This window comes from Amblyomma maculatum, chromosome 11 (assembly GCF_055883805.1).
Source record: "Amblyomma maculatum isolate TAMU_Amacu chromosome 11, ASM5588380v1, whole genome shotgun sequence".
NCBI classification, from domain to species: domain Eukaryota; kingdom Metazoa; phylum Arthropoda; class Arachnida; order Ixodida; family Ixodidae; genus Amblyomma; species Amblyomma maculatum.
Window position 1 is genome coordinate 26790755 of NC_139354.1, and position 282050 is coordinate 27072804.

At 45.8% G+C, this 282050-nt stretch overlaps 8 protein-coding genes across 20 annotated transcripts; 3 read left to right on the forward strand and 5 right to left on the reverse strand.

Annotated features, from left to right (window-relative positions):
* Nucleotides 1-9223: 9223 nt before the first annotated feature.
* Nucleotides 9224-46048, forward strand: LOC146173211 (uncharacterized). 6 transcript variants are annotated; one of them, XM_084584346.1, is made up of 4 exons: nt 9224-9605; nt 31307-31406; nt 42136-42435; nt 44610-46048. In XM_084584346.1, exons 3-4 carry the CDS (start codon nt 42143-42145, stop codon nt 45463-45465), a joined length of 1149 nt encoding a protein of 382 aa, XP_084440472.1. In that variant the 5' UTR covers nt 9224-9605; nt 31307-31406; nt 42136-42142; the 3' UTR covers nt 45466-46048. The 6 variants fall into 6 exon arrangements, with proteins under 6 accessions (XP_084440472.1, XP_084440475.1, XP_084440473.1 ...); XM_084584349.1 differs by having other exon boundaries at nt 42141-42435; XM_084584347.1 differs by lacking the exon at nt 9224-9605 and adding an exon at nt 12543-12617.
* Nucleotides 31724-33855, reverse strand: LOC146173212 (uncharacterized). Its single transcript, XM_084584242.1, has one exon. It carries the CDS (start codon nt 32474-32476, stop codon nt 31724-31726), a length of 753 nt encoding a protein of 250 aa, XP_084440368.1. The 5' UTR covers nt 32477-33855.
* Nucleotides 46049-53857: 7809 nt separating the features above from the next.
* Nucleotides 53858-145060, reverse strand: LOC146173213 (ras guanyl-releasing protein 3-like). Of its 7 annotated transcripts, none has more exons than XM_084584492.1 (15): nt 145036-145060; nt 96223-96310; nt 84811-85051; nt 83567-83675; nt 80828-80941; nt 80045-80330; nt 79384-79557; nt 77195-77409; nt 76012-76186; nt 75415-75489; nt 73678-73776; nt 71553-71792; nt 67589-67625; nt 66711-66815; nt 53858-63526 (listed from the first exon to the last, which is right to left on the reverse strand). In XM_084584492.1, exons 3-15 carry the CDS (start codon nt 84953-84955, stop codon nt 63309-63311), a joined length of 1992 nt encoding a protein of 663 aa, XP_084440618.1. In that variant the 5' UTR covers nt 84956-85051; nt 96223-96310; nt 145036-145060; the 3' UTR covers nt 53858-63308. The 7 variants fall into 7 exon arrangements, with proteins under 7 accessions (XP_084440618.1, XP_084440615.1, XP_084440613.1 ...); XM_084584489.1 differs by lacking the exon at nt 145036-145060 and adding an exon at nt 144883-145023; XM_084584487.1 differs by lacking the exon at nt 145036-145060 and adding an exon at nt 108687-108827.
* Nucleotides 145061-175297: 30237 nt separating this feature from the next.
* Nucleotides 175298-201780, reverse strand: LOC146173214 (protein MEMO1). Its single transcript, XM_084583730.1, has 9 exons — nt 201599-201780; nt 200774-200858; nt 200610-200678; nt 198261-198373; nt 196631-196742; nt 188655-188791; nt 187533-187609; nt 184246-184350; nt 175298-180376 (listed from the first exon to the last, which is right to left on the reverse strand). The coding sequence occupies exons 1-9, from the start codon at nt 201657-201659 to the stop codon at nt 180239-180241; spliced, it is 897 nt and encodes a 298-aa protein (XP_084439856.1). The 5' UTR covers nt 201660-201780; the 3' UTR covers nt 175298-180238.
* An 841-nt stretch (nt 201781-202621) lies between these two features.
* Gart (trifunctional purine biosynthetic protein adenosine-3 Gart) lies at nt 202622-205998 on the reverse strand. Its single transcript, XM_084584470.1, has one exon. The coding sequence runs from the start codon at nt 205679-205681 to the stop codon at nt 202697-202699; it is 2985 nt and encodes a 994-aa protein (XP_084440596.1). The 5' UTR covers nt 205682-205998; the 3' UTR covers nt 202622-202696.
* An 11770-nt stretch (nt 205999-217768) lies between these two features.
* LOC146173216 (uncharacterized) lies at nt 217769-245122 on the forward strand. 2 transcript variants are annotated; one of them, XM_084583920.1, is made up of 28 exons: nt 217769-218094; nt 219585-219750; nt 220445-220642; nt 220723-220856; nt 221418-221544; nt 222448-222610; nt 223429-223712; nt 225203-225402; nt 225725-226007; nt 226633-226780; nt 227274-227413; nt 227488-228462; nt 228510-228572; nt 229213-229692; nt 230219-230575; nt 231304-231452; nt 232420-232644; nt 232856-233003; nt 233426-233536; nt 237644-237807; nt 238590-238734; nt 238835-239104; nt 240799-241074; nt 241799-241987; nt 242131-242384; nt 243856-244015; nt 244346-244492; nt 244831-245122. In XM_084583920.1, the coding sequence occupies exons 1-28, from the start codon at nt 217948-217950 to the stop codon at nt 244866-244868; spliced, it is 6141 nt and encodes a 2046-aa protein (XP_084440046.1). In that variant the 5' UTR covers nt 217769-217947; the 3' UTR covers nt 244869-245122. The 2 variants fall into 2 exon arrangements, with proteins under 2 accessions (XP_084440046.1, XP_084440047.1); XM_084583921.1 differs by having other exon boundaries at nt 228522-228572.
* Nucleotides 245123-252576: 7454 nt separating this feature from the next.
* On the reverse strand, nt 252577-268790 carry tos (Exonuclease tos). Its single transcript, XM_084585569.1, has 11 exons — nt 268486-268790; nt 268030-268149; nt 267781-267904; nt 267540-267677; nt 266756-266971; nt 265625-265815; nt 262722-262818; nt 260548-260755; nt 259156-259321; nt 256325-257325; nt 252577-252761 (listed from the first exon to the last, which is right to left on the reverse strand). Exons 1-11 carry the CDS (start codon nt 268644-268646, stop codon nt 252646-252648), a joined length of 2538 nt encoding a protein of 845 aa, XP_084441695.1. The 5' UTR covers nt 268647-268790; the 3' UTR covers nt 252577-252645.
* A 237-nt stretch (nt 268791-269027) lies between these two features.
* On the forward strand, nt 269028-278696 carry LOC146173218 (protein YIPF4-like). Its single transcript, XM_084584887.1, has 6 exons — nt 269028-269658; nt 271834-272005; nt 274525-274696; nt 275459-275536; nt 275956-276069; nt 278305-278696. Exons 1-6 carry the CDS (start codon nt 269286-269288, stop codon nt 278440-278442), a joined length of 1047 nt encoding a protein of 348 aa, XP_084441013.1. The 5' UTR covers nt 269028-269285; the 3' UTR covers nt 278443-278696.
* The last annotated feature ends 3354 nt before the right edge of the window (nt 278697-282050 follow it).

The following is a 282050-nucleotide window of genomic DNA, read 5'->3' on the forward strand; positions in this document are numbered from 1 at the left end:
TCACCACCTACGAGAAAAGAAAAACTATAACAACCTCTTCCTGTACAAGTCCGACTACGAAGAACGTCAGTAGAGTGCTGCACGCGTGGCTTGCACCAGCATATGTTTTTGGAGAAATAGAACATCTGCAAATTATATGCAAGTATTGACCGTCAACAGTAAGAAGTTCAGCAGTGTACGGCACACCTCAGGGAAGAGGCTCCGCCTGTTCGAATTAATGAGGGTCTCCTTCCGCCAATACCATTGTTGCTATCGGATAAGAAAGAAAGGGTATGAATATTCAGCTACAAGTTCCGAAAGTTACATTCACTTCCATGTTCGATTCTTATCGAAACTTTACAAAGCACTTTGCAGGTATTAGGCTGCACGAAGTGCCACAAGTTACATTACTAGATTATTGGCAACACACTATAAAAAGTATTGAGTTGCTTTCCAGCACACACATGCCATTTTAAAAAAGAACGGTCAATTTGTGTTGCTATGTTGTGAAACAGGGAACTTCGCTCATGGTTCCAACCTTGAACGTGTTATTTTTTGTAGCGACTCTGCAATCAATGCACAAGTAACAAAGCACTATATTCTTTCCCCAATAATAAATGTTTTTTTCGCCCACTTGGAGGAAGTTCGACACGCATATGGTATCAACACAAAGTGAAGAAAAAGGCCAACGTTACAATCTTTCTTAGGCACGTTACATCGGTTATCACTTTACATTCAGCCGCAAGTATTAAATGAACTTCAAAGCTTGCAAAGGCGAGATGTGTTTGAGGAAATAATGCTCCAGAATGGGTTTCACTATCTATCATGAAGACGCCAAACGAAAAAACTCGTATTTTCTTTCACTAGCACGGAGGTCAACAAATCCATCGTTAAAAAACTCCACCACGCCCCGATAGAGGTAAGTTATTTTTTTTTATGCAGGACCTAGCATAAACGTGTCATCAAATCACGTTGCATCCGGATAGCAAGTACATAGAAATATTCATGAAGCATGATGGTGTAAGGCAGCAATTATTTCAGCAAGGGGATAATTAGCCTCCGCCCGGGCGCAGCCAGACGGCTACAAGGGGAGCTGAACCTCGTAGCTGAAGAAATACTCGCCATGGTCCGGAGTTCAAACACCCGACCCACCGGCAGCCAGCGATTAGATTGCAGGGTGATAGCAAATTAATAACAGCTCGAAATGGCAACAGAGTTTATCCACCCTTTGAGGGATTCACGCTTAAACGATGAGTTCATTTTAATAAGCATCCGCCCGTCAATGTTTCAGCAGATGATAGAGCACAGGCTCAATGAATGTAGCGGATTGCTATTTCATGTAGATGACAACTTAGTTTTTGAAAACATTACAAGGGTTCAACGCTGCTGAACCAAATATTGAGCGAAAGCAATAGCTGCGGGTGACCGAGCGTTCTTTTTCTTCTCTTTTTCTTCTTCCTCAGTCCACATATAAAGCCCCGCTTTAACCAAGCCATATGAATGTGCTTTAGTGGCCTGCAGGGGTAACGTGAATGACAGGGTCCAAGCAGGCTGATTCTGGCATAACCGTCCCATTTGAAACGATAGACCCAAGTTGGCAGCTAATGCCAGCCCACATCCCCTAGTGTTACGTAGGGTGTGACGTCAGAGCGTCACGTGGCTAAGACAAGGCTACCGGCCGCGCTACGCTTAAGGCTCGAAACCTAGAGTAGTATTGCTTTCGCAATAAAATCGGAAATGGCCTCATCAGACTTCAGTTTTCGTGAATTTCTAAAACGCGTTAAAGAGGTTGGACATAAATAACAAATGACTCGTTAATTTACGAGAAGTTAACTTTCTCGGACAAAGCTTACTTCACCAGGAATTTTTTTTTATTAATGATGCCGGTGAGTCTATCCCCAAAACTCCAACGCAACGAAACTCGTTTGAACTTAAATCCTTCCTAAGTGCCACGAAGTATTGCGTCATTAGTTTCTCCCACGTCATGCAACTGTTGTCAAGCCAGTGAGAAAGCCAATTTCAAAAGACTATCTTTTCGCGCGGGTTGGCCGATTTTAAGATGATTTCAACAGATTAAACATCTTGCTTACTGCGCACTAATTTTGCAATGTTTGGTCCTCACACATTGCTCCAGATGTCAGGCTGTCGAGCAGCAGGGCCTCGATCGAGTTCGGACAGTCGCCTTCGCATAGTTGACTCTGACTCCAACGGAAATAACGTATTCTGTTGAGGAGAAGGAAGCTTTGCACTTATGTAGATATGTGAGCGATAGCAGGCATACTTACATGACTGCCACTTCACTCAGATAGGCAGGGTTGCCGTTGAACAGATACTAAAAGGCGCCGAAACTCAAGCTAAAGGTTGCCATAATTAGCCACGCTCTTAATTATTAGCGCCAGATTTGCAGGGAAATAGAAAAGCGTAAAGAGCACCAAGGTTTGGCCACTTTGTTCGGCCTTCAAGTCACAGATGCACTGCAAACAGATTTACTATCAAATGCTCAACGTGCCTGAAAGTAGCTTATTCAAAATAGATCGTGTTCCTTCCAAAGTGATTATATCGCAATCTAGCCGACAACTCAGCTGGGATGTAAAACATGAAAGTTGTGTTTTCATGGACACGTAGATCAAATCGGAGTCAGCATTGTAATAAGCAAGCCCTGCTTCGTTTTCCATGCACCTTGATTTTTGTCACGATCACACAAGATAACACGCGCTCGGAAAACAAACTTAAACTGACAATGGCTTCATTTGCAGTGCATGTACTGTACTATAAGAGGAAAATGGCATTCACCGCAAGTGTTCTTCTGCGATGACCTGCGTGTCACAACTCAAAACACTTTTGATCTATCCACCGCCATCATGTTGATCTTTGTATACGTCGCTCTTCATAAACAATGAACAAAAGGCAATGAGGAGAGCGTTATATTAAAACTGCTCTTCGTCATGGTCTTAAACGAAGCGCACGGCAAACTTTTTTTTGCGCCCCGATTGTATTTTGAGTCGGATACCACTACCATTGTCATCCTTCTGGCACCGCCACTTGGCTTAGCATACATGATCCTGATGTATAAAGTACTTTAGTTGTACGGCGTTCAGCAGATGGCGCACCACGTTGACGTGACGCGCCATATCGAGTACCGAGATGGTGCGACCTCGAGTACCTAGCCCTCAAGAGCCACAGTAAAGTGGTGCCGTGGCCGGTATGTAGGCATCCTAGGCGAACGCAAGATTCTGTTCACTCTCACCGTTTCAGCTTGCGGGGTCGACGCACGCGCATAGTACATACCACTATAGCAAAGCTTGGAATGAAAGGTTGCCTTTAATTTCTGCCTTAACTTCTGACAATATCCTTTTATCATGGTGCTTTCGTGGCCAAGTGTCGCTTTTTTTTTATTATTGCGCTTGTGAAATCCTGTTGATAGTGGCATGTGCTCTGCGCCGGATGCCGCGCGCGCCATGAACTGACAGACTTCGAACGGCCGTAACCGCCCAACAAAGGCCTCGCATATAGTGCCCGATAAATGTTTGTGTAGCAATTTAAAAGCATTAAGTAGTCGTTCGACCCGCCTAGTGTGATAACCGGATGCACAAGATAAGGGTCGGCTTACAGCGCACGAGGAATATGGCTACCGAGCTAATCAGTTACACACAGCCGGCATTAGAAAGCGCTGCGGCACAGTTTTCCAGGCTGTCGAGCCTTTCATTTACTTTTTATAGCACCTGTACTATCTGGAACAAAGGTCTCTGGACGACACGTTTGGAGATTTTGGAGTTGAAGCATGATGTAATCGAATTATCACCTTATTTCTCAGCACACATGAAAGAGATAAAATCCGACTTTCACAGCGACAAGTATGGTCTGAGACTACTGGCTGATACGAAAGTTATATATGGTCTTTGGTTGCAATTTGCGTGTTCCACATACTTTTGTCCCCGATAGTATGCTGTCGGAGACAAACGTCTGTGGACGACGTCTGTGGATCACGGCATGTATACATACCGGATACCGGCTTTTTCAGATGTACAGACTTTGTCAGAACCCTTCAATCCAAACGGCTTTCGTCTTTGGCGCTGAATAAAGCCTTCGCGGTGCCATCAAAGGCCAAAGGGTCTCCAAGTGTTTTGAGACGGATTCTTATCACGGTGAGAAATAGCCTACTAGAATTCCAGAGCCCTTCGATATTTAATGGTGTCGCGGTGGCTTCTTTTCGCAGCTAAGGCCAAAATCATTTGGATTTAAAGAGAGGAGGAGGAGGAAGATAAGGAGGAAAGGCAGGGAGGTTAACTCATAAAAGAAACCGGTTTGCTACCCTGCACTGAGGGAAAGGGGTGAGTGGATATAAAAGTTGTGAGAGAGGGATGGGTGAAGTTAGTACAGTCACATCACAGACATGCTACATCACATCACGTCACAGTCATATCACTTAACATAACCGCAAACTCATAGTCTTTCGATTAGGCCTGTGCTTTTCATAAAGCGGAGAAGTGCCTGGGAGGCCTTCACCGCAGACGGTCGCCGTGGCCAGGGACCTAAAATCTTAATTTCAGTCAATGGGCGTCCATCTAGATGCTCCAGCGTACGGCACAGACATTGGATTCAAGGCTTTTGAACAAGCCTATACCTGAAGCAGGCATTTTGTTGGTTCATGCTAAAAAAGATGTTTTGAAGCTTTTCTCATTGGTAAAACCCATAACCTTAGTGTTCCTTGCGAGTCACTGTTCCAGAAAAAGGGATTTCGGCAATCCCATGTGTTTCAATTTATAAAAAGTTCTTCGAATAATATTAGTGTGGATTACCTTCTTCTTATTAGGAACTCAGACTGAATGGTGATTTAAAATGAAAGCGGGAATGGGCTCCTGTACGTTCTCATTACCTGTAAAAATCACCTCCGTTCCTCACGGTGGCCGCTTTACATCAATTCGTGAAAGCAAAAATGATTTTGAGTAAGTAAGGCTTCAGAACACGATTGAAATTACTTGAGGCCATTTTATCTAATTGCTTAAACCTTATCTTCATGCTACGCTCTTTGATTTCTACCGGATGTGTTTGCAAAGAGCAAGTATTGTCCCCATTTTAGCTTACATATTTCTATCTTTTATTGAGAAGCGCATCTTAGCGCGGTCAATGGGACACCTGTCAGACGAGTTGCAAGCTTTGAGGATAATTATTTTGATTTTTTTTTTACGGGGCCATGCCTTTTAACGTTGACGAAGCGGTTGCTGTTGTTCTTAAGATTTTAATCGACAATTCTATAGGTCTTACCTCGACTTGGAAACTACCTAAAGGGACAAAATTTAGTTTCTGCTCGTGCAGTTTGACTTTTCTGGTAAATGTCACGTGTGTTGGGTGCACAGCCCCCTGTCTATTGAAAGTCACGTGCGGTTCTGCAGTGCCCATTCCCAATTGGCGAAACGAACCATTACCATAATATACTTACACGCAGCTTTCTCAAAATTGTTCAATTTCTGGGTACAGGCTGATTTTGACAAGCAGCTACAGAGACTGAATAACGCTGCATGGGTATTCCTACCTCTTGACAATTATATGCGAAGTTTTGCTGCAAAATGTCAAACGCCCTCCCAGCGGAGATCTGCTAACTAAGCAGAGTGATAAGAGGCATGTGACGTTAATCCTTTACATGCATAAAATATCGCTCAACATCAAAAAGATAAGTGGTCGATAGGGTATGAATGGGGTTTTCCCAGCGCCATGTAAGCTAGCGGAGATTTGCTCCGTAATGACTATACGACCCCCGAGATGAGCAACCAAGCATGGGCTGCTGCGGTTTGCTGGATGCAAGCCTAATGTCCTGTAGGACGTATCGCTAAAGTGCGGATGCATCAACATCGGCTAGACCGGCCGTTGTTTCAACGAGAGAGCAAGTGAGCGCAAATGGTCAAAAAGCAAAAATGACTCGCGGACAGCAGTAAAGTAGCAGTACAGTTGCGGGTGGGAGATAGCTAGAATCTTATCTTTTTAGATAACAATATTGCTTACGTTACTAAGAATACGTATTTGTGGCTGGCGAAAGAAGGTTCTTGATCATCATCATCATCATCATCATCATCATCATCATCATCATCATCATCAGCCTCACTATACCCACCCACTGCAGCGCAAAGGTCACTCCCATATTTCTCCAATTAAGCCGGTTCTGTGCTAGCTGCATCCACTCGACCCCTGCGAACTTCTTAACCTCATCCGCCCACCTAACTTGCTGACGCCCCCTGCTACGCTTTCCTTCCCTTGGAATCCAGTTTGTTACCCTAAGCGACCATCGGTTATCCTCTCTTCGCACTACATGTCCTGCCCATGCCCATTTCTTCTTCTTCTTAATTTCCACTAGAATGTCGGTAACTTGAGTTATTTCTCTGACCCACTCTGCACGCTTCCTATCTTTTAATGTTACCACTACCATTTTTCGTTCCATAGCCCTCTCGGTTGTCCTCAACTTAAGTAGAACTCTCTTGGTTAGCCTCCACGTTTCAGCCCCATAGGTGAGTATCACAATACTTAAAAACGTCCAGCGTCACTTTACTAAAACGATCTCTCGGCCTTCCAGCACTCGCATTCCGCCGCATAATTTCACGCCTATGCCTTTTCCACTCTTCTTTTCTATCGTTCGCCAAGACATTCTTTGCTCTAACCACCCTCTAGAGCACCATCGCGCATAAATCACAGTGGCCCCATCGCACGCATTATCGCCCGCACCTCCGCCATGAGCAGTTCGTTTTTTCCAGACGCCATAGCGCTTTGGAACGGCCTTCCTCAATACATAATTACATGCACTGACCGCCATCTATTTCGCGACAAGCTGACTAATCACTTTTCGTAACCCCAGCGACATATTTATCGTCACTGCGCATTGCCATAAGCCGAGTCATATTAAAACCGCATGGAAAGCTTATGCACTAGCATGTTTTCTATTTTATTTTGCTGAAAACGGGGGCTTTTACATCACTCATTACTCTCTTCTTTTTAGGTTGTATGTTGTTGTGTTTCCTCTGTAACCTGTGAATTTCTCGTTTTGTTCCACCAGCACCCCCAATGGTACATGTACACCCCCTCCCCCCCCCCCCTTTTCTTTGCATTATTCTTTTGCTTTGTTCTTAGACTGTATATAACTGCGTTCCTTTTATAACCTTGAAGTCTCGTTCTATTCAGCCATTACTCTCAAATCTATATGTACACCCCCCTTGTGTAATGCCTCCGGGCCTTTAAGGGACAATGAAATGAAATGAAAGTATGCACCACGTTTGGGCGGGAGTTCCCGGGGTATGCTAAAAGTTCCACGTATTTCGAGTAAAGTTTATGCAACATCATCTACTTCAGTCTGGGACTTTTTTCTCGCTTTTTTGCTGACTTCGATCTCGTTCGGCTAGCGTGGGATACCGAATGATCCTCGCCTAGATGCTGAAGAGGAATTTAAGCAGACGATTCAAGCAGACCTGCGCAGACGACTCGGCATCGTCGAACTTGTCGGCGATTTTGTTTCTGTGTTCATCTGTGTGGCAAAGTACCTCAGCCCCATGACGACTGTATTCTCGGCGATTACTTGACGCCTTCTATACGCTTGCCTTTTGATTAGAAAGGCGACGCCTCGCAATGGTAGGTGAGTCGTGAGTTGTCTGGCGGGTGAGCTGGAGGATTCCCTGAAACGCGGACTCCATATTCACGGAACAATGCGTTTTGCATGTTTCTGACTTGTCTCAATAAAAACAAGGATGCTTCATGCATCAAAATGACCCGATTAATCGTCATTTTCTTCTTCCTATAAAAAAATGGCGGCGAAAACTTTGTGATTGCGCAGGGACACACACACATTTCAATGCTTGCTTTAAGCAGAGGATGCAAGTTAAATACGGTTGAGAACGAAAACGAACTGCTCTTTGCAGCTCGTTGCCACAACAAGCGCGGTATAAAATCACAACATCTTGTTATTTAGCTTATTATCGCACAAAACTAATAAGTTTCGGACTTTGTCGTCTGCTTGAGAAAACGACGATGCTCGGTATCGCACCATTGGTAAGACTTGTGCACACGAGTGAAGCTCCTATGTCACAAAAGTTAGCCGCGCCCTCCACCACCCTGCACCGAGCCGGATAAAGACTAAGTGGGCGTAGATTTAAAGCAGCTTTAATATGCAATTGAACGACAGACGGAGGTGTCCCGCTTGAATAGCAGCACGGTCTCCTATCGCCAGCTTTATTGCGAACACATAGCTGAGAAAGGGAACGCTTCGCAGCAGGTTCATTCCGGGGAGACTGCGTCACGTCTTTCGCGCGTTACGGGGAGGCTAGTGATCACCAATTGCACATCAGCTGACAGGCTTTCCCTTTTATAACCTATCTGCCTGGATAACGCGCTAGCTCAACACCTTCTAGAATACGGAGAAAGCCCAAGACCGATCTCCTCTCCTGGACGGGCATTAATCTGTATGGCTGGGGAATGCACTAATAGGTCTTATAAAAGGCGAACCCGGTCAACGAAAAAAAATCTGGATAATTTTTTTGTTGTTTATGTTGGTGTCACAATAGAATTGTTGTGCTATTTTTGACCATGAACATAATGCGACTGCAGAAATTTCGGCACTAACAACCGAATTATGTCTAGTTGTCTCAGAAATATATACAGAAACCTACTGCATAGGTAATAATAACATTAATAATACTAATAATATTACTATTATTAATCAATTTATTCCTGCCACAAAAATTTGTTGACAAAGAAGCTGCGGAAAAGCGGTCAAAACCAGCTTGTCAAGGCCTCAACCCCAATTTGCAAAGCAAAGCAGCAGAAGACTGCCAACGATTCATTCGGCATGTAGACTTTAAAACAAGTGAAGTGCGTGTTTTGCAACAACACATAATACACTGAAAAAAAACATATTTAGAATGAGTCATACAACGCAAATAATATTTTAAAAAAAATTAGGAGCACAAATAATTTATACGTAGTCTGTTAATATTTCTGACAACAAAAGAAGGTAAGCTTTAGCGGTGTCTTTAAAAGAAATGTGGCTCTGCTTGTTATTGGTCAACTCCCTTGCTTCCGCCCTGGGCTTTCCGAGGCCGCGGATGATTCCTCTTCCCTTTCTTACCTCCCCTGCTCCTCTCTCTTGTCTATATATACACGCAAGACCTCAGGCTTCGGCGAAAGAATGAATTGAGAAAACAACGACAACCTAGCGGCCCTCCCAGCGTTCCTCTTTCGTCTGCGGTGGCGCTGCGCTATAACGATCCAGAATGGAGGTCAGCAGACGACACGGTCAAAGCGGCCGGCGCAGACGAAACTGGATTTTCGGCGGCGCTAGCCCGCGCACCCGTTCAAGTTCACGGCGCGCTGCAAGCGTCGCTGTGCTCGTGACGACGCCGACTCCCTGGCACGCTCGCATTGTGCAGACCGAGAAGACAGACCGGTGCACAGTGATGATGCCTCGCTGAGCGCACTTCGTTGGAAGGCTTGAGGGCAAACGACGTCGGAGGAAAGGATACAGGAAAAAAAGAACGAAGAGGTGGAGTCGCTTGTGAACGAGGGGCCTGTGCGCCTGCGCAGCTGCCAGATCGATCGGGGCGTGGAGTCTCTCTCGGTGTCCACCCATGGCAACCCGTCATCACATGGTGGTAAGTACTATTGATTCAGTGCACCCCCGCGTAGTCATGCGTCACTTTCGCTTTCCTCGCTGCCCTGTTGTTTTGTTGTTGGTTTATTTATTTGTGTGTGTGTGTGTGTGTGTGTGTGTGTGTGTGTGTGTGTGTGTGTGTGTGTGTGTGTGTGTGTGTGTGTGTGTGTGTGTGTGTGTGTGTGTGTGTGTGTGTGTGTGTGTGTGTGTGTGTGCGTGCGTGCGTGCGTGCGTGCGTGCGTGCGTGCGTGCGTGCGTGCGTGCGTGCGTGCGTGTGTGTGTGTGTGTGTGTGTGTGTGTGTGTGTGTGTGTGTGTGTGTGTGTGTGTGTGTGTGTGTGTGTGTGTGTGTGTGTGTGTGTGTGTGTGTGTGTGTGTGTGTGTGTGTGTGTGTGTGTGTGTGTGTGTGTGTGTGTGTGTGTGTGTGTGTGTGTGTGTGTGTGTGTGTGTGTGTGTGTGTGTGTGTGTGTGTGTGTGTGAGAGAGAGACCTGAAATTAGAAGGCCAAGGAGGAGACAGTTTTAATATCAAAAGCAGCCCAGCAACGGCTGAAGTATCATTCGCTTACACAACATAGGCAAACTTTCCTAAAAAATTCTTCATACAAAATATAATTTTTTGTCACTCGATCACTTCATGTCGATAAGCTTCCTGTAGAAGGTCTACCCACTTTTACAGGACACATTTGAGAGCGCGCTGTTGATTAATACGGAGCAAGACGTAGTTAGTGATCAGCATCCGTAATATTTGCAATTCTGGCTAGCATAAAACGGCCGGCATAATAAATACAAAAAAAAAGAAAGAAAGGGAGGTCCCGGAAGCGCTAAGCATTAGAGCGATGCCAGGGTGCGTTAGCAAACTAGCTGTATGGTGCTTGAGGCGAAGCACCTACAATGGCTGCACCTTCTGTATCCAGGTTTTCTTACAATCTTTTATGCTTGTGTTGTTTTGAACCCTTTCCTGCTGCTTATGATACAGCTGCAGGCGGAATTAAAAAATACTAATTGCTAATCAACACTTTGTGCAGTCGCGTGTTTCTTGTGCCATGTATTGCGCTGTTGTTTCTTTCTTCTTAAGCATATTTAAAAATGTTTGACTCCCGCATATAGTTCAATTCCTACAACTAATTTCAAGTTATTTTTTTATTATTATTACGTTACCCCAGACAAAGTTTCCGCACTTATTTTGGCCGTTCTTCTACAGGCGCTATACCTATCTGCCTCATCTCCAAGCAGACGTCTAATTCCTTGAAGCAACAGCGATTATATTTCGTCTTATGTGCCGTAGGTGACGAAACGAATTGTCGAACTTGTGATTTCTAACTATTGGAGACTAAATTTCCCAACTCTTCTGGACTGCATCTGAGATCTGCTGCTGTTGCTGTTAAGCCCTGCCCGGGGTGGCGCAGTGGTTACGGCACTCGACCACTGTTCCCAAGGGTGCGGGATCGAATCACGGCCTCGGCGGCCGCTTTTCGATGGAGGCGAAAAGCAAGGCGCCCGTATGCTGTGCGATGTCAGTATACGTTAAACAACCCCAGGTGGTCGAAAGTTCCGGAGTCCTCCACTACGGCGTTCCTCATAGTCTGAGTAGCTCTGGGACGTTAAACTCCACAAACCAACTGCTGTTGCTGTTAAATCGTGCTCTGTGCGGAAACCTCTAACTCTGTCAATCCAGGGGAACACGTAGACTGCAAGTTCAGCTCGATCACAACCTGAAATCATCTGACCAATGGTAAAAAAGACTTGGGTTTTCGAGTTGAAAACAAAACCAGAGTAAGATCTGTAGTGGAACTGATGCCTGCATTATTTGTTCAAGATAAACAACCTTGCAGAACAGCAGATAAAATATAATTGATGGAAAGACAACACTAAAAGTACTTTATAAAGCATCCTTACACTGTCCTCTGTTATTTTACAGATCTTTTTTTCCCGTTATGTAATACCATCTGGCCTGTAGGCCTGGTTGGCTCTTTTCGAAGAATTCGAAAATTCACTTCAATCACAGGGTGAATGGTAGTGTACTCTCATCCTGTCTCCCCTGGCTGGCCTCAGCAACATAGTAAATTATCGCATTTAGCGATTCCTTTTTATACCTTCGCACAACTATCGTGTCTGAAATTTATTTTGCATAATAATTTTGTTTTCTTGATTGATATGTACAAGCAGAAAAAAAGGCAACATTGAACAAAAACACCAGTGAGCATGAAGAGAGGGAACACAAAGCAGGCGATCACTGATGTCAAGCGTAACAAAAATAAAACAAACCGAAGAAGAATAATGCTACAACAGTGAATGGAAAACATAAAGGTGAATGTGGACCACGGAAGCGGATGCCGTATACTCTTGGAATACGCCCTCAGTCTATTGTAAGTCGCATCCCAAACTTGAGAGCAGATAATTTGCCAAAAAATATCCCTAAATGTCATTTGTATTTAAAAAGGCTGGTCGGTCCTCTATTTTTTAATGAAACTTTCCTCTCTTTGACGTAGAGCAGTCAGGCTACTCAAACACTCACGAGGGTGGGTGCAATTGTGTGAAATTAGGGAGGTCGCAGCTGTTAAGGGAGAAGGTTGACTGGACCATGGGGGATAAGCCTGTGTCTCTCCCGTGGGCCTTTATGAACTAATGAGCAAGATAAGGAGAGAAAACAGTGCCCGTGAATAAACGAACTCGCCGTGCCAGAAAGGTAACGTCTACGACAGCGTGGTGAAGAACACAACGCCATAGCTTGAGATAAACCCAGATAAACAACCACCTTCAGCAGCTTGCATCATCACCCGCGTCCCCCACCACAAGTGTCATTTCTTCGTCGGGCTGTCGGAGCTATCTTATCCAGCGGCCTCCCCTGTCGCAATCTGGACACCCTATGATGTGGTTCTTCCGCATACGCGCCAACGTATTCGCCATATGATGCTCTTAAGTTACGGGAACTGCGCTTACATGAGCGAGTACGCCGAGATCGACAGCTGCAAAGATGGAATCTGAGAGACCGATCTCCTAGCTATAGCAACGAGGTGAGTAGTCTCGTATCAATGGTCGCGATCTGCGCTCCCTTTCGAAAGGAAAGGACAGGGCAACGCTGGTATTGCTTGTTTTCCTCTTATCGTGTCGATATCTCTGGGCTGTTTTCATCTGCTGTAAGCGTATACAGCAGATAGAGCCTTGACATTTACCCATTTTCATCAATTTGCGTTACTAGCGACCCTTGAATAATTTCAAATGCATTGATTGAAGCCAACTCTAAAACACCCTAAGCCAGCACGGATAGGTTGACTGAAAACATTCGCGCCGGAAATGATACACAAAAATACTTTCTTGTTTCAGTATTGGCGATCGACCTGTGTGGACTTAACGCTGAAACAGCTTCCTAATTTGATGGTATATATGAAGCGATCGGCAATTTCGTACGTTTTTTAGTGAGGGAATCACTTGACTGTTGCGAAATCTGCTGCTGACATCTTTATGTCACTTATCATTTGTATGCTGCTCCAAAATATGAGACAAAAGACAGTATGTTCCGTACGATATCCGCACATGCATGAGCTCACCAAGTGGTGCGTTTCCGCATTTAATATCTTGGCGTCGACACTGAATGCACACTGAACACAGCATTAAAAGCACGTGTAATAACCGGGGCTATACTGCTATTTTGCGCAGACTTGTTTTGTTCTAGAATCGGTTGCTTCGACAAGCAGAACAGGAGCGGAATTCAAATGTCATTAAATTAGGAATATTATTTCATTAACATGGCAACCTAGTTATAGTTGCGGCAAACGTCCTGAGACGTTACCATAATGGTACTTCCACCTGCAGAGTTTCTTAAAGCTGTGCATGATGGCATGTTGTCATCGGATGGCGTCACTTTTGAAGTTTCATCAACTTTTGTTGCACATAAATGAGAATACAAGGAGATGACGGCATAGAGGAAGCGATCCTCTAGTCAGCGTCATATTTCACAAATTATGGTATTAATTTCTTCACGTTGGCGCAAGGAGGCAATTTTTCAAATTTTTTTAAATAAAGCAGTGATGACACAGCAGTCGCTTCCTCTCTGCGCATCCCGCAAAGAGTATACTGTACTTTTAGAGTTCGATGACAAATCTATCGAGTATCGTGATTACGTCTGCTTTTATTAGTAGAGGTCTTATTAGTAGAAGTGAACTCCTTCACTTCTCAGCTCGATCCATAAGAATTATTGCAGGGATTTAGTGTCAATTCTTAAATGTGCTATTGGCATGCGACCACGTGTGCTTAAAGCAAAGCATTTGAAAGCTGTATTCTATGAAAATTTCTCTCACGTCACCGTACTGTTCCATCATTAGCATCATTCGCGAATTACGTTAGTTTCACCGTGACATCATGACCTGAACAAAGACGTTAACGTGAACGATTATCATCTCTGAAGTCAACTGCCACGTCACAGGAGTTATTCAGTTCTTTTTTATAATATTGATGCCTTGGTTTACGCGCTTCGGCCATGACTACTGCAGGTTGGCCCCGCCTGGAAAGACGCAGCATCATATGAACAAAAAACATCAGTGCAGAGGGCGCTAGCGAAAGTAAAAGTGCTGACGCAAAGCTTCAGCAGACGTTACGACGATGCCCCATCTGGGCCGTAAATTTATAAAACAAGCATCCTACGTGAGAAGCTAGCCCCAAAACGCTGATCCATTTTGAGCGTGCTCAGTTTGTTTCGAAGCTCAGTGAGGTGAGTTGCACTGATTATACTTTTGTGTATGTTTCTGTCCTTGATATTACATATTCATAACTTCCAATCAAAACAGACGTTCGAATACGCGCAACAAAAGAGACTGAGGCGAAACAAAGGAGCGTCCGTGTGCTGTGCGATGTCAGCGCACGTTAAAGATCCCCAGGTGGTCTCTTTTCACTTTAACTCCCACCTTCCTCCCTTCCCTAACGGCGCGGTTCAGGTGTCCACAGAAACAAGACTGAGCCTTTCCCCTTCTGTAAACCAATTATTATTATTATTATTATTATTATTATTATTATTATTATTATTATTATTATTATTATTATTATTATTATTATTATTATTATTATTATTATTATTATTATAGTAACTTACACTCGTTTGAACAATGAACTGCTTGGTTTTCGTTATATTTCATGCGGATTCCTTTTTTCTAAAAAGGATTTCGAGCCCGCAGGTCGTTCCCGTTTGTCTGCAGAGCCAGCGCAGAACGAAAGTGCTTTTTTTGTCATACGGTCGCGTCACCTTTTTAGAGGATCACGTCTCAAAAATTGGAGAGCCCGTCGACCAACCACAATGTGGTCTGCAGGCGTGTATCTACCTAGCTGCGCTCTACGTCTTCCAAGGCCACAGTTGGTTTCCTTATGCATTCGCACACCGTCCCAAGGACACTGCGTACTCATCACCCCAGCAACACCCCGTGTTCCGTCTCTCCATCAGCGGCTTCCATTGCCAAGGTCAGCCGCGAGACGAGCGCCGCACAACCCGTTGGAATCCAGCCAAGCGTCACGTTAATGCGAACAAATAAAAACAGTTGTGACCCGCTCAGGCACTTCAAGTGCTGCGGGCGCTCCCAGTAGGAGGGCCGGCTCACGACGTTGGCCCATTCCCTTCGCAGCTCTTTCTTTCCCCCTCGCCTCTGTCCTCCGCGGCTCACTCGGCCAGGGACGCCCTTTTTCTGGAGCCCCCACATCTCGCTTCCTGAATCGCGGCGCGAGAGTTCATAGACCGCGATTTCTCTCCGATGGGTGCGCTTTAGTTGGGCACGCAGCGACCTCGATACGAATTGACCGTGCCAGCGCGTACTGCGACTTTTGACGACACTTTGTTGGACAGCGTGTTTGGCTATGTCTCCTGCCAAGACCCGCCACGATGTCTCGATGAGCATTCGACTATTCGAATTACGGTAGCGGTGGCGTGCAAGTTTATCATTGAGCTGTTGCTTTGTTAGTGATTGTTAGTGACTGTTAGAAAACCCAATGTTGGGAAAACAGATCCGGGAACATTTAAATACAGCGCATCCATACTCAGCACTACAGTCATCGCCGGGACATTAATCCCAAATGCAAGGCGTTACGTACCGTTCCGTAACAGTATGTCTTGTCATGGCGGGCCATACCGTATCATACCGTACCATACCGTACCATACGGTTACGGTACCATACTACACCATACCATGTCCCAAATGCAAGGCGTTACGCACCGTTCCGTAACAATATGTCTTGCCGTGGCGGGCCATACCGTATCATACCATGCCATATCGTACCATACCGTACCGTACCGTACCGTACTATACCGTACCATACGGTACCATACAATACCATACCATGTCATATGCCGTACCTTACCACACCATACCATTTCATACCATACCACCATACACCAGGAGTGGCCCAAGCGGTGCTCACAAGCCGCATGTCAGTACTCGAGGATCCAAGTGCGGCTAGCCACTCTCGGGTATATAACATCCCTTGCTCCCCCTTCCCCCGTGTTTTCAGCTCTAAAGACAGTTTACTTTAATTTCTAGAACCGGTGCACACACAGACAGCCATTGTGACCATGTTTAAATCCACTTACAGCTGTAAAGCGCTCTTCTGAACGACTAAAGCGTTCAAGTCAAGATAGCGTGCGACCCTTACGGACGAGCATCTAGCTGAGCTGCTTCGGACTGTAACCCCATCACTTGGGTGAAACATTAAAGTGTTTACTTCGCAAATGCAGCAGCACCATGCGGAGGCATACTGAGCAATCGCTACGTATTTGGCATTTATTGGGACTACTAGTTTTCTTTCTTTTTTTTTTGTCGGAAAACCTAGAAAAAAAATACCATGCCCCATTTTATATGCGCGGCTCTTGACTGAAAAAAAAAATAGAATATATAGCTCTTTACTCTACGTACCAAGCCCGTTCTTTCGCATACTTACCTCTTGGTTCCATTCCGGAGAATTAAATTAAATCACTACTCTGTTCGAAGGTGAACACGAAGACTGTTGCGTTCCCATGGTTGGCGCATTCGGAAAAAGAAAACAACGCCACATAGTGACTGTTGTGCATAGAAGAAAACACTACAACAGTGTAGAAGTCGTTCAAAGATGAATGAAAAACATTCATTTTCGCAATTCAAGGGGGAATTGTTCTATGTTTTATCTGACGGACCGTGAAATACAAATGCTTAGGGTAAACAAAAACTAGTGCGAAACTATAAAATGCGGAGAGGGAAAAAATAAAACGCGGACACTTTCACTGCAGCCTGCGTTACAACAAGCCTCGAGGTTCAATGCTGGGAGCACTACGCGTCCCCCCGGTGGCCACTATCAGGTCGGCCGGCCACGTGTTGTTATGTGCAAGCGAAGCTATAATGGCGGAACCAAGTCCTTACCTAGAAGAAAGAGGTTGTTTGACTGTTGTGACCAGCTTGCCAATCCGCAGCTTGTGCATTCAAAGTTGTCTTCCTTTCAGATGGGAGATCAATTGAGTGACATTTCCAAGCGTTTCCACCTCACTGACGCACAAAAAGACACGAAGCAGTTTTGCCGCGCTTTTTTATTTGTTTTGGTTTTATAGCGAAAGCAATACTACTCTAGGTTTCGCGCCTTCAGTATAGCGCGGCCGGTAGCCACGTCTTACCCACGTGACGCTGTGACGTCACATCCCACATGACACTAGGGTGTATGCTGGCAGGAGATGCCAACTTGGGTCTCTCGTTTCACATTGGACGGTTAAGTCGGAATCAGCCTGCCAGGACTCTTGCCTTCACGTTACCCCTATAGGCCACTAAAGCACGTTCATACGAGTTGGTTAAAGCGGGGCTTTATATGTGGTCTGAGGAAGGACAAAAAAAAAAAGAACGCTCGCGAAAATTTCGCTCATCATTTGCAAGGTGACTGAGTGAGACGTCTAAAGATGACTGGCCCTGGGAAAGACAAAAAAATATTTGAAAATTTATAGTCAGTAATAGCGGCTGAAAATAAGTCGGGAAAAAGATGATAGTGAAACCTAACACAAACGTCACTAGAAATGACAAAGATGGCTCAGCAAAATTTCAAAATTACCTAGCAACGATGAGCGAAGACCACACCAAAGTTTTCACCAATCGTTCGGCAAAGTTGAGGAAATAAGTTTTAGTGAACCAATATATGCATGACAAAGTATAAAAGGTAATGTGAAGAGACGGAAAGGATCAAATGAAAAGCAAGTAGATATAATGCTAATGCATTGTTATCGCAGAGTAAATTTCCTTGTCAATTTGTAAATCCTTGTAAATTTCTATTTCTTTCTTTCTGCATCCTTCTCCCTTCCATCATGCTCCAGATGAAGTGTGCACCAATAAATGAGACAGCGTGATTCTTCTCTGTATTTTAAAAGTATCTGTATCTGTATTTTAAAAGTTCGTGTTCGTTCTTTCTCTTATGCGTGCAGCGTACCAGTGTAAAAGCTACTCAACCCTCAGGAGAAAATAGTACTTAACCCTGAGCACATTGCAACGCGCGTGTATAGAAAAGGCAGTTAGACAGCCATCGTAAACGCCCAAAGTTGAATAAAAATTCATCCTTATTCAGGGATGCAGCCATGCCCCGGGCTACTTAACCGAGCTCCCCGCACTGAATTCAAGATATCCAAGCACTATATAGTCCATTTAGCTGTAAGGACTACTGCAGTAACGCGCTGTAGGTTTCTAACAAATTCGTGCTAATATCACTTCACCGTGCCGTGGCCCGAAATTGAACTGCAATAAACAGCAGGACATAATTGTCGCGTTTATCGTGTCCCCTTTGTTCTTCTTGTGGTGTGCTGCGCTTAATTTCAATGATGGATATGATTGTTCTGCTCATAAAGCATTACAGCATTACAGTATGATATCGACAGCTCTATGGCCGTCACTGACCGAACCTCGAGCTACATCAATCGTGTCGTGACGCTGGGGCTATGGCGACCCGGCCTTCACTTGGTAGCGTGCAGAGACTCCGGGTTGAAGAAGGACTGAATCTTCGAAGTTGGTAAAATATGTACAAGCAGGTTTACTGGCACTTTGAGAAAACGTATTTACAAGAATATTTACATGAAGAAGAAGGGTACATCAGCAAAATGACAAGCGTTAAGAGTTCATAGCGAGAAGCGACTGGATGAGCCGTTTACCCAGGGCCCAGAGCGACATTTCGTGCTCTGCAGCGTCCTTAAAAACCCCCTATGTCCAGCCCCTCTCTGAAGATGCTGACCAACCAAATCCAGGGCACGCCCCTCAGGTATCGGCATCCAATCGAACACATCACTGCACTGATGGTCTGAAGCACTGACTGGTCCGGCATTCATTCGTTGGGCGTGATCACTTGTTGGCGGGAAAGCTTGGGAACGGCGAGGAGAGGAGGTACATTTCTATTCTTCAGCAAAGAAACCACAGGCTGGTTCTGGGGGTTTTACTTCTCAGAAACCCGAGTGCACGTGGCGCCGCATAGGGCTCCCAACATGGTCCCTTTTCGACAATTGCAAATCTTTCCTGCATTCCCGGGAAATCACTTAATGGCCGTATGAGTCATGCTCTTCTCTTGTCCTGCACGTCAGCGGACATGTCACTCTGTCGTCTCCTTTGGATAGGAGGCATTCATCACTGGAGGATAGCACTTCTCGACTGGAAGGGTGAACAAAAGAAAGCACTTCCTGCTATTTCCCGCAGGGGGACGTTTCTTTGTGTTTTTCCAGACGTTCTCTTGACAGGGCCAATTTGGCATTTGCAGGTTGTCCACAAAGCAAAACATGCTTACAAAACAGGATTCCTGGAAACAGGCTCACTTAGAGCCAATGGACCATCACCACATATTCACAAAACTTTTCCATGCCCACAGGCGAACAATAGAGCGCGCAAATGCGGATGCTTGGTCGTAACAGCCTCCTCCCCCGCCAGAAGAGACTCGGAGGGCAGCAGCCGCAGCTGCTGCATGAAGAGACGACTTAATGGCCTGCACGTGAACGCTTGAAGCTCGCTGTTGCATGTCGCGTTGTCTTGATTGTTGTAGGCCAAATTGCTTGAGCTATCTGAAACTCAACCACATGTCGAAGCAAGCACTCGGCTCCCGTCTGAAGAGACCAGGTCAAAAGAAAACTGCCATTGTTGTTCGAGAAAAGCCCACTCTCAAGACGTTCAAGACCCACGTATGCCTCGAAAACCAAACGTGCTGCTTTACATAGTCACATATATTCAAGCGCACGAAGAAAAAAAAAAAAACCTGATTATCAATTTGGATACATGGTGAGGAACATCTCGGACCGCTTAGAAAGAGCGGCTAAGCGCGTCCGCATTCCCATTTAACTTCCCCTTTTTGTATCTTATTTCAAAATTGTACTGCTGTAAAATCAAGCTCCACCTAAGAAGGCGACTGTTCTTCGATGTCGCAGTTTGCAGCCAAGCCAGGGGACAATGGTCCGTCTCTACGGTGAATTTGGCCCCTCCAAGATAGCACTGCAATTTTTGAATGGCCCATACAATGCAAGCGCATTCCTTCTCTGACGCGCAATAAGCCCTCTCTCTAGAACTCAGTTTTCTGCTCAAGTAGAGCACGGGGTGCTCATTACCGTCGTCATCTCTCTGGCAGAGAACAGCACCTAACCCTCGATCACTGGCATCACACTGGACCGTGAATTCTCGGCCATAGTCTGGAGCTCGCAATACCGGACGGCTAATCAGCACAGCCTTCAGGTTTACGAAGGAGGCTTCCTTTTGTTCGTCCCAGACTACATTTGTCGGTTCTGTCTTGCGGAGAGCGTCGGTCAGAGGGCTAGCCAAAGCTGAATAGTTAGGGATGTAGTGATTGTAGTATCCCGTCAGACCCAGGAATGCTCGAATTTCCGTCTTCGTGCTCGGCCGCGGGTAGTCTGCTACCGCAGAAATCTTAATCTCGCTGGGTTTCCTGAAACCTTGACCTACATTGTGACCCAAGTAGTCCACGGTCGCCCTTGCCAGGCAACATTTCTCGGCCTTTACGGTTAGTCCAGCTTGACGCAAAAGGCTCAGTACAGCTCTTAGATGTACCATATGGTCCGCCCATGAGTCGGAAAAAACCGCAATGTCGTCTAAATAAGGCACCGCGAATGTTTCACACCCCTTTAAAACCCTATCCATGAGTCGGGAAAAACAAAATGGAGCATTTTTGAGCCCGAAACTCATCATTGTTGGCTGGTAGCTGCCCGTCGGAGTGACGAAAGCCGCGTATCTGCTGGCGCGTTCAGTGAGCGGTACTTGCCAGTATCCTCGAGTAAGGTCCAGCGTAGTCACATATGCCGCTCTACTGACCTGTTCTACTCTCTCCTCAATATTCGGAATAGGATACACTTGATCCCTGGTGAGAGAATTTAGCTTTCGGTAGTCTACCACAGGCCTAGGGTCTTTACCTGGAGCTTCTACTAAGATCATAGGCGAAGCATAATCGCTTTCCGAGGGTTTTATTACTCCCAATTCCAGCATGCGAGTTACTTCCCTATCCAGAATTTCTCTTTGCCTTGGAGAAAATCGGTAGCACCTTGATCGCACTGGCACGTCTGAAGTCAGCTCAATATCGTGCTCAGTCAAATCAGTTCTGCCTGGCCTGTCCACGAAGCAGGCCTCAAACTCTGTTATTATCTCGCCCAGATCGGACAGCTGGGATTTCTTTAGTTCTCCTCTCTGCTCCGTCTTTTTGAGAAGCTCCTGAGCGTTGCTTCCTTTTCCACTGAGGCAAATCAAGTTGTCCCCCATCTCCTCGGGAAGGTTTAACGTTAGATTTACCACGGCTTCCCTCTGCACATAAGGCTTCATAAGATTGCAATGATAAATGCGCACTTCTTTACGCCTACCGGGAATTTTCACTGCGTAGTTAGTGTTAGAAAGCTTTGCAACGACTTCAGCCGGTCCTTCCCACTGTACTTCGAGCTTATTCTGCCTTGAACTTCTCAGCAACATCACCTGGTCCCCGATACAAAACGTCCTTTGACGGGCTGACTTATCATAGTACACCTTGGAACGAGCCTGGGCTGACTTCATGCTGGCCTCAACGAGTTCCTTAGTGTTATGTAAGCGATTCAAGAGGTTCAGAATGAATTCTACTACTGTTGGGTCTTCTCCGCGCCCCTCCCAGGCTTCGCGCACCATTCGCAAAGGTGAGCGCAGTGACCTTCCGTACACCAACTCGGCTGGGCTAAATCCAGTGGATTCGTGCGGCACTGACCGCAAAGCGAAAAGCGCTGCAGGCAGGCAGGTATCCCATTCGCGCTTGTTTTCATAGCACAGTCCCCTCAGGACTCGTTTGAGAACAGAGTGCCATCTTTCTACGCTGTTGCTCTGCGGATGATGGATCGAGCTATGCACTACCTTAATGCCGCATCGCTCGAGAAATGAGGTGGTGAGGACACTCGTGAAAACGCTACCCTGATCACTTTGTACCTCGGAAGGGAATCCAACTCGTGCAAACACTGACAGCAGCGAATCCACTACACTCTCGGACGTCACCTCGCGCAGCGGAACAGCCTCTGGAAACTTTGTGGCTGGGCATAACATAGTGAGGATATAACGGTACCCTGACTCGGTCACAGGAAGTGGCCCAACTATATCTATTACTAACCGGTGAAACGGCTCGGTAATGATTGGTACTAACACCATCGGAGCTTTCCACTTATCTTGCGCCTTTCCAACCCGCTGGCACGTGTCGCATGACCGTACAAAATTTTCCGTGTCCTTAAAACATCCAGGCCAATAGTATTCTTGCAACAGCCTCTGCTTTGTTTTCTTTATTCCAAGGTGACATGACCACGAGCTGCCATGGGAAAGTCGCAGTAAGTCTCCGCGGTACTTTTGGGGAACGACTAATTGGTCCCGCTCTACTCCGCGCTTATCCTTGAATAAGCGATACAGCACTCCCTTTCTCATCTCGAAAGAAATATTGTTTGCTGTCTTAGTGGCGCGGTGGCGCTCCCTTATCTCCTGTATATTGGGATCATTGGCTTGCTCTATAGCTAAGTCCTCTCGGGTTCCACTTAAAAGTCTCGTGAGATTACTAGACACTGGCGGCAAGAGGTTACTCTCAAGAACGTCCTCATTCCGCGTCTCATCAAGCTCACTTTCAAGTTGACTTATCTGAGATGCCTCGCTCTCAAAGTTTTCTGACCTGCTATCTTCCGCATTTACCATTGTTTTAACTGCCGTTTCCTCCGCTGTGGATTTTTCTGGAATGAGCAGTGTAGCTAGTTCTCGCGCCTTTGAACGTGTTAAGGCTTGCACAACTCTGTCTCCGAAAAGGATGCCCCTCTTTCGCAGCAGCATGTCCGATTTGTTGGAGAACAAATACGGATAGCACTTAGGAAGCTTTCCTGAAACGGCAGCCTCGGTTGTTAATTCGCCGAAAGGGCCCTCGATGACCACGTTCGCGATCGGCAAGCACACACTCTGTTCCTCAACTACCTGTCGGATCCATGCACACTGTCCTGTATAGTCGGAAGGCGATACATACGCCGGATGGACAACATCCATCGTTGCGGCCGAATCGCGCAGTACCTTGCAAGGCTTCCCGTTGACTACTAGGTCATGCAGGTAGGGTTCTAAAAGCTGCATATTTTCATCGCAGTCCCTGACATACGAGAAAGCAATCTTTTCTTTCCGGCAGTTGACGGCAATGTGACCCTGCTCATTACACCTAAAGCATGTGAGCGGCTTCCTAGCCTCAAGCTTATTCTTTGTGTTCTGCACGTTGGTCACTTCCCCACTTTTCTCACTGCCGTCCTTTCTAGGGAATTTGCCTGAAGAAACCTTCATTTCTTCGTTTCCAACTCTAGCAAAGTGCCTTTCCTGACGGTTTTTCATACTGAACTTGGGATTGCGGGGCCTATCCACTGCTGGGTTGCTGAATTGTCGGCGCGAAGCATACTCCTCAATAAGTTCGGCAGCTTCAGTTGCCGACTTAATTTCGCCTCGGTCCTGTAACCAATTTCTTTCTTTTTCTGGGAGGCAGTTATAAAACTGCTCCAAAAGAATTTGCTCGACTACAGCGTCCCTATCACTGTAGGAATCTGTGCTCTTTAGCCACTCGCCCAAATTAACTCTTAAATTGTACAGGAATTCAGGGTAACTCTCGTCCCTGGACTTAGTAGCTTTCCGAAAACGTTGTCTGAACGCCTCGGCGCTAAGCCTATACTTTCTCAGAAGGCAAGCTTTGACCTTCTCGTAGTTGTCCGCGTCCTCCTTGCTTAGCCGCGCGACAACCTCCGCTGCCTCGCAGGGCAGAACCGTCAATAATCTCTGAGACCACGTGTCTCGCTGGAAGGACAGTTTTTCGCAAGTTCGCTCAAAGTTAGCCAGATACAGACCGATATCCCCTGATATCACATATGGCTGCATGTACTTTGACATCTTGAAATCTGCCTCCTTGTTGAGAAGAGGTACCGCTAGCTGGGGACAATTGCCCGACCTCTTGCTCAACTCTAGTTCTAATTTCCGGAGCTCAATTTCTTGGTCCAGCTTTTTTGCTTCTCTTTCACGCTTCTTTTCCTCTTTTTCCCACTCACGTTCGCGCTCCCTTTCCTCTTTTTCCCTCTCAAGTTCACGCTCACGCCTCTTTTCCTCTTTTTCCCGCTCTTTCTGCTCTTTTTCCCGCTCCTTCTGCTGTCTGAGCTGTTCCTTTTTTTGACCGATGAGGTTCCATGCTTCACTGAGCTCCTCATCATCGGCTCCCAAATCTGTGATTGCCTTTATAATCAAAGGTTTTCGTGCCAAACCACTTGTATCAATTCCCAATTCCTCACACAATTGCAACAGTTCCGGTTTCTGCAGCTTTTGTAGGTCCATGATCGCTCCGAGTGTCGGCTACTTCCAAAACAACAGTGCAAACTACCAAACCTAAAGGCGTTTCCACACTCTCTTTACCAGTTCTAAAATCTAACCCTGTTCTAGAACCTGGTCCACATCAGAAGAAAAGCCAAGCACTCACCCACACATGCGATCGATGTTCCGAGCTGCCCTCTTGTTGGCCGATTGTTGCTCCTGCTTGTTGCTTGAGATGCCACCTCCGATCACAAGGTGTTGTGGCTTGTAGCTTCAGATCCACCTCCAATCACCAGATGTTGTGGCTTGTAGATTCAGATCCCACCGCTGGTCACCAGTTGTCGGGGCTTGTAGATTCAGATCCTACCGCTGATCACCAGTTGTCGTGACGCTGGGGCTATGGCGACCCGGCCTTCACTTGGTAGCGTGCAGAGACTCCGGGTTGAAGAAGGACTGAATCTTCGAAGTTGGTAAAATATGTACAAGCAGGTTTACTGGCACTTTGAGAAAACGTATTTACAAGAATATTTACATGAAGAAGAAGGGTACATCAGCAAAATGACAAGCGTTAAGAGTTCATAGCGAGAAGCGACTGGATGAGCCGTTTACCCAGGGCCCAGAGCGACATTTCGTGCTCTGCAGCGTCCTTAAAAACCCCCTATGTCCAGCCCCTCTCTGAAGATGCTGACCAACCAAATCCAGGGCACGCCCCTCAGGTATCGGCATCCAATCGAACACATCACTGCACTGATGGTCTGAAGCACTGACTGGTCCGGCATTCATTCGTTGGGCGTGATCACTTGTTGGCGGGAAAGCTTGGGAACGGCGAGGAGAGGAGGTACATTTCTATTCTTCAGCAAAGAAACCACAGGCTGGTTCTGGGGGTTTTACTTCTCAGAAACCCGAGTGCACGTGGCGCCGCATAGGGCTCCCAACATGGTCCCTTTTCGACAATTGCAAATCTTTCCTGCATTCCCGGGAAATCACTTAATGGCCGTATGAGTCATGCTCTTCTCTTGTCCTGCACGTCAGCGGACATGTCACTCTGTCGTCTCCTTTGGATAGGAGGCATTCATCACTGGAGGATAGCACTTCTCGACTGGAAGGGTGAACAAAAGAAAGCACTTCCTGCTATTTCCCGCAGGGGGACGTTTCTTTGTGTTTTTCCAGACGTTCTCTTGACAGGGCCAATTTGGCATTTGCAGGTTGTCCACAAAGCAAAACATGCTTACAAAACAGGATTCCTGGAAACAGGCTCACTTAGAGCCAATGGACCATCACCACATATTCACAAAACTTTTCCATGCCCACAGGCGAACAATAGAGCGCGCAAATGCGGATGCTTGGTCGTAACAATCGACAGAAATCGAGTTAGAACATTGGCGCATTCAGTGGATTTATATACAAAAATACCTCGCTGGCCACACACTGTCGCTGTATCCAGTGACATACTGGCTCCAACTTATACCATTACCCGTTGACAGGCAGTCAACTCTGTCATGTATGAGCACACGTCAATCTTTAAATCCCTATCGAGGGTGCATCCGAGGTATTAACAGCACGCAGATGCACTATTAGGCAAATGGCAATGGCAGTTGGATGTCGTTGACAAGCTCCGTTCTTAACGTGGCTGAAAAATAAGAGGTGATGTTATTTAAATAGAAATCCTCCATATTGAAAACCTCAGCGAGCAACATGCGACATATTTCACTTCTACCTATAGCTCAGTGACGCTTTCTGCGGCTGTTCTGGCGAAAGCATGCGTACAGCATGTCCTTCTGTGGCTATAGCTGTTAAGTGCTCGCTCTTTGAGTTTTGCCTCGTTGTAACCGCAGTATTAGAGAGGTTTACGAATCAAGGTCTCGCCCGCTCGACTACAGTGCCACGCCTAGTAATGGTGTAGTAGTGTATATAGTACACGCGATACTCAACTGAGTGATACGAAACTGCTGCCACTACTGGAGAGTGGTTACCGTGGAAACCACTGGGGAGGTGGTTAATGTCGACTTTGTTACTGTACAGTAACTGGGCTGCGAGCATTTATTTTCAGTTGCCTTTATGATTTTATCGCGAATAATTTTCCCTCGACAAACTGAAAGCTGACGTGTGCACTAGATATCCCTAGTTAGTGTCGTGCTAAGGCGCTACAAATATGCATCCTGTGGATCTTCACGTGCTACTTCTGCATCCTATTTCAATGCAACCAGCATGCAGCAAACTTTCCAAGCGCTGATATTTTGTATACCGATTTAAGTTTTCTTCCTTACGTGACGAGCAGCCGCCGCACGTAAAGTTACCAGAAACTGTGTTTATACAAAAAGACTTTGTTCAGGACGAAGAAAAATGTTTGCATGCACAAAGGAGACTTCTCACCAGGAGCAACTGACCGGACCTGTGCATCCATGAAAATGATAAGGAAGATACTACCAGGTCGACGAGTCTTTCGGAAACGCCAGGCAAATTCTGGACTTCGAGCAAACTGCTCGAAAAATCGGGAAAGAAAAAAATATCAAGAGTATCTTCCTAAACTTGTGCTGTTAGAGCGGTAATCCATTCCACCCAATAGGGGAAAGAAACTAGTAAGTACCAAGGTGGGGAGGTTTTGCTAAAAATATTCCACTTCACAGTAAAGGGAGATCTAGGCCAGTAAACAAAACCACTGAGCGTTGATCGAAAGGCACGTTCGCTTTCGTTCAAGGTCCGCGACCAAATGAACAAAAAAAACGGATATGGGCGCAGGCACACAATTGCGAGTGACCGAAATGCACCCGGGGAAGGATGCCGGCCACCACAAGGGAACATAGCACTGTGGTCCTGCGGTTAACGGAAGCACCGGCGGGGCTGCTGAGGAGAGGACCGGACGGCCTTATTCCAGTCAGTGCACAACTGGAGCGGCACGGGGGACACCATGCGTTTCGCATCCGACAATAGACCTGCGCGTGCGGTGGCCGCAGACAAGAGGTCACACGGACCACCGTAAGATGGAGCGGGAAAAACACGGAAGCGAAGAGAACGCGTACCCTCTCCCTCACATCCCTAGTGCGTGTTGCATTGCCGGATCTCGCTAGGCGTTGCACAGGCCGTTGTCCGCCGTAGTCTGTTCTGCCTATAGAGGCCGGCAGCTGTGCCGCATTTTAAGAGCGTGTGCTGAAGCCGCTGATGACACTTGAAGACAGGAGAAGCTCTGCTGGCTGACGTCTTCCAAAAGGTTCTCTTTGCCAGTGCGGTTGCTGCAATCGATGCCCTGACTTGCGATGCGTGTTGCGATGGATCGAACGACTCGCATCTTCTATACGGATGAGTGCGGGTACCTTGAGACTCCAAGACATCATCACAGCCTGCTGTTGAAGAGGATACAGTTTAACCGCTGGGTAATGTGACATAAAATGAGATACAAATTCCATCCGTATCAGAACTGTCAGTGCGGCACAGCCATTAGATTTCACTTAATCTGCCCACACGCCTGACTATTAGTGTCGGAAGCAGCATGGAATGACTGTAAGGAAGGACCGTTAATAACTGCTGCATTTTTAAGTGCCCTGTGTTCGGTTTCAGGATAAGGATGCCCTTTCGACAGAAACTTTGGGTAGGCTTGTATCATTATGGGCGTAAGAGGAGTCAGTCTGGAGTCCATATCATCGACTGGTAGAGGTCGACGGCAGCGTCAGTTTCTATGGCCACCTTGCAGCGGTACTGAATGGTCTCTACGAAGACTTAGACGTTCCCTTCGGTGTTAGAAAGTGTTAAAGAACGAGCGGCAATCAAGTTTTCTGCAGCTAGAGCGACCTCGCACCAAGAAACCGTTGCTTGCCGCAGCGAACTGATTCTTACGTCACCGATCGATCATTTCCTGACACCACCTATCTTTGGAGACACTTTCTTTATGGCCCTACGCTGAAGTCGACACCGAACGGTAATAGCGCGAACACATGCTGCTCAGATCAGCCAAAGGCCCGTGGAATGGCATTGCGAAATTAGTGTCACCGCTCCACAAGTCGGTCTCAAGGACGCCAATGCAATCTCTGCGACCAACCTCCGTCGAGAAGCAAGGATGAAGAGGCGTCTTAAAAGATGTCCGTTTACACCAGCAGTCTCGCGATCACTTCATCTATTGCCTGCTTTCAAGTGATGTGCCTGTGATCTGTGCTTGAAACGTTCTGCTCGGCTGAACCAACCCACGGGAGGGCAAGGACAGAACCAGCTATGGCGGTCAACGGGTACTTGTACAAGCGTGTGTGTTTTGCGATAGGGCATTCGAGCGTCGATGTATGTGCCCTTCGTTCAGCCCTACGGGAAAAGCAGTCCAGGAGAACGAGCTTCGGAACAGTGTGCTACAGAAGACGGATGGGTATGGCGCTCAATTCTGCCAGATCTTCTCTCGGGGTTTGTAATTATTTAGAGCCGTATACGTGAATTTTCATGTCTTAGATTCTTGCATGATAGTGCCTTGTTGCACTGATTAGTCACCGGTTGCGCCTATGGTTTGGTAAAACTATTTCCCACAGTAGGGGTCCTGAAGGACACTTGGCTAGGCGCCAGGTGTAGAGGGCAGCTCCCCCGTCGGCACAGAGAGCCCGAACCTCTCCGCCGCCGCGCGGGCCTCCAGGACAGCCCGAAGCTGATCCTGTAGTGAAGCGATTTTTAACTCTTTATCCCAATGTTCCTTGTTCTTGGCGTAGGCGTCGCTCGATGCACAACCACCCAGCATATGGTTTAAGTCTACACGGTCACTGAACCGTTCACACACACACATGTTGTCCGTCGTAGTCTGGGTCGATGTGCTTCATGCGCCAGGGGTTGGGGTATGAGTTCGTTTGGAGCAAGCGTAGCGTGACTGACTGGCTGCGGGTTAATTTCTTATCCGGGAGGGGAAATGCTCGTCTACCTAGATAAAAGTGCTTAGTGAGCTCGTTGAACGTGAATAATTGATCTCTGTACTCGATATGTGGAGTAGCAGGGGAAACTGGAGGGACGCGGTCGATGAGTCCTCGCGCCGCCTCGTGTGCGATCTCATTGAGATTCCGCAGGCCGCCCCCTAAGCTGCCCATGTGTGCCGGGAACCATACGATGGAGTGATCGGTGATGTTACTTCTGCCTAAGATCCGTAGCGTCGTCTTGTCTATCCCGCCCTTGGCGAAAGCTCGAGTGGCTGCTCTAGAGTCGCTGTATACAGTTGTGAAGTTCGATTCTTTTAGAGCTAGTGCTATCGCTGCTTGTTCAGCTACTTCTGGCTTCTTGGTGTAAAGTGTGAGTGAGTTGCGCGTACGTCCGTGTCCGTCGACTACTGCTACCGAGTAGGCATGCTTTCCCGGTATGTACGCTGCATCCACAAAAGCTGTCTGGTCGGGAAACTGTGCCGCGTCTGCAGCTTATAATGACACCGCACAATAGCCTTGCGCCATCACAATTTGTAGTTATTATTGCGATAGCAATACTGCGCCAGGTTTAGAGCCTTCGCGGGATCCCGGCGGTGGCCACGTCTAACCTTGAACGGCCGAGGAGGAGGAAGAGCACAAGAAGAAGAAGACTCGTAACTTACGCTCTCGCGTCATACTCTTAGAAGATGAGTATTTAAGTGTCCCCTCTAATGTAGAACTTACACTGCTAGGGCGTGATAGGGGAACAATGTAGCAGGCAAAAGAAGCCTCCGCCCTTGCTATCGCAATTCAACTAGGGTTAACCAGAGTTAAACCAAAACTAATTTTGTTGTTGTTGTTGAGTTGCCTCCCTTGTCCTTATCTCGTCACACGTTTCCGTGCATCAAAGCGCGCCAATCGAACTTGTCACACTTGGAAGGGAGTCGGAGAGCTTATGAAATTGACCAAAAAAATGTTTACGCAAAACACGGGATACAAAAGGACAAAAATACAGACGAGGGTGCAGTGTGCATTAAAATAGAATAGCGATGGCAGGCGCCGACATTGTCACCTTTTTAATCTTCAGACACGCGACCTTAGTTTTGTTAACGCACGTCACACCTTCCTCTGTCTAGAAGGCTATAAGTGGCATTTGCAACAGACGGGCGCGTAATGGTTGCTTCACATCTACAATACCTAAGTAGAAGTAGCAGGTGTGAAGTATTTTCTTTTTTCTCGGTTATTTACTCTCTATGCATTTTTTTCTTACATTTTAGCGGAAGCAAACCCTTAAAACCACCTTCGTGGCGTTGCAGGTAACTGTCAATGAATCAAATTTGTGTCGAAAAGAAAAAAAAATGCATCAGCAGCAGAAACGTCCTGTGGTTGCTAAAATTTGGTTTAAACTATAACTTCGGCCCTTTTGCTTACCCGTTTAATTTTTAACTGTACGCTACCATGTAGTCGCTAAGAGCAGTAGTGAATGTCTGCAGCTTGTAAAAATGTAGCGAGAAGTAATAAGTAGAACCAACACGCACTTATGACAATTCATCAAAGAACTCCGATAAATTTGGCCGACATCTTCGAGTAGCCCAGAAAGTATCCGATCTTGGGCTAATGGTCATACCGCGTCTTGCTGTCAGACACGTCCTTACTGAAGCTTAAAGATAATGCTCGAGTTTAACCAGGACATCCCTCACTTTAGCTTTTCCTCATGTTTATATTACTGAGCTATTGGGCGTTTACCGTACATTAAAACTCCATTGCCACGCAATGAGGAATATGAGCGAGCAAATAATAAAATAGCTCAAGAAGTACCTTGCTTATTGCAAATATCGCAACCCGAGTGAGAGGCAACGACCTGTCATGGTTTACAGAGCTCTCTCTAAGTACATGAAAGGGGTAACTACATCGCGTTACCTGAGTTATTTCTAACATTTCTCCCCTCTTCCCGACGTTTAAAGAGCCGTCATAATTCAGCCTTGTTTTCTAAATGTGAACAAAAATGATAATAAACCCCGGAGCTCGCAACGTAAGAAATTACAAAATCTTTCCCGGTGCTGAACGCTTCTGCAGATCCCAGTCATGGCAAGTGCCCCTGGTTTGCCTCCCCCTGGCGTGGCAAGGAGGACATCTTGACTGGACAGAAGACTTTCAGCCTCCTTGAGCGAGGAAGGTAAGCTCCCAGGTGTCAGTCACGCTGGTACATTTATTTTTTGTATTGATCGAGGCCTCTTTCTTGGCGGCAGCTTGCATCTCAAGCTGCAGAGCGAATCTTGCCAATATCGTGTCCATAACGTGCCTATTTTTAAACCAGGTAGTGTCTGTGCTGCTTTAAACAGGTGCGTGAGCATTTAGAGGTTCAAGAGCTGTCAAAATTCAGCTTGTTTTCTACATGCAAAAAAAAATGAAAAATAAGCTCAATTCTGGCCGCTCTTCAAACTTCGGGAAAACGGGAGACATCATTTTTAATGACGAAGGAAGTGTACAATATTATACGATACTGTTATCAGCAAATTGATATGGGTAGTTTAACCTTCTTATTTGTACCGTGGAGACCGAAGGGGGCGCTGGGGACCCTGCCCGCGCCTGGGCGATGATGGCCTCCGCCGCCGGAGACAACAGCTCAGGCCGGCTCGATTGAAGGAGGCGTAAGGCTGCCTCCTCCGGGCTGCCCCTCTGGACGGGCCGTCCGGCTGCCAAAGCGGTCGCTGCGACCACTGCCCGGTGCAGCCGCTCCGCCGCCTCTGCACGGCTCCTATGCAGCGCCCCGGCCTCGTGGACGGCGCGGCACACAAGCAAGGTGCCGCAGAGACCGCACAGGCCTGCGCGCTCCTCTTCTGTATAGTGGGCCGGGGGCTCGTTGTCCCGGTCCTCTAAGGTAAGGCCCCGGAACGGCATTGGCACCGACTGCGCGGCCTCTCCGCGGAGAGGCCGGGCCTGGTCTCGCCACCTGGACCCCGCGCAGTAGGAGACCGCCGCCCCGTCGGCGACCGTGGTCCAGGTGGCGGTGTGCCGCACAGTCCTGTGCCGCTTGGATTGCGGCTCCAGGCCTGGGGGTGGGCCCCCCGAACGCTTTCCGTGTCCCAAATCACTGGGGGGGCTTCTCCAGTGCTTCTCCGGGCCGGTAGGCCGGTGACGATGGGCACCGCGCCCACTCGTTCCAGGCCGCTGGCGCAGCCTCTGTTGCTTGTGCACCTGGTGGGTGCCCTCGATCCGGGCGCCGGGATACCGCCTGGGTGGCATGCTGTGAGGGGCAGAGAGGGGTTAGACGAGAAGCACGGGTTTTACCTGGTCCTCAGGTTGTAGCGTCGGTTGCAAACCGTGCCACTACGTGCTCGCCTTCCCGGGGGAGAGATCGCTGAATCGCCTTGAGCTTCCACCGTTTCGCAGTTATCGTCCTTGCGAAGGTGGTAAGCTTTCAAGTCTGCGACGTGCACCGGACCAGCGGTTTCACCGCTCGCCAACAACCGCAGCTGGTAGGTGAGGGGCGTAGTCCGTGCCGTAACTTCGAACGGTCCAACCCACTTGTGCGCTAGCGACGCGGCGAAACCACGCGCTGCGTTACTAAGCGGGTGCGTTCTTTTCAGTACCAAGTCGCCCGTGTTGAAAACGACGTGACGACGACCTTTGTTGTACTGATCCGCTTGCTCCATGCGCGCGACATCGAGGTTTTCACGAGCCGCGCGCTGCGCTGCCTCAAGGCGCTCGCGAAGCTTTGCCGCGTACTGCGTAAGCGGAGGGGGCGCGGGCCCCGCCGCGTCAAGTAGGGCGTTCTCTAGCGGAAAAGCGATCTCTTTCCCAAAATTCAAGTAAGCAGGTGTCATACCCACCGACCTGTTCACGGTTGTTCTAGTGGCGAAAGCCAGTTCGGACAGCCGTGCGTCCCAATCTCTGTGCTGCTCGGTCGTCGCAACCAGCATACTCTTAACATTCCGATTCACTCTCTCGGTTATGTTGCTCTGAGCGTGGTAGGGACTCGTTTTCCTGTGGCGGATTTGAAGCGCCCGACAGGAATCAACAAAGACTTTGCTTGTGAAATACGAAGCATTGTCTGTAATCAAGTCGGAAGGGAAACCGAAACGAGTGAATGTCTCCAACAGTTTCTCCCAAATCCGTTCTGACACCAGCTTCCTAAGGGGGAAAACCTCAACCCACTTGGAATAGTGGTCCGTTATTACCAGGATATATTGGTGTCCGCGCGCGGAGCGAGGGAGGGGTCCCATGATATCGCACGCGACCACTTGCCACGGATAGTTGCTAACTACCGGCTTCATCATGCCAGCGGGTTTCCCCGCCCGAGGCTTGGCTACCTGGCAAACAGGACATGTACGGGCGTAACCCAGCACATCCTTTCTCATACCTGGCCAGGTCGCGACACGGCATAACTTGTCATAAGTCTTACTGCCGCTGCCATGGCCTGCCAGCGCTGAGTCATGGAAGTACTGGAGGAATCGTTTCCGCAACTTCCTCGGGACCACGACTCGGAAGGGGGATGCAATCGCCTCTTCCTCGTCAAGTTGGGGGATGTAGCGGAGCAGTAAGCCGTCATCGCCCAGCAGATACGCGTCGTACTTGCCCTCAGCGTTCCCGGTGCAAGCTGCACTACTCGCTAGCTCTTTCAGCACCCGCTGGCATAGACCCTCTGCTTTCTGGGCCTCAATTAGCTCTTCCCTACTGACCGCTACTCCCCATGACAGATTTCTCTCTGCCTCGCTTCTTGGCAGGCGAGTAGTCGCCGCCACCAGCTGCTGCGCCTTCTCTCTCTCGCAGCACAGCGCGGCAACTCTGTCCACCTCCTTTCTCTCTTTAACTACGCAGGGCGCGACACTCGCGTCCGCCCTCTCCTCCTCTCCACTAGCGGCGACGCCGCTTCCAGTAATGCTGGTCTGCGCCTCTTCTGCGCTTCTGCCAGCCTTCAACGGTGCGCGCGATAACGCATCGGCCACCTTATTCATGCTGCCCCGGCGGTACTCAATGGCGTACGCGTAACGTTGCAACGTCAGCGCCCATCTCGCGAGTCTGCCTGCGGGGTTTTTCAGCCTCTTTAACCACGAAAGTGCCTGGTGATCTGTCTGCACGGTGAAAACCGCTCCGTCTAGGTACATGTCGAACTTTGACAATGCGAACATTATCGCCAGGCATTCCTTTTCGGTCACGGAGTAATTCCGCTCCGCTGATGTGAGCGTGCGGCTAGCGAACGCGACAGGGCGCAGCTTGCCCTCGTGTTCCTGCAACAAAACAGCTCCTACACCGGCATCACTAGCATCTGTCTGCAAGACAAACGGCTTGTTCAGGTCGGGGAGGCGCAAACTAGCGGTGTTCGCTATCGCGCGAGCCAAGGCAACAAAAGCGTCGTTCTGTTCCTTGCCCCAGACCCACTTCGAGCCTTTTCGCAACAGCTGGTTCAACGGCCTAGCGAGCTCTGAACAACTAGGGATGAATTGTCTGTAGAAGGCAACCATTCCCAAAAACCTCTGCAAGCTTTTCACGTCCGTCGGGCAGGGGTAGTTCAAAATTGCCTGCAGTTTGTCATCGTTCGGTCTCAAAGTGCCATCATCAACCACAAATCCCAAGAGGTTCACTCTCTTCGATGCCAACTGCACTTTCTTTGGGTTGATCGTTATACCCGCACGTCTCATTCTTTCAAGAACGGAATTCAAGTGAATGAGATGCTCTTCGAACGACTGTGAGAATATCACGACGTCGTCGAGGTACGCCATCGCGTAGTTGAACCTTGCATCGCCCAGCACGATGTCCATCAATCGCATGAACGTGCTCGGTGCATTAGACAAACCAAACGGGAGTCGAGTAAATTCGAAGAGCCCGCGGTGACAGGTGAATGCGGTTTTCTGAATGTCACCTTCCGCCACCTCAATCTGCAGGTACCCTCTGCTTGCCTCCAGGACTGTGAAGAACCTTGCGTTCCCTAACGCGTACATCACAGCCTCGATCGACTGGAAAGGGTACGCAACCGTAGGCGTCAGTGAGTTGAGCTTTCGATAATCAACACACAGCCTGACCGAACCATCTTTCTTTGGCGCTAGAACCACTGGGGACGCCCAGGGACTTTGTGAGGGTCTCACCGCGCCGGTATCTATCATCTCGTCAAGGGCGCTGTCGAGAAGCTGTCTCTTATGCGCGCTTAACGGCCGCGGGTTACATCTGAAAGGACGCGCATCACCCGTTTCGATCTCGTGCTGAAGCAAGTCGGTTCTGCCGGGTTTCTCTGTGAAGCAATCCGAAAACGGGAGTAAAGTTTCCACAAGCCTTCGGCGCTGACTACCGGTTCCTGAGAAGGACGCGATAATTGCTTCTAATGGGCTACCATTTAGTGTCGCGGGGGAGCCCTCTGCCACAAAAGCGTGAACGCTCGCTCGCTCAGCGACGCATTCCTGTTTGGGCGCGCTAACAAAGGGAATGAGAGGGGTGAAGGGGCTGTAGCGATAGCCGTTCTCCCCCATGTCAAGCACAATGCCTTCACTCGAAAGAAAATCTCTTCCCAGAATAACTGGTATGGCTAAGCCGGGCAGATAGACGAAACGATGCCTCCGCTTCCTGCCGTCAAAACGCAGGACCAGACGCACCGCTCCCTCTGCTTTTGTTGTCCCTGCTGCTAAGCTCAAAGGGGTTTCTGCTGGCCTTACACGGATGTTACATCTACGGCAGGCCTCGAAAACATCATCACCGACCAATGACAGAGTTGAGCCCGTGTCAACGAGTGCCGAGTAGCTTTGACCAACTAACCGCACTAGCATAAAAGGGCTCGAGCGCGACAACATTCCTTGCGCTCTACAGGCAAGGGGGACAAAAGCCTCTGCGCCCCCGGGGCGGTCGCCCGGTGACGCGGCGTGGGAGTACATTTCCCATTGTCCGCCGTGGTTACCACGAAATTCTCCCGCCGACGGCGACAGGCTGGTGTCACCAATTATGGCCGCCGGCGGTCCGCGTTTCCCTGCGTACGCCTTGCTTGACACTCTCGTGCCACGTGGCCCGGCTGGTTGCAATTCCAGCAAAGCCGATCGTTCACCTGCCGCGCGGTCGGGGGATGCCGCGTTCCACGAAGCGGTTGGGGACGTCTTTCCCCTCTCTCCGCGCCTGTGCGGACGTCGCTGGCGAGCCCAGCTCGACGCCGCTGCTCGAACGCGTACGGGTCAAGAGCGCGAGGAATATCGGAGCCTTCCGCTGGCCTTTCCTGCCCAATCGTCATTACGTCTGCGCCCCTGGCGCGCGGCGCGGAGTCCTGGCCTCCGGCCCAGGCGCATCGCGGCTCTAGCGATTCGGCTGGCCTGGGGGGTGGCTGGTAGCGCAATTCAGCGAGTAAATCCGCCTGTACTACCTTCGCTTCCTGTGCTAGGGCCTCGAGGTTTGCAAAACCACGTCCCCGCAAATACGGCTTGAAGCGCGGATGGCATTGCCTCATCACGCGCGCGACCTGTTCAAGATCGGTTGCCGTGGGATCTGCCCTCTTGTAGAGCTCCTGCATTGCGCGTACATATTCGAGGAGACTCTCCTCTGGGTGCTGTGTGCGCAACGCTAGCTCCTCAAGCATCCGGCGTTCGTAATCGGGCGGCAAGAACTCGGCACGGAAGCGATCTGTGAAGTCTGCCATCGACTGGAAGGCCGGCTGGCAGCGTCTCCACCGCGCCGCGCTCTCAACAAGTGCCACGGGGATTACCTGCGCTAGCACCACGTCGTCTGGGGAACCCAGTGCCGTCTGATAATCCTCGAGTTCTTGCAGGAACTCGTGGACTGACTTTACGTCCGTGTAACCGGAAAAGGAGGGAACCTCTACATTTATCCGCGGACGCGAGACTGCCGCCGCAGCTGTGGCTTGGTTGGCGCTAGCCACCGAACCGAGCTGAAGGGCGAACACCGACAACACCTCGTTCATCTGCCTCATCAAGGCGGCCGCATCGGTAACCTGCACAGACTCTACCGCGTCCTTTACCTCACTTCCGGACGCACTGGCGTCCGAAGCGGCGGCCCTATCTGGCACGTCTTTTCTCGGAGGCATTTCACTCAACAACTAAGGCCGGTCGGGAGCCTAAACGCGCACGACTACCACCTAGCCCGCATCAAGAGGCTAGTCACAAAGGCTAAACACTTCATAAAACTAACATATGCACAAAAAAAAATTAAAACACAAACCGCCCGACACTAACAAACACGCACATAACCGAAAACAAAATAAAACACTGTACAAACACTACTATACTACACTCCGCCTCATATGCACACACGCTAGCCCTAAACTCAAAATGGCGTCGTACCTAACACACAAAGGACCGGCCCGTCGTGTTGCGGTGCGCTGCCACGTTGGCAGAAAAATCGTCCACATGGGTGCTAATTCAGCCCCAGTTGGGTGCCAGTTGTGGGCGATTCCTCTGCCACAGGCATGCGCACGACAAAACACACAGTGGGCCGTGTAACAAACATTCTTTATCTCACGTTACGCGCGGGGGTCGTCGAGGCCGTCCGGGGTCGTCGTCCGGGTGGCTGCGGGTCGTGCTCGTGGAGAGAGCCAGGGGAGAAGCGGGAGTGACGAGCCAGGAACCAAGAAGGCCAGACGGCGGCACGAGCCTTCCTTTATAGACCCCTCGCGCGGGACCGGTTATCCCCGAACGAGCGGGGAGAGGGAAACCGGCAGCGCGCAAGGAGCCTTGGGAAGGTGGTGCGGCCGTTGGAAGCGCGGCGCGCCACGGGCGCTAGAGATATGTAGCGTGGGCCCCCACACCTTTAAAGGGCCCTCTTCTCTTACCGAGTAGAGAGTCTTGTAACAAATACTTAAGACACTGTGTTTGACACTAAGTCTGAGACCACTGGGAAATACCTCAATATATCGTTGTGGATATGTCGAAGAGGATTGCCCTATCTGCCAATGTGCTGCAAAATCTTGCTCCTAATGTTTTTATTGCGCTTGTAACTATTAGTTAAGGCTGCCATATAGACCCAATTGGTGCACTTTCGACAATAACACAAAGGTGCAATAGTTCGAGATAGGATCTACGGATATATTGATTGGTTGTTGTGCAGTTTCACATGCGCAAAAATGTCGATATAATATATGTATGTATGTATGTATGTATGTATGTATGTATGTATGTATGTATGTATGTATGTATGTATGTATGTATGTATGTATGTATGTATGTATGTATGTATGTATGTATGTATGTATGTATGTATGTATGTATGTATGCATGTGCGTGCGTGCGTGCGTGCGTGTGCGTGTGCGTGCGTGTGCGTGTGTGTGTGTGTGTGTGTGTGTGTGTGTGTGTGTGTGTGTGTGTGTGTGTGTGTGTGTGTGTGTGTGTGTGTGTGTGTGTGTGTGTGTGTGTGTGTGTGTGTGTGTGTGTGTGTGTGTGTGTGTGTGTGTGTGTGTGTGTGTGTGTGTGTGTGTGTGTGTGTGTGTGTGTGTGTGTGTGTGTGTGTGTGTGTGTGTGTGTGTGTGTGTGTGTGTGTGTGTGTGTGTGTGTGTGTGTTTATAGCATAAGAAAAGAGACGTATTTGGTTGATATAATTATGCACAAGTGAAACAAACGCTTCATACTGCTTCCAGTCCTTTTTTATTTTTTAGTCGATATTTCGTCAACAGCCCTGCCTTACTCAAGACTGAATGGTTTGGCTCATGGTTTTGCTTGGCTTCTTATAGCACTGGCAACTGGAGGAGACACAAATACAAACAGTAGAAGATGTGCACATACATACAGAGAGCGCACGCATAATACACACATGCACATAGAGATCAGGTCTGACACAAAATCAGGCAGTCCGGCAGTTGCCGACTGCGTTTCAGGCATATGCTGTAATGGCAGTATATATATACGCTTACAAACTTGATTGTTTGCAATTTTTGGGAATGTGCCTGCACCACTGCACTCATGAATGAACTTGAGATATTTCAAGAAAAAGCACACAGAACAGAATAGCGAAAAGAAACTGATTATCGGGCTTAAAATCTGGGCCACAGGATAGAGCTACTTGTACACGATCGTATCGATCAACAAGAAACAACAACTGCTATGCGAAATACTGTATTGATTATTAAAGACTATTCACTCACTCACACGCAACTATTATCCGCCGGGGGAACCTAAGGCAAGGGTGAATAACTAAAAATGAAGATTGTATGCCATGTTATCAACGTGCCGTTCGTTTCCCATTTAAGCGGACAAGGAAACGGACGTCCAAGAATTCAGTGCAACTTGAAAAGCCGCACATAAATACCTCGAAAGCAGCAATGTTTCGGTGACATCTGTGGTGTTGATATACAAGCTGCGATTTGCCATACGGTCGCCTGTCGACGACCGCTCATCTTGAGTAATTGATTTGAGCAAGCTTCAATCACTTCCCCTTGCGCCGGGGCACACAGAGGACAGCGTTAAGGGCACGAGGAAAGGAAACTCATAGGAAAACTCGGAAGAGAAAGAAACGCAGGATGGTGCGTAGGCAGCGAGCTATTACGTAAACACAATAACGACAGTCCTTGGCACTGCCAGTTTTGTCGCATAGATGTATGTAGTGACGGCAGAGTATACATCTATACACCTGTTGTTTCGACCAAATGACCAACCAATAGTTCCGCGTCCTTGGAGGTCTTGAAGGAAGCTGTTTTCATCGCCCCATGAGTACCATGCAGCGCAGGTGGTGGTGGCGATGGTGTTAACGTATAGGTTGGATTAGCTTGGGGGAACCTTGGCAGTTGGTCCACCCGTGTCACTGACCAGAGTTTACGTTTCTGTACCACTGTTCGACACTGCCGGTACCCTCTAAAGACCGTTCTCTGACACTGATCAGACGCTTTAGGTATACGAGGCGTGTGACAGCGTCCACCGGAACGTTAAGTCGCCTTATAGGTTTGTCAATAGTGTATCAAGCTCTTCATAATAACGCATGTACAGTAAATGGAAATAATGCGCAGCATCTACAACAGTTGTCATGTATAGATGAGGTGGCGTACATACTTGAGCGTGTATGAGAATTTCAGATTGCGTTAGCAGCCAACACAACCCGCTAATATCAGCAGCTCTGTTCATCTTTCGCACATTGGTGCAGTAGTGAGTGAGTGAGTGAGTGAGTGAGTGAGTGAGTGAGTGAGTGAGTGAGTGAGTGAGTGAGTGAGTGAGTGAGTGAGTGAGTGAGTGAGTGAGTGAGTGAGTGAGTGAGTGAGTGAGTGAGTGAGTGAGTGAGTGAGTGAGTGAGTGAATGAGTGAGTGTACCAGTCAGTCAGTCAATGAGTGCGTGAATGAGTGAGTGTATCAGTCAATGAGTGCGTGAATGAGTGGGTGAGTGAGTGAGTGAGTGAATGAGTGAGTGTATCAGTCAGTCAGTCAATGAGTGCGTGAATGAGTGAGTGAGTGAGTCAATGAGTTAGTGTATCAGACAATGAGTGCGTGATTGAGTGAGTGAGTCAGTGAGTGAGTGTATCAGTCAATGAGTGCCTGAATGAGTGAGTGAGTGAGTCAGTGAGTGAGTGTATCAGTCAATGAGTGCGTGAATGAGTGAGTGAGTGAGTCAATGAGTGAGTGTATCAGTCAATGAGTGAGTGAGTGAGTGAGTGAGTGAGTGAGTGAGTGAGTGAGTGAGTGAGTGAGTGAGTGAGTGAGTGAGTGAGTGAGTGAGTGAGTGAGTGAGTGAGTGGATTGAGCGAGCAAAGCTTAAGGCACGATAAAGACAGACACCACAGGAACGACACTATAGTTAATGCCGGTCCGCCTGCGTCAGGCATTTTCCTAAGCTTGACAGTCCAGTTTTTAATGTCGTACAACGGAATTTCATCTTCCAAAGCAGCATAGTGTAGACATGCGCAAAACGCTGTTTCGTGATGTTCTTTCTGCGATAATTTGTTATTTATTTGCTTATTTTTCTACAGCACCCATGCCGAGCATGTAGGCATATAAAAATTTTCAGGGTTTTGTTTCGCTTTACTAGAAAGGGCATACCAGAGAGATAGTGAGATGAATAACAATTAAGCGGCACATGTTCGCGTCGCTGGTTCAACTGACTAGGGGCTTAGGCTAGCTGCTTCTAAATTGATTCTGAGTTTTCCTGTCTCGTCCTGGCCGCTGCTGAGATCCAAGAGATCCAATTCGACGGCTGAGGGGGAAGACAAGGCTGGGACAGAGCTGCGCCTCGGATCCTCGCCAACTTTTTGACGGGTGCCAATAAATGTTATTTCTCTCTCTCCCGACGGTTATTCGGTTCTCGTTGTTTCATGTCCAGCTAGACGCACCGCTATATCTTCCTTCGTATTTGCCTATCGCACGAATCGAGAGGTATACCCCCCCCCCCCCCCCCCTTATCCCACAAGTATCCCAGAATAGACGAGGAAATATTCTTAAACGTTATACAGCTCAGCATGAAAATAGAATGATCGAATTCATCTGGCTCCATTCATTCATTGATTAATTGATTCAATTTTTACATCATTCGTTCGTTAGTTAGTTCGTTAGTTGGTTCGTCGGTTAGTTAGTTAGTTAGTTAGTTAGTTAGTTAGTTAGTTAGTTAGTTAGTTAGTTAGTTAGTTAGTTAGTTAGTTAGTTAGTTAGTTAGTTAGTTAGTTAGTTAGTTAGTTAGTTAGTTAGTTAGTTAGTTAGTTAGTTAGTTAGTTAGTTAGTTAGTTAGTTAGTTAGTTAGTTAGTTAGTTAGTTAGTTAGTTAGTTAGTTAGTTAGTTAGTTAGTTAGTTAGTTAGTTAGTTAGTTAGTTAGTTAGTTAGTTAGTTAGTTAGTTAGTTAGTTAGTTAGTTAGTTAGTTAGTTAGTTCTTCCGGGATATCAGGTGCAGACCTAACCATGCGGATACTCTAATCGCACCCGGAACACAGCGGCAGCGCCGCTGCACCGAATTCGCAAGACGGAGCTGGCACGTAAGCTTTCGACCGCAGCGTATTTTCTCGTTCTCAGCGCAGCCATGCGAGACTACGGCGGCTTGGGGAGAGCTGCAGCTGCGCCGGCGTCGGCGGCGCCTGAAGGAGGAGGAGGCCGCTTCCGAGGTAGGCTGCAGCGCAACACTGGCGCGAAGCCAGTGCGCGACCACCGCGACTCGGTGTTCACCCCGAGTGCGGCCAGCCTCAGCATGGACCACCTGTGGAGCGGCCAGCACGAGAGCGGAGACTGCGGCCACGCCGCCGACTCCAAGCCGCAGTGGTTCGACGAGCGCAAGTTCGCCAGGGCCAAGGAGGTCTTTAGGGAACACCTGTTTAGGTGAGCACATTACGTATATACGTTCTGCTCGGGCGCACTTGCAAACACGCGACTCGACTGCTGCGGCGGAGTTGGGCTAGCGTCGGAACGCTATTTCCTAGCAGGTATCTACATCTGTAGTCCTCCGACCGCCGGCGTTCGGCTAGGCGGTGACGAATGCTGGTCATCATGCATGCTAGTCGCATATATGACGCGTGAATATCGCCTAGAGAAACGGAACAACCCCGTATCTAGCCTCTTCTTTTATTTGGCGTTGGTATCACAAATAGCATAGCCCGAAACTGCAGTCTTCTGTGGGCCTTGTCAGCAGCCTTTCGCTCACAGCAGCAAAGTGCAGCTTTATGTGCAGTACTTGGCTTATATAAAATCTGTCAGATACAGCGTCATTTGGAGTGAGTAAGGCTCGGACGGGTGTGACAAATTATCGCTATGTGCTTGGCGCCCCACAGTGGTTATAGCGTATAGTATAACGCAGGCTGACAGCAGACAGGCGCATAAATTTGCTGGACAGAAGCTAAAGCTATTACGGTATGTGTACTGTATTACTGACGGCCGACGGGTTCCGAAAGATAGAAATTAGTTGTCGTGTACATAAGGGCCGAAATACTCGCGGACGACCTGACGCCGTACCGCTGGCATCGGCAGATGAAGACATCGCATCAGACGAGCACGTGTGTGGTATTTCAGAGTATGTGCGACACGGGACGAATACGAAATTTTGTGTTTTTGTAGTCTCTTTCCTTTTTATTTTTGTGCGAGGATGTTTTGTGTACACTGCCGCAGTTGTCAGGCGAGACATGCGATTTGGCGGGCCAGCCGCTTTTGCTGGAGCCGCTGTGCCTTTTACTAGTTATTTAACTAGTTTTTGTTGTTTTTTGAGCATGCATATTTTGGTCTTGGGTTATTAGTATTAAATCTGAAGCGGTCTAGATGCCATGAATGAAGGAAAAAACCAATCACGTTGAGGTTTGTTGCCAATTGATGAATTGATGATAACCGAATGTCAGGCCGACCTCGAGACTTTGAAACATGCAGCTTGACAGGTCAGTTCATTGCTCTGGGCTACATTTAGATGCTCTGCGTCTTCGAAGAGATGGGGAATGATTCCGCTGTTTGTCACTTTCATTTGATTGTCTGTCTGCTTAATATGTTTGAAATATTATAAATCTTTACGTAAAGCTTCAGTTACTCCCACCACTTCTAATAGTCCAAGGCCTTCGAAGCCGTCTTCTCCGACGGGCCCCTCTGGCGCAAGAGCCTTCCAAGTCTTCATACCATCTCCTATGGCGTATCATTGCTGTAGACCAAGGAAGATGCGCCGAAACTTGACTCCGTGTATCAGTCAAGGAAATATTAGCATCTTACGGACAGAAGGTGCGGAGGATGGAGGAAACACAGGAAATTATTTAAAAGGTGAACAGAGATGACGTCCAACATTCAGTATAGGATTTGGTTAATTCTTTTAGACAACTGGCGCCCACAAAACTTTTTCGAACATGCCAGCATTTACAGACAAAATGCTTAGCAGTTCAATCAGGCAGTCACGAAGGGAAGGGGTGCAATCCACACTTAATTGCCGAACCAGCAAAACTCATCTCAGTGCAAGGGCCACTGGTGATCGGCCTAGCAGTATGAGCATCCACATTATATGAGGGAGTTGCGGAATTTTTTTTCCAGTAGCACTGGATACCCACAGGTTTCCATTAGGTACAAGCTTTTTTCCCCGGCATGGCGCTCGGCTTCTCTGGGATGAATTTGGTAGGAAACTGGTCATTGACCGCACCTTGAGTAAACCAAAGCTACTTCAGTCATGATGCTATGTGGCCAAAGCTGTCCCTGCGTCATAACACTGCATCATAAACCTCCAAGCCAGCGTGGGCTTTGGCGTGACGTCGAAGTTCAGCTTTCCCACCGGGTTCTGAGTTCCAGGGTTTTGCGTGACTACCTTCGCATATTCTACGAGCAGATGAAATGAAGTCGTGTTTATGGCTGGCGTTTTGCATAAAATTTGTGCCTTTAAGTTGATGCGCGAGACATCCTGAGAGTAATGCTAACTGACCACCCTTTTTAGAAATAATCTTATGCTAGAGGGAAGGTCACAAGAGCCACTTTTGGCCAGCTCAGTATAAGGAAACTTTCACTAAAACCGCTCTACCTGCCTTCCTTTCCCGCAGTTTCTTCTTCGCCCACCTGGTCGGTCTCGCCATGGTGGTGACGAAGCCATCTATCCTGGAGCCGCTGGCCAGTACGGGTAGGTCCTCGAACCTACCGTCCCTGTACCGGCGCTACCTGAATACCCTGCGGCACGTCAAGTGCTGGTACGAGGGTGACATCTGGAATGCTGATGACGGGGCGGCCGTCAGCATCGGCAAGGTGCGCCAAATGCACCGTGATGTGAGTGCCCAGCTCGGACATCGGCGCTGCCCGGTCACCGGCGCCGCATACTTGTCACAGCTGGACATGGCCGTCACACAGTTCGCCTTCATCGGGCTCGTTGTGCTCTACCCTCGTCATCTGGGACTATTCGTGAGTGAGCGTGACCTAGAGTGCGTGCTCCACTTCTGGAGGTGCGTCGGCTACAAGCTTGGAATGGCCGACTCGTACAACTTGTGTGCGGGCAGCTACCGGGAGACGCTTCGCGTCTGCCTCGATATGCAAGAAAAGCTGATCAAGCCGGGTCTGGTCAGCGCCTCCGTTGAAGGCGCCGTCATGAGCAGAGATATTATCAACGCTGTCCGGGTGCTTGTTATCTTTCTCAGCTACGAGGGCATGATGGCCTACTGGGCTCGCCAAGTGGGGCTCCAGTTCAACGCCACGCTCAGCTTGTACGACTGGTGGAGCTACTGCCTCATTTGGCTCACCTTCAACCTGCTGCTACGTTACCGCACCTTCAGGAACCTGTTCAACTGGCTCCTCAGGGTGGCCATCCGAAGGGGCACCAAGTGGGGGAGCTACCTGCAGAAGCAGCTTGAGGCGCAGGAACTGCACAGCAAGGGCTTGAACCTCGGATACGCCTACAGATATAACTGAATGAGAGACCAAAGGACACAGTGTTGTGAGGTGCACGAAGATATCAGAAACGAGAGCATTTATAGGTGGGAGCGCAGTGCAGTACGCGCTTTGCACCTGAAGACAGAGCGCAGCTTTTGCAAAGAAATGCTGCGACCTAGTGTGCGAACAGTGGCAATAGCACGCGCTTTCCACTGCTGGACAGCATGACATGCAATTTACCTATCCCTGCTCCTTGGTGATGGGGACAGTGACACGTGCTTTGTCTTGGTGTCTACGGGAGCACTACGGAAAAGGCCATCCGTCCAGGCTCGTTCGAAGTGACGCACCTATGCTGGCCGCGTGACCGAAGTAAATAGTTCGTAGTTTTCCTGCCGTGATAAAAATGAAAGCGCGATGAAGTGAAATCATGCCAGTCAAGTCGTTTTGAGACTTTTTCATAGACCTTCAAAGCAATGGAGTACGAGCGGAATTTCTCGTTAAGATATTATATGCAGTGCTCAAGGCGAAAGCTGACCAATATCGCTGTCGGCGCGAACTGTGACGGCGGTATACTTGCATATGCAGCGTGCGACCAGCCACACCTGTCGTTATAACGGTTTTAGTGAATAAATAATATATTCTTTTATTTTAAAAACCTTTGAACTATTCACTTGAGGTCTGTTGCACATTAACGACGAAAGAGGGCAGAGATCCAATGTGGGAGATCGCTGATCTACATATCCGGTAAGGCTCATGGTTTTTCTTAGCGACAAGTGCCTGTGTTGAATGCCTATTGCTTATGCACAGCTTTAGCCTGGAGTATCTAGTAGAATTTAGCACGCTACTTAACGGGTGCTTTACCTATACTGAAACCCATAACAGAGGAGGGGTGATAGGCATTCGTGCGTGGGCTGTTACGCCTATCCGTAGGAACATAGCTGGAGAGCGAATAAAATGCTCGGGCTTTGGAGCATAACTAAAGGTTGAACGTTTTCCTGGTACACTTTACGGAAAAATAAATAGGTTTGAAAGATTAATCAGTCAAATCAGTCTAAACAGGCAACTGGTCCCCATCATTTTCAATTACGTGCAGAACATTGATACTTCACTGCAGTAGTTTGCTGCACTTGGTTGTCCTCTTTTCAAATTATGTAAGTAATAAAATAATGATAGTTACAGAGAGATTACTGAAAATTGACAACTTTATTCCCTGTTTATCGAGAAAACGTTTTGTGATATGCGCACGCCGGTGGGCCACGTTTAATCGAATGCTCACTGTTTAACTACCTCCAGTTAAACAAATAATGTGGCTTACGTTCAGTGCTTGATTTTTTAAGAAAGTGCACAACTTCGACCCCACGACCTAATTTGTTTTAGACACCCAGGTGAAAAACAAACCTACGCAACAACGCATTTGAGCCAGGCATTGCTTCAGTGCTGTCTCCATGCATGTAGCTATAGTGATTAAGCACGAACGCCATGCAAATAGCACTGCGTGTCGTTTAAACCTGAGTCGTTACAAAGACGTTGCTAGGCTATAGTTGGTCGTATACTGTTAACAAAGAGCTGACCGCTAAAAAGTACAGGGATGACAGGAGCGTATGCCAGTGATTTGTCAGAATCTTACTTGCATCTCAGCGCCAGAAACTCGTGATTCAGGCGATACCTACAGAAGCCTGCCTCTATTTCTACACAAAACTGCAGAAGGCTCGTTTTTTTACAATCATATCTTTTCTTGCTCCTGAAGAACGCCTCTGCAGGTTCCCTTCTGCAAGTATCACGTTTGCATACTCAATTTTGATGATGGTCGCTGTGCAACAAACGAGCGTGGTTTCACGTGCCAATTCTGGTGCTAGGGTAAGTACAAAATGCTTTTTTCTATTGTTTGTTTTCAAACGAAGTTGTCGAAACATTTTGAGATAAACATAAGCTCAGCCTTAAAGGGCGTGATAATTACAGCGTTATTGGCTCGCATTGAATGGTCTTTAACAAATGTGGTAACTTAGGTTGGTTGGTTTGTGGAGTTTTACGTCCCAAAGCGACTCAGGCTATGAGAGACGCCGTAGAGGAGGACTCCGGAAATTTCGACCACCTGGGGTTCTTTAACGTGCACTGACAACGCACAGCACACGGGCGCCTTGCTTTTCGCCTCCATCGAAAAGCGGCCGCCGAGGCCGGGATTCGATCCCGCATCCTTGGGAACAGTAGTCGAGCGCCGTAACAACTGCGCCACCCCGGTGGAGTTGTGGTAACTTACGACTATCTGTTAATTACTGATGTGTGTGGGATAATGGAGGTAAAAATTTAGGGATCAGTGATTAATTAGGGGGGTGCATGAGGTTAAGAAGTTCGCAGGGGTCAAGTGGGTGCAGCTTCCACGGGACCGGGTTAATTCGAGTAAAATGGAAAAGGCCTTCGCCCTGCAGTATGTATAGTTCAGCTGATGATGACGATGATGATGACGATGATTAATCGAGTAACAATGCAGTCTTGCAGAAAGTTCAATTGGGCGAGTTGGTAGACGTTCATAATTGTAAAACAGCGCAAACAACGGAAGACAAGAACGAGAAAGACACCTGCGAGAAAGACACCTGCGAGAAAGACACCTGCGAGAAAGACACCTCGTCCCGTGTCTTTCTCGTTCTTGTCTACCGTTGTTTGCGCTGTTTTACAATTATGAATGTAGTCTTGGTCAAAAGTCCTGAAGCCAAAGGATTTTCGTCTCAGCCGCAAACGAAGTCGTCACGGCGCCATTAAAGACTGAAACACAGTGAAATTCTATGTGACAGTTTTCTGCTCTGATAAGAAATCATTACCGTAGTATTTTAAATGGGCTTTGGCCTTTAATGATGGCGTGACGACTTCATTTGCGGCTGAGACGTAAATTCTTTGGCTTCAGGACTTTTGACCAAGACTGTAGATGTGCGCTCTATCGAGAGCCGCAAGGGAAACCGTGGGTGGGAGAGATTCGCGCTGTCGCGTCATACACTGAAAGGTGGGGAGCGTAATCGTGCCTCCGTATTTTTGTGTGGCTTCCCAGAAACCAGCGATTGCGTCAGAATAGGGCTTTCCACTTAAGCGGCATTACTTTACAAAGCATGTACTCGTTCTGTTACCATAAGACGGATTTCATAGCTTTTCCTAAGATATTTTCAAAAGTAATAAAGTACTTTAATTCAGAACTTCAACGAAACATGAAGTTCTGTTCTTTCTACAGGAACTTCTGATCGTCTCTAAAGGTCATGTCCCAAATTGTGATAAAAATCTGTTGTGACAAAAGGAACCGTATTCTTTTAATGGACAAAAATACATTACAGCCGGGACCCAAAAATAAAATGCGCGTACAGGGAATTTCCCCACAGCACACACCTCTGTCCCCTAAACTATCAAGTCTTCTCACGTTTGTGTATTATAGTTGTGAAGTACCCTATAAGCAATGCAAAGGTGACAGTCTCGCTTTGATGTACAGGGTCGTCCACGCTTAGTGCGAAAAAGTGCGCTTCCTTCAGAGCGTCATTGTCTACGATTAGACCATGCATTGAATCAAAGTCAGCGACTATACGGAGCCCCACATTCGGGTCGCTTTGAACCTCTACCGCTTTGGTTAGATCTGCGGCCGTATCGGACGTAATGGCGCTTCGAAGGGAGCATGCTTGTTCGCACTAACTGTGTACGACCCTGTGCATCCGTTCTGTAGACCAGACAGAGGAAAGGCAAATCAACAAGTTGCATCATTTGTCCCCTAGTATAGTGCCAACTAGGCAAAGATGCTTAGCAGAGGTTTAAACTAGTATCCTACGTATCATGATGCTACGCTCGTTAAAGAACTCCATACTTACTGTGTTGTTTTCATATGAAAAAAAAAAAAAAAACCTAACGATGTCGCTACAATGTCAGTTCATGCATTCAAGACAAAAAAAGCACACACACCGCTCACATCTTTAAGAACAAATCTTTAATGAGATGTACTGACGTCACTAAAACAATGCACTCGACGGACACTTACAAACCACAAAAAAAAAAAATGTGAATGCGAAAAGCCGAGACAAGTGGCAATATGTCCGGCCTACAGCCTGGCGTAACCCTTGAAGCTTGCGAACCCCTATCTGGATGCTGACAACAATACCGGCCCCAGCAGCAGGCACAGGACACATTTGATCTGTCCTCCGTTTTAAGTGTGCAATTCTTAGTACTATACCCATCAAAGTTTAAATGGAAGTGTTCATATGCAAGAGTAAACAAAAAAAAAGCACGTCCCTAGATAAGATTTTTGTAAAATGAAAATTTGAAACATGAATGCTTTTTCATTTATCTTCTATTTACCTGAATTTAACTAATAGTAGCGAGAATGAGTAAAAAAAACCTTCCATGCTTCCTCAGGTTACTGATACAAGAATATAGTTTGGTAAAATCTATCAAAAGTTTGCGTAAATGCATGATTACACTTTTTGTTACTGCTAGAAAAGGACCACAATCCGTAAATCAAAAGCATATGCGATAATACGTACGATCTGAAGCAGGAAATGCAATACACTGTAATACCATTGAAACCAAGGATCTGCTTTCTCTCTTAGCATCACATGATTCCATCGATCGATTAGTAAGTGCTCGCTTAAGAAAAAATAAAATCAATGTTCCTCTCCATTAATTACAAACATACTGCTTTATCAATGACTACCGAATTGTTTTGTAGACCGCGGGGAAGATTTTAATCACTAAAGCACACTAAGTAGTACTCATTTAACGAGATTTATCAATCTAAACCATTTTATTGATGCTGAAGCAATGTTGGATTTAAAAGCGTAAGTCCTCCTCACTGGCTCACCGCTCGGCACGTTCTCGGGACATGCAGACAAGGGTTGGCGAGCTCCGGGAGTCACCGCACCAACTCGCAAACAAGGAATGAAGTGGTCAGCTACGCTCACGAGATATGTACACCAGTCAGTGTAGAGCGACCACGTTAACATACTATGACAAAAAAAAAATTATGACTCCAACGTGCGAAAGAAAGCGCCACCGTTACGCTGAAGGGGTACAACACAACACCGTCTATGTAACAAACAATTTCCACTCACGAAGCAAACAACACCGCTTTCGTTTCCCCGTCAATCCGCGGTTGTGCTGGACACGCGCAAAAAAGTACGCGCCGACTCGCTAAGAGAGGCCATGTTCCGTAATACCTGCTGTATAACCCACACACTTTCTACGGGTAATCAATGTAGTCTTCGAGGCTGTTGGACCACGGATAACAACAACGTGTTAAGTACAGTCATGTAAACTGCTTTTCAGGTACCATAGTCGGATATGTCTGTGCAGGTCTTTGCAAAAAGCATAAAAAGGTGGAAAGTAAAGAGCTTCGACTGGCATCTCGCTTCTTTATCCCTCGTCGGCACAGACACACCGTCTCGTAAGCAAATACAAGCGCTGTACAACCGCTCCGAAACACGCCGTTAATAATTAATTGCGTCGGGGCTTCTACTACACACGACGTTCGTCTAGAAAGAACGTTGCCGCCACGACAGCGGACTCCTTGACATGAAGGGTGAGGTCTGACGGCTATATATAAAGCGATACGGAACACGCACGCAGGATCTTCACCCACTCCCCAGTTAAGACTGTCGACGATTGTGCAAGCATCGCGACGCTCGATTAATGGGCGTCTCATTCTCATCACAGGGGAAAAAAAAAGTAACGCTCCTTTTCCGCCCTGTAGCGCCGTGACAACTGCGACGCCTGTCGATTGCACCTGCTCCTAAGTCTTGCAAAATAGTACAATGACAGCCCGGGCCGGTTCCTTCGCGAACCATTTCCGAAATAAACTACTTGCTCTTTATCAACACGAGTGTCACTACGCAATGGCTCATATAACCATTTATAGTTAGAGACGAGGGTAATTTTCAACACTGCAGTTCTCGACGGTAACACGCACCACAGCAGCAGCGACCCTGAGCGGCAATAACGCGAGTGCTGACACACATTTCCGATGCGCTGAGGAAGTTATGGGTTAACAGAAACATAACAGGCGGCGTGTCACTAAACACTGCACATGGCCGAAACCGTTTTTCCGAATCCCCGTCGGATGACGGCCGGCGGCTCCAGAGGAATAGCGACACACTACGATGGCAGACCTTCTAGAATCGGTGCCATGAGCAATGTTAATCTCCCTGCCGTTAAGCTGAGTTTACCTTATTCTGTCCGTTCAAAGTTCAAAGCAAAGCTCCCGTATGTTCACATGGTGAACCAACGAACTGCGCAGGAAATAATGTCGCAATGCAGAGACGCACAAAGGTACAACCAGCAACCAACTAAAAGATTCGCGAGTGCACTGCACGCAAAGGTCAAGCAGCATAACGACCTCTTCGACTTCCTGAAGACAATCAAGTGTTATTCGTCTTCGGGCTGCTCAACAAACAAGTAGCAGCAAAATAACTCAATATCTGGCACAAAGATGTTGCAGTAAGAGGAGGGAATCGAACTTTGGCCAAAATGAAAGGCTTCTGGAAATCGATTCAGTCTGAACCTGAAAAGCTGTCCCAATCAAGTTTTGACGAAAAAATTTCAATAGCAAGAAACTTTGCTCTAAACATGCGTCCAGCTTGGCAAAATTGCTTAGTAAGCAAGGATATAAAACACAGCAAAAAATAACTTAGTACAGAGGTCGCACAGACAGTCGAACTCTTCGATGAATAATCCTTCTTTTTTTTTTTTCGGTGATGTGAGGAGCAATTACCATGCCCGGTGCAGTGGAATACCAAAGACACACACAAGTCGACTAGAACGGAGTCTCAGGTGCAAAGAGCACGGACAAAAATCACACAGCAAACAGCTATGTCATAATTACGCTGAAAGGTGGTTAATGAGAGATATTATAAGTGTCAACACACAGTGTTTACAGTCTTCCTTGCCTGCATGGCTCGCAAGATGTGAACCGAGGATTCGGATGACATCCAGTGACCTTCGCGCAGAGTCTACACACGGCCAATGCTCTCCACAAGCCTTGCGCGCTCCCCGCCTTTATTGGCCATCGCTGCTCTCTACATGCGAGCCTCTATTCCTCTGTCCCTTCTCAAACTTGACTAGTGCCTCCTTTTGTACAGGGAGGGACTGTGTAGTAGTGCGAGACTAACGCCCCCTCTCCCCCTCAGTTTTACTTTTTAGCATTATTGCTAGTAAATCGCAATAATCCGGATACGTATATTGTTTGAAGTGCAGGAGGGCGGAAAACGAAGTGAAGAATGGTTGAACGAGAGCCTCAATTCCTAGCCGCCTTTTTGACAGAACTAGCCTTCGTCTGCAGATAGCTTTTCATGATGGTTGAAAAGACCTCTGTCGGCTGAAAATGTCCCCAAAAATCTATACAAATTCCTAAAAGTTGGTAGGATCGTCTTTTAACAGGGTATTTCGGCGCCGTGGACGTGAGACAGCGCTGCGGTCTCAAACCATTTGTGGAAGGGAACAGAAAAGGTACAAGCGGCCAGATAGACTGCCGAAGCAACAAACACAGTACTCAAGGAGGCACTGGCCCAACCGGTTCAAAATGTGCTGGCAGGTTATACCGCGCATGCGCATATCATGTTGACGATAGATGCAGGCGCACACCTTCCAGTGCGCATGCTCAGCTTGTTCGCATCGTTACCACTTTGGCGGCGAGCGTGAGTGCGCCTCCAACCAGTTTTCTGTGTATTAAATATATTTTTGCGCTCTCGCCGTAGGGGTCCCCGTATTATGAGAAATGCAAAGACGATCCAAACATTATGGATGTTTGAAAAAGTACACACGACCAAATTCGCAGTTTGTCCTCAACGACGCCACTCGTGAGATCATTCAAGCAGAGTTTTTTTTTTTTTCCTTCTTCTACCTTGCTTGCTATGTAAGCAGTCTCTAGGGACAATGTGGCAAAAATTTACGTCAATAAACTTAGTCCTGAGAATGTGATGACAGAATGTGATGACAGAAATATTGCAGAACGACGCGAAGTAAAATGCATCTGTTTAAACAGATGCATTTTACTTCGCGTCGTTCTGCAATAATTCTATTTAATCGTAAACACAGGCCAATAACAGCCAGGACTACAGCGGCCACATCACGTGCTTCAAAGCAAAATAGCCTGCGGTTTTATGAGGTGCGCAGCGTTATAGACTTGTGGAGAAGGATAAGGCGATGAAAGGGCAAAGCGACTTGCTAAACCTCTGTCGGCCCCCCTCTAGAGCTAACTGCACCTTGCGAGTCATGGCAGACAACGTAAAAAGACTATAGATAACAGCAGTACATGAAAAGGTTAGGCTGAGTCGTAAACCTCTGAATGTAGACTGAGGCAAATAAGAAAGGCTTCGTGCTTCGACGAAAAGTGAAGGGAGCAGGAGACATCAGCGTGCGTCATTGGCACTCCTACGAAGAGGTACAAAGTTGTGGGAAGAGGCTTATAATCTGGATTTACCAAAAAAAAAAAAAAAATGAAACGACTTCCGGCACTACTCACGCGACACGACTCCGGAAGCGAGAACCGCCACTGTCCACTCAAATGCAGAGACGTTTCCAAAGTGTCCGCTTATGAGAGCACTCCAGCAGCGTCCGCATTAAATAAATTTCATTAAAATCTCCACAGACTGCCCACGGAGTGTGCCGAGTGTGTACAGAGTGTCCATAGACTCTCATCAGACAGCGGAAGGGCTGAGAGGTCACTAAAGAGTCTATAGACCCGGAGTGCAACCCATTTTTCTTGTGATTACATTCGAAAGATTGGTATACGCCGACTGCGGGGTGTACGGCACTGGCACGTTATATTATACAATGTATACCTAGACATATATGTTACCTCTTTAAACCTGCATATTCAAAAAAGTTAAGAAAACAAGATAGCTCTATAGTTATGTGGTCGTTTCAATAAGACCGCGCCAAAGAACGCAGCTCACGTAACGGCGAGTTCGCGCGCAGTCAGCCCTTCTGTCTCCGTAGCGAAGGTTCGGCACGTCTATCTTCCCTCTTCTCGCGTTCATATATATGCCTATAGTGCCAAAGCGTGTCGACAGTAGTTCATATCAATTTTTTTTCTTAAATCTGAAATAACCTCAATAGGATCAAAACGTGCATATGGTATTGATAGTCAGGTGGTAAAACCATGCGCTACTAGAAACAAAGACATTTGAAACTAAACCTGTCTAAAATAAGCGATACACACTTCGTTACCTCGCTGCTCAGTGGGGAATTTTAAGCTATCTTAAAAACAAAGATTAAACATCGAGTAGTGTGGCCCCGCGCTCTAACTAAGCTTTTCTTGGGGAATGACACAGACTTAATGGACACAACTGTCACAGTATTGCCAAGCACACTTCCTTGAATGTATTCCTGGAATGTTGTAAGGCTGTGACAAGCACGTTATTACGTCTAATAAACTGGCTCTCTGCGATCGATAATAAAATTTAAAAGCTGGGCTCACCATCAATTTTGCAGGCTTTAACTATCAAATTCATGCGGTGTAGCCGTAAAGATACCAACGTTAGAATATTTGAGTTGATATTTCTGCATTACTGTATGACGCACATATTATTAGTCGAAAATGAAAATAAAATTTTCACAGGCCGCACTGAAGTGCTTCATATCTTGCACGCTATTGAAAAGAAAAATCTCAATTTACTAATTTAAGATGCCCGATATCATACCACACCTCTAAATTTTGATTGATTGGTTGGTTGATTGGTTGGTTCACAGGAAGGGAAAGGCGCAGTATCTGTCACACTTGTAGCTGTGGACACCTGAACCGCGCCGTAAGGGAAGGGGGGAAGGTGGGAGAGAAAGTGGATAGAGAGAAAGAGGAGCCGTAGTGGAGGGCTACGGAGTAATTTGGACCACCTGAGGATCTTTAACGTGCGCTGACATCGCACAGCACACGGACGCCTCTTCGTTTCGCCTCCATCGAAACGCAGCCGCCGAGGTCGGTCTTTTCACTTGAGTCTTTCTGCCCCTCAGCGTTCCTACGTCCTCTGTTTTCACACGAAGTTCTTTGCATCAGAGTAGCTAGCTTCGGGCAAGGCCCCTGGGGCCATGTTTTACTCTTACTCACCTAACACAGCACGAATAGCTTATTTTGCGCTCAAAAGGGCGAAACAATGATTTAAACGCGAGAAACCAGATCAGAAAAGCCGCGAAAGGCATGTTTTGATTACTTGTGCGATATGATGCGCCTTCGCGCGGAGTTATTGGGCTTCCACGAATAAACACAAAATGGTTTCGTCTCTTAATCAAGCGAAGAATCTGCAAAAGCAAGCCTAATCAGTTATTGTTCACTTCGAGCAGACTAGTTGTTTGCTAAGCACTCGCCATAAAATACGCCGTAAGAAACAGGCTGCGAAAGTTTTAAAAATAAAACCGTGATTGTGACTTTGTGCTGCATCGCTTAAAGACCTTTCAAACTGCAACCTTGAAAGGTGTGCGTAGTCGTTAAAGTCGAAGGTTATAGCCATCAGTTTAGTCAAATCTTTCAAAGCTATAGATAAAGTAACACATTAATCTCATAAAACTCCCATCGGACGGGCACGTCGAAAACATGGTATACGGAGGTACTTACATAAAATCACGGGCTACCCAGCAGCAAAGACACCAAAATATATATATTTTTTAAAGAAAATGTGCACCATGTCTCTCATAGATTAAATGCGGTTAATGGACGCTAAACACCGGTGGTCACATTGTACCAAGACATGGACCCTGCCGTGCAGGCACATTTTGGGGCACAAACGCCACCTTATCACCAGTCCTCAACGTTAGGTTTGGTTTTTGCTATTGCCTTAGTGACGGGAGACAGAAGGGCCCCAATATATCCGCGCTTGCCCTCCAAGGTGTAGTCTCTGAAAGCTCGAGACAGAGCCCACACGTGCTCTTTCCGGCCTCGTGATTGCAAACCCTAGAGCGCACAGCCAGCGATGCGGCTGTGGACTTCCACAAATTTCAACCGTGTAAGCAGCCGCCGCAGACACTATACAGCCACGCACCAATGAAATCGGCATCCTCCGTGTCTATTTGAAAGAAGGCAACAGTCACTGGAAGCGGTTACAACCTAAAGGGGATGTTTTTACGTTGGTGTTGGAGTGGGAGGATAGCGCTGGTGTAAACTGTCAAGCTCAGAGCACATGCAACGCAAGTGAATCAGAAAGTAAAAGGTGAAACACCCATCGCCGTAGTTGAGCTGGTATACAGCACTGCAAGCGGAAGCAGTGAGTTCAAGCCCAAATCGACGAATTTCAATCGATCTACCTTCTGTGAAATTGCGCCCTAAAGCCCATAAAGAACTTATTTCCAATTTTATTGGATCCCAACACAAGAATCTCATGTTGACGTTTCATTTGTGGTTCTTTTTGTGCTCATGTTCATTTCATGTTACATTTTATACGCTTTTCTGTGCCTTCTTTTTGTTTGTGAATAGCCCCTCCTGCTTGGGCCAAAGTATTGGCCTGCAGTATTACTAAATAAAAAAAAAAGTAAGATTTCCAACCGTTTTCCACAATGACTGTTGACTCTTTTCACACATAATTAATCAGAGTTTTACCTCCTTGCTTGTGTCTGCTCAGGAACACCGCACTTTGTTGCTGCTTACAAATCTCAATCAAATACATCACACTTGTCGGAGCATTAATCAATATGGTTTTTGCCTTCAAGTCAAGTTTCTCGACCGTGTTAGGTCAGTGGCTGCACGCACTACGCTTTGGAAACACGCGCCCGGGCCTTGTCACGTGGTAGTAGTGAAGAAACGCACTCGCACCGCGCTCGTCGCGAGCGAGTCAATCATGGAAGACTGCTGCCCAGCTATCAGCCAGCAGCGATGGTGTCGAAAACCCTTTTTCCTAATTTACATATCAAGTAAAGGTTCTTATACCGCACCGCCCAAGAGTCAAACTAGCCGTAACGGTCTCATCTTCTGATTGCACGTTATGCAGCAGTACGCCTGAAGACCGATAAAAATTCCCGAACACCGAACTAATGCACCCCCTTCTCGACGAAAGCCTAAACACGGCCTTGACACGCTGGACCACAAGGTGCATTGGCAATGAATATATGCCGCGATGACACGCCTAAATTCTAATATATGAACGCGTCTGAAAGTCCCTAGGAGGTACGCGTTTTTCCCTGTGATCGTTAGAACTTAAACTTAGCGACAATGTGAGTACTTTGTAATGGAATCCTTGAGAGTGAATATTTGGAGAACTCTGAAATAACCCCATCAGCAAAGGTGCAGCCGCGGTTTCGGAAAGTCAGCTCATTTTACCAGCCTACATTAATTGCAGACGGGAAAAGGTTCCGTACTCGACTCTCATAAGCGAAATACGCACCAAACTCTGAGAATGAGTTTATCTCCGCGCTTTCTCTCAATATTGTCTGCTTCGAATAAAACTGAACGCAGGTTTCGTGTCCTTTTTGTGCGCCTGTGTTTCTCTCTCTCTCTCTCTTCCATTATTCACAAAGGTTCGCACTGTCCACTCCACTATAATAGCCGCTTCGTAGACATATCGTACTTGTCGTGTTTGGCTTGCTTTTGTCAGACCACATCATGCACCGTATAGAAATTTAAGGAAAGGGAAGTTAGATCACAGAGACCAACGCAGCGGAGATACACAAGTGCAGAGAGCGAACGCCCACTGTCACTTCTTTTCAGTTTGGGAGCAACCAAAACTAAGAGCAAGCCTCGCTTTAACTGCTGCTGTACTCCACTTATTACATCCCAAAAAAAATGACATGCGGAGATTAGACGAAAAAATATAAGGGCGTTTTGAAGCCCCGCAAGGCAATTTTAAAAGAAGTGGATTGAAACGACCACTAAGGTCACAAGGTGTTTAAAGGAATTCTATAAACTTATTATGAACCAAGTTAAACTTGCTCCTCAAAATAGTTTCTATTACAAAACGTTCCGCTTATATTAAAACCATTGACCACTCCTTTCCGAAACTTGTAGAAAATAGGAGCTTCTCGGTGGTCAGAACGAAGCGGAGTAATTCATCGGCTGTAGTCTCACACTCACGACTGATCACGTAACTGCGCAAAAACTTACGCGTTATCTTTTACCCTATGTCATGAGTGTTAAGTGTAGGTACTTATGTGTATACTCGCTTTGCTTTTGTTTCATGGTCGAAACTGAATTCGAAAAGGGTGCTTTTCGTCTCAGCTTAGGCTTACTGAGACATGTAGTCTTCCTTTCATTTCATGAAGCTTAATGCTGCATGCACTGTGTGCAACGACGGAGGGCCAATAAACTGTTTTCATTTCCGCAAATGTTAGGAAAATGTCTGCGCCACTACATGAATGAAAAATCTTGGCTATCTAAGGTCCGGGGTTTTCGGCAGATTAATGCCACTAATGCACTGCATGTATCACGTGATATAACATTTTGCATTATGCAGCCAATTTGTCAACCAGGCTGAAATTCAACTTGATAACAATGGCTACCAGTAAAATAGGTAATTGTTACAGCAAAGCCGAATTACTCCTTCCGTGTTTCGTTTTTGTCAAAGCCATCCCGAAAGCCCTTTTTTTTTTTTTTCAACTGCTATCAGTTAAGACAAATTGTGTAGTCTGCTGAATTATTCACTCCAGAACAATTTGCTTTTTTTTTTTATTTCGACATACCACGAAGGATTGTTACGTTATAACACATGATCGTGTCCTCAAGTTAATATACTAACTAGGAAACCAACATTTAATCACAGTGCAAGAAATACTGTTAATTTGCAAAAATTTTGCAGTGAAATAATTAACCTTTTGAGAGATTTACTCATTTTACTAAGACTTCTAGAAAAGCATTGTCCGCACTCAGGCACCACTGGCACTGTGGAATTTCGTACGCCTGGTTTTCCTGAGAAGTGTCATTGTTTACCACCACGTTTCCTCCGACTCATACAATTTACGTAGTTCTAAGTTCACAAAAATTGATTCATAAATCGGCGGTGAAATTTATCTCAACAGTTCTACGAGTGAAATATCTTTTTCTGCAAGCACGCGAAACGGTTGTAAGCTGCAGCCCTACAAAAACACCAATCAACTTTCATCCTACATATGCGAAATATGTTACGAAAGTATATCACTGCTGCTCAGAACAAAAATTGGCACATGTTTCTACTCCACAACTCTACACTATTACGGGCACTCGGAAACGCCATTTTTAAATTAGCTGCGATAGAATTAGAACAGTGTATCTGATGCAGAAGTTGGAATAAAACATTTACTTTAAAATACCAACGCCTCATTTCTTTCCAGCAACTAGCAGTTAGGTACTAATATAGGATCACAAACCCAACCTTTTCTCTGGTCCCTTATTTTCCCTCGCGAAACGAAATTGTGCTGCATACGCACAAAACATCCATAAAGTTAGGATATGTTGGAGTGTAATTTTAAAAGAAGAACCGAAATATTCCAGTACATCACCACAAAGTCATGCCTGCGATAATCTATCAACGTAGAAACTGTGTGCAGAAAGGCGTTTTTCGTATCCAGTTATCTTCCTAATGGACGGCCAATTCATTAGTATAATTCGCCTGCTGCAAACTTCAAGAACAAAACAATGGCTCACAAAGACAGGTTTGCCAAATACTCACGCTCCTTTTTTGAGATTTCAGAAAGTCTTACTGGAACATATCTACCAAATTGTGGTTGCATTTTTCTTCTTGAAAACGATAAATAAGACACTGCAGCACATGGATCACCATACGGTTTCCACCGAGGACATCTAAATAATTTATAATATATTCATTTGTGTTTATAATGCAATGTATTAAGACTGATTGATTTGCACCTAGATGTTAGGAAAACATTCAAAATGTAGTCTGCACACATGGCTCGGTGTTTAAAAAAGCAACCAGCAGATAACAGCTATGCTCAAAAGTACAAGTGCTTAATATAAAAAGGTTTAGCTGAGATCAATGCTAGCAAGAAATTCTCAATTCGCATTATCCAGGTACTTTACGTTAAAAAAACAATTATCGCAAATGCAGAGTATGGCATTCATTCAATGATTCTAAATGTACATTTTGAAAAAATAAATAAGACTTCAGTTTTGTTTTGTTTTTTTTCACTACCTTCAGCTTCTTTTATTATTCCTTTCGTATTATACGCTCTTTTAGCGAAGGACGTTTGTCATGCCAGAAGATGCTTGGCGGACAATGTACGGTTCAAACGGCTGCTGCTCGCACATATTCTCCTTCCTCGCCTCAGATAAGAAATATCTCATCAGAGCCCAGGTACGGGCTAATGTACAGAAACGAAAGATTAAATTAAAATTACAAAATATCGGTGTCGGCTGGAAATTTTCAAATGGGCAGATCATGAAACCACAGTGCCCGCTATCCTCTTCACTATAGGAAGAAAAAAAAAAAAGCAGCACGCATTTTTTTTTTTTTTTCTGGCAACCCGTATCGAACGAGGGAATATATCAGTGCGACGTGCGGGCTACTGTGGAGCTTGGTTATCTCTAAGCAGCGATAAAGGAAGCTCTTCGGTGCCTGGTTGCGGTAAAAAATAGTCGACCCCCAGTTTTCCCTGTCCTCGTTTGTAGTCTGTAACTTCGATGAAAATGGCACCTGAGTCTCGTACACTTTAGAATCACGATTTTAACCATTGGACGAACGGCCACGGCTGGCAAAATCAAGCAAAAAGCGGCTCTCGCTGCTCTATTTACGCCTGTACAACTGGCGCGCACATATTTCAATCACAAGAAGCAGCGGGGCAAGATGTCGCGTGTAAATACGATGAATACCAGGTACACGAGTTCAGCACTTTGCCAAAACATCACGAGAACGGAAGTGCTGAAGTTTCTGCTGAAACAATCTACATGCTCAGTGCTTCAGATAAGCATGAAATCGCACTGCGGCGTTCTGCGTCCAATCTTAGACGCTGGTATACGAAACCAGCTATTTAAAAGCCAACGCGCAATGCTTAAGCTTATAGTGTTGGAATGTTGAGACCGCTTTTCATACTGACAAGTACCAAAAGATAGCTCACTTGCTTTTTCCTTGATGCATGTGTGTCTCTCGTGAAAGATGTCCATGAGAACCATGGTACGACAGACACTGCAACCCACAAATGATTGAGCACAGCCCATCCCTCTCACTCGCACTAAACGATCACAAGTGGTTCCCAGTTGGTGCGACTGCGGAGGTACACATTCGTGAAAACGCGACTTCGCACGCCGCCGCTACGTTTACCTCTCCGTTAGGAGGATCGTTAAGCTAAGAGAGGGCTCCGAAGCGGTCCTATGGCCCTACGAGCGTATGAGTAGATTATAAACTGCTCCTTTCAATATTGTTTCAGAAACAACGTCGATTGTTATGCTCTGGCTTTCTCAGTGAAAGCAGGGGCGTCACCGGCGCTTATTCCCTAATCGACGGTATAGGGCTCGGCGACCCACTGCGCGCGACACCTAGCGGTACTTAGCAGTATCCATCACGCCAGTACAGTCTTCCGTGCGTCTCGGTGGTACCCAAAACGGGTCGGTCGCCTCGTACCAAAAGACGCATCTGTCATGCACATTCTCGCAGGCGGTTGGAGCGACAAGTTGCGCTTGAGAAAGGTTTGATCACGGAAGAAGGACAAGGAGCAAGCGAGGTCAAGGTCACGTCGATTAACAACGAGCTCAGTGGTGGAAATACAACACTACGTAATGTTTGGATCAGGTGAAAGCGACGTTGACAAGACGATCACTAGGGACAAAGAACGGTGGCTCTCCCATCCAGCTGAATATGTGAGTGACGTCATGACGCGCGCAGCGCCACCTACATAGGCAGGCGGCTGACGCCATCTTCTAAGGGCGCGAGATGTCGAAAATGGCCAATTATAACTGTCTTAGAGTCTGAATAAAAGCAAGTCTTATGTCTTTAGGTGACTACGCGCTGCACTGAATAAAACATTAGGGTCATCATCATCGAAAAACATTTTTCTTCCTTATGAGCCACCGGATCCCGACAGAGCAGGACACAGACTATAGCGTATCGACTCTCGTCAGCGACTATCGTGGCAGTGACACGCGGTGACTAATGCAGACCCCCAAAAGACACGAACAGACAACCCTTATTCTGGATTGACGAGTCTGAAAAAGGCGCCATCACTACACACGCGTGACATGCGCGTACAATAACAGCACGAAAAGAAGATCCCCGCGCTAGGCTTAACGCCCGCAGCCTACATTCATCCATTAGCATTATGTTTTCTCTCCTTATTTTTTACAGGTATAAACACGCAGCTCTTCCTTTTTTTTTTTTTTCGCACGTTCCAGCTTCAGACAATTGGGTCATCTCATGGTAACTGTACTCTGCGGCAGCCAATTCTGCTTTTCCATGGAGGAAGGAAAGCATAGGAGAGGCCCTGGCGTCATTTTTTTTTTTTAAGCCGGCGCGACCGCGCCGCGACCGGACGCTACAACGTCTCTCCTCCTCCTTTACCCAGTCTCCACGACGCTCACGTACCTAGGGCCCTTAGCAACGCTGTTGCTAGTGGTCCGAGTTTTCATAGCAACAGCGTCGCCGTTGCTAATGGCCCGACTTGTCTAACCCTAAATTTTGACGTCACTTCCGCCACATTTGCTCCAATGCATTGGGAATGGCAAGGGCCTCTTCTAAGTTGTTTCCTTCCTCCATGTGCTTTTCGATGTCATTCCCCTCGCAGGCCATTATTGGATTAAAGGACTCGCAGTCACCTCAACATTCCTTATCGAACAGTGTCATTTCGTCAACGGAGCGGCGATAACAAGGACACTCCTGCGGACTTCAGCGGGCATAGTGAGGGGTCGAAGGTGTATGGCAACCCTGCGGCGAGTCGGAACATGAGACAAACGATGAAAAGGGGGGCTGAAGAAAGGGTTGAACAGGAACGCGGAGTGCCGGCCACCACATGTCCTCGTGTGACCATCACGTGTTCCGCACCGTCTGGCTGTACGAGTTGGTGGCCGTCGACCTGCCGTCCTCCGACTTCCAGCGCGCGTTGTCGGAGGTCCGATGGACCAGCGGCGCAGACTCGCTCTCCGAACGGCTCTGCTTGAAGCGCCGCGCCGGCGCCTGTGGCAGCTGCTGTTGCTGCTGCAGCTGGTGGAAGCGGCTGGGCCGCGGTGCGGCGCTGCTGCTCCAATCTGCGGGGTGGGTGCAAGCCAACCGAGTCAGCGCACCGCCGGGCTACTCGCTACCGCGGCAGAACTGCACGACCACCATCGGGTAGCCGAGCGGCGATAACTGACTTTTGGCATGCAGTGATTACGACCTGCACAGAAGATGGCATATCCGGCATATGATTTCAGGTTTAAGCGGTAGAGCTGAAGGTGTCGACTTTTCAGCGAAGATGTATTAAGAATGTAAATTTCCCAGTTAATGTTCAACAAGGTGCAACCACCTTGGACTTCTAGGCTGTGCTGTGCCATCTCATTTGCCTCATATCACCTGGTGCCCCAATTTTTCCCTATGTGCCAAACATCACCAAAAATAGTCTGTCTTGTAATGTCCATGAAAAACTATGGTCCTGGGTTAGACAGCATTAATCCCTGGAATATTAAACTCATCGCTCTAACGATTCCTCATGTCACTTCCCCTATTATTAATTCAATGTTTATTAATGGCATTTTTTTTTTTCAGATCAACTTAAGTTAGGCAAAATAGTGGCGGTGTTTAAAAAAGTGACCGAACTATAATGGTTAATTATCGTCGGATAGCAATACTGCCTTTCTTTAGCAAAGTATTTCAGAAACTTATGGTAACTGGCTAATATCAAATTCAGTCTTCTAACATCTCTTAAGTTTGGTTTTATACCAAACTATTTCACTGAGATTGCACGAATTGAATTGACTGATTCAATAAAGCCTTCATTAGACAACGGCCAGTTTGCTGGAGTAGTTTTCGCTAAAGCGTTTGCTACTGTTAACCATAACATCCCTTTTCAAAAACAAGATCCTCTCTAGGAATTTGCAATACTCCTTTAAATTTAATACGCAGCTACCTTGCTGACAGACTTCAAGTTCAGTTTTCTAATACTATTTCTAACGCAGCCATTATTAAATGTGGTATTCTTTGTGGGTCTATTTTACAGCCACACCTTTTTCTTCCTAATGACCTCCCAAACTGTCTCACTAATTCCAACTGCATACTCTATGGTGGTTATGCGCCTATATGTTCCAGTGATATCGATATTTCTAGCCTAGAATCTATATTACGCGAAGAGCTCCATCAAACTGAGCGGTGGTGCGAGAGCATTCTACCTCAAATTGATCCTCAGACAACTAGTTTCATTGTGCTTCATTCTAGCAATAAAAATTATCAATAACCCCACAGATCTATTTTATTACTAACATTATTTATAAATCAGATACCGCCACTTTTCTTGGAACTGTCCTTGACTCTAAATGTTCGATACCCATATTCAATCTGTAACCTATAAAATTGCCTTTGGAATTCGTGCATTATTTAAAACACGTCCTTATATATTTTCATCTACTCATACATAGTCACTTCATTTATTGCTTATCATCGTGAAGAATACAACAAAAACCTTTCGTGTCTTCGCCATTTGCAAAATCAAGCCATCCGAATCCTTTCGACCTTCAACTTAAGCTTAGTTTAGCAATACTTTTACATCGTGCCCGTAATTATGAACTTAAGCTAAATTGTTCTGACCTCCTTCACCTGTCAGACACTAAAATAACATCTAAAAGTTCACACTAATTATTGTAAGCAACCAGTGCTGTTTTCATCGATATTCATCTGGAATGCTTACCGCATTAATTTGAAATTATTACGCACTTAATGCTCATTACATCCGTCATTGAAGATGTACTTAATAACCACGTCATCATAGTGAATGCTGTCCTATCTAAGGCGAATATCTGATATATTATGACCCTCTCCGATCAATTTGGCTTCATGAGATGTTTACGTTGTAGTTTTTCTTGTATCATTGATAACATTCTTTTCCTATGTTATTCCGTGCCTATGTTAGCGACGACTCTGTTATTATTGTTTACAATTGCTTTGTATACTTCTCTGTGCACGTGGTGACAACGAATGTTCATGCATTACTTGCAATTTTTATTTTGCACAGCTAATTTCTTGCTGTGCACGTCTTTCCCTGTTTTCTTTCGCTGCCTTACCTTTCAATTTTGATTTATATATTCACTCACAGAATGTCTCCTCAATAGTTATTACCTTGGGACCTTCTTTTGTAGAATTTTATCGACATGTTTATATGCACCACATGAAGACAAACAAAAATCAAATCGAAATCAATGCAGCCAAAATTCAATTTAGCTAAGGTTGTGGTGTGGTACGTACTCTGCGGTATAGCTTTCCTAGAAAGCTGCACAGTCGAAACCTCCTCCTTTTTCAACGCAACATAATATAGACACTACTCAAAATTAAGTGTTCCCTTGCAAAATACAGTGCACTAGTATTACTTGCTGCTTAAAGCATAACTCTAATATGCACATTTTCAGCATCAGAGATGTCCGACATCACGCTTGCATACCCCAGTATTGATGGGCTCAAATATTTTGGTGTGCTTAGTTACATGGGGCTTCCACAGATGGTGGCAGCTGCACAAGCAATGAAACGAACCTTATTCGCGGAATGACACTGTTGCAGGCGCTGCTCTGTCCCTGTACCCTGTAAAGTGTTTTATTTTTGTTTATTAAATTTATTTAAATTTATTTCAGTCAAGATTAGCCGGCTGGCCACCATTGAGATCGATGAGTCATGCTCTAAATGCTAGCACTCTAGAACAAATATACTCTCGTACAATTCTAGGACGGCGCACAACTCAGGCGGCACTAATCATTGGTTCAACATTGGCATAATGTTTGTAATACACTGGTCCTATGCTGGTCGGACACGGGCATCGCTGTACAAATATTGGTACTATGTTGGTCATACTTATTCTATGTTGGCCAAACATTGTTATCACAGGATCAACATTGGTGCCATTTTGGTGATACTGTGGTCCTATGTTAGCCGGGCAGTGTATCACAGTAACAATATTGGTCCTGTATTGATAATTTAGTGGCCTTATGATGGCTGGGCATTGTTACAACATTAATAATTTTAGTTCTGTGATGGTAATACACTGGTCCTATGTTGGCCGGGCCCTGTCGATGCATTACCAATATTGGGTCAATGCATTGGGCTGTCTGGGAAGGTTTCAGGCAACAGGTGAACAAGGGAGTGTTTAGCTACGACGTTATAGACGCAGCCTGTGCCAACGTTTCTCGCAAGGTAATAGCTCAGCAACTGGAAAATAAAAAGCGGCAGAAGTGCTGTGACTGCGCGCACACCTACCTGTAGAGGAGAATGAAGAGCTCCTGACTGGACCCTGTGGCGTCAGCGGCCGACACTCGGCTAGAACTTGCTCTCGGCAGTGCTTGTGTGCGTTGATCCCACACTCTGCGCCGCGTCGAAAAACCATTCACATCGACTCACTCCGAACATCAGGCACTTGACACTTTCAACTTTATTGACAAGCCAATCCGAATTAGCAGGAACAGGGCTGAGTATATGATCAGGACTTATACATGCTTCTGGGTATAAACAATAGTATGGGCGTTTGGTCCAGAAAATTTGTCTGAAACGTCTGGGAGCCTGCTGCAGCCACCTGTGAGGAGAAAGTGCTCTGCGCCCTCTATCCTCCTCCCTTTCCCACGTGGGCTGGGAGGGGGGGGGGGGGGGGTGGAGGGGAACTGGTTTGACCGATAAGGTATATAAAAGCAAGCCGCCCGATTGTCAGAGTTTTTCGTCCTTCATCTTCCTGGTTGTCTCTCCTGTTACCCTGCTGTCGGCCGCAACTTCCCTTACCGCAGCCCCGGACGGCAGCCATGTAAAGAATAAACTACCCGTTTGTTCTTATTCCCCGCCTCTGTCTGTCTGCGTCTCTCGCCGACAAACTTACGCGCAAACAATTACAAAGGGTGTTTTGCGGTATTCAACGTTATTGGACTAGAAGTTCTTTGCATCAGGACAGGGAACATTTATGGCTGGCTAAATGACGCAGCCTTCACGATGGGACTCTATAGCGAATGTTACTGTAAGAATTATTTTTGTTTAACCACAGTAATGTGCTGTAATCACGAAGAAATTTAGGGTCGATTCCAGCTTCTAAACGAGTACACTTATGAAACGCAAGCTCGCCCATAAAAACACGAAACTGATGCGTCGCTTACTTTTGCACTTGAAGCCTTGCTTGATTAAGCCCCAAAGCTGGAAGAAAAGAGAACACAGTGTCAGCCAACTAGTAGGAGTCACCATAAGAATGAATGCTTCATTATATCATCTACTGAATTCTAAGACCATCCCAGAAACTGGCCGCACTCCCACAGTAGTATAGTAAACCAGCTGGTCAGGAGCTGTTGGAGCTGCTAGGCACCTTCGTCAGCTAGCTTTCAAAAGCTGACTCAGATGAACACCATTTTTTATGAGCAGTGCTTTTAGAAAGCTAAGCCCGTTCAGTCGCAATCTTCTGGGGTCAGTTCCTTAGAGCTCTTACCAAAGGACACATGCCAGTAAGTCGCTGAAATCCTCGTCAACCTCGACGAAGCAAAGGACGTATTCTATATGTAGGGACATGCATGCTTCGAAGCAAGCCGGCATAATGGCCACCAATACCAGCAATCTGCAATGGCATTGATGCGCATGCATATTCATGCTTTTCTCGGTGAAAGCACCTCCCAACGCATCAACCCTTCACTGTACGATAAGCGTCATGCCTTCTATTGCGAAATTTCTCGACAGCTGCTCTCGACCCCTGTCTGCTGCACGTAGGCGGCACGTACGTTTTTGTTGCGAAAGCAACACTACGCTAGTCGTCGAGCCATTTCGCGTGGCACAGCGTGGGCCAAGCTGCGCATGCGCGAGGAGTCGCGTGACGTCACAGACAGCAGCTGGTGTGTCGGAGCTGCAGTGGTGGCCGCGTTCCGCCGCGCGCTCCGTTGGTGCCGGTGAAGTGACGTCATAACCACAGCCAGCGCTAGCTGCGCATCGGTGGCTCCGTTATTTGTGCGGGAAGAGGTATGTGTGGTGTATATACAGCTAGGGGCGCGCGGCCGGAATTGACCAACTATGGAGAAGGAGAGCCCGACCGCTGCTCAGCGGCGCAGAAGAGCGAAGAGTTAGTCATGCAGCTGTTGCCTTCGCAACTCATGTTTAACCGAAGCTAAACCACTGTCATTTTTTTTTCTCTTCAATTAGTAAGTCTAGTTAACTTTTTAAGACGGCATCCAGTACCTACTGCCCCACAAGGTGCTGCAATAGGAGGACACATGTCCGCAAAGCTGTAATGGGTTGAAACACGAAGTTCTCGCACGCGTGTCTAGTCTCGATCAGCGCAAGTTGCAGCACTCCAGGCGCGTACGCAACCCACTCCAAGAAGCAGTGCAGATTTGATATTCCACAAGAGTTTCACAGCTGGATGGCAATAAAACATTTTTCCGAGATCACTGTAGAATCTGCACTGGAGAAATGCGTAAGCCTGAGCGTTGCTGTGTCCGCGAAATGTGTCAGCGGAATTCCGCGAGTGACAGATACTGCGTTTTTCTTTTTCAGTAAACCAATTATAGAACGCCGGTGAACTTTGAAGCGTTCAACGGAACGCTAGTTGTGTCCGACAAGGGGCGGGCGATGTGCCGTGTGCAGCAGTAGCGCTGATTCTGCAGTGCTCTCGGAATTTTTCAGATTTTAGTTGGTTGATTGCCTCTTTTTACACAGTTTTTAATCATTTCCGCCCATTTGTGCACGCAAATCATGCGCGCCTTTCCAGCTCGTTCACGTTCAAACATTTTAAACTTCAGCCACCGGAAGTTAGGCCTACGTCATCGGAAGTCAAGTAACTCGACATTACTCCTCCCGGCTATTTCTACGTCTGATTGATGTAATTGGCTGCAATTATTTAACTAACTAACCCACATCAGCCATTTTGTTTCTTGCGCACCTTTCCGTGATGCTATTCTGAACATACCATTATTTTTTCGATGTACCAACTAGTTCCTCTTCAACAGCGCCGACAACGTCATATGCACGCAAAACCGGCCTACATAGCCAAACAATGCTTGCGCATTAAAAAAGAGTGAAAGCGAGTACAAAACGTTCGTAGGGTCAGGTTTGGGGCTGTGCGTCTCGATCTATATATTCAGCTCCTATGGAACATAAGCATCAGCACTATAACACTAACGTGCGTGCCGAAAAGAAAAACTGGGAAAAAAAAATCTTGGCTCGTGCCCCTATGTGCCACAGGCTTAGTCTAAATAGGCGTGTTCAAACAATACCAAAGCTTAATTGCATTGCACATTTAGAATGTGATATCATCAGACTTCGGCGCGGCCTAAATCTGCTTCCCCCTTAGCCCTGCTTGCAGCATAAAGCTTAGTTTGAGCAACCACCGAAACTTCATCTTAAACAACATACCTCCGCGGTCGCCCTCTCAATAATAATAATAATAATAATAATAATAATAATAATAATAATAATAATAATAATAATAATAATAATAATAATAATAATTGGTTCCTAAGAAAGATAAGGCGCAGTATTTGTCACATTTGCTCTGTGTACACCTGAGCCACGCCGTAAGGGAAGGGAGGAAGGTGAGAGTGAACGCGTAGAAAGAGAAAAAGGAGACGTAGTGGAGGGCTACGGTGAAATTTTGACAACCTGGGGCATGTATGGGGAAACGTGCATTGACATCGCACAGCACTCGGACGTCTCTCCGTATCGCCTCCATCGAAACGCAGCGGGCGGCGGGCGGGATTCGCCCTCTCAACTGTGCTGGTATTTTCCGCTATAAGGCATAGACACATGCAGTGTTAGTTCTGGCTCACTTTCAACCTGGTAACACGGTTGTGTCTACGCAAGTTCGCACACAACCAAAGATACCGAGCTCGCCATCGCACTAGGCCATGTCATGCACACCTTCTAATAGGCGAACTTCAACACAGAACGCCGGGCGCCGGGCGCTGCCGGGTTTTTCTGCGACGAGGCTTTCAATGCTAATAACAAATGCGAAAAAGAATTCTTCACATCAAACGGGGAAAAAATCAGGAATAAACAAAACATTATTTGTCCGAAGCGTTACAACTAATTGTGAATGCGACTGTGCGTACCAGACAAAAATTTCAGGGACCAGTAAAGTGTGATGAGGCGAATTTGTAGCGCAACGTTTGTTGAGTCTTACGCGCAGCATATCGGCGAGCGCCGCGAGATAATGGCGCCCCCTCTGACGTCACTGATCACGCCACTTGTCGCGCCACCTGTTGCGCTGTAGTGGTACCATTAACGTCATGGGATAGCTTTGATGACGTCAAATGGTTAACCAATAAATTGCAAATGATTAAATAATTATTCTAGGATGTTAATTTATTTCATTCATTCTAATAAAATTTAATTAGTTAATCGATTAATTTGCTCTGTAAATTCATCTGTATTGACGTTCGATTGCTAACCAAGTCAGAGAAAAATATATAAATTTTTCTGTTGTTACGACAGTTTCTGTGCGGTTTTTAACAGGAAATTAAGCTGTTGTGACAACAGAACGTTCTGTAGTCACATCAGAAATTTCTGTAGTTACAACAGAAATGAGCTACAGAACTATAGGCAACAGAAATACACTACAGAAAAACTACAGTTACAAGAAATCTGACGTTTACGACAGAACTACAAAATATTTGTCGTATATTCGACACGCCCTACTGAAAAAATTGTATGAGGCAATAACCTCACATTTTCTCACGCAGTCTCACTCAGTTCACGTAAGAAATCACATACAAGTCGCATACAATTGCGCAAGGTCTCATAGTTTCTTGTACATAAACATAAATTATTGAAGATATTATATGATGATCTGCACCGTATAAGAGTTTATGTGATTTGATGAAATTGTGTGAGGTTATTGCCCCATATAACTTTTCATTTTTCAGTAGGGCGGTTCTGTAGTTTTTTTCGACTGGGAACCGATGGTTTTTTTGTTTATGATGGCGTCAATTGATTGACAGATTGAGTGTGACACTTTCTGCGGACGAACGGACGCACGCAAGGACGCACACTCATGAGCCTATAAAGGCTTTCGCCTTAGAAGAAAAAGCGTTTTCTCCGGCGTCGCCAATGTGGTTACAGTGTATACAGAGGAGTGAAGCTCACCAGGCCGGTGCAGTGTATGCAGAAGGTGGGCCGGAAATAGGTGGTCTCGTGGAAGTCGTGTCGAAACATGGCCCAGTTTGAGCGTAGCAGGAAGCGCCGGATGTCGTGTCGGCTCAGCAGCCGCCGCTGGCAGTCTTCGGGCACAAGACCCCGCAGAGCGGGAAAGCGGCCCGTCACCGCGGCCACGTCTTCCAGACTCAGGTACCCGTCGCGATCCGTGTCGTACTCGTGGAACACCTCCTGCACAGTGCCCCGTGTGAAACCCGTCAGCCGGCTGAAAACCAGAGGTGACCCAATCTTAATTATCTGCCTTCTAGAAGTAGAAAAGCCTGGTGAGGGATCTTCACCGGCCGTTCTCATACCACTGATTCCACAGAACGCGCCAATATCCGCGCTCTTTCGAACCACCTCCCTTTTAACTCTGTAGTTTTCCCCCTGACCTAGCTACAATGGCGTTCCAAAATGTGTCTAGCACATGCTTCTTTCAGGAACTTCGGCTGACTCGCACTGTATTCTCAGGTCAAAACGTATACCCTATTCCTGTCATCCAAACAGCCACTATAACTACTACAAACGCACTGCACGCATGGCTGGCCAGGCAAGCCAGGTGTGCGAAGCAGCACACCATGCAGTTATTGTTGGCACGGCTGAATGAATGCGATTGTGGAATGAGCGTGGCATCAAACTAGGCGCCGCATGGCTGCCGCAGCGTTGCTCAAAGTTTCACAGCTAGGCATCTCGCAACAACGAACAAGACGTACTTTGTATAGCGACACCGTGCGGACGCCGAAGAGTACCAGGCTGACAAAATATCAGTGCCAAAGCCTTTTTAATGCGAAAACATTAACAGTGCCATTGTCCGCCGACTGAAGCCTCTTCCACATGTCAAGGGGCCAAGTAGCCCTTAAAACAAAAAAAAAATTAGTGGAGAGGTGGGAAGCGATAGATTCTAATATAATGCAATAAGCATGTTGATCTTATAACGTGTAACGCTTTCAGTAAACTCTTTTTTTTTTTTTGAGACGGACATTGCGGTTGTCTACCCCATCTGTACGCCTGCTTGCTTACAAATCTATTGTTCTGCCTACCTTAGATTATGCTGCAATCATTTGGGACCCGTTCACACTAACTAACATGAATAAATTAGAGAAAGTTCAAAAGAGGGCGGCATGATACATATATAACAATTACCGGCGTACATCAGTAACACACCTTTTAATTCAAGCTGGCCTTCCGACAATAACTGAGCGAAATCGTTGTGCACGACTTAAATTTCTGTACCAATTAATTAAAAGACACTACTGATCAGAACTCACCGATTTGCTTTTTTTTCGTCCGGATACGCAACCCGACAACGACACCAGCTAACTTCAACTCCTTTTCGCGGTCGAAATAACTGCTTTAAATACTCATTCCTTCCACTATTTCCGATTGGAATAACCTCACTAACAATGAAGTGCTGCAGCCATCACTGACGTTGTTTTTGCAACATATCACCTAGTTTCTTTTTATTGCATTTGTTATTTCACTCCTGTGTTGTATATGTTTAGTTCTATTCCTAATTGTGCAGAAGAGCTTCAACTTGCACTGTAATTATTGTTTATTTTTGCCTGTTCTGTTAAACTGCCTAGTTTGTATTCGCACCCTGCTAAAATCCCAACACTGGGATTGCAGTATCAATAAATAAAAAAATAAATTAAAACATGTTCGTATATAAGAAAAAATGGGGATATAGTCAGGATTTTTAATATGCCCCTCATTACTAAATTAGCGGAGTTGTAAAGGCCTATACGTTCGCATTTACTCCTCACCAATTTGTAAAAGACAGATGTGTTTGCAGCCATGCTTTCTGTCAGCTGTGAGAGCCTGGTCGGTGGCGGTGTATTAGCTTCGGCAGGGACAGAAAGCATGGAAGAACTTGCGTTAAGCAGAGCCCTGTTACACACGTTGTCGACGTTTCAATCAATCAATCAAAGTGATCTTTATTAGTATGCAACGAAATACATAAATAATAATGTGAATAAAGAATAAAGACTCATGCAACATGACACTGATTTTACAGTGTATAACTACGAGTCCCGATGGGCCATATAATTTCAAAAGAAAGATTGTATTTTCAACTTGCCTCCACCATATCGCAGATCTGTTTCTCGACTAGGGCAAGGTCAGTCCCTTCGGGAACTCTCGACGCAAATTCCATGGCGAGGGGCTTCGACGGAGAAACCTGCAGAGGGGTAAAGCACAAAGCGCCAATTCAAACATTACACTTGCAGACAACACGTACAAACAGCTTCCCCTGAAACAAGGCCAAAATGACGGCACAGAAATATTTTCCGCAAAGAAAGCTTGCCCAAAAATGATACATCTAATGCGTGCAACGAGGACTAATTAAAGTTAGCCTAAAATCATCGATTACAACTTTCTGCCGAATAAGAAACAAGTAGTGCAATTTATGCCCCCCCGGTGGTGTATCGGTTTCACTTAAGAAATAATTACTCATTAATATCGTCCCTCAGCATGCACTAAGGTGGACACGAATAAGCATTACTACGAAAATGACAAATCCACAGCTTTCACGTGAAGCAAAGCTCGGACGAGTGACAGATGGCGGCTGGGAAATAGAACGGCATGCGCAGAAGGGATCAAGAAGGGTAGCCCGCCAGAACTTTGAGCAACTTTTGAATCACCACGTTGTAGTACACTTATCGAACAAAAATGAGGTCAGAAATACGTAAATCTCGCAAAATTAAGAGCGAAACGGATGACGCCCGACGTCGTCACAAGCCTTAAATGATACATGAAAATCTATTTACTAAAACAAAAAAAGGCGCACGAATAATCTGCCCTCCCTCAGTACCCTTCTCAACAAGCATTTTTAAGCTATCTCCACGAACTCAGCGTGTACAAGCGGCCACAAAAAAAGTTACGAGGGGCTTTAGCGACTAAAGTAGTGAAAGGCGAAAGCCTGCATGAGTACCGCATTCTGCTATGCAACTGGCTATAATTAGTAATTAATTAATTAGCATTTAAGTAGTTAAATGACTGATTACCTAATTGATTAGTAATGAACTAGTTAATTAATGAATTGCCTAATTAGTCATTTATAGTCATTAATTACCAATTGATTAGTCGTTAATTATAAATGCTTGTTGATTGGAATATGGCTTTAAAAGGCACGCATTCGCGCATACTGTGGTGGCTGTGATTGGTCGAGACCTCTATGACGTCATCCAGCCTCGACCAATCAGAGCCGCCGCAAATGCGGGACAGATTTTGTACACGACAGCATGAGACAATAAAGGTTTTCGCTTTAATAAAGAAAACAGGTTGCGATGCCGCCTCACTCCGCCCCGTCCCTCCCAAGTCACGTGGGCGCACTCAGTGAAAGGCCATCCCAAAAAAGCCCAGTTAACCTCAACGGGAACAGGGCAGCCAGGAAATGTAGGTGAAGTGTAGCCCTAATCGGTGGCAAACAGTTGTAAGGAGCACTTTTATGTTTTTGTCAATTACAGGGGACACACAGAGCTCTTTACTTTGACTCGAATACACATAGAGACCACATATACAGATAAGTTGCACTAGAATATTTCCACAAATATCGTTTCAGCGTCTCTTTAATTCGAAGTTTACTACCACTGAAAGTTTTCTTGCTGCAGAACAAATATCAAAGTGGTCAAGAACAAGTCCTAGCAGCATCTTCCTGAGACGCAAATCCTTGTAGGAATTATACTAAATGTTTCATCAAGACACGCATCGGCAGAAATTTTTATAACTCTCCCACGCCTTCTAATACACAACTTTTTGTAGAGAAAATGTCAGGTGCCACGCACAAAAACAGCTGGAACGGTAATCTGATACTAACCATGGGTGCCTTGGGCTCTCTGGTGAGGGAAAGTTCAAATATTTCGTCCTCCGTATAGGCTGTGTCGAGAGAGAGCTGGAAGATACAAGGGAAAAGGTCAGCAATAAGACTCCGGCATTTTTCTTTCCATCAGCGAGCGATTAGGCACGCCAACAGCGCCACCTCGAATAGCAAAAGAACAATGCGAGAATCCATCGCCTCCGCTTAGGTTATCAATGCAAGTGTCGCAAGCGTAAAGCTGCAACGCACTACAAGTGCTCGGCGAAGAAGTGATGCACCCGATGATAACTGCGCGAGAACTTTTCTACTGAGAAAACGTGGGCCTGTTATTTGAAAGTGGCACATACAGAGGCTTTTTATTGTCCTTTTAAGCCTCACTACACTTTCACAGAAAACAGTTAAAAGCCGAGACGTGCGCTTGCAGTAAAGCCATCTGGATCGGTATCCAACACGAACCGAACAAGCGCAGTACATCCTGGCCGTTTGTTTTCATTCAAGCCCGAGAGAGGGCGCAGAGTAGAAGAGCGCGCATGCGCACAGCGGCCACGTCACAAAAGGCGGACAAATTAAGAGTCGTTAAGTAGAGGGCGCAGTTACCTTGAGCGTGTTGATGAGGTCCATGCTGACATCCAGGGGCGGCGGCGAGTGCTGGAGCTCCCAGAGCTCCTGGAAGATGTGCGAAAGCTGCGCCATCTTGCGCAGGTTGATCATGCCGTCCACCACGTCCGGTAGCGCCACGTGGACGGAGATCAGGTCCTTCATGTGCACGCCTCTGCGACAGCACGGGTGACGAGTCACGCACGACCAACGGAGAGAACGATTGCCACAGCATACGGGAAGACACAGGAGGGTAAACAGGTGTACGGGTGTAGAAAGGGAACAGGACACCCGCGCGCCTTTTTTGCGCTCCTTCATCTTCCTGAATATTCACTAACACACCGAGCTACAAGCATTTCTCGCCACAGCACTTTCTGCCCCAGCCATCTTTCATGCAGTGCTTGGAAAAAAAAGACCGCTTCCAAACCCTGCGCTGCGGCTCAACAACTACGATTTCGATCAGATAACATTATCGCGCTCAATATTAGTCAATTCTCGCCCGCGATGTGCGAACGAAGTGGAACTAGTTTTTTTTTTTTAACTGCACATAGGATTGTAGCAGCAAGAAACAATCAAGTAACGCTATCCCACTTCTAACACAGTCTATACACGGTCGCGAAAATGCTGACAGTGGCGACGAAGCTCAATGACTAGCTGACGCCAACGCTTTATACGGTAACCAGTAACCCATTACTAGAAATCCTCACCACCAGCCTGACTATACCCAGTGCAGGGCGAAGGCTACTCCCATATCTCCCGAACAACGCGGTGGGATCAGATAACAGCAGAAAAATGGGCGATACAATTCTCAGTTGCCCCTATATCGTTTTTCTATACCAATCGAACACCCAGCCAATCCAGAAAATATTAAGAAATAATAAATAGCTTTAGTTCTGGATGCTTATAGGGCTATAATGTACACCGAAGGGCGCCTCAAATTCACCGCATGTTTACACTTTAAAACATTCACATCGCCCGCACACAACACCGCCATCAACGCAGCCACGAAACGCCACTATGTGGCGCTAGTAGCGCAACTTCATTAATTCGCGCGATTAAAGTAGTCAATGTGGCTTTGTGCACGACAGCTACGAGGCAGCTTCCGCGCTTTGAACGCTACAGCGCCTGAACCCCTTCTACCTACGCCAGCCTGCGAATAGCGGCCAATTAGAAGTGCTCTCACAGGATGGGTATCCGGAAGTCTCGGGCCTCGGCGAGCGCTTTTCGGTAGTTGCAAAAGTTGCCGCCGGAGGACAGCAGTGTAGCGAACTGCGCAAGGGTCCGCCGCGTTTCTCCAGACAGACATGTGGTGGTCTGCGACAGCCTCGCCAGGGCGCTGTGGTTGAGTCCGCCCACGACGGCCATCAGGGAGCTGAAGTTCTGCAGCTCCAGCAGGTTCTGCGCGCCGTCGGCGACTCAAATGATATGACGCACACTCGCACTGCGTAGAATACTCACAAGACGCTCGCCGCTATGTAGCGTGACACTAAGCGACGCCTGTTTACGACGGTGGTGAATATAATCTTGTTCAGTCATTAATATCTTTTTCCTCCTCTCTGGTGTAGTGCGCGCGACATCGCTATGCTGCCTTCACGGCCGGCTTCACTAACGCTGTGCGTAACCTGAAGCACTCGAGCCGTGGGTGTAGCAAACCTAGATAAACGGCTTGATGAAACGTCTCAACGTAAACCTTGCCCAACATGATGTCCATGTTTTTTGTCTGCTGCTAATGAATACAAATTCGGAACTCCAATTATTCCATACGCAACGTTGGCCTACACTATGGCCCTACAGCAGACGACGTCACTCATTTCATTTTCATTCGCCGCCCTAACGACGTGCCTTACAACGTCTCACCAGGCACACTGACGGCCCACTTATCACGCAACACAGTGTCCGAGTTGGTCGAGTGAAGTCTTAGTGCGACCACCTCCCGATCGAATGAACTCTAAAGTGGCTGCAGCTCCATTCCACGTTGTGAGACTCGTAGCAAACTATACTGTACCCTCCTCCTCTCAACTCCTCAATCACCAGCCAGTTTTTCCGATTGTTACCTACATTACCAGGACATTGATGAAGGCCGCTCTAAAGGACTTCAGTGGATTCCAGCTGGCTCTGGTAATAATATTAGCCAACGAAAAAGCAGATGAAGGCGTTCACAGAAGTCATCTGAAGCGGAATTAGTCGAATATACTTCACGAGGCCTGCGGCATTCTACAAAGTAGAAACATTAGCTCACGAAGAAGACGAAAAAAACCGACTCTGGAGTTCGCCGCCACAGTATTGCCGATTTCTGCACTCCACCGAACCATATTTCAGATCTAGACTCCCTCCTATCACTATTTCTGGCCACCTAGAAGGCCTTCAGCATGAAATTTTAAATCTTGAACTCACAAAATACATTAAATTCCTATTTAAGACAACAGTCTGCGCTGGAACAGCTGCAGCACAGTCAAAACAGTAGAGCATATATTATCTTAGAACGTCTAGCGCATGCACTGAAACATGCACGTTATCAACATCTAGCTGAATCACTCATTTATGTAGACTTAACACTCAACCACGTATTAGACTTTTAGCCTTCTATAGGCAGCACACACACGCAGTGAACTTTTTATTTGGTAATTTAAATGGCACTGGTATCCTAGACAAGCTTTAATTAATTTATTCGTGTTCCTCATCAATGCGCACTCTTAACTGTAGCGAGCTTTGTCAGGTCATTTATAATAAGTACTTTGCTCTTGCTTCTAGCATACACTTTTATGCATGCCGCCTCAAATTTCATAGTCACATTCGTTTATTGATATTTGTAGTCACATATGTTTATTATTATTTTTAAGCCTTTACTAGCTCCAGCACCTCTGCCTTTCCCCACACAGAGTAGCAAGTCAGCGGAGTTACCTGCAGCCTTAATTCTCTGTTTTCCAATTAAAGACTTTCTCCATCTATGAATCTGGCGAAGCAGACCGCATCGAGCAATGCTGCAAAGGAGGGAGCAGTGAAATATGCCTTTAGTACAAAAATAAGCAAAAACACCATCCCTCTCGGGCTCGTTTAGCCTGATGAAGTATGGTTTCCCGGATGTCTTTCGTGTGACACCCGTTACACCGCGTTACAATATTCACTTTTTGTGATCGTTTTCTATCGCCTGCATATAGCGACTATTCATGCTACTCCCTACTCACCTCCTCCCAGTAATGACGTCCTAGGCCGTCGAGTGCCAAAAAATAAAAAAAAAAAACAAGCTTCTGCCATCTGGCGGCTCGAAGCGGTCTCCCGACAACAGCTCTCATTCCAAAATGCAGGCCCGGCACAAGGTATGGGAATCAAAGCAAGGAAACATCCGTGTCCATGACCGCCCCGAGTGCGTACCTTAGCGACGTCGACAAACTTGGTGACGACGTCAGCTCGCTGCTGTGGAGTGGATCGCGAGAGCACCATGCATTGAGTCCACTGGGAGAGGCCGTTGAACTGCGATATGGAACGCTCCAGCCGAGGGTTGTCGGCCAGGGTGCCTTGCTCCGCGTACTGCTTGAAGTCCAGGAACTGCAAAAAAGGGTACAGAATGCGATACGTCAGTTTCGAAACAAGTAGTGCGATATAAGGAAGCCATGTAACATGAAAAAAAATCAACAAGCGCCCACACTCAACTGATCCTAAATGCTACGGTGTATCATAACCGAGCGTAAGCCGCACCAGTGCACACGTCAAGACAACATCGCATGTATACAGCCAACCCTCACAACAGCACGCTTCTTTAGCGTCATATACGGCCAATAATGACATCGGAGACGTGCTGGATCTAAAATAGGTCCGTCTTGTATGCGACACGACAGCGGAGAGGACATGGTCGTTTGCGTTGTCAACATCTCTATCGCCCCGTAAGCGCAGACCCATTCCGCGGGCATGTACCAAACAGCCCAACAAGAAAAGATGCACACTCTCAATCATGTGGCAAATATTAGAACTCGGCGATTAGAACGTCGATCCAAGGGGAGCTCTAAACGCGCCAACCGATTAGAGTTGCACTCACGGTGATGCGCTTCATGACCTTGTGCTCGAGGTAAGTGAGGTGGTCGGCCAGCTCTCGCGGCTCGAGGTGGTCGAAGACGAGCGACACCTTGCGCGTGTGTTTGGCCAGGGGCAGGCGCACCGAGACTCCGCGCGCCCACTCGCCCCGGGGAGAGGGCCTGCGGTTCATGTCGACCAAGTCGGCGAGCACCGTATGGCCCTCCTGGCGCAGGCGTGCCTGCAGCGACGCCAACCGCGCGACCACGCCCTCGGCCTCCAGGTGCTGGGGAAACTTGTGCATCCAGTATCTGCACAGCATAGTAGTATATAGAGTGAAACTACACCGACATGTCACGTGCTTCTGTTCAAAAGGACACACACATGTTACGTACAAAGCGCCAACTACCGACAGCTCATGGATGCCATACACTGCATACATGCGACATTAACAGCACCAACTTCTCGCACCTGATAAGACATCACATAGGGCACGCACAGGATGGCAGCTACCATAATACGCACATAAAAGCAAAAAGCCAACTACTAACTATACGTAACTGGCGATCACTGTCATATGCGTATCTTATGATGTTCATCAAGAGCAGGCAGTTAGCGTTCTGTGTGTGGCATGTATTTCTTTTATTGTTGTGATGCCCATTTTACAGCAGACCCTATTCCCATAACATACTCTACGGTTAGCCAACAAGATTTGACTCATCAGAGGTAAATGGCAGAATAGTTATAGAATGTGCTACGGCTCAAGAGGCGCAACGTAAGACCGAAAGAAATGCAGGCAGCCGCTCACCTGAACACCTGGCATACTTGCGCCTTGTGCTTGTAAATGGGACAGTGAGTTGAGTGCTGCAAAGTGTGAACGCATGGCAGCAGACATCTATGCTGAGTATTGCTGGTCACGTATCTGTGTCAGGTGTTAAGGAACTAATCCATGGACGATGCTGAAAGAACTACAGCACATGACATATTGTAAGGCAGGTTTGTTGATGACGAACGAGAAATAGGCTGCGCGGAAAGACCACCACAGGAGCATACAGGACAAAAAAGCCCTTTGGCACCCGTTCTTGAGTTTCGCGTAGTCGTCGCCATCGCCTTCGGCGTTGTCCCTCGTACCCAGCTCCACAGCCGGGGCAGCGCGCGCTCCTTCCCCCCCTCTTCCTCCGTGGCAGCGACCACGCGTATTCTCCGATTGCTGCACGCGCTCCTGCCGCCACCGTTCGCCGATGCATGTACCCTCCCTCCCTTTTCCTGCGCGGCGGCAACGGTGTTCTCCGGTTGCCGAAGCATCGACTCGCTATCGGCGGATCATGATGCGTGCATCCCAAGCCGAAATGCAGAGTCAGTTAACTTGACTCGATAGCGGCGTCAGTTGCATCAGTCAGTCGCTGCTCTCCGCCGCGCAACGTTCTTATGGGCCCACGCGCTGCCTCCCGCCACCTCCCGATAATTTAATTGCTCTCTTCATTTCTCCGATCACGAAGCTTCCTTCATAACAGACAAAATCGGTTAGTGGAGTGTTTCTTGAAGGAATATGTGTGAAAAAAAAACGTTGTCTGTAATTGTACGTAAATGACTCCCAGTCAGAAAAAACTACAGAAGATTTTCTGTTGTTGCGACAAAAGTTTTGTGCGGTTTTTGACGGGAAGCCTGTTGTGACAACAGAATGTTCTGTAGTAACATCAGAAATTTCTGTAGTTATTACAAAAAACTGCTACAAAACTACGAACAACAGAAATATACTACAGAAGCACTACAAAACTACAGAAAATACTACCGAACAGAAATATTTGACGTTTACCACAGAAGTACAAAATATTTTGTCGTATTTTTGACACGGTTCTGTAGTTTTTTTCGATTGGGCTTGCTCGAAATATTTGCCTCAATCTATCGAAAAGGTGAAACAGCTGATGAGCTGCGCTCAAATTTCGCATCAGGAAGTAACGTAATCATCAGCAATTTTTTTTTTGTTCAACCTATTCTACCGCCTCCAGTGTCTGCCTCACGTTTTTCAAATAATGAATCCCATGAACCTGCCGATCACTGTGTACAAACTCTAAAGCCATCCTTTGTGTGGACTTAAACAAACGTTACCCGCCGTGGTTCGGAATTCAACAGTCGCCTGTCTTTCTTCGCCTCTAATAGGCTCATCGCAAGCACTGACGACATGAGGTTCCATATCGCGCAACACAGAAGAGACACTACGCTAGCGCTAAATTCCTCTCTTAAGTTAGCGTGCCTGTTGTGTACCTCATGTGTTGTGTGCTGTGGAAACTCAGATTACCCACTAGCCCAAACCCAGACCCTTCTACAGACAACGGTCTGTCTGTCTTGCCCACCGCAGGCAGTGCCAAGAAAACTGCAGACACGAATCATGAACTCAGCAAAAAGAAATAGTTGATAAAATGCCGCACACTCTATTATCAGACATAAATCTCTTGATCTTTTATCTAAACTGCTTTCCAATGCGGCTAAGTCTGGTTCCCAGGTATCTCGATGACGCTTTTTCAGAAGAAAAAAAAAAGTAACTGTAGCTTACTTAGGACACCGTTATAGTGATGTCAGACTTTGACACGTTCATTCGTTCATGTTGTAAAAAAAATAATCTTGCATGTTACAGTCATCGCCATCATGGGGGATGGGGGTGGGCAGTAATCCATAGTCCAATATATACACGAGGAAGGACTCTACACAAGTTCTGAGCCAGAATCAACTCTCTCGGGTTAGTAAACTAGTCACGAACCGGTAATGTTCCACCCTATGATTGCTTTCAGGAACCTTTCGGGAAGCTAAATTTTAACGCGCTAGCCGCTGAACAGAAAATTCAGCGTTGTAAGCGAAAAATCAGGAGCATATGGTGTTTAGCTGATGTTAGTTGTCAGGGGACGAGACTAGGTTTCTAATTGGTCGGCGGGTTTGGGGACGTCAAGAGACCACGTGACATGGCGGAACCTTCCAGGTCTCTTCAGCGATGAGTAAAACCTGCTACGTCACGTCCGCACGACTTGGTGAAAGCGGAAATTCGAACGCGCATATTTCAAGTACACTTCTGCGCGCAACTGGCCAACTTACTGTATGCTCATAAATACAAGCGAGATAGTAGGAGTGCAAATTAAAGGATTAGTGATTAAATGGCTACAAAATGCATACACGTGAACAAGGATCTGCGGGCAAGAACCATTACTGCTATAACGTCCCGCCCTTAAATGTGAGTCTTAAGCATCCCCAGATCCTTATCTTCACTTCTAGTTTCCAATCATGAGCAACCATAGCTTTAGCAGCTGCCTTACACGTGTGAAGGCATCCTGTCTATCCTGCCTCCTCCCAAGCCGCCATCTACCGTGATATGTAGGTAACTGGTAGGAAAACTGGCCGCTTGACAAAAACAGGGCCACATGAAATGACGGCTTTGTTCCTCTCCTACCTTCAATAAACAACATGATCGCAGCAGAATGCTTGCGCCAACGGCAATTTTTTGCGCGCACACACACACACACACACACACACACACACACAAAAGAGAAAAGGATACTGGTCAACAAGGCAGCGGGCCAGCTTCTCAGATTTGATGAACCACTGGTGCATGAGAAGAAATATGTAGGGGAAGCGGTTCTCGTCATCCTCCAGACCGCCGATGGGCACTGCGAACGCACGTGGGGAGGGGGAGAAAGAAAATAAAGAAATACGCTTCGCCGTTAATGACACCACAAAATTACGGTAACCTTCAATGCAACGCGTGTACGGCTGCTACAGCTGCTCAATATTGCATTACATCGGTGACTCTTTAAAACCTTACAGGTGCACATATATACCGCACTCTATCATACATCAAACTACATCGTGCTCCACAACTTCACTGTTGGCAGAATGTACAATGACCGCCATCGATCGTCGTTCTTTTTTTTTTTTTACCGGATCACGTTCGACAAAGCATTCTTCACTCTTTCCCTTGTCTTCCAAAAAACGTCCAGCACGAAGCAGGTAGCGTTCCTTACGTGTCCATATATATATAGCCGCCTCCCGACAATTTTCCTCCTTTCTTTCAGGCACCCCGCCGGGGTGGCGCAGTGGTATACGGCGCTCGACTACTGTTCCCAAGGATACGGGATCAAATCTCGGCCTCGGCGGCCGTTTTTTGATGGAGGCGAAAAGCAAGGCGCCCGTGTGCTGTGAGATGTCAGTGCACGTTAAAGAACCATAGGTGGTCGAAATTACCGGAGTTCTCCACTATTGCGTCTCTCATAGCCTGAGTTGCTTTGGGACGTTAAACCCCACAAACCAAACCAAACCTTTCTTTCAGGCACCCTAAACTTTCTAACGCATAAGAGGCATGCCTTTATCGCAGCTAGATTTCATAACCCTAATGTTTATTTACAAACCATAGCGTGTACAGCCAGCGATCCCATATTTCGCGAACCGCGCCTTGGAAGCTGGCGTAAGGGCTTCTGAAGACATTGAAAAGTTCTGCATGACAAGTGTAGCGCAACAAATTTAGATCGAAAAGCATGCGAAACAGAAGCTGCGTGACAAAGGCAAAAATATGCAGAGAACGAAATGTTTGAGAGTCGACCTTTTCCCCATGCACCGCCAATACAGTTCTTCGCCACTGCGCTTTAAGACGAGCTTGCGTACGAAACTTTCTGGTTTAATACGCGTGATCATGCTGGGCCTCGTCACGGCATCTAGGAGCTGTCCTCTGTGCCTCTTGCATATGTACGCAACAGCGCGCCCTGAAAGGCCTGAAGAGGTCGGAAGGAGAGAAGCTCCGAGCCTTACAGAAGCAGTCGATGAGGAAGCGGAGCGCGGCGTCCAGGGAGGCGGCTCGGAGCGAGAACCCCGGTACGGCGGGGTTCTCGGTGTCCCAGACGAGGCCGTCGCGGGCTGCTCCGCCGCTGGAGCCCATCGAGCCCTGGGGTCCCATCACCCGAGGCCCACCATCACCGCTGCTGCACCGGCTGCCGGGTCAGGACTCCTCGGAAGGGGGACAGCAGCTCTGGCAGCACGCCGACTCCGAGCGCTGCGTCCCGCAAGGACCACACACATACTCAGTAAGCTGTTCTACAAAACGAAACAAATATGACAACCATACCTAAAAGCCAGTCTTATAAACACTCCGCAACGGACAAGCATATAGAGACGCGAAAAGAACGTTTCCCGTCGACTCATTCGTTCGTTGCGTTGTGTTTATAAGAATGCTGCACAAACTAGCTCAACCTTTCGTTCTATTTCAGCTAAGCGGCACTACTATGAGCGAAAGCTAGAAGTATTTTAGTGCTAAACAGGCTTATCTCGGCTGATTAGGCTTACCTAAGCCTAATAATCTGAATTAGGTGTAGGAGCGTGCAATTAAGGCAAATGTGTATTCAGACTGCGAAGTGCAACTCTAATGTGGTCTCACTGTCACAAGCTGCCTCACATATAGAGCGGGAATTACGGGATCTCCCTACTCCTCCGAGCATGCTTCGACATCTATCTCCGCGGCAGCGGCCGGCCAGTGCGCGTTCTTGACGAAGGACCGCAGCGCAACCAGCCGAGAGTATATATATATAAAAAGGCAGACCGCAGCCCGCCCGCGGCAATGCGCTCTGAGGAGATGTAGTCTCTCGAGCAACTCTCGCGGCCGCTCACTCTGGGAAACTTATTTATTTCCACCAAGCCCGCGATCCAACTCGTTTCTTCCTCGCCTAATACGGCCGACTACGACGCCTCATCCTGTCGGTTAATTGAATACTGTATTGGCCTTTGTTTAAACCTTGACCTGGCTTATTATTTTTCGCTGTGTTTTCTGTGTAACTCTTGCCCCTACTTACTATATCTGGAATGCTTACTTTGTTATCTTTATAGTCTTGTTTTATGTTCACTATCGGCTTTTTCCTGTTGTCATTTACCGAGTCATCTTTTATCACTTTCGTACCGCAGTGTTCTTTTTTTTGTGTTCGATTATATGCAGTGTAATTTGTATTACTATCTGTAAATATCCCATTGTTTGTAAACAAAAAGTGACTTTCTTGAACTTATTCCTCAATCACCCACCGACCCACGTACTTCACGGCTTGACAGGCCTAACTTTTAACTGTGTTCTCAAATCTTATAGAGGTACAGCGGGTAACCGTTAACGGGATCCCGCGCCTCTGTTGACCGTAAAGGCAGGGGTTTGTGGCACCCACAAACATTTACGCATAGCTATAGGGGCTAAGCCTAACACTGAATTGGGCTTCCTAAGTCCCCCCCGCACGAGCCGCCGAGTCATGTCTGCTCGCAGAGGGGACAACAACTACGAGCACTAACACCGAAAGGACTACACAAACTCCGCAAGCCACTCTTGAAAACAAAACGGGAGCTCACAGGACGATCCCCACTTTGTAATGCCAGATTCGGAGATATCCTTTCCCTGGGAGGTGAATGTATAATATCGTTGATTATTACTGTCCGCCTCGCTCTTTTCTAACCAATCAGCGCGGCTCATCGCGGTAAAGTCATGCTTGACGTCACAGCATGCCGATCAATTGTTTTGGAGCGGCGCAGCTGCTTCGCTCCCGCTCCTCCTTCCAGTTCCTCTTCACATCCCTCTATGTTAAGCCGACGCCGCAGAATCGACAAGTGTGCCTTTGAAAGTGGGCAGTGTGAAAAACGGGCATCTATATTAAAACATTAAAAAGACAAAGATCATGGCGTCTTGCCCTATCAAGTCCTGGAGCATCAAGGGACGAGAAGTGGAAGCTGTGACAGATGTTCTCTTCTTGGGCTTCAAGATTACCTCGGAAGAAGACTGCAGCTATGAAACTAGGAGACGCCTGCTTCTGTGAAGGAGAGCAATGGTTAGCCTTGACCGCCTAGTAAAGAGCAGAGACATTAGTCTGCCAACCAAGATCCGTATAACTCGTGCTATGGTCTTTCCAGTTGTGATGTAGGGATGCGAGAGTTGGACTGTGAAAAAGGCTGACCGCCGAAGAATTGACGCGTTTGAATTGTGGTGCTGGCGAAGACTCTTGAGAGTTCCTTGGACTGCCAGATGATCAAATCAGTCGATATTGTCGACCATAAACCCTGACTGCCCATTGGAGGGTCAAATTCTAAAGTTAAAGCTCAGTTACTTTGGTCATCTGATGAGAAGAGAGGAGTCACTGGAGAAAGATTTGATGTTGGGAAAGGTTGAGGGTCGCCGGAGAAGGGGGAGGCAGCGAACGCGATGGTTAGATGGCATCCTCGAGGCACTGCAGATGAAGTTATGTGATGTTAGAAAGATAGTGAGAGACCGGAAAGCGTGGCGTGACATGGTCCATAGGGTCACGAAGAGTCTGACACGACTGAACGACTGAACTGAACTGAATACAACTTTTTAACTAATCTGAAAGCGTTGCTCCGCACCGCCATCCAGACCGCCGAACGTGCACGCATCCGTCAGGTATATACAGGTATCTTATAGTATATAAAGTTATCTTATATGCGCCGAACGCGTATAGGTTATGAACAAAGCGCAGCAGCACCAGAAAGTAGCAAAGCCAGCACCAGAAAATGATAACCACACCCGAGGTTACTTCGAGGATGAAGAATGCAAGAGATCATCTTTTTATTGTACCCTGGTATATTACGTGCAACAAGCTGGTGCATGATAGCATCAGTTTCCATATGAGCCATTGAACACAGCAAGCCGTTTGCAGCAATACGAAAAGTGAGGCCGACCAGTGGCGTACAGGATGACACGTGTAACATGGTTGTGCTCTAAACCAATTCTTACACAAGCTCCTTGCAAATTGCTTCTGAAACTAGGTACAGCTCGATAGGACTACCATATCTTTTTATCAGAGAGCACCCGATGATTAAACACGCACCGGTTTCAGTCGATGACGGGGTCAGAATCGCGTTCATGAGTCGAAATATCAGAAATCGCGAGTAGAGGACGTTACAATAGGCACGGCAGGAAGTTCGCCGCATGTAGCCGGTGCATTGAACAGCCTTACGGACCTCAGTAAAGCAGCACGTGTGATTGTTTGCCTTCCCCTTTTGTAAACACCTGTCAGAGTGCAGTACAGTTTCTTCTTTTTTTATCTATCGGTATCAAAACTGGTGCAGCTGGTAGGGCGGATATATAAAAGCAGCACCCACGCCTCTGCACCTTGATAAAGTGAAGGGGGGGGGGGGAGGGGGGGGGGGGGGGCTAGTACACGGTTTTACGGGATGTGGATCTAGAGTTCACCCAATGAGTCAGGTGCTTCCCTACTGAAAAAATTGTATAAGGCACTAACCTCACATTTTATCACACAATCTCACTCAATTCACATAACAAATCATATACAAGTCGCATATAATTGCATAAGGTCTCATAGTTTCTTGTACATTATTATAAATAATGTACGATATTTTATGACAATGTACGATATTTTATGACAATGATGTGCACCTTAAGAAAGTCTGTGTGATTAGATGAGATTTTATGAGGTTATTGCCTCGTAGAACTTTTGGTTTTTCGGTAGGGTTAACCCACCAACTCATTTTAAAGTTTAGACGGTCGCTTATCTGATAAAGGGATTTTAAAAACGAGCAGAAAGGTAAGACATGTGCTTTCGACCAAGGCATGACACAAGGCTACCAACCCAGAGGAGTTGCAGTTCATAGCCAGTGCACGAATTTTGTCCACCGAGATAGAGTCACTAACACGGAAATTGTCGCGTTTTCTAACAATCTACTGATATATATATATATTTTCTTTTATGAATGGTTGGACATGCAGTAGGGTGTCAGGCGCAGTGAAGATCTCATATTTTGCTGATATGTAGTCTGCAGTACATATTTAATGAAGCGAGCGGACAACTAGAATGAACACATTATCGCGACGTATTATAATTAAAATGTTCTTCAATCAATTAACATCTAACACTGGTCCATGCGTCCAACCACGTACAGGTGCACTTCAATCAGAAGTAACAGTTGTATATTCAGCGTCAATACACAGGGGTCACAAGGAACTGCGAGGTTTCAGGAAAAAGGCAGACGAGTCCGACCGATTAGTCCCGACTGCGATCATATGACTGGCGTTCTTTCGAAATAGATTCGCCTGAACAGGTTTCTCAGTTCAGTTCAGTCGTTCAGTCGTGTCCGACTCTTCGTGACCCTATTGACCATGTCACGCCACGCTTTGCGGTCTCTCACTATCTTCCTGACATCACATAACTTCATCTGCAGTGCCTCGAGGATGCCATCTAACCATCGCGTTCGCCGCCTACCTCTTCTCCGGCGACCCTCAACCTTTCCCAACATCAAATCTTTCTCCAGCGACTCCTCTCTTCTCATCAGATGACCAAAGTAGCTGAGCTTTAACTTTAGAATTTGACCCTCCAATGAGCAGTCAGGGTTTATGGTCGACAATATCGACTGATTTGATCTTCTGGCAGTCCAAGGAACTCTCAAGAGTCTTCGCCAGCACCACAATTCAAACGCGTCAATTCTTCGGCGGTCAGCCTTTTTCACAGTCCAACTCTCGCATCCATACATCACAACTGGAAAGACCATAGCACGAGATGTAGAACAGGTTTCTACATCAGTGCATTTTCACTGCCTCCGCTCCCGTTTACCTCACTGTCACCACTACAATCGCTTACTACTGTTGAGTTGTCGTTTACTTTGTACTGTACATATTCCCGTGCTTTATTACTAGGAAGTTTTAAAATACCACTACTTGTCATCGGGAGTTACGTGCGAACATGCGACAAGTAACATTCATAAGCACTGCCATGCTTGATGCATAGCCTCCCGTTATTTGCTACTTAATCAAATAAACTTATTTGCCATGCTCGCCAAAGTAAGCATTGGCCCCTGATAGTGTGTTTGCTAAGCCACTAATTGGATTCAATATACCGGTTACTGCAAGCACCTCTGCAAACTTCAGTTCGCTCTCGATAATTTTTACGCTCCTTGCTTCTTGTCACTGCGTAAGTGAAGGATCGCCCAACACTTCACATTAAATTGATACGCACGGTACATGGCGCCCAACGTGACATATCGCACCTGAGGCGGCATAAAAAATTTGATAGCTGGCTGGTTCGTCGAAAAGTGATTGATGAAACCATTTCGCTCTCGCGTTTCCGCACCACGTGCTGCAGTGACCGTCAGCTAGCGCCTACTATTTTGGGAACAGCATAAACACCTCGGCGTGCCCTCCTCGACCTACCCGCTATTTCCGGAGCGATTGAAGCCCCTGAGCAGAAACAAAATATTAAATAAGAAAATGCCTCGCACGTTGCCGTTCAATTTAGTACACTGTAAACGAGGTTCCCCACCAATCAAACGAGCTGGGAGGAAATGAAGAAAAGTTGCCACCCACTGCGATGGCTCAGGGTGTTCCGGCACTCAACTACTGACCCGGGGGACACGACTTCAATCCAGGCTGTGGCGGCCGCGCTTCGATGCAGGCCGTGTACTTGTATTCTTTTTCCCTCTCAACAGCTGGCAGTTTCATGTTTTTGTCATCCCCTCGCCCGCCGTGCTTCCGAGAAGCGTTACGCCGATTACTACCACAATTGTTTCGCGTTTCCTTTCCAGGCGCCCTTTCCTTTTCTAGTCTAACTCCCGCCATGCCCACCCCAACTTCCCTTATTTAATTTCCTGTCTGGGACACCTGCGTTAATAATTATAAATAATTAAACGCGCGTCCACTGTGAAAGGCAATATATCTTTGTTCGAGTGAGAGAGAACACTCCATCTCACCCTCTTCCCTCTTTTTTTTTTTTTAAGCTTATACAAGCACATATAAGTCAGTACAAAGCAAACCGAACGCCTTTATTCCGTTTGCTAGGCAAGAGGCAACTATCTCCGCATTGTTGGCGTTTTAGAAGTGGGGTATGATTAGACTTCGCGCTTCGAGGGATACCTAGAGGAGGCTGCACACACGAACGCAGCGAAGGCCAACCCCTGTTAGTTTTCCAGTCGTTTTCACACGCCTATATGCAGCACAGCTTCACTAATACTTCACCAGCACCCACGACGAGTCAGTAATCATGAGTCCTGCTATCGTGCATAAGGTTGCGGGTTCGACACCGACCGAGATGGCCACATTTCGACGGGAGTGGAATTCGGTAATGGCCAAGTACCAAGATATCGATAAGCGTCAAGAGAATCTGGTGGTCGAAAGAAAGCCGAAGCACTCCAATGAGGCGCACATAACGGAAGGCGGCTTCACTATAGAGCCTTGTCAAAACCTATTTCTTCATCGGGCTTTCGACACTTTCATCGCCAGTATTTCTAGACTTATCGGCTTACAACCTGACAATGACAGCTGTGGCGACGGGTGTATTTGAAATTACGATAATATCCACAAAAAAAAAAAAAGAAAACTCATAAGAAGCAGTCCCCTGTACTATTGTTGACGTGACCTCCGCGAATTCTGCACATTCCGCAGCAATCCTTCACCCTCGCATTGCTTAACCACTCGCAGCTGCTGAACCCTTAAATATGCTTTCTTTTCAGTCCCATTTTAATAAAGAATTACTCACTCAACCCTCATACTGCCAAGAATTTCGATCCTACACGCAGTGTTTCTCGCCATGGGGTCTACGTTTCGGAATCTGGCGCTCTCGGCAGACAAAACCCGTTAACAGACTTGCGCGCCATCTTGCGGCGTTCAGACGAAGTGCTCGGCGCCGCTCTTATCAAGAACACAGCAAAAAAAAAAGCGAAATTTGCATTAAGCCATTCATAGCTGACACAAGGTCAATTGCTGACAGCCAAACTCCTAGGCAGCGCTGTCATGCGCCAACTATACCATACTGGCCAATGCATGGTCTGTCATCAGATCTGTCTTACCAAATCAGACTCATGTTGTTGCTTGGCCGTCGCATGCCGACCCTTTCCTTTGCCACTGTATAACACCCCCCTCCCCCCCCCCCCCTCCCCTGAAGTCGACGCGGCTGCTTACTTTGCCCGGCCTTCAAAACATATTGAACTTTCTCGCTATGCGGGAGAGCCCATACGGTGCGAAGTCCAGACTACAAAGACACCGCGCACACGTGTTCAGCGCCGCCGTGATAACCTTGAGCGGCTGCGCAAATCACATGGAGGGAGAATTTCTTTCGATTCAGTGCGTAGAACCACCACTTTGGAAACAGCTAATCAGAATATCCAATCTACGATTAAGTGCATGAACACGGAAGACTATCGCCCGCCATTTTCCGGCTGCGCTCCAAATGTATACGAAAAGAGGACTTTCGAGCAACCGAATTCAAGATCTGAAAATGAATGTTGGCTTTCAGTGTGCCATATTTATCTGCGTTTTTTGAGGAGCCACGACAGCGCATAGAATTGATGACATCTTTAAGGTGACAGCTTTGAAGGCCTCGTTCTCAACGAAATCCGGCGATGACGTCGACGTTGTGAGCACTAACATTCGCAGCTTAGCGGCTTGTCATTTCAGTCAGGGTCAGCCAGCTCACCCCCACCACTGTTTCGGTCGGTGGGTGGATTGTTTCCAACCGTTCCCCTCGCCAAGCGTCGAAAACAGACGAATCTGCAGTTGCCAGCACCCTCCCACACTCGCTCTGGGCTGGCTTCAGCCATCCCAGGCAGACCGAAGCTTCATTCCATCAATTCCTGTTGCCTGACATGGTTGTCCCGGTAAACCTGACTGAAAACAACCCTCTTAAACCTTAATCACACTGCAAAAACAACGAGCATGCCTCTGACAGGTGTACATGATAGGTGGCAAGTCCGGGCAGTGATTGATGGTGGGCTTGAGTGACGTCACGAGATCACATGACATGGTATAGTTTGCACGAGCCGCCAATTAACAGGGGCAGCTCCATTAAGATAGGAATGTGAGATGCGAATTTAACCCTCAGGAATCCCTGGGTCACGTATAGGCACGGTCGTAAAGCGGGTTTTATATCCATGTCGGCTGGTCTTGCACTTAACCCAGGCAGCACAATACATTGGCCAATATTGATACTGCGTTGGGAATGTCCAGCCCAACATAGGACCATTGCACTGCCAACATAGGACTGAATATTGTGTTGTGTTGGGAGTAGCGCATAAACAACTTAGGCTATCATGCGCCAACCACAAGGTTAAGATCGTTGCATTTACGTAATTAAAACTTACATTCTGTTTAGAATATTTCCTTCTATCAAAAACCTAAAAACACAGGACAAATCAACGAGAGCCTTTTCACTTAAAAGCAATGCTGGATGAAGTGGAATGTGTTATTTGTAAAACCGTGGAAAATGTATTTTCCTTAGTTGTTCAAGCTGTCTGCATGAGAGTAAAATGTGGACGACTGTTAGCTCATGTCCGCATGAATTGCACAAGGGCTTATCCTGTTTTGTTAAAATAAAGCTATGTGTTAAATGTGTGTGTCCTATGCGAAGAGAGCATACAGCCAATGATGGGCACTCGACTTCCACTCTTCTATCAGAGGCTTTATGAGGTGTAGTTTGTTATTTCTTTCAGTGTTCCATGTGGTCTGCCATTTTTGCGTGAGTTTACTATGTACCAATTTCATGCAGTCTTGAGATGGCATCTGCACTTCTTTCACTTTCTTGTCTCGAGCTTTGGCAACGCACATGTCTGCTTTCTCATTACCTTGGACTCCTACATGACTAGGGGACCCAGCAAATTTTTATATTTCGTCCTTCATCTGTAAGTGTTGCTATGCTGTGTATGATGTTTCCCAGTAGTGGCATAGCTGTGTTTCTTGAGTGAAGTGCTGTGGCTACACTTAAGGAATCTGTGTAAATAATACTTATTTCGAGATTTTCTTTATTTTCTCTATGGCAACAGACAGCATAACATTCAGCCGTAAAGATGGACGCACACTGTGGAAGTTTTATTATTTCCTCCCATTCTCCTTGAACTACTGCGCTTCCAACATAACGATCTGTTTTCGAGCCATCCGTGTAAAAGTCCATGAAGCTACTGTATTTTTTTTTTTTTTTCAGCTGAAGGAAATCTTGTACGATGTGCTCTTGCGGAGTTATTGTTTTTTGGAGCTGTGCGAGAGAAAGGTTGCAGACTGCAGGAAACAGGTACCAAGGAGGTAAAGGGTTAGGTCTTTTGGCAATACCAGGTAAACAATCCTGTAGGTCAACCTCTTGACACATTCGCTCAAATCTTAGGAGCAGTTTCTCCCAGCATTAGGTTTGTTGGTGAATAGTGTTCTATAAGGGCATTTTGTTACTAGGAAATAGCAGATATGTTTTGGCAGAGACCTGATTTTAAATACATAGGCACATGTAAGTGAAGCAGTTCTGATTTTGAGAGGAGGTTCATTTGTTTCTACAAGCAGACTGAATATAGGAGAAGTTCGGTATGCTCGACATGAACGTTGAAGTCCTGAGTTATGTACCGGGTCTAATTTCTTTAAATATGATGGTCTGGCTGAGCCATACACTATGCAGCCAAAATCTAAAGAGGAGCGTACAATAGATATATAAATTTGTTTAAGGCATGTCCTGTCAGCACACACAGTGCTTACGTGAAATAACTTTTAATATATTTAGAGATTTGGAAGCCTTTTTCTTCAGGGCATTTATGTGAGGAAGAAAGGCGAGTTTCTTGTCAAAAATTACGCCTAGGAATTGGTGTTCGTTTCTTAGTGGTAGTTTTGTTTTGTTCAAGTGTATCGTAGGACCTGTCTGTAAGCCCCGTTTGAGAGAGAATACAACGACTACTGTTTTTTTTTTTAGGGGAAAACTGAAATACGTTTGTATCTGCCCGTGCTGCTAGTTTATTTATGGTCAACTGCACTTGTCTCTCACATGTCGATACGTTAGAGGATGTGTATGCAATCTGTGGGTCATCAACATAAACTGAATACATTATGAATTTCGGGATAACTGTGCTTTTGGAATTCATTTTTACTATAAATTGAGCTGTACTTAAGACGCATCCCTGTGGTACGCCATTCTCCTGTACAAAGTTCTTTGAAAGAGTTGAGACCAGGCGCACACGGAGTGAACGATTCGACAAGAAGTCCTTCAGGCAGTTTAACATCCTACCACGTATGCCTAAATCTGCTAGGTCCCGGAGGATGCCGAACCTTCATGTAGTATCATATGCCCTCTCCATATCGAAGAAGACGGAAAGGCAGTGCTGTTTAAGTATAAATGCTTCACGAACAGTGTTTTCAAGGCGAACTAGATGGTCTGTTGTAGAACACGCTTTTTTGAACCGACACTGGCGAATCTGTAAGAGTTGTCGGGAGTGAAGGACAAATGCTAATCTGGTATTAAGAACACTTTCAAAAGACTTTGCAAGGCAGCTTGTGAGAGCTATGGGTCTACAACTGCCGGGGGCCGTTAGTGGCTTCCCTGGCTTCAGGGAACGAGCGCCTGAACGTAGGCGCATGAATGAGCGCATACATGTGGAGCCTGAAAAGGACGTCATCAACGCAGCAGCAATGTACCCTCACGGGCGAAGAGGCAGCACAATCCATTGGCCAATATTGATACTGCGTTGGGAATGTCCGGCCCAACAAAGAGTCATTACATTGCCAACACAGGACTAAATAAGCGAGTAGCAAAGTGCGTGTAAAATGAACTAGCGCCTAAGAGTGGAGCCTCAGAAGGAAATTACCAACGCTGCCGCGATATACGCTCACGGGCGACGCGGAAATGTTCTCCCAAAATTTTCATTTCAGTGTGTACGCTCTGCCTGCTGTATGAAACAAAAGCTAGCCTTCTTGTGCTGCAAGTATTTGATGGCCCTAGGGGGCATAGCGAGACCATACTGGCTACCGCCTTTTTATATCTCTTCCATGACACTACTAGTACAATCTCAAAAGCGCTATAAACGAAAAGAAAAATTACGAGGGACTTTAGCGACTAAAGTAGTGAAAGGCGAAAGCCTGAGTGCCGCACTCTGCTACGCAACTGCAACTGATTTGTAATTTGAATAATTAATCAATCAATAAGTTGGTAATTAATAAATCATCATTATTGTGTTAATTAATGAATTATTAATTGATCATTGATTTACATATGGCCATATAAGGCATGCATTCGCGTATACTGTGGTGGTGCTCTGTGATTGGTCGATACCTCTATGACGTCCTCCCTTCTCGGCCAATCAGTGCCACCGCACGACAGCATGAGCCATTAAAAGCTTCCGCCTTAAAACAAATTCATGCGTTTTTTTAGTAAACTTCCGACGCCGGTTGCTCCTCGGGACACGCAACATGTGCAGGCGGGGCTCCTCACTCACCTGTATCGCTTTCATGTCGGAACGAAGCAATGGCGGAGTTAGAGATGCGCCGACGCGTCCCTCGTTGATGGAGCCGAGCTTGGTTTAACTGCAAAGGAGAAGAGGAGAACGGCGAAACTGAATTGGCTGCAGCAGATGACACGCACAAATGTCTCCCAATTCACATCTAGTCGCGCCCGAGTGGAGGTTAAAGGTGTAGACAAGTTCCAAGGATGTGCAAAGCTTGTCATGCGCTTCTTTTGTGTGTGAAGACCATCAGAGTGAAGCGTTAAACCCGAGGGAGGTGTAGAAAATATTTCAATCTTTTTTTTAAACGTTTGTGGAAATACTCGCTCGCGCATTCTGGACCCATCGCTAAGGCATCGACTCTGACGCAGAGTCACTGAAAAAAAAGCATGATTGGCCATCTATGACGTCATTACACACTTTTCTGACGTAAGGGGCAAGCCATCCTTTTCATTGTTTCAGCAACCGCAAAGTTTCACCACCCAGCAAGCAATTGCAAAAGTACTACCGCACATCACATATGAAGCCATAGCGATCATTTTCCCACCGTAAACAAATTAAGGTAAACATTCCCAGTCGAAAAAAACTACAGAACCGTGTCAAAAATATGACACAATATTCTGTAGTTCTGTCGTAAACGTCTAATTTTTCTGAAGTTCTGTAGTTTTTCTGTAGTTGTGTATTTTTCGTGTAGTATATTTCTGTTGTCTGTATATCTGTAGCACTTTTCTGTTGTAACAACAGAAATATTTGATGTTACTACAGAATGTTCTGTTGTCACAACAGGTTTTCCGTCAAAAACCGCACAGAAATTCTGTCTTAACAACAGAAAAGCTTCTGTAGTTTTTTTCCGACTGGGTTTCGACAGAGATGTAAGTTTTTAACTTTGCACTTGCTCATAAACAAAGCAATCATTTCTTTCTTCGTTATAAGCAACGCGACAGAAAGGTTTGCACAGGATGCCTGGCTCATATTATTCCCTCTGTGACGCTACGTATGTGTAGAGAACTCACAGATTCCTTTTAAAGGGTTTCATATCGCAGGGAGTCCATTGTTCCAGACGAATATTTAGTGTCGGTAACATTGGGAATAAATCACGTTTTTAATGCTGCAACTACTGAAACGGCGTAATAACATTTAACAACTCAGTGGCTTAGGGGTAGCACGGCTTTCGCAGTTTTCACGGGGGCAGGTTCCGCCTGCAGTAATAGTATACAGAAGTTTTCCCAGAATGCTTCGGCGCCACGGCTGCATTCAAGACAGCTGAAGTTTCAAAATCTCTTGACGAGTTTCATGTGACATACCATGGCATTGGTATGTTAAAATTTCCAGCCATTGTGATGACATTTTGTAAAAAACGTTGTGCATGCATATAAAAACTTAACCCCTGCTGCTTTGCGCTGAAAAGCTTACCAGCTGTCTTTTTTGAGACCCGCATATATTATGGACGCAGAAATGTATTCGATGTGAACTGAGAACAAAATGCGACTGCTAAAAATATTCATAACGCAAGCTCCCTCGGGAAACAGCTTCAGACCCCCGCCATCGTTTTTGGCGGTCCTCTACGACTTCGTACATGTCGCCAAAACCATGTACCCTGCCGCTGTTGCTCAGGACCTAGGTTGCTCGACAAGCAGGCGAGATAGAATCCTGGCCGCGGTTGCCGCATTTCAATGAAGGCGAAAAGCAAGGCGCCCGTATGCTGTCCGATGTCAGTGTGCATTAAATAACACCAAGTTGGTAGAAATTTCAGAAGCCCTCCACTGCTACGTCTCTCATAGCCAGAGTTTCTATGGAACGTTAAACTCCATACACTAAGCCATATCTTAAAAACACTCGCTATTGAGAAGGTTATTTTTAGGAGGGTTACCTATCACTACTCACGTTTCTACAATTCTTGTCTGTCCATCCGAACGGTTCAAGGTGGCGGCAGACCACGTGATTAAGTGCCAGCCGTGACCACCAAACAAAATCACCAGATGGCGCGCCACCATTTATTTAAGGTGTGACGTCACCACAGGTTGCCCCCTTCGCGCGCGCTGCCGCCGGGCCAGCAGTTACACACTATGCTGTCGTTCCGCAGCCAGACGGAGCCGGAGATCGGCCACTTACAGCCATCATTGCTATCAAAATTGTCGCCCATCCGTTTGGCGCAAAGGGTTTGCAGTGGAGGCAATTATTCAGTATAATATGGAGCACAGAATTACTAGTTGAGTTGAGGCCCACTATGTGTGAGGGATTCACACTGATCACCCTAGGGGCGACCTTCGGAGCCTCGGTTATAACGAAGTAGTTTGAATTATGTGCGATGTATGGCTCTATAAAAAGGAACCGAGACGTACAATAAGGGGCTCCTCTCCAGGGAGCTCACTCAGACGCGACGCGGCGATGGAAGCGAAGGCTGGACGTTCGGGTCTGAGGGCGGCGACGTTAACTGCCGCCACCGGGCGGCGTCTGACGACCCTTAAGAAACGGATGCCTCGCGAAAACGCTTTACGAGTGTATCGAGAAGCCGAAACTGAGGAGCAGTGTGCAAGATACCGCATGAGGATATGCCGCGCCCGCAAAAAAAGCTGAAACAAGCTAACGCGCTTAACCGGACGCCTGCGGTGGTGAAACTCGTTTAAGGTGAAAGTCTTAACAGCTCATAAGCGGCGTCCGCAGAAAGTGTGCGCGAGAAGTGTCTGCGGGATTCCGCGGGATATCAGCTAAGTTTATTTGTAACCATTAAGAAAAAAAATCATCTTCCGCCGCGGATCGATCTCCTACCCCTCCAATCACCAGCCGAGCGCGTTAACCGGCTGCGCCACGCCGGGTAAGTGAGAAATATAGTTTAGTTCTCCTTGTATAGCGTTCCTCCCTGTCTATGGCAACATAGCGGTGCAACACCACCATCAACGCAGTCTCCGGGAGAGAACGTGGCGCACGCCATCTGCCGCCAGCTATGAAGATCAAGCGCCGCAACAAGTGCTCGCCAACGCCGCCTAGTGGGGCTGCTCACCTCCAACTCACCTGCTCACCTCAAATAAAGGGCGTTAAGCAACAGGTGAAAAACACAGAAGGTAAAAATTGGACAAATTCGATGGAAAAGAAACAGAGTGTGGAATTATACCGAAAATGGAAGAGGCAGACCAGGAAGGAAGGTTTCTTTGATAACTCAAGAAGCAGTGCACCACTTTTTGAAGCTAGATCAAGGTGCCTTAGAACACGCAGCTACAAAAAAAAAAAAAGTTAACAATGAAGAGGACGCATGTGATGTATGTGGTAACTCCAGTGAAACAATTGACCATATTATACTCGAATGTAATGGTATCCATCCGGAAGTCGATGCAGGCGCAGTCACTCTTCCTGAAGCTCCGGGGTTTAGAGATACCAGTGGTCGGGTGAATAAGCCGGCGATGGAAGCTAGCAAAAAACGACTGGAAGATTGGTGGCTTAAAAGCAGAAAAGTGACAAATTGTTAGTAATGTAGAAACAAAATTTCAATAAATAGAATGATGGTACAGTTAACCAATCTAAAACAATACAAGATATAGGGAGAAAAATGAGCATGATAGCTACTGCTACCCCCCTCCCCCCCCCTCCCGTTTCAAAGGGGAAGTTCATATATTCCATCCATCCATCCATCGGCACGAAAGCAGCAGTGCGTGATCGGTGGGGATCTGGCAAATAAACACTACGACAGAATCAGCCACAAAGGCTTTCGCATTATTTATCATAAGGATTCTTAAGTGCCGCAAGAATTTTTTTTTTATGAGCACTAGGATAAGACTCCGTTATGATTGGTTCTAAGCTTCTGTTTGCACCTGATGCATAACTTTAAACCATATAATTTAGGCAACTATAGAAATGTGTACTATGATGCTGAAATAGACTTTTCTCTGGAACACCGCGAACACCGTGCACAATTACAGTTCGCAGTAATTTAGTTGGGAGTGAGACAGCACGTTATAGACAAATAAATTGAATCTAATCACTTAAACGTAAGGGGCCTGCAGTGTACTGGTTTTTTGGCAAGATTGTTTGCTACACGCTGCGCATGCGGTTTTCGTGACCAGTACTGATTAATTAAGATAGCTTGCCTTTTTGCTTATGAAACTAATTGTATACCGCTATTGCCAATTTGAACGGTGAACTTGCTTTTTTTTTATTTTTTGATATGGCATCAACAACACATAATTGGTTCTATAACATGCCATTTTAGCATTGCACCTTAATGTTGTATTTTGTCAATTATCGCTCATTAATTTGCTCTCTCCTTCATCCAGCTGATAATTTTGATGAGTTATTCTGTACACTACAAATGTTCGTGTCTTCACATAAGAAGAGAGCCAACATTCATTGACGCAAAGGAGAAAGCACAGGAGGTTTTTTTATGAATATGAAGGGATACTTGAAAGTATAGATAATTGCTTAGAAACACGAAAAACATCCACATGCCACCGGTGGGATTGCATCCCTCGACCTCCGATTTTCACATCCGGCGGTCTACCACACAGCTACGGCGAGAACTGTATTATCTTTTCCTTCCTTGTCTATGTTGCGTGTAACCTATCCTTACGTAGCACATTTTTGCCTTGCTAGTTATGTTCAAAGATCTACTGTTTTGAGATCAAGTCACCCGTGCCCTACCCCCTTGCCATTCCACAACAGTTTCGCTTCACTGCAGTCGTTCCATTATGTACAGTATGGTCCACTGTTAAAGGGAACATGAGGCCACGTAGCTGCCGCGCTTTACAAAGCACTCCCGGGAGAGCCAGCGACAAATGATAGCACAAGGTGCAAGCACAGTAAGCACAGCCGACTAATCTTCCCAGGCACGCACTTGGTGTCGTCCATTCTTGTCAGTAGTCGGCGGCAGCGCTTTGAAAAGTATTCAGGTCACATGGTCTCATGTTCCCTTTAAAAGTGGCCCATACTGTACACTCTGACTATATATTTTTCTGTTCATCGAAACGCGAGGCGGCCGCGGCGTGAACACCGCCGAGCAGCGCACTTCGCAGCGTCGACGCCGGAGCGTGATACAAAACAACTGGGAGATCGCAGCCTACAAGGCAACCGACGCGGCGTCGTCCGGAGAGGAAGACGCGACGCAAAACACCGACGCGGCGCCGCCAGGCGCAGCTGTCACGCGTGCTGACCCCGAGAGCAGCTTGCGATGCGAGGGCGGTGTCAACATAGAGCGCGCGTGTGTGTACACACAACCGAGCATTGCAACCCACACCGCGCGCGCAAAAAAGAAGAAAAAAAAAAAGAAACGGGGCCGCTCAGCTGCCTGCGAGCAGTTATAAACCGAGCATAAAATGACAGCGAGGGATCCTGTCGTCGCTGCGAGGCTTGGGGTACAATATACGACAGACAATTGCGCCCTTCTGTTGAGCTGTTGGATGACAGAAATACCCTGCAGGCGGGGAAAAGGTAACTTAGTGGCGACGACAAGAGGGCAGGGGGAAAGGGGGTATCCTGCACTGTTGCACCGATTAGCGCCGTAAAGATTCCTGCTCTTTTTGCAGAGATGCTGCCGAAACTACAGCACAAATAATACCGCATCAGTCGAAGTAGGCCAGCAACTGGGGATATCGCTTTTACTGTCTTCACCAAAAGTAAGCAGTCTCAGCTGCTCGCTTATCAACCATATAATAGAGAACTTGTGCCTCCCAACAAGCTCCAAACTTTCTTTGAGGTACGGAGGACCTCTGTCATCACTTTTCAATATATTTTTTTTTTCCTCTGGAAAAGCCGCAAGAGCTCCATTAGCCGAATGAGGAGAAAACCCCTGCAGCCTGGGTACTTTCAGCAAAGACTGTACATCTTCCTCATTTAGAGTCTACAACTATAGTACTATACAAGGCAATTACATAGAATGAAAATGGAGATCAAACAAAAGATTTGCTTTTACAATTGTGGTCTTTATTTCCTGCTGTCGTCGTGCAGTGCCACCGTTGTTGACCGCTAACTGAACAGAAAATACAGCGTGCACGTGTCCACGTGTTTTCTTTATTATTATCGTGATACACTGATCCTTAATTTATTTACTTCAGTTAGCCAGCATTGATACACATTCTAAAGGATATTCTGCCACTGCGACAAGGTATTTTCCGCCGTCTTTTTCCACTAGGATCCAGACAAACAAGTGACTCACAAGGACGAGCAGCTGCGGGGTCGCGAAAAGCGAAGTGACGGAATACGATATGCTTTGTTTGTTGTTTCTTTTGTAGGTTACGTTAAACCAAAGCGACTCGGGCTATGAGAGACGCCGTAGTGGAGGACTCCGGAAATTACGACCACCTGGAGTTCTTTAACGTGCACTGACATCGCACAGCACACGGGCGCCTAGCTTTTCGCCTCCATCGAAAGGCGGCCGCCGAGGCCGGGATTCGAGCCCCCATCCATGGGAACAGTAGTCGAGCGCCGTAACCACTGCGCCACCCCGACGGTGCGGAATACGATATCGTCCAGACCACGCAAGGCCGTACACTGTCCCCAGTACACCGGGACACCACTGAGATTTCGCAGGTGCACTCTGAAATTTTCCATAAAATCTTAATCTTGGTTCCACATAAATGCCGCCGGTTTCACATGTGTTCCAGATAAGTAACTCGCTCCAGACAATTTACCTGAACCCAGACGTTATAGCAATAGTCTGTGGGCGCTCTGTTTTCAAAACGTATAAAAGGCGGATCCGAAGGCCGCTTGAAATTACTATACTATAGTTATATATGGCTAGAATAATGTAAGCGCCACTCCTGATTACCTCCAGGCGACATTTTGCGGCATTATATGACGTTCCGTGTTCGCAGTTACTGTTGAGTGTAAGGACGGTGTCATTAATAAGCAAAAGTTAGGAAACGCTTTATATAAACACACCAGAAAGGAGTAGGCGGGACCGCAGCCATCGCGGATTAGTCCGGCACAGTACGCGACATGCGGAGGTTCGGCGTTCGTACCACACTGGTGTCATATATGGTTGTCCTTTCTATTTCCTGATCAAATTTTCTTTCAGTCAAAAATAATTGCACAGCGAATTACATAAAGATCCCCATCAAAGAGAAGCCATTCAGCCAGTGGTTTGGTTGGTCGTTCAGTGACCGCTGTCTCCTTGCCTTAGCATGGAAAAATCAGTGGGGGAAAAGGAGCCCAATGATAGCTCTCGAAAAATAAGTTCTAAAAGAATTGCCACTGCAAGCCGGTCAGGCAACAAGCAGTCCCTTTCCGGCAAAGGCCTTCAGCTTGCCTAGTAAGTAGAATGATGAATGGTGCAGTGAGTGTCAGGGTTGCTAGGAACAAAATGACATCACCGTATGTACCCCCAACCGCGCAAGCACCCTTGTTTCGCCGGAAAGCACATTAGAGAATAACAAACTATATGCGCGTGCGACAATGCTTCCTGAAAAACATTTCCTCGAACAGCCTCGGCAGTCAGCGGAGTAGTCACCTAACATAACTAATGTATACTTCCGGCCGACAGCAACACACAGTCGCTAGACCTATATAGAGCTGACGACTGGGCTTATATGACGGCACGGAGTAGTCACCCTTCGTCGTATGTCGCTACCCTTGGAGCTTCGATTAGTCTGCCCTGCAGGATGTAGTTTACAACACAAATACGTACTAAGCCCCGAATTAGCAAGCTTAACTTGTAGATACAAGTAAGCATAGACACAAAGACAAAATCAGTGCGCACGACACCGAGGTAGCATAGATTCCCATAATCAACCCCTTAAAAATGGTATCTCCCAACTTCGGAGTGTTTACAAAGAATCGTTATTTTGCGTAGTAAACACATTGTTAACCTCGTGAAGAAACTGTCCTTGATCTACATTGAAGCAAACATTGTGACCATCGGGGCACTGCACTTACACAACGCCAACAGTCAAGACGGGCACCATAGGCACTTTTTGTGGCGTCCCCTCTACAAAGTGTCGTTTAGAGCTACTACTACTTCGTGCCATAATGTGGTTTAATTCGAAGCTACCTGTATGCTACCGCCTTTCCTTTTCCAGTGTCTTAAGTAGCTCGTATTTAATTTTAGTGCAGGTAGTCTGGAACGAAACAGCCCTGAAGCATTCCCTCCTTAAGGGCCTTAAGCTCCCCAGTTTTAATTTTAGTACAGGGAGGCTTGAAAAAACATCACACACGAACCGTTTCAGCAGTTAAACGTGCTAAATAAAGGCTGCTCTCTGACGCCAAGAAGTGGTTTAGAAACGTAAAAAGAAGCAGCCCGTGATGAAATGTAGAAATGGACATATCGATAGCGCCCAAAGTGGCTTTTGGTCTGCGTCAGCGGCAGACCATGAAGCGTTGTCGGGGCCTGCGAGTCATGGCGTGCAGCCAGAGGTGCCCAGCTTGCAGTCTTCTACTTCGACATTCCTGCGGACTGGAGACACACCACAGTCCGTCAAATGACCGGAAGGTCGTTCTCATAAACTCAAAGAAGATCCTCGGGTTAGGCAGCATCTATCTGCTAGGTATTCGAAAATACGCAACCGGTATAGCATTATTCATGTCCTGCAAACTTCATCGCAGACATATAGGGCGAAGACGACGAAAATCTTGAGTTCCAACGAAGACACGTCGTTTCGCCGAAACGTTAAGACTCGTTATTTCATTTTTTGCCTAACACTTACGTTGCAGTATATGCAAGACCTGACGAGCGAATTCCGAATGTGAACTATATAAGACGCCATAGTGAAATGCTCCGAGTTGGTTGAGCTCAGCTAGAGATGTGTGCACTGACGTCGCACAGCACACGAGGGAGTCTGCAATCTGCCATCTCACTGCAACTCAGTCTCGACAATCCGGGCTACGACACGGAACCATCGCTCCGGGTTCTGGATGACTTGTCATGATTTTACGACATTTAACATCCCAATAGAGCGACGCGGGCTATGAGCATAGAGTTTCTTACTCTTACTGTAAGAAACTCTATGGCTATGAGGAAACCGCAGTGAAAAGCGCCGTTAATGTATGGGTCACGTGGGATTCTTTCACCAACACTGATATCGCAAAGTGCACGGACGCTTTAGTTTCTCTTCGCTCCATCTAAACGTGGCCGCCAGGTGGCGGTGAGGCCCCGGCTACAAATTACAGATGACTGTTTTTAGACTATGCATGACAGAGTGCTAATAACAGCTGAAGACGTCCGCTTTCCAAAACAATATCACTTGCGCAAGAAAAAAAAACATTTAGTCACATGCAGTTCCTTTATGCGTGTGGGGGAGGGAAATGCGTCAAGAAGCTACAAAAATGACCTTCTACCTGCACTGAAGATGAGAAAAGTGCTGACAACAACGAAGTAGCCAGAGCTTAACGATAAGAACATGCAGCGTCTCTTCAAGAGGCCGACGATATGCATTACCAAATTAAGACCCGACTACACCGTGTGCAAGGTTGTGACGGACACCACGTGTTCCGCTGCACTATGCCGGTTCAGACACGCGGAGAAAAAAAAAATCCTGCAGAATCGGTCTCCATCAAGACTAAGCCAGGAGATCAGCGATATGTACTGCCAATCCACGTGCCAGCGTTGATTACTTTCATAACGTCCGCTAGAAAGCCAACTCGAGAACGGTACCCAACACCACCAACAAACAGCAATAATTCAGCATTAATCAGGTTCACTTCACAGTGCCTAAAGAAATTCGTCCACTAGGAATTACTTCTAAACGTCAGTTCCGCTTCTGTCACCAGGCGCGCTCATGTATTTGAAACCGAAACTGTCAGAGGTTCCCTATACCCCTGGTGTTGTGTCATAGATGAATCTAGAAGGTAATATACGCAGCTCAGACGTGCAGAACTTCTATGTGAAAGTGCCCCCGCTAAGTTAGGGTGGCTCCTAGATAAGTTCATCTTGTCAAACACGGCTGACGAAGATGGCGCATCTAATCTCTACAGTTGATAATGCATTTGAGAAAAAAAAAATGAGGTTCCGCTTGCATGGACTGATTATCATGTTCTGGTGACAAAAGGCTAGGCTCCATGGAAACGAAACTTGTTATGATAAAGTAAAAAAGTGCAATACACATCCTGCTGCCACTGGATATTCACGGAATCAAACTGCGGACAACTCAAGGAGTGCCTTGTTTGCGGATCTCGGAGGCCATTCTAGACCTCTACACGCACAGAGTCAATTTCGCTTTCGACGTCACTCGTTTGAATCGTGCGGCGGGAAAATTTTCAGAACACTTCTTTTTTTGCATCAAATTTGTCTTATGCCGTCAAAGAGGCATTTCAGCGAAAAAAAGGAGTCAAAGAATCGACTTTCTTTAAGAAGAAATGTGTCATGAATGTGTCCTCATGTCCAAACTCGCTGTGACCTCCGATACACTGTATCTCTAGTAATGCAGAAGTACGAATAGTGCCTCCGCGAGTTGTTTCACTTGTAGCACCCTGTTACGATAGCATAGCCATGTGTAATAGCTAGAAATATATGTGCGAAGCTTCTCCATGATGTTCGCACCTATCGGTCAACGCTAACGTCGCCTAGACAACACTCACTGATAGCAGCTCACACGACAGTAGGATCCCCCAGAAACACTATCAGGCACACGCAGATAACACCTTTCGCATCTCCTTCCTTGTCTACCATGCTTACGTGTTTTACAGTTCAATGCATTATCAACAACGCTTCCGTTATCAAGCTCATCATGGAGCCTGATCAGTATTCAGCATCGGTGCGTGGACAGCATCAATACTCACGTCGATCACACGTTGCACGGTCTCGCAGAAAGTCTTCGCATTCAGCGCTCACGCGCACAAATCATAGGGCAGGAATAGCAGTGCGCCCCTCAGTGAAGCGCGCGATGTTTAGCATAGAAAACGGAGCCGTAAATCGGGTACACAGAGAGCACCAGTCTATCACCATTCGCGTTACGTAGTGTTTTTCTGTGCAGCGATGTTTGGCAGCGTCCCGAGCTTCTTCCTGTACACTGCAAAGGAGCTCCCTCAACATATGGCGCTATCACAAAGCGCGAGGAGCAAAGACAGCTGTCGCCTCCACGCAGAATGCCGCAGCCAGCAGCGACGCCGTGTCGTTCGATGAAAGTCGCTCACCCCGCCGCAGAAAGGGCGACAAGCGCTGCGCGATATTAAAACGTCGGCGCCGAACGCAGCAGCTATGTATTCACCGGGTCAGAACCTCCTCCGCTTCCAGGATCACCGACTAGGTATCCTCATCCCAGCAGCACCTCCTCACGTGGTCGTCTCTAGCCGAAACTTTTTGCGCCCGCACCGCTGTCACAGAGGTAGTCTTCGAGCGACTCGCGCACAGGCTCAGGTGTAGGCTATGCATGAGCTACAACACTGCCACATCGCCGGCCGCCGCCGTGCTGTACGCCGTAGTCTCCCAGGAGGCAGCAACACGAAGCATCATCTGTGCGTTTCAGACGGCGGGAATCCCAGCGGGGACAACGGCGGAGCGCCTACAGAGATGGCGCTCGCGTCGCAAATCGGCCATTGCACATCGAGCTTAGTGGGCGCCGCCGCCGCCGAGACGTGCCGATTCGAGCGCTACTGAGGCGGCTGGCCAGCTCGCAAATCAGGGCGCGCCGGCGATAATGAGCTACGGGAAATTGGGCGCTGACGACCAGCCGCCACGAAAGAGGAGCGAGTCGCCACTTCGCGGACCTTCTCGCCCGACCTCGGCTTCACGCGCGCTGTCCGGTTGGAGTACACACGCGCCTATCGGCTCTTATCTGGACAGGGAAAGGCGATCACGACCACTGCGATCAGCGCCTCTTGACACACTTCCCATCAGACACACTGTTGCCGGGGCAGGTGAAACTACAGTGACCACCCTTTTCTTCTGTAATGAGGCTGAGCAAATAGTGGTGCAATTTGTGGAATCCCGCGCGATTTATCTTCTTTTTTTTTTTCCCGGTCAACAGAATATGAGTGGCTTCCAGCAGGCTGTGACTCGTGACGTGAGCGATGATAAGACATTTTGTTGTGAAGAACGCGCGCCAGAAGGATCCTGCATCCACAACTTTCATTCTACACAATCATATTTTTTTTTTTATTTGTCTCTGCCCCCATTTAAGCGCGCACGAAGATTACGGTGCATCGTACTAAAATGGCTAGCTTGAAGACAGGTCGTAGCTCGACAATCAAAATCACGACGCGACCTCATATTCGGGTGTCATTACACATCCGCGAACGCCACCGAAAAGCAGCTACCCAGGCTGGCCTCATGCCGCGCTCGTTGACGTTATTCCATTTCAAACAGATTCACATGCCTCAGAAGATAGGGCGAAAGCGCCGACGGGCATACCCTGACATAGATGTTCCCAGACGCGCCGTCTTGTGTCGATACCCCGAGCCAGTAAGGCAGTCCGCTGAACGCCGGATGACGCGAGGCTATACTGCCGATCCCAAGGTGCGCAAAGCACTGCTCCCTTGAGTCGGGCGCGAGGCAGGCTAAAGGCTCTCCCAACGCGTCACCGTGCAAGGAGACAGCTCACCTGAAGGCATGATCGTGCGTCGGTGTGGGAAATACGCCGCGATGTTTCCGCAGGTCCCACGAAACCGCGAGCAGTTGGTGGTGATGGCCGCCACACGTCGAAATCCGGGAACGGAGGGGAGGGTGAGAGGCAAGGGTGAGAACCCGAGCTCGGGCCCGGAGAGGGCGAGAGGGCGCCGTCGTTATGTCGCCATGGCAACCGGGCTCGCTTGCCCGCCGTCTCGGTCGCTCGTTCGCTTTCTTGGAGGCCCCAACTGCGTGCGTTTTTGCTTGCGCACACTTCGTTTTCCTTGCCGCTCGCATTGCGCGCCGGTAACGCAAGCAACGAGCAGTGCAGTCGGCCGAGAGACTTGTGCACGTGTGCTGACACGCTCACTACGAATGCAACACCGCATGCGCTCAGCAAAACCGCGTAGCATATACCTTGCCTCCAAGGCGCGCGCTTTGTGTATGCGGCCGGTGTTGCTTGTGTTTTAATGCATCCAGACTCGCACGAGGCTCCGCGCTTGGAGGCCGAACTGCTGCTCTAAAGCAAGGGCCTCGGATTCGTTCCTCGCTTCTGCGGTGCGAGAGTTAGCTGAGCCTCGTGCATTTGAGTGTCCGACGGTGCAGCTGCGTAGAGTCCACTCTCCGGTGGACGCGAGGTCGTAGCATGCTAGAACTCGCTTGGCGTGCACAGCCGCCGGCATCGAGGCGGCAATGTGAAAACTTGGCACACTTTAATGAGGTAGTAAGGAAGTGTTCGGAGGCCCCTGAAACCTCGTACACAAAGTGCAGCCTTTGTGAAGAGTATGGAGCCCATTTGACTTGCTTGTTTACCATGAAGTATGGTTTTTTATAGCATCCGTTAAAGTAATAAGCTACGAGTAAGCAAGTTTATCTCGTTATAAACTATAATAAAACAATCTGGAAATAAGTAATGAGCCACACAGCACCGTTCAAAATGGAATTAATGTTGATTTTACATTTGAAACAGTATGTCCGCTCCAAACGGTTAAATCAAAAGAACAATTGACCCTGGTTGACAAAGGTACAGCCCTAAGGATTCTCCAGTGTGCGGCGTCCTAATATCTCTCTTGTTGACTGTTTTATTTGGTTGGAGAGCTCCACTCATGACCAGCCACACCCTCCTGTTATCTATGCAACGACAACTAACCAAACTCGTTCTGTACGTTCCGGTTTTTTGAAAGTCAAACTTCTGCACGGAGCGTTGCGTCATTCGGTAGCACGCACGCGCAACAACACGCTTCAAAGATAACACCTTATTCTCGAAATGCAACTATCTCATCCATACTATCACCGCTGCGTTCACGTGGCATGTTTCTGTAGCGCCGACCAAGCAGAAAGTTTGCATAATGCACGGTGTTTTTCTTCTGGGGCTGTTATAGCGGGCTTCGAAGAAGAGTCGCATTGTCACCGCCGCTGTGATTGCACACAGTAAAGAATAATGTTCTGCTTTCACATCATAACCGCGATATTTCAGGCTTGGTGACAACTGGAATGAGCCATTAGAAAAGCTGCATTGTCATTTAGAGCGCGCTTGGCAGAGACGCGAACAAATTTTCTGATTGCGCAATTCAAAGGCTCAAGGCATGCACTCAACAAAGATAACGAAAGACGCCAAACAGCAGCATTTCTTTCCGGAGATAAGCCTTGCAGCAAAGTAGAGCTGGGGCCCATTTCTCTACACGCATAACCGCTGTTCGGCACTATATTGTTTCTTCCTCATTGGTTCTCAGAATAGTCACGCGTTTCAAATTTGTGGCGCGAAATTTTGAGATGTCAAAATGACTTTTTGCGGTGACATCAAAATTACGTGGCCCTGCAAAACGGGTTTTTAGCAGATCTATTCGTTGTGCCTGGATGGCAAATATAAGTAATTGTGGGGGAAAAGAAGGTATTTACGGTAGGGAAGAAAGCAGGTATATTACGAATGGGGTGAAATGTATTGCTTGCTGTCAAGGGGCGCTTTCTGAAATCTGATTGGCTGACTGTGTGGTGGGAAGTAAGCGAATAAGCTTTATATGATTGGTTGATTGGTAGCACAACTTTTATTTCCATCAGAAATGGGCGTCCTCTTTCCCGCCCCCGGCACGCGTTCTGGGGAAAACGGGGAGTAGTGCGCCCGCGGATTAGAGGCTGGCAGGTAGCCCTTGGCTTGTTGCGGCCTCTTCCGCCAGATGGACGGTGCGGTGCTGGATCGCAGGGTCCGCGCTTCGCAGCAGGGTATCCCAGGCTACTCTACTTGCAATATTTTGTCCTATCCCTAGAGATTATGGGCGCTCCCAAATTGTGTGGTCGAGGGTCCCTCTCGCACCACAGTGTTTGCACAGATCAATGTCCCTAAGTTCTGATAGCGCGTGAAACGCCCAGACCGAGTTCATGAACGTATTAGTTTGTAGCCGCCTCCACGCGACAGCTTCTCTATTATTTAGGCTAACATCTAGCGGGGGTACCAGTCTACGTCCCAATTTATAATGGTCCATGATTTTCCCGCAATTTTGCAGACGCTCGTCGTATGCCCAGTGTTCGGGGGGCTCGACGGCTACCCGGAAGTAGAGAACTCGGGATAGCTCGTGAGCCACCTCGTTACCAGGGACGGCAGCGTGAACGGGTGCCCAAATTAAATTATATATATATATATATATATATATATATATATATATATATATATATATATATATATATATATATATATATATTGTTATATAAAATTAGCTTTATATGATATTTTCAAAATGACGTTTCATTACGTCAACGATGTGCTGTGCAGTAAATGGCAGAAGTTGAGCACCACATTTGGGACCACATGGAGGCGAGGGCGAACAAATATGGCTAATTTGACAATATGACGTGGAGTATAGGTGGCTGTTAACTTACAGCAGTTTGGTAGATAATTATTAGGGAGGGAGGAAACTGAGATGTGATGTAATTGTAAATAGCACTGAAACGAGGTCATAAGGACCCTTCTTTAGCTGCCCAACCTTTTAAAGGAATAATAATAATAATAATAATAATAACAATAATAACCTTTTTTGAACACCCGTAAATCAGCATCCCAAAACGGGCCCATCTAAGTCTATAATGGCTCGTGTGGCGTAATAATAATGATAATAATAATAATATTAATACTAATAATAATATCCTTTATTCACCTTCAATAATGAAAAGGCAAATTTACAGCCGCATGAGGGCCCTAGCTGCCCTCCCGTTGCAAGCGCTTTGCCCTCCTAGAGAAACCATTCGTCCGCGCGGTGGTCGCCAAGCGCAGCAATGGCAGTCTGCTTACTCAAGAAGTTGATCTGCGTGACCCGAGACATTTCAGAGAGCACCGCGATACTTTTGAACCTGGCTGGTTTGTGAGTGCGACAATCTGAGGAGGCATATTCCATCCATCCATCCCATGGTAGGGCGCCTCGATGCGCGCGCCCCCCCTCCGCCGCTCGAGGGCGCGCGCATCGAGGCACCCTAACAGGTAGTGTCGTCTTCCATTGGAGACAGTTCGCCACTCTTGTTTTTGCAATCTCCTAGGCTTAACTACAGCTAAGCCACTGTGAATTTTTTACTTAATAGGTTGTGTGACACACACTCTCTTTCTCTCTCTCTCTCTCTGCGATGCTGTCCACGCTCTACACAACTCAAATGGACACAAAACGTTAGAAACTTAGGCAGACTTGCTGGCCTGACGGTATCTGGTCATAATGCGGCTGTTCGAAAAAGTTGGGCAGCGCAGCTAGTGCCTATACAGTAATTGATATTTTGAGATTACGAGCGGTGTCCTCGGGCATGGACCGTGCCGGCTGCTCAGCATGGTACCCCTCTTCCCCAGGGCTGGAGCTAATTCGGAAAGCTGTCGATTCCTTCTGTTTACGACGAGGTCCTTAAACGTTTTAGTTCCTGCATTTAAAACTCGCTGATAAGTGAGCGTGAGAGTTCATCGGTGCTTATGAGGAGCAATGCCACTTTCTGCTCCCATTCTGCACCAACCCACTACAAATATTCGGTTGCCGTTCTTGCTCTTCAGCTGAAACTCGCCGTGCTGCTGCCGAATGTCCGACCGTAAGTATGTCACGACACACTGAGACCGCAGTGCCGCAACATATTTAACTTGCACTCAATAAAACCCGAGGCGTCCGAATCGCGGAATGCACCGCAACGACTCGGTTCCTAGAGCAACGCCGTTTTTCAAACTTAACACGAACATACAGAAGCAGACGACATCGCTTTTTTACACATATTTTTCTCTTTTTCTTCAGGAGGCGCAACCCGATTGTGTGCGTACGTAACCTGGCACCGTATACTACTGCACACGTCACGCGTACGTCAAAATTTGAACAAAATGGCGAATTTTCTAGAATAGGACCTGTGGTTTGTACTAAATACCATGCAGAACTAGCAGTTCGTTTCCAGGTTTACCGCGTTTTCGCATACCGAATGAATTTTTAAAAATTATGGGGTACACTTAAGCTCCACTTTTAAGGGCATGACGCGATAGTGTAAGTTACCAGCCCACATATAAAACTTCGCTTTAATCAAGCCGTATGAAGGTGCCTGCACGGCGTTGAGTATCGTGCTGGACTCGAAATTTAAGAGCACTGGAATGTTGATTCCATATTTGACCTTCATTATTCAAATGAGTAACGCGAGTTGACGGCAGGTATTCCCGACTTTCTGATATGATCTCGTTAAGTCGAACATCACCATCATCATCATCAGCCTGACTATACCCACTGCAAGGCGAAGGCCTCTCCCATATTTCTCCAATTAGCCCGGTTCTGTGCCAGTTGCATCCACTTGACCCCTGCGAACTTCTTAATCTCATCCGCCCACTTAACTTTCTGCTGCCCCCTGCTACGCTTTCCTTTCCTTGTAATCCAGTTTGTTACCCTCAGCGACCATCGGTTATCCTCTCTTCGCACTACATGTCCTGCCCATGCCCATTTCTTCTTGTTCATTTCCACTAGAATGTCGGTAACTTGAGTTATTTCTCTGACCCACTCTGCACGCTTCCTATCTCTTAATGTTATCCCTACCATTTTTCGTTCCATAGCCCTCTGAGTTGTCCTCAACCTAAGTAGAACCGTCTTGGTTAGCCTCCACGTTTCAGCCCCATAGGTGAGTATAGGTAAGATGCAACAGTTGTATACTTTCCTCTTGGGCGATACCGGTAAGCTGCTAGTCATAATCGAACAAACCGTCTAATAATCAGTGCTCGTCCATTTAAGCTCCCACCTACCACCTTCCAGCGCCATTCTCGTGATGTTTTGTTCGCAAATACGACGATGAAACTGAATAAGAATAAAAAATTGTCATAATAAGAGCATTCGCCTAGAAACTGCTGAGACATATCTTGAACCTACAATCAAGAGTAGATGATTCTAACTATCAGCTATTATTTGTCATCTTCGGCACGACATCCCCTCCAGGTAACTTCTGGGAGCTGACAGCGAACACCGGCAGCGAACGTATAACTCATTTTCGCATCGTCGCATCGTCGCATCTAATACTAAGCGCGGAAATGACTCCGGGATCGAAGGTCATTGTGCGTTTCATAATGGGGCGGCTGTGATGTTGAAATAATGCTTAAGCGACATGCTGCCTTGCTCAAAAGTATTCAAGCAACCTAGTTTGCATGCGTCGTCTTGCATCCCCAGTTCCCCATTTCTCGACAGTGGGGCAAACAATGCGTCAGAGTATACCACTGTCAAGCCTTGTGGCAAAATAGTAAGGAGGAAGAAAGGCTAGAACAGCTGTGGAAATGCAACGAATTGAGACGATATCCTTGCACGGCGGGATAATGCTGACAAACAAGCACGGTATATAGACAAGCTTTATTTCCTTTAGTTGCACAGTGGGAATCCTGCCATTTTCTTGATATTTGCAGAACGATTAATCAGCGCTGTCCTCAGCCAGCACCGAACCCAGTCAGAAACCATTTGTGCTATTTTTCCTCTCCGTCTTATAGAAAAAAAAATCTATATCGGCAATATAGACCAAAACAATATATATGATGAATATATCACACGTCCTGAAGGAAGCTGAGTACCAATATTTATTTTTCTGCCAAAAGCAAGAAAGGAAATGGAGCTATGTAAGGACATCATTTGAGAAAAAAAAAAATATGAAAGATTTTATATATCAAATTTAACATGTAAAACTACCCCCCCCCCCCCCCTTTTTTTTTTTTTTTACGGGAACGAAGGGACCCGCGCATATCGGAGAGGAGGACTGTCGCCACAAGCCTATTAGGAGCAAATAGTCGCTGTGATGTCTAAAACAATAATTATGTAGTAGTATCACGAAACACCGAAAGGAGAAAAATAAGCCTATACCCCAAAAGACGAACTGGTCGCGCCACTCTCAAAAATACCGGGTGTTATTAGAGGGTACAAAATTATAACAAAAAGTGAACTGTCTTCAAATCTATTTCCTCTGGGGCTGTATCTGCGACTACGGCAGATATCAAGTAAGAGACAGAGCCCAGTCGAAAAAAACTACAGAACTGTGTCAAAAACATGACAAAATATTCTGTAGCTTTGTCGTAACAATCATATTTTTCTATAGTTCTGTAGTACTTTTCTATAGTTCTGTAGTTTTTCTGTAGAATATTTCTGTTGTCTGTAGTTCTGTAGCACGTTTCTGTTGTAACTACAGACATTTGTGATGTTACTACAGAATGTTCTGTTGTCACAACAAATTTCCCGTCAAAAACCGCACAGAAGTTCTGTCGTTACATCAGGAACTTTTCTATAGTTTTTTTCCGACTGGGAGTCGTTTAAATAATTAAATTGCCTAATTTTGGTATTTGAATGGCATGTAAGCAGGTTTGCAACTAGTCCTCTAAATAGTAAAGCCAAAAAAAAAGAATACAAACATTTGTAATGTATGTCACGAGGCGCACACACGTGACCCTAATAGGCGGTTTTACTTGTCAACACGGCACCAGCGAGCGTGACTGACGTAGTTCGTTCCGTCAACATTTTGCGTCACACATTGTGCTTGCGTCATTCGAAGCCCAGACAAGCGCGCGGGCGATATCGTTGTCAGTTCCACTTCGCCCGAGGTCATCGTCTCTTTGGGCCCAGATTGCAAACGCGATGACTGCGCGCATTGGGTATCGACGGATTCGACGCGGAGGCAATCGGCGATCCCGCGAGCGAAACGAAACTGACAACGATATCGCAGCGCGTTTGCCTGTGCCTCAGATGACGTCAGCACTTTGTGTGACGCAAAATGCTGGGCGGAGTGAACTACGTAAGACACCCTCGCTGGGGCCATGTTATAGTAGGGCCATATTTTTAACCTACACGACCTACACCTATGCAGCAAAAATCCTTTGTAGGTATAGGAGATTTGCTACATTGGTGTAGGTGGTGTAGGTTAAACAAATGACCTTATTGAAAAGCCACCTATAAGGTGACATTTGTGCGCTCGTAAATCACGATACTAATTATTTCATGAAACGTTTTGGCTACATTCAATGAAGTACAAGCTGCAATTCTGAAAATACAACATGTATTTTAAAGCAATTTTGAACAATTAACTAAAATAGCTAATTACCGAATCTTATAGAACAATCTGCATTCTAAAATAAATTCGAACCCTTTTGGTGCCTCTAAAAAATCTTCCCCGCTATACAGTGCACGTCGGCCTCCTCCGGCCTGTGAATGACATAGCTCTGACCACTGAAACCTATTTTATGTAATTCCGCATTACTTCGCTGCTCATTCGCCCGCCTGCGCTTTTGCGCGTGTAAATGCCCTGAAAACCATCTCTGTCACTACTGTCACTGTCTCTGTGGATAACGTTGACATCTGGTCCTATAATTGGTCTATTTCAATGTCTTTACTCTTACGTTCATTACGTTTTTCTAGGGACGGGTTCACATGAACGCTCATTCGATGACCGACGCCGCCCGTAAATCTCGTCCTACAGTCATATAAGAAGGAGTATAGTTTCAACGCGTTAGCTGTGATTATTGATGCCTCGACCGACAGCTCGTCAACAGATTCGCTCCTAGCGTTGACGCATACACCCGCGAAACGAAATCCACCAATAGAAGTTTATTAGCCAATTTATCTTACTCCCCTTTCATTCTTCCTTTTCGCGCCAGGACAGCATGAGCTGGTGGCACCCTCAAGCTCAACCCTTGTTCACCGGGCACTATATGATGCATTGCATTGAATACACCCGCGGTCATCCCGTTCTTCATACTGCGGGGGAGACCGATAACGAAAGTATACATTCTGCAACTGCCCAAATATCCCCACACAACGTATTAATGGCTCAGATCATAGCTTTCAACCACCATCTATCTCACGGATCTGGTTCACCCCATAAGCTCTGCCTCTCCGCTCATACCATGAATTTGAGATTAAACTTGCCACAACTGTTCTTGTTTCATAACTTATCACTGGGAACTTCACATCCCAATCACTGAAGATTAGGATGAAGGGGGAATTAGGGTTAAATCGATATCAAAGGGAACATGTCTGTTTTTAGATGGGCGTAGTTCCCCTGCGGAAATTATGTTTCACTGAAGGTGTTCTCGCGATCAATACGCCGGCGACGACGCACGAAGAGCCGTCGACATGGGGCCTATGTCGGTACGATATGCTTCCCGCATCCATTGCCCGCATACGCTGCATCGCAGTTATGCCGTCGTGTAGAGGTACGGCCAACAGCCTGCGGGCTCTCATAACCAACCTGGCCTCTCTGTCCAGGCCGTTTTAGACCGTGGTGATTACCATCTATGTCCACGACAGGACAACTGATTATCTACCGTTTAGAAGAGCGTGTTGTCGGGCTAGTTGGTTCTGCATAGTATGTAAGAGAAATGCGCAACAACTTAGGACACAGGAAGAAACAGGAAGAAACGTGAACTGTTGTGTTTCTTCCTGTGTCCTGTCTAAGTTGTTGCGCATTTCTCTTATATACTATCTACCGTTTCCTTCTTTCTTTCTTTCTTTCAAAACATTTCTTGAGGGAAATGCCTTGGGGCTGCGACGAAAGCAGAATCGTGCCTGATGACACTACACCCCCTTCAAATGTACAGCAAAAGTATCACACTGATGTGTCATAGAAAAAAAATCTAAGACATTATTAGCCCATCAACACGGGTATAGCGTCGACAGGAACAAAATAACGTCACAGCCAATCACTGCTTTCAGACCACATTTAGGAAAATTTCCCATAGCATGCGTCGCAGTCGCGGCATCGAAATAGTTGCAACCGGTTTTTCAAATAATTCAGGATATTCGCTCAAAAAAATCTGGTATTTAAAATACTCGTTTTTGGATTACCATACGCTGTACGGGAACGCGGCTCTTGTATTAAATGTTGTCGTGTATGGTATGGACCACGCTTCGCACAATATTTTGTTTCAATTTTTGTTTTGTCAGTTTGGTACAGTCGCAATATTGGCAGGGCTAGTTTGTATGTATACAAATATAACATAGGCGATATCTTATTGCATTTAAAGTAAGGAATAGGATCATCTGGTAGCGCTAAATCCTCGATTGCTCGCACCGCTCACTTTCACAAGAAAACAAAAGTCATTATAAGTCGGTCTTATTTCTCGGTGAGCATACTAAAAAAAAAAAAGTGTAACAAAAATGTGATCGTAAAGGAGCACAGTTATATTTGCCTTTCCACTATAGACGATACATGATAGCTTCATCATCATCATCATCATCATCAGCCTGACTATACCCACTGCAGGGTGAAGGCCTCTTCCATATTTCTCCAATTAACCCGGTTCTGTGCTAGCTGCATCCACTTGACCCCTGCGAACTTCACAACCTCATCCGCCCACCTAACTTTCTGCCACCCTCTGGTACGCTTTCCTTCCCTTGGGAAAGCTTATTTTATCTAAACTTTCAAGTGCACGTCCTAGGTCACTTCGAAGCGCGTCAACTCGAGGTGTCCATGAAATGGTTTCATTAAATACTGGTTTTATTAAAAATTTTACAGCTGAGAATTGTTTCTTAGGAGTGCTCTGAAATTTCAAAATCAAGTTTGTAGGCGTATGGGTTCCTCTAGGCCGGAAGAGGAAGTATTTAGTTTTACTGGTGCTTAATTGGATTCTATTTTAGCAAAGCCATGAATATAGTCCTGCTAACCATTCGTTCTTATGATCAAACTCCTCCGCTACGTGGGTGTTTGAGGACACAATCGTGTCGTCTGCATATAAAATTGACGTCGTGTTATTTCGTATGTTTACGATATCATTTATGTATAACGAGAATAATTTCGGTCCAAGTAATGATCCTTGCCGGACGCCGTGTTCCACTAATCTATTGTAAGATTTGGCACCTTTCATTCCAGTGACCTGAGCACTAGAGGTTAGGCAGCTTTTTAGCAATGAGCATTTTTTTGCGGCGAATTCTGCATAATGACAACTTTTTTAAAGGAAAATCGTGCTGGACACATTCAAACGCCTTTCTAAGACCTAAAAAAATTCTGTGTGAAAATCTAATTTCCAGTATTTTCAATTATGTATTATTTTACTAAATCCTAGCCTCATTCAGTTTTCGCCACCTTTTCGCCGAAAGCTCAATATCTGATCCCCGCTCACCACCCTATCTGACTATTTTTCTCTCCCTTCTACCCATTCATTGTCATCGATAGGAGTTACTTTGAAAGACAATAGGGTACCTTGCCTATTATACCGTGGGCCTATAGAACTCTTTTTACTTCGTTTCGACTTGAATATACATTATTTTGTATTTGAAGCCTGGCCCACTCTATCCTCTTCCTGTCTCATAGCGTTACCTATACCATTTTTCTTTCCATAGCTCGCTCAATGTAATTTAAACCCTTTCATTAGCTTCCGTGCTTCAACGTCATAGTGAAGTAATGGCAAAGAACAACTTTGTATCCATTCTTTCATTGTTTTGTAAAGTGCGTTCTACACGTCTCGTCTTTTTCCTTGCCTCACTGCAATAGTCTATGAGTGCTGTGACCTCAGCTTACCTCTGCCAGTGCCCTGCAGTTCCGCCTGGAGCTGCCAGGTTGTGTTCAAAGGCTTAGACGTCGCCGCCATAGGGCCAGCCCGAGGCACCACATGCAGACTAAACAGCACAACGCCGCCGAATACTTTCCAACTGGTGGGCTCAATGACTGCAGTTGAGGTATGAGGTGTGACGATGCACTACCGACTGTACACGTGCGTGCTCGTCCCACGTTGCGGTCAGCTCCTCTGACCAGGGCCCGTATTCCGAGTTTGCGTCGTTGTCGAAGTATGGCTATCTCACGTGACCTCGAGTCATCTGATTGGTCGAAACGCCGGAACTGGGTGTGGCCACTACGGAACCGGAAGAAACGGCAACATGGTGTTCCGGCGTTTCCCGCCTATCAGATGACTCGAGGTCACGTGAGATAGCGACGCAAACTCGGAATACGGGCCCAGGATTTCACCGCAACCTACGACGTGCGAGTGAAGCTCTTTTCTAAATCGAATGCCTTTCATCGACATGTGACAATATTCCGGATACAATTCTCGTTCAGATAACTCAGGATGTTCAGCATACTGTCTCGCTCCCCGTTTTAGTGTGCAGAGGGTCAAAACAATCCGCAACTGATTAACAGATCACATTACCGTTGTCATCAGCTGTTAGAGAAGTTCGCTAAAATAGCTCCCCGGTTATTCTGCTTAACTGCTGTATCCTCATCATCAGCCGGACTTTACCCACTGCAGGGGCGAATGCCTCTCCCATATCCCTCCTATTAACCCGGTCCTGTGCTAGCTTCATCCACTTGACTCCTGCGAACTTCTTAACCTCATCCATCCACCAAATTTTCTGGCGCCCCCTGGGACGCTTTCATTCCCTTGGAATCCAAATGGTTACTCTTAGAGACTCCCGGTTGTCTCTCTTTGCACTACATGTCCTGCTCATACCGATTTCTTCTTCTTGATTTGATTTCGACAAGAATTTCAGTAACTTTACTTATTTCTCTCACCCACTCTGCACGCTTCCTGTCTCTTAAAGTTACTCCTACCATATTTCACTGCATAGCCCTCTGCATTGTCTTCAGCTTAATTAGAGCCCACTTTAAACTCCATTTTTCAGTTTCACAGGTGAATACCGGTAGGATGCAGCTGTTTTAAACTTTCCTCTTGAATTATGCCGGTAACTGTGAGTACCTTCCAAATGGGCTCTATCCCAATCTTATTCTCCTATTAATTTTACTTTCGTGGTCCGGATATGCGGTCACAGCCTGTCCTAAATAGACATACTCTCCTACCACTTCTCGTGCTTCGCTACCTATTTTAAACTGCTGTTCCTTTCCCAGGCTCCACAACAATACCTTAGCCTTCTGAACATTAATCTTTAGGCCTATCAACCTGCTTCTTCTGTCTAGATCATTAATCATTAGTTGCAATTGGCCCCTTAGTTACTTAAAAAGGCAATGTCATCGGCGAATCGCAGATTACTGAGATATTCATCACCGACCCTGATGCTTAACGGCTACCATATCATGCACATCAATACACTCTCTGTATAAGCTGTAAATCGCACTACGACAATAGACGCTTAATGATTAGATTTGATATCTCTTCCAGTTCTATCCTGTCTGTTGGGTGGGAGATTTTCATACCTTGGCGTCTCGAAATCATGTCTTCTTGTCTAACACCTTTCTAAATCAGAATTTTATCACTTTCTTCATGCAGAAATATGGTTGCTGTGTAGCCACTACAGATATATTCCAGTATTTTCACATATGGCTCACCTACACCCTTATCTCGAAATTTCAGCATGATTGCTGAGGTTTCTACTGAGTCAAATGATTTCTCGTATGGTCATTGAAAGCTATGTGTAGGGTCTGGTTATATTCCGAATACTTTTCTATTAGCCGGTTGGTCGTGTGGATGGAATCGACGGTAGAGTACCCTTTCCGAAATCCTGCTTGATCCATTGTTGATTAATGGCTAAGAATGCCGTGATCCTATTAGCGATTACCTTAGTAAATAACTTGTACGTAAAAGATAACCAGCTGATTGGTCTGTAATTATCCAAGTCCATGGTGTCCCCTTTCTTATGAATTAAAATGTGTTAATGTTCTTCCATGATTTCGGTACCTCCTATGTCATCAGGCACTGCGTATAAAGGGTGACCAGTATTCCAAGCACGATATGATGATATCGCGTGAGGATGATAACGATGACAATAACGATGGTTTGTGGGGTTTAACGTCCCAAAGCAACTCAGGCTATGAGAGACGCCGTAGTGGAGGACTCCGGAAATTTCGACCACCTGGGGTTCTTTAACGTGCACTGACATCGCACAGCACACGGGCGCCTTGCTTTTCGCCCCCATCGAAAAGCGGCCGCCGATGCCGGGATTCGATCCCGCGTCCTTGGGAACAGTAGTCGAGCGCCGTAACCACTGCGCCACCCCGGCGGTGTGTGTGTGTGTGTGTGTGTGTGTGTGTGTGTGTGTGTGTGTGTGTGTGTGTGTGTGTGTGTGTGTGTGTGTGTGTGTGTGTGTGTGTGTGTGTGTGTGTGTGTGCGCGTGCGCGTGCGCGTGCGTGTGTGTGTGTGTGTGTGTGTGTGTGTGTGTGTGTGTGTGTGTGTGTGTGTGTGTGTGTGTGTGTGTGTGTGTGTGTGTGTGTGTGTGTGTGTGTGTGTGTGTGTGTGTGTGTGTGTGTGTGTGTGTGTGTGTGTGTGTGTGTGTGTGTGTGTGTGTGTGACGTTTGGGACTTTGCCTTCCTCGCCGTGAGCTGGCGCATTGTTGCATTAGCCAAAGTGGCTCCGGTAGCCTGTACAGGTAGGAGGCACCATCACAACACGAGATCCCCCTCGCGCGTCCTCCATGCCTCTCACGGCGCGGGGCCGCGAACCGCGCAGTGACGCACCAGCGGCGACACGGAGCCGTTTGTTTAGCCCTAGGCCCGAGGGGAAGACGAACGCGTGTGGCCTGCACCGCCCGCGTACTGTGTCGCCTCACGTCGCAATAGGTGGCGATATCGATTGACGCTCCCGGGCACGCCGAGCGGCGGCGCTCGAATCCCTCCTCTCCCATTTGCTATTTCCAACTTGTTCGGGTCTAAAAATAGCTCCGGTACCAGTCGCCGGAGGTTATTTCGGTGTCGTAACAAGCGTGCCACGGCGACGTCTGCAGGCTGCGACCGCTCTGGCACTGACGGCGATTGGGGACTCGCCGCGAAAGGTCGACCGGGAACGTGATCTCCATTGTTTAGGGAATATGTGACAGGGATCTGCGCAGCAAGGCCAGCCGATAGCCTTAATAACGATTGTGCGAAGAGCGAACAGGCTCGAAGGAAAGCACAAACCATTTAAAAACATAAGCGACGAAAACGAAGCAGTAATACTGAAAACCAAATAAAATGGAGCGAGAAACGGTGTTCTCAATAAGGCACCAATAGGATGAACTTCGACCAGTCTCCCATCATGTTGACATTGAGACACGACAATCCCTCTCCAGTATGCCGGAAAGCAGAATGATTTGTGGCAAGTTTCTTCACTGTGTACAAGCTTTAGGGCGTTGCTAAATAGGCGTTCAACTTATTTTCTTAGACCCCATAAAATATTGAAAGGGTCGATAGCGCCCTATTTATACACACGGGCATTTTAGGTACAGTCTTTGTCAAAAGTGCAGAGCCCAAGGGGTCTGCTTCTGAACCACTTCGTGCGGCTTGTAATACATTTACAATGTTCCAAATCTCTTGAGAGTAAGAAGATTTTTGCCCTACCCTCTCCTATGGGAAGGACCTCCACTAATGCTAAATCAGCTCCACTACACGGCTCAGAAGTAGACCCCCCGGGCTCTACACTTTTGACAAAGGCTGTACATCTTTTACGAAGTTCAAGATTGTTAAGGCTATCCAGGCAAGAAAGCGTTTCCCCTTGTACAGGCTAAGTCCCATTGCTAGGGTGCCTCGATGTAGCGCGCCGCCGTACGAAGCACCCTAGCAATGGGTAGGGTGCCTCGATACCAGAGCCGCCGTACGGCGGCGCGCTACATTGAGGCACCCTAACCCATTGCCAATTGTCAGCTCCATCTGGTGCAGCGTGACCGCATTGGGTGCTGGCGACCCTATCGGTATCAACATGCACCGTATTGTTAAAACTTCACTCAAGTTCAAGACCAGCGCAATGTCTTGTCGGAAGTACTCAAGCTACTTTTCAACACGTCATGATTAACCCATTAAATATTAGCCCTGATGTCACAGGTTTCAAACGTCACAATTTCAATTCTTCACCATCTTTTCTTTCTATCTTGAGATATTTTTTTGTGCGTGTGTGCGGTAGATTTTGTGGTGGGTTCCATGTCGTTCAGACCGCATACCTCCGGTCGTGTTATCCTCTAGCGTGCTGTCCCGTCGGTTACTTTCAATCCCTGTCCCTCGTCTTTTTTCACGCCAGTTGCAATGGTATACCGTCACTTAACCAAACGTACCAAATTATCTTTAATCACATTGCCAGTGCAAGGCACTTTTCGTGCGCCAGTTGCAATAATTTGCGCACCCATGCCGTCCCAAACTTTGTACGCACTGCCTTTACCGTGGGTACAACGCGCTATCAGAAGACTGCTATCAACAAGCAACAGCCTTCGCTGAGCTTAGTGCACGTTAGTGCACGTTAAGCAGTAAAGTTAAACAATTGAAAACACTTGATGCCCGCAATGCTGTGAAATGCGCCTGCGCACACACATACATACATACATACATACATACATACATACATACATACATACATACATACATACATACATACATACATACATACATACATACATACATACATACATACATACATACATACATACATACATACATACATACATACATACATACATACATACATACATACATACATACATACATACATACATACATACATACATACATACATACTTAAATACATACATACATACATACATACATACATACATACATACATACATACATACATACATACATACATACATACATACATACATACATACATACATACATACATACATACATACATACATACATACATACATACATACATACATACATACATACATACATACATACATACATACGTACTACATACATATCATAATTTTTGAAGCCCAAGTTCGTAAGCGGAAAAGTAAAGCACCAGATTTATAATTTCTCTGTTCGTATTTACAAGTAAATTACATGCAGATTTACGTTCCAACTCTTTATAATCCTAAGATATTTTAACTTGCCATCACTTTCCCGCTTTCAAGACACCATAAATATATCAATTGCTTTATGCTAATGTTTACAACTGAATCATTCACTTCGGCGTTGCTATCTTCAAACAGTATTGTCTCAGGGAGAGCGATTGCATGTGTGCACATATGGTTGGATATTTTCGATTTCCGTTAAAATGTTTTCTTTTGTTCTTGCTGCTTTTCCACACGATGCGCATCTGCTCCGTCACATTTCTTTCTGTAGCTTCACTTTATCAATTAGGGCACCCTGATCTCGCTTAAAAAAGTAGAGCACTGCCCCCTAAGTTATTAGGAATGGATTTCTTATCGATTTGCATTTTTCCGTTTTCTATAAATGTCCAGAGCCTACTTTTTTTTTTTACTCAATTAATCCGTGCTCACGCTATGTGCTTTTGGCCTATTTTTAGAGCTCAATTCTCAGCCCTGGTCACCTGAAAACTTACTGGTTATCTTTATAGTCCTTTTCTGCAACTGAAAGTCAACGAACTTTGCGTATTAGTGCTTAGACATATCGGCTGCCTACCTTTCTCAGACAATTTCCTCAAGCGTCCTTTATATAACAATTTATTCTGACTCTTTCGTGCTTCGAATGATGCTAAGATTACAGAAGTCCCAGCGCAGCTGCCTTCTATAAGGGCCTGCAGTATTTATTGAATAAATAAATAAATAAATAAATAAATAAAATGGTTCACCATACTGCTTCATTAGTGGCTTTTTAGCGATACCATTACGGTAATCTGCCTTCAAATCTTTGGTTTATTTATAACTCCGACTGAACACCGAAGGCACGAAACCACATTTCCAAAAGTAAACTGGCCCCATTATTCGTTTTCAAATCAAATGCATATAAGTGCTTCATACCTGCTGTTCTCCTTAATGATGCATGCTTCGTTATCGGTGCGTGTCTTCGCATTTCGTCTTAATAGCCGTTTCATATTTCCTAATTAATTATGTGGTTCATTTACCCATACGCCGAGATATTTTATCCTGGAAGCCTGAATACCTTTTTGTCTTGTAAGTACCTGGTCAGTGCAGTTTTGAAATAACGTCAAGCCTCATGCATTACACCCAGCATGCCTCTCCTCTGCAGCAATCCTGCCCAGTTTCTATGAGAGATTATATCCCTATTACTTTCTTGTAGTATTCCTTTAATATTGTTCATAACCGTATGATGGAGTCTAAAATGAGCAACATGTCCTTTGACGTAGTACTCCTTTTCAGCAGCAATGTATGTTGCCCATCCCCCGAGGTAGAATTTCTTCCCTAAAAGTGCGGAGTAATATAATGACCCCCAACGGAGCAGGTTCTTACTTGTTAAACTGATTCTCACTTACATGAAATGAATGTTATTTGATATGGGCACATGTCGTATTACCAGCGGTGGAGCATTCCGTATATTTAAGGGAGAAAATCTACCCCAGGGCCTCAAAAGGACACCCCACTCCTATAGGGAATGCGCTGAAGGGTTTGTTAGTGATTACTTCCTTACTGGGCAATTCAGTTTAGACTGTATAGATTATGAACAGCACAAGTGATAAATGGACGACTTTGTCATAGTCATTTATGCCCATCCCCTGCTCCACTTCATTTGACATGTGATTTCAGCTTCAGTATCTCGTTATATTTTCTTTAGCAAATTAATTATCTTATTACCGACATTTTATGGGTGACGAAGCCATATAATAACCGTATGTCACCATTAACGTCTGAAAAGAATTTTTCCCTTTCTTTTATCTCGCAAAGCAGGCGTCGACCTTGTGGTTCTAACGCGAAGATCAGAAAAAAAGTAAAGAAACTATAAATGGTTTGCGGAAACCCGCGGAGTCGACCTCCTTCGCACTGCGAGGAGAGCACGCAACCACTCCGCCACAGAACGGCACTGCTCCTCTCCTAATAAAGGTGGACCTAGTGTATGCATCGCCTTATGACTGTAAGCTATTGTTCAGGTGCATTATCAGTAAGAAACAAACATGGAAGTAATAGTTAAGAGAATAGCAAAAAAAAATCCACTTTGCTAACCTGCGATGCGACGCTCACTGGAAAATTCCTTCAATCGTACGGCGCTGCCGCAACAGATGGCGCGAGCCGCAGCCCCATATCCATCCATCATCTTCGAAGCATTAGGGTTTAAACGTCGTCGCGTTGAACTTTTAAATTCAAAGCTTAAGCATCCTCCAATTTTGCACGTAGTTGTTATATCCGTGGGTTTGATTAACGCACCTCTACGACTTATTTTTTGCCAGGTTGTGCATTTATCAGCAATATCTAAGATTGTAAATAGCATGCGGTTAATTCGTCGGAAATGGACGACGCTAACAGTGTGTAAACTCGACAATTTCGGCCCATTCATACATTTCCAATTTCACAGACCCTATGCGAAGTTTTGGAACGGACAAGGGGAAATAGCTCTGGCCATTTTTTTCGAATAGGCCATGTTTCTTATCTTTCCGAGTGCGACCATCCTATCTATGGATATTTTTTAGTATTCTTCCACATGACGCTCGGTCGTTTCCCGCTCCTCATTATTTATCTAGGCAATCAGTTTGCAATTCTAGCACAGCATGGGTTATCCGCTCCACCCCATGATTAATTCAGGCCAATTTCCCTTTTAATTTCAGCTAGGGTATCATTAGGCCTTAGACGCCCTTCTTCCATGATATACTCTGCTCCCTTTCTGCCTAACAACGCTTATCCCGATGTTTGCCATTTCCGCCTTCCTTCCAACGCTATTCTTAAGCTTATCGTTTTAAGTTCTGTGGCTCGCTGCGCAGTCCTAAAATTTTGTTTAAAGAAGACTATGGTAGCCAAATAAAGCACTCGGTAGTATCCAGTTTTATGTTTACTGAAAGTGAATCCATTAAAAAAAAGTCAAACCAAAATTAATTTTTCTATTTGTATTACAATGGTCAAAGTCTCTCTAGCAGAAAGCAGTTAAAGATGGCTGAGTGAGGCCAGAAACCCGTTTTCTGAGCCAACTACAGCACATATAAACCCACAAGACAACCACCCAACAAATTACATGCTGCAAACATGCAAAGCAGACAGCAGGTGTTCCAATAAGACGGGTATCAATACTTGATTTCCAGCGGAAAAGCCAGCCAGAGACATATCACGCATACAAGCACATGGGTATAAACTGAGGATGAAATTCGGGCACGCTATAACAAAACATGGCGTGAAAATGCATTGAACCACACAATTTCTTCGTAACACCTGCGTCGGGATCCTTTCTTTTACCAAACACTGCTCCACTGACGCAAGCCTTAGCGCAGCACGATGCTCTAGTGTTTGTTTCCTACACTGTTGTCAGGGCTACAATAGTTTCATTTTGCCCAGAAAGGAGGCCGGCCGCGAGCCCTAGTGACGCATCCTGACGCGGTTTGCGTCAACGCTGCTTTGCCGCGAGCTGGAAATGTCCAGCGGGCCGGTGTTCGGTTACATAGCTCGCAGAGGCCGCGACAGGTCACCGTCTGGCCGTACTTCCCGAAAAAACGGGAACAGCCGGCGGCAGCGTCGTCCAGTTCGCGTGAGTCAAGCCAGTGACGCATATTCGAGCCTACCGTATTTGCCGGAGCATAGGCCGACCCGGTCTTTCCCGTTATTAATGGGGGGATGTTAAAGTCAACGTCATGTAGGAAAATCCCGAAAGCACTGTGGAATGTAACGCTGCAAAAATGCGAAAGCCTAAGCGTTGCTGGTGCTCTGCACACGGTGAATCACGTCTGCTCTCACTGTCATTATCATACATGGCTAAATTACTTTTGAAAAGGAATTAAATTAAATTACTAATTACTTGCTGAAAATTGCAGAAAATAATTAAATTACGTTACTCATTACTTCTCCCAAAAAGGAATGAAATTACATTACAATTACTTTTACTGAGTAATTCAATTATTTTAAAATTACTTTCTAGTTTCCATCCATGCAAAAACTAAGTAAACCTAGTAAAAAAAACAACTTGTTCTCCAGATGCGAAGCACACACATCCTTTCGTCTTTCCGCCAAATTCCGTCCCAGAGAGCTATTCCTTCCCTCTTTCCTATAGCACTTGCCATTACAAAAACAAGACCAGAGCAAAAACTGGAACAGACCAGATGCACTTCAGTAAAAGTAATTTCAAAAGGAATTAATTACTTTTGCTGCAACATTACTACCAAAAGTAATTCATTACATTACTAAATTACCAAACGAAAAACGTATATAATTACATTACAAAATTACCAAAAAAGTAATTAAATTACAGTAATTTCAATACTGTAATTCAATTACTGCCATGTCTGGTCATTATCAACTAAATTCACCGTCGTTATCATTGCTAATATCGTCATTGTCATTATCACTACTTGCAGCTTTACTGTCATCGCTACTATCATCCTCATGGTAGACAAGGAGAATTATGAAGTGCGCTTCGTTATCCCGGCCGTGGCGCAGTTGGTTAAAGCGCTCGGCTGGGGATCCAATGGAGGTTCGGTTCCCGGTGGAGACAGCATTTATTTATTTTCAACTATCTTCCTCACGGTAGACAAGAATTATGACGTCGATTGATGACGTCATTTGATTGACAGCTATAGTGGGACGGGACAACGGACGCCGTGAGTATGAGCCATTCAAGGCTTTCACCTTAAAATCCCGCGTTTTCAGCGTTGGCGTTGTCCGTGTGTGAGCGAAATTTTATGGGCAGGGTAGAAAGCGGCAGCGCAAAAGAAACAGGAACAGGAGGCACACAGCAGACAGGACAAGCGCTGACCCCGACTTGAGTATCCTCCGAGCGTGTCCCTAAGACGGCTTAAAAACCCCGAACATAGAGTTTATTAGCCCGCACCAAGTTCCTTTTTGATGTAGTACCAAAGGGTCCTTGATCTGCTGGCCTTGGTGGCGATGAAGATGACACGCATGATGACATTCTTTGCGGCCTGTCGTGAAAGGAAGGAGATCAATGCAGGAGCAATGGCATCGATTAATAACAGTGCGATTAATCAATGACTGGCCCGCACCAAGTTATTAATCATGTTCACTGCTCTGGCATGCGGTACCCGACAGGTGGCATGACCCTCTACTGATTGGTAGGTGGGTTGCGCGACATCACGGGACCACGTGACATGACAGGCGCTGCCGACTCTGGTTTCTTCTTTGAGATGGGTTGGTGAGATGGAAATAGAACCTTCCAAGACCCATGGGCGATAAGTAAGGCACGCTACTCTGAGGCCACACAGGAACTTCTGATCGGCTTGGTTATAGCGAGGGCCTTTCCACCAATGTCCGATATCCGCCGCTGCAGCAGCAGCTCAAGGATCGTCAACGTCAGACGCAGAGAGAGAGAGAGAGAGAGAGAGAGAGAGAGAGAGATGCGGAGTGATCTTTCATATGAGGTAGTTTACGCTTGGACGCAAATGATAGCGGCAAAAATTAAGGGATTAAGGGATTAAGATTAAGCTTATAGCAAGGCGGATATTCACGAACGAGGATCCGCATAGGGGAGCCACTGACGCTACGCGTCGTACTCTTAAAGATAGCTCTATTGCATGGCGGTGATGTTGTATAAAAGGAATTTACATGTGGGATAATCCTGACAGTTGAAATGCTCATGCAGGTACTCGTCTCACATAGATTCTGCGCGCTAGCACACGACGTCTGTTTCGGAATACCATCCAACGGAAAGTCCAGAAACCATGACATGGCGCTCCAAGCACCTAACCTCCGATCGAACCACATATTGTTATGATACTTCTCTAGTAAATCAATTTTTCCCGCCACTTTTACCTCATAAAGCCTAGGGCTAGTAAGTGCGCGATAGTTCATTTTATTGAGGTGGCTACGGTAAGTCTGCCTTAAATTATGATGTGTTAAAACACGGAATAAGCCCAAAATCTAATATCATTCTGCTAAGCGTATTTCGTTTCTGTATGGGAAATTTAATTAGGTAAAAGAAACAGCTCATAATAACGGCACAGCTCAGGAACGCATTGTATCGCTCAAAGGAAATCCATTTGGCAATGTTAGATTTTTTACTCTATTTTTATTTCACTAATTTTAAATTTTTAATCATTATAGTAAAGTAAAAAATTGTATTTAAAATCGATGACAGAAGAGAGCGCGAACAAGTTGGTGCGCGTGATGTTTGGAGCAGTGAATCGAAGACAATGACCATTAATTATTCAGCGCACATTTGTTAAACCTGGCTGACAAGGATATACACACCTAAAGAAACAAAATAGACGCAGCAGATGTGCTTTATAGGAAACCTTCTAGATTCCTTTTTTTTTTTTCGTTTCCTCCCATATAAATGTAACTGCTCAGTGAGGTACACATCTTGACATCATCGACGCGTCGTCCTACCATTTACAAGCGTATTTCCATTACTCATTTGGCGCAGCGCAGTAAATGTACCGACGGGATCAAATTCAACCACCCATCTTACATTTTTGCTTCGTTTAGTGCGGTTCCTAACTTATAAAGACAACCCGTACTTGCACTAAGCTTATATGTGAACAAACACGGTATCCGCAGGGTTGACGCACATGCCGTAACACAGTATCAGGTTTGGGCACGTGCGTGCAAACGTGCCGATTCTTTTCCCGCGTCCCGTGTCGGCTTCCTGAAGGCGAGGTTGCGTCGAAATAGGTAATGTGGATGGGCAATTTTAGCTTGCGTCAAATAGAGCGGCCAATCGGAGGCTAGCTTGTTGGCAAGTGCACCACGGACTTCTATACCCTATATACTGAAAAACCAAAAGTTCTACGGGGCAATAACCTCACAAAATATCATTTAATCGCATAGACTCTAATAAGGTGCAGACCATTATCATAAAATATCGTACATAATTTATTAATGTAGAAGAAGCTATGAGACCTTATGCAATTATATGCGACTTGTATGTGATTTCTTATGTAAATTGAGTGAGATTCTGTGAGAAAATGTAAGGTTACTGCCTCATACAATTTTTTCAGTAGAGTAGCGCTTCTCTTTTAATGAGCACCAATGTTGTAATTCGCAATCAGACTCGATTTCATTACACTTTTTTATACTTTATAGTAATTTTGCTCAAGTCGGCATTACGCTTGTTTAATTGTCATCGCAGACACTGATAGATAGATAGATAGATAGATAGATAGATAGATAGATAGATAGATAGATAGATAGATAGATAGATAGATAGATAGATAGATAGATAGATAGATAGATAGATAGATAGATAGATAGATAGATAGATAGATAGATAGATAGATAGATAGATAGATAGATAGATAGATAGATAGATAGATAGATAGATAGATAGATAGATAGATAGATAGATAGATAGATAGATAGATAGATAGATAGATAGATAGATAGATAGATAGATAGATAGATAGATAGATAGATAGATAGATAGATAGATAGATAGATAGATAGATAGATAGATAGATAGATAGATAGATAGATAGATAGATAGATAGATAGATAGATAGATAGATAGATAGATAGATAGATAGATAGATAGATAGATAGATAGATAGATAGATAGATAGATAGATAGATAGATAGATAGATAGATAGATAGATAGATAGATAGATAGATAGATAGATAGATAGATAGATAGATAGATAGATAGATAGATAGATAGATAGATAGATAGATAGATAGATAGATAGATAGATAGATAGATAGATAGATAGATAGATAGATAGATAGATAGATAGATAGATAGATAGATAGATAGATAGATAGATAGATAGATAGATAGATAGATAGATAGATAGATAGATAGATAGATAGATAGATAGATAGATAGATAGATAGATAGATAGATAGATAGATAGATAGATAGATAGATAGATAGATAGATAGATAGATAGATAGATAGATAGATAGATAGATAGATAGATAGATAGATAGATAGATAGATAGATAGATAGATAGATAGATAGATAGATAGATAGATAGATAGATAGATAGATAGATAGATAGATAGATAGATAGATAGATAGATAGATAGATAGATAGATAGATAGATAGATAGATAGATAGATAGATAGATAGATAGATAGATAGATAGATAGATAGATAGATAGATAGATAGATAGATAGATAGATAGATAGATAGATAGATAGATAGATAGATAGATAGATAGATAGATAGATAGATAGATAGATAGATAGATAGATAGATAGATAGATAGATAGATAGATAGATAGATAGATAGATAGATAGATAGATAGATAGATAGATAGATAGATAGATAGATAGATAGATAGATAGATAGATAGATAGATAGATAGATAGATAGATAGATAGATAGATAGATAGATAGATAGATAGATAGATAGATAGATAGATAGATAGATAGATAGTGTTTATTTGAGTGTGCCTCAAAAGCCAAGTGGCCTAAAGGAGCGCACACTAGGTCAGATACATCAGAACATTTAATAACATTTAAAACCAGGCGGCAGAAAGTTAGGTGGGCGGATGAGATTAAGAAGTTCGCAGGGGTCAAGTGGATGCAGCTAGCACAGAACCGGGTGAAGTGGAGAAATATGGGAGAGGCCTTCGCCCTGCAGTGGGTATAATCAGGCTGATGATGATGATGAAAACCAGGCATGACAACAACAATTAGGCAAATATGTCCGTGTCAATAAACGTTTTGTTATACAAGATTTGTATACGAGTCATTGGACAGTTGGCGTGCAAATCTGGATAAAATGTGTCAAAACATTTTGCAGCCTTTGCATGCGGCACACGAAAATTCAGTGACATCAGTAAGGTCTCACAGTTAATGAAACCGCGCACAATTTTTTGCAGAAACTGCATGTCACGTATGAGTCGCCTGTTGCCAAGAGTACACATTTTGAGGTCTGCCAAGAGAGAATCGTAGTCGTAGAAACGGCGGCGTCCAATATATCTGTCTAAAAGATGCGTATGAACTTACGCTGGACATTTTCAATTTTTGCGCAATAGGTGGCAGATAAGTTATTCCAGGCTACTGACGCGAACTCAAGACGCGGTCTCACAAGGGCACAGTATAGAGTGCGTAGACATTCGTGCCGTTGAAATTTGTTTGTTAGTCTAGAGATAAGACCGATATGTCTCAATGCGCGTAACACAATTGAATTTGCATGCAATCTAAAATCAAGCCTTGAATCAATAACAACACCAAGGTCTCGTACATGGGCCACACGAGAAATATGATCCGCCAAAAGTGTATAATCAAACACAACTGCGTCGCGTTTCCTAGTTAGAGACAAGACGGAAGTCTTCTTAATATTCAACTTTAAGCGATTCAACAAACACCATTTCTCGATGTTGTTAATGTCAGCTTGCAATTGGTGGCAGTCCTCAATATCTCCAATATTATATATATATATATATATATATATATATATATATATATATATATATATATATATATATATATATATATATATATATATATATATATATATATATATATATATAATTCTTGTAGAGGTACTGTGAGGAAGGTGTTAAGCTTCCAGATTCTGTACAGAGGAGCCGAACTTGTGTTCTTCGACTTTAAAAAGGTCAACCTGTCCGGCCGCATTACCTTCAAAAAAATGTGACCTTGATTAATTAAGTGTAGGTGTCGACCATTTGGTTGTTTAACAGGGTAACAATTTCCGTGGTGTCTACCCAAATCTGCATTGCGCTTTCCTTCCCTCGAAACCTCACTCAAAGAAAAAATATAAATAAATTAGCGGGTCTCTTAGATATCTCTTAAGAGGAGAATGGCGAAAGCCTACCCTTCCTATCCAATTATTTGCCTCCTATCATTAGCCTCTTGTCGGCATTCGTTGCAGTGCTACATATAATTTAATTGGTTTAGAAGAAAAGAAAGGCGCAGTATCTGTCACACTTTCTCTGGCAAGTGTTTGGACGGTACACCATCGCTCCTGTCGCGTGGCCTTCCTTGGCGCGCGTTCAAGTGTGGCGTTTGCAGATGGCAGGGATGCATCCCGCCTCGGCTAATCAGAACGCCGCAAAATCGGGACACACTTCGCCCACGACAGCATGAGCCATTAAAGGCTTTCGCCTCAATATAAGCCCAGCCACGGTAGCGCAGTATTAACCGTTAAGAAGCCCGACTACTGTGCCGGAATACCCGGGTTCGATCCCGACCATCGACGGCTGCGTTTCGATGGAGGCGAAACGATGAGACGTCCGTGTGCTGTGCGATGCCAGGGCACGTTGTAGTTGCGACTGTAGGAAGAAGGAAAAGAAAATCCATTTGCCTGCTTATGGATTTCTATACTCGCGGACAACTTTCTGTGGCAATGGAGCCAAAGCTAAGGTCCTTCAATGAGGTCTTGGTACTCCCCTGATGGGGTTGGGACAGGTAGGTCACCGCCGCTTGCGGCGGGGGCTAGCCTGCCACAGAATTTTTATCTGTTGTAGGCCGTCATTGCACCCGCCATCGTTTCGGTGGTGGACGACGGCTGTTGTTGATGATGATGATGACCTGAGACAAAATGGCACGTACCTACGGCGGGGGATTGGCCAGGGTGCATTGTAGATTGTGGCGCGCGTCTTTCTCTCCCTCTTCCTTTTCTTTCTTCTCTATTTTCTCTTCTTTCTGCACGAGGCAGCAGAGATGGCTCAGCTACAGAGCCAGTAGCAGGCCCGTGCATTTTCTTTTCCTTCTTCCTACAGCCACAACAACAACAACGTCGGATAACACGGCGGTGGACACGCGCCGCGCTTGGTCATGCTATTATAGTAAGCAGAAGACTGCTCACCAATGCGAGGCCAGGGAGAGACGAAGGGCGGCGGAAACTGCTGAAAAACGGGAACAACGACTTTCTAAACGCCGGACACAAGATGCAGCTCGTCGAACGCGTTCTAGCTCTAGGGAGTCTGAAATCAGTTTAATGAGTGCACTTAACGCTAGTGAGGGCTCGTATTTCCAGTGCTGAACGTTGGAATGAAACTAATCGGTTGCGACGCGCTCAAGAAACTTCAGAAGAACGAGAAAAGCGTCTCGAAAAGGAGCGCGTACATTGGACCAAGTTTGCTGTGGCTCAACTTGATTAATCCCGGGGAATTGCGAAAGCAATACCGCCTGGCTAAGCTTGGCTCAACTAGGCGTAGCTTGAATGTTTACCTGAACTGGTTGGTCTATGTATAAGCAGGACCGATTGCTTTCGCAATTCCCCGGGCTTACCAAGTTGAGCCACAGCCAACTTTTTTTATCTGTTGTAGGCCGTCATTGCACCCGCCACCGCTTCGGTGGTGGACGACGGCTATTGTTGCGGCGCGCGTCTTTCTCTCCCTCTTCCTTTTCTTTCTTCTCTATTTTCTCTTCTGTCTGCATGAGTCGAACGTTGGTCGAACCCGACCTCGGCGGCTGCGTTTCGATGGAGGCGAAACGAAGAGGCGTCCGTGTGCTGTGCGATTTCAGCGTTGTTGTTGCTGTGGCTGTAAGAAGAAGGAAAAGAAAATGCACGGGTTGCCACTGGCTCTGTAGCTGAGCCACCTCCGCTGCCTCGTGCTGACAAAAGAGAAAATAGAGAAGAAAGAAAAGGAAGAAGGAGACGCGCGCCGCAACAACAGCCGTCGTCCACCGCCAAAACAGCGGCGGGTGCAATGACGGCCTACAAAAGATAAAAATTCTGTGGCAGGATAGTTCCCGCCGCAAGCGGCGGTGACCTACCTGTCCCAGCCCAATCAGGGGAGTACAGCTCTCTCCTACGATGTCAGCGCGCGTTAAAGATCCCCAGGTGGTCGAAATTACTTCGTAGACTTCCACTACGGCTCCTCTTTCTCCCTTTCCACTTTCACTCCTACCTTCCTCCCTTCCCTTACGGCGCGGTTGAGATGTCCACAGAAAACAAACGAGACAGTTACCGCGCCTTTCCCTTCCTATAAATCAATCAGTTTTCCAGCAGCGGAGGTGGCTCAGCTACAGAGCCAGTAGCAGGCCCGTGCATTTTCTTTTCCTTCCTACCGCCACAACAACATTCTGCACCCCGTAGCTACGCTCCACGGATGGGGCTGGGACAGGTAGGTCACCGCCACTTGCGGCGGGGGCTTGCCTGTTACCGAATTTTTATCTGTTGTAGGCCGTCATTGGACCCGCCACCGCATCGGCGGTGGACGACGGCGTTGTTGCGGCACGCGTCTTTCTCTCCCTCTTCTTTTTCTTTGTTCCCTATTTTCTCTGGTGGCTAAGCTACAGAGCCAGTACCAGGCCCGTGCATTTTTTTCTTCCTTCTTACAGCCGCAACAACAACAGCTACGCTCCACGGTCGAGCGGCGGCGGTGGTTGGTCACGTGACTACTGACGTCATACCAGAGCGAGAGACGGGGGACCAAGTCGGGCCTTCAGCGCTCCGCAGCTACGCTCCACGGCCGGTAGACCACTTGCGAACGGCGGCAAGCAATTGACGTCATACAAGTTGCAAGAGCTTGCAGGCCTTGCTGCGGTTCATTGGGCTACAGCAAGAAGAATCTGTGAATGAATAATAAAGTTTGGACACGTCTAAAAAATATGCCTTTCATTTCGTGGGTACACAGGAGATTAGCAATGTGCACCACCACAGGCGAAACATTTTGCGTAGCCAAGCGGACATTGCTTTCGCAATTTCCAGGCTTAACTAAATCTAAGCCCCAGCTAATTTTTTTTCCTACTTCCTACAGTCGCAACGACAGCAGGCGTCGAGGTGGCGTTCGAAGCGCTCAGGCAAACGCCTTCGCCTCATCGCTCTTTAGTTGTCACAGAAATTTTTGCTACTTTCCTCCCACCTTCCTCTCTCCCCTTACGTCTCGTGTCGGGTGTTCACAGAATAATTGTGAAAGATACTGCGCCTTTCCTTTCCTGTAAGCCATTTTATTTAGCTGGTACATAGGTTGTGAATAAAAGCAACACATTTAGTTTATGAGAGTGCGTCAATTCCGAAAAAAATCGCATTAAGAGACTGTGCAAATAATGCAGCGAATTGGGCAGCATTCTTTTGAAGACGTGATTTTACAAAGGCCAATAAATTTTTTACAACGACTGAACCCAGCATCTAGTGGCTTGTTTTGAGTAATCTAATGTGCTGTTCGCTAAGTTTCACGTAGTGGAGGGTTTCATTCGCGATGGGATGCCAATCGTGTTGGTGCGTTCTTTTCTTTAACGGACTCACGGTGTTGCGGCGTCGGTGTTATTTTTATTAATCCGGCGTTTGTCGATGACGGTGGATGTGTTCCTTGAAGGCAGGAGGACTCGTTTCGTCAACGTTTATGCGCCAGTTACGCGCAGTTTGACGAGCGAGTACTTCCGTTCAGTCGCGCCACACTTCCTCGAAGATGTGCTCCTGGGCGACTTTAATTGTGTTCTCGGTACATCACACGACATCAGGGGGCCTGGGCAAGGTGCATCTAACTACTATGCTAAAGAGTTAGCGAAGCTCGTTCGGTCGCTGCGTCTCCAGAACACTTGGACAAACCTCCACGGAGACCAATTCGTGGCAACTCGCGTTCGGGACCAGAGCGCGAGCCGGCCTGACCGGGTGGCGTATTGCCAAACCATATCCCGTAGGCGCACTGGAGCAGGCGACACTTTCAGCGAGTTAAACGGCGATTGTAGCGGAAAGGTCTCCCTGAACGCAACCTAAAGGTAACATACACTCACTGTAAACGGCGATTGTTGCTGAAAGATGTCTGTGAACGTAATCTATAGGTAATATACACTCATTGAGCAGGAAATGATTATGGGCAAGGTAATTTTTGAGAATGGTGGCTTTTAAATGCGTTCTTATTCGTTTAGACGAATAAGAACTATTCACTATTTCTCGCCAGACGGCGCTGCTCACGTGCCAGAGCGTCGTCTGCTCGAGTGCTCCTACGGGATATGGTTGGCTAATATGTGACCGGGTGTGCATTCCCTCATCCCTGGCACCTAACCTACTAGAATGTGAGGTTATAGGTATTCGCAGAATCAGCGACCACTCGCCGGTACTGGTAGCATTAAGAGCAGCACCTGGCCGCTGTAACAACCCTCTGATGTGGCGGATAAACGTGTCGTTACTGCATGACGAATGGTGTCCGGCACAAATCCGCGCAGAACTCAGTTATGCAATTGCGTAAGTGCGTGTTTTGACCCCTGTAGTGTACGACAATTTGGAGGCGCAGTGTCGCGACATTCTTGTGCGTGTGGGGAAGGCAAGGCGGGTTCGTGTCACCACTGAACTTAACGAAATTCTCCGCCACATGCGCATCGTGCGGACCAGGGGCGAACTCACATCCGCTACGCGCGAATATATTGAAACGCTTCGCGTCAGATACCACCGCACGTTAGACAAAACTTCGCGAGCGTCACTCATCGCGGGAGCAACCATCTGCCGCTTGAGGACACCTCCTATCTTGGGCATGCGAGGGCACTTAGTCAACGTAGCGACCGTCGCACGTACGTGCAATCGGTCACTTGTGAAGACGGCTCAACGTCCTCTGCTCCCGCCCAGATTCATGTACTACATTGTCACATGCCTTGTCTAAGCCTAGACTAGACAAATAGCGTCTTTTATTATGTCATGGGAAGGTTGCCGCCTCACATCTTGCGCAGAGTTGAGAACGGAAGCCCAGCATCGTGGGCGGTAGGTGGTGATGACCTTCGACCTAAGCGTGGAGGCGGCTGAGAATAACGTCCTGCATTAGTTTTCCTAGACATAATGTTAAAGAGATGGGCTTGAGGCTTTCAAGAGCTAGCCATTTTCCCGTTTTAGGTATACAGTCGTACCTCGTTTATATGGACACTTTGGTTTCCGCACAAAAATATCCATAAAGCGAGTCGTCCGTAATAAAGAATCGGGTTGTTTTTTTTTCTAAAAAAAAAAAAAGAAAACGCTAAGGAAAAGTTCTGCTTTCGAGCATAACGTAGGCAGAGAAGTTGGCATTAGTCACCGTTATGTTTCAAATGCGATCCAATTGATGTTATTGTGATGCAGTTGTATATTGTTCTCGATGGCGTTTCAGTAATAAATTACTTGACTTCTACATTTCATTTCGCACAAATCCCTGCTATGTATCGACATTTAGTCAGCTTAAAGTTGCTGATGCCAACTTCCTACAAGGCGCAAGCTGCTGTCAGAGTTTTGTTCAAGTGCATTTATGCAATATAAAAAATCGTATCGTGCTTCGACTGAGTGCACTTCGCTGTGTAAAATATGAAACCACGAACGAAAAGGGCAGTCAATCAGTCATTGTCACTACGTTCATGTTGTGCCTGTCAACAAAATTATGGAAGAGAAATTATATTCGAAGCAGTGTAACGATTTGGTTTTCATGACCGGCCAATTAACGCAACAAACATACATGACTTCTAACGGTATTTGTGCATTTTTTCCTTGTCCATTGTCCGGACAGCAAGTTTCCATATTAACGAGACGTAAAGGCACGGCAAAAGTTTGGTACCCAAAAAAAAAAAACTGTCCATAATTCGAGTCGTTCATATTAATGGGGCTCGTATTAACGAGGCACGACTGTATTACCTTCGTATGCTTCCACGCGGTGGGGATTCTTTTAGGAGAGCTGTAGATGCTGCGATGTATATACTCCGTGAATTTTTCGCAGTGATTTTTTTGTAACATCGCTCCAGGGGTGAATTTTGGTCGAAATTCCGTTGCGAGTTTCTATGCTTCGGTCTCCGTGATTTTGAATCACGTTCGGGGTTCGCATACCACGCGTTCGTCGAAAGGGTGGCTAGAGGTAGAGAGCTGAGATATAATGTTTGTGATTTGACTGGTAATATATACTCTCAAAGGGTGGAAACTCGTTCTTCGAGATGTTTGATTAAGGTTGGCGCTGTTTGGTCACGGAAGGTGCCGAATTTGTGTCTATCAGTCAGGAGAGTTCTATTATATTTCCTTCGGTATAACCTTGAGGTACTGGTATATAGTAGATGTGAGGAAGTGATACTGCTCGCGTTTTTCCCTGTGTTCCCATTTCTCTACATCTATAGGTGTCAGCAGAAAGCGCGAGGTCTGAGGTTATATTAGCTGTTACCTAGTAGAATTTAATATTCGGGTCAGTAAGGAGAATGCTGATCCGCTATTGTGAATGTAGCCATAAGTCCCTGCCTTTGAGGCTGTCCTTGTGATAGGCTATGTGGGGTACGCTAAAGTCTACCGTAATTAGGCCGTGGTGCAAAAAAAAAGATCGCCACCTGCTTCATACATTATAATGTAATTACTTAACATTATAATGTAATTTATTATACGCACAACTCCAAGGTTCTAGTCAGGATTAGATCCCAATATCATTGGGTTGCTAACCAGACAAGCTGCCGATTATGCCGCGTAGTCACATTGATGGCTGACCTACGACCGGGGTCGATGTGTATTTGATGCTAACCAAGTTGGTGCTTAGCAATTTAGCAGTCTAGACAAAATACAGTACAGTGAACGTGCGCGAAGAGAAGCTTCTGTAACGAGCCGTTCAATGGGTTTAGACATCAAAAGTTGAGGCTATAGAAAACCTGCTGTGAACTTATTGGGTAATGACATAGCCAAGTGTTCGACAAAACAAACATTTGATTTTTTATTAGCTTGCCAGAGTGATAACTGAAGATGTGATGCTGCATAATGAAATCCTCTATCTTTATGCATGCCGTTGCCCAACTCGCCGCTTCGGTGGATTGATGTCTGCATGGCGTCATAGTTTCAATGACAACTGTGACGCGAGCGAGCCAAGGACGTGTGCCGTTGCTCTACGGTATACGCGCTTTTTAGTTACGGCATATTAGGACATTTCGATATATCCAGGGCTTCCTCATTATATTCGGTTTATAGTGAAATCGTTTTGGTGCACTGAAATTCGGTTCAATGCCGCAGTTTAGACTTCCGCATTAAAGACTCGATTTTAAATCGTTTTGGTGCACTGAAATTCGGTTCAATGCCGCAGTTTAGACTTCCGCATTAAAGAGTCGATTTCAAATCGTTTTGGTGCGCTGAAATTCGGTTCAATGCCGCAGTTTAGACATCCGCATTAAAGAGTCGATTTCAAATCGTTTTGGTGCACTGAAATTTGGTTCAATGCCGCCGTTTAGACTTCCGCATTAAAGAGTCGATTTCAAATCGTTTTGATGCACTGAAATTCGGTTCAATGCCGCAGTTTAGACTTCCGCATTAAAGAGTCGATTTCAAATCGTTTTGGTGCACTGAAATTCGGTTCAATGCCGCAATTTAGACTTCCGCATTAAAGAGTCGATTTCAAATCGTTTTGGTGCACTGAAATTCGGTTCAATGCCGCAGTTTAGACTTCCGCATTAAAGAGTCGATTTCAAATCGTTTTGGTGCACTGAAATTCGGTTCAATGCCGCAGTTTAGACTTCCGCAATAAAGAGTCGATTTCAAATAGTCTTGGTGCACTGAAATTCGGTTCAATGCCGCAGTTCAGACTTCCGCATTAAAGAGTCGATTTCAAATCGTTTTGGTGCACTGAAATTCGGTTCAATGCCGCAGTTTAGACTTCCGCATTAAAGAGTCGATTTCAAATCGTTTTGGTGCACTGAAATTCGGTTCAATGCCGCAGTTTAGACTTCCGCATTAAAGAGTCGATTTCAAATTGTTTTGGTGCACTGAAATTCGGTTCAATGCCGCAGTTTAGACTTCCGCATTAAAGAGTCGATTTCAAATCGTTTTGGTGCACTGAAATTCGGTTCAATGCCGCAGTTTAGACTTCCGCATTAAAGAGTCGATTTCAAATCGTTTTGGTGCACTGAAATTCGGTTCAATGCCGCAGTTTAGACTTCCGCATTAAAGAGTCGATTTCAAATCGTTTTGGTGCACTGAAATTCGGTTCAATGCCGCAGTTTAGACTTCCGCATTAAAGAGTCGATTTCAAATCGTTTTGGTGCACTGAAATTCGGTTCAATGCCGCAGTTTAGACTTCCGCATTAAAGAGTCGATTTCAAATCGTTTTGGTGCACTGAAATTCGGTTCAATGCCGCAGTTTAGACTTCCGCATTAAAGAGTCGATTTCAAATCGTTTTGGTGCACTGAAATTCGGTTCAATGCCGCAGTTTAGACTTCCGCATTAAAGAGTCGATTTCAAATCGTTTTGGTGCACTGAAATTCGGTTCAATGCCGCAGTTTAGACTTCCGCATTAAAGAGTCGATTTCAAATCGTTTTGGTGCACTGAAATTCGGTTCAATGCCGCAGTTTAGACTTCCGCAATAAAGAGTCGATTTCAAATAGTTTTGGTGCACTGAAATTCGGTTCAATGCCGCAGTTTAGACTTCCGCATTAAAGAGTCGATTGCGAATCGTTTTGGTGCACTGAAATTCGGTTCAATGCCGCAATTTAGACTTCCGCATTAAAGAGTCGATTTCAAATCGTTTTGGTGCACTGAAATTCGGTTCAATGCCGCAGTTTAGACTTCCGCATTAAAGAGTCGATTTCAAATCGTTTTGGTGCACTGAAATTCGGTTCAATGCCGCAGTTTAGACTTCCGCAATAAAGAGTCGATTTCAAATAGTCTTGGTGCACTGAAATTCGGTTCAATGCCGCAGTTTAGACTTCCGCATTAAAGAGTCGATTTCAAATCGTTTTGGTGCACTGAAATTCGGTTCAATGCCGCAGTTTAGACTTCCGCATTAAAGAGTCGATTTCAAATCGTTTTGGTGCACTGAAATTCGGTTCAATGCCGCAGTTTAGACTTTCGCATTAAAGAGTCGATTTCAAATCGTTTTGGTGCACTGAAATTCGGTTCAATGCCGCAGTTTAGACTTCCGCATTAAAGAGTCGATTTCAAATCGTTTTGGTGCACTGAAATTCGGTTCAATGCCGCAGTTTAGACTTTCGCATTAAAGAGTCGATTTCCTCATTGGGGTTAGATGAATACATGTCATGATCTGGTTAGAATCGGAGCTGCTGTAGTTCGCCGTACATATTTTCGGTGTTGCTTGTTTGCTTGTGCTCGATGCAGCAATGTGCGCGTCACAGATATTTTATCCCACGTGACCAACACAAGTTGTCGACCACCATACACAGTGGCGTCACTGTCCAACTCGGCGTCTGGGAACCGAAAATAAGAAACGTTTCAAGCAAAAAAAGCACAAGCCACAAATTTATTGCCTCCACGCCTTTAATCGCTTCCAGTTCTCGAATACGGTAACACAATTTGGCTCCCTTATACACAGGCTCCCTTATTAACAAAGACGAAGGAGCACAGCGAAAGGCAGTTAGATTTATATTTAACAAATATAGGATTACTGATTCGCCATCCCAATTGATTTAAAAAACCTCTATTCTTACTTTACAAAACCGCGCCAAACTTGCACGACTAAAATTACTCTACCAGTTATTACACAATGCATTAAACATAGATAGCTCGTTGTATATATATCCTTAGATGAATGCAGACCTTCCCGCCATAAGCACCCACAAACTCTCAAAGAATATCATTTCCGTACCGAGTGTTTTAGATATTCATTTTTTTCACGTGCAACTACGGAATGAAACGGTTTGGATCCACACATCACTAACAGCACATCATTGCCGAAATTTGTAACCCTTCTAGAAAAACTACTACACAATACGTAAACCATTTCGAACCAAATATAACAAGCCAATTACAATACTGTACATGAGAGCTATTGTATTACTACATTATTTACCTTGTATAACTGCATTATTACCTAGCAGATATGCTGTGTATGACATTGGTTTATCACCTGCTAACTGTTTTTCTTCTATATTCATGTATTTATAACCTTTGTTTCGCCATTATTGTAGTCTTTGTTCAGTTATATGCCCATCCTGTAAATATTTCAATGGGGATTGGCAGTATCTGAAATAAATAAATAAACAAATGCGGAGCTCAAGTCTCCACTTTAGTTTTTCTTTGCGATCTACGTTCTTTTGCACGAAGCAAATTAGACAGCTTAATTTTATATCCTTATTCCTCTCTGGCATTGGAGAAAGAAAGGCACGAAGATGGCTCCCTTTGTTGTTGGACACTTGATCTGTGCTATTATAAAAGTGGCGGAGGACACTGAAGACTACTTACGGCACTGTGAAAGCGAAGCCAGTGATTTATTTATATTCTACCTGCTATAATCCACTGTAATACAGTCGCAGCCCGCTGTAATTCACCAAAGTTCAACTTCATCCACCGCAAACCTAGACCAACCGCAATCCAATGAAATATAAAATAATTCACCCACTGAAGTGAATCGACAAGTAGTTGGCGAAGGTACGAACAAGCTTTATTAAAGGTTACCCTACTGAAAAACTAAAAGTTCTACCGAGCAATAACCTCACAAAATCTCACCAAATCGCATAGACTCTCATACGGTGGACATCATTATCATAAAATATTTCGCATAATTTATAATAATGTACAAGAAACTATGAGATCTAATACAATTATATGCGATTTGTATGTGATTTCTTATGCGAATTGAGTGAAATTGTGTGAGAAAACGTGAGGTTGTTGCCTCATAAATTTTCTCAGTAGGGTAGTAGTATTTTGTCTAGCCACGTCACCGCAGCTACTGCCGTTAACATGTGACTTGGCCGGTATCGCGGTAAGGTGCGCGCTTCACAACACCCACAATTTATTGATACCTTCTAGAAGCCACGATTAGTCTATCGCATTCTACTTTAAACCAACTAATCCAACGTAATTCCGCTACTAATATACGTGCCAGAATTCATTCATAATCCAACGCGATGCAACTCAATGAGTCTTAATCGACAGAAGTTCGTTTAAATACCACTTAATATAATGCAGTCTGTTTTAATTCACAATTCAGCTGGAATACTGTAATACAACATAATGTATAATTAATCTATTGTAATTCACCATAAGCCATCATTAATGGAAAAAAAATAATAATTTTTTTCATCATCAGCAGGGCAATAATCACTGCAGGGCGAATATCTCTGTTATATTCCCTCAATTAATCAACCCGGTCCTATGCTAGCTGTCTCCAGTTGATCCCTGCTGACTTCGCTTTCCATTCCTTGGAATCATTTTTTTTTTTTTTTTTTGCCATGCTCTATTCACACTACACGTCCTGTCCATGCTCGTTTCTTCTTCTTGATTTGCGCTCGAATGTCATTAACTCGACTTACTTTTCTGACCCATTCAGCCCTCTTCCTGCCTCTTAACGTTACACCTACCATTTCCCGTCTCATAAAGTTGTCCTCAACTTAAGAATAAACCCTTCTCGTTAGTCTCCATGTTTCAGGGTGAGATGCAACTGTTGCATACTTTCCTCTTGAGCGATACCGGCAAGCTGCTAGTCATAATCTGCGAGTACTTGCTAAATGAGCTCCATCCCAATCTTATTTCCTTGATATTTCCGTTTCATGGTCGGGATCTACTACTTCCGATGCTTCGCTACGTGTTTTAAACTGCTCTTCCTTCCCTTGGCCGTCAAACCCTACTATAGTTTTCTGGATGTTAATTTTAAGCCTACCTTAAATTACTGCTCGGTTTACAGGATTATAATTGGTTTACAGGAAGGAAAAGGCGCAGGTTTTTCTGCGGTCATTTGCACCGGGCAGAAAAAGGAAAAGAAGGAATGAGGAAGTGAACGCGGAAAGAGCAAAAGAGGTGCCGTTAGTGGAGGGCTACGGAGTAATTTTGACCACCTATAGATCTTTAACTAACGTGCATTGACATTGCCCTGTAGTGGTCATAAAAATATTTTAATGAAAATGATTTAAGAGGTTGTAGCGGCGGTTGGAGTCCTCAGTCCGGAACCCCATCGGCGTAGGTAATGTGGTATTCCCCTGATGGGGCTGGGACAGGTAGGTCACCGCCGCTTGCGACAGAAGTTTTATCTGTTGTAGGCCGTCATTGTACCCGCCACCGTTTCGGTGGTGGACGACGGCTGTTGTTGTGGCGCGCGTATTTCTCTCCCTCTTCCTTTTCTTTCTTCTTTATTTTCTCTTCTGTCTGCACGAGGCAGCGGAGGTGGCTCAGCTACAGAGCCAGTAGCAGGCCCGTGCATTTTCTTTTGTGGTTGTGGTTTGTGGGGTGTAACGTCCCAAAGCGACTCAAGCTAGGAGAGACGCCGTAGTGGAGGACTCCGGAAATTTCGACCACCTGGGGTTCTTTAACCTGCACTGAGATCGCACAGCACATTTTCTTTAGGTTGATTGACTGATTGATTGATTGATTGATTAATTAATTAATTCATTCATTCATTCATTCATTCATTCATTCATTCATTTATTTATAGGAAGGGAAAGGCGTGGTAACTGCCTCACTTGTTTTCTGTGGACACCTCAACCGCGCCGTAAGGGAAAGGAGGAAGATGGGAGTGAAAGTGGAAAGAGAGAAAGAGGAGCCGTAGTGGGGGGCTACGGAGTACCACCTGTGGATCTTTAACGTTCGCTGACATCGCACAGCACACGGACGCCTCTTCGTTTCGCCTCCATCGAAACGCAGTCGCCGGCGGTCGGCATCGCGCCGATGCAAGATTTTCACCATGAGACCAGAAAGGAAAGGTATACTGATTACTGATTGATTTATAGGAAGGGAAAGGCGCGGTAACTGTCTCACTTGTTATCTGTGGACACCGCAACCGCGCCTTCAGGGAAGGGAGGAAGATGGGAGTGAAAGTGGAAAGAGAGAAAGAGGAGCCGTATTGGAGGGCTACGGAGTACCACCTGGGGATCTTTAACGTTCGCTGACATCGCACAGCACACGGACGCCTCTTCGTTTCGCCTCCATCGAAACGCAGTCGCCGGCGGTCGGCATCGCGCCGATGCAAGTTTTTCGCCATGAGACCAAAAAGGAAAGGTATACTGATTACTAATTGATTTATAGGAAGGGAAAGGCGCGGTAACTGTCTCACTTATTTTCTGTGGACACCTCAACCGCGCCGTAAGGGAAGGGAGGGAGGTAGAAGTGAAAGTGGAAAGAGAGAAATAGAAGCCGTAGTGGAGGGCTGCGGAGTAATTTCGACCACCTGGGGATCTTTAACGTGCGCTGACATCGCAACAGCACACGGACGCCTCTCCGTTTCGCCTCCATCGAAATGCAGCCGCCGGCGGTCTGGATCCAATCCGGGTACTCCACGGCAATAGCGACCTCAAGCACCATTCGGTGTAACCGTGACTCCACCAGCGCGCCTGCTGCAAGCCGTTAGTGCATGCATTGCGCAAGCGTCAGAAAAACGTGCTAAAATTAGCCGGGCTTTAGATTACAATCTCAACGATGGCAGCCCAATTATTTTTGCGGCCAATGTGCAGCGTGCCCGTTCCGCACGCGCATAGCATGTATTCGAATCCCGGCACTGGCATTTGCAAAATTTTAGTTTTAAAATATTTAGCAGAGATTTAGCATGATTAAACAGTACAATCAGCAATTACTTCACAACATGGTACGCTTGAAAGAACTCTTTCGTAGCCAGATTTAACTAGCATCGGTACGACACGCTAAGCGCAGCATCACTGCCGCTGCCTCTTGGCTTGCTCTGAGTCCAGGCGCGTTAGGTCCATGTTTTCTTTCAATCCTACACCTTCCGAGGAGCGGGGGAGGCCTTGGCCTGCCGTGCATCGCAACAGTGGCTCGTGTACTCGCGTTAAGACTTGTGGAGAGGATATTAGCTGACGAATGGGTCCACAGGCGGACAGACCTCTGCCTTTTATTGCGAAGCAATACCACTTTAGCTACCACCTCAGCCCGTCAAAAGGCGCGGCGGTGGCAGCCACGCTTGACCTTTAGCGTGACCTGGCTGTGTGACGTCATACCATCTGTGTAAGAGCGGGGGCTCACCGTAGCCTTGCGCGGTGGCAGTTACGGCTCGACTCCGCTCCTGTCGTCAAGCCATGAGATGCCGCCTACAGTCAAAGCGCTTAGGCAGGCTGCAAAGAAGAAGCACAAGCGAGCCACAGAGACAAAAGAGCGAGAAGAATGGCTTTCCAAGCGACGAGCGCAAGAAGCAGCTAGGCGGAAAATGCGGTCAATGTCTTCGGTAGCAGAATCGAGGACAGAAGCAGGAGAGGAAGGTACAAATTTGTCCGATACTTTGCAACGTGCATCTACTAGCAGCACTACCAGTTCGGAGCGATGGAACGCTAGCAGACGACAACGACGTGCCCAAGAAACACCGGAAGAGCGACAACAGCGACTACAGATGGAACGTGTAGCCCCTTAGAAAAGAAAGAATTCTAGGGGGCACTTTGGATCACTTAAACTAAGATGAGGCGAAAGCCTCTATTTCGCAGTGTTCCGAAGCCCACCACTAAGACACCTCTTTCTCTCTGTTTTCTCTCCCACCTTCATGATGACGCTTAGTACCAGCCAACATATAAAGTCCTGCTTTAACCGAGCCCTATGAACGTGCCTGCCTGGCCTAGGGATAACGTGAATGCAATGGTCTGGGCAGGCTAGTTCTGATATCATCCTCCCATATGAAAGGAGAAGCCTGAGTTGGCAGCGCCTGCCAAACGTAATGTCAGGAAGCCCTAAGTCCAGTTAGTGCTCGGCCATGTCATTTGCCAGCTACCGCCTCCCACGTAACGAAAGCGTTACGGACGGTCGGACGGATACGATCCGCGAGCACGAGCCATTAAAGGCTATCGCCTTAATACAAAACCCGCGTGCGGAGCAATAAGAGACTCTGCTACCCAGCAACCGCTTCGAAGACCAGCTATGTCTGGTACAGCGAGCTCAGCGGGTGGCAGTGGCCAGCGGAGCCCTCTACAAAGGGCAACCGACCATTGCTTAAAAGTGGACGACGTCGACCGAGAAGGCTCCTGGGGATGCAACAAGGAGGCACCTCTGAGGACGCCCCAAAATCCGAGACAAATAGCATGTAGTCCAATAGTTTTTCCTTCCTTCCTTCCTTCCTTCCTTCCTTCCTTCCTTCCTTCCTTCCTTCCTTCCTTCCTTCCTTCCTTCCTTCCTTCCTTCCTTCCTTCCTTCCTTTCTTTCTTCCTTCCTTCCTTCCTTTCTTCCATCCATACATCCTTCCTTCCTTCCTTCCTTCCTTCCTTCCTTCCTTCCTTCCTTCCTTCCTTCCTTCCTTCCTTCCTTCCTTCCTTCCTTCCTTCCTTCCTTCCTGCCTTCCTTCCTTCCTTCCTTCCTTCCTTCTTCCTTCCTTCCTTCCTTCCTTCCTTCCTTCCTTCCTTCCTTCCTTCCTTCCTTCCTTCCTTAATTCAAATGTCTGTGGTATTTTGATGGGGGCACAAGGGCGTGCTATAAATGTTCCTATACAGTGCAGAGAAACTTATTCCGTTAAAATCATCTGTTCGCGAATGTTTCCCGTTGCCGCTTTGTTGCACTCCGTATACCTTGAGCATTTTTGACTAAGCATTAATAACAGTGCTGTTATTCAAGATTTCTCCCTGACTATACTAATGACGAAGCAGTTGTTTGTTCTGACTAGAGGGTGTATTCGACGCTCTACATTTGACTGAACACCTTTGCGAGTTATCAGGCGCGGCTCTTAATTTAGACAACTGCAAACAAAACAGCTGGTGGAGACAGTCGATGTTCCTTTGCCCCTGTTTTTCGCGCTTGTCCTTTATTAACTCCAAACAATTTTGGCTGGGTCAGCGGGTTACGATCCCGATTCCGTTTCGTGGTATAAGCTGGGATTGCGGCCCGTTTCACTACGTAGGGGTTCCTCCGAACCAGATTCGCAAGAATGAAGAATACTGAGATTCAGAGATTTTGGCTATGAGGCGACAAACCCAAGCTTGGACGGGGGGGAAACTCTCAGTGTTTGCTCGGCCACAAGTCTGCAAAATCTTCCTGTTTTACAAAGCTTAAGTCTATACATTTACTTCCTGCATTTTTTTATTTTATTGAGAAAAGCACTGCAGGCCCTTACAGTAGGTCCAAGCACGAGGAGCAGAAACATATTATCAGTACATCAAATACAATATTATTAAGACGTGCAAATGCGAAATATAAACTATTAAAATACAAGTTCAAAAATACAGTGTTGAGAAAATACAAAAAAAAAAAAAAAACGAATCCGTTTGCGAGAAAGAAGCTGCCGGTAATGCAAACAACGTACGCAACTTTCCTGTAGCGCTCTCAATGCAAGCGCATGCGTCATTACAACCGGTTTGAGTCTGGGGGATTTAGGCCTTGTTCATGGAGCTGGCCCACACAGGTCTATGTAAGTAGCGCGAGCTGCTCACCAGAGCCCGGGAGGTTTGAAATCTTAGACTAAGGAAAAGAGCCTACGCAATTCCGTGAACGAAATAAAGTTTATTCTCTCTCTCTCTCTCTCTCTCTCTCTCTCTCTTCTCTCTCTCTCTCTCTCTCTCTCTCTCTCTCTCTCTCTCTCTCTCTCTCTCTCTCTCTCTCTCTCTCTGTCTCCTGTTTATATGCCAAAAGTAGCCAAGATGTTATTAATATGCAAGCAGCCAAGATATCAATCTTGGCTGACAAAAGAAGAGCGCCGCATCCACACTCAGATCTGTTCTATCATTCGTGGCACTATGGCCTTCATGATTGAAGCAAAAAGACAATTACTGCGACGAAGCTTCTTTTTTTAACATGTTCGTGAGCGATAGCATTATCAAATTGTCACTGTCGGAACTGCGCTGTCACTGCGCACAAATTCAATTGGTATTTTGCGACAAAAACAAATGCGCGGTAACCGTTTCGTTTCTCCGTAGACACCTCCCAATCAACAGAAACCACCCTGGCACAAACCATGGCCAAATATTGGAGTGCGCTTACAATTCATCTGTCCTATGTAGGGCCGGTTATTCCTAACTTACTCCCAATATTGGCCGGCCCGATGGTCAGCGCTGATTAGGCTCAACCATGCCACGAGTACAGAGATAGCAGAAGATGGAAGATAGCTATAGAGGCACCATAGTGGAGGGCCCCGGAATACTTGCGACCAGCTTGTGTTCTTAACAGCACGCTTACAGATCGCCCACGAAGACCTTTAATTCCTGGTAGCTCTACGGTCAGAACGACAAGGTCGCGGAATATTCTTTCACGAATATCAAATATTCGTGCCTCGAAAATTTGAAGTATACTCCTGAGCCACGAAAACAATTATCTACTTTCTCTTCAGACTTCTTCCTTTCCGTTTATTTCTAATTCAACCGCGCCGCGGTGGCTCAGTGGTTCATTTATTTGTATACTGAGTCTGTAAGCACGGGTTCAAACCCGGCCGCGGCGATCGCGTTTCGATGAAGGTGAAACAAATTAATCCCCTGTACTATCCGACGTCAGTGCTTGTTCAAGAACACCAGCTGGTCAAAATCATTCAGAAATCTCCACTAACAGCGTCTATCAAGGTATATATGGAGTGTCTTTTGGGCGCTAAATCTCGTAAACCGTAAACCACTTTTAATTTCGTGCCGCTAAATGCTTTTCATCGGCGTTTTACGGAAGTAATTATTATTCCACAATCAAACATCGTCGACACTGTACTTATTGGCCAGGGCTATCTAAAAAAAAAATAAATTCACTAAACTTCAGCAGCAATCAGAGTTAACTGCGCCATTCGGACGCGCCTCGACTCTCCGTGTCAAAAGGTCGCAGCCCGCGCTGACAACATTCGAGCTTCGTTTTGCGTCATCGCTGATCCGTGATGACGTCACTGCGGAGAAGCGTGACAGGAAAGGGGGGGGGGGGGGGGAGCGCACAGCGGAAAGCCAATTTCTGGTCGCCTATTTTCCGACTTCCCAGCCACCGTGCTCCCAGCTTCCGAAGACGGCGGCGTTCGCAGGCGACAAAATTCGGTTCAGATTGATAATCTCGACTCTCGATGCACCGGCAACCGACAAAAATGAAGAAGTAGGAAGAAGGGATATTACAAATCCCGGCGTACGGTGCAGGCGAGCGGCGAAAAATTACCGCCCTGGTAATGGAAAAGGCGAACTTTTGACCTTTGACCTTTCGGCGGTGCTTGCGCGCGCTCGCAACTTTCCGTTCCAGTGAGACAGGTGTGGAGAGCGCGCTCACCGTCACATTATCGAGGCGACATTCGCACGCACCGCAACTGGAGAAGCTCTCCCATTTTATCTACCAACAAGTTCTGAACGCAGCGCTGCTTTGTTGGCGGTTCCCATTTATTAGTGCCATTAATGTATCGTGTTACTATGGCCGTATGCCTGACAAGTATAAATATGTATATCTTAAAAATTTTGCTTATTATTCTGAGTAAGCTACAACAATGCGCTATTATCTTGTTTTGGCATCCGTAAACTCTTGGGTTATTTGCTCTAATCAACGCTGATTTCTAACAGCGATCTTTGAGTGGGATAATCTCGCTGAGATGTGACGTAGAAATCGTCGCATTTACTTAAAGAATGCCTAATTCATTTGTGCTAATTAGCCTTCCGTGGCTGTCTTTCCTGAACCTTTACATTTGCATTTTTTTTTCTTAGTGTCTGCTTCGATCTTGGTATTTTCGAGACAGCTATACTTTTGCCTGCTACGATTTCGTAACATGATTCCAAGTTTTATATCAATAATACTTAATTGCTAAATGCGTTTACGTGGCCCAGAAGGACGTACGGTGAGACAAAACAAAGTAAAACGTTCTTTTTTTGTTTTGCGGGGGGAGGGGGGGGGGATGTGAAAATCGAGTTAATATTTTACTGAAAAATCATAGGCAGGCCCCTTTTCGTCGATTCGTTGAATGGTTATTACATTTGAATTCGTTTTAAGATGTCAATCCAGCGACTTCTTTCCTGCTCAATAAACTGTTAGGTAAATAAAAAATTCATGAAGTGCGAAACACAAAGAAAATGTGCGCAGAATCGCAAAGAACATTTCCCTTGAAGCGAGCTATGTGGTAACCTTAATCAGCATAAAATGTGCGCGCGTGAATTTGTGGCGATCATGGATATCTGGCTTGAAAAAAGCAACCAATGAAATCGCGTGACCTTTTTTGGCATGCAGTTTTAAAAGAACAATGCTGAAGATATCACATGGCGCAAATATGACGCATCGCAAGTGGCATTTCAAAGCCCGCTCTTGGAGGGAGCAAGTTTCACCTGTCTGGAACATTCGGCACCCACGACATTGAACTGCTGCGGGCCACTAATAAAGGTTTAGGTTTGTATGGTTTAACGTCCCAAAGCGACTCAGGCTATGAGAGACGCCGTAGTGGAGGACTCCGAAAATTTGGAACACCTGGGGTTCTTTAACGTGCACTGACATCGCACAGTACACGGGCGCCTTGCTTTTCGCCTCCATCGAAAAGCGACTAATAAAGAAACGTCAGTAAAGTTAAAGCGGAGCTGTGGCAAAACGCCAGAAAACGTAGTCGGAGTGCTAGAAAGATATATTGTTTGTTCCGCTGGATGCAGTGATTTTCCTACATCCCCTCTCCCAGCCCTTGTTTTAAGCCAAACGCCTTTAATGCATAATTATTGTAAGCAGGAGTTGTCGACAGAAATGTTACGCTTTTCAATTGGTCGAAATGGCCGTGACGTCAGAGCACGCGAATTTCAAACGGGGTCAATTGTACTTTGGCTAGTAACCATGCAACCAATTAAAAGAACTGTTGGTTGGTTGGTTTGTGGGGTTTAACGTCCCAAAGCGACTCAGGTTATGAGAGACGCCGTAGTGGAGGACTCCGAAAATTTCGACCACCTGGGGTTCTTTAACGTGCACTGACATCGCACAGCACACGGGCGCCTTGCTTGTCGCCTCCAACGAAAAGCGGCCGGCCGCCGAGGCCGGGATTCGATCCCTCATCCTTGGGAACAGTAGTCGAGCGCCGTAACCACTGCGCCACCACAGCGGGGCCCAATTAGAAGAATTGTATAGTGATGCTCCAAGTAAGTGGGATTGAGTTTAGTTAATTATTTGATTAACCAATTAGCATAATTAACCTGGTTATGTTAACGTTCCTAATTAGGTTAATTAATCAAACATTTAATTATTTGATTAACTAATTAGCATAATTAACCTGGTTATGTTAATGTTCCTAATTATGTTAATTAATCAAACATATTTATGTTAATTAAACATTCATTTGTTTCCTAAATGTGGTTCGTAGTCAAGCGAGTGTGTACTTACAACTGAGAGAAGTGATAGTTAAAGTGGAGTCAGTAAAGCACTAGTCAATCACAAGCAGTCTCGCAGTCAATGCCTAACAGTGCGCCAAGAAAGGCTCCCGCCTTGAAGCACTTTAGTGAGCAAAAGTGCCCCCTGAATTTTTTTTATTGCGATGCCGTCCTTTAATTCGTGACGAATTATTATCCTTTTTTTTTTTTTTTTTTTGCACTGATGACTACTAAAACTCGCTATCGCTTTTCCTCTACACTCAGCCCCTCTCGCTTCCATAGAACATCAGACCTACCCATTCTTTCAATTCCTGGGGTAACCACTGGCTGCATAACATTCGAACAGACAATTTCGGGAAATTTATTTATTTATTTATTTATTTATTTATTTATTTATTTATTTATTTATTTATTTATTTATGTATTTATTTATTTACAGTACCCTCAGGGTAAATATACATTATAGAGGGGAGAGGCGAACACAAACATTGAAGGAATAACAGATCAAAAAAGGCATGGAATAATACCAGAAGTCCAATTTGAAAGAGTACGGCAAACGTACCAAACTATAAGTATGAAACATTGTATGAACTAATAGATAGAAAGAAAACGCAAAACCTAAAGGAAGAAAGATAAACAACAAATTAATAAAAAGGGCATGTAAATGGGGTTGAGTACAACAGGAATGTGAACAGCCGTGACGTCACTCAGGAGCAGTTTGCTGAATTATTTAACGTATTTTTAAAAAAGGGCGGGGTCTTTAATATTAGCTAGTGATGCAGGCAAATTTTTCAATTCAGATGAAGTTTTTGGCAGAAATTATTTGGCGAAAGTAACTCTTTTGCAAGATGAAATCTGAACTTTGTGTCGGTGGTCATGGCGAGCAGAGAAAAATGAAGGTGGGTAAATCTAAGATGATCGGAGTGTCGCGTTGTGATAATAAATTTTGTGAAAGAGACAGATGCGCGCTATCTTCCTGCGAATTACGAGAGGTTGAAGGTTTAGAGCTGCTTTCATTTGTGTAACACTGGTAGTGCGGTCATAGTTGGCGAGTATGAAACGGACTGATCGTTTTTGTGTAGCCTCTAATGCTTCAGTTAATGTATACTGTGATGTGGGTCCCATACTGAGGAAGCTTATTTTAACTATGGTCGAACAAGTGCTCTGTAAAGTTGCGTTTTTAGCGAAGGTGGTGCCAGGAAGAAATTACGCTTCAGGTAACCTAGAGTTTTATTGGCTTTGGGTGTGATGGCTTCTATGAGGGGTTTTCAGGACATTGTGTCAATTACATGAACACAAAGGTAGCGGTATGATTTTATGGATTCTAAAGTTAAATTGTTTAGTACGTATGTTGGGCACGGAGTGTTGCAGCGCGAAATACGCATTGATTAACATTTTTTAATGTTAAGTTCCATTTTCCATGTACAACACCAGTTAATCATTGTCAGAGAAAGAGCGCTATAGCAGACGACAGACCAGGAAGAGGACACACACACATGCGCATGTCCTCCTCTTCCTGGTCTGTCGTCTGCTATAGCGCTCTTTCTCTGACAATGAATAACCAACTCGCCCAGCAACATACCAGTTAATCACATTACTCAGATCAGCTTGAAGCAGACTACTTTCTGTCTTGTTAGGACTGTTGGTTATTTTGCGGTATATTAGGCAATCATCTGCAAACAAGCATAACTGGGAAGAAATTACTCGGGTAGTTTTGAGTAGTTCCGCCTACTTCTCGATGTCGGCTATGCTGGTGTTTTGAGACTGCTCGTCTGAATATCACAGGAATGAAAGCTAGAACCATCGCTCGTTTAAAAGTTTCAAATGTGAGAATAGAGCTTATGTCTCCTTTCTTTCACGGTCGTCTTTTGGCGCTTATTCTGAGGTGAGCAGCCATGCCAAAAAGTTTGAAACGCCGCCTTGCACAAGTCAGCATTGTGCACTGTGGAGTCTGTTGCACACATAATGCCTCCCAGCTTGTGCGTGTAACACAATGTGAAGAAATCGTGGCGATTGGTCTCGAACTCATAGTATATAGTTCCTAAGAATGCTTACATTGATTTTTATATATGGTGCAATGACCAAAGTCTCAGTGCATGCATTTTTAGGAATTTCGCCACCGTCAATATGAAGCCTTCATGAATGCGCAACCTTGCATCCAGACAGCAAAACGCCATAGCCTCTAATACACTAATATCATTTTTTATAGCTGCCTAGACGTTTGTAATGACGCTGGAGAGGGCTTATTATGTCCTCCCCCGAACAATGAAACTCTTTCCAAATGTGGTATCTGATCGTCATTTTGCACCCTGTATGTTACCTCCAAAAGTCTGCACGCCGCCGCTTTACTGTCGTTAATTGGGCACCGTACAAATCTGAAACAAAAACATGGCGAACCATCTCAGCGAAACATAAAGTTCCTGTTTGTTACACAGTACATTTATACTGAATGCAATGTTCATGTTTTCTTCAAGACTACGGACAAGCACCGTCTCAGTCGAATTAGGAATTTAGACTGTGGTATAGATGGTTTGTTTTTAATAATGGAAAACACAGTACGAACGAGCGTGTACAGGAAAGAATGCTGAATACAGGATGTTTGCGGCCTGCCCGGAATTGCGCACAAAGAGCGTGAAACAAGACTGGGACGAAAGGAATACGTCCAAGTATTGCTTCGCGTTATTAATACTCAGTGGAATACCAATTCACCCATTCTTTTGTTTCAGCCTGCCCTAAATATTTTTTTTCTGAGACGCTCGCGCTGCTTGCTTCTTTGTATTTGTTTTGAAGTGCTTTTAACACGCTTCTCGTCTGCCGCCGGTCAGATGCTTTTATTTGTTTTTGCCGTGTTAATTGTTCACTGTCGGTACACTGTTTCAGCGCTTGTCCTGGTTATTGTGCGTTCTTTCTTGTCAACGCTCTTTCACGCTGTTTTCCGTTAATAGTCTCGGCAGACTTTTCCACGCCTTTCGACAAAGCAAAGCAAAGGTAAAACCTCAAAGCGCATGCACTTGCTAAGAATAGCATGCTCGGAGGTCGCGACAAAGGAAAGGACACCGTTCTTTTCTTCCTCCCAAATGCCGAGCTGTCGCCACCTGTGGGAGATTCGCATCGTATTGTCGGCAGGTTTGTTTTCAAACTTGCTACATATATGGGCTTTCTTCGCGCGTCAAAGCTTGAGTGTTCTCCCGCTCCTCGCGTCGACAGAAAAGGTCAATTTGGAAGGTAAAACAAACGCTCGATCCATATGACTCCGCTCATCGCTTAAAATTACGTTCACTTCTGTGCCACCGGCGCATTCTCAACAACAAAGCGAGGAAGACTTACAAAGACGCACCAACGGATCGGTTGAAAGCTGCAGCAAGTTATGCATCGCCTCCGAGGACGGCCAGTTCGTGAGCGCGCATCCACGCATGCGTTTTTAAAGCACAATTCCTTCTAAATGCGCGCATTGTGCTGATTGCGGCCTCGCCCAATATTTGGGAGTAAAATGGCGGTTCGCTACTCGTTTTTTATGTGCTGCGAATGAAGAGTGCACGAGATTTTGCGATCGGAATGAACAAAAGTCCACATTTTTGGCTATTTTTGGCGGACTAAGAATTATTCTCGCAACAGCGTTCCCAGCAACGCCGCCAATCCTTCTAAGGCGTGGGGAATTGCTCCACTTTCGTGACCTCTATATACTTTCGTCCTTCTGTGGCGTCGAGAGACAGCGGATCTCATTCAGCTGTCTATATACAACATGAGATCAGAGGTCTTCTGGGGCTTGAAAAGGGTCAGGGTGTAATTGATCTTCAAGAAGTGCAAAATGGCGAAAGGGAGACTCACTGGGCATCACTAAAACAAGCAAGTATCCGGCAGACGGTTTGGTCAGAAGAGACTCACGGAGCGATTCAGTGACAAAACTGCCTCCCACTCTTCGTTATGTATCGTTGCCAGAATTTTCACCCTTTTTAACAAGCAAACCCCGTTTCGCTCGAGGTTCCCTGTGGTTGGCATGAAGATGGTTTTTCGATCCTTTGCCGCTCCGTTGTTAGCTACTACTGTGTCTTGTTAGCCTCGTCCTGTATTACCCTCGTTGTGTTAACGTCTTTGTCCTGCATTAACGTCCTGTATTAACAATTTTGTCGCATTTATTATTTCAAAACGATGGAACAAGAGCCAACCCATGCCCACATGATGTCACTATGACATCGTTATGACTCTATGTTCCCGCCCTACTCGGAGTTCCTACCAGGCCCGTCGAGATAAGCAGATTAAAGTAGATATTATCTCTGCTTTCCGTTCGCGCAGACGAGAGCCGCAACTACGTCTGTGGAAGCTGTCTGTAAATGTGACCGGCGTATCGAAGGGTATTCTCTCGAAAGACGAAGTCGCCATCTGTTAATTAACTGGATGTATATACAGGTGACTCCAATGTAAAGGGGAACAGCTAGTTTCCACACAATATTGGCTTCAGCTTCTACGCATGCGCTGAGGTTGAAAACGTCTCCCAGGCATTTCCCACCTAGGGGAAAGCGATTGAGAACAAAGGAAAATGTACTGCTTACTCACTCAGATTAGCAGAGTACTGGTTGAGCGCATAACATCAAATATAACCATTTCTTGAACTTCTGTTAGTAGAAGAGCAACCTTTATTTTTTACAGTAGTGAAATATAGGTTCTTGGAGTATAAAATGTTCCCAAGCCCAACAAAATGTAAATTATCATACAGTGACATAATAAAGGCATACATTTCATCCTACTCTCCTGAGTATCCGAGAATGAATGCCTTGGAGTTAATATTTCATCCGGTTTTATACGAAACAGGAATGGCAATTATGTCGCTTCTGAAGCCTGTAGAATGTGTTAAATTTATTGAAACAAAATTTTAGAAGACCAGTAGTGGAGTGTGCTCGGTTGTTTTGAAACTGCGAGCCTTAAATTTGTCTGGCATGCTAGAGCAGCTACAAAAACTGTGCTGCGCTTGTATCTCGAGGCTATAACTTCCCGAGAAACGTATTAATAACATTAAATCGACGCAGGCATGGGAGTTGTAAAGCACAAGTCTAAAGTACCTTAAATTTGAGATGTACAAAATTTATGACAAACCAAAAAATAAAAAGTGAATATTATTTGCTTCCTCCGCCTTTCATGTCCAGCAGACTTGATCATGGGCGAAAAATTAAGTGAAACTTAGGACTGGCTCATTTCAACGCCACTTAATTTTTCGCTAACTCTGTATGATTGGGATTGACTGCCTCAACAAGTTCAGCCGATCTCAGTCGATGTTTGCTAGCTCTATTACATAATATGTTAATCTTCGCAGTGCAATGATCTTCAGTGTGGTCACACCTCCTCCGTGGCACCGACTCCACGAATGACCTTGAGCCAACAACAATAACAAGAAGAAGAAGAAACCGCTGGTGATAACAACTCGGTAGTTGCCACCCTGGCAGAGAGGAACAAAAACAGCGAGTTTCCAGCACCGAAAGCTTTCGTTCCACATCCGGTTCAGCAGTGTTGAACCCCTCTGTTTTTATTTCGCTCCAGATATCTACAAAATTCCATCACGAGGGCGTTTGTTGTGTTCATCTCATTTTCGAGAGCAGACGCAGCGACTATAGGCCTCGAACTCTGGTGCAGAAGGGCACGACTGCCTCACGGTATTCCGGCAAGTTTTCTCACCAATGTCTACAATCTTTGGACACTGACCTAAAGCTTCGGCTTCCATCCGGCATACCACAAAGTGAAGTAACTTTGCTGTGCCGCCTATAGTTTGGTGTTGCCTTCCCAAACCATTACTCCTTTGTTATCGACAAGGCTGACAACCGTGCTTGCAACATCCGCGCCAGTGTGGAAGCCCTTTTACATGTTTTTTATTTATTTAGTTATTTGTTTGTCTGTTTGCGATGCTAATAATAACGCACATAGATTAAATGAGAGAAATGCAGTATACGGCAAAAAGCTAACACGCGTGAAATAATATATATCCAGGCCAACCCCGTTTTCTTAAAGATGCGACACTCAACTTGCTATTTTCATTAATGATATCAGCTCCTAACTAGATCTGAACATACCGGTAGACTCCATGTTTTTAGACTGAAATATCCTTCGACAAGGTCCCCCACAATAGTCTCTTTTTCAAACTCTCAAGCTTAAATTTTCATTCACTAATTCATGCATGGTTATGCAACTTTTTAGCTTGCCGTATTCAATTTGTTTTTCCCAAATAACCCCTCTTCTCTCATTTGCCCAGTGACATTCGGTGTGCTACAAGGTTCCATTCTTAGTCTTCTCCTTTTCTTAATCTATATTAACGACTTTCCTGATGGTATTCCCAGTCAAAACAAACTACAGAACTTTGTCAAAAATACGACAAAATATCCTATAGTTCTGTCGTTACCATCAGAGTTTTCTGTAGTTTTGTAGTTTTTCTGTAGTATATTTTTGTTGTCTGTAGTTCTGTAGCACTTTTCTGTTTTAACTACAAAAATTTCTGATGTTACTGCAGAATGTTCTGTTGTCCCAACAGGTTTCCCGTCAAAAACCGCGCAGAAATTATGTCGTAACATCAGAAATTTTTCTGTAGTTTTTTCTGACTGGGTTTCGTCTAATATACGACGTTTTGCTGACTATTATGCTATATACAGGTCAATTAAATATACCTCGGACATCCTCTATCTACAATGCGACTTTAAAACAATAGCGAAATGGTGTGAAGCATAGTTAATGTGGCTTAAAGTTGAGAAATCCCCAATTATCCCTTTTCTCCGCCGCCACTTCTACGTAACCCCTAACTATACTCCAGGTAACTGAGTAATCACCTGTGTCATCGTAAAATACCTTGGAGTTATCCTCACTCACAATCTTTCGTTTTACTAACAAGGCTAACGGCACCCTTGGCTTCCAAAGGAGAAACTGAAAAGTGCCTCCCTTTCTGTAAACATTTTACCTTATAAATATCTCGTTAGACATAAACTATAATATGCATGAATATGCATTCGTAGTTTGAGACCATCATCAAATTAATCTTTCTAACAACCTCGAATCAATTCAGAACCGCGCAGTTATTGTAAATAAAACGTTATTTACAATCACTATTAAAACCTACACCAGCGTCACATCGCTCACACTTAATGCAGATATTCCTATCCTTGAAAGCAGGCGAAATCTTATCAGGCTTAGTCTTTATCATAATCTTTATCATTTTCCAATTGATAGCCCATCATGCCACCTGCATATCGCCATTTTTTCAGCACAAGCCGTTTAAAATTGATATATCCTCCCCATGCGCGCACGTTGTCGCATCTTCAGTCTTTAATCGCACAAACAGCGAAGAATGGAATGATCTCGAAGAAGCCGTGCGCCACTCCGATGCTGCCACGTTCAGGACTGCCTTTGAACACGCCTGAAGATTCCCACCTCTCATTAAAATCCTGTACCTAAGAGCATATTTTTGATTAATAAATACGTAAATAAATAATATAAACTGGTGACAACTGGCAGGTGCATTGTTCCTGTATAGCGCATGAATGTCAATCAGCTTCATAAAAAGATTCATTTCAAGAATGAATAATACTGTTGTTATGAATAATAAGTTTGCTTTAACCTTTATGCGGTTAAACATTCTAGGCTTATTACTTGCACGCCGGCAAACTTATTGAAGGCGACAGTGGCGCCACAACAACTCGGTGTGAAATGATGGAAACTCTCATCGGCGATCGAGTTAACCTTGTAGGAGCGGCGAAACTCCTTTGAGCTCGATCGCGATTGATGATCCCAAATGCTCTCAACTCAATAGCTTTTGAATGTCGCCATGAGACATGGTCACAACTAACAAATGCAATTTCTGCAAAACGAAAAGGTAAGCCTTGCGCACGTTCTATGAGATTAAGCCTAGGCGCCCAAAAAGGGACCAATGTTGCCAATGGGGAACCAATGAGCTCAGCTCAGACCTAGACGACTAACTGTGTGCCATTAAACTAACTGAAAAGGCCGCCACAGCTCAAGAGCGTATGGCCGTCCTCTAGGCGGGGGGGACCGAATCAGCCAATTCTTTGTTATAAAAATAACAGTTATTTCACTCGTTCGCTTTATAAAAACAAACCGTAGGCCTGCTCATCAGGATGTAGCGTCATAAGAAAAACATTTTTGGTTCGCCTGGGTTGGATGTATAGAATATAGGAGCGTTCCCTTTTGAAACGGGGTGGTAGCAGTTGCTATCATGTTCATTTTCCCCCTATATCTTAAGTATTGTTTTAGATTAACTATACCATCATTTTATTTATTGAATTTTTGTTTCTACATTACTAACATTATGTCACGTTCCTGCTTTTAAGGTATCAACCTTCCAGTCGTTTTTTGATAGCTTCCACCGCAGGTTTATTCACCCGGCCACTGGTATCTCTAAACCCCAGAGCTTCAGGAACAGTAACTGCGCCTGCATCAACTTCCGGATGGATACCATTACATTCGAGTATAATATGGTCAATTGTTTCACTGGAGTTGCCACATACAGCACATGCGTCATCTTCACTGTTAAATTTCTTTTCGTAGCTGCGTGTTCTAAGGCACCCTGATCTAGCTTCAAACAGTATAGGGCACTGCCTCTTGAGTTATCAAAGAAAGCTTCCTTCCTGATCTGCCTTTTCTACTTTCGGTATAGTTCCACACACTGTTTCTTTTCCATCGAATTTATCCAATTTTTACCTTCTGTCTGCAGACTGTCATCTGCTTCCCTGGTGTGATGCACCAGAAACGATCAATCCACTGCGTCAATGCATGCGGACTTTGTTTTGTGACGTGCTGCAAGGAACAGGACCGCCAGCTTTACGAGACAGGAAGAGAACAGACTTGGTAAAGGAATGAACGCGAGTAAATGACATCCTAATCGAAATTAAGTAGAAATGGGCATGATCTCGTCATATAACGTGAAGGCATGATAACCGATTATCGTTAAAGGTAACAGACTGAATTTTAAATAAATGCAAGTGAAGTAAAGGCGGGAAGATTGTAAGATGGGCAAATTATGTTATGAACTTTGCAGGTATTATATGACTAGAACTGGCACAGGGTCGGATTAACTGGAGGGAAACTATAGAGGCACATAATGACATTGAACACGAGAAGAAACACTTTGTTTTCGATCCCCACAGTGTGAGATACCTTGTGCCTCAAAATAACTACGAACTCCATGGCATCGTTTTGCTAACTGGACTCCACAGCATGTAAAAAACGCGCATGTTGGGCCATGATGCGGGGCACGTCGTCTCCACCAGCACACATTTCAGCCAAATGATGCTCGATGCGAAGATTAATTAGAAAACTGACCTTCAACGGTATATTTAGTTCCTTTTTTTTATTGTTTCCTCCATGCCCTTTTAGTTGTGTGCGTTTCATACCACCGCCGGGAATGCAAAATTCCTTTTAAATGTCAGAAAATAGAAGGCAATTTCCTCCGTCAGTAGGGGACACGTACGTGCAGTGCATACGACGCGTACAAACAAATAAACTTTAATAAGACGGCAAGCTGCAACAAAGCATCGTGAACATCCCGTGTCATTTAGTGGTAGGAGTTTAGAGCCAGGCCCTGCGTTTGTTCTGAACCCGACGTCAACGCGAAACAGAAAGTAGCGACGAATCAATCAGTACAAACAGTGCGCACTTGCAGCTAACACTGTTCTTCAACACATCTCACTCCTTCTCTGACGATATCAGTTCTACTTACGTGGAAGTTGAGGCAGGTCGCAGTGAACGCAGCCACGGCCACAGTTTCTTGACAGTCAGGATGAACGCGAACGTATTCTTCAGGTCACTCAACGGTCAGTGCGTATTTGCTAAGAAATCACAAGACACGATCACAGCCAACCGAGCAGAAGCTCCACAAGCCTCTTCGCGGACGCCATCAATACGCGCACTCGAATCCTCAAGGAAAGGGAAGTCTCCTGCTCGGAGCGCAGACAAGGCGAGGAGGCCTGGCGCCATTTTCGAGCCGGCCATCCATTCGATATCGGCCTATCGAATGGCGCCTTGAGGGGCGCGCGAACAACACAAGCTTGTGTCGGCGCGGGGACTGGCACCGAGTGTAACCACGACGACACGCTAGCGCTGGCGCCATGGCCGGCGACGAACTGGCGCCTGTAGTATAGGACACAAGTAAACAGCCGTTGGCAACAACTGCCCGTAGCGCGCAGTGGCTTGCGTTATTCCAACAACGAACCGTAGACGCCAACGAAATGAACGATTCAATGTTTCACCCTGCTGGACAAGTTAAAGGCATGACATTTTTGGCCCCATCGAACGATTTCTTTGCGGGCTCGATGTGTCACTAATTCGAATATGGTCTAGAATGCTTAGCGGGCACTAAATTTCCCGAAAGCTTTCATTACGCCCATATTGTTCGCACGGCTGATTCCTAGTAAGTTCTATTTGACTCGCGAAAAAACGCAGAAGTTGGTACCCGCCCAAATTACGTCGTTTGTAGTATTTTCGTTCTACCAGAAGCGTATGCGCATTTCGTTCATGTGAGTAAAACATTTAGTGGCCAATTAACATCGTGTCGTGTACAGACACGAGAAATATGGAAGGGAATAATCGTTACACACCGATGCTCCAAATCCTTTCGGGTCCAGAATTCTGGGGCAGCTGTTAACAGTGAGACAACTGTAGGACAAGATATCTTTGTGCACACGTTGATGAGGCATGAACCAGGCTTCTAATTAGTGGCATAAATTCGCTTTTGAAGTTTTTTTTATCCTTCGTTCACAGCGAGCAGTTGAAACTGTCATCGAAAAGCAATGTACAGCGTTTTCGAAAGTAATTGTGACGCAGCAGTGGAATATTGCAAGATACCTTTTTTATGATCATAGAAATATGAAAGGAAGCTTCCTGTGAGTACCGAAATTTTGTGTTTAGTTTTTTCCTACAGTCATCAAACCGCCACAGAAAAGCAGACTGGCGCTCTTTTAAAATGAACAGCAGAAAATGACATCTACCGAGCGAGGAGGTGCGGGTATATTGGTAGTTGTCGTGAAGTTCATAAGTTAAAAAAAAATACTTCACAAACTCTTTCTTATAAAATGGCCAACATTTCTGAGTTTGTTTGCCTTTGCATTAGATATGGGAAAATTTCGTGAGGTTAAATTAGTTAGACGTATAATCAAAGAGACGTTGGAAGTCCCACTTCCTGTGCTTGTACGTCTCTCTCTTGACCTTCCCGCTACTTGAGCACGAAAGTTCTTGCTCTTACGCTTTGATCGTGTGTCTAATTTTGTTTAGTAACAACACACGGAATGCTTATATAGCATATGAACGATGCTTCACGATAATGGATATCGCACAGTGTTTTCAGTTTACAACAAGAGTTACGATGGATCACAAACTCATCCAGTGCTGTTTTCAGTCGTCTGTTCAACATAGCATTTAACACGAAGGCGCTCACGAATTATTTCGCACGATCATCCACTACTCTCGGGAACGGCAACACGACCAGCGGATAGTCAAGTTATTCGTCAGGGTGGCTTTGGAGGTTTCGAGTAGCCCTGCGACAATCGTTTTAACCGAGGTCATGGTGGTGAGGATGCGCATATAGAGAAATACGGCCAAAATGATTGTCTGTGCGGTGCGTGCAAAGTGGAAATATATTGTAACAGATATTACACGGAAACGTAAAGGCACCTGGTAAATAACTACTGCACATTTTGCTAAAACGCTTCAGTATTAATCGAGATGTATGCAAGAACAATAATTATAACTGAACCACAATAGTTTGAACATAAAGAACGTGATGTGAACGCATCCGCAGAAGTCGTCTATAAGCCGCAGTGGGAGGATTCGAAACTATAGCCAGAAGGGTGATTTGGTGTTACGTATAGAAGGCACACCGTCAAAGACGAAGAGAGGAGCATAAGAACCAAAGGACGAGCTGCGCTCGTCCTGTTGTTGTTGTCATAAAGAAATGACGTTGTTCTGTGGTTCTGCTCCTAACTTCGTCTTTTGAGCTGTTTGCTCTTCAGTGGGACTCGTGACTTCCAGTGACGTGATTTGGGATTCGATGTAGCTACAGCCGGATGCAAAATAAGACTGCGGTAACCGACAAACGCAATTCTTCCGCGACAGAAAGTAGTTCATTGTTAGTGCTTTTCTGGTTATTCAAATCAAAAGCTAATCATCACAGAAAATTAAAAACGCGAGAATTTCGGTGCGTCTAGTTTGATTTGTATCGTCAAATAGTAAAAACTGGTTCTGTTTAGTGTACAGCGGAGGAATACGCACACCGCGTACCACTGCCCATAGTTAGCAACTGCTGTTTTTAACGGTATCGTAATATAAAATGAAACATTTATTGAAATACGCATAATTACAATCACCGACGTCCTGACTGTGCCAATAAGACAAAGGCCACTCACATCGCCCTCCTATTAACCCTTTCCTGCGCAAAAGCCCTAACCTCGACCCCCTCCTCCCCACCCCAGCTACATTGCATTTGCATTACATGACCTGTCCGTGCCCCATTTATTTTTCTTGATTTAGACTAATATGTAAAAATTAAAGAACACTGCAGAATCTGCATTGGAGTAACGCGAAAACACGTATGCTGCTGTTGGTTGCTTCTAATTGCTTAATTCACTTCTTGTTTACCCATTTTAGTATTTGGTACTTTCAAATTGCACGTCAATCCCTTCATATGCCCTTTTTCGGCTCTACTTCCGGTAGCGTCACGTCACGTCCTCTACGTCACATTAATTCCCTTCTTGTTTATTCATTTTAGTCTTTGGTACTTCCGAATTGCGCGCCAATCTCTTCCTATGCCCTTTTTCGGCTCTACTTCCGGTTGCGTGACGTCACATCCTCTACGTCGCATTAATTCACTTGTTTACCCCTTTTAGTCTTCGGTACTTTCAAATTGCGCGCCAATCCCTTCCTATGCCCTCTTTCGGCTCTACATTTGGTTGCGTGACGTCACCTCCTTGTTCAGTTCAGTCGTGTCCGACTCTTCGTGACCCTATGGACCATATCACGCCACGCTTTCTGATCTCTCACTATCTTCCTAACATCACATAACTTCATCTGCAGCGCCTCGAGGATGCCATCTAACCATCGCGTTCGCTGCCTACCCCTTCTCCAGTGACCCTCAACCTTTCCCAACATCAAATCTTTCTGGAGGGACTCCTCTCTTCTCATCAGATGACCAAAGTAGCTGAGCTTTAACTTTAGAATTTGACCCTCCAATGAGCAGTCAGAGTTTATGGTCGACAATATCGACTGATTTGATCTTCTGGCCGTCCAAGGAACTCTCAAGTCTCCGCCATCACCACATAGGTCATCGTAATCCGCCTTTTTCACAAGGCCGCTCTGCGCATGCGCGCCTCTCCCCTGGTTGAAAACAAACCTCCAACCCCAACTGCTCATGCGCAGTTCATGGCCTCCGTGATCGGCGCAGCCGCAGCTGATCTTAGAGGTCATGCGTAGTTAATATCTGTGGCAGACGTACGCGATAGATGGTGGTAGCTGCCAAGAACACACACCGTCATTTCGCTAGCGGCTGCATCTGCCAAGGACGTTTTCAACTAGTAGCAGACGAATTTTCAACCACTCCCAGAGGGCACCACATTTTGTCAAAAAGGCGGATTGACTGCCTTAACTACTTTAGTCTTTGGTACTTTCAAATTGCGTGCCAATCCCATCCTATGTCCTTTTTTGACTCGACTTCAGGTTGCGTGACGTCACATCTTTGACGTCAGCCTAATTGACTGATTTAAAGTATTTGATACATACAAATGTGGCGCCAATTAAGCCATTAGCTGATTTTTGCCTTTACTTCTCCATTTTTCCCTCTAATTAATTACCTCACTAATCTATTGGCCTAATTATTTTCTCGCACACATTACATCACCCTCTATCGATTGACACCACTCATTAACCTCTCTGACTTCTCAATTACTCACAACTGCTGCGGACACGATTTTGAAAATTTGCAAATCTTACCTGAATGACCATGGCCTATATCCGGACTCCATGTTCGGCTTTCACCCCAAACTGCAACCCAGGATGTCGTACTCCAGTTTTCCGAGGATGTCCTACACCCCTCTAACAAGCGCATTCGAACTATCCTTGCGCTGGACCATAAGTATTTGGCAATGTACACCACACCGCCATTTTGGATGCTCTCATCCCGCCATGTCGGATCCCGTGTCCATGTTTACATCGCCGCTTTCCTCGCCCACCGCACAACCGAAGTCTCATGCGAAGCACTTGCTTCGCCTTCCCTCTCTCTTCGCAACATGAGTACCCCTCAAGGTTGTCTGTTCAACATCGCCCTCTTCTCGCTGGCACGTAATACACTAGCCTATCTTGATTGCATTATTCTGCACCGATGATATCCCCCTTTGGGTGACCACCGGCAATCTTGGCGACATGGAAGGCCTCTCCAGGAGACTCAGGCCCGAAATATCGGATTGACTTGCTCCCCGACCAAATCGGAACTTGCTTTTTCTGCCTCGGGGCATAGGCTCCCATCGCCTTCTCCCATCATCTACCTTAAGGGCACACCCATTCCTCTCAATTCTGCCCTTCGCATCCTTAGACCCTTTAGTCCAATCGCAAGCCACTTACACTGTTCACCAAACCATACGCCTCATATGCCGCATTGCAAACTGCCACCACAGCATGCGCGAACACGACCTCCGCCGCCTCGTCCAGGCTTTTGTCTCAGTCGCTTCATATATTTTCTTCCATACCTCTTACTTTCTCGCACCGGAGAACAAAGTCAAAATCCTCATTCGCCAGGCATATGTCTGTCCTATCCCTTCCCACATCAACCTCGACAGCTCGGCTATCTTTACGGGGGTCCACAACTCCCTTATAGAGCTGACGGAAACCCATCGCGATTCAGCTCCTCCGTCTCTCCCGCACGCGTCCGGGTCACGCACTTCTATCCTGAAGTTCTCCCCTCTTATCCCGCTTCCCACCTCACTGGCCATCCCTTCCCCAGTCTTTCTAAAAAACCGTTCATCCCCTGCCTAAAAATATACACCTCAAACACCACCCCTCTCGCAAAGGTAGTACAGACGGCAACCAACATGGATTATATGGATGTCGTTCCGTACTGTTGCTACCCAGCCCACGCCCTTGCAGTCAATGACAATTATTTCCAGCCCACTCACTCTAACTGCATCAGTATACACTTAGACTTCAGTAGAGGCCGAGGAAGCTATTATTTCCCCTGCTATAACGCAAACCTCCGCAGAATAGATTTTCTGACTCGAAGGCGGCGATCTACAACTGCGCATTTGGATGGATGGCACCCACAGCCATCGGTATCTTGCGTTCTGGCATCGTCCTTTCTCGCCCTATGGTGCCAGCTCACGGGCCCATCCTGACAACGAAGCGGCCAATTCTATCGCTCGCGATTCGACATGACAAACCCGCCGCCACCGGGAATGGATACGCGCGACGCGCCAATTCTCACGTACCACGAAATCACCCTGCATTACCACCTCTAAACCCTCCACGCGTCTCTTTTCCGGCACAACCAACACTAGTAGCCTATCTTCCGGTCCACACCTTAATTACTCCAGCACGTATTGTTCTCCATCCCGGGACGTACTCGCCGACCTGACGATTATGTGAAGCTCCCGCGCTGACTACTTCCTATGTAACTGCCCGGCACACGTGCCCCCTGCCCCTTTGGTACCTTACCAGTCCGCAGCAGTAGGAGGCTCCTTAGTCGGCACCGGGCCGGATGTCCAACTTCCGCTGGTGACCTGGTCAGAGGAAGTCGCGACTAGACACGGCCTGGACGCCACAACCGGCAGCCCGAAGGGCGCCCGCAACCCTGCTACATAATTTAGTTTTTACCTTCAAGGTGTGGGGTTCGATACCAGATGCTACCGGGTATCGAACCCCGCACGCGAAGAGCATGCTGATGGCACCCTGCCACCGCTACGATTTCAATGCGAAAGCACTACTCTGTACTTCCCCTCGCTATCCTCTACTATCCCTTTCTTTCCTGCCGGCTGCAGCTTTGTGCTTGATATTATATCCAAGGGTGGAAGTAGGCTCGAGCATTTTGGAGCAGCTTTGGAGCAATATAGCGAGTTTTGGCAAATTCCAAATATGTTTGCAGCACGTTTCTAGGGTGAAATGCCTTGATAAATTCACTTTTTATTCCTGAAATACAAAAAGCGAATTTCCGAGCACTGTCCAGTATAGTGCCTTCAGGGAGGATAGATTGAACAAGTTAGCAATAGGCCCTGTGTGGCCTTCCAACACCCTCGGGAAGTGTTCTAGTGATTAGCTCCTATTGGCACCCTACAATGCTTCAAGTGTGCTTTTACCCGACATAGGCCTGACACGCTTGTCACTGACGAAGAGGCTCAATAGTGAGGTACCTTTTTGTTTTTAAAGCAAGAGCATTAGAAGAACTTATACTTTTTTACCGCCGAACAAGTTTCCTAACGGTTCCCACCACGCTAACGTGGTAGTTACGCTACCTGCTTCAATTGCTGCTCTCTCTATTGGCGATTAAAAATCCTAGGACGATGTGCTGTCACATGCAGTGTATTTTTTCACAACTGCCTTCAATCGCTTCTTTTGTCATTAAATTTACTTGCAACAGAACTTTAGACCATGCTTCACACTTCCCTAGGTAGCGAAAATTTTGTTTGTACAGAGGCCAGTGCAAGAAGTGTTATACCTCTGCCATCAATGAACTGCTATATCATTCTTGTGCTGAGCTAAATATGATAGTAAAACATTGCTGCTAGTTTGGAGCAGTTTTTGGAGCAATATCGAGCCTTGGAGCAGGATGGAGCAGGGAAGGCAGTTTGGAGCAGAATGGAACTATTGGCCAGCAACACTTTTTTTCTTTTTGATAATTTCAATAAACCACTACCACCACAATTCTTGGCTGCGTTTTGGTAAATGCGGGACTTCTAAGTTTTGCCAGACAGTTTGTGTTGGAAACAGAGCTGGTAATTGTGGCTGTTGCTGTGCCGGTTTAGTTTGCGACAACAGTGGACAGCTAAGAAAGGAGCACGAGCAACCATGGACTTAAAGTCATTGTACAAACCGAAATTATATTGCAGCTTGCAAAACAGTTGGGTCCGGATGTCTCAAATTCAGAAAACCAGAACTGCTAAAGACTATCCCTGTGTTAAACGACGACAAGCTTTCAGAACACCTTGAGACCAATCGAAACGGGAATGTAAAGAACAAAAGAGGAGCTGAAGTGTCAACGCACTTTGAAAATGAAGCATGTCAAGGTAGAGATTGAATGCGCCCACACTGAAAGTGAGGCACCATGGTGCCGAACAGAAATAGCTCAAAGTCAGAGCTGATGCAGCTGTTTATGTTTGCAGAGGGCGTTTTTTTTTTTTCCTTGTTCACTTCAAGTGAACGTGCCAGAAACAATGGTTCTCGGAAACTTGACCACAGTGCTTACTTTCTACCCGTGAGGTGGCAGGTGTAACCGCCCACTCAAGAGGGGGCAGGGCATTTCAGCTAAGTGAAATCGAGTCGGCTTAAAAAGTACAGGCTCTTAGCAGAAGTGTTGCTTCGGAAGTTTCAGGAAAGTGAAAAGGCAAAGGTGATTCATATAAAGAGTACAAACTTATGTCAAATGTGCAAGAAAAAATGGCTCAAAGAGAAAGTGTTTCATGACCACGAGAATATTCCGCAATGTTTCCGGCTAGAACAGCTTAAAGTCAGTTACCAGAGAATGTGCGCTAGTTTATATTGGATAGGCCAGGAGCTAGCTGGAGATTTTGTGGTGCGTCGAGCTCGCGGAACTATAAGGACAGTCCGAAGAAACAATTTGACTAAGTTTGAGCGGTCGAAGCTTAGGCCCATTAGAACGAGGACAAACGTAGTTTAAATGCGAGTGAAAGCAGTCCGAACTAACGTGAGACAGGGGTAGGCTGTATCCGGACAAAGAAAGAGGTTCAGGGCAAGGCAATCGCACGTGTCGCACGTGCCAAAAGTTTGTATCATTTTTCAGCGCAGTGCACATGTCTAGTAAAAGAAAACAACAAAGGTCATGTTTTAACGAGATAGCGTTCCCCATAATTTTTTGTCATGCAGCTCTGACGAGATGTGAAGCTTTCGAGCCGTACACACAAGACGTCCTCATCAAGAAAAAGTTGTGTCGAGTTCGTTACCATGGATATGGGGCATCCAATTCACATAGAACCCGAGAAGTCCACAGGCAAGTGTGCGTAGGTAAAGCCGTGGAAGCTCATAGTTTGTAACAGAATTGCTTATTGAAGGGCCTTTCGGTGCACTAGAAACTGAGGCCGCTGTGGAATCTCAGCTTCCCTCCCGGCACCTGTATGTAAATTCAAACAGGTCCAATCACCTCCTTTGCGAAGAGAGGCTTTTCAACGACATAGCTGGCGTTCAGGCATTCACCAGATCAAGAGCTCTGAAATTAGCTGCAAAGGCGGCAGTTTCGGAGGCGACGTTGACAAAGGGGTCCGAGGCACAGCCCACTGAGATTCGGCGCACGTCAGTATTAGATAGAACTGACCCTGGAATGAAAACATCATATAAAGGAGAAAATTTAGTTAATGTGACAAACGCCACAAGAAATGAAACATGTTGAGGAAGCAAAAGCATTGACCTGTAAAGTGTTCTAGAGAGCAAAGTGGAGCCCAACCAAACGTTGCGGCAGCTGTTTTGTGCTTGGCCAACTGCACAGCCACCTGCGGAGGCTTCAGCGCCGGCCACAGTTGGCATGAACGCGGTACACGAGAGGTCAGAGGAGATCAGTTAAAGATATGTGCCATAATCTGAAGGACTGACAATAGGTCATAAGCTAGTGCACTAACAAATCTATGGCATCAACTTCAAAAGACAGTCCAATGTGTCCGGGGCACGCTACAGACAGGGTACGGAGACGTAGAAAGGGTCGAGATGAAACCACAGGAGAGTGCTTCCACATTATGCGTCAAGAGCCTAAAAAGAATCGTTGCTGCAGAGTATATCCCAAATGAAAGAAAGCACAGTTCGCTCAAAAGATGTCCACAAGTACCACAGGCGGTAGCAGCATGAAGGGCAAAATGAAAGCATGTTCAACAGGCGAAGGGCACGTGCAGCCGAGGAAGAGGCAGTGGCACGATGAAGATTGCAAAACAAAGTGAAGGCAGAAATTGCATCTTGCAATAAACTGTAGCATTAATCAATGGAAGTTACACACACTTCCATACAAAATAAAGAACCAAAACATAAAGTAGATAAATACAGTGACAATTTTGAGGCCAATGAACCGCGAGAAAAAATGTACACAGGTATGTTACTTGTACTACTTGTACTGCAAACACCTGCCGGAAGTTGCTGATCATGAGCTGCCATTTGTTTCGTTACTCTCCAGCGCAGTTGATCGCAGTCTCTCGGAGGAGACATTTTTTAGTCATGTTGAGAGTGTTTCATGCAGCGAAGTGTGCAACCGCGAAAGAATTTTGCCCAATAACGCAGCGTGTGTAAAAGCATAAAGGAGGCGGCATTGACCCCTTCAAACCGGCAGCGGAGGGTCAAAAGCAATCCCACAATCCTGGAACGCCACCAGAACTGAAGATGTGGCTCACCGGGTCACCACAATGCTTAGATCCCCTGGCAGGGGGAGTGCAGCCACTTTTATAAAAGGCTAGAGGGAGGAGCAGCGGCGAAAGCATCTCACTGTGGCGCAAGTCCACGACTGTTCTACCCTAAGAGTGCAGATATCACTTACGCCTTTTCCAAATGCTCTCATTGTCCAGATGTCATTGCCGCTGCAAAGGAATGACTACCTTGTTGGGGGCGCGTGCATTGAAGCACCTTACAGTGCACTGAGTCATGGCATCTGTGCGTCACAAACTCGAGCTCGTGCACCTACAGCAGGTCTTGCGTGGGCACACGCTAAACAACCCTGCAGACCGGCTGTGGATAGCTGCGATTCACCGTATAGTCACTAGATTAGTTTTTGGTGGCTCTAGTGCACAATGGATTTGTGACGCCCTACAAGTGCAAAGATGCAAAACAATAAGTTTTAGAGCAGGGTTACGTTTAGGGTCAGTTGATAACGAGGTGCAAACCCACATGAGCAGAATGCTACTGCTGAGAGGGCGAAGGGTGCGGCTGAATGTGGTTAACGTCCTCAGAACAATTTCTACCACGGAGAAATTGTGTGTGGCGGTTGTGCAGACTTCAGTTGTAACCAACTATACAAACATTTATTGTGCCATGCATTGTCTCCTAGGGTATTGCCCATACTGTCCACATCTTTCATTGTTCCATCTGAGAGGCATTCCTACAGCCAACCTGTAGCCTTCTTTTCTGAAGATAAAAGTAAAGTATAATTGTAATTTTTGATTTAAGACATTTTTTCGAAAATCGAGGGTATTCAAGGACTTCAAGGGTGCATGCAGACCCTGGATGCAGTCATCTGGCAGGTACATTTGAAAACATTTGACTCCAGAATGTTTTCATTTCATGCAATTTTCAAATCAAAATTAATTTACAGACCATTGTTTATTTTGCATTAGGTGCTTGAATATTTCAGCATGAGGAATGTTCATTCCAACTATAATCACATCATACATTCTGGTCAACTGTATGTCTCTTTGACGTGCTTGATGAGGACAGGTACAAATCATGTATGGATACACTGGTCCAATTGTGCCAATTCAAATCAACTATCTACTGTACAGCTGTACAGTGCAAGAAAAAAAAAGCATGAAAATTCATACTTGCTCTATGGAATGGCAAGTTTATAATTTCTCCCCATTTTACACCAATTCTAAGGAGCTCTTTTGCAGTCTCCTCCAAAACGGAAATAACGACGAGCATATCTCCACGGCACATATTTTGGTCTACTTCTGCTGCCAAACATGTACGTCACTCATCAGGTACTACTTACTGCCAGAATAGCGGTCAAAGCTAGGTCACAATCCGAGCTAGTGAACAGGCTTCCTTAGCAAGATTTAGGCAGTGCAGTACTGGAGTGATGAAAGAGGGAAAGGGAAGCAAACAGCAAACACTTCTTATTATTTCAGTTCTGCTCTTCCATGCTTTACTATTGTGACAGCCTTGAGACAACCGCTTGCAGTACAGGATCAAGTGGCAGCATCATCCCCTACCCCATCCCCCCCTTTTTTTTTATCAAACACTCATGCGGTTCATTTTGTCTGCCAATTAGATGTGAAATCAAAAATGACTGAAAAATGCAATAATATTTAGTGAAATGTTGCCCTCATTATTTATTTAGGATAAATATGTGCTATTCTGGGTGCATTAACCTTAGTGTTGCTTGGAGTTTTAACAGAGTTCAAAATGCCTACACTATTTTAACTGCACAAAAGCAATGTGTGACTGTAACACAAGAAGCACCCAAGTGTGCAAGAGGCGTTTCATGGTAAATTTTTTGCACCTTAATGTGTCCCATAGCTGCCAAGTACGGCGATTTCGAGCAAAAATTTAAATATCTTCAAAGACAACGAATACAGCCTATAGGCTATAGAGTGTTGATAAAAAAAATGGAAATTCCTTACAACAGTTAACAAACTTGTAACTCTCTATAGGCTGCCTTTGTACTAATGAGACAGGTCTGAAAGAGTACGGCCATCCGGATTTGCGAGGTGCCCCTGGTAGCACTGTATAGTTGAACAGATCCTGTCAAATGTCTTGTACAAAAAGGTGTCTTTGTTAAAGTATAGGGCAACACTCAAACACCAGAAACCATATAAATGACTTAAACTGATGTCAAGTATATGGCTGCCCAGAATTTGTTATTAGTCCAAAGTTCTCATTGCACATAGACTTCAGCATTTCTTGACACGTGCTCATCAGTCACACAAGTACAACAAAAGAACTCGTCAAGGTACAAAACTTGGTACAAAACACGACACTATCTTGACCTCAATGCACTGTTTTCGTCAAAGAAAACACGTGCAGGTGTAAAACAGTCACAAAAGCGCAGAGGCAAGCTACCACCAAGAAACCACTCATTCATACAGTGCAGAACTTTTTCCACATCTTTGACGCTAACACAACCTAAGATTCAGTTAGTCCGTCAAGTGATCCAGTTTAAACAAAGAAAGCATTTTCAAATCGACCAACAGATCAGCATTCAATTTTCTCTCAAAGGCATTAGGATTAAGGGCCATACTTCCCTAGTCTGCTTTCACATCCCCACTGCTTCACTGCTTGCGTCCATGTGGTCTAAAACAAATACAAAATTCTCTTCACTAAACTTCCTAACAGCTTTGCAGAAGAATGTACGTGCTAATAATGGAAGCAATGCATTCTTGATTGTAGGCAAGTGCTGACATTCACCGGCAAGATGCTCTGGCCTGTCCCTTAGCACCACTTTTTGGACACATAGCTGCACTTAAGAATAAAACTATGAAACAACCAGATGCTGGAGAATTTCTCCTGACCATTGCTCACACAAAGCCACCTTGAAGGGAGGGCACCAGAGAAAAGTGGCTTTTCTTCTCTGAGAAGCATACTGGGATGATGAAGTAGCAACACTTTTATGCGGAAGCTTTTCACAGTGTGGCCCGTCTTATAAGGCTAGTAAAAAAAAAAAAAGAGAAAAACATTACACAAAAGGTAACTTTGTGCAAACATTTGAGTCAGCTCTTTCTTGAGGACAACCTACAACTTACAAAAGACATTTTGTTCTTCTCAGGCAAACTAGAATGTTAACTAATTAGCATTTGCTAATTAATCAACTTCACAGGATAAAAAACATTACTGTAGACTAGGCTACGCAATTCTCAACAGCCTTCAGTTAAGTTTCCCAAGACTAGGAAATACCATTCTATTTAAAAGCTTGGTAATTCTGAGTTGGGACACCCAGTCTAATACAGTCAAAGCACCACAGGCCAGGTTTGAGCATCTGCCATCTTCACATCAAAATAAAAATTATCATCACTTCTGTCCTCGTCACTTCTTTCCTGCATTTTTTTCAATCAGTCCATGCGCTTTGCCAGCACCAATTGCTGCCTTATCTTCAATATGGAATGCCACAATTGGATGGTTTCACTGCACGAGAGGAAAGGAGAGCTCAAAAATATAAAAGCAGCACATTCAAACAAACTGCACCGCACACATGTCCCCCAATACGCCCCTGCAGTACGCTTTCAACCACGTTGGAAATTATGAGGGCAGATCGCAACCTGAACAGAAATGACATGCAGCTAAGTAAGTTACTATTTAATCCAACTAAAATCCAACTCATTCCCGCCAACATTAAAACAAGTCAGCCCAACGACAAAGTGAGTGCTAAGGTCAGTCACAGATTAAAACGTAATGAATGCTACTGGGTCCTGAAGACAACACTTATCACTGGCCCTAAAAGCAGGCAGCAAGGTATGATGTAAACATGCTGTCCTCTTGTCCTCTTCCCTGTACAAAATGTGTTTCAGGCTGGTCACCTTTGCACAAATCCTTCCTAAAAGCTTGTCTGCACATTTTCAACACTGAGAATGGCAACTGGCCTTGCCTACGTGTTAGTCTTACAATATTTCCACTGCACCCCATTTTCGGTGCTCAGTTATTTACTAACCTATACAAGCAAAATGTGTAATCTTTGGGATTACAGTCATGGCCAAACCACACCAATCAACACAGAACAACTTTGCTTCTCTGAGCGTGTTGTACCTTATATTAGGAGCAAGCGTGAAACATAACTTCATTTGAATGAACTTGAACTCCGTTTGAAGAGATCAATGAAGAAAACACATTCCTTGAATGTACTTTGTCGGCGGGCTTGAATATGCAGAAAGTATGATGTACAAGCAGCGCAAACATTGCTTTTGCTACAACTTCCTAGCAGTGTGAGCCATTGCATTTGAACTAGTGCCTGCAGAAACAATTATACAGTCAAAACCCGCGATAGCGAAATCTCGAGAATACGAAATTCTCGCCGCAACGAAATATTTCCGAGATCCCGGCAAATGCCCATAGGGGCCAATGTATTTCGTATCTCTCGGTAACGAAACATTTTTGTACCGCAATCACACGATAACGAAATTTGCTGCAGCGTCGGTCCACATACTGTCTCCCATATTATGAATAACAGCATCAAAAAAGCACTCAAATTGAGCAAACTGCAATAGCGCGCTTGCGTGGCTACAGCGAGAGCATTGGCGCCTGGCAACCTTGCAGCCGGAACAACTTTAAAAACTTTAGCCACCTTGAGCCGGTGCTAGCCACCATACCGGCGCAGCGCGTGTCCTCTGTGATCGGTTCCGCGTGGTTGTTTATCTCGGAGGCTATGTTCAGGGAAGGCAGCCTCGCAGCGACACTAGATCATCAGCGCTGCACTTTTAGGCCTGCGAGCGGTGCACGTGTTCGTTGTGTGTGGTGGCGGTGTGTATGAGCAGCAGTCCGCACGTTTGCGTTTGAGATGTCTCCGCCAGCCAAAAAACGAAGATTTTTGTCTCTGCAAGAGAAGGCGGCCATCATTGCTCAAGCAGAAAAAGGCAGGAAAAAAATGGATATCGCCAACGAGTACGGGATTGCGTGCAGCTCACTGTCGACAATTTTGAAAAGCAAGGCAGCCATTCTCGGTGCGCTTGAGAATGGTGCTCGAGCACAGCATAAAACAGTGACGGCTGCGGTGTTCCCGGACGTTGACAAGGCGGTGTTTGCCTGGTTCTGTGAACAGCGCGCAAACAAAGTGCCTCTGTCTGGCAAACTGCTGCAACAGAAGGCTCTGGACTTTGCCTGCATGCTCGGGCATGACCAATTCAGAGCAAGCGCTGGCTGGCTGGGCCGCTTTAAAGCCCGTCACGATATTGTGGCCAAGGTGATTTCGAGCCTGCAAGGCAAGGCTCGGCAAACTAAGCTGACTGACTTTTGGCAATAAATTTTCTTTTTGCGGGCTGTTTTCTATCTTTTCTGTCTCATTTTCGCAGCAACGAAATTCTCGCGAAAGCGAATTTTTTTGCTGTCCCCGGCGATTTCGTTATTGCGGGTTTCGACTGTAATTAATAAATAGAGCGCAACAAAATCAAAGCATATAAATTGTCCTGGCTCAAAGCAGTGGCTTGAGTAAAGCTTTTATCACAGCTTCAGTCATGAGGCGGTGCAACATGGCCGACGTTATGCAATGGGCTAAAAAGTTTAAAGCTGTACTTCCCTTGTGTACAGAAAGTAAACAAACAGTTTAGGCACTCACAATTACTGCCTTCGTTACACTACATGCCTGCCTTCAAACACAGGAAAGCACAACTCAGGCGGCCAAAGCGTTCATTCAAGAGGAGTTTCATTGTGATAAGCCGGCCACGATGAAAAAAGCGTTTCACGCTCTCTCAAAAAAGAAATGTGAACCGAAAAACTGCCTCGAACAAAACATTTCATCTATCGAGGGCAACAAAGCAAAAATGCAAGTAGTACAAACGTGCGCACAAAAAACACAATGAGGGCTTTGGCATTGAACATCGTCACTCCAGGCGGAGAGCGGCCGAGGCGTAGCTGACCGAAGAGTCACCCATGCTCATGCACTGACTGGACTGGGCATACTTCAGGAACTTGAGCACCATCCTGTGGCCGTTGCCAGAACTCTGGAGAGTGTCCACTGCCTGCAAAAGAAAGGACGACCACACCCCGACATGACGCTACCGATTCAACAGAAAACTGTCGCTGACGGTCCTGGCAGACAAGACTTCTGCGCTGTCAGCCTCTGTATCTCACCGTGCAGCAGTCTTCTTGCACCAAATGCTGGGCCTAGACCAGCCGCCTAGAGCCAAATTTACCTTACCGCACACTGCAAGCTTGTTAGCCCAGACGAAGACAAATCCGCTCGTCGAAACATTAGCTCAGCTTGCGAACTGAGCTCCCCGCTCTACTCTTGTTCAGTGCCCTTTCATACTAAGGACACATAGGAAGGAAGGCAAGCATGGGGTGCCTTTGGTGCCGATCAAAGTGAAATAATAATGTAATGGAGGAGACAACTGACTAGGATGAAGAAAAAATTTAGGAGCAAATGTGCGATAAAGAGAGTTCTGAAAAATTGTTTTCGCTTTTATTCTGTTTCTTGAGTTCCGCGAATATTCCTAGTCTCACACAACACAGCTGCAAATTAAGCCGACGGAAATAAAAATATGCGGGCACACACTGTTTTTGCGACAATCAGCCTCATCACTCTGCGATGGCCAATTAAGTTCATCTAATCCGTGAAGACGCTCCAAGTAACCTTTATTAGTGCTTTTGGACATGGCATAAATAATATTTTAATAGAACCATTACTTACTTGCGATTAAGAGAACATATAACTGGAACGAGCCCTAAGCAAGCGGACTATATTCACACGATCATTCCGCCACGCAACTGCCTGAAACACTCTCCACCTGCTGAATGACTCCTTCTACTTTCCACCGCGAGTCCAAAGAAAGGTTGGAGCCGGGAAATGTTGTCCGACTTCAGGAGAAAAATCAGCCACAGAGAACAATAATCCAAAGCTTATACCAATGCTGGAGTGGGTAGATCAGGTTTCCGCGATTATAAGATGAGCTCAAGGTTCTCTTTAGTGCCCTTTTAACCTCCACCTCTAAGGGTATGCGACAGTGTTTGTTAATGGTTCCTGTTTACAAACCCTCCTTGCAGATCCTTGTTCGTGTACATGTATATCGCTGATCGACTAATTACTAATACTGAACCCCTAATTCTTTTTCAATATCTCACTTGTACTCTTTAGCATGCAGTCATAGGTTAAAGACCATCTGACATAGATACCGCATTTACTTGTGTATAAACCCCCTCCCCGCATTATAGGCTGCACCCCTAACTTTAAACTCCATGAAAATAAAAAGAAAGTCCTCACGTATAACCCACACATTTACTGGAAAAAAAGAAATAAGCACCAGAAAGATACAGCTGTATACTCAGCTATCATTTTTCTTTTGCAAAATTTATTCAAATGACCACCACAATGTCACTGGTGATCCGGTTCACCACTTTCATTGCTGCCATCCGAGGCTTCATTGCCACTCTCCAAGACACAGTTCGTCCTCAGAACTATCCAAGCTGTTAATGAGTGCACATTTTTGGAACCTTTTATGCGCCAAGTCAGCCAGTATTGCTTTCAGCGCATTCACAATTTACTAGCTCAGCAAGGGAATACTGGGCCTTTACATGTGTCCCGTCGGTGTGAGGGCATAAAGGCCGTCAGCCATCCACTGGGCATATAGCCGTCTTGAACGGCTTGTTGAGGCAAACGTCAAGTGGCTGTAGCATGGACGTCATGCTGCCATGTATTACAACGAGGTCAGTGCAGGTCTCAGCAAGACGAGCCTTCCCCGCATCAACGCAGTGGCCTCGGAAGGAATCCGGCACGAGCATCAGCCGGCGTTCCAGCAAGGCACCTGGTCTTCATTCCTAGATCAGTCGGATCCAATCACCGACTAGGCCACCATTCATCCAGAAATTTTCTTTTACACGTAAAACGATTCCTGGGGACAGTGGTGTGCTAAGTAGCGTCTTGCGCTTAAGTATTACATACGGACGCAGTTTCGTCTTATCAGCCAGAACACATAGCATCATTGTGCAGCGCAGCTTGGCATTTCTGCTGGTCAGCACGCTGATTGCTTTAGAACCCGTTTTTTCCGTTGTCATGTTCATCGGCATCTCAATGTACAGTGGGGTCTGATCAGCATTTCCCACCTGAGACAGCAAATATATGTAACAATATATGAAAGCGTAACAATGTTCCCTCACAAGCATCAGGAGAGAGAATAATTTTGCAGGTCCTGCATGTGCAATCACATTACACATTGGTGACGTAGCCTATATGTTACATAAACATGTTTCAAAAAATCTTATCAGGGCATTTAGGAGTGAAGTAGACATCGCATCAGTTTTGTGTCGCATGATTGCGCGCTCAGAGCCTTCAAAGATATGCTCCCGCAACAGGAAGCCGCTGGCATATGGTCGATTGCCACCGCATCGAAAATCCATGCCTTGCCATAAAGCGCTGAAGCCATCTACGGCTTGCATGAAACTCACCGGGGATGTTCCTTTCATTGGCCTCTCATAAGCTTTAACCTTTAACACTTTTGCATTAAAAAAACGTTTGCCAATAGGACGAGAGTGGCGCTGACAAACACTCTCAAGGAGCGAGAAAAGTAGAAGATTGAATAGCCGTTGATGTAGCTCAGTTAGTAGAGCATCAAACACGAAATTCTGAGGTCGTGGGTTTTAAACCCGAGTGGTCGCATCTGGTTGTTTTTTTTGCACTACTTTCTAATCAATTATATCCACGGTTACAGTATTTTTTCACACTGATCAACAAACAAAAAAGCACCCCTATGCTTTCCTTTGTATCAATGGCTGTTTCCTACCCTTCCTCTGTATCTTAAAACAAAGCCCCTCATTTTCCCAACATTTTTTGCCGTGTTAGTTAAGGAAACAGTAAAGGAATTCGTGGAAAACTGCGGACTCTGAGCCCTTGAACACAACTGCCGCTAAGCGTTCTTACCTTATCTCTATATGTGACATCACCATGTTAACTACGTGACACATAACCAGACCACTTTGGAATGATCATAATCATGCATGACAGTTCCTATAAAAAATTTTAAACTGTGGACTATGATGTTTAAGATCCCAATCACAACATGCGCTATCAAAAATGCCCTAGTTAAAGACTCTGGAATAATTTCAAACACCTGGGGTTCTTTAATGTGCGACAGACACCGTAAGTACAGAGGCAAAATTTTTCCCAAACTACTTTTGCTTAGAAACAAGGCGTATGACATCACTAAACATACATCCCTGCATAGAATTTGCCAGCACTCGAAAAATACACTGTAACAAGTTTCGTTTTCCCCTGTAGTTCCAGTTTCTGTTTCAGGTTGCCGAACAAAGCTTGTGACATCACAAGCACAAGATCGCATGATCCCAAAAAAGCCTCAATATAACTGCTGTTGTGTAGATTTAATTTATGCATACTCTTACACTAAGCTGCTGTTCCAGTCAAAATGAAATTGATTGGACTAGGAAGAACTATTGTATTGCAATTTCTAGGGGCCTCACGTGATGTCATGCTGAGTTGTGACGTGACGCCACCATCGGAAGGCAGCTGCCATGGCAGAGACTTAACCCTAACCACTCAGCCACTGCAGTGGAAATGTTCAAAATAACTGTCCTGAATTAAATTCTGACTTATCTCAAATGTCCTTATATTGAAGGTGTCTTCCTTATTTTGCATGCTCCCACAGCCTCCCCAAGGTTCACGCCAATCTTCACCAATTGGCAAGCGCATCTGGAGCTATTTCCAACGCCAAGCTCAGCATCTTTCAAGTGCGCAAGCCTGCATCCGCCCAGTGGAGATATCTAAACAAGATGCTGTTTGCCCTAGTACCAAGTATCTATAAATTTTAACTTAGTTGCTATGGTAGCATCAGTACAAAGCACAGCAAGGGCACTACACACAGTTGGGAAGGCCACTCACATTTAGCAGGACACCAATGGGATGGCGGCCGCAGATGGTGTTTCCGTACTTCTTGAGGTACGCGGTGAACGCAGTCGGAGAAAGCTCCTCAATTATGCTCATCCCCTGCAAGAGTTCACGCCAAAGCACTCATAAAAACTGTGGATCTATGCGATAACTGTGTTGATTCATCGAGTCAGACTATTGCCACAGGAAAGTATACAGTGAAGCGGAAGACAGGACAAGGTGGATAAAGATAAGACTTTTAAGCCTAACTTAGTCTAGAATCCTGGTGAACATTCAAGTCCAGGAATCCCAGACCCACACTGGTGAATCATGCATTTGTCCGGGAAGAGAAAACTTGGGCAAAGCACACAAACCATGGAAGAGAAATTTTGGTACCAATTTATACATTCACTTTTTCTTCCTAATCTGCCTCTTCTCTTACTTGACACCGTGCAACCTACCGTTTTTGGCTGCAAAGACGAAAATCGCAAGAACACTGTTTTAATAGAAAAGACAGAGCACAAACGAAAAGTTTCTGAAATTTCACAACCAGAAGTGCAATATCCGCACAGATCGTTGGAAGTATGCAAATAGGAAGACTTTTGAGTCGAGGTACACAAATCTGCCAGTGTAAAGGAATTTGAAATCAAATACTGCTATGGCCTTTGAATGAACTGATGTAAAACTTGCGTCTTGATATGCACGCACATACTCCCTTGCCATTTCCCATGAATAGGCTTATAAATATCTGGTAACTGACAGCTGAAGACAAAACCCGCAAAATTTCAGATCACAGACCTCATATTGTCCAAATGTTTCAAAGACTACATTTAGAGGCGATCCCAAACATACTAAACTCAAAGGGAAATGCAAATAGTTTGATATATTGATAATTTGATTACAAATAAGTGTGCAGTCGATTTCTGCGTCACTGTCAGCAACGAAGCAAGAAGCCACGCGAAAGCAGCCGCAATCAATCTCTCCGCTAGGCTAGCTTTATCGCATGACAACTGTTGCAGTGAATGCCAGTTTCCCCGCATTACATCAGAGTCACATTAAAAATGAGCACGCCAGACTAAAGGCCACCAAACACACAGCAAATTTACCTAATCATGGGGTTTTCAATGCTAGCATTATCAATGGGGCCATGCCAGACAGGTCCGTGTGTGATAAGCGGATCACACTATCACCAGCAGAAGAAATACAGGGGAGCAGTGTAACGTTCAATATATAAAATGTTCCAGTCAACAGGAGTCCAATAAACAAAAACGCTGCTATACTGTTACAAGGAATTTTTAAGGAGATACTCTGACAGCTCGATATAAGCAATACTTCAATATATCCAGGATCGGCAGCATATGCGAAGGCAATACAAAACTGCAGAGCTACATCTTTGCTGTGACTTGTTGATTTGCTGCACGTGTTTTGTCTCACCGAAGGTGTGGAGATTCCAGAGGAATACCATGCAACAAACTAAAATCTGCATTCACCAAGTTGCACCCATACACATGCTACACAATAAGCGACAATGCAATGAGGCTCTGTAGGACTCAATGAAATGTCTCAAGCGCATAAGACCTCCAAGATCATCTAGGACAGGGTGTTTGCTGCTCCCAATAAACAACATCATTTAGAAAATAGCAGCCCTATCTGCTATTGTTTGCACCACAAATATATGCAAAGAAAAAGTGCAGAGGACAGCCATTACATGTGCCCACCTCCGTCTGTTGTCCTGTGAATGTGGTACCATTAACCAACAGTTCCTTCCAAACTACTATCCATGCTGTTATTTTAGGCCACCTGCTATACTTGTAATGCAAGAAGAGAAAGCCCTGTCATCAGACCTGATCACTTGAAGTCACTTTCCAAAAAAGAAAACGATGCAACAAGACGAAGCCCGAAGAAGGCAGGTACAGGAATCTGAGACCGAGCGGAAGTTGTTCAATGACAAGCGATGTTTCCGCAGCTATCCGAGCCACCTCAGCATCATCAACACCATGTCAAGCATGCTGACACTATTAGCTGACTGATGTACACCTGTTCTGAAACCAGTACACGAAATTCTACGCAAATGCAAATACCACAACTACATACACCCCCCCATACTCAAGTCCTCAGATTCAACAAACAGCCCAAGCTGCAAGCTTGGGAAATATTAGAATGCTGAAAGGTGGCCCCAAAAACACATTTTATACATTACAGATTATGAACATAATTGTAACGGCTCATTCACACTTGAGCATTCGGCGGTGCGAGCAAGCAAAACCCTAACCTGACCCCTCGACTGCAGCTATGTACGCCACCAAAAGCATACAGCTATGCTAAGTGCCGAAGGAAAAAACGAATTATCATTCAACTCTTCACTAAGTCATGGCACATCTGACCCATTTACTGTGGCAACAAGAACTTCAACATGCTATCTGCAGGCGTAGTAAACAAAAAGGGCATACTTGCCGCTTATACCAAGGACAGCGTCGATCTTATTCTAAATGTCATCCTTCAACACTTTGCTTTTGTGTTCAGGGTGACACCTGTCCTACCGCATACGATATAGCTTCCCGGCATTGATAAGCATTTCGGCTGTGGCCTTCACTTATTGTGAGCCGATGGTTGATTGCGAGTACGCTGTTGCTGTGTTGGCCCCTGAGGGATGCTACCAGTCGATGCTATGGGCCGCACCAACTCAACTTGCCCACCTTCCTATTGGCTGATGGAAATCAGCAGAAATTATTCGGTGGCAAGATTCGGTCCCGGACCGAATTGGCTTTCCACCGAGATTTCCGGCGGATTCTCTGCTGCGGCAGCGGAGTTTGCTCGCTTTCGCCGCCAAATGCTCAAGTGTGAACGGGTCACGATATTTCAGGTATAGCAATAATGCTAATAGGGTACTCATTTTGAACCCTGTGAATGAAATGTGTTCTGAGCCCTTAAAATATCTTTAGGAGCAACAGCAATGTAAAAAAATGTGCACTCTGAATTCTGCCATTCCTTTTGAATAGCACACATAAAATAGTGCCTAGGTGTGAGAAAGATGCTTTTAAAGTCGAAGCCCATTGTCTAGAAAAGGATTACCCAATTTTCTTCATGTTTGCTTATTTGAACTGTGCACCTTGAGGAAAAAGACTTGCAAATACCCTTTCAGACACACATTCTTCTCTTCTGTAAGCCTCGCCGGGTTTGGCACAGCATTGTTTCCGCATAACCATGCACTTATATCTACTCAAATGGCAACAACTCATTCAAATCACCGTTGTGTGGGCATATTTTCAAGCACACACGAGTCTACAGTGATTGGTACTGACCTGTTTGTCCAGCTTTTCAATGGACTGATGAATGTTGCCCCAGGACTTGTCGTAGTACTGATAGTGAAACCTAGCCCCTGAAGTGTACGTGAAAACATACTTAATGCAAAGAGATTTAAGGAAAAAAGTGCATCAACGTTACTTGGCATCAAGCAGCACAAAAACCACAAACACAGCAGCGAACACTGAAAGCAAAGCTGACAACTATGCTTAAGGGGAGATGCGTGTCGAAAAAGTGAGTTTTTAGCTAAATTTTTCAGTTTTGAGTTTCTGACAAATTATGCTTCGACATTCAGCTACAATGCCCCGAAAAATCAAGGCAAAATTCGAACACAAAGTTAGTAAAACGTCCTTTTAATTGAGCCACGGTGAATTGAGAAACTGCTACTTTAAACAGCCTGAACTTAGTCGTCGTCAGATCATTGACTGTCAGCGGCGTGCATGGTTTGCGTGCCCGACAGATGCCAGCATGCCCCTGCCACCTCGGCAACAATACAGCATGACTTTTAGCAAGTGATCCTCTACACAGAACCAGAATGCTAGAAAAGTGTGTGAGGGATTGAAGAAAGCAAAGAACTAAGATCTTCACGTGCATGTACCCCTAGACGCCATTTTTTCCCCGTGGGGCATAGTCCAGATGATACCCTGCCATTGAAGACGCAGTTCGAGACTGACCAAAGAAGCAAGAGCCGGCGTGTTTACTGCAGTGACACTGAAGCAAAGGGACGTGCTTAATGACGCTCGGCATGGACTGCCAACTGACATGGTCTCCTGGGCGTTGTTCACATGTGGCATCTTATCACTGCCTCAGATGACCGTGACTACATCTTTCTTGCAAGAGATGACGAATTGTAAGAGGCATTTTGTGCACAAATGAAACCTCTGAATGGCTTGGTCTTAAAAAATTATTGGCAAGCTATGGCCGCAGCATGACTTAGTGTTGACCTATAAAAGAAGGTCTTTTTTTTTTTTTTTTTTTTTGCTAGGAGGTTTCACGAGTTGGGGAAGAGTCAATTGATAATCGCAGTCAACTCATAATCAGCAATACACAGCACACACATTATCACTCTTGTAGCTACTAAAGGCTGACTGTGCACTGCAGTAAGAAGAGACTCCACTCACCCCAGTGACAGAAGTCTGAGGATATCACAAAGAGGTTGTCGGCATCCGCGAGGTATTTGCTCAGCAGCCGGCCGTAGAAGGCCTCGTTCTCAGGACTCAGTGAGCCCACGATGATGGGCACAATGGTGAATTCCTGGCTAGATTTTGCAAAGGAGTAGAAAAAAAAGAAAGTTTTAGCATGAGCAAGAAAACATCAGGACATGATATTAAAATGATACAGAAAGAAAGAAACCAAGGCAGTAGAACGGCAAAATGGGATCCATAAGATACTAGCAACTGCAAGTCTGACTAGCTATTAAACATGTCACCGGAATCCTACTGGTCACACCTGAATGTGCTGCTGTGGCCATAATAATACAAAGAAGACTTAAGCAAATAAAGCAAGAAACGATTAACTTTTTCAATAGTGAATGCAGAACAAAAGCTGGAATGCCGATGCTTGCTCCATATTATTTGGCCCGCACTTGTACACTGTAGTCACAACGCATTTCTCTGGTAACCATTACATGACATAAAATTCATTTAATGTACACTCGCAGTCAAAAATTCAATAAAGATTATATTAGCTTATAATATATTGGCTTATATTGGATTATACAGTCAAACCTCGATATAATGAACACGCATATAATGAATTATTGAATATATCGAACTCTTCCGAAATATTTTTGTCAAACACACGTATTTTTAACTTCCCATAGCGAACGCAGTTCGGCATAAAATGGATATTATGAACTTCGCGACGCCACGCACTACCTCACTTTGATAGCAGGAGGTAGGCTTCATTGCAATACATGTGTGTTGTGCAGCGCAGCAAACATTCAGGACTACCTCGAAGGCGCTGACAGCGCCACAGATGCCACGACGGCATTGGGAGTTGACAGCCAAAGAAATCCATGGCCTCCGAGATCACCTCCGCGCGCCTGTTTGTGCGCGCTGAGGTATTCTCGGAGGCCATGAAAAATCGTTCGCATCTCTAAATTGCTGACAGCGCCGCTTCAGCAGCGGCGGCATCGGCGCGATCTAATGCTGCTTTTGCCTTTTTGGTTTTTGCGTCTTTCGAGTTTTTTCGTTTTAGTGTTAGCAGCGGCGTCGCAGCGTGGCTGTCGTAGCGTTCGGCGGAGGCTGCCGTCAGTCGTCGTGTCGAGTGTGGTGCGCAGGTGTGCGTAATGCTGTGATGGCGGTGAACATGAAAAAAAGAGCAGCACTGACGTTAAAGACCAAGCTCAAGATAAAATCAGGGCCTTCAAGGCAGTTTACGAGAGGAGACTAATTGACACTCTTCTCGTGAAGCTTCTTATGAAGCAGGACTTGAAGATCGACTTGCTGGGAGCATTAAAGCGGCATGGGACAGCGTAAAAAGGCTGCCAACTGCTTTCGGCACGCAGGTTTTGTTCCAGCAGAGGCCCGTGCATCAAGTGACGATGGGGACGATTCCGACGAAGCAGAGCTCCGCGAGCTCGATGAGGCCTGGAACGATTTTTCGCATTTTGTTGGTGACATGCCCGCAACAATGACTGTAGAGGACTTTGTAGGCGATGACAACATCGCGGCGACCACGGGTGTACTGACGGATGCCGGAATCGCTGTGGAAGTTTTTGAACATCTCGCAGACGAAGCTCAGGCTGACCCTGGAGACGATGAGAACATTCCAACTTCACAAGAAGTGCTTGCTGCATTGGATTTACTGCGCCGCCACTACAGTGCTATTGAGAGCAGTGGGTTTGCCCTTGTTGAATGTTTGAAAACTGTGGAACAGGGCGAGATACGGAACGCGATCAACACAAAAATGCAGGCCGCGATAACGCAGTTCTTTGCGCGTAATTGAATTTTGCTGCTCTTGCATGTATTTTTTTACGAAATTTTATATTACGAATTATGGATAGAGCGAACTATTTTCCGATTTTTTAACTGTTTGTTATAACGAGGTTTCACTGTATTGGCTTCCGTGGACCTCACTGCAGCCATCACATTAACTGGAGGAAAAGGTGGCAGACTTCGCAGTCAAGAAACGAAGCCCCATTATGGAGGATCAGTGTCGAATGATCCACTAAAAAGGATATAGACATTGATAGAAAAATGGGAATATGTTGAAAAAACTCCAAACCATCTTGTGAGTGGACTCAGAGGTTCATTTTGAAAGAAGAGTTCTCATTAAAGTGAACACCTTCAGCACAAAAGAAGTTGGTGAAAGCCTTTGAAGCAAAGTGGCTGGAATTCCAGCGGTACGTCACAAACCTGCGCCGTTCGACAAATATGCCATTTTGGGCATAGTGGCAACGGCGACAACTTTGGTGTATCTGACGATAACAGTGGCCACAACTGTGCACAATATAGCTGCCTGAGAAGTCCCCATTAGAAACACTTTGAAAAAGTAAAGACAGTGATGCTGGCATGCTTAACAAACGACCATAAGCTGCCGCAGCGTTTCTGAGGCGAACAGGATGCTGGAGGAGATGTTGCTGAAAAAACTGTTCATCCCTCGCCAGGAGAAGGTGGCTGGAGTGGACTAAGACTATACAATGCTGTCGAGCACGTTGTTCATTCTTTCAAGAAGCGCTTTGTATCAAATGGACCTCGACGGCACAGAGGACAACATTGTTTTGGAGGTCAACAAAGAGGAGGAGGACTCTGTTTCTGTGACTGCAGGAATAGGGAAGATGAGTGAACATGCCCTCGAAAACAGGAAGTGTTGACCATAATGTCCATTAATAGTACTTTTCTTGCATCCATCGGTCTTCTGTTACATTCACGGCGTTATTTTCCCCCATTGGACAGGATACAAAGTCGCCCCTTGTGTTACAGTGAAAGCTCGTTAATTCGAATTTCACAGGGGACACTTAACGAGTTCAAATTAAGCCGAATTCGAAATAACGAGAGGCATGGAAAAAGAGCCAGAATTGAGACTGGGCTGCTATACTCGGGGCAACGCAGCGGAAGGTACGAGCACGAGCCACCAGCCTCCACAAGCGTGCTCTTCGCATGCGGTCACGAGCCAGAAATGCAGGCTGGTGAACTGGCGGCGCGCGCTCGTGCCTTCCACTGCCCTACCATAAAGAGTAAAGTCCCTGAGTATAGAAAGCTTACAACTCACTTTATTTACTGACGAAAATAATCGGTGATCACTTTTTGCTTTTTTTTCTTTGAAAGCAATGTTCATCACTTTGCTTTCCAAATTGCGAAAGTAATGCAGAGCATCATCTTCGCCCTCCTCGAAACTGAAAAATAGGCACGCGACACTGATCGCCTCTATCACTTGCGAAGCAGAGGGTCGCACTAGCGCCTTTTCTTCGTCCTTTTCATCATCATCGACGACAGGTTCTTCGCCTGCTACCTGCGCGATGATGTCCTCGTCGCTCAAAGCACCACACACCACTGCACTGCTGTCTGCGTCGATGCAGTCGTCGAAGCTTACGTCTTCTAGCAAATCATGCAAACCTGCGGGGGTGACTTCCTGCTGACTGGGCTCATAAGCTGCTTCCGTGCCTGGGCCGTGACCTGATCCCAGGCACGCACCAACATATGCAAGGCTGTGAGCAGCGTCACAGTGTAATCCTTCATGCCCGAACACATAACCATGCGTTCCAACATGTGGCGCCTGTAGAATGACTTCACATTCTTAATGACACCCTGGTCCATCGGTTGATGGGCTACAGTTGTGTTCGATGGGAGAAAGACGAGCTTTATAGCCTTGAGGTCCACATCAACCGTGTGTGCGGAACAGGAGCCATTCTTCCGCTCATTTCAAACTTACGGTCGAGCTTGATCAGCCACTGCCTAAATATTTCTCGAGTCATCCACGCTTTGCGATTAGCGGTGTATTCCACCGGCAGTGTGCGGATGTTCTTGAAGCAGCGAGGCTTCAGAGCCTTTCCTATTACAAGGAGGGGAAGTTTCTCCGTCCCAGTCATGTTTGCTGCGACCAAGACGGTTACGCGCTCCTTACTACGCTTCGCGCCTGCACAGCTATCTCTCTGTGCATGTAGTGCAGTCTGAAATACCACCCCCGTAGCGGCGCACAGTTCGAATTATCGATGGAGGTGCCGATGTGCGTGCGAAATAATGAGTTGGTTTACCCATAGACGCCTATGCAGCTTGGCCGAACCGTAACGGTCAGTTTGAATTATCCAAAAGTTCGAATTAATGAGGTGCAAATTAACGAGCTTTCATTGTACATTAGCAGTTGCATCCCAGTAGAAAAAATACAGTGCATAATGCTTAAGAAAGGCTTAGTGCAACCGAAGAAACTAAAGGCAATGTTCATGTGATCTTCAGTGTCTTCAGAGTGAAGGCTCACCAACTTTACTGCGAGACCAACCAACAAACAACACCGGAAACGCGCATCAGGAGTTAAAGAAGTAAAATAACTTTGCGAGAGCAGGTCAATGGCATAGACCAGGCCAAAGCAAAAGGCTCAACCTGTGCACAAGGTCACTGATTGTAAATCATTGCTGAAATGGTATTCCGCACCTCTGGCACAGCCCTAGGAACAACACACACCAAGTGAGACGCCGTAAAATATACACGCTGCATTCCATACAAAAAAAATTTTGGAGACAGCCGAGCTCCAGTTTTGAGGGTATGAAACGATGGCATTAACGGCTCTTGCATGCGGCTCCCCATTCCCAACCACTGTTCGTGTACCTGCCCTTTGAAGTTACTCTATTATCTCACATATACTTATTAGCATACAATCATAAGCTACCACCTTACGTGACGCACCACTGGACATGCGTATAAAGCCCCTCTATGACCAAGCCATGCAAACATTCCTCTAAGGCCTAGGGGCAGCACGTTTATCAGGTTCCGAGGGTCCCGAACGGTCCGATTCCCATCTCCCAGCAGCCGCCCGAGTTGACAACTCCTGCCAACTTGGCCACGTCATGCAGTTTCGTGACATAACGCAAACCACTGACCAGTCAGTGCCTGGCCGTACCATCTCCTAACTATCACCTGCCAGAGCCATGTTCATGATTTTTTACTCACAATGCCAGATTTTTTGCAGAACAAGGCCTTTAAACACTACTGAGTTGACAGAAAGTAGTAAGGATTCAAATGAAATATTTTGGATCAGAATTTTACTACTACGTACTACTATCTCACCACAGCCTCATTAGGCGTATAGCAGTGTGTATGCTCCTCTCATACCTCAATTGTTCACCTATACACCACAACTGCATCGTGGGATGCGTCATAAAGCTATTTTTGTTATTTTTTGGCAAATTGTAATAAAAGCAAGCAGCCTTACTCAATTTTCTTATGCTGATTTCAAATATGCTATTTTTTCCTGTAGTGCAATTGGTTTGAAAGATAATTAATAATCAACCCCCATTAATTGAGGCCTAAATTCTGAAATAATAAGTTGTTAAAAACTTAAACTTAAGGCACACTGAGATAGCCAGAAGAGTGAAGAGTGAAATATTGGGAGCAGTTTCTAGATACATTAATTAGCAATCATTTTACTACCTTATTAATTTCAGTATACAAAGTGTGTGCACCAAGCGGCACTAAACTTATCAAAATAGTTAACTTTAGCTTTCAAAAACAAAAAACCTGCTCCCAACATTTCCCAGAGCATACATTCAGCTTCCCATTACAAAGAAAATTTCAGCTCTATGCGCTTTGGGTTCCACGATAATGCTAGAAGTCGACAACATAAGTTTGGAAAAAGAGAGTAAAGAATAAATAGGGAACAATTTAGCGGATATTGACAGGTGGCACACATACATTTAAAATTAAAAATGGCTAGAAAACCCCAGGAATTTAAACCCTTTGCTTTTCCACATCCAAGTGTCACCTTTTAAGAGTACTTTGAATATTTTCAGTCACTGCATGTTTCAGTCGTCATTTCTTCAGATACGCGAATCTTTTTTCACATACTTTTGACAAATGTTGATATGCAGACCGTGGTTAGAAACGTTCATTGCAGAAAAAAAAGTCATTTTGAGCTGCTGGCTGCTTCCCTATGCTCTGCATTGCACGAGCACCGAATGCATTCACTGTGAATGGGATTACCTTCCGATCAGCGCACGCGTTTGGGGAGCTCCACAAAGACAACGTGCCCCCGCAGTTTACGTACTGGACAATAAGTTTTATGGTACTTCCTTATTCACGCTCATCTTTTTCAACATGAATATCGCTGCCACGTGTTTTACACTTCGCTAATTTCAGCAACTTCTTTGCACACTCCAGGCTAAAGATCGTGAAGTTTGCTTCACAAAGCGGACTATCCACCATGCCGACATCATCACGAAAACAATCCGACGTAACCTTCATTGTTGGAGTTACCGTGAGCTCCAGATTTTTCTGCTTAGAGCTTGTCCCGTAGCCCATCTGAGGCCTGCAGCGTCACTGCCGCGGCAGATGCAGCCGCTGGCAGTAGCAGTCTCCAATGCTGGGGAGCGTACTAATACCTCTGTCACACGGACACGGCTGAACTCCTTTCAACTCCCTTCAACCAAGGTAGCCATTACCTCGAAGGAGATACGTGCCGTGTCACACGGCAGTCCATTATGGAAGGAAGTTAAATGGAGTTTTGAAGCAAAGGAGATCGACGATCTCCATTGATGGGCGAAGGGAGTACTCTCGTTTCCAATGTGCTTTGCTTCCGAGTCATTAAATAACATATTTCTTCAATAATGTAATTTTTACTCCTAAAAATATTAGTTCTTATTGCATAAAATTGTATTCTAACTCGGTTAGTTGCGTTTAATTGTCGCGACACTGCACCACGTATTGCACAACGCCGCGCATGGTGTCCAGCAGAGCGGAAAAAATGGCTATGTTTAGAGCATGGTCGTTGTTTTCAGCAAATGTGTGTTCTTTTATATTGATATGACTAAAGCTAATTGCATTTTGCGAGGAAAATAGTAGTATAAAAAATATTTCAGTTTGTTTTGGACATTATTTTTTATATCTTTGTGCAAAATAAACAGCGCCTAATGGCCCCCTGTTGGCTGCTCTGAGAAGCTCGTTGCAAGCCGTGTGACACGGGGACAACTCCTTTAAGGCGAAACTCCCTGCGACTCCCTTGCGCTCCTTTAGACCAAGGAAGTTCAAGGTAGTTCCGAGTCGGCCGTGTGACAGGGATATAAGCCTACTTCAGGCCCGTCTACATGATCACTCAGCTCACAACTTTCGTCATCCTCAGAGCACACAGCTGGAGCAGGGCATTACTTGAGATTATTAATTAACAAGTTTTTTGTCCTTTTTGCCAAATATCTGCCATGAATGCACCTAGCACTTCGGAACAAACAGTCGCCGGTGTCGCGTCTCCCCATGGCTTGGGCACGCCAAGCAGACACCGCCAGCCAGCTCCATCAATACAATGAAGCCATGCCGTCACATGCACCCAGAAGCCAACGGGATTGCAAATGCCACCTTTACTTTTTTGAAATTTTCTCTCTGATCAATAAAGGAATGGAAGCAACAGAGGCGGCAATTCGAAGATGAAAGATACTCTTTCAAATGACCAAGATGGCTGCAGTGCCGTGCATGAAATGGGAGCTACATGCCACAGAATAGTTGTTTTTGGGGTGGATTTTGACTCTAATTTGGGCGACATCGATTATATAGATTGGTTTATGACTAAAATACTGATCTTAAGATACAAGAAACTCAGCAGATAGGTAGATAAAGAGCTACTGATTTTGAAAATTACATTTTCTAAAAAGCGATTTTTTTTTTGTGTGATTTTGTGGCTTTGGAGACCCGTGTCCCCCGCTTCAGAGCCTTCCATGGTTGACTAATAAGCACCGCAGTTTTTAAACCCACATCAATCTATTAGAGAAAATTTCCAAGCCTTTGTTAATGTATTACCCGCAGTCAGTTCCCCTCCTTAACTTGTTAATTTGCCTACCATCACAAAAAACAAGGCCACTGGCATTGACTAAAAGAAATGAGGTGTATTCTTCATAATTCAATGTTGTTGATTGCACGAGTCTTAACATGGTGGTGGTGTGGAATGTGCTACTCACTTCTCCATGACCTTTGCGATGTAAGGCAAGTGCATCTCTAGACTGTGCTCATTCTCGTCGACGTGGATTGAGACCTCTTCGAATGCACCTGTCTCGTACAGTTCTTCATACACTGCCAAGAAAGAATGCGCAAGTCAGCCACTACAGAGAAACTTCAGCATACAGATGGCTAAGTTCCAGTCATGAATAGGCAGCATCAAGTAGCCTGGATGGCAACCATCATCATGTAGCGGCTTCACGGAAGGCAGTAATTATGCACCCACGCTATTGCACTGCGTTGACATCAGACCCCTTGGTCACTTGCATCACAGTGCAACAAGCATGAGATTCGATGAGCCAAGAATAACCTTATCTTCGATCGGACATCCTAACCGCAATGATGACATATAGAAGAAGGTATGGTGACATGAAGCTCGTCTAACGTAGCATTGAAAATCACAAAAGAATACAACACATATGGCATTCAGAGACATTTTGATAACCCATCTGTGTAGCTCGCTTTTGTAGCTTTATAAGTGCATACAGGTGAATGCTAATCAGTAATTTTACTGGTTTATTCGGAACTTGCTCCATAATTTATTTCTCTCAACACTTTCGTCTGAAATTAGGCAGTTGTTGCATTTTAACTTATGTGATGTTTACGACCCACTAAAATTTGAAGCCAGTAGAGGTTCATAATGAGTTTGGTTTTGGATCACTCCTGTCGGTCCCAATAGAGTCCAAAAGATCGGTCACCGACTGCACAATTTTCACCTACACATGCAGAAGCAAATCTGAACACTTGTACAATGTGATTGGCAATGAACACCATTTGAAAAGCATAGAGATGAATTCTGCCTGATCAACCAATGCAGCAGTGGATAGGAAGAATAATAATCTCAAAAGAATACATCTCATTTAATGCTCAGCATGCGCTGCTTACAATTTATATGGGCTTGCTTAAAGCAGTAGCTGCAATAAAAATTATTCGCCACGCAGTATTTCAAAGTTTGCTTATTCAGAATTCCTCAGGTATTGGACACCCATTTACACTAAGCAAATTGACCATGATAAATACTTACATACTCTCTTTCCCTGTGCCTTTGGCTGGGTTACTATTATAATGGTCCAACTTGGCCTTTCATTGCTACTTTCACCCTCTTGATCAATTTCCCCTTTTTATTCCCCAGAATTTAATCAACTTTCTGTTTTGGCACCATGCCCCTTTCTTCCATTTTTACTTAATCACCTTCATGGACTGCAAGAGGTTAGTGATGCAGGAGAGTTTATTAACTTCAACTTACAACCTGTCTGCCCCACTGGCTAGTTTTCTAGAAGAAAACAAAAAAAAAACCCCTACCAAAGACTTCCAGTTTACAGCCTTGCACTAACAGATGCCACCCTACACTGGCAACAGACCTTTGATACTGCCTTCAGATGTTTTATTTTGCCCAAATATCCACTCAATCACTTGCATGCCCTGCCCAAATCGATTTGCTCTTTTATATTTCCCCATGAACATCGCCAATTTTTCCTTTTCTCTCATTGTACAGCTCTGCCTCTGCATCTTAATATCAGCGTCACTCTCCATTTGCTCACCCACCCCCCCTCTTCTTTGAGTATACCCAAAGATGGAAATGTGTACACTTACCTTCCTGGTCAATGGTGAGATCATAGAATGGCGTCCGGTATTGTTTGGCTGGGGAGAGGCCGCAGCCTCCCAGACGGGCATGGTGAGAGGGCCCAAGGATGAAAACACGCCGCCTGCAGGTGGAATGAGAATCAACACACCACTCTACGAGAGTAACGTGTGCCCCACGAGAGCATAAACACTCTGGCACACAACACACCTTTGACACTACTTATACGGGGTAAAACATTTGAAAAAGAAAAAGATATTGACTCAGCAAAAATAGGACACCAAGTAGAGAAGAAGAATAAATGCTTAATCCAGATCAACTCGCAACGCATTCCTCAGCATAGTCTCCGAGATCAAAAGCAAAGCCAACCCTTACCTTAAATTGCACATGCAACTCTTGTAGCGGCCCATAATTCTGCCTGTGTCTCTCTTTGGACAGAATTCACAATCAGAACTTGCAGCATCCAGCATGAAGCAAGCTCACGACAAATAGCTTCTAAAACTCCCTCCCCCCCCCCCTCCCCAGACAAGACTAGATGGAAAACAGATGACGGCGTGGAGGCATATCTGCAAGCAGATGCTTATCTAAATCCGGTCTTAAATATATGTAATTCCCAGATTTTGAAGATAAGAGCTGCAGGGCTTGCAGGCAGAGGGGTACCCTGAACCACATATTATGGGAGTGTTTGCATTTCCCAGCCAGGGCAAACAAGATTGATGGCAGAGAAGCCTGGGAGGCTGTGCTGGAAATCTAGCAGCTGGAATACCAGCTGCTAGCAGTTCGACTGGCTGAAGAAGCCGCCGAGATCCAACTGATTTCGGCCCGCATCTGAAGTGGATTCCCACCTACCCTAAGGCACCTGTCATCTAGGGGGGAGGGCTTGGGGTAGGAAAGAACCCCTTTCTGTTGGACAATAAAGTTGGTTCCCTCACTCACTCAGCATATCAAACAGGGAAACCATTTCTGCCTAGGCATCACTTCTATTGGCTTTTGAAACATCCTTATGGTCTATCCATCTATTAGGAGGAGGTACAGTAGTTTGAAATTTAACAAATAGCGCATTATATTGACATCCAACACTTCCTTCAGTGTTCAAAATAGAGCACCTACTAGCAGTCACTGCGATCATCAAAAGACTGTGTGTCAAAAACCAAGCCATGCATTTATTACATGGAAGGAAAGGATGTATTTTTCAGCAGCCAAAGTAGGGTGTGTGTATTCTTTATGCAAGCAGGCTCATTACAAATACAGTTCCTGCAGCTGTTATTTTTTTCCCAACGCACTACATTCAAACACCCTCTGCAGCTTTGAAGGGTATGCATGCATTTTTTTTTTATTTAGATAATCTCCACTGCATGCATTGAATGTTCTTACCCTGTATGTTAATCTCTAAATTCCCATTTACACTTGCAAGCCACGAAGGGCGTGCGACCGGCAGTCACATGCGACCAGGGAGCCGCTCAGTTCGACCAATGTTAACACTTAGAAATATGACCCACGGGTCGTTTTCTCGTACGGAATAAGACTTGTTGATCTTGACTGTGCACTAACAACGAGAAGCCAGATGTAAGGCTAACTTCTGTTCACCTCAGATGAGTGACTGATTTGTTCCCAAGTTGTTAACAGCAGTTGCAAAGCCGGAAAATCGAGCAGTGCTCAAATAGCCTGTGACCACTGCTTTTATACCAAACCGATGCACAACCTCCGTGAGTCGCAAGTGTGAACGGGCCTTTAGTCCTTTAAGCAAAGACTTAAAAGAAAAAGAACAAAAGAAAATCAGCTCTTTACTACCTATATCTGTGACTTTCAATTGCTGGTTTACTGCATATACCAATACTTGAAGGTGTCAACATGATACCAATTTTCAACAGCTTTTGCAAAAACAAATGCACACCACCTCACTTTACAACAAGCTTGCTTTGCAGTGAAGCCGACTATTCTGCTAGGCATGAGCACTGGCAGAGCTTTCATAACAGCTGCTTTACACACTAATGTTCCAAACCACCACAGTCAGTCATGAAGCACACCACTGTAGAGGGCTCCGAGTTAAATTAGACTAGCTGGCGCATCTTTAATGTGTACTAGCAATGGGTAATTTTAAACTTTGCTTTCGTTAAAGAACGGCCAACTTATTTTATTTTTAGACATATCAATGTCAAACCAAAAGCCACTTAGAACAAGTGATAACTTTTCAAAGTGAGTTTCCCAAAATGGCAGTATGGCTGCTTTTGTAATGCTTTTGGGCTGAACAGAACTTCGTCAATGATTCATGCAATTGACGTGAATTTACAGTAAAATGAAGGCACCACACACAGATCGCAGCAAAAGAAATCTTTCTCTTAACACTACAAAACACTCACACAACAGAAGGGTCGACTTGCTTGTATGCATGTGCAGCGCAGGCGCCACAGTACTGGTAGCCAGCATGGCTGCAGGAAAAACAGAGATGTAAATGCGAGCAAGCTGTTTGACACGAGACAGGTGGTACACTGCACGACAGCAGCATGTCAAAACCTTTACTCACGGTGCTATGACCGCCCTTGCTGGCCCGAAAGTTGGAGGTCCTACAGCTGAAAGCCAGTTATCAAGTTGATACCTCAGTTCTCGGGCTGAAACGGGAATGCAACGTGATCAGAATTAAGCATACGCACATCGTGCGAATACAATAACAATACTAGGAATTCTTTAAGCACAGCAGCCCGTAGTTGCAGTCAAAATCAATCAACGATAAGCAGTGCGCACATCCACGAAACGTGTGAATACATGTCCCATTTAAGCAAAGAACGCGTGCAATCATTCATTCATTTCCGCAGGCAGAATGCCACAGACAGAACAGGCCTGAAGATTAATCGAAATTAAGAAATCCGCAAGTGAGCTGGGCATACATTGTTTGGCCGGCATGCTTCAGGTAATCACGTAAGTGCATTACTGCTCGCTACCTGCTAAATGGTCAGAAAGCGATCACCAGGCTGCTAACTGAATTATAACAGCAGCACAGTCTCAAACAAATATAAAGGGACTGCTAATCGTAAAATGTTAGGGCATATAAGGAAGTGTTATTAAAACAGCTACAGCAGTGCCAAAAAGCTGTCAAAACAGCGCGTGCGATGCGGCACGACAAGTCATGGCCTGACAGGTCTCCCTTAGTGAGCATGTTTCACAAATATTTTGGCAATTATTCAAGACGGTAATCTTTAGATCACCACGCAGCTCAATATATACACCTTCTATAACGCACAAACGAAACATTTGAGCAGGAAGTGCGCACTTAAGGAAACAAAAGCCTTTGTAGAAACACAGCTGTGCTCGGTGCTCGATCAAACTGCACCAGCCACCAGTTCGTTCTCACCTGAGTCGGTGTACCAACTACCCGCGTGAGACGCTTTCCTCACCAGACGTTGAGATGACATTGCGGTGCCAATTTTGGTAAACGGTGGTTACTAGAAATAAAAGTAAAGGGCTGTAAAAATGTCCCAATCGCGTACGCTACAGATCCAAACAAAAACTAGCACGCCCAGCACAAACGCCCCCTCTTGGTGAACTGACCGAAGAGTGAAAACGAAACCAACTCATTTTCATGAGGCATATGCGGCATATATTGTTTTGTTGCATTGAAATATTTTTTATCGTTTGTTTTCCCTCGTGATTTCTCGAGTCGTTTCTGTTGGTTGATGCTGTACGTAGCAGCCTGTCCTATCAATAACCTCCAATTATGATTGAGTTTGCACTCATCTACACTGAGTAAAAAAAATGTGTAATGAAAAAAAAAAAATTAAAAACAAATCGGCGGGATGTGGTCCATTTTCCCTTGCATTTTCCTTGTGGGGTCTCTCCAAACGATGGATGCGAGCGGAATGCTAAGAACGAAACTTTTGTTGTTTCTTTTTCTAGATCGCTCGCGCAGTAACAAGCTACTGACAACACAGACCTGGACATCCGCGATCCAACCAAAGATTCGTGCTCTCCACAGCAGCATAGGAACATGCTTTGCTAAGTACACGATGAGTGCAAAGGGCTATATACAGCTCCAAAATGAAAACGGAGCAGTAAATTATCCCACAGGAACGTACCCTGTTGTTACCTGTGAGCTGAAGCTTCATGGGAATCCTATTTAAATGGAAGGAAAAAGCATATCACTACCATTACTCATAGTGCATTCATTGGTTGAATATGAAAATGGAGTCCTTTTCACGTTGGAGCTTTATATAGAGTAGTGGTCAAACCAGCTTATAGTAAAACTCCCATCTAGCAATAGTTCAAATGAAAGTAACAGTTCTCAACCTGAAATTTCATAACGGGCGAGTTTGACCTCAGTTTCACATCAGGTGATCATGCAACATGTACAAGATACCTAATAAAAATATCAGAACAATTTTATAAGAAAAAATAATGTTTTAATTCATTTGTATCTTCAACTTGGTCCACGAGTTACATTCAAGCAGCCGCTTCAGTCATCTCTGGCAAATATAATCTTGCCATCAGGTCGCAGAAAAACCTTGCCTCGTGCCACCATTTCCATGGCTTCTGGAAAAACTACGTGCTCGACCCGTTTCACACGTTCCTGCAAGGTTTCTTCGGTGTCATCCACTTCTACTGTTGTTGCTCCCTGGGTGATTATTGCTCCAGCATCAACTTCAGGAACCACGTAGTGGACAGTGCAACCCGTGATCTTGACACCAGCAGCCAGAACTTGCTTGTGTGCGTCATGTCCTCTGAATGAAGGCAGCAAAGATGGGTGGATGTTGATGATCCTGCCATACCATTTGTTTATGAACTCTGCTGTTATGATCCTCATGAAACCAGCCAAGCAGACAAATTCCACTCCTGCTGCTGTTAGTGCTTCATGCAGCTTCAGGTCATACTCAGCCCTTACTTTGTAGCCTTTGTGGCTAATAACCTTGGTTGGGATTCCAGCTCTCTGTGCTCTGCGAAGGCCTTCAACCCCGTCGACATTTGAGATGACAAGCACGATTTCAGCAGCACTTCGTCCATCCATGCGCTGAATGTGGTCAATGAGGGCCTGGAGGTTTGTCCCTGATCCTGAAATCAGCACTCCAAACTTTCTCTTGACAATTTCATCTGTACGTATGTTGAGAGATTCTTGGAAGTTTCGGACATTCACCTGAGGTGATCCCTCTTCTATTGTTAATATCTGCCCAACAATACGTCCTTGTCCTTCCGACTCGTCGATGATGGCCTGAGCATCCGACGGTGAAGCAATGGCAACCATACCAAGGCCACAGTTGAATGTTCTCAGCATTTCTTCTTCTCCAATGTTGCCTTCGTTGGCGATCCACTTGAACACTGGCTGAATGTTCCAGTTTTTACAGTCCAAGAAAGCACCAAAACCAGGAGGCAACACCCTGGGAATGTTTTCAGTAAGGCCACCACCTGTGATGTGGGCAAGGCCCTTGATGTACCCCTTTTTTACAGAATTGAGTAGCATCTTGACATATATTTTCGTGGGCTTCAGCAACACATCACCAAGCTTCTCGGACTCAGCAAAAGGCGCCCGGTCACTGTAGCGAAGGCCAGCCCGCTCTACGACTTTGCGCACCAAGCTGTAGCCATTGCTATGAATTCCTGATGATGGGAAACCAATGATGATATCTCCATCCTTGATGTCAGTCCTTGGAAGAACTTTGTCTCGTTCCACTGCACCAACAGAAAATCCAGCCAAGTCATAGTCTCCAATGGCATACATCCCTGGCATTTCTGCCGTTTCTCCACCAATCAGAGCACACTTGGCCTGGCGGCAACCTTCAGTGATTCCAGCAATCACTTGCTTGGCAACACCAGGATCCAGCTTGCCACATGCAAAGTAGTCAAGGAAGAACAATGGCTCGGCCCCTTGAGCAAGGATGTCATTCACACACATTGCAACCAGGTCAATCCCAATTGTGTCATGGAAGTGGAAGCTCTGGGCAATCTTGAGCTTTGTGCCGACACCATCAGTGCCTGAGACAAGAATAGGATCCGTATATCCAGCAGCCTTCAAGTCAAACAGTCCTCCAAATCCACCAATCGATCCCATTGTACCAGGCCGTTTCGTTGAATCTGTTAGCGCTGTAATGCTCTTCACCAAACGGTCACCAGCTGCAATGTCTACACCAGACATGGAATATGTCAGCGGATCTTTCTTAGACACACGGCCGATGGCTCTGAAGGCAATGTCACGTCGAAAGAACTTTCCCTCAAAGTGCACAATCTCTGCACCAAGCTGTGCAAGCTGCTTAGCAGTTCGGAGATCACTATGAGTTGCCATACAGACCATGACTCGCCCTCCGGATGTCACAATGTGGTTGTCACGCTTTGCTGTTCCAGCATGAAAGACTTGTACACCAAGTTCCCTAGCTTTCTCAAGGCCTGTGATTATTTTACCCTTTGGGTAGCTTTGTGGGTAGCCACCACTAGCAAGGACGACACCAACAGCATACAAGTTTTTCTTCCAAACTGGAAGGGCTCGTGGAAGGTTGCCTTCTGTGCAGGCCAGCATTGTCTCATAAAGATCGGACTCAAGCAAAGGCAGGACAGATTCCGTTTCAGGGTCTCCAAACCTGCAGTTGAATTCTAACACTTTTGGGCCAGACTTTGTCAACATGAGCCCTGCAAAAAGAACACCCACAAATTTCCTTCCGTCTTTACGCATTCCGTCAAGGGTCCTCTGCACGACCTCCACTCGAATCTGCTCCATGACTTGGTCTGAAACCAGGGGGCACGGGCAGTAGGCTCCCATTCCACCAGTGTTAGGACCCTGGTCGCCATCTTTTAGTCTCTTGTGATCCTGAGCAGGCGGCATCACGGCGTAGTTGACACCATCCGAAAATACCAGCACCGAGATCTCGTCTCCTTCCAGAAGTTCCTCGACCACAACGGTGTCTCCGGCTGACCCAAGGACCTTGTCCTTCATGATGGTGTCGATTGCAGCAATGGCTTCCGTCTTATCAGCGGCGACAATAACCCCTTTGCCAGCAGCCAGGCCACTAGCCTTGACGACGAGGGCTGGGAAGTCGGCGTTTCTGATGAACGTCTTGGCACTCTCCGCGTTCTCGAAGTTCTGATACTGAGCCGTAGGGATGTTATGCTTGGCCATGAAATCCTTCGAAAACGCCTTGCTCGCCTCAATTTCCGCCGCCTTGGCACTGGGACCGAAGCATTTGACACCGGCGGCTTCGAGGTGGTCCGCAAGTCCGCGGCATAAGTACGCCTCCGGACCGATGGCCACAAGCGCGATGCTGTTCGCTTTACACCAGTCGACCACCGCCTTGTTGTTTTCGACGTCGATGTCGACGTTGACGGCCTTTGATTCGGTGCTGGTGCCCGCATTTCCCGGCGCAACGTAGATGGTCTGGATGCGGGGCGACTGCGCGAGCTTCCAGACGATGGCATGCTCGCGGCCGCCGTTGCCGATGACCAACACTTTGTCGTACATGGCGACGACCGTCTCCGAGCAGCGCGCTACCTTCGTAAGAGAGTCGCCGACGACCAGCCCCTCGCTCTTCGGCACTCTCCCCGCGGGCCTCGTGCGAAAGTGGTGGAGTGCGATGCGACTCTCGGTGCTTGCTTGTCGCCGGCCGGTCTGGAATGATGGGAACCAGGAGCAATTGAAACGGCTCAGACCATATGCGATAAGATTAGCGATGTCGAGGCCCTCCGCCGACGCGACAGCGGTCAACGCGCGCGCGCCCGCGGGGCACGCCACGCGTGACTCGGAAGCGCCATCCGATGTCGGTACTCGCCGCAGCTCTGCAACTCCAAACAGCTCCCAGGTTCTCAACTGTTGCACAGTAGCAACGCCTTTTTACTAAGGCTTCAGAACTGTCTTGGGATCTTAGAGAAGAAAACCAAACTACTTTTCCTAAGTTGGCAATAACAAACTTTCGCATTATAGTTGCTCTTTTTTTGTATAGATGGCGCATAAATACGTTAAAGGCCAAATCAAGGCAAACTTTTAGTACTTGATGGTTATGTTTTTAAGCAGGACTTTTTAGCTGATGTCTTCACAGCTACAATTATTTAGCATCTTCGAATTGAATTTAGTCACTAAACTCAAACCACCAAGTCCAACGCGCACGCTAATACCCTGTACCAATTGCGCTGGGCTAATTGTGAACTTTCGTATCACTACTATACCGCAAGCGGCCATACCGCCATACAATTATATATACTTTCATGTTTATTTATCTCACTTTTTTCTCCGCGCTCGGCTATCTCTCGCGGGTCGCAGTGTGTCCTTGGCGCCGGAAAGAGAAGGAAGCGCCTTGTCGGAGGAATGTCTACCTGCTAGGAATACGTAAACATGGTAGCACGGAGAGCGTTGTGTCTTATCTTCCATGATCACGAATGCAGGCGGAGTACAGTTGGGCTGCCGGGGCTGCTCAGCTAAAACGCGCGTAATCAGGGCCCTCGGTCAAGAACAACGATCACACTTGCTTCACTCGGGCGAATCGTCCTAGCAATTGCAACGAACGATAATTAAACCAAAGTCCGCGAAATGTAATGGGTGATTTGTACGGCGCAATCGATTCAGTCTTTATTTGCAGCGGTTATAATAGGAGAGAATTCTCTGTTAGTGGAACTAGTGGCAAAACACACAAAAGCTGCAGTAGTCAGGGGCGGTCATCGCGATTGCGTTTTAATTCATTTATAAGCATCTGAAAAATATTTGGAGGGCCATTTTCGCTGCCTCGATATTTTTTTTTTTTTCTTGCGAAAGCATACGTGGCGGAGTAAATATGAAAAACAGAGGAGGTATGTCTGAAGCCTTAACTGACAGGTGATGCCAACTCGGGCTTCCCCATCGAGACAGAAGGGAGAAATCGGAATCCAGCTTTCCACGACACTTGGATCTCAAGATATGCATGCTGCCCCTTGGCACCGTGCGGCCACGCAGAAACGAGGCTTTATATCTATTTCTGGCAACTTGGGCAGCATTATACTGTCTATCCTCCACAAGGACGTGAAACGTGCGTGTGGCGTCATCAGTGACGTAATTGTCACGTGGTTAATTTAACTGTACAAACTCGCGTGATGAGCAATGACTTTCTGCTTTGAAATGGGTAACCGAGCCCGGTCATTCGGGGTAGTTGTCGGAGACTCAGGTCGTAAGGAGAAAACACAGCGACGCCATCCACCATCGATAAAGATAAATTACGTGAAAGTAATGCTTTCGCACGTTGTACGTTAAACCTCTGTATTTGTGTGTGTGTGTGTGTGTGTGTGTGTGTGTGTGTGTGTGTGTGTGTGTGTGTGTGTGTGTGTGTGTGTGTGTGTGTGTGTGTGTGTGTGTGTGTGTGTGTGTGTGTGTGTGTGTGTGTGTGTGTGTGTGTGTGTGTGTGTGTGTGTGTGTGTGTGTGTGTGTGTGTGTGTGTGTGTGTGTGTGTGTGTGTGTGTGTGTGTGTGTGTGTGTGTGTGTGTGTGTGTGTGTGTGTGTGTGTGTGTGTGTGTGTGTTGTGTGTGTGTGTGTGTGTGTGTGTGCGTGCGTGCGTGCGTGCGTGTGTGCGTGCGTGCGTGCGTGCGTGCGTGCTAAACTAAACTAGAGAAGTTGTGAGATTCGGGTTGTGCTGTTGAAACCTTGAAAGAAGGAATCTGTCATAAGATGTCAATATTTTAGAAATGTATGTCGAATAGCTCCACAGAGCACGAGGATGCTTGCTGAGGCGCTGACAGAAAAATATACTAGGCATGTGGGCAGCTTTTTTCCCTAAAGCAAATTTTCGCAAATTTTCGCGAAAGTTTAGATCTAAACTTTCGCTCCAGCTAATGAGATTCGAAGGGTCGCTGTCTAGCCGGGCGACTTTCTGTGGTTGGATATGAGAGGATATGTGCTAATACAAGAAAATACACTGTGGGAATCACGCTTTGCTTCTCTGTCATTACTCCGTTTGGCACTTATAGTGGCTAATGTGTTCTTATTTTATTTTTCAGAAATGAGAGATATAGAATGTTGTAATGTTGCTAAGATCAAATAGGTAACAGCATTTTTTTTTTGTCTTGATGGAGTAAATTTCTTAAATACGCGGCATCGAGGGAACTGCAGCTAATTAAAAAAAAAAAAACTTTAAAAAGTTTCCCCACATGGGGCGACATTTTCACACAGAACAAAACTGCGCAACGTATGTTGCGCAGAATAATTAAACGATCGTTTAAGTATTCTTTTATCAACAGAAAGATAAACGCGATGTAATCTAGGGCTATACCCCAAGTTATTTTGTAACTGAATCATAATGGTAAATTAGGCGCAAATTTCGCATTTTTAATTCTTTTTTTGTTTTCGGCATAGTCATCAAACTTTCAGTGTTATCTGACATATTTGCTAAGTATCATATTTACGTGATCTTTAGACCATGCCAATATTTTGTTTTCTGTGTTCCGTACCAAAGAGGAAAAGCAGAAAGAAAACTATTTAAAATTATCGTTTTTATTTTCAGAGCCCCCATCCTTAACGTTGACACACTTGTTCACGGCATCATTGCATGCGACACGGCAAACCTGTAACCCTTGAGGCCAACTACGTACCCTAACGTTTTACGTAGTTATCAGCGTTAAAATCGGCTAGCGACCGCGTCTTTGCTTGTTTATCGCAATCTATTTTTTAAAAACGCAATCAATTTATTTACTTCTCTAATTCGAGTGCAGTCGATTTCATTTTCCAAGAGTAAAAACGTTATTGTTCCAGACGTACCTGCTGAAATGTCCACACTTAGGTACAATAACAAATGTCATGTGCTTGTGACATATACCATCAATTCCTAAAGTGTGTTTCCAACGCGTTTCAGTTTAATTGCGTCTCGCGAACTCCAGCAATTCCTTCCTTTTCAAGGGAGGCTTGCTCATTTCTTAGTAAGTCTATAGTTAGGAATTCCATGCATTACTCTGTTTTCTTGATGTATCCATAAGTTCCCCGAGACGCACCAAGAAACACGGCACAGGACCGCAACAATAAAAATGCTCCTAAAGATTTTCTCTATGTGCACACAGCAGTGCAATCGGACAAGAACTGTCCGGGAAAAGCGTGCCAGTTTTGAATCAACCAAACGAAGACTCACCACAATGAAGCCTGACTGTCTCGTTATTGAAGCACACCGATTAAATTTAATGGAGAAATATTTAAGGATGATTATGATACGAGAGTTTACCTTAATGTTCCGGTTCTAAACCGGACCCCCATCTATTTCCTTCACCTATACCAATTCACTCACTTAACCACGTGGTCCGCAGCGGTGATGCAGTAATTACGGCGCTGGACTGCTGTGTTCAAGGATGCGGGATCGAATCCCGGCTTCGGCGGCCGCTTTTCAATGGAGGCGAAAAGAAGGCGCCCATGTGCTGTGCAATGCCAGTGCAAGTTAAAGAATGAGGTAGCTGAAATTTTCGGAGCCCTTCACTACGGCGTCTCCAGCTATGGGACGTTAAACCCCATAAACCAAACTACATCAAACCAAACTTAACCCTGTAGTACACCAGGAGCCAAGATTCAGCAGACCATCGCTGAATCTTGGTTCCTTCCATTAAGAAATTTTGCTTTTGTGACGGAGCAGCGCAGAACAACGGGACATGAAAGAGGCAAGCGCTGGCAAGCAATTGACGTGCTATACTGTTTTGTAGTTCAATCTTAAATCTAGCCTTAGTTATTCTACCCTATTTTCTTTTCCCATTTTTTCACTCTTTTATTCACTAGCAATCAAGGGTATACGCGCCAGGAGTTTCATATTACGAACAGTTATTTAAAACCTAACCAAGCCTAACTTTAGGCAGTAGCCCAGCATATGCTGGTGTCGTCGAAAGTACAAATGGAAAGGAATTGAAAACCTAGGTGTGGTGCGTTTTTATCCAGGGTCGTGATTTAGAGCGGAGAACTTTGACCGGAGTCAACTCAAGATCAATGACCCTTCGTCCGGCAATTCCAGAGGCCTCGTGATCTTGTAATCCGTGACTGAGGTTGAGCTGTTGTATTCTACAGGGGGGATTAGCCTTGCTTATTCTGTCGGTAATTACTCCACCGTATAGCGTCACTTATGTGTTAAAAAAATTCTAATATCTGCTCGATGGGTTGTTACTAGAAATTCATTTGTATAATTCGGCTGACAGGGTGAAAAATCATAGTAGAAACAGCGAAACAACGCTGCCTCCGCTTCTGTCTGCGTACCTGCAGTCCGCTTCTGTCAGGTCTCGCTGCCTATACTGTGTGTACGAACATCACATCACCACAGATTGAACAGATGAACCGCGACATCCTCAAGTGGCTCAAATATTTGCACCCGATCAACACGCGACAACAATGGACGCTGTGATCTGCGGTCCACAGGCGACCACGAAAATAAGCCCACCGGCACAAGAGCACAGATAACGGCCTGACAATCGCGAGTTTAGTCTGGCGTGTTCTGATAGCAGCGCGATACGGTTGACCGCCCGCGCAGTGAGCATCCTTCCTTATCGTTATCTTGCGCAGACGGAATGGCCAGGCGAACTCTGCTTTCGACGCGATATATAACGGCGTGACTGGACAGAATGCTTAAGAGCAGCGGCAAAGACGATTGCCGAATGGCAGTGTTTTCCTTACACGCCTCCGGCATGTTTTTTGGAAGGCACCCGTTTAATTCATGCCAGTTTTTATTCTGGACTGATGACTGCCTAAAGCAATTACCGTTTCTACTCTATACCTCAATGCCCTCCACCCCCAAACCTTCCTCTTAGACATACCCAGCCTCTAGTTGTAACCCCTTTCGACGCGTATGCCATCGGCTCTCTTGTACATGCAGGCCTTCAAAAGAAAAGCAAAAAAAAAAAAAAAAAAAAAAAAAAAAAAAAAAAAAATCTGCCGGATTTTTTACCATGATGCGAGACAACTGGGGCACATTGGTACTACATAGCAGAATCCCTTAAATGGCGGCAGACGAGGACTTCTCAACCATGTCACGGGTTGAAAATAGTTTATATATTTGCGCTTGATCTGTAGCTTTGTCTTTATGCTCGCCTGTGTGCTGTATGTCAAAACACGTTACACAGCCTCATGGTAGCCATCGGAAACCCTGCAATGTCACTTCTTTGTCTGGGATCGAATCCCCGTAACAGCAGCCGCTTTTCGATGAAGGCGAAAAGCTAGGCGCCCGTGTAATGTGTGATGTCAGTGCACGTTGAAGAATCCCATATATATATATAGTACAAATTTCCGAAGCCCTCCCCTACGGCGTCTCTCATAGCCTGAGTCGCTTTGGGACAATACACCCTGAAAACCGAACCAACTTATTTCTCTCTCCCTTCTTTCAATTTCTCCAGCATCCCTTCCCTTTCTTTATAGCCAATTATTATTAATAATAATTAATTTGTAAGCGCATGACGCGCGCACGACCTTGAACCGCAGCGCAAGCTGCTGCAACGTAAAATAATAATAGGGTAATAATATTTTCAGACACACATAGATTAATTAGTCATTCATTCGAAAATTGTACTGGTCACGAACAATCGTGAAGCTTTCATGATGTTGCATGTGTTATGATGATAACCAGTACAATACCATCTTCAATAGTCATGGGCGAAACCAGGGGAGGGAGTTCGTTTTCAGAACATGCTCCGTAATTTTCTGAGCTCTGCGTCCTCCCTTCCACTCGATATTCTTTTTCGACACATTTTTCCCCGTCGACATATGACACCCCCTGAAAGCCATTTCTAGCTACGCCACTGTCACGATGCATTTACTGCGTAAAATTGCATAATACTAGTGGCGTAAAGAAAGGCACACGAAAAGTATCCCAGAGCGCTTGTAAAGCGGCAGAACCATGTTCAACAACGCTCAACAAGAAATTTTACACCAACCGCGAGGTCCGCAATCATACCGAAGACCTTTTCTATGACATAAAATGTAGACGATTTTCCCCATTTTGGTTGGTTGCGCGAGAAATCTTGCTTGTGCGAGAAAAACGGTCTACCCATTACAAGGTATAATTCCGAACATTTCGATTCCAAAACTTAGCCTCATTGCAATCCTTCAACCGGACACTGTTCGCATCCCGAAATGAAGAAACGTTTTGTGAATGATATGCTCCGGTTAATTGGCGAAATGACAGAGAACCTCCACCTTCCTCCTCGCCTTTGCGTCTTACATCCATGCCACAACTGAAGTCAGACCAGCTAATTCTAGTCACGCGCGTGTAAAACTATGATGAAAACTACATCAAGGCTAAAAACTGCGAAACTATAAAGCCTTGAAAGTGAGATCTCTGATCAAATGGAATGAGAAGACTAATGAGCCGGAATCGTTTCATGCAATGCGCATCAAATGAGACACGAATCCGTTGTCGTCCAAACGTGGTGTTATTCAATAGATGGCTGCATCTTTCGAGAGAACGCTTATTAAATCACTTATCAATTAATTAATTAATAATTTTAAATTAATATTTATTTATTTATTTATACATGTACCTACAGCACCCATTGAGGGCATTATTGTAGGGGGATACAGTGTAAAAGCATACATCGTGATGCAGATAACTTAATAACATTTAACTTTCTCCCTGTTTGTTTTATCCAAAGGCGATTGAAACAGCTTAATTTCGAAATCATATATATATACATATATATATATATTGTCACGTCTCGGTAGAACACCAAGGAGGACCTAGCGATAGATGGTTTGAATGGTAGACCAGAACAATACGCTGCGTAAAGTAAGAACTGAATGGACTGGGCCAGTAATTAGAAGTGCTGGGGGTCAGCTACTGGCACCGACAGGGAAGTGCACTGCCCGGATAGCAATAGGAAACGCGGTGTTTGTCGGCAGTTTCGTTATTCTCCCTGACTGTTGCAAAGACCTCATCTTGGGCATGGACTTTCTGCGCCTTCATGGGGCTGTAATCAGCATTCGAGATAGCGTCGTTGCCTTCACCAAGAATCATGGAGACCTTGGTTATGCGGAAGTACCACTGATGCCCTTACGCGTCGCCAAGGAGACGGTGACATTACCTCCGCGATCATGCTCTCTTGTTCAAGTGAAGTGCGACGTGGCGCACACCGGCGATGGAATCGCCGAAAGGGCAGTCACCCTGGTACTAAGCCGAGGTGTTTCTATAGCTCGGGGGCTAGTCAACTTGACCGATGGACAGACCGAAGTGCTGCTGACAAACTTCAGCGACGAGCGTCAGCAAATTCCGAAAGGCACAACTGTGGCCTTTTTCGACAGCATCCTAAATGCGCAGCACTGCTTCTCACTGCAACAGGAAGAGCCAATGTGCAAGACACCCGTAACCATCGTCGATGTGAGTCCAAATTTGTCTTCTTCAGAACGGGACCGCCTTTTGGATCTCATAGATCAATTTCGAGACTGCTTTGCTTCCGAATCACGGGTCGGCCAAACGCCCTTGACAAAACATCGAATCATTACGGATGACTCGATTCGCCCAATTCGACAAAATCCTTACCGTGTGGCTCCGAAAGAACGCGAAGCCATTCAGCGCCAGGTGGCCGAAATGCTTAGAGACGACGTTATCCAGCCGTCACAGAGCCCCTGGGCTTCCCCCGTGGTGCTTGTTAAAAAGAAGGATGGCAGCTTACGATTTTGCATAGACTACCGCAAGCTCAACCAAGTGACTAAAAAAGACGTGTACCCTCTTCCTCGCATCGACGATTCCCTTGATCGCCTACGAAATGCACGTTACTTCTCATCAATGGACTTGAAAAGTGGATATTGGCAGATAGAAGTAGATGAGAGGGATCGGGAGAAGACAGCATTCGTCACTCCCGACGGATTGTATGAGTTCAAGGTGCTTCCGTTCGGTTTGTGCTCTGCACCAGCAACATTTCAGAGGCTGATGGACACTGTGCTCTCGGGACTTAAGTGGCAAACATGCCTGGTGTATCTTGACGACGTGATTGTGTTTTCGGCCACATTTGAAGAGCATCTACGCCGTTTGCTAGCTGTGTTTCAGGCCATACGATCTGCAGGCCTCACCCTAAAGCCCGAGAAGTGCCACTTCGGTTACGAGGAGCTGCAGTTCTTAGGCCACGTCGTTAGCCAAGAAGGTGTGCGGCCTGATCCTGAAAAGCTATCCGCAGTCGCCAAGTTCCCAACACCTACGGACAAAAAGACATTACGGCGCTTCCTGGGTCTTTGCGCCTATTATCGTCGGTTTATTGCTGGCTTCTCACGAATTGCCTGGCCATTAACTTCGTTGACGCGTGACAACGCTGTCTTTAGCTGGGGTGAAGAACAGCAACAAGCTTTTAATGAGCTGCGGAGGCGTTTACAGACACCACCTGTTCTGGCACACTTTGATGACGACGCCCCTACACTGCTTCATACGGATGCCAGCAACGTGGGCTTAGGTGCTGTGCTGGTGCAGCGCCAGGATGGTGTGGAAAAAGTAATTGCTTACGCCAGCAGGACCCTATCTAAAGCGGAAGCGAACTACTCGACAACCGAAAAAGAATGCCTCGCAGTGGTATGGGCAGTTATGAAGTTCCGCCCTTATTTGTACGCTCGCCCCTTTGAAGTCGTTAGCGACCATCACTCTCTCTGTTGGCTGACGAACCTAAAGGACCCTTCAGGGAGACTCGCGCGTTGGAGCCTTCGATTACAAGAATTTGACATGGCCATTATTTACAAATCTGGAAGGAAGCACACGGATGCTGATTGCCTTTCACGAGCGCCGGTCGAGCCTTCCACTATGACCGATGAAGGCACTGCGTTTTTAGGTGTCATAGATGACGCAACGCTTTCCCAACAGCAGCGGGAGGACCAGCAATTGCTCCCTCTTATTGATTTCTTGGAAAAGCGAACTACGGTTGTGCCTAAAACTTTCGCCCGAGTAATGCCTTCGTTCTTTATTCGCAACAACGTACTTTACAAGAAGAACTTCCGCCCAGGGGGAAACAGTCATTTACTCGTCGTCCCATCAGCTCTCCGCAGTGAAGTTTTGCAAGCGTGTCACGACGAGCCAACCGCCGGTCACCTAGGCTACACCCGCACTTTGGCTAGAGTGCAGCATGGATACTACTGGCCAAAACTGCCGGCGACAGTGAAACACTATGTACGTACGTGCATAGACTGCCAGCGCCGTAAATCACCTCCTGTAAAACCAGCTGGCCTACTCCACCCTCTTCAAGTGCCAACGACACCTTTTAAACAAATCGGCATGGACCTCCTGGGACCATTTCCGACGTCCACAGCCGGGAATAAATGGATAATTGTCGCCACCGATTATCTAACCCGCTACGCGGAGACCAAGGCTCTGCCAAGGGGTACCGCCGCTGAAGCAGCTCGGTTCTTTGTTGAGAACATTGTCCTGAGGCATGGCGCCCCGGCACTCATTATAACAGACCGAGGAACTGCATTTACGGCCGAACTTTTGGAGACCGTTCTCCGCCTCAGTGGCACCAGTCATCGTAAAACTACAGCCTATCACCCCCAAACCAATGGGTTGACGGAACGTCTCAATAAGACCATCGCAGACATGCTTTGCATGTACGTCGACGTGAACCACAAAAATTGGGACGAAATTCTTCCCTACGTCACGTTCGCCTACAATACGGCACGCCAAGACACCACTCGTATGACACCATTCAGCCTCCTTCACGGGCGACCAGTAACAACTATGCTGGATGCAATGTTGCTCCCAAATGCTGACACCGATGATCTCGATCAGGACGCCGAGGAATTCGCTCAACGTGCAGAGGAAGCTCGACAACTAGCGCGTGTGCGAATCAAAAATCAGCAAGAGCATGATGCACGACGCTACAATCAGAGACACCGACATGTCATGTACGAACCTGGCGACAAAGTGTGGGTCTGGACTCCTATTCGCCGCCGTGGACTCTCCGAAAAATTATTGCGGCGATACTTCGGGCCCTATGTTGTCCAGCGACGTTTAACCGACGTCACTTATGAGGTGGTGCCAGACAAGGTGTCGACATCAAAGCGACGCCAGCAACAAGCAGACGTCGTCCACGTTGTGCGTATGAAGCCGTACAATTCGGACTGACCTCATCGAGACGATGCTTCCTGAGGAGGGGGGCAAATGACGCATATAGAAGACGACGCAAAAGATGACATCTGAGACGACAAGCGCGAGCCTAGAAGTGAAAGAAGCTTGAACGCAAGACTTGTTCTGGTCTACCATTCAAACCATCTATCGCTAGGTCCTCCTTGGTGTTCTGTAGAGTCACCGGCGTAGGGTTGGTATGTGCCATGGCTTGGGAGGTCTGAGGAACTTGGGCGTTTGAGGAGTCGTTCGGTAGGTGACTGTACTCCGGCGCTAGGCCTAGAAGGCGGCGGCTAGCACGATGGACAGGCGTGTCGACGTTTGGGATCCGCTGTGGACTGCCGGAAGGAGTCCTATGCATACCCAGCACCTCCACCAGTGTCACGTCTCGGTAGAACACCAAGGAGGACCTAGCGATAGATGGTTTGAATGGTAGACCAGAACAAGTCTTGCGTTCAAGCTTCTTTCACTTCTAGGCTCGCGCTTGTCGTCTCAGATGTCATCTTTTGCGTCGTCTTCTATATGCGTCAATATATATATATATATATATATATATATATATATATATATATATATATATATATATATATATGATTCCGAACAGCTTGACACAGCGAAGGTCTGACAAACGACTGGATTTAAAGAAAAGAATAGAAGCACGCGAGCAACAGTGAAGTACTTCTTAAAAAATGTGGCTGACACCAGGGAGTTTTATTTCGTAATGTTAAGTGTGAGAAGGATCTTCGTGATACCGAATCAGACGGCGTGGTGAGCTGTGTGAACAAAGCATTGTTTTAAATAAAACACATCTTTGAAATGTTCGGTGTTCACTGCATGGTGGCAAGCCAAGTTTTGCTTAATTTTTAATCACTATTTTCTTTTAAAGCTCTCTGGTTATTGTTTAAATGACTGATCGCTTCTATCGCACACATTAGCATGGGATTACTTTAACTCTATTCGTAATAAACTAAATGAAAGCTGCCATAAAATACACGCAGTTATTACATACCGCATGATATTGGTTGACAGTTAGCGGATCCATCGCATCGAACATCGCGAGAAAACACGGAGACTGAAGAAAAGATGGCACAGGGCCGGGCCATTAGTGATTCTTGGGCTGCTCTGATATCGAGCGCGTCACTTTTGTAACCACGCCAACCTTATTTGATTCATTCGCTGTTATTTTCAATTGTTTTTCTAACGGTCCAACTTGCATCAATGTTATATGCACAGACGGAACGCGGTAAATCCAACGGCATGCAAACGGCCCTCCAAGCGATGAGTTTTCGGCGGTGGTTCGTTCCGTTTCCAGTACCGCTGGTTTTATCAGACCACAGAAATAAATTACCGATCACGCTGGGTAAAGCAGCACAGAAGAAGTGGAACCGAAGCGATAAGAGCTAACGGCGTTCAATTGGCTGGTCTGTGCATCTTCTGTAGCCTCGTGTTACGTCATCAGCATCTCCTGAAGCCGAAAGTGTGATGCTTCGGACGTAAGTAGTTGTCATCTTGTCATTGGCTGCTACAAAAGGGTGGCAATACACTTAAAAAAAAAGCACAGGGGCGTTGCCCCAGCTTTCACTTCAGTTCAGCATCGCGGCTGTACACCGCGGCAGTCTTCTGGAACAGCATACTGTTCCGGATGACTCTAAACTTGTAAGACTTGCTTAAACTCGACGACGCCGGCTGAGTTTGTTCTGCACTACTGGCGAAGACAAGGGAAATGCTGGACATAGAGTGGGTTCTGCGGACCCTACGCATGCTGCACTTTTCGACGAAGCCTCGGCCCCGACCATCCAGGATGAACGGCCTTCTTCGGACGTGGCTCCTGTGGATAACGTTCCTCCATACGTACGACTGCGCTGCAAGTGTGAGTAAAAGGCGAGCACTCTTGTGCGCGATGCTGCAAATTGCGCTTCGCAGGTTTTCAACATTCTCGGCAACTATAGCAGTGCCAAGAGCTTAGTGCCGGAAATATACGCTGTACAGCGAATGCTCAAGGGTTGGAACAACCTGGCTAGCTCGGTGAAAGCAAAGCTAAATAGGCTGAGTCATGGCTGGAAGATCATGTCAGTTTTTTTCTGCCACTCTTTTTTGCGCTTCTTTAGGTAAAGGAACGCTAGTACATGCCAATGCAATGAAACCAGAAACGTGATAGCGAAACACATAGACATAGCTCCCTGGTAAAGCATTAATCTTGACTTGGGTTCAAGAAGCTTGACTTCCATTACAAATGTGATGCAATCACTTTTCTCGAATTCTTCACCTAGAAAATTCCAGGTATTTCGTCCTCTTGAATCTTAGTTCTATTTCCTTGCCCCTGTGTTAGCCGATGAATTTATATCTCAACGCACCAAGAGGGTGGGCCGCACAAGTCAGACCACAGCATATGCCTCGTTTCTTGCGCAAGCTACATGCAGTTTTAAATTTCAGTCCTTAAAATAAAATGTGCTCTGCTATCACTTTAAAGCTGAAAGAAAGCCTGCACATAATTTCGCAAAGTTATTTGCTATATAGTGGGCGTGGGTACGCCTCCTGCGCTGGAGACAAAACATGTAGGAAAGCACGTCCACGCATAGCATGGCTTCGCGTTAACATATTTATCCCTCCGGCACTCAATTCGTGGTATTGTTTTACACGACCGGTTCAAACGCATTGCTCGTCATGACTTACCTCCGGTTGTAATAGTGTTAGTGCTACAAGTGACAAAACTGCACAGCATCACAAACGGGACAAAACGCCCCGTCGCGACGGCTCACTGGTTAAGGCGCTCGACTGATACCCAAGGACGCAGAATCTAGTCCGGTCGGAGGTGGCCGCTTTTTGACGGAGGCGAGAAGCTAGACGCCCATGTGTTGCGCGATGTCGGTACAAGTTAAAGAACATCAGATGGTCGAAATTTCCGGAACCCCCCGATACGACGTCTCTCATAGCCTGAATCGCTTTGGGACGTTAAACCTTATAAACCAGCGAACGATACAAATTGGCAGTTTTATGGAACTCATGAGCGAGCAACCGAACTGCTCAGGTTGTTTCCGGTGCCGCTGTTTGCATAGCTCTATCACTCATCTATTTTTCGTTTCTTGCATTTGTGTTGTTTTCTCTATCTACCCTTTGTTAATCGTATTACAATCATGTATCATTGTACTACACTAGTATTTGATTTGATTCAGTAATTCGAATCCATATTATTGTGCCGTGCCATTGTAATCTGTCTGTGGGAGCAGGCACTAAACGACGAGAAATTATCGACTGTGAGGACTTTTCGGCGCAACTAACCAACCAACTTTCGCCTCGCTGCCACGCAAATTTATCCATACATTTGCACCGTTCAGTGTTTCTTTTCCGTGTACTGCCCAGACTGCGTTACCAGCCAACCTGGAGTCCCGGTTGTCCCAGGCGGCACTTCAGGTCATCAAGAGCCACACCGCATATCCTGGTTCCAACGCTGTCCCGCTGTTTGTCAGTGACGAGCACCTCATGCACTCAAACTTCAGGACAAAGTCCAGCATCGGAGATCGCGAAGGTTGGTGCCGTGTACAAAGGGCTGTCTATTCCTCTTATTTACAGACACCCCAGTTCGAGGTTTATAGCTAAACCTTTCACAGGCGCAGAACATAATGAGAAATAAGTATTCATGCGTGGACTGGACATTCTACTGAAACATTCGTGAAGTAAGGGCACGTGTTCTCACATTATTGACACTTTTACGCCAGACGTGCCACCTCCCCCCAATTTGAGTGTAACTATAGGTCGTTTGGACGGATCTGTGAGACACCTAACTCTTGTACTCCATGCTAGCTTTTATTTTTGCGCCTACATAGACACCTACAGTACCGTTATCATGCAAGTCAAACCAACAAGGTACTGTTTATGCTCTAATATCGACAAATGTATCTCCCTTCTAGCAGACAGCTCAGCCGCGTTAGCTCAGTGGAGAGGGCGCACAACTGCTGAACCAAAAGATGCTGACTCGATCTCCGCAGCTGTGGCCGCTTTTCGATGGAGGCGAAAAACGAAGCGCCCATGTGTCGTGGCGTCAGTGCACGCTCAAGAACCCTAACTGGTGAAATTTCCGTAGTCCTCCACTACGGTGTCCCTCATAGCCCGATTAGCTTTGGAACGTTACACCACAAACTAAACCAAACCTCCTAGCAGACCAGACTTCTGGCATAATAATGTATGTAGTGTAGTGTAGAATGCAAGCTGTTTTTCTTCAGAGCTTCAAGTCACAAAGCTGATGCTCTCCGGAGTGAAGACGGACGTTTACGGGGCCGTACGTTGGACGCACCTGCACCACAACCACTCGGACCATGTCATGGCCGTGACGCGCAACAACGTCCACCTCTGGCGCTTCACGAGTCCAAGCGCGGACCTACTCGCACACAACGCACTGTTCCGGTTCAGCTCCGGATCGGGTAAGCCATGCGGCCGACGGGAGGTCAGCACTGCAACAGTACAAGCCTATACTCTGTTCCTTTTTTTCATGCTCTTGCAGAAGACATCGTTGACGCCACAGCTTTCCTGCGAAACGAAAAGAACTTCCAGAGCATGTTCGTGGTCCTCATCATCCGCACCGGTCCGGCAGCCAAGCTGGTGGCCTACGAAGTGGACGCCGCCGGAGAGTCGCTGGTCAGTTTCGAGCTTTTGTAGAAAGTCGCCTTCGGCAGCCCTTTTCTTATGCGCGCTATTCCTTAATTTCGCCATCGAAGTACGAACTTAATCTCCACACAATAGTAATACTAAGAGCATACCTAACTGCTATGCTTAGCTCGGCATTCTTCTAGTTGCGCATTTTATTGGTAGGGCACAGGACGTTTTTGCGACAATTCTGGCGCTCATCTATGCAAGTGTCAATCATCCTTCACCGTAGGCTAACTGCGTTCGAGGTGCTTTTTTTTCCCCCACAAGGCTTGTTCAGAATGGCGTATGCGACCTAGGCACGAATTCGACCGTGCGATCCTTATTTTTTGTCAGTTCTTCCGGTGAGCTTTTCATAATGTATTAAAGCAGTGACTTGACCGGCAGTCCTTGAACACGCATGCTAGGAGGACGAAAACCTGGTTGTCCGCGTCCGTGGGAATTGGATCAATATACAATGTCGGTGTCTTTAACTAGCAAGCATCTTTATCCTTGCTCACATTCTTGGCTTTGCTGCGTCTTAAGCACGCTGTGCTCCCATCACCTGTTCAGCTCTACACCCTGCAACTGTCCGAGGTCCCAATCAAGGTCCGCTGGCTCCAGTCCCAACAGGAAGGAACGCTCGTACTGCTTTTTCCATCGGCGTACGCAGACGTGGGATTCACCGACATCCGCCAAGGTGACGTCACCCTTCATGTGAAGTATATTGACTCTTGACTGAATAGGTACCCACCACATATATTTGACTAGAATGGGAGACGACGGTCTTTCCCGGCGGCTCCGCAATCTAGTTTGATCATCCGTCAAATCTGTGCACGGAACTGCAAGAAGCGATGCTCTGGCCACTACAGTACTTACACAATACTCTGCGGGAAGAATTGCCAAGATGCGGTCTTTCCTGTTTAATAGCAGACATGGACCTCTAAAGTATACTTGTTAGTGCAGAGTTGAGCTAACCAGTAAATGCGAAAGCATTACTTCGCTATGTTCAGATTTCTGTCCGCAGGCCGCGTCCGCAGACCGCATCAGCAAAATCGTGTCCACGGCAGTTGTAATTGAGAAGTGGTAGAGGTTAATGAGTGGTGTCAATCGATATAGGGTGACGTAATGTTGTTGCCGAAAAATAATTAGGCCAATAAGTTAATTAAGTAATAATTATAAACCCTGAAAAGTATCAAGGACTAGAATGGGTAAACAAGAAGTGAGTTAAGCAACTAGAAGCAACCAACGGCAGCATCCGTGCTTTCGCCTTACTCTAATGCAGATTCTGCAGTGCTCTTTAATTTTTTTCTTTAAGGCTGATATTTTTTAGCTCACAAGACGTAGAGGGAAAACCGCAGAACGAGAAATGGTCCTATACTTTAAAAACAGCTCTCGATCGCCAATAAGTGGCTCGCACGTTTGCCTCTCCCACCGCGTAATTTCTGCACAAACTCTTGCGCTTCTTCATTGGCGATCACGCTGTTCTCCGCTGGACTGCGTGCCCTACAATTTACAAATATCCACATTTACAGATTGCGCATATTAGGGCAGTTGCTTTAGCTATCGCCGCAGTTCGATAGTGACTGTCACTTCGATGCAGGAGGGACGGTGCTAAGCCACGTCGTGAAGGTTCACGTGCCTATGGCGATGGACATGGAGACCACGACCATCTCCGGTTACGGATACGTCGCTGTCAGCAACGCCACGTCCGTGCTCGTCTACCGGTCCGACGACCTTGCCAGCAACTTCAAGGTCTTCGACGTGTGAGTTGAGATTCCTGAAGGACACCCGCTTGTGCAGCAATGTCTCGATGTAAAAGGTTCTTGTGCATACTCCTTTCGAGGGTTCAGCCTATATTCATTAGATTATAACGAAGAAATAGTTCACTGAAATAGCTGTTGATGCACGAATTGCCCATTAAATTCGGGCCAACTTTGCCTGCACGCCCTTTCATAACGTCCAATCTACATCGCGGCATACAATCTCTGGCGGCCGCGCAGCGGTGGCACACTGACTTGGCCGCTAGACTAATGTGTCCAATGATGCGGGATCGAATCCCTGCTCGGCGGCCGCTTCCCGATGAAAGCGAAAAGCAAGGCGCCCATGTGCCAAGCGATGTCAGTTCACGTTAAAGAACCTCACGTGGTCGAAATTTTCGGAGCCCTCGACTGCAGCGTCCCTCATAGCCTGAGTCGCTTTCAGGCATTGAAACCATGTAAACCAAACTAATCAATACATTCTATGGTCATTTCCTTTCGTTGCTAGTAGCCGTGCAGCTCTTCAAATAAGCTCTAAGCGCAACTTAATGGCAGCCCAAAAGCAGACGGTTTCGAACTGTTGTGCTCAGACGTCGCGCACTTCCCTCGCCGTTGAAGTAGCGGCGCATTGCTCAAGGAATAATCTTTTATTTCGCACTGACGCGTGTTTCAAATCTGTATGGTGTTCCCGACAAAAAAAAAACACAAAAAAACACGGGCTATGTACTGTACAGATAACCAGGCATATCATTTTACCGCACTGCTCGGTATGCATACTGTGCTACAAGAACATCTCGGTATTGAAAAGAGCAACTTCTGCGCAGGCTTCACGGCTCCGAACTGACGGACGTGTCCCTTTTCCGTGTGGGCTTCGACAACGTGCTGGCCGTGGCCGGGCTGCGCGAGCAATTCCTCTACGTGTGGCGCGGCGGCGGATTCTTTCTGCGCCAGGTGCTCAAAGTACCCCGCGCCTTCCAGTGGCATCCCGTGGCCGTGGACTCGTGCCGCGACGATGTGATCCTCGGCCTGGCCACCATGGACACAGCCTACCCACTGCGCCTCTTCACTTGGTCCTCCAGGCTCAGACGGTTCCAGGAGGTGGACAGGGGCAAGTGTCGTTTAAAAAGGAAGCTGGGGCAGTTAACACGACATTTTCTAACGGGAGCTCTTTGTAGTATTTACGTTGACGTGCTGCGTTGCCATTCTAATACCGGCATTTTACACAGCGGCCGCTTTGGTACGTTCACGTCGTACGCGTGCAGTGACCAATATACAGTGACCAGTGACCAACACACCCTCTTTACCAATGCCCTCTCCGCTTGGTGCAGAGAGCACGTGTTCGCGACGCTGCCTGAAAATAGTTGAAAGTCTTGAGCAAAGTAGAGTTCTGGGCTAGTTGGTAATACATAAGTGGGAGGCTTAGCGCGGAACAGACAAGGACAGGAGAGGCACTCGTCCGACAGGACAGGAGAGCGCTCGTCCTGTGTGCCTCTCCTGTCCTTGTCTGTTCCGCGCTAAGCCTCCCACTTATCATGTAGTTGAAAGTCTGTAGCCACACATTTCAGCCAAAAACTCCATGCGGCGAAATACCGGAAAAGTTCATAAGCATCACCCTCGCACTGCCGAACTCGCATTGCACGGGTTGGAACCGGTTACATGGAAAACACTGAACAGTCCTGTCGTGGGTGGTCTGCTGAACCAGAACATGAAGGAATTAAAGCATGAAATGGATAGACAAAAGAAATGACCGTTGTTCATAGTAGCTGTCATTGAATTCTGCTATACACTCAGAGTGGGCATGCTGCTAAGATGAATTTAAGCGTTATCACTTTTTGTGGGCTCCTAAGCGCAGCAGATGATGGACGGAAGGCCTGCAGAACGCAGGGACGCCTGTCTCTTGTCCCCATTCAGTGGTGTCTTGCCTTCTGAGCCATGCAGCTTCTGGGGATAAGATGTGTATGTCTTCACAGTAGACGGCGTACATACATTGGCAGTTCACTGCAATAGCCGCAGCATGGCTATGGGCGGTGCTTCCCCTCTCGAAGCCCTGCTGGCAGTCGGGAGAAACAAATGTTTTTGATGGCGGTGTTCTCCGTAGAAATGTGTCAAAGCACGAAGGAAATAAGCAGGAAAACGCTTGCCTTATTTTTGTTATGCATTTATCATGCAATAAACTCACCCGCCATGGCCGGAATTCCGCGAATGATCCTGCTGTTAGTTGAGCATCTAGTTTCGGTAAAATCTACTTGTTAAACTTCAGTACTTTGATTAACAAAATGAAGGATGAGCTCATTGATCGAAAGGTGGAAGAGGCAATTAAATCAAGCATGGGTGTTACCTGTAGCAAGCCTTCATAAATCTCCGGCCCCCCTCTCGCGTTTAGTCTGCTCCCATGTTCGGTAGCAGCCCGCTAGTCTATTGGTTTCAGCATGTCCCCGTACAGTATACATGTAGACTACGACACCTTCCGTGTAATCAGATTCGGAAACTAGACAAAAGATGAAAGACGAAGCACTTTTTCTAAAACTGCCTTACCTTCCTGTGACGAGAAACCAAACCAAATTGTGGCCGCGAAGTGAACTCTATCTTTCGCTTCAGGAACTGTGCCTCTCGGCGGTTTCATCGTACTCAAGGACAGCCTCTCATCATTCAGCATCAAGGACAACGCATGGATGTTCTTCACTGACGCCACTAAAGGGACTCCGAGATCTATCATGGTGTCCACTAAGGTCGTCCCGCTGTCCAACCCTGTTCAGGAGAAGGGCTCTCAGCTGGTGCTTCGCATGTCTATGCTCAAGGTCAGAGCCATAACAGTTTCTTTTTCTGATATAATATGTTGTAGTGAGCCGATTTCCTGACCCAAACCTTAAGTTAAAGTAGCCATCATAGCCGCGTTTCTTGAATCTCCAGTAGTGATTTGATGCAGTTTTGATTGTACATCAGTATAATGTTCTGAAATTTTGCCTGCATTGAGCATAAACCATCCAGCTTAATCCCGGCATGCTGGCTGGTGTGAAACCCACCCTTGCATGTAGCATAGTTTATTTCTCATACGCCATTGCTAAACAAATACGTTGCCCTGAGAGGGTTCTCACAATGAAAAATTCCATAACCCAACAGGATCAACTAGACAAGCAGCAGGCTCTCCTCGGTCAAGCGTCCAATACTCTGCGGCACGCCGTGTCCACAAAGGCGACAGTGAACGTGGTCCAAGTGAAGCAAGTCGTCCGGTCTATTCTCGTCAATGGTCCCGTTTCCATGGGGTTCGCCAATCTTCCCCAGGGCTTGACTATGGAGGGTTCAAAGGTTTCCATGAACGAACTCCATAGCAGGATGCCCGAACTTCACAAGGCGATGAGCGACATTGGTTTCCGGATTCGCAAGCTGGTCTCGGCTCTCAAAGGTTAGCGTTCTGCTCAACCGCACCATTCGAGTATACTGGGGCGTATGTGCATCAGTGAATTATTTAAAACCAAGGGCCTGAGACTCCTTAAATTACTGAAGTTTGCAACCTTAATGTCACTCGGCGCATATCTGAGTCGTTTCGTGCTTGTGTACTCTAGAAATCTGCACTAAAATTTCGTTCAGCCGCATGCCGTAAACTGAACTTTTTTATTACTGAGCACCATACTCAAGTACACCTGAGGCATGGCTCATCATTTTTTACACACCTTGCAGTACATTGAACATTGCTGTTAGAGAAATAACGAATAGATGAATAGTTTGTCACAACCGATGCAGTTCTTCATCCCAGACTATAGACGCAAGTACTGCAGTTAAGCATAACATTTTCGTGCTTCCGTTAAAGTGTCGCTTTCTACTTCCAATGTGCCCTGCGCGGAGAGTATAGGAAAGCGAAGGTCGGGAGTTTTAACGACACCAACAGAAATATAACAGGAAGAAGCTACTAAGCTGGTAAAGGTCAATAAGTATCGTTTTTCGTGCTCCCGCCTGAAGTTAATACATTGCCGCACTCTCTCTCACTACATTCACACAGTTAACTCTTGCATATTTTCGCTGTATAATAGACGCCGTGTTCCGGAGTCAGCCAGCCACTATCACCGCACCGAAAGTAATTCAAGGCCATCTGTCAACACCACTGGTTAAAACCACTGAAGCAAACATCGCATCCTTCCACGGAGTTCCTGTCACCGATTTGCTCAGGAGCCTTTACTGGTTCGTTATTTGCTCTGTTATCCGGACTTCCAAGTGACTGTTGCGAAATTTTTAGCGGCGATAGGTCTTCTGGCATTTTTTTTCACTTCGAAACCTCGCAAAAACGTCCTCTATAACTATGTGCGTTAGCCAGTCGTAATGTGCGGGTTTATTTCAACTTCTCCCTTGAAAAGGTCGACACACAATATCAAATGCACATGCGGCAAGCGCTTCTGTTGCGAAGCATTCAGCAACTGCTCCTGACAGTGTTTAAGGTCCCCATGTTCTATACAAGTAGGTGTTATTGCAGTGACAACCATTCATCATGGAAGTGCTAAACAATAATTAAAAACGTCGGTTTCAGCTTAGCTATAAGGACTTTCAAAAGTGAACTTCTGGAAATTGGCAGTTCCTCTGCAAAGATAAACGACGTAATAAATTACAGCTGTCAGATGACCAGCATTGCCGTGCAGGTCGAATTTTGAGACTACCCACTCCCTCGTGTCATTTTCAGGATGAACAAGCCGACCGCCATAACGGGACAAATCACGCTGACAAAGCCAGCGAGAGTAAGGTCCTCACTGCAGTCTCCCTCGGTGAATGGACTTAATCTCGCTGATGCTGTCACAACGGACAGACATCACACAATAAGCGGTAAGTCACGTGCTGCATGCTTCACTCCTTCTAGGCCCGTCGGCAGCTTCAATGATCCACGCATTTCTCCTCAGGCCCTACAACTTTCGCAAGTCCGCTAGTGATCACAAAGGACTCTCTCCTGGATGGAAGGCTAAACGGTTTGAAGCTGAGCGACCTCGTCACTCTAACCGGAACACACTACGTAACCGCACCGAAAAACGTCACTTCCATCGAAGTTCTAAAAGAGCTGTCTGCACAGATGGTGGACGGTGTTGACTTGGCCGCGGTAGCCGCGAACACCATGAACTCTGTAGACGACCAAACCGCCGAAGGCTCCTTGACCTTTGTCCGGAACATTAAAGTTGCATCAATATCGACGCCACTCGTGAACGGAATCAATGTTGGCGACATCGGTGACAGATTCGTTACCATCAATAGACCTGCCGTCATCACCGGAGTCAAGAATTTCGTCGGCACATTCGAGGCGCTCCACGACGTCAATCTTCGCGGCAGACTTAACAAGCTGTCTATACCGCACGATCTTATGCTTAAAGATGCTGAACAGTTTGTACAAGGATCTAAGCACTTCAGCAGACTAATAACCTCAGTGACTAATGTCGAAGGTAAAGTGAGCGGAATAGCTCTACCAGCAGACATCTACAGTCTCACTGACGACGGCGCAATCGACGTACCGCTTGCCTTCGCCAATGGGCTCCAGGCGCAGCGAGATGTACATGTGGCGGGTACGGTCGACAACATAGACATCTCGGAGTTCGCAGCTTACGCCTCCAAACAACCGGCGAAGGTCGTGAAGAACAACGTTATCTTCAAGGCCCCCGTCTTCGTTAAGAAGTCTGTCAGGGTCTTTGCTAAAGTTAACAGCGTTCTTCTGGACGCTCTTTACAAGGACGCCATTTTTCCCACCAACGAATCCACACTCATCATGACTGGACAGAAGACTTTCCACAATGGGGCCACGGTAGCTCAGATGACCGTTAAGGGTAGCGTGAACGGTTACAACTTGCTGGAAGATCTTGTGGCGACAGAGGACCACCAAGATATTCATGGTAAGGCTTCCTAAACTCAAGTGCCGCAACCTAATTGTAATCTTCAGTTTTGATTTCAGGCATCAAGACATTCACCGGACCGGTTGTGTTCGAGAAAAATCTCAATTCTAGTAAGTGCATTCTATGCTTGAAATTACGCAGTTTTATAAGTCTATGCACCAGTCGCGAGTGAGGGTTCAAGCTCTCCCGTTATTTTAAGAGAAAGTGCAGAAACTTAGATGCGTTCTGTTGCACTATATCAAGTGAATCGTGACGTCTCCTTCCTCCGAATTTCTTGAGCAGTGAACTACTACTGCCCTTTCCCATGCCACTTCCTCTGTATTCCTTTTCCAATCTGTATTTTCTGTGCGTTTATCGCTTTCACACGGCTTTATCAAAATACGCTTTTGATATAATGCCACACAACGGGCAGAAAGATGGACGAGTTCATTTGAGAAAATTTAAACTTTCATTTGCCACACACTTCTTCTAGAGGAAGTACAGAAACCTGCACACCTTTCTTGCATGCACGGCGCATGCGATAAATGCTCTCGGAAATTTCGCCATGTAGACGTTCAGCTGTGGAGCAACCATGCTCAGTTTCTTAGCTGTAACCGGGAGACTACGGAAAAGAGACCTCTGCGCCACTTCAGGTTCTTGCTTTCACAATATACAGCGTGATGCAGGTTTAGCAATACCAGAAATAAGTCACTCCTTTATTTTCTTCGAATGTCATCCGTGCGTTCATGCTTGAACACATTGTTCTTTCAGACAGTGGAATTGTCGACGGAGTTCCCATCTTTAAGCTATTCGCCGGCCGTATTACCCTGCACAGCGAGCAGAACATCACCGCCGAACCACTCTTCCTAAACACCGTGCGAGTAAAGCACCTCTACGTTTCTGGAACAGTCCAAGGCCTCTCCGTACCCAGAGACTTCGTCCTAAAATCCGTGCCGCAGAAGATCTATGGAACCAAGCATATGGCCCACGGCATGTCCGCAGCGCTCCTAGACTCTCGTATACACGCGACCGTCCGTGGTCTCGTCGGAGGCGTCGATATAGTGGATGTTAATCGACGCCGGATACCCCTGTCCACCGGCCAAGTACTCGCCGGAGAGTTCGCCATCGGTAACGTAACGACACCGTTCCTGAATGTCGCCTGGATGAACGGGCGCCCAGTACAGCCATTCTTGAGGAACGTCATGTCCAAGACAAAGCCGCAAGTCGTGGATGCTCCGAAAGCGTTTTCTGGTGAGCTTTGAGACTTTCACTAAACTGGCATGGATCTCGAATTCGGAGACCCTCGCTCATCCGCGAACTTAGGAAAGATTGCTGCGTGTTGTGGGCCTCTTAAATTAACGCCATCTCATTTTCACTTCGCCTTTGTATGGTAGCTGGCCCATAAATTTCCTCCAATCTTTTTTTTTCTGCGAAATTGACTCGTGGTGGTTATTTATTATTCGATAAGTCTGACTCGAAGTGAACGACGTTCAAGATAAAGTATATTTGAGTAATTCATTAATTTGCTCCTTCTCAAAAGTGAAGGCGCCTGGCGTGTGGAGGCTTTGTACACGGTTGCGTTTTCCCAAATATGGGCTACACATCAAACGTTAAAACCGCCTGTGGACAGTTTCGGACGCCCACTACGAAATCTCGGGTGCATTGCCGAAACTAAAAACCCTCTTGTACTGCCTATTATAGCCCAAGGGGTTTTGACGCTTTATCCAAAAGTGAACTCTCAATACCTCTTCGATTGGGGCCCACTTTTTTCCCTCAGGTGTCCTGAAGGCTTCCGCCCCTGTGACTACCGTGAAAGGCGTGAATGGAGTACACCTGGGCGAGCTCAACTCGGTTGCGGTCACTTTGCGTGGGCAGTCCATTGTCAGCGCCCCCGTCGCCCTGCGAGATCAGTTTGAAGTCATGGGCACCATGAGCATCCACGGGACCCTGGACGGCCGGGACCTGCGCGCCTTCGAGGCCGACGTGGTGCCAAAGCGCGGCTGGGTCTCAGTCTCGGGCAACTGCGTCTTCTACCGCGGCTTCTCCGTGCAAGGCAACATCGCCGCCGACACAGTCAACGACCTCATGTTCTCCTATGACGTACTTCTTAAGAACACCGACCAAAGCATCAAAGGTCAGTGCTGTTCCCGTGCTGCCCGATTGGCACCTGTTGTTTCGTGCCGAGACTGTGGCAAAATTTTGTAATTTATCTTCGGATTTTTAGCACTGCGACGCCATTGGTGCATCTGAAAGTTGCCCTCTTATCTGGTGGAAAACGTATCCACTAAACTACAGATAACTAAACTATGCCGATATATTAAAGACCAGATTAACTTGCCGAAGGTCGATGTGTCGTTGTCTGACGTGCGAAAGTAATGGCCGTAACAACCAACAATGCGGTTTATCCAATAAAATGTTCGGCACATATACGCAGTCATGTCCTTAGTTCTGTCCATAGCTAGGTTATTCATCAAAAGATGGTCAGCATCCATGAACAACGTACAGAATAGAACAAGCGTGGAACCTTTTGAAGTGCAACCATTTTTGGGCCTTATCTCACTAGACCTCGCAGTCACCTAGTTCTTTTATTTTATGGCAGGCTACAGCCTTTTTAAATTTATTATGAAGCTGGCAATATAATGTGCGCAAACTTATCTGATCTCTTTGTTACAAGTAGTCATATCACTTAAATTAACGCCTCCTATCGGTAGTTGCGTTTTAACTGGACTGTAATGGCTCTTCATAATATCTGTATCTGCATGCCAAGTGACGCTGCTTCAGACTGTACATGATGGTGGAGATCTCACCAGCAAACTTCATTGAGAAATTCTACGTGATCCATTTGAAAATGCTTCTTTTCAGGCCATTATTACTTCATGCGCGACGTGAAAGTGTCAGGAGACCTCCCGCACTTGGGCCACATCAACGGAGTTGATCTGTCCGTGTTGGACTCGCTGATTGTCAAGGAAGATCGTGAGAACATCATTCAATCCGACCTGGACTTCAACGAGGTGAGCTGAGTGACACGTCATTCACTGAAACTAGTCCTCGTTGTGCTCGCTTCTGCTACTTGGTGCAAGGTGCATGGCACTTCAGACGTTGGACTTTCCTTCTGTTGACTGCCTAAAGGCAGAGTGTAATGCTAAATTTATAACGTGACTGTTCTGATTTCAAAATTCTTGAGTGGGAACAGTACAGCTGTAATTTGATACTTGCGCTGCCCTGGACTCTGTGGGCTGGCCATACAGCCAATGCACATTCGCATTCAGCGAGGCAAGGCATGTGCCTCTCGTTGAGTTGATGCTTGGTGTTTACTAGCGGTGGGTTGGCTTTGACAGGATTTGCAACAAAGGTGTCATAGTAAGTGCTGTAGCATGTGCAAATACATTTTTACGCAAACTGTAAAAAATTGCATGTATGAATGGCTGAAAAGAGTGCGAACTGTAAACAAGGACGAAGAAAACGACACGAACAGGCGCCTGTACGTGTCGTTCTTTCTCAGTCTTTGTTTACAGTTCGCGCCTTTTTCAGTGATGAATATCAACCAACTTGACCAAACTTTCTGCTCTTCTATGCATATATGAAGTTTTCACAATGGCTTGCAGACTTCAGTTTTAAACTAATATAAGTCTCCACCTGAAATACATAGGTGTATTTCTGAATATAATGGGGTGCTAGTCGCCGGGACGAGATTCTTGTTGAAGCTGAGTGAACGCAACGAGGCTGAGCCGCCTCATTTGGACTACACGCACTACACGCGCGGCCAGACTGCTGCTAATGCTGCAGCTTTCCCTTGCATTGTAATCAGAGAATGAGGTCCTAATGCAATGTGTCACTATCATTCTTGTTATTAATGTTTATTCTTGTAACTAACTTTATCTCGCGGGAGTATGGTCATCGATGGCGTACGACAAGCTGTCAAGCTTCACGTGCGAGTAAAAATGCCTGTTGAGGTGGTTCATTTCTCGTTCTACACAGGTTGTAGAAATCGCCACGGACCTCAACGCCGAAGGTCTCTTCAACGGTCACAAGCTTCGACATCTGAGGGACCAAGCCGTATGCAGTTCCGGGCACCACGAACTTACCGGAACAAAGATAATCCGTGGTCCCGTTAATCTGTTCAACTCGATCGAGGTTCGCCACTTCGAAAACGGGAGTCTATCTAGCTTCCTCGAAGACATCGTCTTCATCGACGGCCATTTCGTAAGTTATCGCAATTCCATGCCCTCAGTAAAATTTATTGTGTATTGCTGTGGCTATATCGCCTTTGGAAAGTGAGGCAGGAAGGCTTATGTTAAGCAAGCGCGTTATGAGTGGTCTGTTCATAACTTGAAGCGCGTACATATGCTGGAGTCGGCCATTTGCCTCGACGCAGTTATGTCCATGAATGCCGTGAATGCCCGATTTCTCGCAGGCGACTGCTCCCAAGATCTTCACAGACGTGCTGCTGGAAGGCAGTGTGAAAGCGAGCCATGTGCATTTCGATCAGCTCGTCAACGGCGTTCCCATCAAGACTGTGCTGTCGGACGCCGTCTGGGGAAATGGCAAATGCGAACTCTTCGGTAATGCGTTTTCGTTTCAAGCAATCGGATAGCTTTTGTGCAAGCGCGAGTTTAATTTACAATTGTGTAGCGTCGGTAGCCAAAAATATCAGCCTGCGCAACAAGGAAAGTAGGTAGTAGTATTCTGGCACGCTGACGTCGGCTTATTGTCAATTGCTCCATATTTCGGCACGCTCCAACTGCTGAGTAAATACAGATGGGAACTCGACTCGTTTGTTGAACCCTTCACAACTTTGTACTGAACGTTAACACACTCCATATGGGAAAATGCCGCGAAAATAGACGCAACACGAACACAACGATTGCACGGACTAGCGCTTTTTCTGTTAATCTCGAGTCTTTTCGCGCTGTTTCCTTCAATATAACTGATACCAACTTGCCCAACTGTCCATCCTTTAATGTATTCCCTTCTATATTTACAGGGGAAAATGTCTTCAGCGACTCTTTCACAGTTCAGAAAGACCTAACCATCAACGGCTTCTTGAACGGTCTCCGTATTCCGAACGACCTCATTCAACTTTGTCACAACAAAGGTACGCCGTGAACGTTTATCATCTCATCGATTTGAGAGATGGTTTCCGAGATATGTTCTACCGCTACGCCACCGCGGTGCAGCGGTGGCGTAGCGGTAGAACATCCGCCTCGCATGCAAGAGGACCGGGGTTCAAATCCCGGTGGCACGCAATTCTCCACCGGATGACGGAAAAAAAAAAAAAAAAAAATCCGCGTGTCGATGGAATTGCATATACAGGTTTGGGGTGCGACCTGATGCCGGTGAACACCTCCGGCAACGCAATCCCTCACCAGAACAGGAGTTGGCCGCCCTGGTGCAGTATTTGGCCACAACCTCCTATGATAAGCTCCATAAAACCCCGGCCCTCAGTCACCAGCGGCTGCGGAACAACTGACCACGGCGGCGGTCAGACCTGTGACGCAGCAGGGGGTGCTAAGAAAGCCTGGCTCCGCTGGACAGGCCGCCATTGGAAACTGACCCTGGCAACGTTTAATGCTAGAACTCTAGCTAGTGAAGCTAGTTTAGCAGTGCTGTTAGAGGAACTAGAGGGCATGAAATGGGATGTCATAGGGCTTAGTGAGGTTAGGAGGCCGAATGAGGCATATACTGTACTGAAGGATGGGCATGTACTGTGTTATCGAGGTTTACCAGAGAGGCGACAACTAGGAGTAGGTTTCCTTGTCAATAAGTATGTAGCGGGTAATATAGATGAATTCTATAGTATTAATGAGAGGGTGGCAGGCATCGTAATTAGGCTTAATAAGCGGTATAAACTGAAGGTTGTACAGGCCTATGCACCTACATGTAGTTATGATGACCAGGCAGTTGAAAGCTTCTATGAAGATGTAGAATCGGCAATGCGAAAAGTAAAGACGCAGTATACTGTACTAATGGGCGACTTCAATGCCAAGGTAGGGAAAAAACAGGCAGGAGGCAAGGCAGTAGGTGACTATGGCATTGGTTCTAGGAATAGCAGGGGGGAGTTACTAGTTGAGTTTGCAGAGCGCAATAACTTACGAATCATGAATACCTTCTTCAGCAAACGGAAGAACCGAAAATGGACATGGAAAAGTCCTAACGGAGAGACTAAAAATGAAATCGACTTCATAATGTGTTCAACCCCCGCCATTGTACAGGATGTAGAGGTAATCGGGAAAGTTCGATGTAGTGACCACAGGATGGTGAGGTCCCGAATTAGCCTAAATCTGAAGAAGGAACGCAATAGATTAGTAAGAAAGAAACCCATCAACGAATTAGCGGTGAGGGGGAGGGTAGAAGAGTTCAGGATCTCGCTACAGAATAGGTATTCAGCTCTAACTGAGGATGGCGACATTACCCTAGAGGCAAGGAACAATAATTTCAGAGATATCATTACTGAGTGCGCGGTAGAAGTAGGCGGTAGGATAGTTAGAGAGGTTACCGGTAAGCTGTCTAAGGAGACGAAAGATTTGATTAAGAAACGCCAGAGTATGAAAGCTTCCAATCCAACAGACCAGATCGAATTGGCCGAGATATCAAAGCTAATCAATAAGCGCAAGGTGGCCGATATAAGGAAGTATAACATGGAGAAAATTGAGCATGCTGTAAAGAACGGGGGAAGCCTTAAAGCGGTAAAGGTGAAATTGGGCATGGGCAAAAACCAGATGTATGCGATAAGGGACAAGGCGGGCAACGTCATCACTAATATGGACAAGATAGTCAAAGTAGCCGAGGAGTTCTATACAGATCTCTACAGTAGCCAAAGTAGTCAGGACCGTAATGAGATTGGCGGTAGGGAAAAACAGTCAGACGTTCCACCAGTGACGAAGGACGAGGTCAAGAAAGCACTAGAAACTATGAAAAGGGGGAAATCAGCTGGAGAGGATCAGATAACTACAGATTTGCTGAAGGACGGGGGGGATATCGTGCTAGAAAAACTGGCCACCCTGTATACGCAGTGCCTGGTGTCATCGACGGTACCGGAAGCATGGAAGAATGCAAACATTATCCTCATTCACAAGAAAGGGGACTCTAAGGACCTTAAAAATTACAGACCAATAAGCTTACTGTCTGTTACGTATAAGGTATTTACTACGGTAATCGCTAATAGAATCAGGACAACCTTAGACTGCAATCAAGCAAAGGATCAAGCAGGGTTTCGGAAACGGTACTCTACTATCGATCATATCCATACCATCAATCAGGTGATAGAAAAATGCTCGGAATATAACCAGCCCTTATACATAGCATTCATTGATTACGAAAAAGCATTTGACTCAGTTGAAACCTCGGCGGTGATGCAGGCATTGCGAAATCAGGGGGTAGAAGAGCCGTACGTGAAAGTGCTGGAAGATATATATAGTGGCTGCACAGCAACCATAGTTCTGCATAAAGAAAGTAACAAAATTCCCATAAAGAAAGGTGTTAGGCAAGGAGACACAATCTCCCCAGTACTATTCACAGCTTGTTTAGAGGAAGTATTCAGAGACTTGGAGTGGGAGCAGTTAGGGATAAGGGTAGATGGAGAATACCTCAGTAATCTGCGATTTGCTGATGACATTGCCTTGCTAAGCAACTCAGGGGATGAACTGCAAATAATGATTGATGACCTAGACAGGAAAAGTAGAAAGGTAGGCTTGAAAATCAATATGCAGAAGACTAAGGTAATGTTCAACAGCCTCGGGAAGGAACAGGAGTTTACATTAGGTAGCGAAATACTGGAAGTAGTAGGCGAATATATCTACTTAGGACAGGTAGTAACCGCAGATCCGGACCATGAAAAGGAAATAACAAGAAGAATAAGATTGGGATGGAGCGCATTTGGCAAGCACTCGCAGATTATGACTAGCAGCTTACCGGTATCGCTCAAGAGGAAAGTATACAACAGTTGCATCTTGCCTGTACTCACCTATGGGGCTGAAACGTGGAGGCTAACCAATAGAGTTCTACTTAAGTTGAGGACAACCCAGAGGGCTATGGAACGAAAAATGGTAGGGGTAACATTAAGAGATAGAAAGCGTGCAGAGTGGGTCAGAGAAATAACTCAAGTTACCGACATTCTAGTGGAAATGAACAAGAAGAAATGGGCATGGGCAGGACATGTAGTGCGAAGAGAGGATAACCGATGGTCGCTGAGGGTAACAAACTGGATTCCAAGGGAAGGAAAGCGTAGCAGGGGGCGGCAGAAAGTTAGGTGGGCGGATGAGATTAAGAAGTTCGCAGGGGTCATGTGGATGCAGCTAGCACAGAACCGGGTTAAGTGGAGAGATATGGGAGAGGCCTTCGCCCTGCAGTGGGTATAATCAGGCTGATGATGATGATGATGATGATGATTCCGAGATATAGCTTTTCATCGCAAAAATGATCATAGTGGTTGAATTTCGTCTAGCTATGACTATCTTAATCCAGCGTTCCAGATTCAGATTTAAATGAGATTTAAAAATGTCGGACGGCACATTAACTCCTCCGTTAATGGTACATGACGCGATAGCATCGCGGATCCTGTCTGCGGCTCCTCTTGCCGTTCCACGTTGGTGTACATGCAGTTTCTGCTCGCTTAATTACAAATGCCTTAACTTATTGTATGTTTAATATGTCGCACATTCTTATCAGCATACAATCTTATAGCTATTCAGCTACCGCTAGTAAGCGGCCACCCAACATAAACATAAACCCTGCCCAACCGAGCCATATGAACGTGCCTGCTTGGCCTATAAGAGTATCGCACTTGGCTCGCCAACCAAGCACACTGGAAGGTTAATTCCTATCCTACCCTCCCACCTCAAGTGAGCACTGAGTTGGCAGCTCCTCCAAACTTCAGGGCCAATTTTTAACCTACACAATCTCGATCACACGATCAAAATTATCGCGCAAGTCTTCTGATCGTATGAGATCCATATATTATCTCCCCATTCGTTTTTTTTTTTCTACACCTCGCTTCACTGTTCTTCCTCCATAGCGTCTCCCCTATATTAAATTACCGCCGGCCGCAGCTCGCGTGCTTCAAGTAGCAGTTGCCGTGGCTGGCATAAATCTTTGCCTGAAGTTCTTTTCGTTTATACCATCATGACCTTCAAGCACGCAAGCCTGCCTACTGTACTGTTTGAACGTGTTCTTATCGTCCTTTGGGACTTCTGCCATCTTCCAGCTTGCCCTGAGCAGCACCTGGACAGCCCTGTGTTCCAAGACGTCCAGGTTCCAGGACATCTTCCTGTGTCAAGCATGGTCAACGGCCACTCTCTTCCGCACGTGCTTGTAGACACCTTGTTCGTCAACACAAACCAGACCGTGCATGGGACTAAGCACATCGAGGTACGCCGGTTACACACAACACAAACACAACATGCAAACAGTGTCTAAGAAAATAGATGGGTCCTGCATGTCAAGCAAGTCCCCCAAAGTGCAGTTAACAAGCCGTTCGCGCCATACCTAAAATTGAACATAAGCCTAAAGGACTCACTGTTTATGTGCTTTTGGAGCGAAACGCGGAAATTTCAAATCAGGTCATAGCTCGACAGCTTGCTGTCGATATGTTCAAACTATATCCACTCGGCTATGAAGGTACAAGCTCCAGAGCCCCTTATGCCTTTGTCCTTATCGTGACGTTCTGTTGATGCAAAGCTCTTTGTATGGTTTTCCTTTCAATCGCGACCAACACGTGCCTTCCCCTTATTCACGGTGCTTCGACACTTTCAAGTCACTGTGGAAGCCGCCAAGCATAATCACGATTATTCCACGATGTCCACGACTGTTCTCGGTGTTTCGGGCGGTTTCCAGAGTAATTACGTATGTGTAAATAGACTCTGGACGAGAACGACGTTCGTCCAATCCTACTTAGACTGCTGTGTGCATGTAATAATTCACCACTCATTTCGTTTTGCAGGCCAAATTTCACCCATGTCGATATATATATTTTTTGCATATTCGCTGTCCTATCTTGCTTAGTCCAATCTACGTGGCATCACCGTAGTTTTGGTAAAGTGTCCTTCGTTTAACTTGCATATACCACGTACCGAGACATTCTATGAGCCTTATAAACACGGCATGTGAAACACCTCTCCGGCACTGCGGTTGACACCTTCGCTGGTTTGCAGGTAGCCACCTTCGAAAAGAACGTGCTGCCCGAACGAGTTAACGGGAAGCGCTTCCGGCAAGAAGTCATCCCTCTCCACACAGCGCAGCCATTGCACGCGAAACTCTCCTATACTCACGTCGTAACGCCGAACGTCGTCGTAAAAGGTCAGCTTTTTACCATGACAGCCTGAAACTGATTGCTGGCAGTGCTTCGAGCTGAAGGTTGAAGCATAATGATTATGCCGCGACTTGCGCCATCTTCCAGGCCTCATCAACAACATAAATTTCCTGAGCCTGGTGCGGCACGCCGTACTTCTCAACGTTCCCCAGACCATCGCAGCTCCGTTGGCGCTTAACAACGTCGTGGTTCGGCAGAACATCCGACACGTGGGCACGCTGAACAACCTTCGCTTTGAACAACTCGCCAGGGATGTGTCGCAATTCGAGCACGCCGCGGCTCAGCTGTCCCGCAGCCTGGGCCAAAGGATAGCAAAGCACGAAGAGACTCTCAACGAACTGTCCTGCTTTCTTACAAGTGAGTGACGAGCCAGTGCTATTATCGACAGTAAGCGCACACTGCGTGCTGGGCTGGTGATCATTTGGACGAACAGGTATAGCGCAAATGCTCAGTGTCTGTTGCACTTGCTGCACCTACTCTATTGATTGCTTTTTCGTTACTACCTTACTACTGCTGTGCTCAAATTGTTCAACAAGCATTGCCCGTTACTTTTATGTGCCTGCGTTGAGGTATGCATATCCAGAATTTTTTTCGGAAGGGGCTAAGTTAATTTGGTCTGAAAGGTGTTGTAGGAGGGACAGTTCCTACAAGATCACTGTCAAGACAAGAACATCTGAGGGGAGCGGAAGGGAGGCAGACCTATGGGGAATGGGACCTTCTGGCCACTCCTTCGATACATGGTCCTTGTGTAATAACCTCACGCTTACGCAATGTCCTAGCTTTTTATCTTCATTTTATAATCATTTACTGTTTCGAATTCCTCATCCCTTAGCTCTTCGCTCCCGTTTACTGTCGGAATATTTGGTCACATGCTTCTTGTTCTGTGTTCTGTACTGTCACACATGCTCGCGTGTTCAAACAATGGGACAGATGCTGAAACCAGGCTGAAAAACCTCGCGCAGCCCAAAACTCATCTGGGCGAGTTTCTAGCACATATCGCCTCGTATTGCTCGTTTTAGCGCTTGTTCCACGGAGGCTCCTTTAATCAACTGCCCTGCAACTGTGAATTTTTCTCAATTTGCCTCCGTGTTGGAAGCAAGACGTGAAATTAACGTTAATAAACTCTCTGACGGATATTACGTTCATTGCCCTTTAACTGTGCAAGATCGGCGCTGTAGAGCAGACTCGTCAAGATTCGGCCATGTTGCTACCACTGGCGGCAAACAGGGTAGATAGGTATAGAGCAATCTACACGAGGATTGTTTTTTTGCTGACTTCACTGAGTTAAGCTTCCGACGCTGATATGTGCAGCTGTTTTTTTCCCCAACGCTGAACAGCCGCTTCTTAGATCTTGTTTATTCTAAACAGCCTGCCTTTGTCGGAAGAAACCGTTTTGATGACTGCTAACCATCGAAGTCCTTGATGCTAGTACAGTGTAGATTCAAAGACGAAATAAGCGCTCCCCAAGTCGTAGCGTTGCCTGATCGTTCCACATCTAAGCGATCTCTTCTCATTTTGGCAACGTCGCTGCCACCTTTGATCTAAATCTAGGTTAGGAACGACCCTCCAGGATCACGTTTCTATAGCGTCCTGTTGAAACGAATCGGCGCCGTGAGCAGCCGCTCTCAAAGTCTCAGTATACAAGTGACGATTAAAATGGTGAATAGTTACCATTTGGCTATTTCTAACGGGTATCGTTCCGTGCGGTGCGAAATACATGTATTAGCGAGAGCCACTGCAAGCCATAACCTACAGGTCAGCCAGCTAATGAGGTCTTCTCCTCTTGCATATCACAATATAAGATGCCAATCTAAACCAGATAAGCACAATTAGGACAAAGTACAGGACTTTACTATTTGCTTCCGTACTGCGGAACCACAGGGAACAATGCAACTCAAGCATCATGCCTTACTTCCGACGTTTTTTTGTGTGTGTGTGTGTGTGTGTGCCGTTCGCCATTTCCCTCCACCCTGCATATGATTAGGGTAATAAACGAGATATATACTGTCAGTTTTCACTGCTGCTTCATGTGCCCGTTTCATCGCTTCCAGGCTCGTACTCTGCCGTCGACTACTTCGTGCTCCACCAGTACCTGGACGCAGAGGCGACCATCGTGGACACCGCGGCCGGCGTGGGTCTCCTGCGGCTGGTGGACGCCCACGGCGGTGAGGCCCTGGCGCAAGCGTTCTACTTCTCCTGGAGCCGGAATGAGGCCTTGTGGCGCCTTCAAGGTGTCGTTTCGGCTGACGAAGGCGAACGCGTCTACTTCACGCTGGAAGGGCGCCTCCTCTGGCTCGAGCTTCCCCTGCAGGACAGCACCGCAGGCCGTGAGTACTGCTCGATCGTCCTTCACTTTCACTGTCTACACCCCATTTTCCACTGCAGGAAATGTGGGAATTGATGTTGAAACCTGGTGGCAGTTTGCTTCAAACCACATTCTGTAATCCTTAAAACGGGCACCTCGAGAATGTTTCGTAAAATAAATTTCATGTACTGAATTAAGAAGGTTACGCACAGTTTAGTACAGCAGCTAGAACAAATGTCGAGGCATAGTGACGCTCAGACGAATGCATAGAGGGTACACTGTCAGAGTAACGTTGCAATTAAGTGTTGCACTGCTGCCATAAGGGCACTTCAAATTATTTAAATTTGTCTTTTCCCGATCAAATACCCAATTTCCGGGACTCTCATTCTGGCGTCAGTGGTACTTGCTCATTTATCTCATTTCATCAGTTGCATCATCGCTTCGGGTCGCAATTGGACAGCTACAATTTCGCAGGTTAGCCCGGGTGCGGTGGAGGTGGTTGGCCGCTCGACTACTGAACCTAAGGTCGCGGAATCGAATCCCCACCGCGGTGACCGCTCTTCAATGGATGCGAAAAGCTAGGCGCCTTCTATCTGTGCGATGTCTGTGCACGTTAAAGGGTCCTAGGTGGTCTAAATTTCAAGAGCCCTCACCTATGGCCTCTTTCATAGCCTTGGTCGCTTTGGGACTTTAAACCCCAAAACCAAACCAAACCTTGTAATGAAAACCACTATTAATCTACCCAGGTGCCATCTTGACTGACGGCATGACGGTGCTCTTCAACTTCGGTGACGTGCTCGGCATGTCCGCTGTCACCAAGACGGAGAACACCGCGATAGTGGCAAGCCTGACCAAGAACGGCGTCCTTGACCTCTTCGTCTACACTCTTAGGAGCTTCGAGCCTGCTCTCATCGGCACGGTCAATCCAGGCGAAGGTATAACCTACAGTAACTAAACCACATATTAAATGTCTTATGTTGATTGCATAAAGGAAGTGGCCTCCCATGAGGAATTGCTGCAGGGCATTAAAGTTCAACGTTTCTAAGCAAATGATCTATCATCCTCACACTTCGTCCAGGTTCCACCATTGTCAAGCTTCTCACCCTTGAAGGGACTGTGTATGCGATCGCCTCGGTCTTCGACCACAGAGCTTGCATCACGGAGCACTACCACTCCAAGGTCTACGCCATGGAGAGCCCACACAATTGGCGCCTCGTGCAAACTCTCTATGGCAGCGCAGTGGCAAACTCGTTCGCCAGGGACGGCTTTCTCTACGCCCTGTTCATCGGGGTGGACATGAACAGCCACTGCTCTGAGCCCAGCCTCGTGAAGGTAAGTGTTTCTACCCCCTAAACTGCGTCTACGCTGGCGGTTGGACCGTTCGCACTGTATACTGTTCCTAAATGTGAAATAGCCAATTTCAAGCTTCACTTTCCACGAAAAAAGTTGTCCATAGCATATTGTTCAAACAAGTGATTACCGCCTAAGACATTCTTTATTCCTTGCTGACCACGAGCATGGTGATGCATGCTGACAGCTGATATCCATTATTTCCACAGATGTTCAAACAAATATCCATCCTATTCGGCACAGCTAGCTCATACTTAATCTCTCCTCCCATTTTCCTTACAAACGCTGTTTATCATGTAATCGATCTGCAGATTGCCATAGTACAGGGTTTGTCCTAAAAGTAAAGTTACTAGTCGTGACATTGCGCGCGCATGACCGCATTCAGAAAACCAGTTTCGGGGCATGGCACGGGAACCTTCAGTTTCACAATAAGACAAGTTTAGTCCGCTTCGAACAAGCGAAGCGAGTCGACCGCCTTTAGCATGTACCCCAATTTCGTAGTTGTGTCGGGGAAACAACGAACTTCGGAACAGCGATACGCGGTGAAGTTTTGCAGTAAACTGGACAAGTAGCCTACCGAGCTGCTCGTAAAGACCAAGGCAATGATGCGACATGCTAATTGCGACTGCTCATATGGCACAAACCATTTAGACTGTTCTGAAGCCGTCCAGCTCAGCAACGGTTCGGGCGCCTGTCATTGACGGCGATGGAAGCCGATAATGATTGAGTGCGTGTTTTGCTAAAATCTGATCTGCGTGTGAGTGTCCTTATTGTAGAAGCGCTAGAGATTCTACAATAATGACTACACTTATACGTAAATGTTTTCAATAAAACCCGCAACAACACATACCCACCTCCGTAGCCGCCATCAACGGGCGCCCAATTTTTTCTCGTGTTTGGGCGTCTTCACTTTCATGTGAATGTCATATGAGCAGTCACAATCAGCACATACGATCTTTGCCTCGATGATGAGTGCCTCAGTAGCAGACTTCCTCAGTTTATTGCAAAATGTCATCGCGTGTCATTGTTCCGACGTTCGCTCAACTATCCTCGACGCAACTACGAAACGGCGGTACACGCTAAAGGCCGTCCACTCGCTTCACCTCTTCGTTGCAATTTCAAGCTGAAGGGTCCTTCACCATCCCCTGAAAAGTTTTACCAATCGCGATCATACACACGCTATGTCACGAACACTCATTACTTTCAGGACAGACCTGTATGTACATGATACGGCACAAATCCCTGCCCGCTCCAAATTCTACTAAGCTCTGATAAATGTGCGATGTTCATGGGACCATTGTTTTTTGCCTTGGTTGGAAATGGCTACATTTTAAGCAGGAAAGATGCAACTGCTAGAGCGAAGACTTAACGAGGCATGTTAGTGTGGCGCGCAGCAAGGTGACGCATCAGTCTGCTTTTCAGACCTATAACGTGCGAGCCGTCGGTCTCGCAGGTTTACCGCACCTGCGGCCTGGTTGGCTCCACTTTCGAGCTGTTCCAGATCATCCCGCTGGTTTCAGTCTACAAAGTTGAGCTTGTCCAGTACGGAGCACAGCTGGACGTCTTCATGGCTGCGGCAAACAGAACCTCCATCCAAATTTATACGTTCAAAGGTAATGTTCATTTTACCCTGTCACTGCTGCAGTCACAAGTTCACACGGCCCAAAATTAGTCTTTTTTTGCTATCCCTGTTCCCAAGCAAAGGAAAAAGGTGACGTTTTTAATCGGTTACGAAGGCCGTGTCAAATGGCGTGCAATGGCGTCCGCTCTTTGTCACTCGTGGTCCATGCACTGGACCTATCCGGCGCATGTGACTTTGGGATGTACTCTTAAGCGATAAATCGCGGCGTAGTGTTTCACACATTTCCAATGAAAAGTTTCAGCAAACGCCTCCGCTAGCTTCGGACAACCAGACTAACTGATCTGATTCTGAATTCCTCCAGGCGAAAGCGGATTCCAGTTTCACTCGGCCATACCCGTCCGATTGGTGACAGACATCAAGATGACTGTCCTCGAAGGTTCCCTGTACCTCATCGTGGCTCAGGGGCACAGCACCGGAAAGAGCCTCGTCTACAGGGCTGTTACGCAAGGTGAGCTGTTGTCTGCTACTATAGGCAATTAAGCCATCGAGGCTTGCCAAACGTTGTCGGCTGCCTCTCTCTATTTCCACCAGTCATTTTCCGTACTTCGCTTACTGTACTAGTCTATTAGGCTGTTCCCATCACTCACCCACTCGGCTCTCGTTATTTCTGCTTAAGAAGTGGAGGATAGTTAAGCAGCCGCTTAATTTTGAATGCGCGGCAGTCTACAGTGTATATGCGTTTAATACAGTTTTGAATAGCGAAATGGCCCTATATAGACCCTTTTTGGCTGGTATACCGCGATGCACGCGTATATCATATAGTATTGGCTGTATTTTCTTTTACAGGCGCAACAGCGACGTTCCGGCGTCTACCAGTGACGTGACACTGCGTAACCGCCGCTCGGAGATTTTAGATTTTATGCCCTTCCCAACTCCAGGGCAATAATTGTTTACTGTTGCCATAGTTGCCTCGGAGGCTGCGCTGCTTGTTTCTTTTACACAGGCTAACATTTTAACCCGTTTGCGTAGAGCATACTATAGCCTCAAAGGCCTTGTGGACGCTGCAAATGCTGACGGGTGTGTACATATATATATGCATTGTACTGAATCTGCAATAAAGTTCTACATCGAGCTGTTTCATCTGTGTCGTTGAGTTACGCTGGCTAAAACCTTCAAACTAAATTGAACGCAAGCACACACACTCTAGGTGGCGACAAATTTTTGAACGGTAGGTCTTATATCTCATCTTATCCGAATACGGCAAAATGCGGTAAACCAGCAGGCTCTCGCATCAATGCACAACTGTAATGCAGGTGTACTTGGTCCGGAAACAAATTCAGACTCCGTGAGATTCACGCGGCTGTGTAAGTTTTAGCATTGGTGCGTTCGATAGCTTTAATGGGCTAATTAAAATATATCCAAAATGGTGAATCAAAGACCATAAGAAGAAACACAGGATCTGCGCTTAAACTACTTGTTAATTTGTCTCGTTATTCTACTCGGGCCTGCGCTTTAATGATCCAAGCACACAAACTGAAAAACAGGCCGTCTGAAAAGCTTTATTACAAGCTAAGAGAATGGGATGTGTGGGTGGGATCCCTCCGGCACTCCAGCGGCTCACGGGCATGCTTTCCGTGCAATTGTGCAACGACAACCTTTGTGTCTCGAGTCCGAAGCCGGGCAGGGGCGCCTCCCCCCCCCCCCCCCCCCCCCCTCAATAGTTGCCACAGCGTTTGAGACGTCAGATAGATTTCTTGGCAGGTCCATACGATTTGGAGATGCCTGCCTAATCTCCGCAAAGTTTGCATTTACGGTTGCAGGGTCCGGGGTGTATTATGTTTACATACAATACAATGTGACCGGGGTCGTGTTCCTCTGTAGGAATACGCTCCTCGAAACATTTAATAAGCAGCTTTTCGCTGTTATGGCAAAAAATTTGCGTTCAAGGGAAGAGAACCACTACATTCGCAATGAATGAACCGAGAATGAAAAGCGAATCACTGCACTGAGGTTAACCTTGTTTAGGAGGGAAAGAAATACACTTTATTTGTAAAAACGTCTCTTACATCCTGACAGGCCTCTAAAATGTCAAGAAGCCCTCTGGCCTACGCCTCACGCCTCGCTCGAGTGACCAGTCTTCGCTGGCTCAAGGTCGGCGGCAAGCAGAGCGTCCTCCCAGGAAGAGCGAGATGGGTTCAGGGTGGGCCCAACGGCCCGCAGTCGTGGCAGAGTGGTTTGGGCTCCCGACTCGGCTGTGGGAGGTGGTCAGTTGGAAACCCGCCGCCAGACACCCACCGATAAAAATGGGTACAAACTTCCCCCGGCCCGGCGCCCGGCTCTCTCAGGGATGTGAATTTGGAAGAGGCTCTGCTAACACTGCTGTGCTCCTTGACCAATGAACTAATGACCTGCAAAGGTCGGGTTGACAGAAAAATAGGGCCACATAATGGGCTTTTGCCGCATAAGGCGAACTTGTTGTTCGATGGCGGAACTGATCACTGCCACATCGGAGAAACTATTTGAGACCTATATGACCCCTTTCCCAAACATGTCACCCCAAAGAGCCGAACACCAGGCCGAGGGAAAGCTTGTACTCATTGAAAAGTCTGTGGTACTACCCGGCGGCACCAGGGATCGAACCTGGTACCTCCCGAACACGAGGCGGATGCTCTACCACAAGGCCGCAGCCGTAACTTCGCGTTTGGGCGCCTGCACCACCCCGCCGGGGTGGTGCAGTGGTAAGAAGACGCCAGACTACTGTGCCGGAGTACCCGGGTTCGAACCTGACCTCGGCGGCTGCGTTTTGATGGAGGCAAAACGAAGAGGCGTCCGTGTGCTGTGCGATGTCAGCGCACAAAGATCCCCAGGTGGTCGAAATTACTCCGTAGCCCTCCACTACGACTCATCTTTCTTTCCACTTTCATTCCCACCTTCCTCCCTTCCCTTGCGGCGCGGTTGAGGTGTCCACAGAAAACAAGTGAGACCGTTACCGCTCCTTTCCCTTCCTATAAATCAATCTCTTCTACGCAGTCACGTTCCCGCCGGGGTGGTGCAGTGGTAAGACGTCCGACTACTGGGGGTCTTACCACTATTCGAACCCGACCTTGAGGTGTCCACAGAAAACAAAAAGTGAGACCGTTACCGCTCCTTTCCCTTCCTATAAATCAATCTCTTCTACGCAGTCACGTTCCAGCCGGGGTGGTGCAGTGGTAAGACGTCCGACTACTGGGGGTCTTACCACTATTCGAACCCGACCTTGAGGTGTCCACAGAAAACAAAAAGTGAGACCGTTACCGCTCCTTTCCCTTCCTATAAATCAATCTCTTCTTCTACGCAGTCACGTTCCCGCCGGGGTGGTGCAGTGGTAAGACGTCCGACTACTGGGGGTCTTACCACTATTCGAACCCGACCTTGAGGTGTCCACAGAAAACAAGTGAGACCGTTACCGCTCCTTTCCCTTCCTATAAATCAATCTCTTCTTCTACGCAGTCACGTTCCCGCCGGGGTGGTGCAGTGGTAAGACGTCCGACTACTGGGGGTCTTACCACTATTCGAACCCGACCTTGAGGTGTCCACAGAAAACAAGTGAGACCGTTACCGCTCCTTTCCCTTCCTATAAATCAATCTCTTCTTCTACGCAGTCACGTTCCCGCCGGGGTGGTGCAGTGGTAAGACGTCCGACTATTGGGGGTCTTACCACTATTCGAACCCGACCTCGGCGGCTGCGTTTCTATGTAGGCGAAACGAAGTGGCGTCCGTGTGCTGTGCGATGTCAGCGCACGTTAAATATCCCCAGGTGGTCGAAATTACACCGTAGCCCTACACTACGGCTCATCTTTCTCTCTTTAAACTTTCACTTCCACATCCCTACCTTCCCTTAAGGCGTGGTTGAGGTGTCCACAGAAAACTAGTGAGACAAATACCGCGCCTTTCCCGTCCTATAAATCAATCAATCTACGCAGTCACATTGTCTTGACTCATTAGCGGCGGTAGCGGCATCAGTCAGTCTCTGCTAGCGCTGCCTCCGGCGACCCCCCCCCCCCTCCTTTCCTCGTGTTCTCCGGTTGCTGCGCGCGCTCCTGCCTCAATCGTTCGCCGCTGGAATTTTAGGTATACCCCCCCCCCCTTTTCCTGCGAGGCTCAGGTTGCCGCAGCGTCGGCTCAAACTAGGGGGGGGGATGAAAGGGGGGCGGGGCTGTTCCCGACGCCGACGCGAAACCCAGGAACGGGCGCTAAAGGGCTGCGCTCTAAAATTCGGTGGCAGGCTAGCCCCCGCCGCAAGCGACGTTGACCAATCAGTCCCAGCCCCGTAGGACCAGGAACAGCTACCCTTCACCACCTCCAGCAGCGAAATCGCAAGTTCGAGGCCAATGTAGCTTTCGCTACAAACATTTGAGATAATGCGCCTTTCCTGTAAGGTTATTTATAAAGGCCCACTGTCCACCCACCAGCCGAAAATATTTTCTTTCCAGGTGACTATGAGACTTCCCCCCAGAACGCAAGGCCGCAACGCATTTACAGCCACCACAATCACCCAATTCTGCCATGTTTCTCTCCTCCCGTTTTCTCGCAAAGGTTCTTCACTCTCCTACCCGGTCGTCTAGCCTTCGCAAGCCAAATTCCCCCTCCTTCTGAATGCGCGCCGCTGCATTCAGTTCGACCGTGGTGAGGGAAAAGCGCGCAGCAAGCGGTAGACACCATTAGTGGTGTACGCCCATCCTTCACCCGTCAGTCAGCGAGACGAACCAATAGATGTCGTTTGCGACTACGACGTCATCCTTGCGGTTCGTAATATAATAATAATATTTGGTTCACAGGAAGGGAAAGGCGCAGTATCTGTCACACTTGCTCTGTGGACACCTGAACCGCGCCGTAAGGGAAGGGATGAAGGTAGGAGTGAAAGTAAAAAAGAGAGAAATGGGGGCCGTAGTGGAGGGCTACAGAGTAATTTCGACCACCTGGGGATCTTTAACGTGCGCTGACATCGCACAGCACACGGACACCTCTTCGTTTCGCCTCCATCAAAACGCAGCCGCCGTGGTCAGGTTCGAACCCGGGAACTCCGGCACAGTGGTCGGGCGTCTTACCACTGCACCACTCGGCGGGGCCGGCTCGTAGAGAACGGGGAAGTAGAGCCGGGGAAGCTGGTTTCCCTACGGGGAGGATGAGAGAGAGCTTTGATTTGTATTTTTGCTGCTTTGCGGCGCGCGTATCGCTGTATCATTTTGCACAGCCTATATCCGGTACCTGATTGAAGCACTGGGCTCCTTTGCTTAAAAGGTCATTCCCTGGACAGTGGGCCTTTAAGTCAGCGCTGTTATATCCTCGAAAAATGGTTTACAGCAATATGAAAGGCACAGTATCTGTTACATTTCTCCGTGGACCACTGAGCCGCGCCGTAATAAAAGGGAGGAAGGTAGGATATAAAGAGAGAGGTGCCGTAGTGGATGGCTGCGAAACAATAAAATCTAGAGCTACAGGGGTTCAATGCTGCTGCAGCAAATGTTGAGCGATAGCTCTGCTGGTGTCACAATTAAGGCTGGTTTCAGTTATTTTGAATTTTTTACGCTGTAATGATTACGAGCAGAGCCATGTGATCAAATAGTAAAAAACTGCCGCGGTTTTTATGTTGATTAGTAGAATTGTAAATTGGTCTAGAATAAAGGAAAGGCGCAGTAGCTGTCACACTTCTGGGGAACACCTGAATCATGGTGTAAAGGAATTGAGAGCTATCACAGTGGAGGGCTCCGGAAAATTGTGGCGGTCCGCTAAATTTAGCGGTCGCTGTCCGCATCCACAGTGTAGCTGGCTTACCAAATCTGGTGCCCACTCGCCTCTCCGATTTCAGTTGCCTATGTCTGCAGGTTAAAGATCCCAAAGCGGTCAACTATTCCGGAGCCCTCCACTATGGCAGCTCCCTCCCTCCATTTCCTTACGGCGCAGTTCAGGTTGTTGTTGTTGTGGCTGTAGGAAGAAGGAAAAGAAAATGCACGGGCCTGCTACTGGCTCTGTAGCTGAGCCACTTCCGCTGCCTCGTGCAGATAGAAGAGAATATAGAGAAGAAAGAAAAGGAAGAGGGAAAGAAAGACGCGCGCCGCAACAACAGCCGTCGTCCACCACCAGCGGTGGCGTGTGCAATGACGGCCTAGAACAGATAAAAATTCGGCGCCAGGCTAGCCCTCGCCGCAAGCGGCGGTGACCCACCTGTACTAACCCCATCAGGGGAGAGCACCATTCGGTCGCAGTTCAGGTGTCCACCCAAGAGCCCTTCCTTTGCACCACCCTAATGGCGTTCATATGGAGGCCCCCTGACAACCCTCACCAGGACAGTTGGCGCGCGGCGTACGTGCCTTAAGTAGATACCGCGGTCGTCTACCGCTACCGAGCAACAACACAGCACGCGCTGATTGGTCCCCGCATGCAGAGTCTGCCGAAATTTGACAGGAATATGGCGCCATCTGTCGCCATCGAGGTGATCTGCGCATGCGTACTGACGCTCGCGCGGTAACGCTAAACTAACGCCTGTAGTTCACGGCGAAATCCTAGCATAACGCGACCTTGACGAATCTGAGCAGTAAATCTAAACGTCCTATAGGCTGTATCAGAAGCCGTTTGCAGCCTCGCGAAAGGCACGGACGCCTTGGCCCCAATTGTGCATGCGCTCCTAAGCGCTACGCGGATTGGTAGGGGCGACAGGCGCGTAGGAGCACAATGACCTATTATAGGGCGCCCCTGCCTTTCGTAGTGCTGCAGTTTGATTAATTGAATGTCCCTTTATTGAATGGGAAGGCTCATGGCCATGGATGGGGATAAAGGAGAGTAGACAGAATTTTTCATATGAAACTTCTTCAACAGTGACTAATCCAATGTTTACCTAAAGCTAGGCCGTCACCTTTAATGAAGGAATGCGGCTCACTCGCGTAATTAACAGAACTTATTGCGCCTAGGTTGCACATACATTCAACTCCTTACGGTCGCCATCTTACTCGATTGCGGCGCGGCCGAACACCTTTTCAATAATTGGTTGCTGGACTGCATTTTAAGCTTGGTGCTAGCACGGTCGAAGGCACAGCGGAACTGTTCTTCAGCAGCCCACAGAGTTGTTGCGACATCTCCCTTGCCAGATCAAAAGGAGTATAGCTCGTGAAAGTCGCTAACAGAAAGCATTTCAGCAAAGCACTTCGAAAATTCCGCTTCAGACTGATTCTATTTCCTACTCGAATTCTATTCTTTGCATGCGCATTCACGTTAGTAGCTGACAGCGATCATATTCACTATGTGGCGGCAGCTATTGAGCACGCTGGCGCTCGTGATGCACTTGTCGCTTTGCTAGCGCCTAGTGGAACGGAGTGTCTCCCAGCTGCGGTGCCCATGTGCGTGTTTTACCATTTTCTGGGTAGTGGAGACGGATTTCTGCTCACTCTCCAGCCGGAGCCACAGATCTCACAAAAACTATGGATAAAACGCCGATAACTGCCCCTAGGTCATGAACACAAATGAAGAATCTGTTAAGAGCTACTTTTCATAGCGAATACATCTCTATGTCCACAAACTATAAAAAAATTACAAGGGTTCAATGCTGCCGAGCCAAATATTGAGCGAAAGCATTAGCTGCGGGTGACCGAGGTTGTTCTTCTTCCTCAGCCCACATATAAAGCCCCGCTTTAACTAACCCGTATGAACGTGCCTTAGTGGCCTATAGGGGTAACGTGAATGCCAGGGTCCTAGCAGGCTGATTCTAACATAACCGTCCCATGTAAAACAAGACCCAAGTTGGCAGCTCCTGCCAGCGCACATATAAAGCCCCGCTTTAACCAAGCCGTATGAATGTGCCTGACGTCACGTATCACGTAAGCACCAGCTGCGCCTCTAGTGCGCCACGCCGACCGCTTTTGTGTCATGCGGGGTGACGTCACGCGCTGTGCCATGGCTGCAACCGCGCTATGCCGACCGCTTGAGTTGGTAGCCCAGCTCTCACCCTAGTGTCACGTGGGGTGTCACGTCACAGCGTCACGTGGGTGCGGCCGCGCTACGCCAACCGCTTGAGTTGGTAGCACAGCTCTCACTCTAGTATCACGTGGATGTGGCCGCGCCACGCTGAAGGCTCGAAACCTAGAGTAGTATTGCTTTCGCAATAAAATACTTCTGAGGGAGGCCAGCACATGTGAAATTATCTGAACAAGCCGAGCTGGCATTCGTTACTTTCGACAAATTTCCATACCTGCTGCGGTGGTCCAGCCATTACAAACTTTGATTAACACAGTGTAATCATAGCTGAGACGGCCGCAACTACGTGGAAGCAAAATGCTCTTGCATAATATGATACTATAAGTGAACATCGAAATTAATCCACAGCCCTTCATGACCAGTGCCTCTTTCACTCTCTTCTCTTACAAAATGATTAAGGTGTCTACTAGGACTGATAGAGCTACTGCACATTTTCTCATAGCCAATTACTGTTGAAGGTGACCTAAGCAACCGGTGAATGAAGCTTGTGTAGTGACAAGCTGCAACCCTGACAGTAGCCATTTGCTACGAAGGAACTCCCTTATACAATCATTTATGCAGATAAAGGCCACAAACCATTTTGTAAATTGTAAGAACACTTTTATGGGTGTCTTCCAAGTCAATATTATTCCTTTTTTTACAAACTTCAAAACCCTACAGGCTGGATTTCTTGAAATGAAACTTGGCAAGGCTTTCTAGCAAGCTTTGCTGTTTGCCATCTCTCTTTGTTGTAGACTTTGACAAGCCAAGCCGCCGCTGCTTTGGTGGCGCTGCAAAAGAAACCAAGTCAAATGGTAAAACCAAACAAGAATGACCACTTTCAAGCTTCTTCACTGCTGCACAAGCAGATCTTTATAAGCATCCTAAACAGAGCTACTTTGCCAGGGAAGATGTTTATTGCAAAACATAGCGAGAGATAACCTAAATATCAGACTGAGGCAAAAAGAAAACTGTAAGCATTGGAGTAAAGGCTGTGGGAATCTATGGCCCTTTGTTTTTGAATTTTCTGTTGTCAAAATTCAGGTGTGAATCAAAGTGCTTCCAAAGACAATGAACAGTCGCCCTCACCATAAAATACTCTCTAAGTAAACGTGAATACATGGGGCCACAGGCTTATTTTTGGGTAGTAGCTGCCATATCAGATGACAATAACTGCTGATTGGTATCAATGCTATGTTAGAGGAACACATTTGTTTTTTTTGCAGCTGCATTTTAACACAGCATGATGTCATGGGAAGACTGAAGTTTCAGGGGTACATAAACTTGTTGCTGTCTAGCTCTCAGCAAGGGAGATGCTAATGTCAAGTGCCCGGACTGTTGAGATGATATCGAAAGCAGTGAGTGTGGCTTGATCTCCAAGTTGAGGATTAGGGCTGTGGGGCTGATCCCACCACTTCAGACAGAACTTGAAAGCCAGGTTTATTTGTCAATTTCATATATTTAGCTGAGTACATCAGGAATGTCTTCTACCAAAATGTAACTGAAAAAAAAAAAAAAAAAAAAAAAACATGCTACATCGAGAGGAGCTTTATCTAGTCACAAAGGTCACTCAAGTGGCCATGATACCCTACACTGATACGAAAGCAGAGGAATCCAGCTGTGACTCCAACCCACAGGCTTCTCAATGGCACCAATTTGTTCACCAAATGGCATGTCTGAACGACGTAATTGCCAGAACCATTATGCAAATGTTTACAGTGCAAACCCCAGAAAACAAAAGCAACAGCTTTTGGGAGTGAAACGTGCTACTTACATGCCTGACCACTTGAAAACTTATCACAAACAAGAAAGGGTTTAACTGTTTGAGATTTGTGATCGTTTCAAGAGCCAAATAAAACCAGAAGAAATCTCGCATGTGACTTTTTTCAGAACAATTGCCAATTCTTTCCGGCACTCTTCGTCCTGTTGTGCCTTCGCCAATGGAACTGCGGAAGTGAACAAGTTAAAGTTTGGGCACTGTACTTAGTTTACATGGCTAGCCGTTTACATGGCTAGCACTCAGTGGTGTTTACTTAGCAAGATGCTCACACTGACCTCTGTTCTCACATCTCGCTTAAAACATACTTTAGCCAATTATGATCAGGTTAAGCCAAACAGTGGATAAAAGCATAAAAAAAAATCAAATTAACCGACACTGCTCTAAAATAAGCACAAGACATCAATTAGTCCCCGCATGATGCCTCCACTTTGTTATCTCACAAATTACGCTTCCTTGAAAGCACGTTATTGATTGGGTCTAACTCAATTTTTCACGAATCTGCTTACAATGCAGAAATCAAGTGAAACTAGGTTTTGGCCGAAAATAAGGGGGGCCTATAAAAACATGAGTAAACCTTAAATTTCCCTCAGATACACATGACGGTAGCATGGTGGTAATTTAAAACAGAGAAACATGGCTGAGGTCAAGTGCGTCATATACACTGTGCAAAATTTTGCATGGTCTGAACATTCTCCTGCGAATCTACAGACGATACAAATGATGATACAAACCATGAGTTGCACATACAAATAATGTAGTCCGAGTGTCAGTAACACTGTGATCGGTGGCACCACAAGCATGGCCTCAGGTCGCAAGTAAATTCTATCAGCCGTAAGCACATTTCTGTGCACACAGTTGCTGTGCTTCAGCATATTGATTTTGTACACTTTTGATGACGTAGATTTCACGTGACAAACAAAAATAAATAAAGAAACGAATGAAGCACATTATTTTCAGTTTTCTGCTCACGGGCAGCCTGACAGATTGCAGAAAATGGGCAGCATGAAAAGAATATAGGCAACTACGAAGACGCATAGACAACAATCCTGTCAACTATGAGTCTTCACTGTCATTCATATTCTTTTCGAGCTGCCCATTATTTTCCGCAATGTTCAAACGACTTCCTCCCACACGAAGACCTCAACCTGACAGATGCTTGCTGACTAAATTTGGCTCCTCACACTTTGAAAAAACAAAAAAGAAAGGCACAGACTATATACACCAGCACAACACATCTAATCTTTTTCAAACGAAATTTTGTAGCACAATTCTAGACTGAATCTCATACCATTAGACACTGAGAATCAGCACTAGAGAATGGCAACTACTTCGGCACATTGCTTGTTTGCCAACATGATAGGTTGTACCACTTTGTTTGACTACTGAACGACGCTCCACTTTCTTCTAAATGCTCCAACGACAGTTAGCAGAATGTCCAGTTCAAGTAGCCACCTCTACCTTTTTTCAAGGAAATCAATGCTCCTATAGCAGTTTTTCACCATTTTCAGCCCATGCTTACCCTCCGAGTGTACAGTTCAATGGCCACAAATGTTGCCCAACACTGGGGTAGAAATGAAAGTAGTGAACCGTTTACAAGAAAACTATTGCATAGCCGATCAGTCATAACGTTTAAGAGGACACTGAGAACATCTTGAAGTCTGCTTACATTGCTTGATTAGCCTGCTCTAATCACAAGGATGCTGCTATTATTTCGTAGAAGAGAATAAAAAGTGAAATATAGCGACTGCCAACAATAGAAATTTATACAGGCAAACTGCAGTGAAATGAAGTTGGGTTTAATAGCCACAGCTGTTAAATGCCATCCTCTAGCTCATGGATCGTTAACGTTTAACTACTACAAGGTGATCGCCATGGAAACTGAGGCATTGGAATGAAGAAGGTATGCCGAGAACGGAGGATTGCACTAAAAGGGAGGAGGAGGGGTTAAGAACAGAGGCACACATATTTCACATATTTCATTTTAAAGAGACAGCTGAGAAAAGCCTGTACTCTAGATTTCGTGTCACTGTATAACAGCAGTATAGTGGGAGGGTTACCACTGAACAAACTAGAGGGCTGTTACCACTGAACGAGGATTACGAAGGAATGTTAAAAGCAGAAGAATGTACAGTCAGAGGCAATGCCAGGAAAAGAAGTTAAGAAATGCTTTATATCTATATGTATACGCTCATCACTCAATCTCCAACTGAGTACATCGTGAAATGAAAATAACTCCACAGCTCTCGATGAATTTTACATTACACAGTGGTGAAGACCTTGCAAACATTGTTTTCCGCAGATCCCAAATCTATGCTACAGCATCATTTACTTGCTATTAGTGTTCAGGCAGCCTTTTTCAGTCGCCACGTCACGAGTTTGGGTCATGTGCCAGAAGAATTTTTTATGCGCAATTTTTTCAACAATAAATTCATTTCTTGCCATGAACAAGCCATCCAAAAAAAAAGCAGTATTAAGATTGGGTCCAGCTGTCCTAAGTGTACCTTTAATGAAATAGTATTTCAAACTTAAGTTTCTTTTTAAATGATCCTAATTGTGCACGAAGTGATGACTTACCTTTCTTGCTGGGTTTAGATGGTATTCGTGGCTTCACAGCTGTGTACTTGGGTGTCTCAGTAGGTCTTTTCACAATGAAAGCACTTGTAATTATTAGCTCATCGTCATCACTCTCTTCAACCATGCCTGTCACACTAGGGCACAGTTCAGTCTTCTCTGTCACTGGCCATGGCGACTCATTTAGGGAATTTGGGCAATCCAAATCTTCCGAACTGTTCCTTACTGTTCCGAAGGAATTGCACCCGAGTTTAGGTTTCGGGATTGGCGACTCAACACTCTCTTCAAGGCTATCTGCCATACAATTAGCACTGAGCTCATCCTGCCGTCTCTCCAAGGAGAGCTCGGACTCTGTTTGCTTTGACAGTTCTCTGAAAGACGGTGGTAACGGATCTTCTTCATCAGATTCTGGAATAACGAGGTCGCCGGCAGCTGTAGGAGGGCTTCTTGGAACCTTTGCAAAGGGGTTTTTGAACACAGCACGAGGTGCACGGGACACGGTTGAACTGTCTCTCTCATCTAACACCTCAAACAATGACTTAACCCCTTTTGTTTGTTGCGAGTCATTTGTAGGAGTCAAAACTGAACTGTCACCTTGTGCGGATAAGCTGTTTGAACTGTCTTCTGTAAACCCAGAGTCCTGTGTCTTGCTAAGCTGGTTAGGCTGATTTGTTGTACTGCGACCCTGTTCGACCGGAATAACCATTTCTTTATCTTCTGCATCGTCGCCAAGCACGCAGGAATTTCTTTTTTCCTTTTCCAGCGCAGACACGCTCAGCCTGAGTCGCTTGAAAGGCGTCGATGCATGCTTCGAAACTGGCGTTGTCGGAATGCCCTGTGGCACGAACCTTGAACTCCACTGAAATTTGCCGAGAGAGGCATTGCTTTGAGATGCCTTGTTCTGCTTTGATGGTCCACTGTCACAAACTGGCTCTGACAGCTGTCTCTGCCACTCTGTCAACTCTTTCTCCGGTGAAGCTGGGGCAGTTGGTGTTGAAAAAAACCTTAAAGAGTACAAAAAAAAAAAAAGGATTGACCTTCATAACAAGAAAACTGTGAGATCTAGCATTTCAATTTAGAGCCCTGTGTACATTCTGCCTAGCCCAAGACCCAAGCAGCGCACACGTCTTTACAGGCCAGGCTCATTCTGGTAACTTCGAGGTGACAGTGTGGGCTAGGACCATTTGAAAAGCTCTTGTTGAAAACCACCCTCTATAACCCTTGGGCAATGTTCACATGCTCTATTGCCAGACCTTATCTTCTTACATTTGCATCTGGTCGATTTGCAACCTGTTTCTTTTTAATTTTTTTTTTTATTGAGCACACATAAACCATTACTCTAGACTTTACCCTTACTTATGGAATAGCCTGTGCATGACAGCAATTTCTTTTACCTTTCCCAATTAATCCCTTTACAGCGGTGCTACTAATCATTCGTTATTATATAGCATGTGGCAAATTCAGCTGGATAAAACAGTTTCATCTTAACATTAATGATTCTGTGTAGTGCATACATGTATAAGACATACTGCTGTGCCACCTTAAAATCTGTCGCAGAGTTGATTCCAGATATACTCAACTTGATGGGGATCACAAAGTAGCCCGATATATCAGTAATAAATTATGGGGCACACTTAAGCTCGCCTTGTGATGTGATAGCGTTAATGGCTTGTGCCTGTAGGTCGTTTACCAATCGTTTTAACTAATATCTCATGCATTTTTTTTTTTACATACAGTCCTGAGCTTCCATTTTATCCAGCTACCAGTCATAAGCCAACATTTCTTTTTTTTTCGGAATTGGAGGAGTAAGGCCACCTGGCAATGCTAGGTGGAAATATAAAGTCCCGCTTCAGTCAACCCATACAAATGTGCCTGCATGGCCTAGGAATAGCATGTCTGACTTGGCATCCAGAAACCCTGGAAGGTTGGTTCCTACCTCACCTTCCCCCTTCAAATGAGCAATTCGAGTTGGCAGTTCGTCCCAACTCTGTGATATCACATTGCCTCATTACACAAAGTAACCCAAGTTTTTGGCCAAGCCACCTGCCAACTGCCACCTGCCAGGGGCACACCCATAATTTTTTGCTCACAACACCGACACCGCCAGATTTTCTGGAAAACAGGGCCTTTGAACAGTAAAGGCAAGTAAAGGCAAGAAAAGCGAAAGACAGATGTCAATACTCCTCCTTTTTTTTGAAGTAAAAGCACACGTCCGTACCGATCATCTGGCTCGGATATCAGAGGCTGCGCTGTATCACCACTCACTTCTGAATGGCGGCAACCCGGCCTTTTTTGGCAAGGATGTCAAGAGTATGAATCACCTAGCAGGAGGACTTCAAAATCTAATTTTCTCACCAATAAATGAACCTTTCACTACCAGACAAATGTCAACATGGCAGGAAAGCTTCATAAAACCAATTTTACTAGGAACAATAATTAAATGAAGTTGCCCTCGATGTCCCCTTAAGGCAAGGCTACAGAACTAGCCCCTCTTATCAAAGACACGGCATGGGGAATTTAATGCCCCGAAGCGAAACACAGGCTATACAGGACACCGTAGTGGAAGGCTCATTTTTAATTTGCACCACCTAGGGATCTTTAGCATGCGCTGACATTGAAAAGCACATAGGTATTCTAATGTCTTGTCTCCTTGAAAATATAGTTGTCGCTGCCGGCACTGAGCCAGCGAATGAAGTGACTGAGCCACTACAGTGCACCTCAGCAAAGACAAAAAGAAGAAAATGGGCACGTGCGCATTTAAAAGCATATGAAACTAGAAAGGTGACAAAACTATGAGCAGGAAATTCAGTGAAATGGGCAAGCAATGCGCTTACCTGCTGCGAACAACACGTGGCTTCGGCGTTACTTTGAAAATGTTTCCCGTTTCATCCTGGCTCTCGGGAGATGAACCTGCTGTTGTGTTTTCAACTGGTGACTCATTATTTCTCGAGTTCCCATCAAATGATGGCAAGGGACTTTCCTGCTTGTCGTAATGAGCATCTGGGGTGTCAAAACACATCAATCAAAACACTTGTTCCAACAGTATAAAAAAAAAAAAATGTTAAACTGAAAAGAGGTGGCACAAAACAAGGCACGCGAATTTCAAATGCGTACTCAAATAGTTCAGACTATGTGTACAATGCTTTTGCGCATCGTCTCTTCTCGCGCCGCATTCAGGAATTCAAAACAATGTTGCAAGTGGTACAGACTGCAAACTATATAGAGGAATGAGATGAACTGACCTAATCTTTGGTCTGAGTGATGAAATACATAAACATTGATATATCTAGTAATGTGTCTGAGTACTCACTGACCAGATGATAAATGGTGACCCTTCAGATTTTTTTCTGTTCATGTTATCAGATGTCTCAGCAAGTATACAACATTTGAATCCTGCCATTTGACTCAAGCGATGCACCCACTGATGGCAGAAGCCCATCAGACTGCCTATGAACACAGCATCTGCTTTCTTTCATGTCGTGCTGGCAGTAAATGTGTACACTTTGAGAAAGTCTCACGGCTGCACTCAACAGGGCGAAATTCCTAAAGGATTAAGCCTGGTTTCATGACGTCTCGACTGCAGCATGTTTTTCTGCTGTGTCCAAGTGATAAGCCACTCTCGGATATAAACAATGCGTTAATGAGTTTAACTAAACAACTCCTTCCTAAGCAAGTGTTAGATACTTGTGTGACCTGATTTTTGTGCTTTGCAGCACTGCTTTCTAAATGTCAAGATGCAAGACAGACGTGGTAGAAGAGAAGCCGGAAGGAGGAATTCTTGAAGACCACAAAGCAAAATGAGCAAACGTTGCGGAGAAACCTCAGTCCTCTAGCCAACATTACTTATTCACACCTTACAGTTCAAACTGCCCACACCAGCACTCTCATCTTTGCTACAATAAACCCTAGTAGCAACAAAATATGCCAAGGAATTGAGATAGTTCAGTTTATTAGCATGGTTATGAGTGTACGCCTATGCTAGGGCACTCCAAGGACGTACAGGCCAAGATTGGTCTTGTTGACAAAATACAGCTGCGCTGTAACGTTGGATTGCGGTAACTTTCCCAAGGCAAAAGAGGAAGAAACACGTACCCCTATCAGGCGTAACAGCTCATGTCATCCGCAGCAATAGTGCTACTGCAGCATGGCAGTGCCAAGAAGCAAAACCAAAGGCCAAATCTGCACAAAGCACAAGTTTCCTCACGACCTTTTTTAGCCCAACTCACCAATGTTTTCCAGTGACGTCAATGGCTTTTGAGGACGATGGAGAAACCTAGCTTGAGTTTTCGGAGTCTTTGGAGTTTGCGCCAACCTCCGCTCGGCGACTTCGAACGCGCCCAGCCTCTTTGGAGTAGAGTCTTTTATACAACTGTCAGTATTCACCTTTTCTTTCTGGTCTTGCACATTTCCCAAGGAACTTCTTGCTCTCAGTATCTTGAAGAATGGAAAAATTCAGATATGTTCAGGTGATCCTATTTGTGCTTACCTAAATGTTTACTTAATTACTCGCAAGTCTTCAATGAACAAAGAAGATATTACAGTAGGAGCCCAAGGATATGACAAAGTTCTATCTGCTGGAGGCAATAATAGCAGCTTTGTATTTCAGAAAAATGGCCCTGATCTTTATCTAGTCTTGTGTGACATGGCAGGTCAGTCTATAAACTTACAGTTGAAAGAAATGGAGAAAGTATTTCCCAGTTGGCCTATACAAATACAGTAAAACCACGTTACAAGAGACACTCTAAGGACCCGAAAAAGATGTCTCTTGTAACCAAAATACTTGTAAACTCGTATGTTCAGCAGTTTAGATTCCCCTATCTAAATTCTGTTCCATATCAGTGTGCTTTTATGCTGCAATACATCAGGAACCAATAAGTGCTGCTTCCTCTTGACTGGGGAGTCAAAATGTCCTCGTTATTTCAGTCAAACAGGAATTTGATGCCAGTGGCTAAAACAATGGGGACATTTTCACTCCCTAGTCAAGAGGAGGCACTCCTTCTTGGTTCCTGACATATTGCAGCATAAAAGGGCACTGATGTGGAACAAAATTTAGCTAGTCAAATCTAAACTGCCGCATATACGAGTTGGTACGATTCAGCTGCGTTTCATGAGCATGACTGGGTTCTGTCTCTTCTAAATAGTGAAGCAGTTACTTTAGGGACCTGCAAAAGCTGCTCACAGCAACAAAGTGTCTCTTGTAACCATGTTTATTGTATGCAATGTTATTAACATGGCAAACATAGGAAAACCAACCAAACCATTTTTAAGTGTCTCTTGTAATGAGATTTTACTAGCTGTAAAGGAGATAATTTCAGTGGACAATCAGTGGGCCTAGAGATGTTTAGTGCAGTGTTGATGCATTAGATACCGAAGAGGTGCCCACCTCCTCATGTAATATAAAAAAGGTGACTACTTTCTGTAGACTTAAGGGAAGAAGTTAGGCATTTCCGGTGAAGAATATGGTAGATGCATATTGCAGCTGCAGTTTACTAACCTTTTAAAGTAATAAACCTAATTTCTAAAGCAGGTACATGGGCACGATGCTTTATAGGGAAGTGCCAAAGTTACACATACTTTGTTGTTAACATACAAATATGAGGCCAAGTGTGATGGTTACATGAAGATATTCGCCACCAGACTCGTCTATGCTATCATCAAATCGAGTGCAACAAAAGGCCCAGAGTAAATGTGATTATCTTAGATTTGTTCATGTTGACTTGCATTTATTGTTATTCGAGCCACAACGATATTCAAGTCACATTGAACTATCAAAGTGATAATAAAGGTGTTACTCTCACATTACATAGTATTACACAGCCATTTGCACAGATACAAATATGGGATGATATGCAATCAGGAATGTCGCTGACACAAATTTGGAAAGGTAATACTTGGGGCAGATCAGAAAGGCAGATTCTTGGGCTAGTTGATAGGGTTTGCTCATTTTGGCCAAGCCTGAAGTGCTAAAAAGACAGGAATGTGAGGGATAGCACTGTGTCCTGCGCATCCCTCAAGTCCCTGTCTTTTTTGCGCTTTAGTCTTTGCCAAGTTCCGCCAGATGTATGGTACACACGGTGTGGTGCACCTCGGGAATGAAGCCAAAGCCACCGAACGGGGTACCTTTGCTTGGAGATGCTAATACAGAGCTTAACCAAAAGACTTCAAAAAGTCAATAAGAACAGCATTACTTTGAGAGGAAAAACACAACCTAATGGAAATACTGGTAATAAACAAAAACAGCTGCAATCCACAAAGTACAGTTAACACAGAAAACCGTGCCGTTTAGAAAATAGCTAAAGTGGTCAGTGCTGTGCGATGTTAGTAGAGAGAATAGAGCACGCCATAAGACTTTCCAAGCAATAAAAGCAAGCGAAATCAAACTGCAAGCTTTTTACTTTACCTTTCCATCTTTTGGAACATAGTTGTCGACCTTTTGTCCAGTGTTTACATCAATATTCCCAACTGCAAGGTCAAAGGCCTCCTGCTTTGGAAACTGTCTTGGATTTACAAAAATAGGTCAAGGATAAGTCTAGTCAAAATAAACACACTGTGCTTAGTTCAAACATGAGAACACTTGCCAAGAAGTCATAAGTCAAACCAGCATTTATAGCGTACACTACACATAGCACAAGGTCTGCAGATGTTTCACGAATTTATACTCATCAATAGTGAAGAAAAAGAAAAACAAAAGCACCGATTTATACCTTCTAAATAAATGCTATGCACCTTTCAAAGCACTGGAAACATAAAATTCATCAAGTGCGCAAGGATATACTGTTTACAGTGTAGGCCAAATTACAAGCACAAAAGTATTGCACTGACTCCCAGATGAATTCGATGAGCCATTCAAAGAGCACAAAACATTGATATTCTGAACCAGTGTAGGTTCCGTGTATGAAGACACAGGTGTAAACTAGATTGCAGATATGAACATTGTTTTGTATAACCAACATCCTTTCCATTTCGTGTTCGTACAGTGTTGTGAAGCTTTATCGGAACCGTTTTGAAAAATTCCTCTGCCTCAACCGGAGACGCGTTTCCTGTGAAACTGTGCCGAAAGCTGGTGTATTGTTGACCCTTTTGTTTTGTAAGTCTTACACTGGTGCTTACCTGATTTGGTCCCGCATGATGAGAAACCGGAACTGTCTGTGACGAGAATGAAGGTGCGAAAGACACAAGCACCGATTTTCCGGAGAAGGACAGCAGTGACTCCAACTAGCATCACTATGAAAACATGCCACGCTTGCCTAGGTAGTTTAGAACTGTGGCGCTTTCCTCCAGCTACGCCAGACGGCGCCACAACTGCCTTTTGACAAAAACTTGGCCACGGCATCTTTGGCTTCTCAATCACGTCGCAGACGGTTCTGGTTTTTCATCATGCGCAGACAAGGACAAGCACCATGGTCAAACCTGATATTCAACAAAAGAGTCAACAACGCACAAAGCTTTGTGAGCGGTTTCAGTACAAATGAGCCTCGCATTGAAGCGGCAAAAGTTTTTTTAAACGCTTCCATAAAGTTGCAGAACACTGTACATAGGCCCACTGTTGGCAATTCAAAAATTAGGGGGGCACTCAAGTTTTGCTTTCACAGTAGACGTGTTCCATGAATCTCTTTTGTTTAAGCTATTTTTCGGGCCGAGGAAGGCCCAGCACCTGTCTCAGTTCTCACTGCACACCTACACTTATACAATTAACACCATAAAATTGGAGCTACATGTGTTGTCGGTTCAAATCGCATTGCAAGTGAGCCTCCAACCTGACTAGTAGATGGATTCCAAATAAGAAGCGATTTATGGGGGGATGTGAAGATCGGACCACGAAAATCCCACACACACACACAAAAAAGAAAACTGGTTTTAGAAAACTTAGGTTTTCGGCACCTACAACACTCATCCTCTCTTGTACTGAAATATTGCACCCAAAAACAAATTCTAAGTGCTCCAAATAAGTGTAGAGACAACGTAATGTACATAGGCAGTGTATGGCAGTTTAGAAATTTAAGACTTGTTTTCTCAAAAGTTTATTTTGAGCATATCACGTTGTTCGTGGAAAGCATAGCACCGTAATGGATGCATGAATATGAATGCCGTTTGTTTTGTTGTAACTGCTCACATGTGCTTTGCATCAAGACAAGTTTCAGATTTACCATTTAGGTGCACAGTATTTTATTAACGAGCAATTAGGCCGTGATGCATTCTAAGCATTACAAGAAGGTGTATACTGCATCCTTAAAAAAAAAAAAAGAACAGAAATTCAAAAAGAAATTAGGAATGATCTAAATCACACTTATTGAATATTAAAATCATTTACAGACCCATGGCCAATTTTGTAGTTATGCTAGGCTTTCTACGAGCAAGCAGCATGCAAACAACATGTAAACTGACGAAACAAAAAAATATTGAATATATCACAGTGGAACTTTATATCTGACTGTTTGATGCTATTCAGGTCAGTGTACTAACTTTCATCGCTCCAAGTTGAAAATAAGAAAGTGCCTCCGATCCCCTCCTCCCCGATTTAAATGAGGTGACACCACCCTCATCACAGTCTTTACAAGAAATCAAGCACATCTTTTTGCTGGCACATTTGGAATGATGCCAAGTTTTTCCCCGACAGTTCTGGGGTACGGCGATGGCTTTTCAGCACAAGACCAATACACTCTCGCATTATAAATTCAGCTAAAAGTCAGCCTTGTGTCCATGTGTCCAAGTTTGTGCAAGAATCCTGCCTTATACTGCAAACAGTATGACATAAAATCAATCATACCAATATTTCAAACTTGGTAAGCACAATGATGGTTCCAGCAACCCAGAGAACTTCGCACCAGTCCCCATTTACAGTGCTTGAACGTTTCCCATGTCTTTTTGAAACAGTAATGAGAGATAAAATTTCATTTCCCATCTGCATTCTACTACAACCTTTTGGCCGAGCTTGTGTCAGTCACTAAATACTGTCACAGAAACAAATGGGAAGGAGAAGGGGGATTTCATAGCATTGAAAAATATATTGTTTATCTTTAGCAACAGTGATCATTAAACAACATGTGGGGTCCCTCGTTTCCACTGTTGCAATTATCAAAACAGGCTGGATTTTGAGAGCAATGATTAACACGCTTTTAGAAAATGAAAAGCTGCAGAAATGAAACACTAGAATTTGACGAACAATATTTAACACATCCTAAGCAATGCTATCTTAGTCAAGCAGTGGCATTTCCAACACTTCGGACCTTTATGGTAACTACAGTAACACTGGTGGAAAATTACTATGAAGGTACTTCAAAATTATTTTCAGCAAGAGGATACTGTCCAGCGTAGGTCATTTCCGTGGGGTCAATACTGGGGTCATAAGGATTCAGAGGCACCAGTTCATTACGGTCAGGACAGAAGACAAGTTGATAGCGAAAAGTATTCTCAGCCTTCAGGAATTCTTCGACGTACTGGTTGTCCACAGAAAGTGTTGGCATTTTGAGATATGATGGCAGCTTCGGCAATGTCTGGTGCAGGGAGAAAAATATAGTCCCCAATGAGAGAACCTTTGAGACAGCATAACACAAGGGCCTAAATGCCATAACGTTTTAATCCAACTATTCAAGAATGTAAAAAAAAAGCTTTAATTAAAGCAGTAACCGGGATATCAGCTCTGGCCTTTTCGTGCAGTTCTTAACAAATTGTGCTCAATAACTGAGCCCAGATGCTTGCTTTTCTAGACACTGAAGTCTTAATGAGAGCAGTGGTTACTTAAGAAAAACATGAATGGCATCAGCAGTGACAAACATCAGCCTTACAATCTTGAAAACTCACCCCAATGATAATCACCCTTTCAGGAATTATGCACATCAGTATGGCCTCATAGCAAGATTAAGGAATTGTAAACCAGCCCTCAAATTGATGCAGGTGGGGTAGATGTTAAATCTGCAAGCTTTAAACACAGCTGCAAACATCAAATTTGAGAATTTGAGTATTAGAGTTCAGTTGCATTAGAGTTCAAGAGAGAAAAAATACTGACATACACTAACTACTTTGCAAAAATATCACTGAAGATTTCAAGAACCTGACATGGTTCCATGGTACTGCCCTTGATTGTTTCCATTTAGTCAAGGGCTGTAATGCATCCTTTTGATGATCAAATTGCTATTAATTCTGCAGCAAACAAAAAGCAGCAAAGTATTCCCCGGTTCTGCACCCTCTTAGCCAGCACTGCTCGCAGAAAATAAACTATTAATGTCGCACTTGACTGTAATGAGGACTACAATAAGGCTGATAATAATTACAATTTCTCCTCGGCCTGCTGGATGGACACACCCAGAGCTATGTGAACAGGTGATGTTTCATGTGGTTTCATGTGGAGTTTGGGGTTCATTTCTCCTTTCTATTGTGGCAAGTTGTGGTTTTGAGCATGAAGCTCAAATGAACTAACTGAATCATGGTACTTACAGCTCGGAGGTTGGGATTAGTGATGAGCGAGAAAAACTTGTTCGCTTTTTTTAAACCGATGCCAGGCAGGGAGGGAAGGTAGTCGCAGCCAGACAGGATGCACATCTGCCGAAACTTGTCAAGCGTGAAGCGATCTGCCAGCAGCCCAAAGCATTTGCCAAGTTCGGACTTTTCATACAGGACGCCAAAGCCTGCCCTGTCCATCTTGAAGAGCACCTGGAAGACACAATCGGGCACAAGCTAACATGAAACTCCACCAATGGTCAGTACAGCACGAAAGTCAAAGGACTTTCCCGCTAAAAAAGCTGCTAGTTTTAATTCATTTAATTTAACCTCAATGTCCTTGGTTCCAAGCCTCAGAGCAGAAATGGGCTATCAAAATGCAAATAGCCAAAAGGAGAACCAAAGATGCACTACAAGAAATAACTGTGCTCAACTCACCTGCCACCATGCAGCACTTTAATTATCTCATCTCGTATATCTTCTTTATCTTTCGCATTTTTGTGCAAACGACAAATCAAGTAACATGCATCACAAGTGCAGTACAATTGCATTTTCTTCTGTCAGAAGTATCACCATCATTTTCCTTCAAGTGAAAAATGCCCAGAAAAGAAGATGAAGTGGCAGCCTACTATAGGTGCGGATGCCTGCAATTTCAGGACAGGCCAACACAACACATCCAGCCACTGTGTTCAGATAACGTCATTAATCAATTATCAGTTATTATGTCTATAGTCATGCAAGGCTATGACACTGCATGAACAAGTTCCACGCAGCTGCTTGCCTTGTCACATCCAAAGAGGATAAGATCAGAGTCCTCCGTGATGACCACATCAGCCAACTTGCATTGGGCCAGGTAAGCGAGCTGCGCATCCGCTTCATAAGGTGCCACTATGTAATCGATGCCTCTTCTTCTGCATTCCTGAGGCGAGAAAATGTCAAAATATCAAAGTGGTGCACGTGTATTATGAAGGTGCTTCACATAAAAATGTCCAGTGAAAATGCTCGGAAGCATGATATCTCACCTTGATGACTTCATGGGCCATGGCAGATGTGACGTCAACAGCTCTTTGGTAACATTCTCGTGCTTCTTGAATCTTCCCCTCAATAAGGAACTGCTTGGCTTTCTGCCTGTTGATTTCCCGCTGTCTGAAAATACAAGGTGACAGAGCAAGTTCTTTTGCTTCGCGCAAACCTGGAACTCGGGCGCTCGTGCCTCCACTGCCGAGGTGTAAAACGGGGCACGGAGGTTGTAAACGAACGGAGGTACTCACTGCCTGCGCTTTTTCTCGGTTAGCTTTTTCGATGGCAAGTGACGGCCGTCGAACACCAAAATGGGCCGCACTCCTGACATGATCAGCAAGTCTGCCATCTTCATACAGTAGGTCACGTACCTGCAAGGAGAACAGAAAACAGAACGGACATTTGGGACGCTAAACAACCTAAGTTCTTCGAGCTTAACCCTGAACTGCCCAAATAAGCACATATACACAAGCACGTCTTCTCACATAAAAACAAAAAGAACGAAGCTACAGTTAAGCAAACATAGCTCGAGTTGATTTAGTAGAGTCTTAGAACTAGAGCAAATTGGGCGAGTTGGTAACGATCCATCGCATCGAACAACGCGAGAAAACATGGACATGAAGAAAGGATGACACAGGACAAGCGTTGCCCTGTGCTTCCCGCACCGGCTGCATCAAAGAGAAACAAAGCACGGAACAATTACTCACGCATCAGTGCTTTCGCCCTTTACGAGTCGCTCAGCACATGAAAAAGCTCCTTTATGAAGCCAGCAGTAAGTGTCCACGGCTGCCGTTTTCCCACTGAATTCCTTTATGTTCGCCTGCCTAGTCGCCTTCTGAACAAAAGGCAAGAGGCCCTGAATTCCCATCGCTTGGCTGCAAGTCTACGCACACTCTCCTGAGGCTACTTTAAATCATTTGACCGCTTCACAAGCAGTCCCCTGCACGCATTTCTCGGTGTTGTCAAACGCTGTCAGGAAAGCGCGCTAAATCGCTTGGCCCATTTCGCGCACTTTTTCGTGACGTCTGATGACGGCATGCTACGTCATAGAAAAATTCATAAAAGAAAGTTAACTGTAAACCGAAGTCATCAAATATTGTTTTACTTTGTAAGTAGTACGTTATAGCAGCCATTTATTTATAAAAAACACCGGTGTAACAAAATAACACGCCTGATTCAAAATCACAGTACTTAGACGTAATGCGGCGAGGGCATGGCGAGGGCGCCTGGCAACTTGAGCACTTTTTGTTGTGTTTTTGTTGATGTTTTGTTGCTTTTTAGGAGCACGAAGGGACGAAGGTGTAGCCGTATGTGTACAGTAGAAGCATATTGCCGTTTTGTTGGCTGTTTCACGAATTTCTCGTGCCCAACTGGGCTTCAACCAGTAGTGGCAACTGGACACATCTGAAAATGCTGGTGATGACGGTTCGGTAGAGACATTCCTCACAAGCTCTGCGGGGAAGGAAAACGCCCGCGTGGCATAGCTATGAGAACTACCGTATCATGAATGAACTTGGCTCGCTGTGATTCCGTGCTCCGTGTGAAACGCTTTCGCAGTGGCACTGACAGTGCATCCTATCGGAGCTTGTTTCCTCGGTGCTTCATTTACATAAAAGGAAACATGATGGATATTCCCGTTCACGGCAGCAACAGCGACAATGGACAGAGTTCGGACTCGAGCTCTACGGGCTCGGGAAGCTACGTGAAGATTTCTATGGACACTGAGGAGACGAATGGTTTCGATGCTGACTCGCCCATCGTCCAAGCTGCTGCCGCTGCAACTGCGCAAACAGCGGCCGCACCGACACTGCCGTCGCCTACGTCGTCGGGCAAGGCGCTCGACGAGTTCGTCTTCATGTCGACGTCAGCCACTAGTCCTGGTACGACTGTCTTCAAGAAGCATCCTGCATACTTTGTGGTCAACACAAACAGCGAAAATTCTAAACACGTTCGCGTAATTGCTCTTTGTGGTTGACAGAGCCTTTGAAAATTATGTTAGTGACTGTGAAAAGCTAAAGTGTGCGGCCTATGATGCGAAACCACAGTACTTGCAGGGTGTCCAGCAGGACCTAAATTAATAATCGCTCCGTACATTAGTGACGTGCCTAGGCACAGGTTTATCGCTAACGATTACGTCAAAATAATTTTTTTTTGCGAGGTTTGCAAATTATAACTATCTTTCATAGGTCATAATATTCATGTAGCACTACAGCATCAAGATTTTACAAGCAGGTGCGATCAGATCTGAAGAGGCTATATGGGCCTTGTACGCTGCAGTTTTAACCGCACACGTGACGCCGTCTGGAAGCCGCAGTGGGAAAAAAAAAAAAAAAAAAAAAAAAAAAAGCTGTTATTTAGATTCGCTGCCATTGGTACTGCCTACGCTACATTCCGATCACATTATGGCTTCCTGCAGGAACAACCACAAAGCGTACAGTAAAACACACTACTCTGTTTACTGTCTAGTTACTGGTTGTCACAGCAGTTACAGGAATACCACCTGAAAGCTGCCGGATATCAAGTCTTTTTCTATTCTATTGAAACATTTATAAGAGTGGAACCAGACAGCGCTGGCCCAGAGCAGTACTGTGGTCAAGGTGAACAGGCCAACATTTTGTGACACAAGGCTTTATTACTCTTTCTAGCATGTTTGTTTGAATGTATGCTCTCATAAAGCAGTACCGAGAAGGAGAGCAGAAAGGATGACTAGCCCAAATCGTTACTCTGCATCAGTTCGCCTATGTTCGCATCTCGGGATCTGCTTCGGTCCAAACCAGAGCTTATGGCAAGCAGTGGGTAGAATGCTCATACGCAGTGCCCAAAACTATATTACACACATTGTGAAGAAACGAACCACAAAAGAATGAAACTTGTCTTCAACCTGACGTAGTACCAGTGTGTTTCATTTGAGCTGTGCATTTTCCTAAGATATCCAATTGCATCGGTTTGCGTGCATTGCATAGTTGCTTGTAAAATTTATGACCTTACACCAAACTTGTTTTCAAAATATGTCAATATTTTCACTGGTCTCAAAGCCGTACACTATCATAGTCCAAAAAGCTTGCCCAGCCTTGCCTGTTCTGCCATTCTTTCTGGAGATTGCACTGAACCTTGACTCCTCGTTTGGACTGAGCCACTGGGAAGGAAAATGAACAGCAGTGGTAGTGGATCCTGCTGATAGATTCCAACAGAGCTGTCAGAACAATGCTGCCACGTGTGCCCACGTCTGGCGCCTCAATGCCAATCTTCTGATACGACTAGTGTTACTAAGGTCTTGTGTGGTCTGCCTGCTCCGTAAAAGTATTTTTGAAATGCATTCCTAATGACAGGTGCCATCGTAGCTTGCTATGGGGGGAGCCTAGCCAGTTGTCAGTGCATGACCATTGAGCAAAGCTCAGCAAACGCTTCCTTGTTTTGCGTTTAATTTATCGTCTTCTATTGAAATTGGTATATTGTTTGCGTGCCCCATTCATCGAGGAGATAGAATAGGTGTTAGAAAGCATATATTTCGCAGCTCCTTCTGCTGTCTCACATGAGAAACAAACAACCGTTTCTCGCATGGGCCGTACATAAGGTGGCACCACTTGTTCTAGAGCAGTAAATGCCTTTATACCAGTGAAGCCTAGTCTCTTTTGCTTTGACGAGGTAGCCATTATTCAATGTCTACTGCTGTCATGCAAAGCAAGCCTGTATGCTTATCAAACTTACTGGACTTGTTGCAATTAACTGGAGAGAGCGATTTGCCCTACTTGGCATAGTACGGCTAGCTGTATTATGTGCTTTTGTTGTTCTGGGCCATATCTTCATGAACTGCTCGTGAAGTTCGCATTTCATCTAGATGGATTGGGTGATTCCGTCTGTACGCTGACCATTTCCTAATTAATGTTGCAGCTTTGCAAAGTGGCAAAATTCATTCATGTCAGCAAACTACCTTTCCTATTCTTCGGCATTTTTCAGTTGTAAGGCATTAATATGCCAGTGTTTTGCGTAGTCAAAACATTAATTTTTTTTTTTTTTTTTTTCTGCACTTTCTTGTTTTCACCATGCTTCAACAGACTACAGCCACTTGACTGGCACGATGGACCACCCGTGGTCCTCCCAGCATGGTGGAAAAAGCAATGTCTCCTTCGCATCTTCCATACCTGGCTCCTCGTTCCTGCAGCAGAAGGGCTTTGGTTGGCTGCTCGAAGTAGACGACGCAGACGATGATGACAATGCTCCTCTCCTGTAAGTGCATCGCTCAAGTTTCGCACAACTGTCTGGTCTGGAGCTTTGTTCTACGAAGTGATTTTGTGTCATAGGCATTTATATTTTCTCACTGTTGTTTACTTAACATGCTCATTTTCCTTCACACTTTTGTCCATCATTTTATATTTAGGTACAGTCTTTGTCAAAAATATACGGCCCAAGGGTTTTGTTTCTAAGTCTCGTAACGGGGATCGGTATGCATCAGCACCGTTCGAAATCTCATAGACGACAAACCTAGTCCCCATTCTTCTCTATGCTTACCTATATATTCCTGTGTTGCTTTCAGGGGCTTAGCTAGATTGCTTAGAAGCGAACCCCTTGTGCCGTATATTTTTGACAAAGACTGTACATTGACTATTTGAAGTAAAAAGTTACTAATTTCTGAACATTTGCTGGGTTTATGCAGATTAAAAGGGCTCTCCACACTCTAACTTGATGCAAGTCTACTGTTCTCTCTCTCTCAAATAAGGTGTAATTAAAAAAAAAGCAAGGATGTGCTTTGAATATTCGAGCAGATTGGTATGCAAGGTGTCAGTTTTTAGTTACCCCACCTTCCCTTCTTAGTTTATTGGTTGATTAATTCTAGCAGTGTGTCAGTTTTTAGTTACCCCACCTTCCCTTCTTAGTTTATTTGTTTATTAATTCTGGCAGTCCATTTGAAAGGCGTTACAGGAGTTAACAAGAGAAGTGAAAGCACTGTTTCCAACAAATTTGATAGCACCGAGTGTGCAGTTCATGTGGTAAAAGTCATGGACAATGAAGAATCTGCACAATGTGTGTCTTAAACTGTAGAACAGAAAGAAGGAAAAGTGACAAACACACACTCAAGGGCATCTATGCGATAACATGCTGTACAGAGACAAAAAGCAAATATTTCTGCATACTGCACACCCAGGATAAGTAATGTCTAAATTAACAAACATGCATTGAGGAGAAAGAGAATCGGAAGCATGCGCAATTCTTTTACCAGTATAAAGAAGAAACTGAATTTAACGCATCATTTCGAGTTACTAGAGGCAGAGTATACATGCTGTAGCAGTATCTACTATAGGATTTCTTAAGGGGGACAGGGCTCAAGGGGCTGAAAATTGCAAAAAAAAAGCAATTTTTAAAATATAACATTCTGAAATTCTGCAACCAATATACTACATACCTAGCAATTTATTCACTGCCTGGGTTGCTCTTCACTTTACAAGATGCGGACGAGCTGAATAAGTCTCATCTCTTTTTCATTTTTTCTTAGTCTCAAACCACAAATTTTTGACAGTTTGCTAGTTTAAAAGAAGGATATCTTTGCACCTAGAGCAGATAAAGGAATAATTTTATTGATGGTGAAGAAGGAATGCTGACCAAATAAAAAACAACAAAAACGACGTTTCGGCTCCGTACGGGAGCCTTGTTCTTGCTAGCAGCTGAGCGAAATTAAATATGCTTGAAAAGAGGATGCAGGGAGTGTGCGTAGACTGGGTTGATGTTTCCATCGTTACGGTTGAGGGTGTGACTAGTAGTTTGAATAACTAATGATTCCAAGTGCAGGCGAGGACGTAGCTTCTTTTCGGTAACTACGTAAAAAACGAAAAAGTGGATTGAAATGCTTTTGCCGAGCACGCCGTATCTGCAGGCCACAATATTGACTGGGGCCAGCCACACGTGCTGAAAACTGAAAAGAAGCTGCGTCCTTGCCTGCACTTGGAATCATTAATCATTCGAACTGCTAGTTACCTAGTTACACCTTTAACCGCAACGATGGAAATCTCAACCCAGTCTATGCACGCTCCCTGCACCCTCTTTTAATGCATATTTAATTCCGCTCAGCAGCTTGCTTCATTTCAGTGTGAGTAAGGCTCCCGTACGGGAGCCGACATAGCTTTTTTTGTTTTTATTGGTTTTTATCTGGTTGGTGTTTCTTCTTCACAGTCAGCATGTTTGTCCCCGACCAGACGAGCTTTCTTCCAACTCTCGACTTCAGGAAGAATTTTAATTTCAGCATCCACCTAAGTGCTTACACTATACAATATTGGGAACAGATTTATCATAAGGCTGGTAATGTTTTTGTACACTCTAATTAAAATGGTACCACGTTTCCCCACATCGAACAAAGTTGTAAAAAGACAAATATTGGCTTGATCAAAAACGTGGTGCTTACATTGTGTTCCTTATACTACATACTATCTAGCCATATGTTAATGACAGCTTTATGTTGACTAGTTTTTCTCTATTTTTCTGTAAACAAACGATTGAAAATGTAAAATATTTTAAAATCTAGCTAACATATCAGGAAATTGATTATGTATTTGAAATCAGCGTAACAATCTGATCAAGTCTGTGCATTTTCATTGCATAGAGCTAAATTGGGAATCGTTTTGATGGAAAATGAAGACTGCAATATTCGTTGAAGATGAATTGAGAGGCTAACCTTTGAACAATTTCGAGTTTGCTACAATTCTTAAAGCTTTCAACTTATGATTTGTTTAATTTTTTTTTCTCACACACAACAGAGAGGAGCTGGACATTGACCTGCGGGACATCTACTACAAGGTGTGCTGTGTGCTGCTGCCTTTCCCTTTCATGGGCTACAAGAGACAGCTGGTCAGGGATAGCCCGGATTTCTGGGGCCCCTTGCTGGTTGTCATCCTGTTCTCACTCGTCTCCATCTATGGCCAGTTCTCGGTGAGTTCCAGCTGTCGCCACCTGTAGCAGCTCTCTAGAGATGCTCAAGGAATCACCGATCTCTTTTGCCACTCAGAGGGGGCGTGATTCTACCTCTTTATTCTTTATTCAATGAATACCCCGCTTAGCCCGAGGTCGCTACAGCAGGGGTGTTACAGAGTGGAAAAAAACACATCTTCATTTATGGAGCACACTTGATGACTTGAAAGCCGATTCCATTCACTGATGGATCGAACAAAAAAGGAACTGGCATACATATTAGTTCTGGCACTGTATTCCAAAATTTTAAAACAATGATCTGTGCGAGCAGAAACATAATGTGGCCTATGTAAGTATATTTCCTTATATTCTCATATAGTAATCTATACCTCGCATAATAATGCGAAGTATAGAAAATAGGAGATTGTGCCTGAAGGGACAAGAGAGGAGGACAGTGAGGCGTGCGGACTCCCTTTCTAGAAGAGACGAAGGCTGCGCCTCGAAACCGCAAGGTGACCCTGACTGGTCCATAGCTGCAGGCGGTCCTCTCCCTCCCTGCTGCTGTGGTAAGCGCTGCCGTGGCAAGCGCTGCCGTGATGTAGTGTTGCTGGGGCACTGGCACTTGCTCTTGATAGTGTAGCTAATGCCCCCTCTTGGGGAAGATGACTTTAAGGGGATCAAGATTCTTGGAGACTGCCTTTGTAGTGTGATCCAACTAGCGCGTCATTGTCCATTCAAAGCCGGCTTCGCATCTGTATAACTATTATGGTGTTGTGTGTGCAGGTGGTCTCATGGATCATCACCATGTGGATCTTTGGATCACTAGTCATTTTTCTGCTGGCCAGAGTTTTGGGTGGAGAGGTGAGCTATGCCTTGTGTACTTGCGATGTTTTTCGCTGAATTAAGAAGAATATCCACATTTTCTTTAAAAAGCAGCAAAGGGGGTAGTGCACTTGTTTCTTGTTTTACAAGTTCTCCTAGCCGAGACTTTATCTTTCTTTTTTTGTTGTAAATGGTTTTTTTTTCTTTTGTGCACCCCACAATGTGGAGAGTGGCAAAAGACGCGTGTTGGTGTGACTTTTGTTGTGAGCACCCAAAAAAGCATGCGTACAGCTGTGCTAATAGACATTGAGTTAAATCTTTGTAATTGCCCTTAATTTTAAGTCCTGCTCGTTAGTCATGCATACAGTTCACAAGTTTTGGCTTCCATAAATGTGCGCCCATTGTGTCTAATTGGCTCGTGCTGAAAACTCAGCTTTGGTACCTCGGGCTATTTCCAGGTGAGTTACTCCCAGTGCCTTGGGGTTATCGGCTACTCCGTGCTACCTCTTGTGGTCACCGCAACTGTACTCCCGCTTGTCCGACCATTTCACTATGTGGAATTGACATTCAAGGTAAGCAGCTGGCGGCTTCAGTCAGCTCCTCTTTTGTAATTATTGCATGCCACAGGTAAGGAGGTTTGGTACTAACTCTAACAAGTCCCAACCTTCTTGCAAGTGCTTGACCTTAACCTTTTTTTTCAGTGTGTGCTGGATCTCTGCAAACGAGCCCAGATTACCGCTCTTCTCTCTTTCTCTCTCTTTTTTTTTTGTTTTCAAGTTTGCTTTTAGTGAACAGGATTGCAGTAGTATCAGACTGCAATGAAATGCAGATAGCACCCACAAACAAATCGCAACATGTTACTGTTCTGCGTCCAGCGGGGTATACTATATATTTGTAAGCCGTTTGTTAAGGTATACCTCGCTACACAATAGAAAAATACGACATATACGTGTTGTCACTTTGATTTCCACACTTTCCACAAAGATCACTGAGGTTAGGCTATAGCGCCACTCACTTCAGCTGGTGATCAGAGGGTCCCGACTCCTTTGATTGGTCTTGACATCACTAGTTTGTGAGGGGAAAGTAAACATTGCACGGCCAGAAACCCACAGAATAAATTTGTACTAAGAACCGAGGCCAGGTAGAGTTATTCTCAGTGTCCCTTTACAGCATTTGCAGCCATATACAGCGTGTTGCGCTATTATATGCACCTCGTAGAATGCTTCTCTCAGCTAAATTAGTGAATTGTTCGAGCTCAAATTTCGCACACGAATAGTATTTGGTCAGCAGTGTTGTTTTCAACCACATTTGTTTGGGGTACTTGCTTGATTCGATCAAAGAAAGCCATTTACAGTCGAACCTCGTTATAACGAAGTAGTACGGGACGCGAAAATTTGTTCGTTATACCCGATATTCGTTATAGAAGTGCGCGCCCAAATTTGTGTAAATGAGTTTGCTAATAAAACAAAACAAAAAATGTGCACTCATATGGATAACACAAAGGTGCAAAAACGCACAATTTTTAAAATTAAAAGCTTGGTATAAGCATGAAATCTCTCCTTTCGTTCCGCGTTGGAGAGCAAAAATGAATACTAAGAAGGGATGTTAACTCTGCGCACAATTTGCACGACGGAGTCATTGGACTCGGGGAGTGTAGCGCACGCACGCACAGGCAGTGGCAGAGGCATGGCAGGGGCTCACGCCATGACGAGGCAGTGGTGATGACATGCCAGCCACATGCCTGTCAGCCGTTGCATGGCCGGACTTGAGTAGCGGCGTCAATGGCGACGGCGACGATGACGCTCTAGCCCGGCTTTGGCCGTTCATAGCCTCCGAGATCACCGCGCGTAGGTGTGATCTCGGAGGCCATAGGCCGTTGGAGGTAGTTCTTGTTGCCGCCGCTAAATGACGCGGCACGCGAACGCACGGCGATTTAACACACTTCTGTGGCAGGTGATTCGATTGATTGAAAAATTGCGTTTCTTAATGTTTTTTCCGGCTCCTTTACGCATTTTTTTTGCCATTTTAATGCAAAACAATGCTTTGTTATAACTGATATAGCGTCAAATGTTTAATTTTTTTTTTCGTTATACAGAAAAAACTCCCATAGAAATAAGCTATTGATCTGTGGTTTATTTCTACTTATTTGCATCAAATTTTTTTTCGTTATACAGAAAGAACTCCCATAGAAATAAACCATAGACCAACCAGACTTAGATTTTAGTTTGTTTTATGCGATAATTCGCTATATTCGTGTTCGTTATAGCGAGGTTAGACTTATTTGCGTTTTCTGCAGTGATGACAAAGCAGAACAAGCTTCTGTCTCAGCGGTGGCACCAGTGGTGCCATCTTGTTTTATTCATAGCAACTCTGCCACAGAAATTCAGCAAAGAAAGGAAGGTGGGTGGAGTTGCTTTGCAGAAAGTATGAAGAGGTTTGCAAAAAGTGCAATACACTAAATTTAAAGAACTTTGTTTGTGTAGCGCAACCAATCTTCTTGAGTTTGGAACTCAATAGAGTGGTGCGGCCAGCACGAGCACTGGGACAGCAGCTTGTTTTGTTTCACCATTACCACAAACAATATGATTATTCAAATTCTGATCGAATGATACAAGTACCTCAGCTGATTTTGGTATAAGGCAATACTGCTGGCAACCAAATGCCACTTCAAGTGAAATTTGAGCTCGAGCACTTCACCGGTTTAGCTGAAAGAAGCATTCTACGAGGTTCCTATAGTTGCGGAACACTGTTTTTTTGTGTGAAAAGTTGCTGCTGCCATAATAGCGCTCTTTTTTCTTTAATTTCAGCTGCTTGGTGTTGTGTGGGCGACCTACAGTGCCGGTTCACTGCTGTGCGTACAAGAGCTGCAGAACAAGAGGCCACTCCTCTTGTACCCCGTGTTTCTTCTCTACGTTTACTTTTTCTCGCTCTATTCCGGTGTCTGACCACGTCTGCCTTGACTGGTGCAACTTGTTTCTGCCGATTATGTGCTAGAAGTGGACTCTGCTATTTTGTATTCAGGATCTGTTGTTCACAGCTTGTAAATACACTCTGGAGATCTATGCTTTCTCCGAAAAATATTTTGACCAGGCAGTCTGGACAGAGTTTGAGGATCTGCAGCTATGAGGGAGTTTGCAGTGGTATCCAACTTGTACATAAATAAAAGAGATGGTTTAACCTGCTTGTGTGTTTCATTGCAATTTGATAAGCAGTAATATCACAGGCGCATACACGTCTGGATATAAGGGCCACTTAAGCTCTGCCTTTAAGGGTGTGACGCAATAGTGTAAGCTACCAGCCCACATATATCCCGCTTTGACTGAACCGTATGAACGTGCCTGCGAGGCCTAACAGAAACGTGAATACAAAGTTCCTGGCAGGCTGATTCTGATATCATCGTCCCATATGTAAGGAGAGACCAGAGTTGGCAGCTGCTGTCAAACAATGTCATGCAACCCTGCATCCGTTTAGTGCTCAGCCATGTCAGCTGCCAGCTATCACCTGCCAGTGCCATGCTCGTGATTCTTTGCTCACAACGCAAATGCCGCCAACACCAGATTTTAGGCGAATTGGGCCTTTAATGCTATTGCGGTAAAAGCTGGCACATAGTGCGGTTTCCAGTGCAAACTGTTGCTGGCTCCATCCAGCAGTGTTCGTGAAAGTGCACATCAGCCCAAGTACTGTATGCCATCACAGAGATTTGAGGATCACTGAGGTTTAAAAAAATGCTGTCAATGCAAATTTCACAATTCAGGTAATGTGGCGTTTAGTAATTCTGAGCATAGTTGTGGAGGTAATCAAGGGTAGGGTGTATAGGCGACTGACTGGCGTGGCAGACGCCCGAGGGAAATTGGCAAGTGGGAGAACCAGGCAGCGTGATGCACTGCATCTTCTGTCTGTTTTTGTTTCTTCCTCGCACTGCATGCTACGACAGCATCCAGCAACTGGGAAAGCCAGGGTGTGGTCGGTTTTCACAGTTATTTGTAGCAGAGATAGGGGCGACAGTCATCGCCCTGGTAATAATATGTAGATCAATTTTCCAGGGTGTTGCAGGGATCATTGAATGAGTTAATGCATGCTTTATTATTATTATTATTATTATTATTAGAGGGAGTGACCCTTCAGCCTAAAGGGAGGAGGAGGATCGTTGTAAAACGACCCTTGCGGGCGTCGGAACGGACGGAGATTCGGCGAGGGCGGCTGTTCCTGGCCCTACGGGACTAGGACAGTAGATCAACGCCGCTTGCGGCGGGGGCTAGCCAGCCACCAAATTTTTGTCTGTTGTAGGCCGTCATTGCACCCGCCACCGCTTAGGTGATGGACGACGGCTGTTGTGGCGCGAGTCTTTCTCTCCTTTTTTTTTTTTTTTTTTTTTTCTCTACTTTCTCTCTTCTGTCCGCACGAGGCAGCGGTGGTGGCTCAGCTACAGAGCCAGTAGCAGGCCCGTGCATTTTTTTTTTCCTTCTTGCTACAGCCACAACTCTCCTCTGTTTGCCCCGCCGGGGTGGTGCAGTGGTAAGACGCCCGACCACTGTGCCGGAGCACCCGGGTTCGAACCCGACCTCGGCGGCTGCGTTTCGATGGAGGCGAAACGAAGAGGCGTCCGTGTGCTGTGCGATGTCAGCGCAGTTAAAGATCCCCAGGTGGTCGAAATTACTCCGTAGCCCTCCACTACGACTCCTCTTTCTCTCTATCCACTCACCTTCCTCCCTTCCCTTACGGCGCGGTTGAGGTGCCCACAGAAACAATTAAGTGTGACAGATACTGCGCCTTTCCCTTTCTGATAAGCAATTATGTAATTATATCCTCTGTCCGCACGAGGCGGCGCGGAGGTGGCTCAGCTAGAGCCAGTAGCAGGCCCGTGCATTTTCTTTCCTAGACACGAATCAACCAACGTGGACTTAATAACAATGCCTCACCTGGATGTTTTTTTTTTGTAAAACATGCAGATTTACGTAATAAAACTCATTTACTTTCTAACTGAATTGTGTACCGATGCACTCCACACCAAATGCGCAGTCTGCGCGCGTTTACGAATTGTTTTGACCGAAGATTTAGTTTTAGTGGCTCGTTCTGATGCATTGCCTTAGCGCAACTCTTCAAGCTTTTGGAATAGTTAATAATCTAGTATTGACTTCCCCTGTGCTCAATAGAACAAACAATTAAACACATTTCTTCCTTCAGAGTTCCGTAGCCCTCCACTACGGCTCCTCTTTCCCTCTTTTCACTTTAACTCCCACCTTCCTCCCTACCCTTATGGCGCGGTTCAGGTGTCTGCAGAAACAAATGTGACAGATACTGCGCCTTTCCCTTCTTGTGAACCAATTATTATTCCTTCAGAGTTTGTGCAAGGTGAATGGTTTGTGCATGTTTGTGTATTAACGAATGTAGCCATCACCATCGCCATCATGAGCCGTTAGCCATTCGTTGTTTCCAGGCCAATCCGCACACAATCCAATTCTTAGACGTCTAGCAAGACTGCTTCGTAGACGTCTACGTAGACGTCTACAGGTTCGCGTATTGGAACGCGTTATGGTGGCTAGAATCAAGACCGACTGAAATACAGACCTGCACAAAAAACAGGGTCCTATGGGACCTCGTGCGCCAACTTTCGTTACCTTTCTCGTCGTTGAGGGCGCTCGGTTGACCTGTTCGTCTGTCATTTTCATCATCATCAAATCACAAATTAATATAAACAAACTGTACCCAAATTAAAAAAAAAAAAGATCTTTGCCCAAGTTATACTTCTAAAATTTTGCCTTTTTGTATTTTAGCGGACAGTGTTTATTTTTATAATGTTTTTCTGTCGCCAGAAGACATACCGCGATTCCGCTTTGTGCGACAGCACTGCAGTTACTCGCTGCACATGCGCAGAACAGGTGCTTGTGCCATTACAGCGTGGACAGATAAATAAACTATAACGACGAAGAAAAATGACAAAACTAATAGACCCTTCTTATTAACAGGTTTACAGTATCGCCAGGTTACCCGTAGTGTTCGTTCCCTAGCGGCGAAGGCTATGAACTAGAAGGTGCGCGCTGGAGCAGTGCTATCTGTGCAGGTCTGTATTTCAGTCGGTCTTGGCTAGAATAAACGCGTCTACCTGTTTACGCCTAGCGTCACCTCGCGGCATAAAGGTTGAACTAAACCGTTTTAAGAACTATTATAACGTTGTTTTCTTTAAAGATTTACGACAATACAGGTGAAAATCACGTTTTTAACGGTTCGCAGATTTTTTGCAGCAACAATATTACATGTGTAATCGCCACAACGTAGATAGACTATTAATAGGTTAACTTGTTGCAGACCGACTTATCACGCAATGAGTCCTATCACGAATTGACGGAAGAGAACGTTAGTCTGTTTTTCCTTTTTTATTACTGATGCTGAAGTGTACATGCTTCTCAGATGTCTCATTCACACAGCTGTAAGAATGAAAACATGCAAAATACTGTTAACTTGAAGAGATTAAGGACGAAAGGTGATAACCGGCTACAGCAAACGAAAAACTGTGCCGTTACACCACTAGACGAGGAAACCAAAGACAACTCGT

Excerpts from the sequence above, each read along its gene's own strand:
- LOC146173214 (XM_084583730.1), bottom strand. The coding sequence starts at position 201,659 with ATGTCATCTCAACGTCTGGTGAGGAAAGCGTCTCACGCGGGTAGTTGG. Across the intron at positions 200,679-200,773 it reads GCAAGGGCGGTCATAGCACC|CCATGCTGGCTACCAGTACT; the intron begins GTGAGTAAAGGT and ends TTTTTCCTGCAG. Across the intron at positions 187,610-188,654 it reads CTCAGACTTCTGTCACTGGG|GGGCTAGGTTTCACTATCAG; the intron begins GTGAGTGGAGTC and ends CGTACACTTCAG.
- LOC146173213 (XM_084584492.1), bottom strand. The coding sequence starts at position 84,955 with ATGGGACCCCAGGGCTCGATGGGCTCCAGCGGCGGAGCAGCCCGCGAC. Across the intron at positions 71,793-73,677 it reads AGATCTGCGATATGGTGGAG|GAGGTGTTCCACGAGTACGA; the intron begins GCAAGTTGAAAA and ends GGCACTGTGCAG. Across the intron at positions 63,527-66,710 it reads CTCTTCATTCTCCTCTACAG|ATTGGAGCAGCAGCGCCGCA; the intron begins GTAGGTGTGCGC and ends CCCACCCCGCAG.
- LOC146173218 (XM_084584887.1), top strand. The coding sequence starts at position 269,286 with ATGAACTTGGCTCGCTGTGATTCCGTGCTCCGTGTGAAACGCTTTCGC. Across the intron at positions 272,006-274,524 it reads GATGACAATGCTCCTCTCCT|AGAGGAGCTGGACATTGACC; the intron begins GTAAGTGCATCG and ends CACACACAACAG. Across the intron at positions 274,697-275,458 it reads CCATCTATGGCCAGTTCTCG|GTGGTCTCATGGATCATCAC; the intron begins GTGAGTTCCAGC and ends TTGTGTGTGCAG.
- LOC146173211 (XM_084584344.1), top strand. The coding sequence starts at position 28,578 with ATGGCGGTCAACGGGTACTTGTACAAGCGTGTGTGTTTTGCGATAGGG. Across the intron at positions 28,723-31,306 it reads GTGCTACAGAAGACGGATGG|ATCCCAGTCATGGCAAGTGC; the intron begins GTATGGCGCTCA and ends ACGCTTCTGCAG. Across the intron at positions 42,436-44,609 it reads TTTAGGGAACACCTGTTTAG|TTTCTTCTTCGCCCACCTGG; the intron begins GTGAGCACATTA and ends CCTTTCCCGCAG.
- tos (XM_084585569.1), bottom strand. The coding sequence starts at position 268,646 with ATGGGAATTCAGGGCCTCTTGCCTTTTGTTCAGAAGGCGACTAGGCAG. Across the intron at positions 266,972-267,539 it reads TCCTCTTTGGATGTGACAAG|GTGCTCTTCAAGATGGACAG; the intron begins GCAAGCAGCTGC and ends TGTGTCTTCCAG. Across the intron at positions 252,762-256,324 it reads ATCTAAACCCAGCAAGAAAG|CGCCACCAAAGCAGCGGCGG; the intron begins GTAAGTCATCAC and ends TTTCTTTTGCAG.
- LOC146173216 (XM_084583920.1), top strand. The coding sequence starts at position 217,948 with ATGCTGGACATAGAGTGGGTTCTGCGGACCCTACGCATGCTGCACTTT. Across the intron at positions 233,004-233,425 it reads TGGCAAATGCGAACTCTTCG|GGGAAAATGTCTTCAGCGAC; the intron begins GTAATGCGTTTT and ends CTATATTTACAG. Across the intron at positions 244,016-244,345 it reads CCAAATTTATACGTTCAAAG|GCGAAAGCGGATTCCAGTTT; the intron begins GTAATGTTCATT and ends GAATTCCTCCAG.
- LOC146173212 (XM_084584242.1), bottom strand. The coding sequence starts at position 32,476 with ATGCCACCCAGGCGGTATCCCGGCGCCCGGATCGAGGGCACCCACCAG.
- Gart (XM_084584470.1), bottom strand. The coding sequence starts at position 205,681 with ATGTACGACAAAGTGTTGGTCATCGGCAACGGCGGCCGCGAGCATGCC.